The sequence below is a fragment of the Vidua macroura genome, unplaced genomic scaffold, assembly GCF_024509145.1.
Source record: "Vidua macroura isolate BioBank_ID:100142 unplaced genomic scaffold, ASM2450914v1 whyUn_scaffold_109, whole genome shotgun sequence".
Lineage (NCBI taxonomy): Eukaryota > Metazoa > Chordata > Aves > Passeriformes > Viduidae > Vidua > Vidua macroura.
The window spans coordinates 502,536-786,025 of NW_026530543.1; positions in this window are offsets into that span (position 1 = coordinate 502,536).

The following is a 283,490-nucleotide window of genomic DNA, read 5'->3' on the forward strand; positions in this document are numbered from 1 at the left end:
TGCCAGCAGGCTGCAGCTTGCCCGGGAAAATGCAGTGTCTTTGGCATGTGCAGCAAATCTTATTTCCTGGCAAGGTCGGGCTAAGTGAGCATTGCTGGTATACTTTCTCCTTGAGAACTGGAGCGGAAAAGCTTTTCGCGAAGATGTAGGCGACTAGAGAGGCAGAATACGCAGCTCCGCAGCTGGCCGAAAGCAAGCGCCGCTTGCCGGCGTCTTTCGGCAAAAGCGGCGCTTCGGAGCGCACCGCTGTCGCTCCAGTCATCTGTGCGCGAAGTAGCCGCTTCTTGGCCTCCGGCAGCCGGAGATCGCGGTAGCTTGCATAGGTGAAGAACGAAGCCGCGAAGAAGCCGGCTTGTGTGCGAAGCACGCAGACAGCTGCAGGACGGTGGCTGCCGCTCTCCTGCCTCTTGAATTCACTCTTGGCATGCGAGTGGAAGGTGTTCCAGGACAAACTTCGTGAGTTTATATTTTAGTTTTCATGCATCCCACCTTGGAAATTCTTGTTGCTCCCCTGAGGCTCCGAGATGCAGAGAACACGGTGGGAGCTGCTGAAAAGAAGGGCAACTGTGAGTTGGTCAAGAAGCAAGAACCTAGGCAGCTGCCTATGTTTGGCAAGGAGCAGCTGCTGGATTCTTGCAATTGCCTTCAGTGCGCACAGAAGCCCGCTGCTCTGCTGCTTGGTTTTTCGCCTTCAGTCAATTACACACTGCTGAAGCTGAGGTAGGCAGTTCAGCTTTGCTGCTTTTCAGCATCTCAGCTGCCCTTCTGCTCTGTGACAGCTCTCGAGGTTTCTTGCCTTCGCCAGGCTGCAACGTCCCCGCTAGTACCAAGAACTGGGCAGGAGTGGGCAGAGAGCACGGCCATCTGCCAGCAGGTTGCAGCTTGCCCAGGAAAATGCAGTGTCCTTGGAATGTGCAGCAAATCTCATTTCCTGGCAAGGTCGGGCTAAGTGAGCAGTGCTGGGACACTTTCTCCTTGAGAACTGGAGCGGAAAAGCTTTTCGCGAAGATGTAGGCGACTAGAGAGGCAGAATACGCAGCTCCGCAGCTGGCCGAAAGCAAGTGCCGCTTCCCGGCGTCTTTCGGCAAAAGCGGCGCTTCGGAGCGCACCGCTGCCGCTCCAGTCATCTGTGCGCGAAGTAGCCGCTTCTTCGCCTACGGCAGCCGGAGATCGCGGTAGCTTGCAAGAGGCGAAGAACGAAGCCGCGAAGAAGGCGGCTTGTGTGCGAAGCTCGCAGACAGCTGCAGGACGGTGGCTGCCGCTCTCCTGCCTCTTGAATTCACTCTTGGCATGCCAATGGAAGGTGTTCCAGGACAATTTACCTGGGTTTAGACGTAGTCCTGCTACATCCCTCCTTGGAAATTCTTCTTGCTCCCCAGAGGCTCCGAGATGCAGAGAACACGCTGGCAGCTGCTGAAAAGAAGGGCAACTGTGAGTTGGTCAAGAAGCAAGAACCTAGGCAGTTGACTGTGCTTGGCAAGGAGCAGCTGCTGGATTCTTGCAATTGTCTTCAGTGCGCACAGAAGCCCGCTGCTCTGCTGCTTGGTTTTTCGCCTTCAGTCAATTACACACTGCTGAAGCTGAGGCAGGCAGTTCAGCTTTGCTGCTTTTCAGCATCTCAGCTGCCCTTCTGCTCTGTGACAGCTCTCGAGGTTTCTTGCCTTCGCCAGGCTGCAACGTCCCCGCTAGTACCAAGAACTGGGCAGGAGTGGGCAGAGAGCACGGCCATCTGCCAGCAGGTTGCAGCTTGCCCAGGAAAATGCAGTGTCCTTGGAATGTGCAGCAAATCTCATTTCCTGGCAAGGTCGGGCTAAGTGAGCAGTGCTGGGACACTTTCTCCTTGAGAACTGGAGCGGAAAAGCTTTTCGCGAAGATGTAGGCGACTAGAGAGGCAGAATACGCAGCTCCGCAGCTGGCCGAAAGCAAGTGCCGCTTCCCGGCGTCTTTCGGCAAAAGCGGCGCTTCGGAGCGCACCGCTGCCGCTCCAGTCATCTGGGCGCGAAGTAGCCGCTTCTTGGCCTCCGGCAGCCGGAGATCGCGGTAGCTTGCATAGGCGAAGAACGAAGCCGCGAAGAAGCCGGCTTGTGTGCGAAGCTCGCAGACAGCTGCAGGACGGTGGCTGCCGCTCTCCTGCCTCTTGAATTCACTCTTGGCATGCGAGTGGAAGGTGTTCCAGGACAAACTTCGTGAGTTTATATTTTAGTTTTCATGCATCCCACCTTGGAAATTCTTGTTGCTCCCCTGAGGCTCCGAGATGCAGAGAACACGGTGGCAGCTGCTGAAAAGAAGGGCAACTGTGAGTTGGTCAAGAAGCAAGAACACAGGCAGCTGCCTGTGCTTGGCAAGGAGCAGCTGCTGGATTCTTGCAATTGCCTTCAGTGCGCACAGAAGCCCGCTGCTCTGCTGCTTGGTTTTTCGCCTTCAGTCAATTACACACTGCTGAAGCTGAGGCAGGCAGTTCAGCTTTGCTGCTTTTCAGCATCTCAGCTGCCCTTCTGCTCTGTGACAGCTCTCCAGGTTTCTTGCCTTCGCCAGGCTGCAATGTGCCCGCTAGTACCAAGAACTGGGCAGGAGTGGGCAGAGAGCACGGCCATCTGCCAGCAGGCTGCAGCTTGCCCGGGAAAATGCAGTGTCTTTGGTATGTGCAGCAAATCTTATTTCCTGGCAAGGTCGGGCTGAGCAGTGCTGGTATACTTTCTCCTTGAGAACTGGAGCGGAAAAGCTTTTCGCGAAGATGTAGGCGACTAGAGAGGCAGAATACGCAGCTCCGCAGCTGGCCGAAAGCAAGTGCCGCTTCCCGGCGTCTTTCGGCAAAAGCGGCGCTTCGGAGCGCACCGCTGCCGCTCCAGTCATCTGTGCGCGAGGTAGCCGCTTCTTGTCCTCCGGCAGCCGGAGATCGCGGTAGCTTGCATAGGTGAAGAACGAAGCCGCGAAGAAGCCGGCTTGTGTGCGAAGCTCGCAGACAGCTGCAGGACGGTGGCTGCCGCTCTCCTGCCTTTGAATTCACTCTTGGCATGCCAATGGAAGGTGTTCCAGGACAATTTTCCTGGGTTTTGACATAGTTGTCATGCATCCCACCTTGGAAATTCTTGTTGCTTCCGAGAGGCTCCGAGATGCAGAGAACACGGTGGCAGCCGCTGAAAAGAAGGGCAACTGTGAGTTGGTCAAGACGCAAGAACCTAGGCAGTTGACTGTGCTTGGCTAGGAGCAGCTGCTGGATTGCTTGCAATTGCCTTCAGTGCGCACAGAAGCCCGCTGCTCTGCTGCTTGGTTTTTCGCCTTCAGTCAATTACACACTGCTGAAGCTGAGGCAGGCTGTTCAGCTTTGCTGCTTTTCAGCATCTCAGCTGCCCTTCTGCTCTGTGACAGCTCTCGAGGTTTCTTGCCTTCGCCAGGCTGCAACGTCCCCGCTAGTACCAAGAACTGGGCAGGAGTGGGCAGAGAGCACGGCCATCTGCCAGCAGGTTGCAGCTTGCCCAGGAAAATGCAGTGTCCTTGGAATGTGCAGCAAATCTCATTTCCTGGCAAGGTCGGGCTAAGTGAGCAGTGCTGGGACACTTTCTCCTTGAGAACTGGAGCGGAAAAGCTTTTCGCGAAGATGTAGGCGACTAGAGAGGCAGAATACGCAGCTCCGCAGCTGGCCGAAAGCAAGTGCCGCTTCCCGGCGTCTTTCGGCAAAAGCGGCGCTTCGGAGCGCACCGCTGCCGCTCCAGTCATCTGGGCGCGAAGTAGCCGCTTCTTGGCCTCCGGCAGCCGGAGATCGCGGTAGCTTGCATAGGCGAAGAACGAAGCCGCGAAGAAGCCGGCTTGTGTGCGAAGCTCGCAGACAGCTGCAGGACGGTGGCTGCCGCTCTCCTGCCTCTTGAATTCACTCTTGGCATGCGAGTGGAAGGTGTTCCAGGACAAACTTCGTGAGTTTATATTTTAGTTTTCATGCATCCCACCTTGGAAATTCTTGTTGCTCCCCTGAGGCTCCGAGATGCAGAGAACACGGTGGCAGCTGCTGAAAAGAAGGGCAACTGTGAGTTGGTCAAGAAGCAAGAACACAGGCAGCTGCCTGTGCTTGGCAAGGAGCAGCTGCTGGATTCTTGCAATTGCCTTCAGTGCGCACAGAAGCCCGCTGCTCTGCTGCTTGGTTTTTCGCCTTCAGTCAATTACACACTGCTGAAGCTGAGGCAGGCAGTTCAGCTTTGCTGCTTTTCAGCATCTCAGCTGCCCTTCTGCTCTGTGACAGCTCTCCAGGTTTCTTGCCTTCGCCAGGCTGCAATGTGCCCGCTAGTACCAAGAACTGGGCAGGAGTGGGCAGAGAGCACGGCCATCTGCCAGCAGGCTGCAGCTTGCCCGGGAAAATGCAGTGTCCTTGGAATGTGCAGCAAATCTTATTTCCTGGCAAGGTCGGGCTAAGTGAGCATTGCTGGTATACTTTCTCCTTGAGAACTGGAGCGGAAAAGCTTTTCGCGAAGATGTAGGCGACTAGAGAGGCAGAATACGCAGCTCCGCAGCTGGCCGAAAGCAAGTGCCGCTTCCCGGCGTCTTTCGGCAAAAGCGGCGCTTCGGAGCGCACCGCTGTCGCTCCAGTCATCTGTGCGCGAAGTAGCCGCTTCTTGGCCTCCGGCAGCCGGAGATCGCGGTAGCTTGCATAGGCGAAGAACGAAGCCGCGAAGAAGCCGGCTTGTGTGCGAAGCTCGCAGACAGCTGCAGGACGGTGGCTGCCGCTCTCCTGCCTCTTGAATTCACTCTTGGCATGCGAGTGGAAGGTGTTCCAGGACAAACTTCGTGAGTTTATATTTTAGTTTTCATGCATCCCACCTTGGAAATTCTTGTTGCTCCCCTGAGGCTCCGAGATGCAGAGAACACGGTGGCAGCTGCTGAAAAGAAGGGCAACTGTGAGTTGGTCAAGAAGCAAGAACCTAGGCAGTTGACTGTGCTTGGCTAGGAGCAGCTGCTGGATTGCTTGCAATTGTCTTCAGTGCGCACAGAAGCCCGCTGCTCTGCTGCTTGGTTTTTCGCCTTCAGTCAATTACACACTGCTGAAGCTGAGGCAGGCAGTTCAGCTTTGCTGCTTTTCAGCATCTCAGCTGCCCTTCTGCTCTGTGACAGCTCTCCAGGTTTCTTGCCTTCGCCAGGCTGCAATGTGCCCGCTAGTACCAAGAACTGGGCAGGAGTGGGCAGAGAGCACGGCCATCTGCCAGCAGGCTGCAGCTTGCCCAGGAAAATGCAGTGTCCTTGGAATGTGCAGCAAATCTTATTTCCTGGCAAGGTCGGGCTGAGCAGTGCTGGTATACTTTCTCCTTGAGAACTGGAGCGGAAAAGCTTTTCGCGAAGATGTAGGCGACTAGAGAGGCAGAATACGCAGCTCCGCAGCTGGCCGAAAGCAAGTGCCGCTTCCCGGCGTCTTTCGGCAAAAGCGGCGCTTCGGAGCGCACCGCTGCCGCTCCAGTCATCTGTGCGCGAAGTAGCCGCTTCTTGTCCTCCGGCAGCCGGAGATCGCGGTAGCTTGCATAGGTGAAGAACGAAGCCGCGAAGAAGCCGGCTTGTGTGCGAATCTCGCAGACAGCTGCAGGACGGTGGCTGCCGCTCTCCTGCCTTTGAATTCACTCTTGGCATGCCAATGGAAGGTGTTCCAGGACAATTTTCCTGGGTTTTGACATAGTTGTCATGCATCCCACCTTGGAAATTCTTGTTGCTTCCGAGAGGCTCCGAGATGCAGAGAACACGGTGGCAGCCGCTGAAAAGAAGGGCAACTGTGAGTTGGTCAAGACGCAAGAACATAGGCAGTTGACTGTGCTTCGCTAGGAGCAGCTGCTGGATTGCTTGCAATTGCCTTCAGTGCGCACAGAAGCCCGCTGCTCTGCTGCTTGGTTTTTCGCCTTCAGTCAATTACACACTGCTGAAGCTGAGGCAGGCTGTTCAGCTTTGCTGCTTTTCAGCATCTCAGCTGCCCTTCTGCTCTGTGACAGCTCTCGAGGTTTCTTGCCTTCGCCAGGCTGCAACGTCCCCGCTAGTACCAAGAACTGGGCAGGAGTGGGCAGAGAGCACGGCCATCTGCCAGCAGGTTGCAGCTTGCCCAGGAAAATGCAGTGTCCTTGGAATGTGCAGCAAATCTCATTTCCTGGCAAGGTCGGGCTAAGTGAGCAGTGCTGGGACACTTTCTCCTTGAGAACTGGAGCGGAAAAGCTTTTCGCGAAGATGTAGGCGACTAGAGAGGCAGAATACGCAGCTCCGCAGCTGGCCGAAAGCAAGTGCCGCTTGCCGGCGTCTTTCGGCAAAAGCGGCGCTTCGGAGCGCACCGCTGCCGCTCCAGTCATCTGGGCGCGAAGTAGCCGCTTCTTGGCCTCCGGCAGCCGGAGATCGCGGTAGCTTGCATAGGCGAAGAACGAAGCCGCGAAGAAGCCGGCTTGTGTGCGAAGCTCGCAGACAGCTGCAGGACGGTGGCTGCCGCTCTCCTGCCTCTTGAATTCACTCTTGGCATGCGAGTGGAAGGTGTTCCAGGACAAACTTCGTGAGTTTATATTTTAGTTTTCATGCATCCCACCCTGGAAATTCTTGTTGCTCCCCTGAGGCACCGAGATGCAGAGAACACGGTGGCAGCTGCTGAAAAGAAGGGCAACTGTGACTTGGTCAAGAAGCAAGAACACAGGCAGCTGACTGTGCTTGGCGAGGAGCAGCTGCTGGATTCTTGCAATTGCCTTCAGTGCGCACAGAAGCCCGCTGCTCTGCTGCTTGGTTTTTCGCCTTCAGTCAATTACACACTGCTGAAGTTGAGGCAGGCAGTTCAGCTTTGCTGCTTTTCAGCATCTCAGCTGCCCTTCTGCTCTGTGACAGCTCTCCAGGTTTCTTGCCTTCGCCAGGCTGCAACGTGCCCGCTAGTAGCAAGAACTGGGCAGGAGTGGGCAGAGAGCACGGCCATCTGCCAGCAGGTTGCAGCTTGCCCAGGAAAATGCAGTGTCCTTGGAATGTGCAGCAAATCTTATTTCCTGGCAAGGTCGGGCTAAGTGAGCAGTGCTGGGACACTTTCTCCTTGAGAACTGGAGCGGAAAAGCTTTTCGCGAAGATGTAGGCGACTAGAGAGGCAGAATACGCAGCTCCGCAGCTGGCCGAAAGCAAGTGCCGCTTCCCGGCGTCTTTCGGCAAAAGCGGCGCTTCGGAGCGCACCGCTGCCGCTCCAGTCATCTGGGCGCGAAGTAGCCGCTTCTTGGCCTCCGGCAGCCGGAGATCGCGGTAGCTTGCAAGAGGCGAAGAACGAAGCCGCGAAGAAGCCGGCTTGTGTGCGAAGCTCGCAGACAGCTGCAGGACGGTGGCTGCCGCTCTCCTGCCTCTTGAATTCACTCTTGGCATGCGAGTGGAAGGTGTTCCAGGACAATTTTCCTGGGTTTTGACGTAGTCCTGCTACATCCCTCCTTGGAAATTCTTGCTGCTCCCCAGAGGCTCCGAGATGCAGAGAACATGGTGGCAGCTGCTGAAAAGAAGGGCAACTGTGAGTTGGTCAAGAAGCAAGAACCTAGGCAGTTGACTGTGCTTGGCAAGGAGCAGCTGCTGGATTCTTGCAATTGCCTTCAGTGCGCACAGAAGCCCGCTGCTCTGCTGCTTGGTTTTTCGCCTTCAGTCAATTACACACTGCTGAAGTTGAGGCAGGCAGTTCAGCTTTGCTGCTTTTCAGCATCTCAGCTACCCTTCTGCTCTGTGACAGCTCTCGAGGTTTCTTGTCTTCGCCAGGCTGCAACCTGCCCGCTAGTAGCAAGAACTGGGCAGGAGTGGGCAGAGAGCACGGCCATCTGCCAGCAGGTTGCAGCTTGCCCAGGAAAATGCAGTGTCCTTGGAATGTGCAGCAAATCTTATTTCCTGGCAAGGTCGGGCTAAGTGAGCAGTGCTGGTACACTTTCTCCTTGAGAACTGGACCGGAAAAGCTTTTCGCTAAGATGTAGGCCACTAGAGAGGCAGAATACGCAGCTCCGCAGCTGGCCGAAAGCAAGTGCCGCTTGCCGGCGTCTTTTGGCAAAAGCGGCGCTTCGGAGCGCACCGCTGCCGCTCCAGTCATCTGTGCGCGAAGTAGCCGCTTCTTGGCCTCCGGCAGCCGGAGATCGCGGTAGCTTGCATAGGCGAAGAACGAAGCCGCGAAGAAGCCGGCTTGTGTGCGAAGCTCGCAGACAGCTGCAGGACGGTGGCTGCCGCTCTCCTGCCTCTTGAATTCACTCTTGGCATGCCAATGGGAGGTGTTCCAGGACAACCTTCCTGAGATTTTATTTTAGTTTTCATGCATCCCACCTTGGAAATTCTTGTTGCTCCCCAGAGGCTCCGAGATGCAGAGAACACGGTGGCCTCTGCTGAAAAGAAGGGCAACTGTGAGTTGGTCAAGAAGCAAGAACCTAGGCAGTTGACTGTGCTTGGCTAGGAGCAGCTGCTGGATTGCTTGCAATTGCCTTCAGTGCGCACAGAAGCCCGCTGCTCTGCTGCTTGGTTTTTCGCCTTCAGTCAATTACACACTGCTGAAGCTGAGGCAGGCAGTTCAGCTTTGCTGCTTTTCAGCATCTCAGCTGCTTTCTGCTCTGTGACAGCTCTCGAGGTGAAATAGAGATTTTTAGAGTTAGGTTAACAAAATGAATTAAGCATTTCTAATTTAGCTTGTAGAGTTATGTGTTGAATTTTCAACCTTTTGCTTAAGAAACCTCTGCCTAATACAAAGGGCAAAGGAAAATGCAAATTTCTGGAGCTTCTTGCATAAAGAACAATACCAGAAGAAGGAAAGAACCCTTTCCTTCTGAATTAAAATAAAGAAGCTCCTCTGCCTCCAAGCCTATCAAGACTGACAGACGTACTCAGATAAGCACCAAAGGACCAAAAGCGCACGCGCAGAGAGGAAAAGTTCAAAAGTTCAATCATGAGGAAGACCACAATCTTCAGCCTCAGGACCACCAAGAGACCCCCGTACGACCACCACAGTAAAGCACGCATGCCCAGAAGGGCGTGGACTTAGCATGAGAAGCGAGGACAGGCGGGGCCAGGGGTGGAATAGGCATGAAAAAGTTGTGCAATGTATTGCATATGGAACGTCTTTAAGAATAAAAGTGTGGGTCAGACTGAGGCTCGGGGCACAAGTTTTGGAGAGCTATCTCACTTGTGCCGGGCGCTGACATACGTACCCACTTCATAACTACCCCAGGTTATGGAGTCTATTGATTTCTTCCGCGTATCGTTTCAGTTGGCGACCACGAAGGGACTGCTCTGCTCACCCGCAGGTCCGGTTGGGAGCAGACACCCTCAGGCGCCACGGGGCTTTTCCCCGGAGGGACTCTGCGCCTCGGCTGTACACTGCGGGGAGCAGACCACGGCCCGTCGACTAGCGGATGAAAGCGGTATGTGTTAATTTATTTTCTTACGGTTGGCACTGATAAGTCGCAAAAAGATGTTTTTGCGCGCAGGTTTGCCTAGGGGCTTGCAAGCAGACCGCCATCGGGGGAGAGGCCGGCGGCGGGAGGACCTCCCCAGCTGATAGCGCGGCTCGGGGAGGGCGAAATCGCCATTTCAGTGTGTGGTGTGTGTCCCGATTGCAGTGTAGTGTGTCTGTTACGTCCGGACGTGCGTGCTTGTGCGTGTGTGTGTATGTGTGAGTGGAACGGTGAAGCGCGGTGCGGCCTTGCTAAGATACAGAGACGCGGCGCGGCGGTGCTAGAGAGCGCATGCGCAGGGCAGCTCTCAGCCCACACTACCTGATCGTGCGGGTAGTGCGCACTCTACCTGATAGAGCGGGTGGTGCGCATGCGTGGCACGGGCTGTCTCTGGCGAGCTGGGGGAGCGCGGCGCGGGGCTTAAGTCGGGGCTTGCAAAGGTGCTTTAGGCGCGGCCCAGCTGATAGCGCAGCGGGCGCGCGGGCACAAGCCGCGGTTTGAGGAGCCGCTTTGAACGCCGCTAGCTGATAGCGCAGCTAGTGGGAGCGTGGTACAAGCTAGGAGTTACAAGCACCGCTTACAAGCATCGCTAGTTGGTAAAAAGCTTGCAAAAGTAGCCAGCGAGCCCGGCTGGGCTAAGAGTTAAGTGTTTGTTATACAATAGCACTGCCCTTCAGTGTTAAAAGCTGTCACTGGTGCAGGAGGAGGGGTTGGGGAAGGCAGTCTAGGGTTGCCATGGGAAACAGCAGTTGTATGAGTTCTCCACCCCCTTTCGGAAGAGAATTGTACCCTCCCCCTGTCCTGTCAGTTATTGTTCAAGTCTGCCCCTTAGCCTAGAATCTTCTCTGTTCCACGTTTTCCCTTTGGTTCTTCCACCAAGAACACTCCTTTCCCTTTTCCCCACTGGTTAATGTTATATTTCCCCTCCCTTTAGCCTTCTCCCGATTGTACCCTCGAATGCTAAACCCTCCTACCCCTACGCAGTAAAAGAATCCTCAGCCCGCCCTTCGGGGCTCTCGGAATCTGCCTCCCTTCTGCTTCGTTGTCTCCCTGTTTGCCCCTTCTGCGACCCTTCAATCAACGAGCAGGATTTCAGCAGCCCGAGTGTGTCGGAACCCAAGGTGTCCCTCAGACACTCTTGGATGTTCTGGGCCCAGGGCAGAAGCCTCTGAGACCCTGGCAGGCGGCCAGGGACCCCTGTGGTCTTGAGCTTGACCCATGGAACAATTTACCAACCTTGCAGGAAGAACAAGAAATCACAAAAGTTTAGATATTATAATAGAAGTAGTCACAAGGTGAAAGGTAGGATTTTTGAGTGCTGTACAGGGGGGTTTTAGGCCTTGTACAGGGGGGTCTGAGGTTTGTACATGGGGGTCAGAGGTTCTAAGATGGAGGGATTTGGGCGTGCCCTGTCCTCCTTCTTTCTTCTTCCTATTCTCCATGTTCTTGGTGGTGTTGGCACTCACAGATTGGTTTAGAGTAGAAAGTCACTGTTCAACATAGGTAGTAGGCATTGGGAAAAAACTATAAACACCTAATACGTAATGTGTGATATAAAAGATGGCACCCTCCCTTCGGGGAGGAGAGAGGGGGACAGCTAGAGACGGGGACAGCCAGAGACGGGGACAGACAGAGTCAGGGACAATGTCAGGGAGTCTTTGTGCCTTGAGATAATATGCAATAAACTGCCTTGAGACCGGACGACTGAAGACTACTGAGTCTTTCTTTGAAGGCACGGGTTGGAGGAGAGACTTTACCACCATCCGGAGTCACCCAAATCCGGGGAAGACTCCGGCACGAGTGTCCCTCCCGTTCTTCTGGTGGACCCTCAGATGTACCAGCTACCCGAGCTTCGTGCCGAGTGGCTAAAAGCCCCCACGGCTCGGCAACTGGGAGATCCTTTGCATTACAGGGCGAATAAAGGGGGGATGAATGTGTGTGAATGCGAGGCTGTAAGAGCCCGTCAGAAGCCCCTCATTTTCCATTCTGCCTTCCGATTGCCACAAGAAAGAATCCCTTCCCCCACTGTAGTTCCGGCTTAGAACAGGACACAGCACAGGTGGGACCACTGAACCGTCATGCTGGCTGTTCCCAACAAGGCCTGGTAAGAACTTGGCAAGGACTTGGCAAGGACTTGGCAAAGACCTGACATGGAGCCAGCACGGGACAGCCTGATGCGCGGCCTGCTTCTAATCTCCGTTCTTAAGCCCAATGAACTTTTGGGGTGACTCTCGCCGTCCTTCATTGAAGACCCCTCATCTGCCTCGTTACCACTGTGACAAAGAAAGAATGAGAACCCTCCTCCCAAGGACTGAGACTGAGACCCCTGCTATAGGGAGGAGGGGAAATTGGTGCTCTGACCACTAATGACATGACCTGTTTCCCTTCAGTGATTCAAATGGACTTATTCTTCATTGGATTCGTCTTGCTTTGGTGGTTTCTGTGGACTCACCCGTTCCCTCGGGGCGATTACAATGGACTTTCATTATTACACTTGTTCCCCTCCTCTCTCCTCTGTGGACTATAATTGGAGCCCCGAGTCGACCAGAACTTCGAAGACTCCCCCGACACGACAGACGGATCCCCATCGTCCGGAGCACTGAGGATCTCGCCTGTGTTGGTAGCTATTCCCATAGCCCTCTTCCCTCTCTAACCTTTTATCTCCTTTCAGATCCCCACTATCGCGTTTACTGTTTTGGCCCCTACTAAAGGTGCATTTGTTGTGATTAACTGATAGTCCCTTGTTGTTTGCCTTTGTTGCACTTTTGGGATCGGTGAAAAGAACCATCACGACACCCCGCAAGAAGCGGATCGTGACAGAGGCGGGCTGGTTACCCCAGACCTGCTAAGCGAGAGCGGCAGTCTCCCATGCTGCGTTTCCGTCTTTTTCGCGAGAAAAGCGGCCAGTAAAGAGACGAAGCGAGTAATAAAAAGAGTGAGAGAACCCCCCCTGGGACTGGGTCTCAGAGAAAGAGTGGGACCCCTTAGTGGGGGGTGGGGGGGGGGGGGGAGTAAAATGTAATTAATTAGAAAAAAAAATTAATTAAAAGGTAAAAAGAGGGTTTTCTTGGCATAATCTATTGGGGAAAAATAAAGGGTAAAATGTGTAGGAGGGGCCCCTAAAAATTCTGCTGGATTGAGGGATAAGAATGCCCAAGAACATCCAAGATCAAACCTGCTGGATTGAGGGATTAATATTCCAAGAGCATCCAGGGTTGATTCAAACCTGCTGGATTGAGGGATTAATGTTCCAAGAGCATCCAGGGTTGATTCCAACCTGCTGGATTGAGGGATTAATGTTCCAAGAGCATCCAGGGTTAAGTCAAACCTGCTGGGTTGAGGGATTAACATTGCAAGAGCACCCAGAATTAAGTTTGCTGGGTTGTTGAGAGCACCCAAGATTGAGTAAAAAATTTGCCAGTTTGAAGAGAAGTCTGACAGGATCTAGAGTTGGGAACCACACAGCTAGATTGAGGGGTATCCAAGAACACTGGGACTAGCCAGGGACACCTAAAAGTGTAATAGGTGTGTTGAAAAAGAAAAGGTACCTTGTTGTTGTGGTTGTTTTGTTATGTGTAAGAGTAAGTAAAATAAAGTTAAGTGAATGTAGACGAAGGAAAGTATATGTATGCATCCTGCCCTGTTAAGCAGCCTCACTGTGCTTCCCTGCTGTCACCGACAAACACAAGTTACGAACCCTCAGAACTGAAAAAGTTCAAGCAAATATTGCTTCCATTGATGACCATGATATTGTCTATAATACCTTGTTCCAACTTATGTTATGTAAGTGTTAATACCCCTATCCTACCAGTTGGTAAACCTGATGGGTCATACCGGTTAGTACAGGATCTGCGGGCCATAAACAAGGTCACGGAGGATCTGTATCCTGTGGTGGCCAATCCCTACACGTTATTAACTTGCTTAACAGCCGAGCTAACTTGGTTTACCGTTTTAGATTTAAAAGATGCCTTCTTTTGCCTTCCTATCCACGAAGCCAGAAAATTTTTGCATTTGAATGGGAAAATCCTAAGAGCGGGCCAAGAACTCAACTGACATGGACCAGACTCCCACAAGGATTCAAAAACTCACCCACTGTGTTTGGAGAACAACTTGCAAAAGAATTAGAGACCTGAGAAGCCCCTCCAGAGGAAGGGAAGTTGCTAGAGTACGTAGATGACATCCTGATAGCCACACGGACAAGGGAAGCATGCACGGCCTGGACGATAAGCCTCTTGAACTTTTTGGGGCTCCAAGGGTACCGAGTATCAAAGAAAAAAGCCCAAGTAGTAAAACAGAAAGTAACTTATCTGGGCTACGAAGTCAGTGCTAGACAACGTACCTTGGGCCAAAGCCGGAAGGAGGCAATATGCCAGAGCCCAAAACCTCAGACTGTAAAGGAACTACGAACTTTCCTGAGGATGACAGGGTGGTGCAGGTTATGGATCTATAACTATGGACTGTTTGTTAAGCCCTTCTATGAACTGATTGCAACTGAAAGCAGGAACATCCAAGAGAGAAAGGAAGCTACGCAAGCTTTCAACCAGCTGAAAAAAGCCCTCATGTCAGCTCCAGCCCTGAGATTGCCGGACGTGAGTGAGCCTTTCCTTTTATTCTCCCATGAGAAGCAAGGAATCGCCTTAGGAATACTAGCACAGGACCTCGGCCCATATCGGAGAGCAGTGGCTTACTTCTCTAAGCAATTGGATACAGCAGCTAAAGGGTGGCCTGGGTGCCTCAGAGCTGTTGCAGCAGTCGTCCTGAACATCCAAGAGGCACACAAATTCACCCTAGGCCAGAAAAGAACTGTGCTAGTGTCTCACACAGTGTCTGCAGTGCTAGAGGTAAAAGGTGGGCATTGGCTTTCCCCACAACGGCTCCTGAGATACCAAGCTATCATAGCAGAGCAAGATGATGTAGAGATAGTAGTGGCTAACATTGTCAATCCAGCCTCCTTCCTCAGTAGAAACCAAGGGGAACCAGTGGAACATGACTGCCTGGAGACCATTGAAGCCACCTACTCCAGCTGCCCCGACTCGAAGGACACCCCTCTCGAGAATGCAGAAGTCTCATTTACTGATGGAAGCAGTTATATCATCAGTGGAAAACGGCACGCTGGGTAGGCAGTTCCAACGTGCAAGGAAGTAATATCATCTGGGCCCCTGCCAACAAATACCTCTGCACAGAAGGCCGAGATAATTGCTCTAACTCGGGCCCTAGAATTGGCAAGAGGGAAAGAAATAAACATATACACGGACTCGAAGTATGCATTTGGAGTAGTGCATGCTCACAGAGCCATTTAGAAAGAGAGAGGACTGCTGAAGTCTCAAGGGAAAAATATTAAAGATGCATCAGAAGTACTGCGACTTCTAGAAGCAGTCCAGTTGCCAGAGAAAGTAGCGATCATGCACATTAAGGCACATCAGAAGATCAACTCCGAATTGGAAGAAGGAAACGAGCTGGCAGATAGGGAAGCAAAAGAAGCAGCAAGACGGGCAAATTTCCCCTAAAGGTAAGCCAAGATACAACAAACCAGAAAAAAAATTAATCTATGAGCAAAAAGGAGACTATAACCAAGAGGGATGGGCCACCATAGAAGGAAAATTAGTTCTACCCTCCTATTTCTTATGGTCCCTAATAAAGGAAGAACACCAGAAAACCATTGGGGTATTGATGCTCTAGCATAACTAGATATTTACAACTCGACAATGTGACCTTTGCCTCCAGACCAACCCCAAAAATACTCCCAAACCAAAGCTTAGCCAGATGAGGAAGGGTCATGGGCCGGAGCAGCAATGGCAGATTGATTGTACAGAATTGCCAAGAAAAGGGGGGTATAAGTTTTTCCTGGTGCTAACAGATACCTTTTCAGGATGGCCAGAAGCATTCCCCACCAGGACTTCTAAAGCTCAAGAAGTAACTAAGGTATTGGTACAAGAAAACATACCACGCTTTAGAGTCCTGGCCGCAATCTCCTCAAATAGAGGACCACATTTTATTGTAAAATTCGTGCAACAAGTTAGCCAATACTTGAACATAGACTGAGAACTTCGCACCCCATATAACCCACAATCAAGTGGTCAGGTAAAAAAATGAATCATTTGATCAAACAACAAATTGTACAATTGGGACAAGAAGCTAATTTGTCATGGACTCAATCCCTCCCATTAGCACTACTGCAGATCCGAACCAAACCCAAGACTAAAGAAAAGCTAAACCACTTTGAATTGCTTTATGAAAAACCATATGGGGTGCGAAAGAGAATGTCTAGCCAAGACATGTCACTAACCTCCTGTATGTTAAGTCTCTTAACTTGGTGTATCCAGCACCAATCACTAGCTAATAAACACAAGTCATAACTAGTGAAATACACTGTTTAGAAGACTTTATGTCACCCAAATATAATTCTATTAATTTTAGTTACTGTAAGTTTAATGATGTCTACTTTAACACTCATGTAGAATTAGAGGATGTTAAAACACATGGCCAGTCTGACATCACTCTCTAGAACTCCTAGAATCTTACTGAAATGGGGACGGTCATGATAGTAGATCAGAATTTAAATCAAGACCCCTGTAGTAAAAGAATTTACTCTATTTTAAGAAAAGGGGGGACTGAAGCAGAGATTTTTAGAGTTAGGTTAACAAAATGAATGAAGCATTTCTAATTTAGCTTGTAGAGTTATGTGTTGAATTTTCAACCTTTTACTTAAGAAACCTCTGCCTAGTACAAAGGGCATAGGAAAATGCAAATTTCTGAAGCTTCTTGCATAAAGAACAATACCAGAAGAAGCAAAGAACCCAGATAAAGAAGCTCCTCTGTCTCCAAGCCTATCAAGACTGACAGACGTACTCAGATAAGCACCAAAGGACCAAAAGCGCACGCGCAGAGAGGAAAAGTTCAAAAGTTCAATCATGAGGAAGACCACAATCTTCAGCCTCAGGACCACCAAGAGACCCCCGTACGACCACCACAGTAAAGCACGCATGCCCAGAAGGGCGTGGACTTACTTCGCATGAGAAGCGAGGACAGGCGGGGCCAGGGGTGGAATAGGCATGAAAAAGTTGTGCAATGTATTGCATATGGAACGTCTTTAAGAATAAAAGTGTGGGTCAGACTGAGGCTCGGGGCACAAGTTTTGGAGAGCTATCTCACTTGTGCCGGGCGCTGACATACGTACCCACTTCATAACTACCCCAGGTTATGGAGTCTATTGATTTCTTCCGCGTATCGTTTCAGTTGGCGACCACGAAGGGACTGCTCTGCTCACCCGCAGGTCCGGTTGGGAGCAGACACCCTCAGGCGCCACGGGGCTTTTCCCCGGAGGGACTCTGCGCCTCGGCTGTACACTGCGGGGAGCAGACCACGGCCCGTCGACTAGCGGATGAAAGCGGTATGTGTTAATTTATTTTCTTACGGTTGGCACTGATAAGTCGCAAAAAGATGTTTTTGCGCGCAGGTTTCCCTAGGGGCTTGCAAGCAGACCGCCATCGGGGGAGAGGCCGGCGGCGGGAGGACCTCCCCAGCTGATAGCGCGGCTCGGGGAGGGCGAAATCGCCATTTCAGTGTGTGGTGTGTGTCCCGATTGCAGTGTAGTGTGTCTGTTACGTCCGGACGTGCGTGCTTGTGCGTGTGTGTGTATGTGTGAGTGGAACGGTGAAGCGCGGTGCGGCCTTGCTAAGATACAGAGACGCGGCGCGGCGGTGCTAGAGAGCGCATGCGCAGGGCAGCTCTCAGCCCACACTACCTGATAGTGCGGGTAGTGCGCACTCTACCTGATAGAGCGGGTGGTGCGCATGCGTGGCACGGGCTGTCTCTGGCGAGCTGGGGGAGCGCGGCGCGGGGCTTAAGTCGGGGCTTGCAAAGGTGCTTTAGGCGCGGCCCAGCTGATAGCGCAGCGGGCGCGCGGGCACAAGCCGCGGTTTGAGGAGCCGCTTTGAACGCCGCTAGCTGATAGCGCAGCTAGTGGGAGCGTGGTACAAGCTAGGAGTTACAAGCACCGCTTACAAGCATCGCTAGTTGGTAAAAAGCTTGCAAAAGTAGCCAGCGAGCCCGGCTGGGCTAAGAGTTAAGTGTTTGTTATACAATAGCACTGCCCTTCAGTGTTAAAAGCTGTCACTGGTGCAGGAGGAGGGGTTGGGGAAGGCAGTCTAGGGTTGCCATGGGAAACAGCAGTTGTATGAGTTCTCCACCCCCTTTCGGAAGAGAATTGTACCCTCCCCCTGTCCTGTCAGTTATTGTTCAAGTCTGCCCCTTAGCCTAGAATCTTCTCTGTTCCACGTTTTCCCTTTGGTTCTTCCACCAAGAACACTCCTTTCCCTTTTCCCCACTGGTTAATGTTATATTTCCCCTCCCTTTAGCCTTCTCCCGATTGTACCCTCGAATGCTAAACCCTCCTACCCCTACGCAGTAAAAGAATCCTCAGCCCGCCCTTCGGGGCTCTCGGAATCTGCCTCCCTTCTGCTTCGTTGTCTCCCTGTTTGCCCCTTCTGCGACCCTTCAATCAACGAGCAGGATTTCAGCAGCCCGAGTGTGTCGGAACCCAAGGTGTCCCTCAGACACTCTTGGATGTTCTGGGCCCAGGGCAGAAGCCTCTGAGACCCTGGCAGGCGGCCAGGGACCCCTGTGGTCTTGAGCTTGACCCATGGAACAATTTACCAACCTTGCAGGAAGAACAAGAAATCACAAAAGTTTAGATATTATAATAGAAGTAGTCACAAGGTGAAAGGTAGGATTTTTGAGTGCTGTACAGGGGGGTTTTAGGCCTTGTACAGGGGGGTCTGAGGTTTGTACATGGGGGTCAGAGGTTCTAAGATGGAGGGATTTGGGCGTGCCCTGTCCTCCTTCTTTCTTCTTCCTATTCTCCATGTTCTTGGTGGTGTTGGCACTCACAGATTGGTTTAGAGTAGAAAGTCACTGTTCAACATAGGTAGTAGGCATTGGGAAAAAACTATAAACACCTAATACGTAATGTGTGATATAAAAGATGGCACCCTCCCTTCGGGGAGGAGAGAGGGGGACAGCTAGAGACGGGGACAGCCAGAGACGGGGACAGACAGAGTCAGGGACAATGTCAGGGAGTCTTTGTGCCTTGAGATAATATGCAATAAACTGCCTTGAGACCGGACGACTGAAGACTACTGAGTCTTTCTTTGAAGGCACGGGTTGGAGGAGAGACTTTACCACCATCCGGAGTCACCCAAATCCGGGGAAGACTCCGGCACGAGTGTCCCTCCCGTTCTTCTGGTGGACCCTCAGATGTACCTCAGAGCTACCCGAGCTTCGTGCCGAGTGGCTAAAAGCCCCCACGGCTCGGCAACTGGGAGATCCTTTGCATTACAGGGCGAATAAAGGGGGGATGAATGTGTGTGAATGCGAGGCTGTAAGAGCCCGTCAGAAGCCCCTCATTTTCCATTCTGCCTTCCGATTGCCACAAGAAAGAATCCCTTCCCCCACTGTAGTTCCGGCTTAGAACAGGACACAGCACAGGTGGGACCACTGAACCGTCATGCTGGCTGTTCCCAACAAGGCCTGGTAAGAACTTGGCAAGGACTTGGCAAGGACTTGGCAAAGACCTGACATGGAGCCAGCACGGGACAGCCTGATGCGCGGCCTGCTTCTAATCTCCGTTCTTAAGCCCAATGAACTTTTGGGGTGACTCTCGCCGTCCTTCATTGAAGACCCCTCATCTGCCTCGTTACCACTGTGACAAAGAAAGAATGAGAACCCTCCTCCCAAGGACTGAGACTGAGACCCCTGCTATAGGGAGGAGGGGAAATTGGTGCTCTGACCACTAATGACATGACCTGTTTCCCTTCAGTGATTCAAATGGACTTATTCTTCATTGGATTCGTCTTGCTTTGGTGGTTTCTGTGGACTCACCCGTTCCCTCGGGGCGATTACAATGGACTTTCATTATTACACTTGTTCCCCTCCTCTCTCCTCTGTGGACTATAATTGGAGCCCCGAGTCGACCAGAACTTCGAAGACTCCCCCGACACGACAGACGGATCCCCATCGTCCGGAGCACTGAGGATCTCGCCTGTGTTGGTAGCTATTCCCATAGCCCTCTTCCCTCTCTAACCTTTTATCTCCTTTCAGATCCCCACTATCGCGTTTACTGTTTTGGCCCCTACTAAAGGTGCATTTGTTGTGATTAACTGATAGTCCCTTGTTGTTTGCCTTTGTTGCACTTTTGGGATCGGTGAAAAGAACCATCACGACACCCCGCAAGAAGCGGATCGTGACAGAGGCGGGCTGGTTACCCCAGACCTGCTAAGCGAGAGCGGCAGTCTCCCATGCTGCGTTTCCGTCTTTTTCGCGAGAAAAGCGGCCAGTAAAGAGACGAAGCGAGTAATAAAAAGAGTGAGAGAACCCCCCCTGGGACTGGGTCTCAGAGAAAGAGTGGGACCCCTTAGTGGGGGGTGGGGGGGGGGGGGGAGTAAAATGTAATTAATTAGAAAAAAAAATTAATTAAAAGGTAAAAAGAGGGTTTTCTTGGCATAATCTATTGGGGAAAAATAAAGGGTAAAATGTGTAGGAGGGGCCCCTAAAAATTCTGCTGGATTGAGGGATAAGAATGCCCAAGAACATCCAAGATCAAACCTGCTGGATTGAGGGATTAATATTCCAAGAGCATCCAGGGTTGATTCAAACCTGCTGGATTGAGGGATTAATGTTCCAAGAGCATCCAGGGTTGATTCCAACCTGCTGGATTGAGGGATTAATGTTCCAAGAGCATCCAGGGTTAAGTCAAACCTGCTGGGTTGAGGGATTAACATTGCAAGAGCACCCAGAATTAAGTTTGCTGGGTTGTTGAGAGCACCCAAGATTGAGTAAAAAATTTGCCAGTTTGAAGAGAAGTCTGACAGGATCTAGAGTTGGGAACCACACAGCTAGATTGAGGGGTATCCAAGAACACTGGGACTAGCCAGGGACACCTAAAAGTGTAATAGGTGTGTTGAAAAAGAAAAGGTACCTTGTTGTTGTGGTTGTTTTGTTATGTGTAAGAGTAAGTAAAATAAAGTTAAGTGAATGTAGACGAAGGAAAGTATATGTATGCATCCTGCCCTGTTAAGCAGCCTCACTGTGCTTCCCTGCTGTCACCGACAAACACAAGTTACGAACCCTCAGAACTGAAAAAGTTCAAGCAAATATTGCTTCCATTGATGACCATGATATTGTCTATAATACCTTGTTCCAACTTATGTTATGTAAGTGTTAATACCCCTATCCTAGCAGTTGGTAAACCTGATGGGTCATACCGGTTAGTACAGGATCTGCGGGCCATAAACAAGGTCACGGAGGATCTGTATCCTGTGGTGGCCAATCCCTACACGTTATTAACTTGCTTAACAGCCGAGCTAACTTGGTTTACCGTTTTAGATTTAAAAGATGCCTTCTTTTGCCTTCCTATCCACGAAGCCAGAAAATTTTTGCATTTGAATGGGAAAATCCTAAGAGCGGGCCAAAAACTCAACTGACATGGACCAGACTCCCACAAGGATTCAAAAACTCACCCACTGTGTTTGGAGAACAACTTGCAAAAGAATTAGAGACCTGAGAAGCCCCTCCAGAGGAAGGGAAGTTGCTAGAGTACGTAGATGACATCCTGATAGCCACACGGACAAGGGAAGCATGCACGGCCTGGACGATAAGCCTCTTGAACTTTTTGGGGCTCCAAGGGTACCGAGTATCAAAGAAAAAAGCCCAAGTAGTAAAACAGAAAGTAACTTATCTGGGCTACGAAGTCAGTGCTAGACAACGTACCTTGGGCCAAAGCCGGAAGGAGGCAATATGCCAGAGCCCAAAACCTCAGACTGTAAAGGAACTACGAACTTTCCTGAGGATGACAGGGTGGTGCAGGTTATGGATCTATAACTATGGACTGTTTGTTAAGCCCTTCTATGAACTGATTGCAACTGAAAGCAGGAACATCCAAGAGACAAAGGAAGCTACGCAAGCTTTCAACCAGCTGAAAAAAGCCCTCATGTCAGCTCCAGCCCTGAGATTGCCGGACGTGAGTGAGCCTTTCCTTTTATTCTCCCATGAGAAGCAAGGAATCGCCTTAGGAATACTAGCACAGGACCTCGGCCCATATCGGAGAGCAGTGGCTTACTTCTCTAAGCAATTGGATACAGCAGCTAAAGGGTGGCCTGGGTGCCTCAGAGCTGTTGCAGCAGTCGTCCTGAACATCCAAGAGGCACACAAATTCACCCTAGGCCAGAAAAGAACTGTGCTAGTGTCTCACACAGTGTCTGCAGTGCTAGAGGTAAAAGGTGGGCATTGGCTTTCCCCACAACGGCTCCTGAGATACCAAGCTATCATAGCAGAGCAAGATGATGTAGAGATAGTAGTGGCTAACATTGTCAATCCAGCCTCCTTCCTCAGTAGAAACCAAGGGGAACCAGTGGAACATGACTGCCTGGAGACCATTGAAGCCACCTACTCCAGCTGCCCCGACTCGAAGGACACCCCTCTCGAGAATGCAGAAGTCTCGTTTACTGATGGAAGCAGTTATATCATCAGTGGAAAACGGCACGCCGGGTAGGCAGTTCCAACGTGCAAGGAAGTAATATCATCTGGGCCCCTGCCAACAAATACCTCTGCACAGAAGGCCGAGATAATTGCTCTAACTCGGGCCCTAGAATTGGCAAGAGGGAAAGAAATAAACATATACACGGACTCGAAGTATGCATTTGGAGTAGTGCATGCTCACAGAGCCATTTAGAAAGAGAGAGGACTGCTGAAGTCTCAAGGGAAAAATATTAAAGATGCATCAGAAGTACTGCGACTTCTAGAAGCAGTCCAGTTGCCAGAGAAAGTAGCGATCATGCACATTAAGGCACATCAGAAGATCAACTCAGAATTGGAAGAAGGAAACGAGCTGGCAGATAGGGAAGCAAAAGAAGCAGCAAGACGGGCAAATTTCCCCTAAAGGTAAGCCAAGATACAACAAACCAGAAAAAAAATTAATCTATGAGCAAAAAGGAGACTATAACCAAGAGGGATGGGCCACCATAGAAGGAAAATTAGTTCTACCCTCCTATTTCTTATGGTCCCTAATAAAGGAAGAACACCAGAAAACCATTGGGGTATTGATGCTCTAGCATAACTAGATATTTACAACTCGACAATGTGACCTTTGCCTCCAGACCAACCCCAAAAATACTCCCAAACCAAAGCTTAGCCAGATGAGGAAGGGTCATGGGCCGGAGCAGCAATGGCAGATTGATTGTACAGAATTGCCAAGAAAAGGGGGGTATAAGTTTTTCCTGGTGCTAACAGATACCTTTTCAGGATGGCCAGAAGCATTCCCCACCAGGACTTCTAAAGCTCAAGAAGTAACTAAGGTATTGGTACAAGAAAACATACCACGCTTTAGAGTCCTGGCCGCAATCTCCTCAAATAGAGGACCACATTTTATTGTAAAATTCGTGCAACAAGTTAGCCAATACTTGAACATAGACTGAGAACTTCGCACCCCATATAACCCACAATCAAGTGGTCAGGTAAAAAAATGAATCATTTGATCAAACAACAAATTGTACAATTGGGACAAGAAGCTAATTTGTCATGGACTCAATCCCTCCCATTAGCACTACTGCAGATCCGAACCAAACCCAAGACTAAAGAAAAGCTAAACCACTTTGAATTGCTTTATGAAAAACCATATGGGGTGCGAAAGAGAATGTCTAGCCAAGACATGTCACTAACCTCCTGTATGTTAAGTCTCTTAACTTGGTGTATCCAGCACCAATCACTAGCTAATAAACACAAGTCATAACTAGTGAAATACACTGTTTAGAAGACTTTATGTCACCCAAATATAATTCTATTAATTTTAGTTACTGTAAGTTTAATGATGTCTACTTTAACACTCATGTAGAATTAGAGGATGTTAAAACACATGGCCAGTCTGACATCACTCTCTAGAACTCCTAGAATCTTACTGAAATGGGGACGGTCATGATAGTAGATCAGAATTTAAATCAAGACCCCTGTAGTAAAAGAATTTACTCTATTTTAAGAAAAGGGGGGACTGAAGCAGAGATTTTTAGAGTTAGGTTAACAAAATGAATGAAGCATTTCTAATTTAGCTTGTAGAGTTATGTGTTGAATTTTCAACCTTTTACTTAAGAAACCTCTGCCTAGTACAAAGGGCATAGGAAAATGCAAATTTCTGAAGCTTCTTGCATAAAGAACAATACCAGAAGAAGCAAAGAACCCAGATAAAGAAGCTCCTCTGTCTCCAAGCCTATCAAGACTGACAGACGTACTCAGATAAGCACCAAAGGACCAAAAGCGCACGCGCAGAGAGGAAAAGTTCAAAAGTTCAATCATGAGGAAGACCACAATCTTCAGCCTCAGGACCACCAAGAGACCCCCGTACGACCACCACAGTAAAGCACGCATGCCCAGAAGGGCGTGGACTTACTTCGCATGAGAAGCGAGGACAGGCGGGGCCAGGGGTGGAATAGGCATGAAAAAGTTGTGCAATGTATTGCATATGGAACGTCTTTAAGAATAAAAGTGTGGGTCAGACTGAGGCTCGGGGCACAAGTTTTGGAGAGCTATCTCACTTGTGCCGGGCGCTGACATACGTACCCACTTCATAACTACCCCAGGTTATGGAGTCTATTGATTTCTTCCGCGTATCGTTTCAGAGGTTTCTTCCCTTCGCCAGGCTGCAACGTGCCCGCTAGTACCAAGAACTGGGCAGGAGTGGGCAGAGAGCACGGCCATCTGCCAGCAGGTTGCAGCTTGCCCAGGAAAATGCAGTGTCCTTGGAATGTGCAGCAAATCTTATTTCCTGGCAAGGTCGGGCTAAGTGAGCAGTGCTGGTACACTTTCTCCTTGAGAACTGGACCGGAAAAGCTTTTCGCTAAGATGTAGGCGACTAGAGAGGCAGAATACGCAGCTCCGCAGCTGGCCGAAAGCAAGTGCCGCTTCCCGGCGTCTTTCGGCAAAAGCGGCGCTTCGGAGCGCACCGCTGCCGCTCCAGTCATCTGTGCGCGAAGTAGCCGCTTCTTCGCCTACGGCAGCCGGAGATCGCGGTAGCTTGCAAGAGGCGAAGAACGAAGCCGCGAAGAAGCCGGCTTGTGTGCGAAGCTCGCAGACAGCTGCAGGACGGTGGCTGCCGCTCTCCTGCCTCTTGAATTCACTCTTGGCATGCGAGTGGAAGGTGTTCCAGGACAAACTTCGTGAGTTTATATTTTAGTTTTCATGCATCCCACCTTGGAAATTCTTGTTGCTCCCCTGAGGCTCCGAGATGCAGAGAACACGGTGGCAGCTGCTGAAAAGAAGGGCAACTGTGAGTTGGTCAAGACGCAAGAACCTAGGCAGTTGACTGTGCTTCGCTAGGAGCAGCTGCTGGATTCTTGCAATTGTCTTCAGTGCGCACAGAAGCCCGCTGCTCTGCTGCTTGGTTTTTCGCCTTCAGTCAATTACACACTGCTGAAGCTGAGGCAGGCAGTTCAGCTTTGCTGCTTTTCAGCATCTCAGCGGCCCTTCTGCTCTGTGACAGCTCTCCAGGTTTCTTGCCTTCGCCAGGCTGCAATGTGCCCGCTAGTACCAAGAACTGGGCAGGAGTGGGCAGAGAGCACGGCCATCTGCCAGCAGGCTGCAGCTTGCCCAGGAAAATGCAGTGTCCTTGGAATGTGCAGCAAATCTTATTTCCTGGCAAGGTCGGGCTAAGTGAGCAGTGCTGGTACACTTTCTCCTTGAGAACTGGAGCGGAAAAGCTTTTCGCGAAGATGTAGGCGACTAGAGAGGCAGAATACGCAGCTCCGCAGCTGGCCGAAAGCAAGTGCCGCTTCCCGGCGTCTTTCGGCAAAAGCGGCGCTTCGGAGCGCACCGCTGCCGCTCCAGTCATCTGTGCGCGAAGTAGCCGCTTCTTGTCCTCCGGCAGCCGGAGATCGCGGTAGCTTGCATAGGTGAAGAACGAAGCCGCGAAGAAGCCGGCTTGTGTGCGAAGCTCGCAGACAGCTGCAGGACGGTGGCTGCCGCTCTCCTGCCTCTTGAATTCACTCTTGGCATGCGAGTGGAAGGTGTTCCAGGACAAACTTCGTGAGTTTATATTTTAGTTTTCATGCATCCCACCTTGGAAATTCTTGTTGCTCCCCAGAGGCTCCGAGATGCAGCGAACACGGTGGCAGCTGCTGAAAAGAAGGGCAACTGTGACTTGGTCAAGAAGGAAGAACACAGGCAGCTGCCTGTGCTTGGCGAGGAGCAGCTGCTGGATTCTTGCAATTGCCTTCAGTGCGCACAGAAGCCCGCTGCTCTGCTGCTTGGTTTTTCGCCTTCAGTCAATTACACACTACAGAAGCTGAGGCAGGCAGTTCATCTTTGCTGCTTTTCAGCATCTCAGCTGCCCTTCTGCTCTGTGACAGCTCTCCAGGTTTCTTGCCTTCGCCAGGCTGCAACGTGCCCGCTAGTACCAAGAACTGGGCAGGAGTGGGCAGAGAGCACGGCCATCTGCCAGCAGGTTGCAGCTTGCCCAGGAAAATGCAGTGTCCTTGGAATGTGCAGCAAATCTTATTTCCTGGCAAGGTCGGGCTAAGTGAGCAGTGCTGGTACACTTTCTCCTTGAGAACTGGAGCGGAAAAGCTTTTCGCTAAGATGTAGGCGACTAGAGAGGCAGAATACGCAGCTCCGCAGCTGGCCGAAAGCAAGTGCCGCTTCCCGGCGTCTTTCGGCAAAAGCGGCGCTTCGGAGCGCACCGCTGCCGCTCCAGTCATCTGTGCGCGAAGTAGCCGCTTCTTCGCCTACGGCAGCCGGAGATCGCGGTAGCTTGCAAGAGGCGAAGAACGAAGCCGCGAAGAAGGCGGCTTGTGTGCGAAGCTCGCAGACAGCTGCAGGACGGTGGCTGCCGCTCTCCTGCCTCTTGAATTCACTCTTGGCATGCCAATGGAAGGTGTTCCAGGACAATTTACCTGGGTTTAGACGTAGTCCTGCTACATCCCTCCTTGGAAATTCTTCTTGCTCCCCAGAGGCTCCGAGATGCAGAGAACACGCTGGCAGCTGCTGAAAAGAAGGGCAACTGTGAGTTGGTCAAGAAGCAAGAACCTAGGCAGTTGACTGTGCTTGGCAAGGAGCAGCTGCTGGATTCTTGCAATTGTCTTCAGTGCGCACAGAAGCCCGCTGCTCTGCTGCTTGGTTTTTCGCCTTCAGTCAATTACACACTGCTGAAGCTGAGGCAGGCAGTTCAGCTTTGCTGCTTTTCAGCATCTCAGCTGCCCTTCTGCTCTGTGACAGCTCTCGAGGTTTCTTGCCTTCGCCAGGCTGCAACGTCCCCGCTAGTACCAAGAACTGGGCAGGAGTGGGCAGAGAGCACGGCCATCTGCCAGCAGGTTGCAGCTTGCCCAGGAAAATGCAGTGTCCTTGGAATGTGCAGCAAATCTTATTTCCTGGCAAGGTCGGGCTAAGTGAGCAGTGCTGGTACACTTTCTCCTTGAGAACTGGACCGGAAAAGCTTTTCGCTAAGATGTAGGCGACTAGAGAGGCAGAATACGCAGCTCCGCAGCTGGCCGAAAGCAAGTGCCGCTTCCCGGCGTCTTTCGGCAAAAGCGGCGCTTCGGAGCGCACCGCTGCCGCTCCAGTCATCTGTGCGCGAAGTAGCCGCTTCTTCGCCTACGGCAGCCGGAGATCGCGGTAGCTTGCAAGAGGCGAAGAACGAAGCCGCGAAGAAGCCGGCTTGTGTGCGAAGCTCGCAGACAGCTGCAGGACGGTGGCTGCCGCTCTCCTGCCTCTTGAATTCACTCTTGGCATGCGAGTGGAAGGTGTTCCAGGACAAACTTCGTGAGTTTATATTTTAGTTTTCATGCATCCCACCTTGGAAATTCTTGTTGCTCCCCTGAGGCTCCGAGATGCAGAGAACACGGTGGCAGCTGCTGAAAAGAAGGGCAACTGTGAGTTGGTCAAGACGCAAGAACCTAGGCAGTTGACTGTGCTTCGCTAGGAGCAGCTGCTGGATTCTTGCAATTGTCTTCAGTGCGCACAGAAGCCCGCTGCTCTGCTGCTTGGTTTTTCGCCTTCAGTCAATTACACACTGCTGAAGCTGAGGCAGGCAGTTCAGCTTTGCTGCTTTTCAGCATCTCAGCGGCCCTTCTGCTCTGTGACAGCTCTCCAGGTTTCTTGCCTTCGCCAGGCTGCAATGTGCCCGCTAGTACCAAGAACTGGGCAGGAGTGGGCAGAGAGCACGGCCATCTGCCAGCAGGCTGCAGCTTGCCCAGGAAAATGCAGTGTCCTTGGAATGTGCAGCAAATCTTATTTCCTGGCAAGGTCGGGCTAAGTGAGCAGTGCTGGTACACTTTCTCCTTGAGAACTGGAGCGGAAAAGCTTTTCGCGAAGATGTAGGCGACTAGAGAGGCAGAATACGCAGCTCCGCAGCTGGCCGAAAGCAAGTGCCGCTTGCCGGCGTCTTTCGGCAAAAGCGGCGCTTCGGAGCGCACCGCTGCCGCTCCAGTCATCTGTGCGCGAAGTAGCCGCTTCTTGTCCTCCGGCAGCCGGAGATCGCGGTAGCTTGCATAGGTGAAGAACGAAGCCGCGAAGAAGCCGGCTTGTGTGCGAAGCTCGCAGACAGCTGCAGGACGGTGGCTGCCGCTCTCCTGCCTCTTGAATTCACTCTTGGCATGCGAGTGGAAGGTGTTCCAGGACAAACTTCGTGAGTTTATATTTTAGTTTTCATGCATCCCACCTTGGAAATTCTTGTTGCTCCCCAGAGGCTCCGAGATGCAGCGAACACGGTGGCAGCTGCTGAAAAGAAGGGCAACTGTGACTTGGTCAAGAAGGAAGAACACAGGCAGCTGCCTGTGCTTGGCGAGGAGCAGCTGCTGGATTCTTGCAATTGCCTTCAGTGCGCACAGAAGCCCGCTGCTCTGCTGCTTGGTTTTTCGCCTTCAGTCAATTACACACTACAGAAGCTGAGGCAGGCAGTTCATCTTTGCTGCTTTTCAGCATCTCAGCTGCCCTTCTGCTCTGTGACAGCTCTCCAGGTTTCTTGCCTTCGCCAGGCTGCAACGTGCCCGCTAGTACCAAGAACTGGGCAGGAGTGGGCAGAGAGCACGGCCATCTGCCAGCAGGTTGCAGCTTGCCCAGGAAAATGCAGTGTCCTTGGAATGTGCAGCAAATCTTATTTCCTGGCAAGGTCGGGCTAAGTGAGCAGTGCTGGTACACTTTCTCCTTGAGAACTGGAGCGGAAAAGCTTTTCGCTAAGATGTAGGCGACTAGAGAGGCAGAATACGCAGCTCCGCAGCTGGCCGAAAGCAAGTGCCGCTTCCCGGCGTCTTTCGGCAAAAGCGGCGCTTCGGAGCGCACCGCTGCCGCTCCAGTCATCTGTGCGCGAAGTAGCCGCTTCTTCGCCTACGGCAGCCGGAGATCGCGGTAGCTTGCAAGAGGCGAAGAACGAAGCCGCGAAGAAGGCGGCTTGTGTGCGAAGCTCGCAGACAGCTGGAGGACGGTGGCTGCCGCTCTCCTGCCTCTTGAATTCACTCTTGGCATGCCAATGGAAGGTGTTCCAGGACAATTTACCTGGGTTTAGACGTAGTCCTGCTACATCCCTCCTTGGAAATTCTTCTTGCTCCCCAGAGGCTCCGAGATGCAGAGAACACGCTGGCAGCTGCTGAAAAGAAGGGCAACTGTGAGTTGGTCAAGAAGCAAGAACCTAGGCAGTTGACTGTGCTTGGCAAGGAGCAGCTGCTGGATTCTTGCAATTGTCTTCAGTGCGCACAGAAGCCCGCTGCTCTGCTGCTTGGTTTTTCGCCTTCAGTCAATTACACACTGCTGAAGCTGAGGCAGGCAGTTCAGCTTTGCTGCTTTTCAGCATCTCAGCTGCCCTTCTGCTCTGTGACAGCTCTCGAGGTTTCTTGCCTTCGCCAGGCTGCAACGTCCCCGCTAGTACCAAGAACTGGGCAGGAGTGGGCAGAGAGCACGGCCATCTGCCAGCAGGTTGCAGCTTGCCCAGGAAAATGCAGTGTCCTTGGAATGTGCAGCAAATCTCATTTCCTGGCAAGGTCGGGCTAAGTGAGCAGTGCTGGGACACTTTCTCCTTGAGAACTGGAGCGGAAAAGCTTTTCGCGAAGATGTAGGCGACTAGAGAGGCAGAATACGCAGCTCCGCAGCTGGCCGAAAGCAAGTGCCGCTTCCCGGCGTCTTTCGGCAAAAGCGGCGCTTCGGAGCGCACCGCTGCCGCTCCAGTCATCTGGGCGCGAAGTAGCCGCTTCTTGGCCTCCGGCAGCCGGAGATCGCGGTAGCTTGCATAGGCGAAGAACGAAGCCGCGAAGAAGCCGGCTTGTGTGCGAAGCTCGCAGACAGCTGCAGGACGGTGGCTGCCGCTCTCCTGCCTCTTGAATTCACTCTTGGCATGCGAGTGGAAGGTGTTCCAGGACAAACTTCGTGAGTTTATATTTTAGTTTTCATGAATCCCACCTTGGAAATTCTTGTTGCTCCCCTGAGGCTCCGAGATGCAGAGAACACGGTGGCAGCTGCTGAAAAGAAGGGCAACTGTGAGTTGGTCAAGAAGCAAGAACACAGGCAGCTGCCTGTGCTTGGCAAGGAGCAGCTGCTGGATTCTTGCAATTGCCTTCAGTGCGCACAGAAGCCCGCTGCTCTGCTGCTTGGTTTTTCGCCTTCAGTCAATTACACACTGCTGAAGTTGAGGCAGGCAGTTCAGCTTTGCTGCTTTTCAGCATCTCAGCTGCCCTTCTGCTCTGTGACAGCTCTCCAGGTTTCTTGCCTTCGCCAGGCTGCAATGTGCCCGCTAGTACCAAGAACTGGGCAGGAGTGGGCAGAGAGCACGGCCATCTGCCAGCAGGCTGCAGCTTGCCCGGGAAAATGCAGTGTCTTTGGCATGTGCAGCAAATCTTATTTCCTGGCAAGGTCGGGCTAAGTGAGCATTGCTGGTATACTTTCTCCTTGAGAACTGGAGCGGAAAAGCTTTTCGCGAAGATGTAGGCGACTAGAGAGGCAGAATACGCAGCTCCGCAGCTGGCCGAAAGCAAGCGCCGCTTGCCGGCGTCTTTCGGCAAAAGCGGCGCTTCGGAGCGCACCGCTGTCGCTCCAGTCATCTGTGCGCGAAGTAGCCGCTTCTTGGCCTCCGGCAGCCGGAGATCGCGGTAGCTTGCATAGGTGAAGAACGAAGCCGCGAAGAAGCCGGCTTGTGTGCGAAGCACGCAGACAGCTGCAGGACGGTGGCTGCCGCTCTCCTGCCTCTTGAATTCACTCTTGGCATGCGAGTGGAAGGTGTTCCAGGACAAACTTCGTGAGTTTATATTTTAGTTTTCATGCATCCCACCTTGGAAATTCTTGTTGCTCCCCTGAGGCTCCGAGATGCAGAGAACACGGTGGCAGCTGCTGAAAAGAAGGGCAACTGTGAGTTGGTCAAGAAGCAAGAACCTAGGCAGCTGCCTATGTTTGGCAAGGAGCAGCTGCTGGATTCTTGCAATTGCCTTCAGTGCGCACAGAAGCCCGCTGCTCTGCTGCTTGGTTTTTCGCCTTCAGTCAATTACACACTGCTGAAGCTGAGGTAGGCAGTTCAGCTTTGCTGCTTTTCAGCATCTCAGCTGCCCTTCTGCTCTGTGACAGCTCTCCAGGTTTCTTGCCTTCGCCAGGCTGCAATGTGCCCGCTAGTACCAAGAACTGGGCAGGAGTGGGCAGAGAGCACGGCCATCTGCCAGCAGGCTGCAGCTTGCCCAGGAAAATGCAGTGTCCTTGGAATGTGCAGCAAATCTTATTTCCTGGCAAGGTCGGGCTGAGCAGTGCTGGTATACTTTCTCCTTGAGAACTGGAGCGGAAAAGCTTTTCGCGAAGATGTAGGCGACTAGAGAGGCAGAATACGCAGCTCCGCAGCTGGCCGAAAGCAAGTGCCGCTTCCCGGCGTCTTTCGGCAAAAGCGGCGCTTCGGAGCGCACCGCTGCCGCTCCAGTCATCTGTGCGCGAAGTAGCCGCTTCTTGTCCTCCGGCAGCCGGAGATCGCGGTAGCTTGCATAGGTGAAGAACGAAGCCGCGAAGAAGCCGGCTTGTGTGCGAAGCTCGCAGACAGCTGCAGGACGGTGGCTGCCGCTCTCCTGCCTTTGAATTCACTCTTGGCATGCCAATGGAAGGTGTTCCAGGACAATTTTCCTGGGTTTTGACATAGTTGTCATGCATCCCACCTTGGAAATTCTTGTTGCTTCCGAGAGGCTCCGAGATGCAGAGAACACGGTGGCAGCCGCTGAAAAGAAGGGCAACTGTGAGTTGGTCAAGACGGAAGAACATAGGCAGTTGACTGTGCTTGGCTAGGAGCAGCTGCTGGATTGCTTGCAATTGCCTTCAGTGCGCACAGAAGCCCGCTGCTCTGCTGCTTGGTTTTTCGCCTTCAGTCAATTACACACTGCTGAAGCTGAGGCAGGCTGTTCAGCTTTGCTGCTTTTCAGCATCTCAGCTGCCCTTCTGCTCTGTGACAGCTCTCGAGGTTTCTTGCCTTCGCCAGGCTGCAACGTCCCCGCTAGTACCAAGAACTGGGCAGGAGTGGGCAGAGAGCACGGCCATCTGCCAGCAGGCTGCAGCTTGCCCAGGAAAATGCAGTGTCCTTGGAATGTGCAGCAAATCTTATTTCCTGGCAAGGTCGGGCTAAGTGAGCAGTGCTGGTACACTTTCTCCTTGAGAACTGGAGCGGAAAAGCTTTTCGCGAAGATGTAGGCGACTAGAGAGGCAGAATACGCAGCTCCGCAGCTGGCCGAAAGCAAGTGCCGCTTCCCGGCGTCTTTCGGCAAAAGCGGCGCTTCGGAGCGCACCGCTGCCGCTCCAGTCATCTGTGCGCGAAGTAGCCGCTTCTTGTCCTCCGGCAGCCGGAGATCGCGGTAGCTTGCATAGGTGAAGAACGAAGCCGCGAAGAAGCCGGCTTGTGTGCGAAGCTCGCAGACAGCTGCAGGACGGTGGCTGCCGCTCTCCTGCCTCTTGAATTCACTCTTGGCATGCGAGTGGAAGGTGTTCCAGGACAAACTTCGTGAGTTTATATTTTAGTTTTCATGCATCCCACCTTGGAAATTCTTGTTGCTCCCCAGAGGCTCCGAGATGCAGCGAACACGGTGGCAGCTGCTGAAAAGAAGGGCAACTGTGACTTGGTCAAGAAGGAAGAACACAGGCAGCTGCCTGTGCTTGGCGAGGAGCAGCTGCTGGATTCTTGCAATTGCCTTCAGTGCGCACAGAAGCCCGCTGCTCTGCTGCTTGGTTTTTCGCCTTCAGTCAATTACACACTACAGAAGCTGAGGCAGGCAGTTCATCTTTGCTGCTTTTCAGCATCTCAGCTGCCCTTCTGCTCTGTGACAGCTCTCCAGGTTTCTTGCCTTCGCCAGGCTGCAACGTGCCCGCTAGTACCAAGAACTGGGCAGGAGTGGGCAGAGAGCACGGCCATCTGCCAGCAGGTTGCAGCTTGCCCAGGAAAATGCAGTGTCCTTGGAATGTGCAGCAAATCTTATTTCCTGGCAAGGTCGGGCTAAGTGAGCAGTGCTGGTACACTTTCTCCTTGAGAACTGGAGCGGAAAAGCTTTTCGCTAAGATGTAGGCGACTAGAGAGGCAGAATACGCAGCTCCGCAGCTGGCCGAAAGCAAGTGCCGCTTCCCGGCGTCTTTCGGCAAAAGCGGCGCTTCGGAGCGCACCGCTGCCGCTCCAGTCATCTGTGCGCGAAGTAGCCGCTTCTTCGCCTACGGCAGCCGGAGATCGCGGTAGCTTGCAAGAGGCGAAGAACGAAGCCGCGAAGAAGGCGGCTTGTGTGCGAAGCTCGCAGACAGCTGCAGGACGGTGGCTGCCGCTCTCCTGCCTCTTGAATTCACTCTTGGCATGCCAATGGAAGGTGTTCCAGGACAATTTACCTGGGTTTAGACGTAGTCCTGCTACATCCCTCCTTGGAAATTCTTCTTGCTCCCCAGAGGCTCCGAGATGCAGAGAACACGCTGGCAGCTGCTGAAAAGAAGGGCAACTGTGAGTTGGTCAAGAAGCAAGAACCTAGGCAGTTGACTGTGCTTGGCAAGGAGCAGCTGCTGGATTCTTGCAATTGTCTTCAGTGCGCACAGAAGCCCGCTGCTCTGCTGCTTGGTTTTTCGCCTTCAGTCAATTACACACTGCTGAAGCTGAGGCAGGCAGTTCAGCTTTGCTGCTTTTCAGCATCTCAGCTGCCCTTCTGCTCTGTGACAGCTCTCGAGGTTTCTTGCCTTCGCCAGGCTGCAACGTCCCCGCTAGTACCAAGAACTGGGCAGGAGTGGGCAGAGAGCACGGCCATCTGCCAGCAGGTTGCAGCTTGCCCAGGAAAATGCAGTGTCCTTGGAATGTGCAGCAAATCTTATTTCCTGGCAAGGTCGGGCTAAGTGAGCAGTGCTGGTACACTTTCTCCTTGAGAACTGGACCGGAAAAGCTTTTCGCTAAGATGTAGGCGACTAGAGAGGCAGAATACGCAGCTCCGCAGCTGGCCGAAAGCAAGTGCCGCTTCCCGGCGTCTTTCGGCAAAAGCGGCGCTTCGGAGCGCACCGCTGCCGCTCCAGTCATCTGTGCGCGAAGTAGCCGCTTCTTCGCCTACGGCAGCCGGAGATCGCGGTAGCTTGCAAGAGGCGAAGAACGAAGCCGCGAAGAAGCCGGCTTGTGTGCGAAGCTCGCAGACAGCTGCAGGACGGTGGCTGCCGCTCTCCTGCCTCTTGAATTCACTCTTGGCATGCGAGTGGAAGGTGTTCCAGGACAAACTTCGTGAGTTTATATTTTAGTTTTCATGCATCCCACCTTGGAAATTCTTGTTGCTCCCCTGAGGCTCCGAGATGCAGAGAACACGGTGGCAGCTGCTGAAAAGAAGGGCAACTGTGAGTTGGTCAAGACGCAAGAACCTAGGCAGTTGACTGTGCTTCGCTAGGAGCAGCTGCTGGATTCTTGCAATTGTCTTCAGTGCGCACAGAAGCCCGCTGCTCTGCTGCTTGGTTTTTCGCCTTCAGTCAATTACACACTGCTGAAGCTGAGGCAGGCAGTTCAGCTTTGCTGCTTTTCAGCATCTCAGCGGCCCTTCTGCTCTGTGACAGCTCTCCAGGTTTCTTGCCTTCGCCAGGCTGCAATGTGCCCGCTAGTACCAAGAACTGGGCAGGAGTGGGCAGAGAGCACGGCCATCTGCCAGCAGGCTGCAGCTTGCCCAGGAAAATGCAGTGTCCTTGGAATGTGCAGCAAATCTTATTTCCTGGCAAGGTCGGGCTAAGTGAGCAGTGCTGGTACACTTTCTCCTTGAGAACTGGAGCGGAAAAGCTTTTCGCGAAGATGTAGGCGACTAGAGAGGCAGAATACGCAGCTCCGCAGCTGGCCGAAAGCAAGTGCCGCTTCCCGGCGTCTTTCGGCAAAAGCGGCGCTTCGGAGCGCACCGCTGCCGCTCCAGTCATCTGTGCGCGAAGTAGCCGCTTCTTGTCCTCCGGCAGCCGGAGATCGCGGTAGCTTGCATAGGTGAAGAACGAAGCCGCGAAGAAGCCGGCTTGTGTGCGAAGCTCGCAGACAGCTGCAGGACGGTGGCTGCCGCTCTCCTGCCTCTTGAATTCACTCTTGGCATGCGAGTGGAAGGTGTTCCAGGACAAACTTCGTGAGTTTATATTTTAGTTTTCATGCATCCCACCTTGGAAATTCTTGTTGCTCCCCAGAGGCTCCGAGATGCAGCGAACACGGTGGCAGCTGCTGAAAAGAAGGGCAACTGTGACTTGGTCAAGAAGGAAGAACACAGGCAGCTGCCTGTGCTTGGCGAGGAGCAGCTGCTGGATTCTTGCAATTGCCTTCAGTGCGCACAGAAGCCCGCTGCTCTGCTGCTTGGTTTTTCGCCTTCAGTCAATTACACACTACAGAAGCTGAGGCAGGCAGTTCATCTTTGCTGCTTTTCAGCATCTCAGCTGCCCTTCTGCTCTGTGACAGCTCTCCAGGTTTCTTGCCTTCGCCAGGCTGCAACGTGCCCGCTAGTACCAAGAACTGGGCAGGAGTGGGCAGAGAGCACGGCCATCTGCCAGCAGGTTGCAGCTTGCCCAGGAAAATGCAGTGTCCTTGGAATGTGCAGCAAATCTTATTTCCTGGCAAGGTCGGGCTAAGTGAGCAGTGCTGGTACACTTTCTCCTTGAGAACTGGAGCGGAAAAGCTTTTCGCTAAGATGTAGGCGACTAGAGAGGCAGAATACGCAGCTCCGCAGCTGGCCGAAAGCAAGTGCCGCTTCCCGGCGTCTTTCGGCAAAAGCGGCGCTTCGGAGCGCACCGCTGCCGCTCCAGTCATCTGTGCGCGAAGTAGCCGCTTCTTCGCCTACGGCAGCCGGAGATCGCGGTAGCTTGCAAGAGGCGAAGAACGAAGCCGCGAAGAAGGCGGCTTGTGTGCGAAGCTCGCAGACAGCTGCAGGACGGTGGCTGCCGCTCTCCTGCCTCTTGAATTCACTCTTGGCATGCCAATGGAAGGTGTTCCAGGACAATTTACCTGGGTTTAGACGTAGTCCTGCTACATCCCTCCTTGGAAATTCTTCTTGCTCCCCAGAGGCTCCGAGATGCAGAGAACACGCTGGCAGCTGCTGAAAAGAAGGGCAACTGTGAGTTGGTCAAGAAGCAAGAACCTAGGCAGTTGACTGTGCTTGGCAAGGAGCAGCTGCTGGATTCTTGCAATTGTCTTCAGTGCGCACAGAAGCCCGCTGCTCTGCTGCTTGGTTTTTCGCCTTCAGTCAATTACACACTGCTGAAGCTGAGGCAGGCAGTTCAGCTTTGCTGCTTTTCAGCATCTCAGCTGCCCTTCTGCTCTGTGACAGCTCTCGAGGTTTCTTGCCTTCGCCAGGCTGCAACGTCCCCGCTAGTACCAAGAACTGGGCAGGAGTGGGCAGAGAGCACGGCCATCTGCCAGCAGGTTGCAGCTTGCCCAGGAAAATGCAGTGTCCTTGGAATGTGCAGCAAATCTCATTTCCTGGCAAGGTCGGGCTAAGTGAGCAGTGCTGGGACACTTTCTCCTTGAGAACTGGAGCGGAAAAGCTTTTCGCGAAGATGTAGGCGACTAGAGAGGCAGAATACGCAGCTCCGCAGCTGGCCGAAAGCAAGTGCCGCTTCCCGGCGTCTTTCGGCAAAAGCGGCGCTTCGGAGCGCACCGCTGCCGCTCCAGTCATCTGGGCGCGAAGTAGCCGCTTCTTGGCCTCCGGCAGCCGGAGATCGCGGTAGCTTGCATAGGCGAAGAACGAAGCCGCGAAGAAGCCGGCTTGTGTGCGAAGCTCGCAGACAGCTGCAGGACGGTGGCTGCCGCTCTCCTGCCTCTTGAATTCACTCTTGGCATGCGAGTGGAAGGTGTTCCAGGACAAACTTCGTGAGTTTATATTTTAGTTTTCATGAATCCCACCTTGGAAATTCTTGTTGCTCCCCTGAGGCTCCGAGATGCAGAGAACACGGTGGCAGCTGCTGAAAAGAAGGGCAACTGTGAGTTGGTCAAGAAGCAAGAACACAGGCAGCTGCCTGTGCTTGGCAAGGAGCAGCTGCTGGATTCTTGCAATTGCCTTCAGTGCGCACAGAAGCCCGCTGCTCTGCTGCTTGGTTTTTCGCCTTCAGTCAATTACACACTGCTGAAGCTGAGGCAGGCAGTTCAGCTTTGCTGCTTTTCAGCATCTCAGCTGCCCTTCTGCTCTGTGACAGCTCTCCAGGTTTCTTGCCTTCGCCAGGCTGCAATGTGCCCGCTAGTACCAAGAACTGGGCAGGAGTGGGCAGAGAGCACGGCCATCTGCCAGCAGGCTGCAGCTTGCCCGGGAAAATGCAGTGTCTTTGGCATGTGCAGCAAATCTTATTTCCTGGCAAGGTCGGGCTAAGTGAGCATTGCTGGTATACTTTCTCCTTGAGAACTGGAGCGGAAAAGCTTTTCGCGAAGATGTAGGCGACTAGAGAGGCAGAATACGCAGCTCCGCAGCTGGCCGAAAGCAAGCGCCGCTTGCCGGCGTCTTTCGGCAAAAGCGGCGCTTCGGAGCGCACCGCTGTCGCTCCAGTCATCTGTGCGCGAAGTAGCCGCTTCTTGGCCTCCGGCAGCCGGAGATCGCGGTAGCTTGCATAGGTGAAGAACGAAGCCGCGAAGAAGCCGGCTTGTGTGCGAAGCACGCAGACAGCTGCAGGACGGTGGCTGCCGCTCTCCTGCCTCTTGAATTCACTCTTGGCATGCGAGTGGAAGGTGTTCCAGGACAAACTTCGTGAGTTTATATTTTAGTTTTCATGCATCCCACCTTGGAAATTCTTGTTGCTCCCCTGAGGCTCCGAGATGCAGAGAACACGGTGGGAGCTGCTGAAAAGAAGGGCAACTGTGAGTTGGTCAAGAAGCAAGAACCTAGGCAGCTGCCTATGTTTGGCAAGGAGCAGCTGCTGGATTCTTGCAATTGCCTTCAGTGCGCACAGAAGCCCGCTGCTCTGCTGCTTGGTTTTTCGCCTTCAGTCAATTACACACTGCTGAAGCTGAGGTAGGCAGTTCAGCTTTGCTGCTTTTCAGCATCTCAGCTGCCCTTCTGCTCTGTGACAGCTCTCCAGGTTTCTTGCCTTCGCCAGGCTGCAATGTGCCCGCTAGTACCAAGAACTGGGCAGGAGTGGGCAGAGAGCACGGCCATCTGCCAGCAGGCTGCAGCTTGCCCAGGAAAATGCAGTGTCCTTGGAATGTGCAGCAAATCTTATTTCCTGGCAAGGTCGGGCTGAGCAGTGCTGGTATACTTTCTCCTTGAGAACTGGAGCGGAAAAGCTTTTCGCGAAGATGTAGGCGACTAGAGAGGCAGAATACGCAGCTCCGCAGCTGGCCGAAAGCAAGTGCCGCTTCCCGGCGTCTTTCGGCAAAAGCGGCGCTTCGGAGCGCACCGCTGCCGCTCCAGTCATCTGTGCGCGAAGTAGCCGCTTCTTGTCCTCCGGCAGCCGGAGATCGCGGTAGCTTGCATAGGTGAAGAACGAAGCCGCGAAGAAGCCGGCTTGTGTGCGAAGCTCGCAGACAGCTGCAGGACGGTGGCTGCCGCTCTCCTGCCTTTGAATTCACTCTTGGCATGCCAATGGAAGGTGTTCCAGGACAATTTTCCTGGGTTTTGACATAGTTGTCATGCATCCCACCTTGGAAATTCTTGTTGCTTCCGAGAGGCTCCGAGATGCAGAGAACACGGTGGCAGCCGCTGAAAAGAAGGGCAACTGTGAGTTGGTCAAGACGCAAGAACATAGGCAGTTGACTGTGCTTGGCTAGGAGCAGCTGCTGGATTGCTTGCAATTGCCTTCAGTGCGCACAGAAGCCCGCTGCTCTGCTGCTTGGTTTTTCGCCTTCAGTCAATTACACACTGCTGAAGCTGAGGCAGGCTGTTCAGCTTTGCTGCTTTTCAGCATCTCAGCTGCCCTTCTGCTCTGTGACAGCTCTCCAGGTTTCTTGCCTTCGCCAGGCTGCAACGTCCCCGCTAGTACCAAGAACTGGGCAGGAGTGGGCAGAGAGCACGGCCATCTGCCAGCAGGTTGCAGCTTGCCCAGGAAAATGCAGTGTCCTTGGAATGTGCAGCAAATCTCATTTCCTGGCAAGGTCGGGCTAAGTGAGCAGTGCTGGTACACTTTCTCCTTGAGAACTGGAGCGGAAAAGCTTTTCGCGAAGATGTAGGCGACTAGAGAGGCAGAATACGCAGCTCCGCAGCTGGCCGAAAGCAAGTGCCGCTTCCCGGCGTCTTTCGGCAAAAGCGGCGCTTCGGAGCGCACCGCTGCCGCTCCAGTCATCTGGGCGCGAAGTAGCCGCTTCTTGGCCTCCGGCAGCCGGAGATCGCGGTAGCTTGCATAGGCGAAGAACGAAGCCGCGAAGAAGCCGGCTTGTGTGCGAAGCTCGCAGACAGCTGCAGGACGGTGGCTGCCGCTCTCCTGCCTCTTGAATTCACTCTTGGCATGCGAGTGGAAGGTGTTCCAGGACAAACTTCGTGAGTTTATATTTTAGTTTTCATGAATCCCACCTTGGAAATTCTTGTTGCTCCCCTGAGGCTCCGAGATGCAGAGAACACGGTGGCAGCTGCTGAAAAGAAGGGCAACTGTGAGTTGGTCAAGAAGCAAGAACACAGGCAGCTGCCTGTGCTTGGCAAGGAGCAGCTGCTGGATTCTTGCAATTGCCTTCAGTGCGCACAGAAGCCCGCTGCTCTGCTGCTTGGTTTTTCGCCTTCAGTCAATTACACACTGCTGAAGCTGAGGCAGGCAGTTCAGCTTTGCTGCTTTTCAGCATCTCAGCTGCCCTTCTGCTCTGTGACAGCTCTCCAGGTTTCTTGCCTTCGCCAGGCTGCAATGTGCCCGCTAGTACCAAGAACTGGGCAGGAGTGGGCAGAGAGCACGGCCATCTGCCAGCAGGCTGCAGCTTGCCCGGGAAAATGCAGTGTCCTTGGAATGTGCAGCAAATCTTATTTCCTGGCAAGGTCGGGCTAAGTGAGCATTGCTGGTATACTTTCTCCTTGAGAACTGGAGCGGAAAAGCTTTTCGCGAAGATGTAGGCGACTAGAGAGGCAGAATACGCAGCTCCGCAGCTGGCCGAAAGCAAGTGCCGCTTCCCGGCGTCTTTCGGCAAAAGCGGCGCTTCGGAGCGCACCGCTGTCGCTCCAGTCATCTGTGCGCGAAGTAGCCGCTTCTTGGCCTCCGGCAGCCGGAGATCGCGGTAGCTTGCATAGGCGAAGAACGAAGCCGCGAAGAAGCCGGCTTGTGTGCGAAGCTCGCAGACAGCTGCAGGACGGTGGCTGCCGCTCTCCTGCCTCTTGAATTCACTCTTGGCATGCGAGTGGAAGGTGTTCCAGGACAAACTTCGTGAGTTTATATTTTAGTTTTCATGCATCCCACCTTGGAAATTCTTGTTGCTCCCCTGAGGCTCCGAGATGCAGAGAACACGGTGGCAGCTGCTGAAAAGAAGGGCAACTGTGAGTTGGTCAAGAAGCAAGAACCTAGGCAGTTGACTGTGCTTGGCTAGGAGCAGCTGCTGGATTCTTGCAATTGTCTTCAGTGCGCACAGAAGCCCGCTGCTCTGCTGCTTGGTTTTTCGCCTTCAGTCAATTACACACTGCTGAAGCTGAGGCAGGCAGTTCAGCTTTGCTGCTTTTCAGCATCTCAGCTGCCCTTCTCCTCTGTGACAGCTCTCCAGGTTTCTTGCCTTCGCCAGGCTGCAATGTGCCCGCTAGTACCAAGAACTGGGCAGGAGTGGGCAGAGAGCACGGCCATCTTGCCAGCAGGTTGCAGCTTGCCCAGGAAAATGCAGTGTCCTTGGAATGTGCAGCAAATCTCATTTCCTGGCAAGGTCGGGCTAAGTGAGCAGTGCTGGGACACTTTCTCCTTGAGAACTGGAGCGGAAAAGCTTTTCGCGAAGATGTAGGCGACTAGAGAGGCAGAATACGCAGCTCCGCAGCTGGCCGAAAGCAAGCGCCGCTTGCCGGAGTCTTTTGGCAAAAGCGGCGCTTCGGAGCGCACCGCTGCCGCTCCAGTCATCTGTGCGCGAAGTAGCCGCTTCTTGGCCTCCGGCAGCCGGAGATCGCGGTAGCTTGCATAGGCGAAGAACGAAGCCGCGAAGAAGCCGGCTTGTGTGCGAAGCTCGCAGACAGCTGCAGGACGGTGGCTGCCGCTCTCCTGCCTCTTGAATTCACTCTTGGCATGCGAGTGGAAGGTGTTCCAGGACAAACTTCGTGAGTTTATATTTTAGTTTTCATGCATCCCACCTTGGAAATTCTTGTTGCTCCCCTGAGGCTCCGAGATGCAGAGAACACGGTGGCAGCTGCTGAAAAGAAGGGCAACTGTGAGTTGGTCAAGAAGCAAGAACCTAGGCAGTTGACTGTGCTTGGCTAGGAGCAGCTGCTGGATTCTTGCAATTGTCTTCAGTGCGCACAGAAGCCCGCTGCTCTGCTGCTTGGTTTTTCGCCTTCAGTCAATTACACACTGCTGAAGCTGAGGCAGGCAGTTCAGCTTTGCTGCTTTTCAGCATCTCAGCTGCCCTTCTCCTCTGTGACAGCTCTCCAGGTTTCTTGCCTTCGCCAGGCTGCAATGTGCCCGCTAGTACCAAGAACTGGGCAGGAGTGGGCAGAGAGCACGGCCATCTTGCCAGCAGGTTGCAGCTTGCCCAGGAAAATGCAGTGTCCTTGGAATGTGCAGCAAATCTTATTTCCTGGCAAGGTCGGGCTAAGTGAGCATTGCTGGTATACTTTCTCCTTGAGAACTGGAGCGGAAAAGCTTTTCGCGAAGATGTAGGCGACTAGAGAGGCAGAATACGCAGCTCCGCAGCTGGCCGAAAGCAAGTGCCGCTTCCCGGCGTCTTTCGGCAAAAGCGGCGCTTCGGAGCGCACCGCTGCCGCTCCAGTCATCTGTGCGCGAAGTAGCCGCTTCTTGGCCTCCGGCAGCCGGAGATCGCGGTAGCTTGCATAGGTGAAGAACGAAGCCGCGAAGAAGCCGGCTTGTGTGCGAAGCTCGCAGACAGCTGCAGGACGGTGGCTGCCGCTCTCCTGCCTCTTGAATTCACTCTTGGCATGCCAATGGAAGGTGTTCCAGGACAAACTTCGTGAGTTTATATTTTAGTTTTCATGCATCCCACCTTGGAAATTCTTGTTGCTCCCCTGAGGCTCCGAGATGCAGAGAACACGGTGGCAGCTGCTGAAAAGAAGGGCAACTGTGAGTTGGTCAAGAAGCAAGAACCTAGGCAGCTGCCTATGTTTGGCAAGGAGCAGCTGCTGGATTCTTGCAATTGCCTTCAGTGCGCACAGAAGCCCGCTGCTCTGCTGCTTGGTTTTTCGCCTTCAGTCAATTACACACTGCTGAAGCTGAGGTAGGCAGTTCAGCTTTGCTGCTTTTCAGCATCTCAGCTGCCCTTCTGCTGTGTGACAGCTCTCCAGGTTTCTTGCCTTCGCCAGGCTGCAATGTGCCCGCTAGTACCAAGAACTGGGCAGGAGTGGGCAGAGAGCACGGCCATCTGCCAGCAGGCTGCAGCTTGCCCAGGAAAATGCAGTGTCCTTGGAATGTGCAGCAAATCTTATTTCCTGGCAAGGTCGGGCTAAGTGAGCAGTGCTGGTATACTTTCTCCTTGAGAACTGGAGCGGAAAAGCTTTTCGCGAAGATGTAGGCGACTAGAGAGGCAGAATACGCAGCTCCGCAGCTGGCCGAAAGCAAGCGCCGCTTGCCGGCGTCTTTCGGCAAAAGCGGCGCTTCGGAGCGCACCGCTGCCGCTCCAGTCATCTGTGCGCGAAGTAGCCGCTTCTTGTCCTCCGGCAGCCGGAGATCGCGGTAGCTTGCATAGGTGAAGAACGAAGCCGCGAAGAAGCCGGCTTGTGTGCGAAGCTCGCAGACAGCTGCAGGACGGTGGCTGCCGCTCTCCTGCCTTTGAATTCACTCTTGGCATGCCAATGGAAGGTGTTCCAGGACAATTTTCCTGGGTTTTGACATAGTTGTCATGCATCCCACCTTGGAAATTCTTGTTGCTTCCGAGAGGCTCCGAGATGCAGAGAACACGGTGGCAGCCGCTGAAAAGAAGGGCAACTGTGAGTTGGTCAAGACGCAAGAACCTAGGCAGTTGACTGTGCTTGGCTAGGAGCAGCTGCTGGATTGCTTGCAATTGCCTTCAGTGCGCACAGAAGCCCGCTGCTCTGCTGCTTGGTTTTTCGCCTTCAGTCAATTACACACTGCTGAAGCTGAGGCAGGCTGTTCAGCTTTGCTGCTTTTCAGCATCTCAGCTGCCCTTCTGCTCTGTGACAGCTCTCGAGGTTTCTTGCCTTCGCCAGGCTGCAACGTCCCCGCTAGTACCAAGAACTGGGCAGGAGTGGGCAGAGAGCACGGCCATCTGCCAGCAGGTTGCAGCTTGCCCAGGAAAATGCAGTGTCCTTGGAATGTGCAGCAAATCTCATTTCCTGGCAAGGTCGGGCTAAGTGAGCAGTGCTGGGACACTTTCTCCTTGAGAACTGGAGCGGAAAAGCTTTTCGCGAAGATGTAGGCGACTAGAGAGGCAGAATACGCAGCTCCGCAGCTGGCCGAAAGCAAGCGCCGCTTGCCGGCGTCTTTCGGCAAAAGCGGCGCTTCGGAGCGCACCGCTGCCGCTCCAGTCATCTGGGCGCGAAGTAGCCGCTTCTTGGCCTCCGGCAGCCGGAGATCGCGGTAGCTTGCATAGGCGAAGAACGAAGCCGCGAAGAAGCCGGCTTGTGTGCGAAGCTCGCAGACAGCTGCAGGACGGTGGCTGCCGCTCTCCTGCCTCTTGAATTCACTCTTGGCATGCGAGTGGAAGGTGTTCCAGGACAAACTTCGTGAGTTTATATTTTAGTTTTCATGCATCCCACCTTGGAAATTCTTGTTGCTCCCCTGAGGCTCCGAGATGCAGAGAACACGGTGGCAGCTGCTGAAGGGCAACTGTGAGTTGGTCAAGAAGCAAGAACACAGGCAGCTGCCTGTGCTTGGCAAGGAGCAGCTGCTGGATTCTTGCAATTGCCTTCAGTGCGCACAGAAGCCCGCTGCTCTGCTGCTTGGTTTTTCGCCTTCAGTCAATTACACACTGCTGAAGCTGAGGCAGGCAGTTCAGCTTTGCTGCTTTTCAGCATCTCAGCTGCCCTTCTGCTCTGTGACAGCTCTCCAGGTTTCTTGCCTTCGCCAGGCTGCAATGTGCCCGCTAGTACCAAGAACTGGGCAGGAGTGGGCAGAGAGCACGGCCATCTGCCAGCAGGCTGCAGCTTGCCCGGGAAAATGCAGTGTCCTTGGCATGTGCAGCAAATCTTATTTCCTGGCAAGGTCGGGCTAAGTGAGCATTGCTGGTATACTTTCTCCTTGAGAACTGGAGCGGAAAAGCTTTTCGCGAAGATGTAGGCGACTAGAGAGGCAGAATACGCAGCTCCGCAGCTGGCCGAAAGCAAGCGCCGCTTGCCGGCGTCTTTCGGCAAAAGCGGCGCTTCGGAGCGCACCGCTGTCGCTCCAGTCATCTGTGCGCGAAGTAGCCGCTTCTTGGCCTCCGGCAGCCGGAGATCGCTGTAGCTTGCATAGGCGAAGAACGAAGCCGCGAAGAAGCCGGCTTGTGTGCGAAGCTCGCAGACAGCTGCAGGACGGTGGCTGCCGCTCTCCTGCCTCTTGAATTCACTCTTGGCATGCGAGTGGAAGGTGTTCCAGGACAAACTTCGTGAGTTTATATTTTAGTTTTCATGCATCCCACCTTGGAAATTCTTGTTGCTCCCCTGAGGCTCCGAGATGCAGAGAACACGGTGGCAGCTGCTGAAAAGAAGGGCAACTGTGAGTTGGTCAAGAAGCAAGAACCTAGGCAGCTGCCTATGTTTGGCAAGGAGCAGCTGCTGGATTCTTGCAATTGCCTTCAGTGCGCACAGAAGCCCGCTGCTCTGCTGCTTGGTTTTTCGCCTTCAGTCAATTACACACTGCTGAAGCTGAGGTAGGCAGTTCAGCTTTGCTGCTTTTCAGCATCTCAGCTGCCCTTCTGCTCTGTGACAGCTCTCCAGGTTTCTTGCCTTCGCCAGGCTGCAATGTGCCCGCTAGTACCAAGAACTGGGCAGGAGTGGGCAGAGAGCACGGCCATCTGCCAGCAGGCTGCAGCTTGCCCAGGAAAATGCAGTGTCCTTGGAATGTGCAGCAAATCTTATTTCCTGGCAAGGTCGGGCTGAGCAGTGCTGGTATACTTTCTCCTTGAGAACTGGAGCGGAAAAGCTTTTCGCGAAGATGTAGGCGACTAGAGAGGCAGAATACGCAGCTCCGCAGCTGGCCGAAAGCAAGTGCCGCTTGCCGGCGTCTTTCGGCAAAAGCGGCGCTTCGGAGCGCACCGCTGCCGCTCCAGTCATCTGTGCGCGAAGTAGCCGCTTCTTGTCCTCCGGCAGCCGGAGATCGCGGTAGCTTGCATAGGTGAAGAACGAAGCCGCGAAGAAGCCGGCTTGTGTGCGAATCTCGCAGACAGCTGCAGGACGGTGGCTGCCGCTCTCCTGCCTTTGAATTCACTCTTGGCATGCCAATGGAAGGTGTTCCAGGATAATTTTCCTGGGTTTTGACATAGTTGTCATGCATCCCACCTTGGAAATTCTTGTTGCTTCCGAGAGGCTCCGAGATGCAGAGAACACGGTGGCAGCCGCTGAAAAGAAGGGCAACTGTGAGTTGGTCAAGACGCAAGAACATAGGCAGTTGACTGTGCTTGGCTAGGAGCAGCTGCTGGATTGCTTGCAATTGCCTTCAGTGCGCACAGAAGCCCGCTGCTCTGCTGCTTGGTTTTTCGCCTTCAGTCAATTACACACTGCTGAAGCTGAGGCAGGCTGTTCAGCTTTGCTGCTTTTCAGCATCTCAGCTGCCCTTCTGCTCTGTGACAGCTCTCGAGGTTTCTTGCCTTCGCCAGGCTGCAACGTCCCCGCTAGTACCAAGAACTGGGCAGGAGTGGGCAGAGAGCACGGCCATCTTGCCAGCAGGTTGCAGCTTGCCCAGGAAAATGCAGTGTCCTTGGAATGTGCAGCAAATCTCATTTCCTGGCAAGGTCGGGCTAAGTGAGCAGTGCTGGGACACTTTCTCCTTGAGAACTGGAGCGGAAAAGCTTTTCGCGAAGATGTAGGCGACTAGAGAGGCAGAATACGCAGCTCCGCAGCTGGCCGAAAGCAAGTGCCGCTTCCCGGCGTCTTTCGGCAAAAGCGGCGCTTCGGAGCGCACCGCTGCCGCTCCAGTCATCTGGGCGCGAAGTAGCCGCTTCTTGGCCTCCGGCAGCCGGAGATCGCGGTAGCTTGCATAGGCGAAGAACGAAGCCGCCAAGAAGCCGGCTTGTGTGCGAAGCTCGCAGACAGCTGCAGGACGGTGGCTGCCGCTCTCCTGCCTCTTGAATTCACTCTTGGCATGCGAGTGGAAGGTGTTCCAGGACAAACTTCGTGAGTTTATATTTTAGTTTTCATGCATCCCACCTTGGAAATTCTTGTTGCTCCCCTGAGGCTCCGAGATGCAGAGAACACGGTGGCAGCTGCTGAAAAGAAGGGCAACTGTGAGTTGGTCAAGAAGCAAGAACACAGGCAGCTGCCTGTGCTTGGCAAGGAGCAGCTGCTGGATTCTTGCAATTGCCTTCAGTGCGCACAGAAGCCCGCTGCTCTGCTGCTTGGTTTTTCGCCTTCAGTCAATTACACACTGCTGAAGCTGAGGCAGGCAGTTCAGCTTTGCTGCTTTTCAGCATCTCAGCTGCCCTTCTGCTCTGTGACAGCTCTCCAGGTTTCTTGCCTTCGCCAGGCTGCAATGTGCCCGCTAGTACCAAGAACTGGGCAGGAGTGGGCAGAGAGCACGGCCATCTGCCAGCAGGCTGCAGCTTGCCCGGGAAAATGCAGTGTCCTTGGAATGTGCAGCAAATCTTATTTCCTGGCAAGGTCGGGCTAAGTGAGCATTGCTGGTATACTTTCTCCTTGAGAACTGGAGCGGAAAAGCTTTTCGCGAAGATGTAGGCGACTAGAGAGGCAGAATACGCAGCTCCGCAGCTGGCCGAAAGCAAGTGCCGCTTCCCGGCGTCTTTCGGCAAAAGCGGCGCTTCGGAGCGCACCGCTGTCGCTCCAGTCATCTGTGCGCGAAGTAGCCGCTTCTTGGCCTCCGGCAGCCGGAGATCGCGGTAGCTTGCATAGGCGAAGAACGAAGCCGCGAAGAAGCCGGCTTGTGTGCGAAGCTCGCAGACAGCTGCAGGACGGTGGCTGCCGCTCTCCTGCCTCTTGAATTCACTCTTGGCATGCGAGTGGAAGGTGTTCCAGGACAAACTTCGTGAGTTTATATTTTAGTTTTCATGCATCCCACCTTGGAAATTCTTGTTGCTCCCCTGAGGCTCCGAGATGCAGAGAACACGGTGGCAGCTGCTGAAAAGAAGGGCAACTGTGAGTTGGTCAAGAAGCAAGAACCTAGGCAGTTGACTGTGCTTGGCTAGGAGCAGCTGCTGGATTCTTGCAATTGTCTTCAGTGCGCACAGAAGCCCGCTGCTCTGCTGCTTGGTTTTTCGCCTTCAGTCAATTACACACTGCTGAAGCTGAGGCAGGCAGTTCAGCTTTGCTGCTTTTCAGCATCTCAGCTGCCCTTCTCCTCTGTGACAGCTCTCCAGGTTTCTTGCCTTCGCCAGGCTGCAATGTGCCCGCTAGTACCAAGAACTGGGCAGGAGTGGGCAGAGAGCACGGCCATCTTGCCAGCAGGTTGCAGCTTGCCCAGGAAAATGCAGTGTCCTTGGAATGTGCAGCAAATCTCATTTCCTGGCAAGGTCGGGCTAAGTGAGCAGTGCTGGGACACTTTCTCCTTGAGAACTGGAGCGGAAAAGCTTTTCGCGAAGATGTAGGCGACTAGAGAGGCAGAATACGCAGCTCCGCAGCTGGCCGAAAGCAAGTGCCGCTTCCCGGCGTCTTTCGGCAAAAGCGGCGCTTCGGAGCGCACCGCTGCCGCTCCAGTCATCTGGGCGCGAAGTAGCCGCTTCTTGGCCTCCGGCAGCCGGAGATCGCGGTAGCTTGCATAGGCGAAGAACGAAGCCGCGAAGAAGCCGGCTTGTGTGCGAAGCTCGCAGACAGCTGCAGGACGGTGGCTGCCGCTCTCCTGCCTCTTGAATTCACTCTTGGCATGCGAGTGGAAGGTGTTCCAGGACAAACTTCGTGAGTTTATATTTTAGTTTTCATGCATCCCACCTTGGAAATTCTTGTTGCTCCCCTGAGGCTCCGAGATGCAGAGAACACGGTGGCAGCTGCTGAAAAGAAGGGCAACTGTGAGTTGGTCAAGAAGCAAGAACACAGGCAGCTGCCTGTGCTTGGCAAGGAGCAGCTGCTGGATTCTTGCAATTGCCTTCAGTGCGCACAGAAGCCCGCTGCTCTGCTGCTTGGTTTTTCGCCTTCAGTCAATTACACACTGCTGAAGCTGAGGCAGGCAGTTCAGCTTTGCTGCTTTTCAGTATCTCAGCTGCCCTTCTGCTCTGTGACAGCTCTCCAGGTTTCTTGCCTTCGCCAGGCTGCAATGTGCCCGCTAGTACCAAGAACTGGGCAGGAGTGGGCAGAGAGCACGGCCATCTGCCAGCAGGCTGCAGCTTGCCCGGGAAAATGCAGTGTCCTTGGAATGTGCAGCAAATCTTATTTCCTGGCAAGGTCGGGCTAAGTGAGCATTGCTGGTATACTTTCTCCTTGAGAACTGGAGCGGAAAAGCTTTTCGCGAAGATGTAGGCGACTAGAGAGGCAGAATACGCAGCTCCGCAGCTGGCCGAAAGCAAGTGCCGCTTCCCGGCGTCTTTCGGCAAAAGCGGCGCTTCGGAGCGCACCGCTGTCGCTCCAGTCATCTGTGCGCGAAGTAGCCGCTTCTTGGCCTCCGGCAGCCGGAGATCGCGGTAGCTTGCATAGGCGAAGAACGAAGCCGCGAAGAAGCCGGCTTGTGTGCGAAGCTCGCAGACAGCTGCAGGACGGTGGCTGCCGCTCTCCTGCCTCTTGAATTCACTCTTGGCATGCGAGTGGAAGGTGTTCCAGGACAAACTTCGTGAGTTTATATTTTAGTTTTCATGCATCCCACCTTGGAAATTCTTGTTGCTCCCCTGAGGCTCCGAGATGCAGAGAACACGGTGGCAGCTGCTGAAAAGAAGGGCAACTGTGAGTTGGTCAAGAAGCAAGAACCTAGGCAGTTGACTGTGCTTGGCTAGGAGCAGCTGCTGGATTCTTGCAATTGTCTTCAGTGCGCACAGAAGCCCGCTGCTCTGCTGCTTGGTTTTTCGCCTTCAGTCAATTACACACTGCTGAAGCTGAGGCAGGCAGTTCAGCTTTGCTGCTTTTCAGCATCTCAGCTGCCCTTCTCCTCTGTGACAGCTCTCCAGGTTTCTTGCCTTCGCCAGGCTGCAATGTGCCCGCTAGTACCAAGAACTGGGCAGGAGTGGGCAGAGAGCACGGCCATCTTGCCAGCAGGTTGCAGCTTGCCCAGGAAAATGCAGTGTCCTTGGAATGTGCAGCAAATCTTATTTCCTGGCAAGGTCGGGCTAAGTGAGCATTGCTGGTATACTTTCTCCTTGAGAACTGGAGCGGAAAAGCTTTTCGCGAAGATGTAGGCGACTAGAGAGGCAGAATACGCAGCTCCGCAGCTGGCCGAAAGCAAGTGCCGCTTCCCGGCGTCTTTCGGCAAAAGCGGCGCTTCGGAGCGCACCGCTGCCGCTCCAGTCATCTGTGCGCGAAGTAGCCGCTTCTTGGCCTCCGGCAGCCGGAGATCGCGGTAGCTTGCATAGGTGAAGAACGAAGCCGCGAAGAAGCCGGCTTGTGTGCGAAGCTCGCAGACAGCTGCAGGACGGTGGCTGCCGCTCTCCTGCCTCTTGAATTCACTCTTGGCATGCCAATGGAAGGTGTTCCAGGACAAACTTCGTGAGTTTATATTTTAGTTTTCATGCATCCCACCTTGGAAATTCTTGTTGCTCCCCTGAGGCTCCGAGATGCAGAGAACACGGTGGCAGCTGCTGAAAAGAAGGGCAACTGTGAGTTGGTCAAGAAGCAAGAACCTAGGCAGCTGCCTATGTTTGGCAAGGAGCAGCTGCTGGATTCTTGCAATTGCCTTCAGTGCGCACAGAAGCCCGCTGCTCTGCTGCTTGGTTTTTCGCCTTCAGTCAATTACACACTGCTGAAGCTGAGGTAGGCAGTTCAGCTTTGCTGCTTTTCAGCATCTCAGCTGCCCTTCTGCTGTGTGACAGCTCTCCAGGTTTCTTGCCTTCGCCAGGCTGCAATGTGCCCGCTAGTACCAAGAACTGGGCAGGAGTGGGCAGAGAGCACGGCCATCTGCCAGCAGGCTGCAGCTTGCCCAGGAAAATGCAGTGTCCTTGGAATGTGCAGCAAATCTTATTTCCTGGCAAGGTCGGGCTAAGTGAGCAGTGCTGGTATACTTTCTCCTTGAGAACTGGAGCGGAAAAGCTTTTCGCGAAGATGTAGGCGACTAGAGAGGCAGAATACGCAGCTCCGCAGCTGGCCGAAAGCAAGCGCCGCTTGCCGGCGTCTTTCGGCAAAAGCGGCGCTTCGGAGCGCACCGCTGCCGCTCCAGTCATCTGTGCGCGAAGTAGCCGCTTCTTGTCCTCCGGCAGCCGGAGATCGCGGTAGCTTGCATAGGTGAAGAACGAAGCCGCGAAGAAGCCGGCTTGTGTGCGAAGCTCGCAGACAGCTGCAGGACGGTGGCTGCCGCTCTCCTGCCTTTGAATTCACTCTTGGCATGCCAATGGAAGGTGTTCCAGGACAATTTTCCTGGGTTTTGACATAGTTGTCATGCATCCCACCTTGGAAATTCTTGTTGCTTCCGAGAGGCTCCGAGATGCAGAGAACACGGTGGCAGCCGCTGAAAAGAAGGGCAACTGTGAGTTGGTCAAGACGCAAGAACCTAGGCAGTTGACTGTGCTTGGCTAGGAGCAGCTGCTGGATTGCTTGCAATTGCCTTCAGTGCGCACAGAAGCCCGCTGCTCTGCTGCTTGGTTTTTCGCCTTCAGTCAATTACACACTGCTGAAGCTGAGGCAGGCTGTTCAGCTTTGCTGCTTTTCAGCATCTCAGCTGCCCTTCTGCTCTGTGACAGCTCTCGAGGTTTCTTGCCTTCGCCAGGCTGCAACGTCCCCGCTAGTACCAAGAACTGGGCAGGAGTGGGCAGAGAGCACGGCCATCTGCCAGCAGGTTGCAGCTTGCCCAGGAAAATGCAGTGTCCTTGGAATGTGCAGCAAATCTCATTTCCTGGCAAGGTCGGGCTAAGTGAGCAGTGCTGGGACACTTTCTCCTTGAGAACTGGAGCGGAAAAGCTTTTCGCGAAGATGTAGGCGACTAGAGAGGCAGAATACGCAGCTCCGCAGCTGGCCGAAAGCAAGCGCCGCTTGCCGGCGTCTTTCGGCAAAAGCGGCGCTTCGGAGCGCACCGCTGCCGCTCCAGTCATCTGGGCGCGAAGTAGCCGCTTCTTGGCCTCCGGCAGCCGGAGATCGCGGTAGCTTGCATAGGCGAAGAACGAAGCCGCGAAGAAGCCGGCTTGTGTGCGAAGCTCGCAGACAGCTGCAGGACGGTGGCTGCCGCTCTCCTGCCTCTTGAATTCACTCTTGGCATGCGAGTGGAAGGTGTTCCAGGACAAACTTCGTGAGTTTATATTTTAGTTTTCATGCATCCCACCTTGGAAATTCTTGTTGCTCCCCTGAGGCTCCGAGATGCAGAGAACACGGTGGCAGCTGCTGAAAAGAAGGGCAACTGTGAGTTGGTCAAGAAGCAAGAACCTAGGCAGTTGACTGTGCTTGGCTAGGAGCAGCTGCTGGATTCTTGCAATTGTCTTCAGTGCGCACAGAAGCCCGCTGCTCTGCTGCTTGGTTTTTCGCCTTCAGTCAATTACACACTGCTGAAGCTGAGGCAGGCAGTTCAGCTTTGCTGCTTTTCAGCATCTCAGCTGCCCTTCTCCTCTGTGACAGCTCTCCAGGTTTCTTGCCTTCGCCAGGCTGCAATGTGCCCGCTAGTACCAAGAACTGGGCAGGAGTGGGCAGAGAGCACGGCCATCTTGCCAGCAGGTTGCAGCTTGCCCAGGAAAATGCAGTGTCCTTGGCATGTGCAGCAAATCTTATTTCCTGGCAAGGTCGGGCTAAGTGAGCATTGCTGGTATACTTTCTCCTTGAGAACTGGAGCGGAAAAGCTTTTCGCGAAGATGTAGGCGACTAGAGAGGCAGAATACGCAGCTCCGCAGCTGGCCGAAAGCAAGTGCCGCTTCCCGGCGTCTTTCGGCAAAAGCGGCGCTTCGGAGCGCACCGCTGCCGCTCCAGTCATCTGTGCGCGAAGTAGCCGCTTCTTGGCCTCCGGCAGCCGGAGATCGCGGTAGCTTGCATAGGTGAAGAACGAAGCCGCGAAGAAGCCGGCTTGTGTGCGAAGCTCGCAGACAGCTGCAGGACGGTGGCTGCCGCTCTCCTGCCTCTTGAATTCACTCTTGGCATGCCAATGGAAGGTGTTCCAGGACAAACTTCGTGAGTTTATATTTTAGTTTTCATGCATCCCACCTTGGAAATTCTTGTTGCTCCCCTGAGGCTCCGAGATGCAGAGAACACGGTGGCAGCTGCTGAAAAGAAGGGCAACTGTGAGTTGGTCAAGAAGCAAGAACCTAGGCAGCTGCCTATGTTTGGCAAGGAGCAGCTGCTGGATTCTTGCAATTGCCTTCAGTGCGCACAGAAGCCCGCTGCTCTGCTGCTTGGTTTTTCGCCTTCAGTCAATTACACACTGCTGAAGCTGAGGTAGGCAGTTCAGCTTTGCTGCTTTTCAGCATCTCAGCTGCCCTTCTGCTGTGTGACAGCTCTCCAGGTTTCTTGCCTTCGCCAGGCTGCAATGTGCCCGCTAGTACCAAGAACTGGGCAGGAGTGGGCAGAGAGCACGGCCATCTGCCAGCAGGCTGCAGCTTGCCCAGGAAAATGCAGTGTCCTTGGAATGTGCAGCAAATCTTATTTCCTGGCAAGGTCGGGCTAAGTGAGCAGTGCTGGTATACTTTCTCCTTGAGAACTGGAGCGGAAAAGCTTTTCGCGAAGATGTAGGCGACTAGAGAGGCAGAATACGCAGCTCCGCAGCTGGCCGAAAGCAAGCGCCGCTTGCCGGCGTCTTTCGGCAAAAGCGGCGCTTCGGAGCGCACCGCTGCCGCTCCAGTCATCTGTGCGCGAAGTAGCCGCTTCTTGTCCTCCGGCAGCCGGAGATCGCGGTAGCTTGCATAGGTGAAGAACGAAGCCGCGAAGAAGCCGGCTTGTGTGCGAAGCTCGCAGACAGCTGCAGGACGGTGGCTGCCGCTCTCCTGCCTTTGAATTCACTCTTGGCATGCCAATGGAAGGTGTTCCAGGACAATTTTCCTGGGTTTTGACATAGTTGTCATGCATCCCACCTTGGAAATTCTTGTTGCTTCCGAGAGGCTCCGAGATGCAGAGAACACGGTGGCAGCCGCTGAAAAGAAGGGCAACTGTGAGTTGGTCAAGACGCAAGAACCTAGGCAGTTGACTGTGCTTGGCTAGGAGCAGCTGCTGGATTGCTTGCAATTGCCTTCAGTGCGCACAGAAGCCCGCTGCTCTGCTGCTTGGTTTTTCGCCTTCAGTCAATTACACACTGCTGAAGCTGAGGCAGGCTGTTCAGCTTTGCTGCTTTTCAGCATCTCAGCTGCCCTTCTGCTCTGTGACAGCTCTCGAGGTTTCTTGCCTTCGCCAGGCTGCAACGTCCCCGCTAGTACCAAGAACTGGGCAGGAGTGGGCAGAGAGCACGGCCATCTGCCAGCAGGTTGCAGCTTGCCCAGGAAAATGCAGTGTCCTTGGAATGTGCAGCAAATCTCATTTCCTGGCAAGGTCGGGCTAAGTGAGCAGTGCTGGGACACTTTCTCCTTGAGAACTGGAGCGGAAAAGCTTTTCGCGAAGATGTAGGCGACTAGAGAGGCAGAATACGCAGCTCCGCAGCTGGCCGAAAGCAAGCGCCGCTTGCCGGCGTCTTTCGGCAAAAGCGGCGCTTCGGAGCGCACCGCTGCCGCTCCAGTCATCTGGGCGCGAAGTAGCCGCTTCTTGGCCTCCGGCAGCCGGAGATCGCGGTAGCTTGCATAGGCGAAGAACGAAGCCGCGAAGAAGCCGGCTTGTGTGCGAAGCTCGCAGACAGCTGCAGGACGGTGGCTGCCGCTCTCCTGCCTCTTGAATTCACTCTTGGCATGCGAGTGGAAGGTGTTCCAGGACAAACTTCGTGAGTTTATATTTTAGTTTTCATGCATCCCACCTTGGAAATTCTTGTTGCTCCCCTGAGGCTCCGAGATGCAGAGAACACGGTGGCAGCTGCTGAAGGGCAACTGTGAGTTGGTCAAGAAGCAAGAACACAGGCAGCTGCCTGTGCTTGGCAAGGAGCAGCTGCTGGATTCTTGCAATTGCCTTCAGTGCGCACAGAAGCCCGCTGCTCTGCTGCTTGGTTTTTCGCCTTCAGTCAATTACACACTGCTGAAGCTGAGGCAGGCAGTTCAGCTTTGCTGCTTTTCAGCATCTCAGCTGCCCTTCTGCTCTGTGACAGCTCTCCAGGTTTCTTGCCTTCGCCAGGCTGCAATGTGCCCGCTAGTACCAAGAACTGGGCAGGAGTGGGCAGAGAGCACGGCCATCTGCCAGCAGGCTGCAGCTTGCCCGGGAAAATGCAGTGTCCTTGGCATGTGCAGCAAATCTTATTTCCTGGCAAGGTCGGGCTAAGTGAGCATTGCTGGTATACTTTCTCCTTGAGAACTGGAGCGGAAAAGCTTTTCGCGAAGATGTAGGCGACTAGAGAGGCAGAATACGCAGCTCCGCAGCTGGCCGAAAGCAAGCGCCGCTTGCCGGCGTCTTTCGGCAAAAGCGGCGCTTCGGAGCGCACCGCTGTCGCTCCAGTCATCTGTGCGCGAAGTAGCCGCTTCTTGGCCTCCGGCAGCCGGAGATCGCTGTAGCTTGCATAGGCGAAGAACGAAGCCGCGAAGAAGCCGGCTTGTGTGCGAAGCTCGCAGACAGCTGCAGGACGGTGGCTGCCGCTCTCCTGCCTCTTGAATTCACTCTTGGCATGCGAGTGGAAGGTGTTCCAGGACAAACTTCGTGAGTTTATATTTTAGTTTTCATGCATCCCACCTTGGAAATTCTTGTTGCTCCCCTGAGGCTCCGAGATGCAGAGAACACGGTGGCAGCTGCTGAAAAGAAGGGCAACTGTGAGTTGGTCAAGAAGCAAGAACCTAGGCAGCTGCCTATGTTTGGCAAGGAGCAGCTGCTGGATTCTTGCAATTGCCTTCAGTGCGCACAGAAGCCCGCTGCTCTGCTGCTTGGTTTTTCGCCTTCAGTCAATTACACACTGCTGAAGCTGAGGTAGGCAGTTCAGCTTTGCTGCTTTTCAGCATCTCAGCTGCCCTTCTGCTCTGTGACAGCTCTCCAGGTTTCTTGCCTTCGCCAGGCTGCAATGTGCCCGCTAGTACCAAGAACTGGGCAGGAGTGGGCAGAGAGCACGGCCATCTGCCAGCAGGCTGCAGCTTGCCCAGGAAAATGCAGTGTCCTTGGAATGTGCAGCAAATCTTATTTCCTGGCAAGGTCGGGCTGAGCAGTGCTGGTATACTTTCTCCTTGAGAACTGGAGCGGAAAAGCTTTTCGCGAAGATGTAGGCGACTAGAGAGGCAGAATACGCAGCTCCGCAGCTGGCCGAAAGCAAGTGCCGCTTGCCGGCGTCTTTCGGCAAAAGCGGCGCTTCGGAGCGCACCGCTGCCGCTCCAGTCATCTGTGCGCGAAGTAGCCGCTTCTTGTCCTCCGGCAGCCGGAGATCGCGGTAGCTTGCATAGGTGAAGAACGAAGCCGCGAAGAAGCCGGCTTGTGTGCGAATCTCGCAGACAGCTGCAGGACGGTGGCTGCCGCTCTCCTGCCTTTGAATTCACTCTTGGCATGCCAATGGAAGGTGTTCCAGGATAATTTTCCTGGGTTTTGACATAGTTGTCATGCATCCCACCTTGGAAATTCTTGTTGCTTCCGAGAGGCTCCGAGATGCAGAGAACACGGTGGCAGCCGCTGAAAAGAAGGGCAACTGTGAGTTGGTCAAGACGCAAGAACATAGGCAGTTGACTGTGCTTGGCTAGGAGCAGCTGCTGGATTGCTTGCAATTGCCTTCAGTGCGCACAGAAGCCCGCTGCTCTGCTGCTTGGTTTTTCGCCTTCAGTCAATTACACACTGCTGAAGCTGAGGCAGGCTGTTCAGCTTTGCTGCTTTTCAGCATCTCAGCTGCCCTTCTGCTCTGTGACAGCTCTCGAGGTTTCTTGCCTTCGCCAGGCTGCAACGTGCCCGCTAGTACCAAGAACTGGGCAGGAGTGGGCAGAGAGCACGGCCATCTGCCAGCAGGTTGCAGCTTGCCCAGGAAAATGCAGTGTCCTTGGAATGTGCAGCAAATCTCATTTCCTGGCAAGGTCGGGCTAAGTGAGCAGTGCTGGGACACTTTCTCCTTGAGAACTGGAGCGGAAAAGCTTTTCGCGAAGATGTAGGCGACTAGAGAGGCAGAATACGCAGCTCCGCAGCTGGCCGAAAGCAAGCGCCGCTTGCCGGCGTCTTTCGGCAAAAGCGGCGCTTCGGAGCGCACCGCTGCCGCTCCAGTCATCTGGGCGCGAAGTAGCCGCTTCTTGGCCTCCGGCAGCCGGAGATCGCGGTAGCTTGCATAGGCGAAGAACGAAGCCGCGAAGAAGCCGGCTTGTGTGCGAAGCTCGCAGACAGCTGCAGGACGGTGGCTGCCGCTCTCCTGCCTCTTGAATTCACTCTTGGCATGCGAGTGGAAGGTGTTCCAGGACAAACTTCGTGAGTTTATATTTTAGTTTTCATGCATCCCACCTTGGAAATTCTTGTTGCTCCCCTGAGGCTCCGAGATGCAGAGAACACGGTGGCAGCTGCTGAAGGGCAACTGTGACTTGGTCAAGAAGCAAGAACACAGGCAGCTGCCTGTGCTTGGCAAGGAGCAGCTGCTGGATTCTTGCAATTGCCTTCAGTGCGCACAGAAGCCCGCTGCTCTGCTGCTTGGTTTTTCGCCTTCAGTCAATTACACACTGCTGAAGCTGAGGCAGGCAGTTCAGCTTTGCTGCTTTTCAGCATCTCAGCTGCCCTTCTGCTCTGTGACAGCTCTCCAGGTTTCTTGCCTTCGCCAGGCTGCAATGTGCCCGCTAGTACCAAGAACTGGGCAGGAGTGGGCAGAGAGCACGGCCATCTGCCAGCAGGCTGCAGCTTGCCCGGGAAAATGCAGTGTCCTTGGCATGTGCAGCAAATCTTATTTCCTGGCAAGGTCGGGCTAAGTGAGCATTGCTGGTATACTTTCTCCTTGAGAACTGGAGCGGAAAAGCTTTTCGCGAAGATGTAGGCGACTAGAGAGGCAGAATACGCAGCTCCGCAGCTGGCCGAAAGCAAGCGCCGCTTGCCGGCGTCTTTCGGCAAAAGCGGCGCTTCGGAGCGCACCGCTGTCGCTCCAGTCATCTGTGCGCGAAGTAGCCGCTTCTTGGCCTCCGGCAGCCGGAGATCGCGGTAGCTTGCATAGGCGAAGAACGAAGCCGCGAAGAAGCCGGCTTGTGTGCGAAGCTCGCAGACAGCTGCAGGACGGTGGCTGCCGCTCTCCTGCCTCTTCAATTCACTCTTGGCATGCGAGTGGAAGGTGTTCCAGGACAAACTTCGTGAGTTTATATTTTAGTTTTCATGCATCCCACCTTGGAAATTCTTGTTGCTCCCCTGAGGCTCCGAGATGCAGAGAACACGGTGGCAGCTGCTGAAAAGAAGGGCAACTGTGAGTTGGTCAAGAAGCAAGAACCTAGGCAGCTGCCTATGTTTGGCAAGGAGCAGCTGCTGGATTCTTGCAATTGCCTTCAGTGCGCACAGAAGCCCGCTGCTCTGCTGCTTGGTTTTTCGCCTTCAGTCAATTACACACTGCTGAAGCTGAGGTAGGCAGTTCAGCTTTGCTGCTTTTCAGCATCTCAGCTGCCCTTCTGCTCTGTGACAGCTCTCCAGGTTTCTTGCCTTCGCCAGGCTGCAATGTGCCCGCTAGTACCAAGAACTGGGCAGGAGTGGGCAGAGAGCACGGCCATCTGCCAGCAGGCTGAAGCTTGCCCAGGAAAATGCAGTGTCCTTGGAATGTGCAGCAAATCTTATTTCCTGGCAAGGTCGGGCTGAGCAGTGCTGGTATACTTTCTCCTTGAGAACTGGAGCGGAAAAGCTTTTCGCGAAGATGTAGGCGACTAGAGAGGCAGAATACGCAGCTCCGCAGCTGGCCGAAAGCAAGTGCCGCTTGCCGGCGTCTTTCGGCAAAAGCGGCGCTTCGGAGCGCACCGCTGCCGCTCCAGTCATCTGTGCGCGAAGTAGCCGCTTCTTGTCCTCCGGCAGCCGGAGATCGCGGTAGCTTGCATAGGTGAAGAACGAAGCCGCGAAGAAGCCGGCTTGTGTGCGAATCTCGCAGACAGCTGCAGGACGGTGGCTGCCGCTCTCCTGCCTTTGAATTCACTCTTGGCATGCCAATGGAAGGTGTTCCAGGATAATTTTCCTGGGTTTTGACATAGTTGTCATGCATCCCACCTTGGAAATTCTTGTTGCTTCCGAGAGGCTCCGAGATGCAGAGAACACGGTGGCAGCCGCTGAAAAGAAGGGCAACTGTGAGTTGGTCAAGACGCAAGAACATAGGCAGTTGACTGTGCTTGGCTAGGAGCAGCTGCTGGATTGCTTGCAATTGCCTTCAGTGCGCACAGAAGCCCGCTGCTCTGCTGCTTGGTTTTTCGCCTTCAGTCAATTACACACTGCTGAAGCTGAGGCAGGCTGTTCAGCTTTGCTGCTTTTCAGCATCTCAGCTGCCCTTCTGCTCTGTGACAGCTCTCGAGGTTTCTTGCCTTCGCCAGGCTGCAACGTCCCCGCTAGTACCAAGAACTGGGCAGGAGTGGGCAGAGAGCACGGCCATCTGCCAGCAGTTTGCAGCTTGCCCAGGAAAATGCAGTGTCCTTGGAATGTGCAGCAAATCTCATTTCCTGGCAAGGTCGGGCTAAGTGAGCAGTGCTGGGACACTTTCTCCTTGAGAACTGGAGCGGAAAAGCTTTTCGCGAAGATGTAGGCGACTAGAGAGGCAGAATACGCAGCTCCGCAGCTGGCCGAAAGCAAGCGCCGCTTGCCGGCGTCTTTCGGCAAAAGCGGCGCTTCGGAGCGCACCGCTGCCGCTCCAGTCATCTGGGCGCGAAGTAGCCGCTTCTTGTCCTCCGGCAGCCGGAGATCGCGGTAGCTTGCATAGGCGAAGAACGAAGCCGCGAAGAAGCCGGCTTGTGTGCGAAGCTCGCAGACAGCTGCAGGACGGTGGCTGCCGCTCTCCTGCCTCTTGAATTCACTCTTGGCATGCGAGTGGAAGGTGTTCCAGGACAAACTTCGTGAGTTTATATTTTAGTTTTCATGCATCCCACCTTGGAAATTCTTGTTGCTCCCCTGAGGCACCGAGATGCAGAGAACACGGTGGCAGCTGCTGAAAAGAAGGGCAACTGTGACTTGGTCAAGAAGCAAGAACACAGGCAGCTGACTGTGCTTGGCGAGGAGCAGCTGCTGGATTCTTGCAATTGCCTTCAGTGCGCACAGAAGCCCGCAGCTCTGCTGCTTGGTTTTTCGCCTTCAGTCAATTACACACTGCTGAAGTTGAGGCAGGCAGTTCAGCTTTGCTGCTTTTCAGCATCTCAGCTGCCCTTCTGCTCTGTGACAGCTCTCCAGGTTTCTTGCCTTCGCCAGGCTGCAACGTGCCCGCTTGTAGCAAGAACTGGGCAGGAGTGGGCAGAGAGCACGGCCATCTGCCAGCAGGTTGCAGCTTGCCCAGGAAAATGCAGTGTCCTTGGAATGTGCAGCAAATCTTATTTCCTGGCAAGGTCGGGCTAAGTGAGCAGTGCTGGGACACTTTCTCCTTGAGAACTGGAGCGGAAAAGCTTTTCGCGAAGATGTAGGCGACTAGAGAGGCAGAATACGCAGCTCCGCAGCTGGCCGAAAGCAAGTGCCGCTTCCCGGCGTCTTTCGGCAAAAGCGGCGCTTCGGAGCGCACCGCTGCCGCTCCAGTCATCTGGGCGCGAAGTAGCCGCTTCTTGGCCTCCGGCAGCCGGAGATCGCGGTAGCTTGCAAGAGGCGAAGAACGAAGCCGCGAAGAAGCCGGCTTGTGTGCGAAGCTCGCAGACAGCTGCAGGACGGTGGCTGCCGCTCTCCTGCCTCTTGAATTCACTCTTGGCATGCGAGTGGAAGGTGTTCCAGGACAATTTTCCTGGGTTTTGACGTAGTCCTGCTACATCCCTCCTTGGAAATTCTTGCTGCTCCCCAGAGGCTCTGAGATGCAGAGAACATGGTGGCAGCTGCTGAAAAGAAGGGCAACTGTGAGTTGGTCAAGAAGCAAGAACCTAGGCAGTTGACTGTGCTTGGCAAGGAGCAGCTGCTGGATTCTTGCAATTGCCTTCAGTGCGCACAGAAGCCCGCTGCTCTGCTGCTTGGTTTTTCGCCTTCAGTCAATTACACACTGCTGAAGTTGAGGCAGGCAGTTCAGCTTTGCTGCTTTTCAGCATCTCAGCTACCCTTCTGCTCTGTGACAGCTCTCGAGGTTTCTTGTCTTCGCCAGGCTGCAACCTGCCCGCTAGTAGCAAGAACTGGGCAGGAGTGGGCAGAGAGCACGGCCATCTGCCAGCAGGTTGCAGCTTGCCCAGGAAAATGCAGTGTCCTTGGAATGTGCAGCAAATCTTATTTCCTGGCAAGGTCGGGCTAAGTGAGCAGTGCTGGTACACTTTCTCCTTGAGAACTGGACCGGAAAAGCTTTTCGCTAAGATGTAGGCCACTAGAGAGGCAGAATACGCAGCTCCGCAGCTGGCCGAAAGCAAGTGCCGCTTGCCGGCGTCTTTTGGCAAAAGCGGCGCTTCGGAGCGCACCGCTGCCGCTCCAGTCATCTGTGCGCGAAGTAGCCGCTTCTTGGCCTCCGGCAGCCGGAGATCGCGGTAGCTTGCATAGGCGAAGAACGAAGCCGCGAAGAAGCCGGCTTGTGTGCGAAGCTCGCAGACAGCTGCAGGACGGTGGCTGCCGCTCTCCTGCCTCTTGAATTCACTCTTGGCATGCCAATGGGAGGTGTTCCAGGACAACCTTCCTGAGATTTTATTTTAGTTTTCATGCATCCCACCTTGGAAATTCTTGTTGCTCCCCAGAGGCTCCGAGATGCAGAGAACACGGTGGCCTCTGCTGAAAAGAAGGGCAACTGTGAGTTGGTCAAGAAGCAAGAACCTAGGCAGTTGACTGTGCTTGGCTAGGAGCAGCTGCTGGATTGCTTGCAATTGCCTTCAGTGCGCACAGAAGCCCGCTGCTCTGCTGCTTGGTTTTTCGCCTTCAGTCAATTACACACTGCTGAAGCTGAGGCAGGCAGTTCAGCTTTGCTGCTTTTCAGCATCTCAGCTGCTTTCTGCTCTGTGACAGCTCTCGAGGTGAAATAGAGATTTTTAGAGTTAGGTTAACAAAATGAATTAAGCATTTCTAATTTAGCTTGTAGAGTTATGTGTTGAATTTTCAACCTTTTGCTTAAGAAACCTCTGCCTAATACAAAGGGCAAAGGAAAATGCAAATTTCTGGAGCTTCTTGCATAAAGAACAATACCAGAAGAAGGAAAGAACCCTTTCCTTCTGAATTAAAATAAAGAAGCTCCTCTGCCTCCAAGCCTATCAAGACTGACAGACGTACTCAGATAAGCACCAAAGGACCAAAAGCGCACGCGCAGAGAGGAAAAGTTCAAAAGTTCAATCATGAGAAAGACCACAATCTTCAGCCTCAGGACCACCAAGAGACCCCCGTACGACCACCACAGTAAAGCACGCATGCCCAGAAGGGCGTGGACTTAGCATGAGAAGCGAGGACAGGCGGGGCCAGGGGTGGAATAGGCATGAAAAAGTTGTGCAATGTATTGCATATGGAACGTCTTTAAGAATAAAAGTGTGGGTCAGACTGAGGCTCGGGGCACAAGTTTTGGAGAGCTATCTCACTTGTGCCGGGCGCTGACATACGTACCCACTTCATAACTACCCCAGGTTATGGAGTCTATTGATTTCTTCCGCGTATCGTTTCAGTTGGCGACCACGAAGGGACTGCTCTGCTCACCCGCAGGTCCGGTTGGGAGCAGACACCCTCAGGCGCCACGGGGCTTTTCCCCGGAGGGACTCTGCGCCTCGGCTGTACACTGCGGGGAGCAGACCACGGCCCGTCGACTAGCGGATGAAAGCGGTATGTGTTAATTTATTTTCTTACGGTTGGCACTGATAAGTCGCAAAAAGATGTTTTTGCGCGCAGGTTTGCCTAGGGGCTTGCAAGCAGACCGCCATCGGGGGAGAGGCCGGCGGCGGGAGGACCTCCCCAGCTGATAGCGCGGCTCGGGGAGGGCGAAATCGCCATTTCAGTGTGTGGTGTGTGTCCCGATTGCAGTGTAGTGTGTCTGTTACGTCCGGACGTGCGTGCTTGTGCGTGTGTGTGTATGTGTGAGTGGAACGGTGAAGCGCGGTGCGGCCTTGCTAAGATACAGAGACGCGGCGCGGCGGTGCTAGAGAGCGCATGCGCAGGGCAGCTCTCAGCCCACACTACCTGATCGTGCGGGTAGTGCGCACTCTACCTGATAGAGCGGGTGGTGCGCATGCGTGGCACGGGCTGTCTCTGGCGAGCTGGGGGAGCGCGGCGCGGGGCTTAAGTCGGGGCTTGCAAAGGTGCTTTAGGCGCGGCCCAGCTGATAGCGCAGCGGGCGCGCGGGCACAAGCCGCGGTTTGAGGAGCCGCTTTGAACGCCGCTAGCTGATAGCGCAGCTAGTGGGAGCGTGGTACAAGCTAGGAGTTACAAGCACCGCTTACAAGCATCGCTAGTTGGTAAAAAGCTTGCAAAAGTAGCCAGCGAGCCCGGCTGGGCTAAGAGTTAAGTGTTTGTTATACAATAGCACTGCCCTTCAGTGTTAAAAGCTGTCACTGGTGCAGGAGGAGGGGTTGGGGAAGGCAGTCTAGGGTTGCCATGGGAAACAGCAGTTGTATGAGTTCTCCACCCCCTTTCGGAAGAGAATTGTACCCTCCCCCTGTCCTGTCAGTTATTGTTCAAGTCTGCCCCTTAGCCTAGAATCTTCTCTGTTCCACGTTTTCCCTTTGGTTCTTCCACCAAGAACACTCCTTTCCCTTTTCCCCACTGGTTAATGTTATATTTCCCCTCCCTTTAGCCTTCTCCCGATTGTACCCTCGAATGCTAAACCCTCCTACCCCTACGCAGTAAAAGAATCCTCAGCCCGCCCTTCGGGGCTCTCGGAATCTGCCTCCCTTCTGCTTCGTTGTCTCCCTGTTTGCCCCTTCTGCGACCCTTCAATCAACGAGCAGGATTTCAGCAGCCCGAGTGTGTCGGAACCCAAGGTGTCCCTCAGACACTCTTGGATGTTCTGGGCCCAGGGCAGAAGCCTCTGAGACCCTGGCAGGCGGCCAGGGACCCCTGTGGTCTTGAGCTTGACCCATGGAACAATTTACCAACCTTGCAGGAAGAACAAGAAATCACAAAAGTTTAGATATTATAATAGAAGTAGTCACAAGGTGAAAGGTAGGATTTTTGAGTGCTGTACAGGGGGGTTTTAGGCCTTGTACAGGGGGGTCTGAGGTTTGTACATGGGGGTCAGAGGTTCTAAGATGGAGGGATTTGGGCGTGCCCTGTCCTCCTTCTTTCTTCTTCCTATTCTCCATGTTCTTGGTGGTGTTGGCACTCACAGATTGGTTTAGAGTAGAAAGTCACTGTTCAACATAGGTAGTAGGCATTGGGAAAAAACTATAAACACCTAATACGTAATGTGTGATATAAAAGATGGCACCCTCCCTTCGGGGAGGAGAGAGGGGGACAGCTAGAGACGGGGACAGCCAGAGACGGGGACAGACAGAGTCAGGGACAATGTCAGGGAGTCTTTGTGCCTTGAGATAATATGCAATAAACTGCCTTGAGACCGGACGACTGAAGACTACTGAGTCTTTCTTTGAAGGCACGGGTTGGAGGAGAGACTTTACCACCATCCGGAGTCACCCAAATCCGGGGAAGACTCCGGCACGAGTGTCCCTCCCGTTCTTCTGGTGGACCCTCAGATGTACCAGCTACCCGAGCTTCGTGCCGAGTGGCTAAAAGCCCCCACGGCTCGGCAACTGGGAGATCCTTTGCATTACAGGGCGAATAAAGGGGGGATGAATGTGTGTGAATGCGAGGCTGTAAGAGCCCGTCAGAAGCCCCTCATTTTCCATTCTGCCTTCCGATTGCCACAAGAAAGAATCCCTTCCCCCACTGTAGTTCCGGCTTAGAACAGGACACAGCACAGGTGGGACCACTGAACCGTCATGCTGGCTGTTCCCAACAAGGCCTGGTAAGAACTTGGCAAGGACTTGGCAAGGACTTGGCAAAGACCTGACATGGAGCCAGCACGGGACAGCCTGATGCGCGGCCTGCTTCTAATCTCCGTTCTTAAGCCCAATGAACTTTTGGGGTGACTCTCGCCGTCCTTCATTGAAGACCCCTCATCTGCCTCGTTACCACTGTGACAAAGAAAGAATGAGAACCCTCCTCCCAAGGACTGAGACTGAGACCCCTGCTATAGGGAGGAGGGGAAATTGGTGCTCTGACCACTAATGACATGACCTGTTTCCCTTCAGTGATTCAAATGGACTTATTCTTCATTGGATTCGTCTTGCTTTGGTGGTTTCTGTGGACTCACCCGTTCCCTCGGGGCGATTACAATGGACTTTCATTATTACACTTGTTCCCCTCCTCTCTCCTCTGTGGACTATAATTGGAGCCCCGAGTCGACCAGAACTTCGAAGACTCCCCCGACACGACAGACGGATCCCCATCGTCCGGAGCACTGAGGATCTCGCCTGTGTTGGTAGCTATTCCCATAGCCCTCTTCCCTCTCTAACCTTTTATCTCCTTTCAGATCCCCACTATCGCGTTTACTGTTTTGGCCCCTACTAAAGGTGCATTTGTTGTGATTAACTGATAGTCCCTTGTTGTTTGCCTTTGTTGCACTTTTGGGATCGGTGAAAAGAACCATCACGACACCCCGCAAGAAGCGGATCGTGACAGAGGCGGGCTGGTTACCCCAGACCTGCTAAGCGAGAGCGGCAGTCTCCCATGCTGCGTTTCCGTCTTTTTCGCGAGAAAAGCGGCCAGTAAAGAGACGAAGCGAGTAATAAAAAGAGTGAGAGAACCCCCCCTGGGACTGGGTCTCAGAGAAAGAGTGGGACCCCTTAGTGGGGGGTGGGGGGGGGGGGGGGAGTAAAATGTAATTAATTAGAAAAAAAAATTAATTAAAAGGTAAAAAGAGGGTTTTCTTGGCATAATCTATTGGGGAAAAATAAAGGGTAAAATGTGTAGGAGGGGCCCCTAAAAATTCTGCTGGATTGAGGGATAAGAATGCCCAAGAACATCCAAGATCAAACCTGCTGGATTGAGGGATTAATATTCCAAGAGCATCCAGGGTTGATTCAAACCTGCTGGATTGAGGGATTAATGTTCCAAGAGCATCCAGGGTTGATTCCAACCTGCTGGATTGAGGGATTAATGTTCCAAGAGCATCCAGGGTTAAGTCAAACCTGCTGGGTTGAGGGATTAACATTGCAAGAGCACCCAGAATTAAGTTTGCTGGGTTGTTGAGAGCACCCAAGATTGAGTAAAAAATTTGCCAGTTTGAAGAGAAGTCTGACAGGATCTAGAGTTGGGAACCACACAGCTAGATTGAGGGGTATCCAAGAACACTGGGACTAGCCAGGGACACCTACAAGTGTAATAGGTGTGTTGAAAAAGAAAAGGTACCTTGTTGTTGTGGTTGTTTTGTTATGTGTAAGAGTAAGTAAAATAAAGTTAAGTGAATGTAGACGAAGGAAAGTATATGTATGCATCCTGCCCTGTTAAGCAGCCTCACTGTGCTTCCCTGCTGTCACCGACAAACACAAGTTACGAACCCTCAGAACTGAAAAAGTTCAAGCAAATATTGCTTCCATTGATGACCATGATATTGTCTATAATACCTTGTTCCAACTTATGTTATGTAAGTGTTAATACCCCTATCCTACCAGTTGGTAAACCTGATGGGTCATACCGGTTAGTACAGGATCTGCGGGCCATAAACAAGGTCACGGAGGATCTGTATCCTGTGGTGGCCAATCCCTACACGTTATTAACTTGCTTAACAGCCGAGCTAACTTGGTTTACCGTTTTAGATTTAAAAGATGCCTTCTTTTGCCTTCCTATCCACGAAGCCAGAAAATTTTTGCATTTGAATGGGAAAATCCTAAGAGCGGGCCAAGAACTCAACTGACATGGACCAGACTCCCACAAGGATTCAAAAACTCACCCACTGTGTTTGGAGAACAACTTGCAAAAGAATTAGAGACCTGAGAAGCCCCTCCAGAGGAAGGGAAGTTGCTAGAGTACGTAGATGACATCCTGATAGCCACACGGACAAGGGAAGCATGCACGGCCTGGACGATAAGCCTCTTGAACTTTTTGGGGCTCCAAGGGTACCGAGTATCAAAGAAAAAAGCCCAAGTAGTAAAACAGAAAGTAACTTATCTGGGCTACGAAGTCAGTGCTAGACAACGTACCTTGGGCCAAAGCCGGAAGGAGGCAATATGCCAGAGCCCAAAACCTCAGACTGTAAAGGAACTACGAACTTTCCTGAGGATGACAGGGTGGTGCAGGTTATGGATCTATAACTATGGACTGTTTGTTAAGCCCTTCTATGAACTGATTGCAACTGAAAGCAGGAACATCCAAGAGACAAAGGAAGCTACGCAAGCTTTCAACCAGCTGAAAAAAGCCCTCATGTCAGCTCCAGCCCTGAGATTGCCGGACGTGAGTGAGCCTTTCCTTTTATTCTCCCATGAGAAGCAAGGAATCGCCTTAGGAATACTAGCACAGGACCTCGGCCCATATCGGAGAGCAGTGGCTTACTTCTCTAAGCAATTGGATACAGCAGCTAAAGGGTGGCCTGGGTGCCTCAGAGCTGTTGCAGCAGTCGTCCTGAACATCCAAGAGGCACACAAATTCACCCTAGGCCAGAAAAGAACTGTGCTAGTGTCTCACACAGTGTCTGCAGTGCTAGAGGTAAAAGGTGGGCATTGGCTTTCCCCACAACGGCTCCTGAGATACCAAGCTATCATAGCAGAGCAAGATGATGTAGAGATAGTAGTGGCTAACATTGTCAATCCAGCCTCCTTCCTCAGTAGAAACCAAGGGGAACCAGTGGAACATGACTGCCTGGAGACCATTGAAGCCACCTACTCCAGCTGCCCCGACTCGAAGGACACCCCTCTCGAGAATGCAGAAGTCTCATTTACTGATGGAAGCAGTTATATCATCAGTGGAAAACGGCACGCTGGGTAGGCAGTTCCAACGTGCAAGGAAGTAATATCATCTGGGCCCCTGCCAACAAATACCTCTGCACAGAAGGCCGAGATAATTGCTCTAACTCGGGCCCTAGAATTGGCAAGAGGGAAAGAAATAAACATATACACGGACTCGAAGTATGCATTTGGAGTAGTGCATGCTCACAGAGCCATTTAGAAAGAGAGAGGACTGCTGAAGTCTCAAGGGAAAAATATTAAAGATGCATCAGAAGTACTGCGACTTCTAGAAGCAGTCCAGTTGCCAGAGAAAGTAGCGATCATGCACATTAAGGCACATCAGAAGATCAACTCAGAATTGGAAGAAGGAAACGAGCTGGCAGATAGGGAAGCAAAAGAAGCAGCAAGACGGGCAAATTTCCCCTAAAGGTAAGCCAAGATACAACAAACCAGAAAAAAAATTAATCTATGAGCAAAAAGGAGACTATAACCAAGAGGGATGGGCCACCATAGAAGGAAAATTAGTTCTACCCTCCTATTTCTTATGGTCCCTAATAAAGGAAGAACACCAGAAAACCATTGGGGTATTGATGCTCTAGCATAACTAGATATTTACAACTCGACAATGTGACCTTTGCCTCCAGACCAACCCCAAAAATACTCCCAAACCAAAGCTTAGCCAGATGAGGAAGGGTCATGGGCCGGAGCAGCAATGGCAGATTGATTGTACAGAATTGCCAAGAAAAGGGGGGTATAAGTTTTTCCTGGTGCTAACAGATACCTTTTCAGGATGGCCAGAAGCATTCCCCACCAGGACTTCTAAAGCTCAAGAAGTAACTAAGGTATTGGTACAAGAAAACATACCACGCTTTAGAGTCCTGGCCGCAATCTCCTCAAATAGAGGACCACATTTTATTGTAAAATTCGTGCAACAAGTTAGCCAATACTTGAACATAGACTGAGAACTTCGCACCCCATATAACCCACAATCAAGTGGTCAGGTAAAAAAATGAATCATTTGATCAAACAACAAATTGTACAATTGGGACAAGAAGCTAATTTGTCATGGACTCAATCCCTCCCATTAGCACTACTGCAGATCCGAACCAAACCCAAGACTAAAGAAAAGCTAAACCACTTTGAATTGCTTTATGAAAAACCATATGGGGTGCGAAAGAGAATGTCTAGCCAAGACATGTCACTAACCTCCTGTATGTTAAGTCTCTTAACTTGGTGTATCCAGCACCAATCACTAGCTAATAAACACAAGTCATAACTAGTGAAATACACTGTTTAGAAGACTTTATGTCACCCAAATATAATTCTATTAATTTTAGTTACTGTAAGTTTAATGATGTCTACTTTAACACTCATGTAGAATTAGAGGATGTTAAAACACATGGCCAGTCTGACATCACTCTCTAGAACTCCTAGAATCTTACTGAAATGGGGACGGTCATGATAGTAGATCAGAATTTAAATCAAGACCCCTGTAGTAAAAGAATTTACTCTATTTTAAGAAAAGGGGGGACTGAAGCAGAGATTTTTAGAGTTAGGTTAACAAAATGAATGAAGCATTTCTAATTTAGCTTGTAGAGTTATGTGTTGAATTTTCAACCTTTTACTTAAGAAACCTCTGCCTAGTACAAAGGGCATAGGAAAATGCAAATTTCTGAAGCTTCTTGCATAAAGAACAATACCAGAAGAAGCAAAGAACCCAGATAAAGAAGCTCCTCTGTCTCCAAGCCTATCAAGACTGACAGACGTACTCAGATAAGCACCAAAGGACCAAAAGCGCACGCGCAGAGAGGAAAAGTTCAAAAGTTCAATCATGAGGAAGACCACAATCTTCAGCCTCAGGACCACCAAGAGACCCCCGTACGACCACCACAGCAAACCAGGCATGCCCAGAAGGGCGTGGACTTACTTAGCATGAGAAGCGAGGACAGGCGGGGCCAGGGGTGGAATAGGCATGAAAAAGTTGTGCAATGTATTGCATATGGAACGTCTTTAAGAATAAAAGTGTGGGTCAGACTGAGGCTCGGGGCACAAGTTTTGGAGAGCTATCTCACTTGTGCCGGGCGCTGACATACGTACCCACTTCATAACTACCCCAGGTTATGGAGTCTATTGATTTCTTCCGCGTATCGTTTCAGAGGTTTCTTCCCTTCGCCAGGCTGCAACGTGCCCGCTAGTACCAAGAACTGGGCAGGAGGGGGCAGAGAGCACGGCCATCTGCCAGCAGGTTGCAGCTTGCCCAGGAAAATGCAGTGTCCTTGGAATGTGCAGCAAATCTCATTTCCTGGCAAGGTCGGGCTAAGTGAGCAGTGCTGGGACACTTTCTCCTTGAGAACTGGAGCGGAAAAGCTTTTCGCGAAGATGTAGGCGACTAGAGAGGCAGAATACGCAGCTCCGCAGCTGGCCGAAAGCAAGTGCCGCTTGCCGGCGTCTTTCGGCAAAAGCGGCGCTTCGGAGCGCACCGCTGCCGCTCCAGTCATCTGGGCGCGAAGTAGCCACTTCTTGGCCTCCGGCAGCCGGAGATCGCGGTAGCTTGCATAGGCGAAGAACGAAGCCGCGAAGAAGCCGGCTTGTGTGCGAAGCTCGCAGACAGCTGCAGGACGGTGGCTGCCGCTCTCCTGCCTCTTGAATTCACTCTTGGCATGCGAGTGGAAGGTGTTCCAGGACAAACTTCGTGATATTATATTTTAGTTTTCATGCATCCCACCTTGGAAATTCTTGTTGCTTCCGAGAGGCTCCGAGATGCAGAGAACACGGTGGCAGCCGCTGAAAAGAAGGGCAACTGTGAGTTGGTCAAGACGCAAGAACCTAGGCAGTTGACTGTGCTTGGCTAGGAGCAGCTGCTGGATTGCTTGCAATTGCCTTCAGTGCGCACAGAAGCCCGCTGCTCTGCTGCTTGGTTTTTCGCCTTCAGTCAATTACACACTGCTGAAGCTGAGGCAGGCTGTTCAGCTTTGCTGCTTTTCAGCATCTCAGCTGCCCTTCTGCTCTGTGACAGCTCTCGAGGTTTCTTGCCTTCGCCAGGCTGCAACGTCCCCGCTAGTACCAAGAACTGGGCAGGAGTGGGCAGAGAGCACGGCCATCTGCCAGCAGGTTGCAGCTTGCCCAGGAAAATGCAGTGTCCTTGGAATGTGCAGCAAATCTCATTTCCTGGCAAGGTCGGGCTAAGTGAGCAGTGCTGGGACACTTTCTCCTTGAGAACTGGAGCGGAAAAGCTTTTCGCGAAGATGTAGGCGACTAGAGAGGCAGAATACGCAGCTCCGCAGCTGGCCGAAAGCAAGTGCCGCTTGCCGGCGTCTTTCGGCAAAAGCGGCGCTTCGGAGCGCACCGCTGCCGCTCCAGTCATCTGGGCGCGAAGTAGCCGCTTCTTGGCCTCCGGCAGCCGGAGATCGCGGTAGCTTGCATAGGCGAAGAACGAAGCCGCGAAGAAGCCGGCTTGTGTGCGAAGCTCGCAGACAGCTGCAGGACGGTGGCTGCCGCTCTCCTGCCTCTTGAATTCACTCTTGGCATGCGAGTGGAAGGTGTTCCAGGACAAACTTCGTGAGTTTATATTTTAGTTTTCATGCATCCCACCTTGGAAATTCTTGTTGCTCCCCTGAGGCTCCGAGATGCAGAGAACACGGTGGCAGCTGCTGAAAAGAAGGGCAACTGTGAGTTGGTCAAGAAGCAAGAACACAGGCAGCTGCCTGTGCTTGGCAAGGAGCAGCTGCTGGATTCTTGCAATTGCCTTCAGTGCGCACAGAAGCCCGCTGCTCTGCTGCTTGGTTTTTCGCCTTCAGTCAATTACACACTGCTGAAGCTGAGGCAGGCTGTTCAGCTTTGCTGCTTTTCAGCATCTCAGCGGCCCTTCTGCTCTGTGACAGCTCTCGAGGTTTCTTGCCTTCGCCAGGCTGCAACGTGCCCGCTAGTACCAAGAACTGGGCAGGAGTGGGCAGAGAGCACGGCCATCTGCCAGCAGGTTGCAGCTTGCCCAGGAAAATGCAGTGTCCTTGGAATGTGCAGCAAATCTTATATCCTGGCAAGGTCGGGCTAAGTGAGCAGTGCTGGTACACTTTCTCCTTGAGAACTGGAGCGGAAAAGCTTTTGGCTAAGATGTAGGCGACTAGAGAGGCAGAATACGCAGCTCCGCAGCTGGCCGAAAGCAAGCGCCGCTTGCCGGCGTCTTTTGGAAAAAGCGGCGCTTCGGAGCGCACCGCTGCCGCTCCAGTCATCTGTGCGCGAAGTAGCCGCTTCTTGTCCTCCGGCAGCCGGAGATCGCGGTAGCTTGCATAGGTGAAGAACGAAGCCGCGAAGAAGCCGGCTTGTGTGCGAAGCTCGCAGACAGCTGCAGGACGGTGGCTGCCGCTCTCCAGCGGTTGAATTCACTCTTGGCATGCGAGTGGAAGGTGTTCCAGGACAATATTCCTGGGTTTTGACGTAGTCCTGCTACATCCCGCCTTGGAAATTCTTGTTGCTCCCCAGAGGCTCCGAGATGCAGAGAACACGGTGGCAGCTGCTGAAAAGAAGGGCAACTGTGAGTTGGTCAAGAAGCAAGAACACAGGCAGCTGCCTATGTTTGGCAAGGAGCAGCTGCTGGATTCTTGCAATTGCCTTCAGTGCGCACAGAAGCCCGCTGCTCTGCTGCTTGGTTTTTCGCCTTCAGTCAATTACACACTGCTGAAGCTGAGGTAGGCAGTTCAGCTTTGCTGCTTTTCAGCATCTCAGCTGCCCTTCTGCTGTGTGACAGCTCTCCAGGTTTCTTGCCTTCGCCAGGCTGCAATGTGCCCGCTAGTACCAAGAACTGGGCAGGAGTGGGCAGAGAGCACGGCCATCTGCCAGCAGGCTGCAGCTTGCCCAGGAAAATGCAGTGTCCTTGGAATGTGCAGCAAATCTTATTTCCTGGCAAGGTCGGGCTAAGTGAGCAGTGCTGGTATACTTTCTCCTTGAGAACTGGAGCGGAAAAGCTTTTCGCGAAGATGTAGGCGACTAGAGAGGCAGAATACGCAGCTCCGCAGCTGGCCGAAAGCAAGCGCCGCTTGCCGGCGTCTTTCGGCAAAAGCGGCGCTTCGGAGCGCACCGCTGCCGCTCCAGTCATCTGTGCGCGAAGTAGCCGCTTCTTGTCCTCCGGCAGCCGGAGATCGCGGTAGCTTGCATAGGTGAAGAACGAAGCCGCGAAGAAGCCGGCTTGTGTGCGAAGCTCGCAGACAGCTGCAGGACGGTGGCTGCCGCTCTCCTGCCTCTTGAATTCACTCTTGGCATGCGAGTGGAAGGTGTTCCAGGACAATTTTCCTGGGTTTTGACGTAGTCCTGCTACATCCCTCCTTGGAAATTCTTGCTGCTCCCCAGAGGCTCCGAGATGCAGAGAACATGGTGGCAGCTGCTGAAAAGAAGGGCAACTGTGAGTTGGTCAAGAAGCAAGAACCTAGGCAGTTGACTGTGCTTGGCAAGGAGCAGCTGCTGGATTCTTGCAATTGCCTTCAGTGCGCACAGAAGCCCGCTGCTCTGCTGCTTGGTTTTTCGCCTTCAGTCAATTACACACTGCTGAAGTTGAGGCAGGCAGTTCAGCTTTGCTGCTTTTCAGCATCTCAGCTGCCCTTCTGCTCTGTGACAGCTCTCGAGGTTTCTTGTCTTCGCCAGGCTGCAACCTGCCCGCTAGTAGCAAGAACTGGGCAGGAGTGGGCAGAGAGCACGGCCATCTGCCAGCAGGTTGCAGCTTGCCCAGGAAAATGCAGTGTCCTTGGAATGTGCAGCAAATCTTATTTCCTGGCAAGGTCGGGCTAAGTGAGCAGTGCTGGTACACTTTCTCCTTGAGAACTGGACCGGAAAAGCTTTTCGCTAAGATGTAGGCCACTAGAGAGGCAGAATACGCAGCTCCGCAGCTGGCCGAAAGCAAGTGCCGCTTGCCGGCGTCTTTTGGCAAAAGCGGCGCTTCGGAGCGCACCGCTGCCGCTCCAGTCATCTGTGCGCGAAGTAGCCTCTTCTTGGCCTCCGGCAGCCGGAGATCGCGGTAGCTTGCATAGGCGAAGAACGAAGCCGCCAAGAAGCCGGCTTGTGTGCGAAGCTCGCAGACAGCTGCAGGACGGTGGCTGCCGCTCTCCTGCCTCTTGAATTCACTCTTGGCATGCGAGTGGAAGGTGTTCCAGGACAAACTTCGTGAGTTTATATTTTAGTTTTCATGCATCCCACCTTGGAAATTCTTGTTGCTCCCCTGAGGCTCCGAGATGCAGAGAACACGGTGGCAGCTGCTGAAAAGAAGGGCAACTGTGAGTTGGTCAAGAAGCAAGAACCTAGGCAGTTGACTGTGCTTGGCTAGGAGCAGCTGCTGGATTCTTGCAATTGTCTTCAGTGCGCACAGAAGCCCGCTGCTCTGCTGCTTGGTTTTTCGCCTTCAGTCAATTACACACTGCTGAAGCTGAGGCAGGCAGTTCAGCTTTGCTGCTTTTCAGCATCTCAGCTGCCCTTCTCCTCTGTGACAGCTCTCCAGGTTTCTTGCCTTCGCCAGGCTGCAATGTGCCCGCTAGTACCAAGAACTGGGCAGGAGTGGGCAGAGAGCACGGCCATCTTGCCAGCAGGTTGCAGCTTGCCCAGGAAAATGCAGTGTCCTTGGAATGTGCAGCAAATCTTATTTCCTGGCAAGGTCGGGCTAAGTGAGCAGTGCTGGTATACTTTCTCCTTGAGAACTGGAGCGGAAAAGCTTTTCGCGAAGATGTAGGCGACTAGAGAGGCAGAATACGCAGCTCCGCAGCTGGCCGAAAGCAAGTGCCGCTTCCCGGCGTCTTTCGGCAAAAGCGGCGCTTCGGAGCGCACCGCTGCCGCTCCAGTCATCTGGGCGCGAAGTAGCCGCTTCTTGGCCTCCGGCAGCCGGAGATCGCGGTAGCTTGCATAGGCGAAGAACGAAGCCGCGAAGAAGCCGGCTTGTGTGCGAAGCTCGCAGACAGCTGCAGGACGGTGGCTGCCGCTCTCCTGCCTCTTGAATTCACTCTTGGCATGCCAATGGAAGGTGTTCCAGGACAAACTTCGTGAGTTTATATTTTAGTTTTCATGCATCCCACCTTGGAAATTCTTGTTGCTCCCCTGAGGCTCCGAGATGCAGAGAACACGGTGGCAGCTGCTGAAAAGAAGGGCAACTGTGAGTTGGTCAAGAAGCAAGAACCTAGGCAGCTGCCTATGTTTGGCAAGGAGCAGCTGCTGGATTCTTGCAATTGCCTTCAGTGCGCACAGAAGCCCGCTGCTCTGCTGCTTGGTTTTTCGCCTTCAGTCAATTACACACTGCTGAAGCTGAGGTAGGCAGTTCAGCTTTGCTGCTTTTCAGCATCTCAGCTGCCCTTCTGCTGTGTGACAGCTCTCCAGGTTTCTTGCCTTCGCCAGGCTGCAATGTGCCCGCTAGTACCAAGAACTGGGCAGGAGTGGGCAGAGAGCACAGCCATCTGCCAGCAGGCTGCAGCTTGCCCAGGAAAATGCAGTGTCCTTGGAATGTGCAGCAAATCTTATTTCCTGGCAAGGTCGGGCTAAGTGAGCAGTGCTGGTATACTTTCTCCTTGAGAACTGGAGCGGAAAAGCTTTTCGCGAAGATGTAGGCGACTAGAGAGGCAGAATACGCAGCTCCGCAGCTGGCCGAAAGCAAGTGCCGCTTCCCGGCGTCTTTCGGCAAAAGCGGCGCTTCGGAGCGCACCGCTGCCGCTCCAGTCATCTGTGCGCGAAGTAGCCGCTTCTTGTCCTCCGGCAGCCGGAGATCGCGGTAGCTTGCATAGGTGAAGAACGAAGCCGCGAAGAAGCCGGCTTGTGTGCGAAGCTCGCAGACAGCTGCAGGACGGTGGCTGCCGCTCTCCTGCCTCTTGAATTCACTCTTGGCATGCCAATGGAAGGTGTTCCAGGACAAACTTCGTGAGTTTATATTTTAGTTTTCATGCATCCCACCTTGGAAATTCTTGTTGCTCCCCTGAGGCTCCGAGATGCAGAGAACACGGTGGCAGCTGCTGAAAAGAAGGGCAACTGTGAGTTGGTCAAGAAGCAAGAACCTAGGCAGCTGCCTATGTTTGGCAAGGAGCAGCTGCTGGATTCTTGCAATTGCCTTCAGTGCGCACAGAAGCCCGCTGCTCTGCTGCTTGGTTTTTCGCCTTCAGTCAATTACACACTGCTGAAGCTGAGGTAGGCAGTTCAGCTTTGCTGCTTTTCAGCATCTCAGCTGCCCTTCTGCTGTGTGACAGCTCTCCAGGTTTCTTGCCTTCGCCAGGCTGCAATGTGCCCGCTAGTACCAAGAACTGGGCAGGAGTGGGCAGAGAGCACAGCCATCTGCCAGCAGGCTGCAGCTTGCCCAGGAAAATGCAGTGTCCTTGGAATGTGCAGCAAATCTTATTTCCTGGCAAGGTCGGGCTAAGTGAGCAGTGCTGGTATACTTTCTCCTTGAGAACTGGAGCGGAAAAGCTTTTCGCGAAGATGTAGGCGACTAGAGAGGCAGAATACGCAGCTCCGCAGCTGGCCGAAAGCAAGCGCCGCTTGCCGGCGTCTTTCGGCAAAAGCGGCGCTTCGGAGCGCACCGCTGCCGCTCCAGTCATCTGTGCGCGAAGTAGCCGCTTCTTGGCCTCCGGCAGCCGGAGATCGCGGTAGCTTGCATAGGTGAAGAACGAAGCCGCGAAGAAGCCGGCTTGTGTGCGAAGCTCGCAGACAGCTGCAGGACGGTGGCTGCCGCTCTCCTGCCTTTGAATTCACTCTTGGCATGCCAATGGGACGTGTTCCAGGACAATTTTCCTGGGTTTTGACATAGTTGTCATGCATCCCACCTTGGAAATTCTTGTTGCTTCCGAGAGGCTCCGAGATGCAGAGAACACGGTGGCAGCCGCTGAAAAGAAGGGCAACTGTGAGTTGGTCAAGACGCAAGAACATAGGCAGTTGACTGTGCTTGGCTAGGAGCAGCTGCTGGATTGCTTGCAATTGCCTTCAGTGCGCACAGAAGCCCGCTGCTCTGCTGCTTGGTTTTTCGCCTTCAGTCAATTACACACTGCTGAAGCTGAGGCAGGCTGTTCAGCTTTGCTGCTTTTCAGCATCTCAGCTGCCCTTCTGCTCTGTGACAGCTCTCGAGGTTTCTTGCCTTCGCCAGGCTGCAACGTCCCCGCTAGTACCAAGAACTGGGCAGGAGTGGGCAGAGAGCACGGCCATCTGCCAGCAGGTTGCAGCTTGCCCAGGAAAATGCAGTGTCCTTGGAATGTGCAGCAAATCTCATTTCCTGGCAAGGTCGGGCTAAGTGAGCAGTGCTGGGACACTTTCTCCTTGAGAACTGGAGCGGAAAAGCTTTTCGCGAAGATGTAGGCGACTAGAGAGGCAGAATACGCAGCTCCGCAGCTGGCCGAAAGCAAGTGCCGCTTCCCGGCGTCTTTCGGCAAAAGCGGCGCTTCGGAGCGCACCGCTGCCGCTCCAGTCATCTGGGCGCGAAGTAGCCGCTTCTTGGCCTCCGGCAGCCGGAGATCGCGGTAGCTTGCATAGGCGAAGAACGAAGCCGCGAAGAAGCCGGCTTGTGTGCGAAGCTCGCAGACAGCTGCAGGACGGTGGCTGCCGCTCTCCTGCCTCTTGAATTCACTCTTGGCATGCGAGTGGAAGGTGTTCCAGGACAAACTTCGTGAGTTTATATTTTAGTTTTCATGCATCCCACCTTGGAAATTCTTGTTGCTCCCCTGAGGCTCCGAGATGCAGAGAACACGGTGGCAGCTGCTGAAAAGAAGGGCAACTGTGAGTTGGTCAAGAAGCAAGAACACAGGCAGCTGCCTGTGCTTGGCAAGGAGCAGCTGCTGGATTCTTGCAATTGCCTTCAGTGCGCACAGAAGCCCGCTGCTCTGCTGCTTGGTTTTTCGCCTTCAGTCAATTACACACTGCTGAAGTTGAGGCAGGCAGTTCAGCTTTGCTGCTTTTCAGCATCTCAGCTGCCCTTCTGCTCTGTGACAGCTCTCCAGGTTTCTTGCCTTCGCCAGGCTGCAATGTGCCCGCTAGTACCAAGAACTGGGCAGGAGTGGGCAGAGAGCACGGCCATCTGCCAGCAGGCTGCAGCTTCCCCGGGAAAATGCAGTGTCCTTGGCATGTGCAGCAAATCTTATTTCCTGGCAAGGTCGGGCTAAGTGAGCATTGCTGGTATACTTTCTCCTTGAGAACTGGAGCGGAAAAGCTTTTCGCGAAGATGTAGGCGACTAGAGAGGCAGAATACGCAGCTCCGCAGCTGGCCGAAAACAAGCGCCGCTTGCCGGCGTCTTTCGGCAAAAGCGGCGCTTCGGAGCGCACCGCTGTCGCTCCAGTCATCTGTGCGCGAAGTAGCCGCTTCTTGTCCTCCGGCAGCCGGAGATCGCGGTAGCTTGCATAGGCGAAGAACGAAGCCGCGAAGAAGCCGGCTTGTGTGCGAAGCTCGCAGACAGCTGCAGGACGGTGGCTGCCGCTCTCCTGCCTCTTGAATTCACTCTTGGCATGCGAGTGGAAGGTGTTCCAGGACAAACTTCGTGAGTTTATATTTTAGTTTTCATGCATCCCACCTTGGAAATTCTTGTTGCTCCCCTGAGGCTCCGAGATGCAGAGAACACGGTGGCAGCTGCTGAAAAGAAGGGCAACTGTGAGTTGGTCAAGAAGCAAGAACCTAGGCAGCTGCCTATGTTTGGCAAGGAGCAGCTGCTGGATTCTTGCAATTGCCTTCAGTGCGCACAGAAGCCCGCTGCTCTGCTGCTTGGTTTTTCGCCTTCAGTCAATTACACACTGCTGAAGCTGAGGTAGGCAGTTCAGCTTTGCTGCTTTTCAGCATCTCAGCTGCCCTTCTGCTCTGTGACAGCTCTCCAGGTTTCTTGCCTTCGCCAGGCTGCAATGTGCCCGCTAGTACCAAGAACTGGGCAGGAGTGGGCAGAGAGCACGGCCATCTGCCAGCAGGCTGCAGCTTGCCCAGGAAAATGCAGTGTCCTTGGAATGTGCAGCAAATCTTATTTCCTGGCAAGGTCGGGCTGAGCAGTGCTGGTATACTTTCTCCTTGAGAACTGGAGCGGAAAAGCTTTTCGCGAAGATGTAGGCGACTAGAGAGGCAGAATACGCAGCTCCGCAGCTGGCCGAAAGCAAGTGCCGCTTGCCGGCGTCTTTCGGCAAAAGCGGCGCTTCGGAGCGCACCGCTGCCGCTCCAGTCATCTGTGCGCGAAGTAGCCGCTTCTTGTCCTCCGGCAGCCGGAGATCGCGGTAGCTTGCATAGGTGAAGAACGAAGCCGCGAAGAAGCCGGCTTGTGTGCGAAGCTCGCAGACAGCTGCAGGACGGTGGCTGCCGCTCTCCTGCCTTTGAATTCACTCTTGGCATGCCAATGGAAGGTGTTCCAGGACAATTTTCCTGGGTTTTGACATAGTTGTCATGCATCCCACCTTGGAAATTCTTGTTGCTTCCGAGAGGCTCCGAGATGCAGAGAACACGGTGGCAGCCGCTGAAAAGAAGGGCAACTGTGAGTTGGTCAAGACGCAAGAACATAGGCAGTTGACTGTGCTTGGCTAGGAGCAGCTGCTGGATTGCTTGCAATTGCCTTCAGTGCGCACAGAAGCCCGCTGCTCTGCTGCTTGGTTTTTCGCCTTCAGTCAATTACACACTGCTGAAGCTGAGGCAGGCTGTTCAGCTTTGCTGCTTTTCAGCATCTCAGCTGCCCTTCTGCTCTGTGACAGCTCTCGAGGTTTCTTGCCTTCGCCAGGCTGCAACGTCCCCGCTAGTACCAAGAACTGGGCAGGAGTGGGCAGAGAGCACGGCCATCTGCCAGCAGGTTGCAGCTTGCCCAGGAAAATGCAGTGTCCTTGGAATGTGCAGCAAATCTCATTTCCTGGCAAGGTCGGGCTAAGTGAGCAGTGCTGGGACACTTTCTCCTTGAGAACTGGAGCGGAAAAGCTTTTCGCGAAGATGTAGGCGACTAGAGAGGCAGAATACGCAGCTCCGCAGCTGGCCGAAAGCAAGTGCCGCTTCCCGGCGTCTTTCGGCAAAAGCGGCGCTTCGGAGCGCACCGCTGCCGCTCCAGTCATCTGTGCGCGAAGTAGCCGCTTCTTGGCCTCCGGCAGCCGGAGATCGCGGTAGCTTGCATAGGCGAAGAACGAAGCCGCGAAGAAGCCGGCTTGTGTGCGAAGCTCGCAGACAGCTGCAGGACGGTGGCTGCCGCTCTCCTGCCTCTTGAATTCACTCTTGGCATGCGAGTGGAAGGTGTTCCAGGACAAACTTCGTGAGTTTATATTTTAGTTTTCATGCATCCCACCTTGGAAATTCTTGTTGCTCCCCTGAGGCTCCGAGATGCAGAGAACACGGTGGCAGCTGCTGAAAAGAAGGGCAACTGTGACTTGGTCAAGAAGCAAGAACACAGGCAGCTGACTGTGCTTGGCGAGGAGCAGCTGCTGGATTCTTGCAATTGCCTTCAGTGCGCACAGAAGCCCGCTGCTCTGCTGCTTGGTTTTTCGCCTTCAGTCAATTACACACTGCTGAAGTTGAGGCAGGCAGTTCAGCTTTGCTGCTTTTCAGCATCTCAGCTGCCCTTCTGCTCTGTGACAGCTCTCCAGGTTTCTTGCCTTCGCCAGGCTGCAACGTGCCCGCTAGTAGCAAGAACTGGGCAGGAGTGGGCAGAGAGCACGGCCATCTGCCAGCAGGTTGCAGCTTGCCCAGGAAAATGCAGTGTCCTTGGAATGTGCAGCAAATCTTATTTCCTGGCAAGGTCGGGCTAAGTGAGCAGTGCTGGGACACTTTCTCCTTGAGAACTGGAGCGGAAAAGCTTTTCGCGAAGATGTAGGCGACTAGAGAGGCAGAATACGCAGCTCCGCAGCTGGCCGAAAGCAAGTGCCGCTTCCCGGCGTCTTTCGGCAAAAGCGGCGCTTCGGAGCGCACCGCTGCCGCTCCAGTCATCTGGGCGCGAAGTAGCCGCTTCTTGGCCTCCGGCAGCCGGAGATCGCGGTAGCTTGCAAGAGGCGAAGAACGAAGCCGCGAAGAAGCCGGCTTGTGTGCGAAGCTCGCAGACAGCTGCAGGACGGTGGCTGCCGCTCTCCTGCCTCTTGAATTCACTCTTGGCATGCGAGTGGAAGGTGTTCCAGGACAATTTTCCTGGGTTTTGACGTAGTCCTGCTACATCCCTCCTTGGAAATTCTTGCTGCTCCCCAGAGGCTCCGAGATGCAGAGAACATGGTGGCAGCTGCTGAAAAGAAGGGCAACTGTGAGTTGGTCAAGAAGCAAGAACCTAGGCAGTTGACTGTGCTTGGCAAGGAGCAGCTGCTGGATTCTTGCAATTGCCTTCAGTGCGCACAGAAGCCCGCTGCTCTGCTGCTTGGTTTTTCGCCTTCAGTCAATTACACACTGCTGAAGTTGAGGCAGGCAGTTCAGCTTTGCTGCTTTTCAGCATCTCAGCTGCCCTTCTGCTCTGTGACAGCTCTCGAGGTTTCTTGTCTTCGCCAGGCTGCAACCTGCCCGCTAGTAGCAAGAACTGGGCAGGAGTGGGCAGAGAGCACGGCCATCTGCCAGCAGGTTGCAGCTTGCCCAGGAAAATGCAGTGTCCTTGGAATGTGCAGCAAATCTTATATCCTGGCAAGGTCGGGCTAAGTGAGCAGTGCTGGTACACTTTCTCCTTGAGAACTGGACCGGAAAAGCTTTTCGCTAAGATGTAGGCCACTAGAGAGGCAGAATACGCAGCTCCGCAGCTGGCCGAAAGCAAGTGCCGCTTGCCGGCGTCTTTTGGCAAAAGCGGCGCTTCGGAGCGCACCGCTGCCGCTCCAGTCATCTGTGCGCGAAGTAGCCGCTTCTTGGCCTCCGGCAGCCGGAGATCGCGGTAGCTTGCATAGGCGAAGAACGAAGCCGCCAAGAAGCCGGCTTGTGTGCGAAGCTCGCAGACAGCTGCAGGACAGTGGCTGCCGCTCTCCTGCCTCTTGAATTCACTCTTGGCATGCCAATGGGAGGTGTTCCAGGACAACCTTCCTGAGATTTTATTTTAGTTTTCATGCATCCCACCTTGGAAATTCTTGTTGCTCCCCAGAGGCTCCGAGATGCAGAGAACACGGTGGCCTCTGCTGAAAAGAAGGGCAACTGTGAGTTGGTCAAGAAGCAAGAACCTAGGCAGTTGACTGTGCTTGGCTAGGAGCAGCTGCTGGATTGCTTGCAATTGCCTTCAGTGCGCACAGAAGCCCGCTGCTCTGCTGCTTGGTTTTTCGCCTTCAGTCAATTACACACTGCTGAAGCTGAGGCAGGCAGTTCAGCTTTGCTGCTTTTCAGCATCTCAGCTGCTTTCTGCTCTGTGACAGCTCTCGAGGTGAAATAGAGATTTTTAGAGTTAGGTTAACAAAATGAATTAAGCATTTCTAATTTAGCTTGTAGAGTTATGTGTTGAATTTTCAACCTTTTGCTTAAGAAACCTCTGCCTAATACAAAGGGCAAAGGAAAATGCAAATTTCTGGAGCTTCTTGCATAAAGAACAATACCAGAAGAAGGAAAGAACCCTTTCCTTCTGAATTAAAATAAAGAAGGTCCTCTGCCTCCAAGCCTATCAAGACTGACAGACGTACTCAGATAAGCACCAAAGGACCAAAAGCGCACGCGCAGAGAGGAAAAGTTCAAAAGTTCAATCATGAGGAAGACCACAATCTTCAGCCTCAGGACCACCAAGAGACCCCCGTACGACCACCACAGTAAAGCACGCATGCCCAGAAGGGCGTGGACTTAGCATGAGAAGCGAGGACAGGCGGGGCCAGGGGTGGAATAGGCATGAAAAAGTTGTGCAATGTATTGCATATGGAACGTCTTTAAGAATAAAAGTGTGGGTCAGACTGAGGCTCGGGGCACAAGTTTTGGAGAGCTATCTCACTTGTGCCGGGCGCTGACATACGTACCCACTTCATAACTACCCCAGGTTATGGAGTCTATTGATTTCTTCCGCGTATCGTTTCAGTTGGCGACCACGAAGGGACTGCTCTGCTCACCCGCAGGTCCGGTTGGGAGCAGACACCCTCAGGCGCCACGGGGCTTTTCCCCGGAGGGACTCTGCGCCTCGGCTGTACACTGCGGGGAGCAGACCACGGCCCGTCGACTAGCGGATGAAAGCGGTATGTGTTAATTTATTTTCTTACGGTTGGCACTGATAAGTCGCAAAAAGATGTTTTTGCGCGCAGGTTTGCCTAGGGGCTTGCAAGCAGACCGCCATCGGGGGAGAGGCCGGCGGCGGGAGGACCTCCCCAGCTGATAGCGCGGCTCGGGGAGGGCGAAATCGCCATTTCAGTGTGTGGTGTGTGTCCCGATTGCAGTGTAGTGTGTCTGTTACGTCCGGACGTGCGTGCTTGTGCGTGTGTGTGTATGTGTGAGTGGAACGGTGAAGCGCGGTGCGGCCTTGCTAAGATACAGAGACGCGGCGCGGCGGTGCTAGAGAGCGCATGCGCAGGGCAGCTCTCAGCCCACACTACCTGATCGTGCGGGTAGTGCGCACTCTACCTGATAGAGCGGGTGGTGCGCATGCGTGGCACGGGCTGTCTCTGGCGAGCTGGGGGAGCGCGGCGCGGGGCTTAAGTCGGGGCTTGCAAAGGTGCTTTAGGCGCGGCCCAGCTGATAGCGCAGCGGGCGCGCGGGCACAAGCCGCGGTTTGAGGAGCCGCTTTGAACGCCGCTAGCTGATAGCGCAGCTAGTGGGAGCGTGGTACAAGCTAGGAGTTACAAGCACCGCTTACAAGCATCGCTAGTTGGTAAAAAGCTTGCAAAAGTAGCCAGCGAGCCCGGCTGGGCTAAGAGTTAAGTGTTTGTTATACAATAGCACTGCCCTTCAGTGTTAAAAGCTGTCACTGGTGCAGGAGGAGGGGTTGGGGAAGGCAGTCTAGGGTTGCCATGGGAAACAGCAGTTGTATGAGTTCTCCACCCCCTTTCGGAAGAGAATTGTACCCTCCCCCTGTCCTGTCAGTTATTGTTCAAGTCTGCCCCTTAGCCTAGAATCTTCTCTGTTCCACGTTTTCCCTTTGGTTCTTCCACCAAGAACACTCCTTTCCCTTTTCCCCACTGGTTAATGTTATATTTCCCCTCCCTTTAGCCTTCTCCCGATTGTACCCTCGAATGCTAAACCCTCCTACCCCTACGCAGTAAAAGAATCCTCAGCCCGCCCTTCGGGGCTCTCGGAATCTGCCTCCCTTCTGCTTCGTTGTCTCCCTGTTTGCCCCTTCTGCGACCCTTCAATCAACGAGCAGGATTTCAGCAGCCCGAGTGTGTCGGAACCCAAGGTGTCCCTCAGACACTCTTGGATGTTCTGGGCCCAGGGCAGAAGCCTCTGAGACCCTGGCAGGCGGCCAGGGACCCCTGTGGTCTTGAGCTTGACCCATGGAACAATTTACCAACCTTGCAGGAAGAACAAGAAATCACAAAAGTTTAGATATTATAATAGAAGTAGTCACAAGGTGAAAGGTAGGATTTTTGAGTGCTGTACAGGGGGGTTTTAGGCCTTGTACAGGGGGGTCTGAGGTTTGTACATGGGGGTCAGAGGTTCTAAGATGGAGGGATTTGGGCGTGCCCTGTCCTCCTTCTTTCTTCTTCCTATTCTCCATGTTCTTGGTGGTGTTGGCACTCACAGATTGGTTTAGAGTAGAAAGTCACTGTTCAACATAGGTAGTAGGCATTGGGAAAAAACTATAAACACCTAATACGTAATGTGTGATATAAAAGATGGCACCCTCCCTTCGGGGAGGAGAGAGGGGGACAGCTAGAGACGGGGACAGCCAGAGACGGGGACAGACAGAGTCAGGGACAATGTCAGGGAGTCTTTGTGCCTTGAGATAATATGCAATAAACTGCCTTGAGACCGGACGACTGAAGACTACTGAGTCTTTCTTTGAAGGCACGGGTTGGAGGAGAGACTTTACCACCATCCGGAGTCACCCAAATCCGGGGAAGACTCCGGCACGAGTGTCCCTCCCGTTCTTCTGGTGGACCCTCAGATGTACCAGCTACCCGAGCTTCGTGCCGAGTGGCTAAAAGCCCCCACGGCTCGGCAACTGGGAGATCCTTTGCATTACAGGGCGAATAAAGGGGGGATGAATGTGTGTGAATGCGAGGCTGTAAGAGCCCGTCAGAAGCCCCTCATTTTCCATTCTGCCTTCCGATTGCCACAAGAAAGAATCCCTTCCCCCACTGTAGTTCCGGCTTAGAACAGGACACAGCACAGGTGGGACCACTGAACCGTCATGCTGGCTGTTCCCAACAAGGCCTGGTAAGAACTTGGCAAGGACTTGGCAAGGACTTGGCAAAGACCTGACATGGAGCCAGCACGGGACAGCCTGATGCGCGGCCTGCTTCTAATCTCCGTTCTTAAGCCCAATGAACTTTTGGGGTGACTCTCGCCGTCCTTCATTGAAGACCCCTCATCTGCCTCGTTACCACTGTGACAAAGAAAGAATGAGAACCCTCCTCCCAAGGACTGAGACTGAGACCCCTGCTATAGGGAGGAGGGGAAATTGGTGCTCTGACCACTAATGACATGACCTGTTTCCCTTCAGTGATTCAAATGGACTTATTCTTCATTGGATTCGTCTTGCTTTGGTGGTTTCTGTGGACTCACCCGTTCCCTCGGGGCGATTACAATGGACTTTCATTATTACACTTGTTCCCCTCCTCTCTCCTCTGTGGACTATAATTGGAGCCCCGAGTCGACCAGAACTTCGAAGACTCCCCCGACACGACAGACGGATCCCCATCGTCCGGAGCACTGAGGATCTCGCCTGTGTTGGTAGCTATTCCCATAGCCCTCTTCCCTCTCTAACCTTTTATCTCCTTTCAGATCCCCACTATCGCGTTTACTGTTTTGGCCCCTACTAAAGGTGCATTTGTTGTGATTAACTGATAGTCCCTTGTTGTTTGCCTTTGTTGCACTTTTGGGATCGGTGAAAAGAACCATCACGACACCCCGCAAGAAGCGGATCGTGACAGAGGCGGGCTGGTTACCCCAGACCTGCTAAGCGAGAGCGGCAGTCTCCCATGCTGCGTTTCCGTCTTTTTCGCGAGAAAAGCGGCCAGTAAAGAGACGAAGCGAGTAATAAAAAGAGTGAGAGAACCCCCCCTGGGACTGGGTCTCAGAGAAAGAGTGGGACCCCTTAGTGGGGGGTGGGGGGGGGGGGGAGTAAAATGTAATTAATTAGAAAAAAAAATGAATTAAAAGGTAAAAAGAGGGTTTTCTTGGCATAATCTATTGGGGAAAAATAAAGGGTAAAATGTGTAGGAGGGGCCCCTAAAAATTCTGCTGGATTGAGGGATAAGAATGCCCAAGAACATCCAAGATCAAACCTGCTGGATTGAGGGATTAATATTCCAAGAGCATCCAGGGTTGATTCAAACCTGCTGGATTGAGGGATTAATGTTCCAAGAGCATCCAGGGTTGATTCCAACCTGCTGGATTGAGGGATTAATGTTCCAAGAGCATCCAGGGTTAAGTCAAACCTGCTGGGTTGAGGGATTAACATTGCAAGAGCACCCAGAATTAAGTTTGCTGGGTTGTTGAGAGCACCCAAGATTGAGTAAAAAATTTGCCAGTTTGAAGAGAAGTCTGACAGGATCTAGAGTTGGGAACCACACAGCTAGATTGAGGGGTATCCAAGAACACTGGGACTAGCCAGGGACACCTACAAGTGTAATAGGTGTGTTGAAAAAGAAAAGGTACCTTGTTGTTGTGGTTGTTTTGTTATGTGTAAGAGTAAGTAAAATAAAGTTAAGTGAATGTAGACGAAGGAAAGTATATGTATGCATCCTGCCCTGTTAAGCAGCCTCACTGTGCTTCCCTGCTGTCACCGACAAACACAAGTTACGAACCCTCAGAACTGAAAAAGTTCAAGCAAATATTGCTTCCATTGATGACCATGATATTGTCTATAATACCTTGTTCCAACTTATGTTATGTAAGTGTTAATACCCCTATCCTAGCAGTTGGTAAACCTGATGGGTCATACCGGTTAGTACAGGATCTGCGGGCCATAAACAAGGTCACGGAGGATCTGTATCCTGTGGTGGCCAATCCCTACACGTTATTAACTTGCTTAACAGCCGAGCTAACTTGGTTTACCGTTTTAGATTTAAAAGATGCCTTCTTTTGCCTTCCTATCCACGAAGCCAGAAAATTTTTGCATTTGAATGGGAAAATCCTAAGAGCGGGCCAAGAACTCAACTGACATGGACCAGACTCCCACAAGGATTCAAAAACTCACCCACTGTGTTTGGAGAACAACTTGCAAAAGAATTAGAGACCTGAGAAGCCCCTCCAGAGGAAGGGAAGTTGCTAGAGTACGTAGATGACATCCTGATAGCCACACGGACAAGGGAAGCATGCACGGCCTGGACGATAAGCCTCTTGAACTTTTTGGGGCTCCAAGGGTACCGAGTATCAAAGAAAAAAGCCCAAGTAGTAAAACAGAAAGTAACTTATCTGGGCTACGAAGTCAGTGCTAGACAACGTACCTTGGGCCAAAGCCGGAAGGAGGCAATATGCCAGAGCCCAAAACCTCAGACTGTAAAGGAACTACGAACTTTCCTGAGGATGACAGGGTGGTGCAGGTTATGGATCTATAACTATGGACTGTTTGTTAAGCCCTTCTATGAACTGATTGCAACTGAAAGCAGGAACATCCAAGAGAGAAAGGAAGCTACGCAAGCTTTCAACCAGCTGAAAAAAGCCCTCATGTCAGCTCCAGCCCTGAGATTGCCGGACGTGAGTGAGCCTTTCCTTTTATTCTCCCATGAGAAGCAAGGAATCGCCTTAGGAATACTAGCACAGGACCTCGGCCCATATCGGAGAGCAGTGGCTTACTTCTCTAAGCAATTGGATACAGCAGCTAAAGGGTGGCCTGGGTGCCTCAGAGCTGTTGCAGCAGTCGTCCTGAACATCCAAGAGGCACACAAATTCACCCTAGGCCAGAAAAGAACTGTGCTAGTGTCTCACACAGTGTCTGCAGTGCTAGAGGTAAAAGGTGGGCATTGGCTTTCCCCACAACGGCTCCTGAGATACCAAGCTATCATAGCAGAGCAAGATGATGTAGAGATAGTAGTGGCTAACATTGTCAATCCAGCCTCCTTCCTCAGTAGAAACCAAGGGGAACCAGTGGAACATGACTGCCTGGAGACCATTGAAGCCACCTACTCCAGCTGCCCCGACTCGAAGGACACCCCTCTCGAGAATGCAGAAGTCTCGTTTACTGATGGAAGCAGTTATATCATCAGTGGAAAACGGCACGCCGGGTAGGCAGTTCCAACGTGCAAGGAAGTAATATCATCTGGGCCCCTGCCAACAAATACCTCTGCACAGAAGGCCGAGATAATTGCTCTAACTCGGGCCCTAGAATTGGCAAGAGGGAAAGAAATAAACATATACACGGACTCGAAGTATGCATTTGGAGTAGTGCATGCTCACAGAGCCATTTAGAAAGAGAGAGGACTGCTGAAGTCTCAAGGGAAAAATATTAAAGATGCATCAGAAGTACTGCGACTTCTAGAAGCAGTCCAGTTGCCAGAGAAAGTAGCGATCATGCACATTAAGGCACATCAGAAGATCAACTCAGAATTGGAAGAAGGAAACGAGCTGGCAGATAGGGAAGCAAAAGAAGCAGCAAGACGGGCAAATTTCCCCTAAAGGTAAGCCAAGATACAACAAACCAGAAAAAAAATTAATCTATGAGCAAAAAGGAGACTATAACCAAGAGGGATGGGCCACCATAGAAGGAAAATTAGTTCTACCCTCCTATTTCTGATGGTCCCTAATAAAGGAAGAACACCAGAAAACCATTGGGGTATTGATGCTCTAGCATAACTAGACATTTACAACTCGACAATGTGACCTTTGCCTCCAGACCAACCCCAAAAATACTCCCAAACCAAAGCTTAGCCAGATGAGGAAGGGTCATGGGCCGGAGCAGCAATGGCAGATTGATTGTACAGAATTGCCAAGAAAAGGGGGGTATAAGTTTTTCCTGGTGCTAACAGATACCTTTTCAGGATGGCCAGAAGCATTCCCCACCAGGACTTCTAAAGCTCAAGAAGTAACTAAGGTATTGGTACAAGAAAACATACCACGCTTTAGAGTCCTGGCCGCAATCTCCTCAAATAGAGGACCACATTTTATTGTAAAATTCGTGCAACAAGTTAGCCAATACTTGAACATAGACTGAGAACTTCGCACCCCATATAACCCACAATCAAGTGGTCAGGTAAAAAAATGAATCATTTGATCAAACAACAAATTGTACAATTGGGACAAGAAGCTAATTTGTCATGGACTCAATCCCTCCCATTAGCACTACTGCAGATCCGAACCAAACCCAAGACTAAAGAAAAGCTAAACCACTTTGAATTGCTTTATGAAAAACCATATGGGGTGCGAAAGAGAATGTCTAGCCAAGACATGTCACTAACCTCCTGTATGTTAAGTCTCTTAACTTGGTGTATCCAGCACCAATCACTAGCTAATAAACACAAGTCATAACTAGTGAAATACACTGTTTAGAAGACTTTATGTCACCCAAATATAATTCTATTAATTTTAGTTACTGTAAGTTTAATGATGTCTACTTTAACACTCATGTAGAATTCGAGGATGTTAAAACACATGGCCAGTCTGACATCACTCTCTAGAATTCCTAGAATCTTACTGAAATGGGGACGGTCATGATAGTAGATCAGAATTTAAATCAAGACCCCTGTAGTAAAAGAATTTACTCTATTTTAAGAAAAGGGGGGACTGAAGCAGAGATTTTTAGAGTTAGGTTAACAAAATGAATGAAGCATTTCTAATTTAGCTTGTAGAGTTATGTGTTGAATTTTCAACCTTTTACTTAAGAAACCTCTGCCTAGTACAAAGGGCATAGGAAAATGCAAATTTCTGAAGCTTCTTGCATAAAGAACAATACCAGAAGAAGCAAAGAACCCAGATAAAGAAGCTCCTCTGTCTCCAAGCCTATCAAGACTGACAGACGTACTCAGATAAGCACCAAAGGACCAAAAGCGCACGCGCAGAGAGGAAAAGTTCAAAAGTTCAATCATGAGGAAGACCACAATCTTCAGCCTCAGGACCACCAAGAGACCCCCGTACGACCACCACAGTAAAGCACGCATGCCCAGAAGGGCGTGGACTTACTTCGCATGAGAAGCGAGGACAGGCGGGGCCAGGGGTGGAATAGGCATGAAAAAGTTGTGCAATGTATTGCATATGGAACGTCTTTAAGAATAAAAGTGTGGGTCAGACTGAGGCTCGGGGCACAAGTTTTGGAGAGCTATCTCACTTGTGCCGGGCGCTGACATACGTACCCACTTCATAACTACCCCAGGTTATGGAGTCTATTGATTTCTTCCGCGTATCGTTTCAGAGGTTTCTTCCCTTCGCCAGGCTGCAACGTGCCCGCTAGTACCAAGAACTGGGCAGGAGTGGGCAGAGAGCACGGCCATCTGCCAGCAGGTTGCAGCTTGCCCAGGAAAATGCAGTGTCCTTGGAATGTGCAGCAAATCTTATTTCCTGGCAAGGTCGGGCTAAGTGAGCAGTGCTGGTACACTTTCTCCTTGAGAACTGGACCGGAAAAGCTTTTCGCTAAGATGTAGGCCACTAGAGAGGCAGAATACGCAGCTCCGCAGCTGGCCGAAAGCAAGTGCCGCTTGCCGGCGTCTTTTGGCAAAAGCGGCGCTTCGGAGCGCACCGCTGCCGCTCCAGTCATCTGTGCGCGAAGTAGCCTCTTCTTGGCCTCCGGCAGCCGGAGATCGCGGTAGCTTGCATAGGCGAAGAACGAAGCCGCGAAGAAGCCGGCTTGTGTGCGAAGCTCGCAGACAGCTGCAGGACGGTGGCTGCCGCTCTCCTGCCTCTTGAATTCACTCTTGGCATGCGAGTGGAAGGTGTTCCAGGACAAACTTCCTGGGTCTAGACGTAGTCCTGCTACATCCCACCTTGGAAATTCTTGTTGCTTCCGAGAGGCTCCGAGATGCAGAGAACACGGTGGCAGCCGCTGAAAAGAAGGGCAACTGTGAGTTGGTCAAGACGCAAGAACCTAGGCAGTTGACTGTGCTTGGCTAGGAGCAGCTGCTGGATTGCTTGCAATTGCCTTCAGTGCGCACAGAAGCCCGCTGCTCTGCTGCTTGGTTTTTCGCCTTCAGTCAATTACACACTGCTGAAGCTGAGGCAGGCTGTTCAGCTTTGCTGCTTTTCAGCATCTCAGCTGCCCTTCTGCTCTGTGACAGCTCTCGAGGTTTCTTGCCTTCGCCAGGCTGCAACGTCCCCGCTAGTACCAAGAACTGGGCAGGAGTGGGCAGAGAGCACGGCCATCTGCCAGCAGGTTGCAGCTTGCCCAGGAAAATGCAGTGTCCTTGGAATGTGCAGCAAATCTCATTTCCTGGCAAGGTCGGGCTAAGTGAGCAGTGCTGGGACACTTTCTCCTTGAGAACTGGAGCGGAAAAGCTTTTCGCGAAGATGTAGGCGACTAGAGAGGCAGAATACGCAGCTCCGCAGCTGGCCGAAAGCAAGCGCCGCTTGCCGGCGTCTTTCGGCAAAAGCGGCGCTTCGGAGCGCACCGCTGCCGCTCCAGTCATCTGGGCGCGAAGTAGCCGCTTCTTGGCCTCCGGCAGCCGGAGATCGCGGTAGCTTGCATAGGCGAAGAACGAAGCCGCGAAGAAGCCGGCTTGTGTGCGAAGCTCGCAGACAGCTGCAGGACGGTGGCTGCCGCTCTCCTGCCTCTTGAATTCACTCTTGGCATGCGAGTGGAAGGTGTTCCAGGACAAACTTCGTGATATTATATTTTAGTTTTCATGCATCCCACCTTGGAAATTCTTGTTGCTTCCGAGAGGCTCCGAGATGCAGAGAACACGGTGGCAGCCGCTGAAAAGAAGGGCAACTGTGAGTTGGTCAAGACGCAAGAACCTAGGCAGTTGACTGTGCTTGGCTAGGAGCAGCTGCTGGATTGCTTGCAATTGCCTTCAGTGCGCACAGAAGCCCGCTGCTCTGCTGCTTGGTTTTTCGCCTTCAGTCAATTACACACTGCTGAAGCTGAGGCAGGCTGTTCAGCTTTGCTGCTTTTCAGCATCTCAGCTGCCCTTCTGCTCTGTGACAGCTCTCGAGGTTTCTTGCCTTCGCCAGGCTGCAACGTCCCCGCTAGTACCAAGAACTGGGCAGGAGTGGGCAGAGAGCACGGCCATCTGCCAGCAGGTTGCAGCTTGCCCAGGAAAATGCAGTGTCCTTGGAATGTGCAGCAAATCTCATTTCCTGGCAAGGTCGGGCTAAGTGAGCAGTGCTGGGACACTTTCTCCTTGAGAACTGGAGCGGAAAAGCTTTTCGCGAAGATGTAGGCGACTAGAGAGGCAGAATACGCAGCTCCGCAGCTGGCCGAAAGCAAGTGCCGCTTGCCGGCGTCTTTCGGCAAAAGCGGCGCTTCGGAGCGCACCGCTGCCGCTCCAGTCATCTGGGCGCGAAGTAGCCGCTTCTTGGCCTCCGGCAGCCGGAGATCGCGGTAGCTTGCATAGGCGAAGAACGAAGCCGCGAAGAAGCCGGCTTGTGTGCGAAGCTCGCAGACAGCTGCAGGACGGTGGCTGCCGCTCTCCTGCCTCTTGAATTCACTCTTGGCATGCGAGTGGAAGGTGTTCCAGGACAAACTTCGTGAGTTTATATTTTAGTTTTCATGCATCCCACCTTGGAAATTCTTGTTGCTCCCCTGAGGCTCCGAGATGCAGAGAACACGGTGGCAGCTGCTGAAAAGAAGGGCAACTGTGAGTTGGTCAAGAAGCAAGAACACAGGCAGCTGCCTGTGCTTGGCAAGGAGCAGCTGCTGGATTCTTGCAATTGCCTTCAGTGCGCACAGAAGCCCGCTGCTCTGCTGCTTGGTTTTTCGCCTTCAGTCAATTACACACTGCTGAAGCTGAGGCAGGCTGTTCAGCTTTGCTGCTTTTCAGCATCTCAGCGGCCCTTCTGCTCTGTGACAGCTCTCGAGGTTTCTTGCCTTCGCCAGGCTGCAACGTGCCCGCTAGTACCAAGAACTGGGCAGGAGTGGGCAGAGAGCACGGCCATCTGCCAGCAGGTTGCAGCTTGCCCAGGAAAATGCAGTGTCCTTGGAATGTGCAGCAAATCTTATATCCTGGCAAGGTCGGGCTAAGTGAGCAGTGCTGGTACACTTTCTCCTTGAGAACTGGAGCGGAAAAGCTTTTGGCTAAGATGTAGGCGACTAGAGAGGCAGAATACGCAGCTCCGCAGCTGGCCGAAAGCAAGCGCCGCTTGCCGGCGTCTTTTGGAAAAAGCGGCGCTTCGGAGCGCACCGCTGCCGCTCCAGTCATCTGGGCGCGAAGTAGCCGCTTCTTGTCCTCCGGCAGCCGGAGATCGCGGTAGCTTGCATAGGTGAAGAACGAAGCCGCGAAGAAGCCGGCTTGTGTGCGAAGCTCGCAGACAGCTGCAGGACGGTGGCTGCCGCTCTCCAGCGGTTGAATTCACTCTTGGCATGCGAGTGGAAGGTGTTCCAGGACAATATTCCTGGGTTTTGACGTAGTCCTGCTACATCCCGCCTTGGAAATTCTTGTTGCTCCCCAGAGGCTCCGAGATGCAGAGAACACGGTGGCAGCTGCTGAAAAGAAGGGCAACTGTGAGTTGGTCAAGAAGCAAGAACCTAGGCAGCTGCCTATGTTTGGCAAGGAGCAGCTGCTGGATTCTTGCAATTGCCTTCAGTGCGCACAGAAGCCCGCTGCTCTGCTGCTTGGTTTTTCGCCTTCAGTCAATTACACACTGCTGAAGTTGAGGCAGGCAGTTCAGCTTTGCTGCTTTTCAGCATCTCAGCTGCCCTTCTGCTCTGTGACAGCTCTCGAGGTTTCTTGTCTTCGCCAGGCTGCAACCTGCCCGCTAGTAGCAAGAACTGGGCAGGAGTGGGCAGAGAGCACGGCCATCTGCCAGCAGGTTGCAGCTTGCCCAGGAAAATGCAGTGTCCTTGGAATGTGCAGCAAATCTTATTTCCTGGCAAGGTCGGGCTAAGTGAGCAGTGCTGGTACACTTTCTCCTTGAGAACTGGACCGGAAAAGCTTTTCGCTAAGATGTAGGCCACTAGAGAGGCAGAATACGCAGCTCCGCAGCTGGCCGAAAGCAAGTGCCGCTTGCCGGCGTCTTTTGGCAAAAGCGGCGCTTCGGAGCGCACCGCTGCCGCTCCAGTCATCTGTGCGCGAAGTAGCCTCTTCTTGGCCTCCGGCAGCCGGAGATCGCGGTAGCTTGCATAGGCGAAGAACGAAGCCGCCAAGAAGCCGGCTTGTGTGCGAAGCTCGCAGACAGCTGCAGGACGGTGGCTGCCGCTCTCCTGCCTCTTGAATTCACTCTTGGCATGCGAGTGGAAGGTGTTCCAGGACAAACTTCGTGAGTTTATATTTTAGTTTTCATGCATCCCACCTTGGAAATTCTTGTTGCTCCCCTGAGGCTCCGAGATGCAGAGAACACGGTGGCAGCTGCTGAAAAGAAGGGCAACTGTGAGTTGGTCAAGAAGCAAGAACCTAGGCAGTTGACTGTGCTTGGCTAGGAGCAGCTGCTGGATTCTTGCAATTGTCTTCAGTGCGCACAGAAGCCCGCTGCTCTGCTGCTTGGTTTTTCGCCTTCAGTCAATTACACACTGCTGAAGCTGAGGCAGGCAGTTCAGCTTTGCTGCTTTTCAGCATCTCAGCTGCCCTTCTCCTCTGTGACAGCTCTCCAGGTTTCTTGCCTTCGCCAGGCTGCAATGTGCCCGCTAGTACCAAGAACTGGGCAGGAGTGGGCAGAGAGCACGGCCATCTTGCCAGCAGGTTGCAGCTTGCCCAGGAAAATGCAGTGTCCTTGGAATGTGCAGCAAATCTTATTTCCTGGCAAGGTCGGGCTAAGTGAGCATTGCTGGTATACTTTCTCCTTGAGAACTGGAGCGGAAAAGCTTTTCGCGAAGATGTAGGCGACTAGAGAGGCAGAATACGCAGCTCCGCAGCTGGCCGAAAGCAAGTGCCGCTTCCCGGCGTCTTTCGGCAAAAGCGGCGCTTCGGAGCGCACCGCTGCCGCTCCAGTCATCTGTGCGCGAAGTAGCCGCTTCTTGGCCTCCGGCAGCCGGAGATCGCGGTAGCTTGCATAGGTGAAGAACGAAGCCGCGAAGAAGCCGGCTTGTGTGCGAAGCTCGCAGACAGCTGCAGGACGGTGGCTGCCGCTCTCCTGCCTCTTGAATTCACTCTTGGCATGCCAATGGAAGGTGTTCCAGGACAAACTTCGTGAGTTTATATTTTAGTTTTCATGCATCCCACCTTGGAAATTCTTGTTGCTCCCCTGAGGCTCCGAGATGCAGAGAACACGGTGGCAGCTGCTGAAAAGAAGGGCAACTGTGAGTTGGTCAAGAAGCAAGAACCTAGGCAGCTGCCTATGTTTGGCAAGGAGCAGCTGCTGGATTCTTGCAATTGCCTTCAGTGCGCACAGAAGCCCGCTGCTCTGCTGCTTGGTTTTTCGCCTTCAGTCAATTACACACTGCTGAAGCTGAGGTAGGCAGTTCAGCTTTGCTGCTTTTCAGCATCTCAGCTGCCCTTCTGCTGTGTGACAGCTCTCCAGGTTTCTTGCCTTCGCCAGGCTGCAATGTGCCCGCTAGTACCAAGAACTGGGCAGGAGTGGGCAGAGAGCACAGCCATCTGCCAGCAGGCTGCAGCTTGCCCAGGAAAATGCAGTGTCCTTGGAATGTGCAGCAAATCTTATTTCCTGGCAAGGTCGGGCTAAGTGAGCAGTGCTGGTATACTTTCTCCTTGAGAACTGGAGCGGAAAAGCTTTTCGCGAAGATGTAGGCGACTAGAGAGGCAGAATACGCAGCTCCGCAGCTGGCCGAAAGCAAGTGCCGCTTCCCGGCGTCTTTCGGCAAAAGCGGCGCTTCGGAGCGCACCGCTGCCGCTCCAGTCATCTGTGCGCGAAGTAGCCGCTTCTTGGCCTCCGGCAGCCGGAGATCGCGGTAGCTTGCATAGGTGAAGAACGAAGCCGCGAAGAAGCCGGCTTGTGTGCGAAGCTCGCAGACAGCTGCAGGACGGTGGCTGCCGCTCTCCTGCCTCTTGAATTCACTCTTGGCATGCCAATGGAAGGTGTTCCAGGACAAACTTCGTGAGTTTATATTTTAGTTTTCATGCATCCCACCTTGGAAATTCTTGTTGCTCCCCTGAGGCTCCGAGATGCAGAGAACACGGTGGCAGCTGCTGAAAAGAAGGGCAACTGTGAGTTGGTCAAGAAGCAAGAACCTAGGCAGCTGCCTATGTTTGGCAAGGAGCAGCTGCTGGATTCTTGCAATTGCCTTCAGTGCGCACAGAAGCCCGCTGCTCTGCTGCTTGGTTTTTCGCCTTCAGTCAATTACACACTGCTGAAGCTGAGGTAGGCAGTTCAGCTTTGCTGCTTTTCAGCATCTCAGCTGCCCTTCTGCTGTGTGACAGCTCTCCAGGTTTCTTGCCTTCGCCAGGCTGCAATGTGCCCGCTAGTACCAAGAACTGGGCAGGAGTGGGCAGAGAGCACAGCCATCTGCCAGCAGGCTGCAGCTTGCCCAGGAAAATGCAGTGTCCTTGGAATGTGCAGCAAATCTTATTTCCTGGCAAGGTCGGGCTAAGTGAGCAGTGCTGGTATACTTTCTCCTTGAGAACTGGAGTGGAAAAGCTTTTCGCGAAGATGTAGGCGACTAGAGAGGCAGAATACGCAGCTCCGCAGCTGGCCGAAAGCAAGCGCCGCTTGCCGGCGTCTTTCGGCAAAAGCGGCGCTTCGGAGCGCACCGCTGCCGCTCCAGTCATCTGTGCGCGAAGTAGCCGCTTCTTGTCCTCCGGCAGCCGGAGATCGCGGTAGCTTGCATAGGTGAAGAACGAAGCCGCGAAGAAGCCGGCTTGTGTGCGAAGCTCGCAGACAGCTGCAGGACGGTGGCTGCCGCTCTCCTGCCTTTGAATTCACTCTTGGCATGCCAATGGAAGGTGTTCCAGGACAATTTTCCAGGGTTTTGACATAGTTGTCATGCATCCCACCTTGGAAATTCTTGTTGCTTCCGAGAGGCTCCGAGATGCAGAGAACACGGTGGCAGCCGCTGAAAAGAAGGGCAACTGTGAGTTGGTCAAGACGCAAGAACATAGGCAGTTGACTGTGCTTGGCTAGGAGCAGCTGCTGGATTGCTTGCAATTGCCTTCAGTGCGCACAGAAGCCCGCTGCTCTGCTGCTTGGTTTTTCGCCTTCAGTCAATTACACACTGCTGAAGCTGAGGCAGGCTGTTCAGCTTTGCTGCTTTTCAGCATCTCAGCTGCCCTTCTGCTCTGTGACAGCTCTCGAGGTTTCTTGCCTTCGCCAGGCTGCAACGTCCCCGCTAGTACCAAGAACTGGGCAGGAGTGGGCAGAGAGCACGGCCATCTGCCAGCAGGTTGCAGCTTGCCCAGGAAAATGCAGTGTCCTTGGAATGTGCAGCAAATCTCATTTCCTGGCAAGGTCGGGCTAAGTGAGCAGTGCTGGGACACTTTCTCCTTGAGAACTGGAGCGGAAAAGCTTTTCGCGAAGATGTAGGCGACTAGAGAGGCAGAATACGCAGCTCCGCAGCTGGCCGAAAGCAAGTGCCGCTTGCCGGCGTCTTTCGGCAAAAGCGGCGCTTCGGAGCGCACCGCTGCCGCTCCAGTCATCTGGGCGCGAAGTAGCCGCTTCTTGGCCTCCGGCAGCCGGAGATCGCGGTAGCTTGCATAGGCGAAGAACGAAGCCGCGAAGAAGCCGGCTTGTGTGCGAAGCTCGCAGACAGCTGCAGGACGGTGGCTGCCGCTCTCCTGCCTCTTGAATTCACTCTTGGCATGCGAGTGGAAGGTGTTCCAGGACAATATTCCTGGGTTTTGACGTAGTCCTGCTACATCCCGCCTTGGAAATTCTTGTTGCTCCCCAGAGGCTCCGAGATGCAGAGAACACGGTGGCAGCTGCTGAAAAGAAGGGCAACTGTGAGTTGGTCAAGAAGCAAGAACCTAGGCAGCTGCCTATGTTTGGCAAGGAGCAGCTGCTGGATTCTTGCAATTGCCTTCAGTGCGCACAGAAGCCCGCTGCTCTGCTGCTTGGTTTTTCGCCTTCAGTCAATTACACACTGCTGAAGCTGAGGTAGGCAGTTCAGCTTTGCTGCTTTTCAGCATCTCAGCTGCCCTTCTGCTCTGTGACAGCTCTCGAGGTTTCTTGTCTTCGCCAGGCTGCAACCTGCCCGCTAGTAGCAAGAACTGGGCAGGAGTGGGCAGAGAGCACGGCCATCTGCCAGCAGGTTGCAGCTTGCCCAGGAAAATGCAGTGTCCTTGGAATGTGCAGCAAATCTTATTTCCTGGCAAGGTCGGGCTAAGTGAGCAGTGCTGGTACACTTTCTCCTTGAGAACTGGACCGGAAAAGCTTTTCGCGAAGATGTAGGCCACTAGAGAGGCAGAATACGCAGCTCCGCAGCTGGCCGAAAGCAAGTGCCGCTTGCCGGCGTCTTTTGGCAAAAGCGGCGCTTCGGAGCGCACCGCTGCCGCTCCAGTCATCTGTGCGCGAAGTAGCCTCTTCTTGGCCTCCGGCAACCGGAGATCGCGGTAGCTTGCATAGGCGAAGAACGAAGCCGCGAAGAAGCCGGCTTGTGTGCGAAGCTCGCAGACAGCTGCAGGACGGTGGCTGCCGCTCTCCTGCCTCTTGAATTCACTCTTGGCATGCGAGTGGAAGGTGTTCCAGGACAAACTTCCTGAGTTTATATTTTAGTTTTCATGCATCCCACCTTGGAAATTCTTGTTGCTCCCCTGAGGCTCCGAGATGCAGAGAACACGGTGGCAGCTGCTGAAAAGAAGGGCAACTGTGAGTTGGTCAAGAAGCAAGAACCTAGGCAGTTGACTGTGCTTGGCTAGGAGCAGCTGCTGGATTCTTGCAATTGTCTTCAGTGCGCACAGAAGCCCGCTGCTCTGCTGCTTGGTTTTTCGCCTTCAGTCAATTACACACTGCTGAAGCTGAGGCAGGCAGTTCAGCTTTGCTGCTTTTCAGCATCTCAGCTGCCCTTCTCCTCTGTGACAGCTCTCCAGGTTTCTTGCCTTCGCCAGGCTGCAATGTGCCCGCTAGTACCAAGAACTGGGCAGGAGTGGGCAGAGAGCACGGCCATCTTGCCAGCAGGTTGCAGCTTGCCCAGGAAAATGCAGTGTCCTTGGAATGTGCAGCAAATCTTATTTCCTGGCAAGGTCGGGCTAAGTGAGCATTGCTGGTATACTTTCTCCTTGAGAACTGGAGCGGAAAAGCTTTTCGCGAAGATGTAGGCGACTAGAGAGGCAGAATACGCAGCTCCGCAGCTGGCCGAAAGCAAGTGCCGCTTCCCGGCGTCTTTCGGCAAAAGCGGCGCTTCGGAGCGCACCGCTGCCGCTCCAGTCATCTGTGCGCGAAGTAGCCGCTTCTTGGCCTCCGGCAGCCGGAGATCGCGGTAGCTTGCATAGGTGAAGAACGAAGCCGCGAAGAAGCCGGCTTGTGTGCGAAGCTCGCAGACAGCTGCAGGACGGTGGCTGCCGCTCTCCTGCCTCTTGAATTCACTCTTGGCATGCCAATGGAAGGTGTTCCAGGACAAACTTCGTGAGTTTATATTTTAGTTTTCATGCATCCCACCTTGGAAATTCTTGTTGCTCCCCTGAGGCTCCGAGATGCAGAGAACACGGTGGCAGCTGCTGAAAAGAAGGGCAACTGTGAGTTGGTCAAGAAGCAAGAACCTAGGCAGCTGCCTATGTTTGGCAAGGAGCAGCTGCTGGATTCTTGCAATTGCCTTCAGTGCGCACAGAAGCCCGCTGCTCTGCTGCTTGGTTTTTCGCCTTCAGTCAATTACACACTGCTGAAGCTGAGGTAGGCAGTTCAGCTTTGCTGCTTTTCAGCATCTCAGCTGCCCTTCTGCTGTGTGACAGCTCTCCAGGTTTCTTGCCTTCGCCAGGCTGCAATGTGCCCGCTAGTACCAAGAACTGGGCAGGAGTGGGCAGAGAGCACAGCCATCTGCCAGCAGGCTGCAGCTTGCCCAGGAAAATGCAGTGTCCTTGGAATGTGCAGCAAATCTTATTTCCTGGCAAGGTCGGGCTAAGTGAGCAGTGCTGGTATACTTTCTCCTTGAGAACTGGAGCGGAAAAGCTTTTCGCGAAGATGTAGGCGACTAGAGAGGCAGAATACGCAGCTCCGCAGCTGGCCGAAAGCAAGCGCCGCTTGCCGGCGTCTTTCGGCAAAAGCGGCGCTTCGGAGCGCACCGCTGCCGCTCCAGTCATCTGTGCGCGAAGTAGCCGCTTCTTGTCCTCCGGCAGCCGGAGATCGCGGTAGCTTGCATAGGTGAAGAACGAAGCCGCGAAGAAGCCGGCTTGTGTGCGAAGCTCGCAGACAGCTGCAGGACGGTGGCTGCCGCTCTCCTGCCTCTTGAATTCACTCTTGGCATGCCAATGGAAGGTGTTCCAGGACAAACTTCGTGAGTTTATATTTTAGTTTTCATGCATCCCACCTTGGAAATTCTTGTTGCTCCCCTGAGGCTCCGAGATGCAGAGAACACGGTGGCAGCTGCTGAAAAGAAGGGCAACTGTGAGTTGGTCAAGAAGCAAGAACCTAGGCAGCTGCCTATGTTTGGCAAGGAGCAGCTGCTGGATTCTTGCAATTGCCTTCAGTGCGCACAGAAGCCCGCTGCTCTGCTGCTTGGTTTTTCGCCTTCAGTCAATTACACACTGCTGAAGCTGAGGTAGGCAGTTCAGCTTTGCTGCTTTTCAGCATCTCAGCTGCCCTTCTGCTGTGTGACAGCTCTCCAGGTTTCTTGCCTTCGCCAGGCTGCAATGTGCCCGCTAGTACCAAGAACTGGGCAGGAGTGGGCAGAGAGCACAGCCATCTGCCAGCAGGCTGCAGCTTGCCCAGGAAAATGCAGTGTCCTTGGAATGTGCAGCAAATCTTATTTCCTGGCAAGGTCGGGCTAAGTGAGCAGTGCTGGTATACTTTCTCCTTGAGAACTGGAGCGGAAAAGCTTTTCGCGAAGATGTAGGCGACTAGAGAGGCAGAATACGCAGCTCCGCAGCTGGCCGAAAGCAAGCGCCGCTTGCCGGCGTCTTTCGGCAAAAGCGGCGCTTCGGAGCGCACCGCTGCCGCTCCAGTCATCTGTGCGCGAAGTAGCCGCTTCTTGTCCTCCGGCAGCCGGAGATCGCGGTAGCTTGCATAGGTGAAGAACGAAGCCGCGAAGAAGCCGGCTTGTGTGCGAAGCTCGCAGACAGCTGCAGGACGGTGGCTGCCGCTCTCCTGCCTTTGAATTCACTCTTGGCATGCCAATGGAAGGTGTTCCAGGACAATTTTCCTGGGTTTTGACATAGTTGTCATGCATCCCACCTTGGAAATTCTTGTTGCTTCCGAGAGGCTCCGAGATGCAGAGAACACGGTGGCAGCCGCTGAAAAGAAGGGCAACTGTGAGTTGGTCAAGACGCAAGAACATAGGCAGTTGACTGTGCTTGGCTAGGAGCAGCTGCTGGATTGCTTGCAATTGCCTTCAGTGCGCACAGAAGCCCGCTGCTCTGCTGCTTGGTTTTTCGCCTTCAGTCAATTACACACTGCTGAAGCTGAGGCAGGCTGTTCAGCTTTGCTGCTTTTCAGCATCTCAGCTGCCCTTCTGCTCTGTGACAGCTCTCGAGGTTTCTTGCCTTCGCCAGGCTGCAACGTCCCCGCTAGTACCAAGAACTGGGCAGGAGTGGGCAGAGAGCACGGCCATCTGCCAGCAGGTTGCAGCTTGCCCAGGAAAATGCAGTGTCCTTGGAATGTGCAGCAAATCTCATTTCCTGGCAAGGTCGGGCTAAGTGAGCAGTGCTGGGACACTTTCTCCTTGAGAACTGGAGCGGAAAAGCTTTTCGCGAAGATGTAGGCGACTAGAGAGGCAGAATACGCAGCTCCGCAGCTGGCCGAAAGCAAGTGCCGCTTCCCGGCGTCTTTCGGCAAAAGCGGCGCTTCGGAGCGCACCGCTGCCGCTCCAGTCATCTGGGCGCGAAGTAGCCGCTTCTTGGCCTCCGGCAGCCGGAGATCGCGGTAGCTTGCATAGGCGAAGAACGAAGCCGCGAAGAAGCCGGCTTGTGTGCGAAGCTCGCAGACAGCTGCAGGACGGTGGCTGCCGCTCTCCTGCCTCTTGAATTCACTCTTGGCATGCGAGTGGAAGGTGTTCCAGGACAAACTTCCTGAGTTTATATTTTAGTTTTCATGCATCCCACCTTGGAAATTCTTGTTGCTCCCCTGAGGCTCCGAGATGCAGAGAACACGGTGGCAGCTGCTGAAAAGAAGGGCAACTGTGAGTTGGTCAAGAAGCAAGAACACAGGCAGCTGCCTGTGCTTGGCAAGGAGCAGCTGCTGGATTCTTGCAATTGCCTTCAGTGCGCACAGAAGCCCGCTGCTCTGCTGCTTGGTTTTTCGCCTTCAGTCAATTACACACTGCTGAAGTTGAGGCAGGCAGTTCAGCTTTGCTGCTTTTCAGCATCTCAGCTGCCCTTCTGCTCTGTGACAGCTCTCCAGGTTTCTTGCCTTCGCCAGGCTGCAATGTGCCCGCTAGTACCAAGAACTGGGCAGGAGTGGGCAGAGAGCACGGCCATCTGCCAGCAGGCTGCAGCTTCCCCGGGAAAATGCAGTGTCCTTGGCATGTGCAGCAAATCTTATTTCCTGGCAAGGTCGGGCTAAGTGAGCATTGCTGGTATACTTTCTCCTTGAGAACTGGAGCGGAAAAGCTTTTCGCGAAGATGTAGGCGACTAGAGAGGCAGAATACGCAGCTCCGCAGCTGGCCGAAAACAAGCGCCGCTTGCCGGCGTCTTTCGGCAAAAGCGGCGCTTCGGAGCGCACCGCTGTCGCTCCAGTCATCTGTGCGCGAAGTAGCCGCTTCTTGTCCTCCGGCAGCCGGAGATCGCGGTAGCTTGCATAGGCGAAGAACGAAGCCGCGAAGAAGCCGGCTTGTGTGCGAAGCTCGCAGACAGCTGCAGGACGGTGGCTGCCGCTCTCCTGCCTCTTGAATTCACTCTTGGCATGCGAGTGGAAGGTGTTCCAGGACAAACTTCGTGAGTTTATATTTTAGTTTTCATGCATCCCACCTTGGAAATTCTTGTTGCTCCCCTGAGGCTCCGAGATGCAGAGAACACGGTGGCAGCTGCTGAAAAGAAGGGCAACTGTGAGTTGGTCAAGAAGCAAGAACCTAGGCAGCTGCCTATGTTTGGCAAGGAGCAGCTGCTGGATTCTTGCAATTGCCTTCAGTGCGCACAGAAGCCCGCTGCTCTGCTGCTTGGTTTTTCGCCTTCAGTCAATTACACACTGCTGAAGCTGAGGTAGGCAGTTCAGCTTTGCTGCTTTTCAGCATCTCAGCTGCCCTTCTGCTCTGTGACAGCTCTCCAGGTTTCTTGCCTTCGCCAGGCTGCAATGTGCCCGCTAGTACCAAGAACTGGGCAGGAGTGGGCAGAGAGCACGGCCATCTGCCAGCAGGCTGCAGCTTGCCCAGGAAAATGCAGTGTCCTTGGAATGTGCAGCAAATCTTATTTCCTGGCAAGGTCGGGCTGAGCAGTGCTGGTATACTTTCTCCTTGAGAACTGGAGCGGAAAAGCTTTTCGCGAAGATGTAGGCGACTAGAGAGGCAGAATACGCAGCTCCGCAGCTGGCCGAAAGCAAGTGCCGCTTGCCGGCGTCTTTCGGCAAAAGCGGCGCTTCGGAGCGCACCGCTGCCGCTCCAGTCATCTGTGCGCGAAGTAGCCGCTTCTTGTCCTCCGGCAGCCGGAGATCGCGGTAGCTTGCATAGGTGAAGAACGAAGCCGCGAAGAAGCCGGCTTGTGTGCGAAGCTCGCAGACAGCTGCAGGACGGTGGCTGCCGCTCTCCTGCCTTTGAATTCACTCTTGGCATGCCAATGGAAGGTGTTCCAGGACAATTTTCCTGGGTTTTGACATAGTTGTCATGCATCCCACCTTGGAAATTCTTGTTGCTTCCGAGAGGCTCCGAGATGCAGAGAACACGGTGGCAGCCGCTGAAAAGAAGGGCAACTGTGAGTTGGTCAAGACGCAAGAACATAGGCAGTTGACTGTGCTTGGCTAGGAGCAGCTGCTGGATTGCTTGCAATTGCCTTCAGTGCGCACAGAAGCCCGCTGCTCTGCTGCTTGGTTTTTCGCCTTCAGTCAATTACACACTGCTGAAGCTGAGGCAGGCTGTTCAGCTTTGCTGCTTTTCAGCATCTCAGCTGCCCTTCTGCTCTGTGACAGCTCTCGAGGTTTCTTGCCTTCGCCAGGCTGCAACGTCCCCGCTAGTACCAAGAACTGGGCAGGAGTGGGCAGAGAGCACGGCCATCTGCCAGCAGGTTGCAGCTTGCCCAGGAAAATGCAGTGTCCTTGGAATGTGCAGCAAATCTCATTTCCTGGCAAGGTCGGGCTAAGTGAGCAGTGCTGGGACACTTTCTCCTTGAGAACTGGAGCGGAAAAGCTTTTCGCGAAGATGTAGGCGACTAGAGAGGCAGAATACGCAGCTCCGCAGCTGGCCGAAAGCAAGTGCCGCTTCCCGGCGTCTTTCGGCAAAAGCGGCGCTTCGGAGCGCACCGCTGCCGCTCCAGTCATCTGGGCGCGAAGTAGCCGCTTCTTGGCCTCCGGCAGCCGGAGATCGCGGTAGCTTGCATAGGCGAAGAACGAAGCCGCGAAGAAGCCGGCTTGTGTGCGAAGCTCGCAGACAGCTGCAGGACGGTGGCTGCCGCTCTCCTGCCTCTTGAATTCACTCTTGGCATGCGAGTGGAAGGTGTTCCAGGACAAACTTCGTGAGTTTATATTTTAGTTTTCATGCATCCCACCTTGGAAATTCTTGTTGCTCCCCTGAGGCTCCGAGATGCAGAGAACACGGTGGCAGCTGCTGAAAAGAAGGGCAACTGTGAGTTGGTCAAGAAGCAAGAACACAGGCAGCTGCCTGTGCTTGGCAAGGAGCAGCTGCTGGATTCTTGCAATTGCCTTCAGTGCGCACAGAAGCCCGCTGCTCTGCTGCTTGGTTTTTCGCCTTCAGTCAATTACACACTGCTGAAGTTGAGGCAGGCAGTTCAGCTTTGCTGCTTTTCAGCATCTCAGCTGCCCTTCTGCTCTGTGACAGCTCTCCAGGTTTCTTGCCTTCGCCAGGCTGCAATGTGCCCGCTAGTACCAAGAACTGGGCAGGAGTGGGCAGAGAGCACGGCCATCTGCCAGCAGGCTGCAGCTTCCCCGGGAAAATGCAGTGTCCTTGGCATGTGCAGCAAATCTTATTTCCTGGCAAGGTCGGGCTAAGTGAGCATTGCTGGTATACTTTCTCCTTGAGAACTGGAGCGGAAAAGCTTTTCGCGAAGATGTAGGCGACTAGAGAGGCAGAATACGCAGCTCCGCAGCTGGCCGAAAACAAGCGCCGCTTGCCGGCGTCTTTCGGCAAAAGCGGCGCTTCGGAGCGCACCGCTGTCGCTCCAGTCATCTGTGCGCGAAGTAGCCGCTTCTTGTCCTCCGGCAGCCGGAGATCGCGGTAGCTTGCATAGGCGAAGAACGAAGCCGCGAAGAAGCCGGCTTGTGTGCGAAGCTCGCAGACAGCTGCAGGACGGTGGCTGCCGCTCTCCTGCCTCTTGAATTCACTCTTGGCATGCGAGTGGAAGGTGTTCCAGGACAAACTTCGTGAGTTTATATTTTAGTTTTCATGCATCCCACCTTGGAAATTCTTGTTGCTCCCCTGAGGCTCCGAGATGCAGAGAACACGGTGGCAGCTGCTGAAAAGAAGGGCAACTGTGAGTTGGTCAAGAAGCAAGAACCTAGGCAGCTGCCTATGTTTGGCAAGGAGCAGCTGCTGGATTCTTGCAATTGCCTTCAGTGCGCACAGAAGCCCGCTGCTCTGCTGCTTGGTTTTTCGCCTTCAGTCAATTACACACTGCTGAAGCTGAGGTAGGCAGTTCAGCTTTGCTGCTTTTCAGCATCTCAGCTGCCCTTCTGCTCTGTGACAGCTCTCCAGGTTTCTTGCCTTCGCCAGGCTGCAATGTGCCCGCTAGTACCAAGAACTGGGCAGGAGTGGGCAGAGAGCACGGCCATCTGCCAGCAGGCTGCAGCTTGCCCAGGAAAATGCAGTGTCCTTGGAATGTGCAGCAAATCTTATTTCCTGGCAAGGTCGGGCTGAGCAGTGCTGGTATACTTTCTCCTTGAGAACTGGAGCGGAAAAGCTTTTCGCGAAGATGTAGGCGACTAGAGAGGCAGAATACGCAGCTCCGCAGCTGGCCGAAAGCAAGTGCCGCTTGCCGGCGTCTTTCGGCAAAAGCGGCGCTTCGGAGCGCACCGCTGCTGCTCCAGTCATCTGGGCGCGAAGTAGCCGCTTCTTGTCCTCCGGCAGCCGGAGATCGCGGTAGCTTGCATAGGTGAAGAACGAAGCCGCGAAGAAGCCGGCTTGTGTGCGAAGCTCGCAGACAGCTGCAGGACGGTGGCTGCCGCTCTCCTGCCTTTGAATTCACTCTTGGCATGCCAATGGAAGGTGTTCCAGGACAATTTTCCTGGGTTTTGACATAGTTGTCATGCATCCCACCTTGGAAATTCTTGTTGCTTCCGAGAGGCTCCGAGATGCAGAGAACACGGTGGCAGCCGCTGAAAAGAAGGGCAACTGTGAGTTGGTCAAGACGCAAGAACATAGGCAGTTGACTGTGCTTGGCTAGGAGCAGCTGCTGGATTGCTTGCAATTGCCTTCAGTGCGCACAGAAGCCCGCTGCTCTGCTGCTTGGTTTTTCGCCTTCAGTCAATTACACACTGCTGAAGCTGAGGCAGGCTGTTCAGCTTTGCTGCTTTTCAGCATCTCAGCTGCCCTTCTGCTCTGTGACAGCTCTCGAGGTTTCTTGCCTTCGCCAGGCTGCAACGTCCCCGCTAGTACCAAGAACTGGGCAGGAGTGGGCAGAGAGCACGGCCATCTGCCAGCAGGTTGCAGCTTGCCCAGGAAAATGCAGTGTCCTTGGAATGTGCAGCAAATCTCATTTCCTGGCAAGGTCGGGCTAAGTGAGCAGTGCTGGGACACTTTCTCCTTGAGAACTGGAGCGGAAAAGCTTTTCGCGAAGATGTAGGCGACTAGAGAGGCAGAATACGCAGCTCCGCAGCTGGCCGAAAGCAAGTGCCGCTTCCCGGCGTCTTTCGGCAAAAGCGGCGCTTCGGAGCGCACCGCTGCCGCTCCAGTCATCTGGGCGCGAAGTAGCCGCTTCTTGGCCTCCGGCAGCCGGAGATCGCGGTAGCTTGCATAGGCGAAGAACGAAGCCGCGAAGAAGCCGGCTTGTGTGCGAAGCTCGCAGACAGCTGCAGGACGGTGGCTGCCGCTCTCCTGCCTCTTGAATTCACTCTTGGCATGCGAGTGGAAGGTGTTCCAGGACAAACTTCCTGAGTTTATATTTTAGTTTTCATGCATCCCACCTTGGAAATTCTTGTTGCTCCCCTGAGGCTCCGAGATGCAGAGAACACGGTGGCAGCTGCTGAAAAGAAGGGCAACTGTGAGTTGGTCAAGAAGCAAGAACACAGGCAGCTGCCTGTGCTTGGCAAGGAGCAGCTGCTGGATTCTTGCAATTGCCTTCAGTGCGCACAGAAGCCCGCTGCTCTGCTGCTTGGTTTTTCGCCTTCAGTCAATTACACACTGCTGAAGTTGAGGCAGGCAGTTCAGCTTTGCTGCTTTTCAGCATCTCAGCTGCCCTTCTGCTCTGTGACAGCTCTCCAGGTTTCTTGCCTTCGCCAGGCTGCAATGTGCCCGCTAGTACCAAGAACTGGGCAGGAGTGGGCAGAGAGCACGGCCATCTGCCAGCAGGCTGCAGCTTCCCCGGGAAAATGCAGTGTCCTTGGCATGTGCAGCAAATCTTATTTCCTGGCAAGGTCGGGCTAAGTGAGCATTGCTGGTATACTTTCTCCTTGAGAACTGGAGCGGAAAAGCTTTTCGCGAAGATGTAGGCGACTAGAGAGGCAGAATACGCAGCTCCGCAGCTGGCCGAAAACAAGCGCCGCTTGCCGGCGTCTTTCGGCAAAAGCGGCGCTTCGGAGCGCACCGCTGTCGCTCCAGTCATCTGTGCGCGAAGTAGCCGCTTCTTGTCCTCCGGCAGCCGGAGATCGCGGTAGCTTGCATAGGCGAAGAACGAAGCCGCGAAGAAGCCGGCTTGTGTGCGAAGCTCGCAGACAGCTGCAGGACGGTGGCTGCCGCTCTCCTGCCTCTTGAATTCACTCTTGGCATGCGAGTGGAAGGTGTTCCAGGACAAACTTCGTGAGTTTATATTTTAGTTTTCATGCATCCCACCTTGGAAATTCTTGTTGCTCCCCTGAGGCTCCGAGATGCAGAGAACACGGTGGCAGCTGCTGAAAAGAAGGGCAACTGTGAGTTGGTCAAGAAGCAAGAACCTAGGCAGCTGCCTATGTTTGGCAAGGAGCAGCTGCTGGATTCTTGCAATTGCCTTCAGTGCGCACAGAAGCCCGCTGCTCTGCTGCTTGGTTTTTCGCCTTCAGTCAATTACACACTGCTGAAGCTGAGGTAGGCAGTTCAGCTTTGCTGCTTTTCAGCATCTCAGCTGCCCTTCTGCTCTGTGACAGCTCTCCAGGTTTCTTGCCTTCGCCAGGCTGCAATGTGCCCGCTAGTACCAAGAACTGGGCAGGAGTGGGCAGAGAGCACGGCCATCTGCCAGCAGGCTGCAGCTTGCCCAGGAAAATGCAGTGTCCTTGGAATGTGCAGCAAATCTTATTTCCTGGCAAGGTCGGGCTGAGCAGTGCTGGTATACTTTCTCCTTGAGAACTGGAGCGGAAAAGCTTTTCGCGAAGATGTAGGCGACTAGAGAGGCAGAATACGCAGCTCCGCAGCTGGCCGAAAGCAAGTGCCGCTTGCCGGCGTCTTTCGGCAAAAGCGGCGCTTCGGAGCGCACCGCTGCCGCTCCAGTCATCTGTGCGCGAAGTAGCCGCTTCTTGTCCTCCGGCAGCCGGAGATCGCGGTAGCTTGCATAGGTGAAGAACGAAGCCGCGAAGAAGCCGGCTTGTGTGCGAAGCTCGCAGACAGCTGCAGGACGGTGGCTGCCGCTCTCCTGCCTTTGAATTCACTCTTGGCATGCCAATGGAAGGTGTTCCAGGACAATTTTCCTGGGTTTTGACATAGTTGTCATGCATCCCACCTTGGAAATTCTTGTTGCTTCCGAGAGGCTCCGAGATGCAGAGAACACGGTGGCAGCCGCTGAAAAGAAGGGCAACTGTGAGTTGGTCAAGACGCAAGAACATAGGCAGTTGACTGTGCTTGGCTAGGAGCAGCTGCTGGATTGCTTGCAATTGCCTTCAGTGCGCACAGAAGCCCGCTGCTCTGCTGCTTGGTTTTTCGCCTTCAGTCAATTACACACTGCTGAAGCTGAGGCAGGCTGTTCAGCTTTGCTGCTTTTCAGCATCTCAGCTGCCCTTCTGCTCTGTGACAGCTCTCGAGGTTTCTTGCCTTCGCCAGGCTGCAACGTCCCCGCTAGTACCAAGAACTGGGCAGGAGTGGGCAGAGAGCACGGCCATCTGCCAGCAGGTTGCAGCTTGCCCAGGAAAATGCAGTGTCCTTGGAATGTGCAGCAAATCTCATTTCCTGGCAAGGTCGGGCTAAGTGAGCAGTGCTGGGACACTTTCTCCTTGAGAACTGGACCGGAAAAGCTTTTCGCGAAGATGTAGGCGACTAGAGAGGCAGAATACGCAGCTCCGCAGCTGGCCGAAAGCAAGTGCCGCTTGCCGGCGTCTTTCGGCAAAAGCGGCGCTTCGGAGCGCACCGCTGCCGCTCCAGTCATCTGGGCGCGAAGTAGCCGCTTCTTGGCCTCCGGCAGCCGGAGATCGCGGTAGCTTGCATAGGCGAAGAACGAAGCCGCGAAGAAGCCGGCTTGTGTGCGGAGCTCGCAGACAGCTGCAGGACGGTGGCTGCCGCTCTCCTGCCTCTTGAATTCACTCTTGGCATGCGAGTGGAAGGTGTTCCAGGACAAACTTCGTGAGTTTATATTTTAGTTTTCATGCATCCCACCTTGGAAATTCTTGTTGCTCCCCTGAGGCTCCGAGATGCAGAGAACACGGTGGCAGCTGCTGAAAAGAAGGGCAACTGTGACTTGGTCAAGAAGCAAGAACACAGGCAGCTGACTGTGCTTGGCGAGGAGCAGCTGCTGGATTCTTGCAATTGCCTTCAGTGCGCACAGAAGCCCGCTGCTCTGCTGCTTGGTTTTTCGCCTTCAGTCAATTACACACTGCTGAAGTTGAGGCAGGCAGTTCAGCTTTGCTGCTTTTCAGCATCTCAGCTGCCCTTCTGCTCTGTGACAGCTCTCCAGGTTTCTTGCCTTCGCCAGGCTGCAACGTGCCCGCTAGTAGCAAGAACTGGGCAGGAGTGGGCAGAGAGCACGGCCATCTGCCAGCAGGTTGCAGCTTGCCCAGGAAAATGCAGTGTCCTTGGAATGTGCAGCAAATCTTATTTCCTGGCAAGGTCGGGCTAAGTGAGCAGTGCTGGGACACTTTCTCCTTGAGAACTGGAGCGGAAAAGCTTTTCGCTAAGATGTAGGCGACTAGAGAGGCAGAATACGCAGCTCCGCAGCTGGCCGAAAGCAAGTGCCGCTTCCCGGCGTCTTTCGGCAAAAGCGGCGCTTCGGAGCGCACCGCTGCCGCTCCAGTCATCTGGGCGCGAAGTAGCCGCTTCTTGGCCTCCGGCAGCCGGAGATCGCGGTAGCTTGCAAGAGGCGAAGAACGAAGCCGCGAAGAAGCCGGCTTGTGTGCGAAGCTCGCAGACAGCTGCAGGACGGTGGCTGCCGCTCTCCTGCCTCTTGAATTCACTCTTGGCATGCGAGTGGAAGGTGTTCCAGGACAATTTTCCTGGGTTTTGACGTAGTCCTGCTACATCCCTCCTTGGAAATTCTTGCTGCTCCCCAGAGGCTCCGAGATGCAGAGAACATGGTGGCAGCTGCTGAAAAGAAGGGCAACTGTGAGTTGGTCAAGAAGCAAGAACCTAGGCAGTTGACTGTGCTTGGCAAGGAGCAGCTGCTGGATTCTTGCAATTGCCTTCAGTGCGCACAGAAGCCCGCTGCTCTGCTGCTTGGTTTTTCGCCTTCAGTCAATTACACACTGCTGAAGTTGAGGCAGGCAGTTCAGCTTTGCTGCTTTTCAGCATCTCAGCTGCCCTTCTGCTCTGTGACAGCTCTCGAGGTTTCTTGTCTTCGCCAGGCTGCAACCTGCCCGCTAGTAGCAAGAACTGGGCAGGAGTGGGCAGAGAGCACGGCCATCTGCCAGCAGGTTGCAGCTTGCCCAGGAAAATGCAGTGTCCTTGGAATGTGCAGCAAATCTTATATCCTGGCAAGGTCGGGCTAAGTGAGCAGTGCTGGTACACTTTCTCCTTGAGAACTGGACCGGAAAAGCTTTTCGCTAAGATGTAGGCCACTAGAGAGGCAGAATACGCAGCTCCGCAGCTGGCCGAAAGCAAGTGCCGCTTGCCGGCGTCTTTTGGCAAAAGCGGCGCTTCGGAGCGCACCGCTGCCGCTCCAGTCATCTGTGCGCGAAGTAGCCGCTTCTTGGCCTCCGGCAGCCGGAGATCGCGGTAGCTTGCATAGGCGAAGAACGAAGCCGCCAAGAAGCCGGCTTGTGTGCGAAGCTCGCAGACAGCTGCAGGACAGTGGCTGCCGCTCTCCTGCCTCTTGAATTCACTCTTGGCATGCCAATGGGAGGTGTTCCAGGACAACCTTCCTGAGATTTTATTTTAGTTTTCATGCATCCCACCTTGGAAATTCTTGTTGCTCCCCAGAGGCTCCGAGATGCAGAGAACACGGTGGCCTCTGCTGAAAAGAAGGGCAACTGTGAGTTGGTCAAGAAGCAAGAACCTAGGCAGTTGACTGTGCTTGGCTAGGAGCAGCTGCTGGATTGCTTGCAATTGCCTTCAGTGCGCACAGAAGCCCGCTGCTCTGCTGCTTGGTTTTTCGCCTTCAGTCAATTACACACTGCTGAAGCTGAGGCAGGCAGTTCAGCTTTGCTGCTTTTCAGCATCTCAGCTGCTTTCTGCTCTGTGACAGCTCTCGAGGTGAAATAGAGATTTTTAGAGTTAGGTTAACAAAATGAATTAAGCATTTCTAATTTAGCTTGTAGAGTTATGTGTTGAATTTTCAACCTTTTGCTTAAGAAACCTCTGCCTAATACAAAGGGCAAAGGAAAATGCAAATTTCTGGAGCTTCTTGCATAAAGAACAATACCAGAAGAAGGAAAGAACCCTTTCCTTCTGAATTAAAATAAAGAAGCTCCTCTGCCTCCAAGCCTATCAAGACTGACAGACGTACTCAGATAAGCACCAAAGGACCAAAAGCGCACGCGCAGAGAGGAAAAGTTCAAAAGTTCAATCATGAGGAAGACCACAATCTTCAGCCTCAGGACCACCAAGAGACCCCCGTACGACCACCACAGTAAAGCACGCATGCCCAGAAGGGCGTGGACTTAGCATGAGAAGCGAGGACAGGCGGGGCCAGGGGTGGAATAGGCATGAAAAAGTTGTGCAATGTATTGCATATGGAACGTCTTTAAGAATAAAAGTGTGGGTCAGACTGAGGCTCGGGGCACAAGTTTTGGAGAGCTATCTCACTTGTGCCGGGCGCTGACATACGTACCCACTTCATAACTACCCCAGGTTATGGAGTCTATTGATTTCTTCCGCGTATCGTTTCAGTTGGCGACCACGAAGGGACTGCTCTGCTCACCCGCAGGTCCGGTTGGGAGCAGACACCCTCAGGCGCCACGGGGCTTTTCCCCGGAGGGACTCTGCGCCTCGGCTGTACACTGCGGGGAGCAGACCACGGCCCGTCGACTAGCGGATGAAAGCGGTATGTGTTAATTTATTTTCTTACGGTTGGCACTGATAAGTCGCAAAAAGATGTTTTTGCGCGCAGGTTTGCCTAGGGGCTTGCAAGCAGACCGCCATCGGGGGAGAGGCCGGCGGCGGGAGGACCTCCCCAGCTGATAGCGCGGCTCGGGGAGGGCGAAATCGCCATTTCAGTGTGTGGTGTGTGTCCCAATTGCAGTGTAGTGTGTCTGTTACGTCCGGACGTGCGTGCTTGTGCGTGTGTGTGTATGTGTGAGTGGAACGGTGAAGCGCGGTGCGGCCTTGCTAAGATACAGAGACGCGGCGCGGCGGTGCTAGAGAGCGCATGCGCAGGGCAGCTCTCAGCCCACACTACCTGATCGTGCGGGTAGTGCGCACTCTACCTGATAGAGCGGGTGGTGCGCATGCGTGGCACGGGCTGTCTCTGGCGAGCTGGGGGAGCGCGGCGCGGGGCTTAAGTCGGGGCTTGCAAAGGTGCTTTAGGCGCGGCCCAGCTGATAGCGCAGCGGGCGCGCGGGCACAAGCCGCGGTTTGAGGAGCCGCTTTGAACGCCGCTAGCTGATAGCGCAGCTAGTGGGAGCGTGGTACAAGCTAGGAGTTACAAGCACCGCTTACAAGCATCGCTAGTTGGTAAAAAGCTTGCAAAAGTAGCCAGCGAGCCCGGCTGGGCTAAGAGTTAAGTGTTTGTTATACAATAGCACTGCCCTTCAGTGTTAAAAGCTGTCACTGGTGCAGGAGGAGGGGTTGGGGAAGGCAGTCTAGGGTTGCCATGGGAAACAGCAGTTGTATGAGTTCTCCACCCCCTTTCGGAAGAGAATTGTACCCTCCCCCTGTCCTGTCAGTTATTGTTCAAGTCTGCCCCTTAGCCTAGAATCTTCTCTGTTCCACGTTTTCCCTTTGGTTCTTCCACCAAGAACACTCCTTTCCCTTTTCCCCACTGGTTAATGTTATATTTCCCCTCCCTTTAGCCTTCTCCCGATTGTACCCTCGAATGCTAAACCCTCCTACCCCTACGCAGTAAAAGAATCCTCAGCCCGCCCTTCGGGGCTCTCGGAATCTGCCTCCCTTCTGCTTCGTTGTCTCCCTGTTTGCCCCTTCTGCGACCCTTCAATCAACGAGCAGGATTTCAGCAGCCCGAGTGTGTCGGAACCCAAGGTGTCCCTCAGACACTCTTGGATGTTCTGGGCCCAGGGCAGAAGCCTCTGAGACCCTGGCAGGCGGCCAGGGACCCCTGTGGTCTTGAGCTTGACCCATGGAACAATTTACCAACCTTGCAGGAAGAACAAGAAATCACAAAAGTTTAGATATTATAATAGAAGTAGTCACAAGGTGAAAGGTAGGATTTTTGAGTGCTGTACAGGGGGGTTTTAGGCCTTGTACAGGGGGGTCTGAGGTTTGTACATGGGGGTCAGAGGTTCTAAGATGGAGGGATTTGGGCGTGCCCTGTCCTCCTTCTTTCTTCTTCCTATTCTCCATGTTCTTGGTGGTGTTGGCACTCACAGATTGGTTTAGAGTAGAAAGTCACTGTTCAACATAGGTAGTAGGCATTGGGAAAAAACTATAAACACCTAATACGTAATGTGTGATATAAAAGATGGCACCCTCCCTTCGGGGAGGAGAGAGGGGGACAGCTAGAGACGGGGACAGCCAGAGACGGGGACAGACAGAGTCAGGGACAATGTCAGGGAGTCTTTGTGCCTTGAGATAATATGCAATAAACTGCCTTGAGACCGGACGACTGAAGACTACTGAGTCTTTCTTTGAAGGCACGGGTTGGAGGAGAGACTTTACCACCATCCGGAGTCACCCAAATCCGGGGAAGACTCCGGCACGAGTGTCCCTCCCGTTCTTCTGGTGGACCCTCAGATGTACCAGCTACCCGAGCTTCGTGCCGAGTGGCTAAAAGCCCCCACGGCTCGGCAACTGGGAGATCCTTTGCATTACAGGGCGAATAAAGGGGGGATGAATGTGTGTGAATGCGAGGCTGTAAGAGCCCGTCAGAAGCCCCTCATTTTCCATTCTGCCTTCCGATTGCCACAAGAAAGAATCCCTTCCCCCACTGTAGTTCCGGCTTAGAACAGGACACAGCACAGGTGGGACCACTGAACCGTCATGCTGGCTGTTCCCAACAAGGCCTGGTAAGAACTTGGCAAGGACTTGGCAAGGACTTGGCAAAGACCTGACATGGAGCCAGCACGGGACAGCCTGATGCGCGGCCTGCTTCTAATCTCCGTTCTTAAGCCCAATGAACTTTTGGGGTGACTCTCGCCGTCCTTCATTGAAGACCCCTCATCTGCCTCGTTACCACTGTGACAAAGAAAGAATGAGAACCCTCCTCCCAAGGACTGAGACTGAGACCCCTGCTATAGGGAGGAGGGGAAATTGGTGCTCTGACCACTAATGACATGACCTGTTTCCCTTCAGTGATTCAAATGGACTTATTCTTCATTGGATTCGTCTTGCTTTGGTGGTTTCTGTGGACTCACCCGTTCCCTCGGGGCGATTACAATGGACTTTCATTATTACACTTGTTCCCCTCCTCTCTCCTCTGTGGACTATAATTGGAGCCCCGAGTCGACCAGAACTTCGAAGACTCCCCCGACACGACAGACGGATCCCCATCGTCCGGAGCACTGAGGATCTCGCCTGTGTTGGTAGCTATTCCCATAGCCCTCTTCCCTCTCTAACCTTTTATCTCCTTTCAGATCCCCACTATCGCGTTTACTGTTTTGGCCCCTACTAAAGGTGCATTTGTTGTGATTAACTGATAGTCCCTTGTTGTTTGCCTTTGTTGCACTTTTGGGATCGGTGAAAAGAACCATCACGACACCCCGCAAGAAGCGGATCGTGACAGAGGCGGGCTGGTTACCCCAGACCTGCTAAGCGAGAGCGGCAGTCTCCCATGCTGCGTTTCCGTCTTTTTCGCGAGAAAAGCGGCCAGTAAAGAGACGAAGCGAGTAATAAAAAGAGTGAGAGAACCCCCCCTGGGACTGGGTCTCAGAGAAAGAGTGGGACCCCTTAGTGGGGGGTGGGGGGGGGGGGGAGTAAAATGTAATTAATTAGAAAAAAAAATGAATTAAAAGGTAAAAAGAGGGTTTTCTTGGCATAATCTATTGGGGAAAAATAAAGGGTAAAATGTGTAGGAGGGGCCCCTAAAAATTCTGCTGGATTGAGGGATAAGAATGCCCAAGAACATCCAAGATCAAACCTGCTGGATTGAGGGATTAATATTCCAAGAGCATCCAGGGTTGATTCAAACCTGCTGGATTGAGGGATTAATGTTCCAAGAGCATCCAGGGTTGATTCCAACCTGCTGGATTGAGGGATTAATGTTCCAAGAGCATCCAGGGTTAAGTCAAACCTGCTGGGTTGAGGGATTAACATTGCAAGAGCACCCAGAATTAAGTTTGCTGGGTTGTTGAGAGCACCCAAGATTGAGTAAAAAATTTGCCAGTTTGAAGAGAAGTCTGACAGGATCTAGAGTTGGGAACCACACAGCTAGATTGAGGGGTATCCAAGAACACTGGGACTAGCCAGGGACACCTAAAAGTGTAATAGGTGTGTTGAAAAAGAAAAGGTACCTTGTTGTTGTGGTTGTTTTGTTATGTGTAAGAGTAAGTAAAATAAAGTTAAGTGAATGTAGACGAAGGAAAGTATATGTATGCATCCTGCCCTGTTAAGCAGCCTCACTGTGCTTCCCTGCTGTCACCGACAAACACAAGTTACGAACCCTCAGAACTGAAAAAGTTCAAGCAAATATTGCTTCCATTGATGACCATGATATTGTCTATAATACCTTGTTCCAACTTATGTTATGTAAGTGTTAATACCCCTATCCTACCAGTTGGTAAACCTGATGGGTCATACCGGTTAGTACAGGATCTGCGGGCCATAAACAAGGTCACGGAGGATCTGTATCCTGTGGTGGCCAATCCCTACACGTTATTAACTTGCTTAACAGCCGAGCTAACTTGGTTTACCGTTTTAGATTTAAAAGATGCCTTCTTTTGCCTTCCTATCCACGAAGCCAGAAAATTTTTGCATTTGAATGGGAAAATCCTAAGAGCGGGCCAAGAACTCAACTGACATGGACCAGACTCCCACAAGGATTCAAAAACTCACCCACTGTGTTTGGAGAACAACTTGCAAAAGAATTAGAGACCTGAGAAGCCCCTCCAGAGGAAGGGAAGTTGCTAGAGTACGTAGATGACATCCTGATAGCCACACGGACAAGGGAAGCATGCACGGCCTGGACGATAAGCCTCTTGAACTTTTTGGGGCTCCAAGGGTACCGAGTATCAAAGAAAAAAGCCCAAGTAGTAAAACAGAAAGTAACTTATCTGGGCTACGAAGTCAGTGCTAGACAACGTACCTTGGGCCAAAGCCGGAAGGAGGCAATATGCCAGAGCCCAAAACCTCAGACTGTAAAGGAACTACGAACTTTCCTGAGGATGACAGGGTGGTGCAGGTTATGGATCTATAACTATGGACTGTTTGTTAAGCCCTTCTATGAACTGATTGCAACTGAAAGCAGGAACATCCAAGAGACAAAGGAAGCTACGCAAGCTTTCAACCAGCTGAAAAAAGCCCTCATGTCAGCTCCAGCCCTGAGATTGCCGGACGTGAGTGAGCCTTTCCTTTTATTCTCCCATGAGAAGCAAGGAATCGCCTTAGGAATACTAGCACAGGACCTCGGCCCATATCGGAGAGCAGTGGCTTACTTCTCTAAGCAATTGGATACAGCAGCTAAAGGGTGGCCTGGGTGCCTCAGAGCTGTTGCAGCAGTCGTCCTGAACATCCAAGAGGCACACAAATTCACCCTAGGCCAGAAAAGAACTGTGCTAGTGTCTCACACAGTGTCTGCAGTGCTAGAGGTAAAAGGTGGGCATTGGCTTTCCCCACAACGGCTCCTGAGATACCAAGCTATCATAGCAGAGCAAGATGATGTAGAGATAGTAGTGGCTAACATTGTCAATCCAGCCTCCTTCCTCAGTAGAAACCAAGGGGAACCAGTGGAACATGACTGCCTGGAGACCATTGAAGCCACCTACTCCAGCTGCCCCGACTCGAAGGACACCCCTCTCGAGAATGCAGAAGTCTCGTTTACTGATGGAAGCAGTTATATCATCAGTGGAAAACGGCACGCCGGGTAGGCAGTTCCAACGTGCAAGGAAGTAATATCATCTGGGCCCCTGCCAACAAATACCTCTGCACAGAAGGCCGAGATAATTGCTCTAACTCGGGCCCTAGAATTGGCAAGAGGGAAAGAAATAAACATATACACGGACTCGAAGTATGCATTTGGAGTAGTGCATGCTCACAGAGCCATTTAGAAAGAGAGAGGACTGCTGAAGTCTCAAGGGAAAAATATTAAAGATGCATCAGAAGTACTGCGACTTCTAGAAGCAGTCCAGTTGCCAGAGAAAGTAGCGATCATGCACATTAAGGCACATCAGAAGATCAACTCCGAATTGGAAGAAGGAAACGAGCTGGCAGATAGGGAAGCAAAAGAAGCAGCAAGACGGGCAAATTTCCCCTAAAGGTAAGCCAAGATACAACAAACCAGAAAAAAAATTAATCTATGAGCAAAAAGGAGACTATAACCAAGAGGGATGGGCCACCATAGAAGGAAAATTAGTTCTACCCTCCTATTTATGATGGTCCCTAATAAAGGAAGAACACCAGAAAACCATTGGGGTATTGATGCTCTAGCATAACTAGACATTTACAACTCGACAATGTGACCTTTGCCTCCAGACCAACCCCAAAAATACTCCCAAACCAAAGCTTAGCCAGATGAGGAAGGGTCATGGGCCGGAGCAGCAATGGCAGATTGATTGTACAGAATTGCCAAGAAAAGGGGGGTATAAGTTTTTCCTGGTGCTAACAGATACCTTTTCAGGATGGCCAGAAGCATTCCCCACCAGGACTTCTAAAGCTCAAGAAGTAACTAAGGTATTGGTACAAGAAAACATACCACGCTTTAGAGTCCTGGCCGCAATCTCCTCAAATAGAGGACCACATTTTATTGTAAAATTCGTGCAACAAGTTAGCCAATACTTGAACATAGACTGAGAACTTCGCACCCCATATAACCCACAATCAAGTGGTCAGGTAAAAAAATGAATCATTTGATCAAACAACAAATTGTACAATTGGGACAAGAAGCTAATTTGTCATGGACTCAATCCCTCCCATTAGCACTACTGCAGATCCGAACCAAACCCAAGACTAAAGAAAAGCTAAACCACTTTGAATTGCTTTATGAAAAACCATATGGGGTGCGAAAGAGAATGTCTAGCCAAGACATGTCACTAACCTCCTGTATGTTAAGTCTCTTAACTTGGTGTATCCAGCACCAATCACTAGCTAATAAACACAAGTCATAACTAGTGAAATACACTGTTTAGAAGACTTTATGTCACCCAAATATAATTCTATTAATTTTAGTTACTGTAAGTTTAATGATGTCTACTTTAACACTCATGTAGAATTCGAGGATGTTAAAACACATGGCCAGTCTGACATCACTCTCTAGAATTCCTAGAATCTTACTGAAATGGGGACGGTCATGATAGTAGATCAGAATTTAAATCAAGACCCCTGTAGTAAAAGAATTTACTCTATTTTAAGAAAAGGGGGGACTGAAGCAGAGATTTTTAGAGTTAGGTTAACAAAATGAATGAAGCATTTCTAATTTAGCTTGTAGAGTTATGTGTTGAATTTTCAACCTTTTACTTAAGAAACCTCTGCCTAGTACAAAGGGCATAGGAAAATGCAAATTTCTGAAGCTTCTTGCATAAAGAACAATACCAGAAGAAGCAAAGAACCCAGATAAAGAAGCTCCTCTGTCTCCAAGCCTATCAAGACTGACAGACGTACTCAGATAAGCACCAAAGGACCAAAAGCGCACGCGCAGAGAGGAAAAGTTCAAAAGTTCAATCATGAGGAAGACCACAATCTTCAGCCTCAGGACCACCAAGAGACCCCCGTACGACCACCACAGTAAAGCACGCATGCCCAGAAGGGCGTGGACTTACTTCGCATGAGAAGCGAGGACAGGCGGGGCCAGGGGTGGAATAGGCATGAAAAAGTTGTGCAATGTATTGCATATGGAACGTCTTTAAGAATAAAAGTGTGGGTCAGACTGAGGCTCGGGGCACAAGTTTTGGAGAGCTATCTCACTTGTGCCGGGCGCTGACATACGTACCCACTTCATAACTACCCCAGGTTATGGAGTCTATTGATTTCTTCCGCGTATCGTTTCAGAGGTTTCTTCCCTTCGCCAGGCTGCAACGTGCCCGCTAGTACCAAGAACTGGGCAGGAGTGGGCAGAGAGCACGGCCATCTGCCAGCAGGTTGCAGCTTGCCCAGGAAAATGCAGTGTCCTTGGAATGTGCAGCAAATCTTATTTCCTGGCAAGGTCGGGCTAAGTGAGCAGTGCTGGTACACTTTCTCCTTGAGAACTGGACCGGAAAAGCTTTTCGCTAAGATGTAGGCCACTAGAGAGGCAGAATACGCAGCTCCGCAGCTGGCCGAAAGCAAGTGCCGCTTGCCGGCGTCTTTTGGCAAAAGCGGCGCTTCGGAGCGCACCGCTGCCGCTCCAGTCATCTGTGCGCGAAGTAGCCTCTTCTTGGCCTCCGGCAGCCGGAGATCGCGGTAGCTTGCATAGGCGAAGAACGAAGCCGCGAAGAAGCCGGCTTGTGTGCGAAGCTCGCAGACAGCTGCAGGACGGTGGCTGCCGCTCTCCTGCCTCTTGAATTCACTCTTGGCATGCGAGTGGAAGGTGTTCCAGGACAAACTTCCTGAGTTTATATTTTAGTTTTCATGCATCCCACCTTGGAAATTCTTGTTGCTCCCCTGAGGCTCCGAGATGCAGAGAACACGGTGGCAGCTGCTGAAAAGAAGGGCAACTGTGAGTTGGTCAAGAAGCAAGAACCTAGGCAGTTGACTGTGCTTGGCTAGGAGCAGCTGCTGGATTCTTGCAATTGTCTTCAGTGCGCACAGAAGCCCGCTGCTCTGCTGCTTGGTTTTTCGCCTTCAGTCAATTACACACTGCTGAAGCTGAGGCAGGCAGTTCAGCTTTGCTGCTTTTCAGCATCTCAGCTGCCCTTCTCCTCTGTGACAGCTCTCCAGGTTTCTTGCCTTCGCCAGGCTGCAATGTGCCCGCTAGTACCAAGAACTGGGCAGGAGTGGGCAGAGAGCACAGCCATCTGCCAGCAGGCTGCAGCTTGCCCAGGAAAATGCAGTGTCCTTGGAATGTGCAGCAAATCTTATTTCCTGGCAAGGTCGGGCTAAGTGAGCAGTGCTGGTATACTTTCTCCTTGAGAACTGGAGCGGAAAAGCTTTTCGCGAAGATGTAGGCGACTAGAGAGGCAGAATACGCAGCTCCGCAGCTGGCCGAAAGCAAGCGCCGCTTGCCGGCGTCTTTCGGCAAAAGCGGCGCTTCGGAGCGCACCGCTGCCGCTCCAGTCATCTGTGCGCGAAGTAGCCGCTTCTTGTCCTCCGGCAGCCGGAGATCGCGGTAGCTTGCATAGGTGAAGAACGAAGCCGCGAAGAAGCCGGCTTGTGTGCGAAGCTCGCAGACAGCTGCAGGACGGTGGCTGCCGCTCTCCTGCCTTTGAATTCACTCTTGGCATGCCAATGGAAGGTGTTCCAGGACAATTTTCCTGGGTTTTGACATAGTTGTCATGCATCCCACCTTGGAAATTCTTGTTGCTTCCGAGAGGCTCCGAGATGCAGAGAACACGGTGGCAGCCGCTGAAAAGAAGGGCAACTGTGAGTTGGTCAAGACGCAAGAACCTAGGCAGTTGACTGTGCTTGGCTAGGAGCAGCTGCTGGATTGCTTGCAATTGCCTTCAGTGCGCACAGAAGCCCGCTGCTCTGCTGCTTGGTTTTTCGCCTTCAGTCAATTACACACTGCTGAAGCTGAGGCAGGCTGTTCAGCTTTGCTGCTTTTCAGCATCTCAGCTGCCCTTCTGCTCTGTGACAGCTCTCGAGGTTTCTTGCCTTCGCCAGGCTGCAACGTCCCCGCTAGTACCAAGAACTGGGCAGGAGTGGGCAGAGAGCACGGCCATCTGCCAGCAGGTTGCAGCTTGCCCAGGAAAATGCAGTGTCCTTGGAATGTGCAGCAAATCTCATTTCCTGGCAAGGTCGGGCTAAGTGAGCAGTGCTGGTATACTTTCTCCTTGAGAACTGGAGCGGAAAAGCTTTTCGCGAAGATGTAGGCGACTAGAGAGGCAGAATACGCAGCTCCGCAGCTGGCCGAAAGCAAGCGCCGCTTGCCGGCGTCTTTCGGCAAAAGCGGCGCTTCGGAGCGCACCGCTGCCGCTCCAGTCATCTGGGCGCGAAGTAGCCGCTTCTTGGCCTCCGGCAGCCGGAGATCGCGGTAGCTTGCATAGGCGAAGAACGAAGCCGCGAAGAAGCCGGCTTGTGTGCGAAGCTCGCAGACAGCTGCAGGACGGTGGCTGCCGCTCTCCTGCCTCTTGAATTCACTCTTGGCATGCGAGTGGAAGGTGTTCCAGGACAACCTTCCTGAGATTTTATTTTAGTTTTCATGCATCCCACCTTGGAAATTCTTGTTGCTCCCCAGAGGCTCCGAGATGCAGAGAACACGGTGGCCTCTGCTGAAAAGAAGGGCAACTGTGAGTTGGTCAAGAAGCAAGAACCTAGGCAGTTGACTGTGCTTGGCTAGGAGCAGCTGCTGGATTGCTTGCAATTGCCTTCAGTGCGCACAGAAGCCCGCTGCTCTGCTGCTTGGTTTTTCGCCTTCAGTCAATTACACACTGCTGAAGCTGAGGCAGGCAGTTCAGCTTTGCTGCTTTTCAGCATCTCAGCTGCTTTCTGCTCTGTGACAGCTCTCGAGGTGAAATAGAGATTTTTAGAGTTAGGTTAACAAAATGAATTAAGCATTTCTAATTTAGCTTGTAGAGTTATGTGTTGAATTTTCAACCTTTTGCTTAAGAAACCTCTGCCTAATACAAAGGGCAAAGGAAAATGCAAATTTCTGGAGCTTCTTGCATAAAGAACAATACCAGAAGAAGGAAAGAACCCTTTCCTTCTGAATTAAAATAAAGAAGCTCCTCTGCCTCCAAGCCTATCAAGACTGACAGACGTACTCAGATAAGCACCAAAGGACCAAAAGCGCACGCGCAGAGAGGAAAAGTTCAAAAGTTCAATCATGAGGAAGACCACAATCTTCAGCCTCAGGACCACCAAGAGACCCCCGTACGACCACCACAGTAAAGCACGCATGCCCAGAAGGGCGTGGACTTAGCATGAGAAGCGAGGACAGGCGGGGCCAGGGGTGGAATAGGCATGAAAAAGTTGTGCAATGTATTGCATATGGAACGTCTTTAAGAATAAAAGTGTGGGTCAGACTGAGGCTCGGGGCACAAGTTTTGGAGAGCTATCTCACTTGTGCCGGGCGCTGACATACGTACCCACTTCATAACTACCCCAGGTTATGGAGTCTATTGATTTCTTCCGCGTATCGTTTCAGTTGGCGACCACGAAGGGACTGCTCTGCTCACCCGCAGGTCCGGTTGGGAGCAGACACCCTCAGGCGCCACGGGGCTTTTCCCCGGAGGGACTCTGCGCCTCGGCTGTACACTGCGGGGAGCAGACCACGGCCCGTCGACTAGCGGATGAAAGCGGTATGTGTTAATTTATTTTCTTACGGTTGGCACTGATAAGTCGCAAAAAGATGTTTTTGCGCGCAGGTTTGCCTAGGGGCTTGCAAGCAGACCGCCATCGGGGGAGAGGCCGGCGGCGGGAGGACCTCCCCAGCTGATAGCGCGGCTCGGGGAGGGCGAAATCGCCATTTCAGTGTGTGGTGTGTGTCCCGATTGCAGTGTAGTGTGTCTGTTACGTCCGGACGTGCGTGCTTGTGCGTGTGTGTGTATGTGTGAGTGGAACGGTGAAGCGCGGTGCGGCCTTGCTAAGATACAGAGACGCGGCGCGGCGGTGCTAGAGAGCGCATGCGCAGGGCAGCTCTCAGCCCACACTACCTGATCGTGCGGGTAGTGCGCACTCTACCTGATAGAGCGGGTGGTGCGCATGCGTGGCACGGGCTGTCTCTGGCGAGCTGGGGGAGCGCGGCGCGGGGCTTAAGTCGGGGCTTGCAAAGGTGCTTTAGGCGCGGCCCAGCTGATAGCGCAGCGGGCGCGCGGGCACAAGCCGCGGTTTGAGGAGCCGCTTTGAACGCCGCTAGCTGATAGCGCAGCTAGTGGGAGCGTGGTACAAGCTAGGAGTTACAAGCACCGCTTACAAGCATCGCTAGTTGGTAAAAAGCTTGCAAAAGTAGCCAGCGAGCCCGGCTGGGCTAAGAGTTAAGTGTTTGTTATACAATAGCACTGCCCTTCAGTGTTAAAAGCTGTCACTGGTGCAGGAGGAGGGGTTGGGGAAGGCAGTCTAGGGTTGCCATGGGAAACAGCAGTTGTATGAGTTCTCCACCCCCTTTCGGAAGAGAATTGTACCCTCCCCCTGTCCTGTCAGTTATTGTTCAAGTCTGCCCCTTAGCCTAGAATCTTCTCTGTTCCACGTTTTCCCTTTGGTTCTTCCACCAAGAACACTCCTTTCCCTTTTCCCCACTGGTTAATGTTATATTTCCCCTCCCTTTAGCCTTCTCCCGATTGTACCCTCGAATGCTAAACCCTCCTACCCCTACGCAGTAAAAGAATCCTCAGCCCGCCCTTCGGGGCTCTCGGAATCTGCCTCCCTTCTGCTTCGTTGTCTCCCTGTTTGCCCCTTCTGCGACCCTTCAATCAACGAGCAGGATTTCAGCAGCCCGAGTGTGTCGGAACCCAAGGTGTCCCTCAGACACTCTTGGATGTTCTGGGCCCAGGGCAGAAGCCTCTGAGACCCTGGCAGGCGGCCAGGGACCCCTGTGGTCTTGAGCTTGACCCATGGAACAATTTACCAACCTTGCAGGAAGAACAAGAAATCACAAAAGTTTAGATATTATAATAGAAGTAGTCACAAGGTGAAAGGTAGGATTTTTGAGTGCTGTACAGGGGGGTTTTAGGCCTTGTACAGGGGGGTCTGAGGTTTGTACATGGGGGTCAGAGGTTCTAAGATGGAGGGATTTGGGCGTGCCCTGTCCTCCTTCTTTCTTCTTCCTATTCTCCATGTTCTTGGTGGTGTTGGCACTCACAGATTGGTTTAGAGTAGAAAGTCACTGTTCAACATAGGTAGTAGGCATTGGGAAAAAACTATAAACACCTAATACGTAATGTGTGATATAAAAGATGGCACCCTCCCTTCGGGGAGGAGAGAGGGGGACAGCTAGAGACGGGGACAGCCAGAGACGGGGACAGACAGAGTCAGGGACAATGTCAGGGAGTCTTTGTGCCTTGAGATAATATGCAATAAACTGCCTTGAGACCGGACGACTGAAGACTACTGAGTCTTTCTTTGAAGGCACGGGTTGGAGGAGAGACTTTACCACCATCCGGAGTCACCCAAATCCGGGGAAGACTCCGGCACGAGTGTCCCTCCCGTTCTTCTGGTGGACCCTCAGATGTACCAGCTACCCGAGCTTCGTGCCGAGTGGCTAAAAGCCCCCACGGCTCGGCAACTGGGAGATCCTTTGCATTACAGGGCGAATAAAGGGGGGATGAATGTGTGTGAATGCGAGGCTGTAAGAGCCCGTCAGAAGCCCCTCATTTTCCATTCTGCCTTCCGATTGCCACAAGAAAGAATCCCTTCCCCCACTGTAGTTCCGGCTTAGAACAGGACACAGCACAGGTGGGACCACTGAACCGTCATGCTGGCTGTTCCCAACAAGGCCTGGTAAGAACTTGGCAAGGACTTGGCAAGGACTTGGCAAAGACCTGACATGGAGCCAGCACGGGACAGCCTGATGCGCGGCCTGCTTCTAATCTCCGTTCTTAAGCCCAATGAACTTTTGGGGTGACTCTCGCCGTCCTTCATTGAAGACCCCTCATCTGCCTCGTTACCACTGTGACAAAGAAAGAATGAGAACCCTCCTCCCAAGGACTGAGACTGAGACCCCTGCTATAGGGAGGAGGGGAAATTGGTGCTCTGACCACTAATGACATGACCTGTTTCCCTTCAGTGATTCAAATGGACTTATTCTTCATTGGATTCGTCTTGCTTTGGTGGTTTCTGTGGACTCACCCGTTCCCTCGGGGCGATTACAATGGACTTTCATTATTACACTTGTTCCCCTCCTCTCTCCTCTGTGGACTATAATTGGAGCCCCGAGTCGACCAGAACTTCGAAGACTCCCCCGACACGACAGACGGATCCCCATCGTCCGGAGCACTGAGGATCTCGCCTGTGTTGGTAGCTATTCCCATAGCCCTCTTCCCTCTCTAACCTTTTATCTCCTTTCAGATCCCCACTATCGCGTTTACTGTTTTGGCCCCTACTAAAGGTGCATTTGTTGTGATTAACTGATAGTCCCTTGTTGTTTGCCTTTGTTGCACTTTTGGGATCGGTGAAAAGAACCATCACGACACCCCGCAAGAAGCGGATCGTGACAGAGGCGGGCTGGTTACCCCAGACCTGCTAAGCGAGAGCGGCAGTCTCCCATGCTGCGTTTCCGTCTTTTTCGCGAGAAAAGCGGCCAGTAAAGAGACGAAGCGAGTAATAAAAAGAGTGAGAGAACCCCCCCTGGGACTGGGTCTCAGAGAAAGAGTGGGACCCCTTAGTGGGGGGTGGGGGGGGGGGGGAGTAAAATGTAATTAATTAGAAAAAAAAATTAATTAAAAGGTAAAAAGAGGGTTTTCTTGGCATAATCTATTGGGGAAAAATAAAGGGTAAAATGTGTAGGAGGGGCCCCTAAAAATTCTGCTGGATTGAGGGATAAGAATGCCCAAGAACATCCAAGATCAAACCTGCTGGATTGAGGGATTAATATTCCAAGAGCATCCAGGGTTGATTCAAACCTGCTGGATTGAGGGATTAATGTTCCAAGAGCATCCAGGGTTGATTCCAACCTGCTGGATTGAGGGATTAATGTTCCAAGAGCATCCAGGGTTAAGTCAAACCTGCTGGGTTGAGGGATTAACATTGCAAGAGCACCCAGAATTAAGTTTGCTGGGTTGTTGAGAGCACCCAAGATTGAGTAAAAAATTTGCCAGTTTGAAGAGAAGTCTGACAGGATCTAGAGTTGGGAACCACACAGCTAGATTGAGGGGTATCCAAGAACACTGGGACTAGCCAGGGACACCTAAAAGTGTAATAGGTGTGTTGAAAAAGAAAAGGTACCTTGTTGTTGTGGTTGTTTTGTTATGTGTAAGAGTAAGTAAAATAAAGTTAAGTGAATGTAGACGAAGGAAAGTATATGTATGCATCCTGCCCTGTTAAGCAGCCTCACTGTGCTTCCCTGCTGTCACCGACAAACACAAGTTACGAACCCTCAGAACTGAAAAAGTTCAAGCAAATATTGCTTCCATTGATGACCATGATATTGTCTATAATACCTTGTTCCAACTTATGTTATGTAAGTGTTAATACCCCTATCCTACCAGTTGGTAAACCTGATGGGTCATACCGGTTAGTACAGGATCTGCGGGCCATAAACAAGGTCACGGAGGATCTGTATCCTGTGGTGGCCAATCCCTACACGTTATTAACTTGCTTAACAGCCGAGCTAACTTGGTTTACCGTTTTAGATTTAAAAGATGCCTTCTTTTGCCTTCCTATCCACGAAGCCAGAAAATTTTTGCATTTGAATGGGAAAATCCTAAGAGCGGGCCAAGAACTCAACTGACATGGACCAGACTCCCACAAGGATTCAAAAACTCACCCACTGTGTTTGGAGAACAACTTGCAAAAGAATTAGAGACCTGAGAAGCCCCTCCAGAGGAAGGGAAGTTGCTAGAGTACGTAGATGACATCCTGATAGCCACACGGACAAGGGAAGCATGCACGGCCTGGACGATAAGCCTCTTGAACTTTTTGGGGCTCCAAGGGTACCGAGTATCAAAGAAAAAAGCCCAAGTAGTAAAACAGAAAGTAACTTATCTGGGCTACGAAGTCAGTGCTAGACAACGTACCTTGGGCCAAAGCCGGAAGGAGGCAATATGCCAGAGCCCAAAACCTCAGACTGTAAAGGAACTACGAACTTTCCTGAGGATGACAGGGTGGTGCAGGTTATGGATCTATAACTATGGACTGTTTGTTAAGCCCTTCTATGAACTGATTGCAACTGAAAGCAGGAACATCCAAGAGACAAAGGAAGCTACGCAAGCTTTCAACCAGCTGAAAAAAGCCCTCATGTCAGCTCCAGCCCTGAGATTGCCGGACGTGAGTGAGCCTTTCCTTTTATTCTCCCATGAGAAGCAAGGAATCGCCTTAGGAATACTAGCACAGGACCTCGGCCCATATCGGAGAGCAGTGGCTTACTTCTCTAAGCAATTGGATACAGCAGCTAAAGGGTGGCCTGGGTGCCTCAGAGCTGTTGCAGCAGTCGTCCTGAACATCCAAGAGGCACACAAATTCACCCTAGGCCAGAAAAGAACTGTGCTAGTGTCTCACACAGTGTCTGCAGTGCTAGAGGTAAAAGGTGGGCATTGGCTTTCCCCACAACGGCTCCTGAGATACCAAGCTATCATAGCAGAGCAAGATGATGTAGAGATAGTAGTGGCTAACATTGTCAATCCAGCCTCCTTCCTCAGTAGAAACCAAGGGGAACCAGTGGAACATGACTGCCTGGAGACCATTGAAGCCACCTACTCCAGCTGCCCCGACTCGAAGGACACCCCTCTCGAGAATGCAGAAGTCTCGTTTACTGATGGAAGCAGTTATATCATCAGTGGAAAACGGCACGCCGGGTAGGCAGTTCCAACGTGCAAGGAAGTAATATCATCTGGGCCCCTGCCAACAAATACCTCTGCACAGAAGGCCGAGATAATTGCTCTAACTCGGGCCCTAGAATTGGCAAGAGGGAAAGAAATAAACATATACACGGACTCGAAGTATGCATTTGGAGTAGTGCATGCTCACAGAGCCATTTAGAAAGAGAGAGGACTGCTGAAGTCTCAAGGGAAAAATATTAAAGATGCATCAGAAGTACTGCGACTTCTAGAAGCAGTCCAGTTGCCAGAGAAAGTAGCGATCATGCACATTAAGGCACATCAGAAGATCAACTCCGAATTGGAAGAAGGAAACGAGCTGGCAGATAGGGAAGCAAAAGAAGCAGCAAGACGGGCAAATTTCCCCTAAAGGTAAGCCAAGATACAACAAACCAGAAAAAAAATTAATCTATGAGCAAAAAGGAGACTATAACCAAGAGGGATGGGCCACCATAGAAGGAAAATTAGTTCTACCCTCCTATTTCTTATGGTCCCTAATAAAGGAAGAACACCAGAAAACCATTGGGGTATTGATGCTCTAGCATAACTAGACATTTACAACTCGACAATGTGACCTTTGCCTCCAGACCAACCCCAAAAATACTCCCAAACCAAAGCTTAGCCAGATGAGGAAGGGTCATGGGCCGGAGCAGCAATGGCAGATTGATTGTACAGAATTGCCAAGAAAAGGGGGGTATAAGTTTTTCCTGGTGCTAACAGATACCTTTTCAGGATGGCCAGAAGCATTCCCCACCAGGACTTCTAAAGCTCAAGAAGTAACTAAGGTATTGGTACAAGAAAACATACCACGCTTTAGAGTCCTGGCCGCAATCTCCTCAAATAGAGGACCACATTTTATTGTAAAATTCGTGCAACAAGTTAGCCAATACTTGAACATAGACTGAGAACTTCGCACCCCATATAACCCACAATCAAGTGGTCAGGTAAAAAAATGAATCATTTGATCAAACAACAAATTGTACAATTGGGACAAGAAGCTAATTTGTCATGGACTCAATCCCTCCCATTAGCACTACTGCAGATCCGAACCAAACCCAAGACTAAAGAAAAGCTAAACCACTTTGAATTGCTTTATGAAAAACCATATGGGGTGCGAAAGAGAATGTCTAGCCAAGACATGTCACTAACCTCCTGTATGTTAAGTCTCTTAACTTGGTGTATCCAGCACCAATCACTAGCTAATAAACACAAGTCATAACTAGTGAAATACACTGTTTAGAAGACTTTATGTCACCCAAATATAATTCTATTAATTTTAGTTACTGTAAGTTTAATGATGTCTACTTTAACACTCATGTAGAATTCGAGGATGTTAAAACACATGGCCAGTCTGACATCACTCTCTAGAATTCCTAGAATCTTACTGAAATGGGGACGGTCATGATAGTAGATCAGAATTTAAATCAAGACCCCTGTAGTAAAAGAATTTACTCTATTTTAAGAAAAGGGGGGACTGAAGCAGAGATTTTTAGAGTTAGGTTAACAAAATGAATGAAGCATTTCTAATTTAGCTTGTAGAGTTATGTGTTGAATTTTCAACCTTTTACTTAAGAAACCTCTGCCTAGTACAAAGGGCATAGGAAAATGCAAATTTCTGAAGCTTCTTGCATAAAGAACAATACCAGAAGAAGCAAAGAACCCAGATAAAGAAGCTCCTCTGTCTCCAAGCCTATCAAGACTGACAGACGTACTCAGATAAGCACCAAAGGACCAAAAGCGCACGCGCAGAGAGGAAAAGTTCAAAAGTTCAATCATGAGGAAGACCACAATCTTCAGCCTCAGGACCACCAAGAGACCCCCGTACGACCACCACAGTAAAGCACGCATGCCCAGAAGGGCGTGGACTTACTTCGCATGAGAAGCGAGGACAGGCGGGGCCAGGGGTGGAATAGGCATGAAAAAGTTGTGCAATGTATTGCATATGGAACGTCTTTAAGAATAAAAGTGTGGGTCAGACTGAGGCTCGGGGCACAAGTTTTGGAGAGCTATCTCACTTGTGCCGGGCGCTGACATACGTACCCACTTCATAACTACCCCAGGTTATGGAGTCTATTGATTTCTTCCGCGTATCGTTTCAGAGGTTTCTTCCCTTCGCCAGGCTGCAACGTGCCCGCTAGTACCAAGAACTGGGCAGGAGTGGGCAGAGAGCACGGCCATCTGCCAGCAGGTTGCAGCTTGCCCAGGAAAATGCAGTGTCCTTGGAATGTGCAGCAAATCTTATTTCCTGGCAAGGTCGGGCTAAGTGAGCAGTGCTGGTACACTTTCTCCTTGAGAACTGGACCGGAAAAGCTTTTCGCTAAGATGTAGGCCACTAGAGAGGCAGAATACGCAGCTCCGCAGCTGGCCGAAAGCAAGTGCCGCTTGCCGGCGTCTTTTGGCAAAAGCGGCGCTTCGGAGCGCACCGCTGCCGCTCCAGTCATCTGTGCGCGAAGTAGCCTCTTCTTGGCCTCCGGCAGCCGGAGATCGCGGTAGCTTGCATAGGCGAAGAACGAAGCCGCGAAGAAGCCGGCTTGTGTGCGAAGCTCGCAGACAGCTGCAGGACGGTGGCTGCCGCTCTCCTGCCTCTTGAATTCACTCTTGGCATGCGAGTGGAAGGTGTTCCAGGACAAACTTCCTGAGTTTATATTTTAGTTTTCATGCATCCCACCTTGGAAATTCTTGTTGCTCCCCTGAGGCTCCGAGATGCAGAGAACACGGTGGCAGCTGCTGAAAAGAAGGGCAACTGTGAGTTGGTCAAGAAGCAAGAACCTAGGCAGTTGACTGTGCTTGGCTAGGAGCAGCTGCTGGATTCTTGCAATTGTCTTCAGTGCGCACAGAAGCCCGCTGCTCTGCTGCTTGGTTTTTCGCCTTCAGTCAATTACACACTGCTGAAGCTGAGGCAGGCAGTTCAGCTTTGCTGCTTTTCAGCATCTCAGCTGCCCTTCTCCTCTGTGACAGCTCTCCAGGTTTCTTGCCTTCGCCAGGCTGCAATGTGCCCGCTAGTACCAAGAACTGGGCAGGAGTGGGCAGAGAGCACAGCCATCTGCCAGCAGGCTGCAGCTTGCCCAGGAAAATGCAGTGTCCTTGGAATGTGCAGCAAATCTTATTTCCTGGCAAGGTCGGGCTAAGTGAGCAGTGCTGGTATACTTTCTCCTTGAGAACTGGAGCGGAAAAGCTTTTCGCGAAGATGTAGGCGACTAGAGAGGCAGAATACGCAGCTCCGCAGCTGGCCGAAAGCAAGCGCCGCTTGCCGGCGTCTTTCGGCAAAAGCGGCGCTTCGGAGCGCACCGCTGCCGCTCCAGTCATCTGGGCGCGAAGTAGCCGCTTCTTGTCCTCCGGCAGCCGGAGATCGCGGTAGCTTGCATAGGTGAAGAACGAAGCCGCGAAGAAGCCGGCTTGTGTGCGAAGCTCGCAGACAGCTGCAGGACGGTGGCTGCCGCTCTCCTGCCTTTGAATTCACTCTTGGCATGCCAATGGAAGGTGTTCCAGGACAATTTTCCTGGGTTTTGACATAGTTGTCATGCATCCCACCTTGGAAATTCTTGTTGCTTCCGAGAGGCTCCGAGATGCAGAGAACACGGTGGCAGCCGCTGAAAAGAAGGGCAACTGTGAGTTGGTCAAGACGCAAGAACCTAGGCAGTTGACTGTGCTTGGCTAGGAGCAGCTGCTGGATTGCTTGCAATTGCCTTCAGTGCGCACAGAAGCCCGCTGCTCTGCTGCTTGGTTTTTCGCCTTCAGTCAATTACACACTGCTGAAGCTGAGGCAGGCTGTTCAGCTTTGCTGCTTTTCAGCATCTCAGCTGCCCTTCTGCTCTGTGACAGCTCTCGAGGTTTCTTGCCTTCGCCAGGCTGCAACGTCCCCGCTAGTACCAAGAACTGGGCAGGAGTGGGCAGAGAGCACGGCCATCTGCCAGCAGGTTGCAGCTTGCCCAGGAAAATGCAGTGTCCTTGGAATGTGCAGCAAATCTCATTTCCTGGCAAGGTCGGGCTAAGTGAGCAGTGCTGGTATACTTTCTCCTTGAGAACTGGAGCGGAAAAGCTTTTCGCGAAGATGTAGGCGACTAGAGAGGCAGAATACGCAGCTCCGCAGCTGGCCGAAAGCAAGCGCCGCTTGCCGGCGTCTTTCGGCAAAAGCGGCGCTTCGGAGCGCACCGCTGCCGCTCCAGTCATCTGGGCGCGAAGTAGCCGCTTCTTGGCCTCCGGCAGCCGGAGATCGCGGTAGCTTGCATAGGCGAAGAACGAAGCCGCGAAGAAGCCGGCTTGTGTGCGAAGCTCGCAGACAGCTGCAGGACGGTGGCTGCCGCTCTCCTGCCTCTTGAATTCACTCTTGGCATGCGAGTGGAAGGTGTTCCAGGACAACCTTCCTGAGATTTTATTTTAGTTTTCATGCATCCCACCTTGGAAATTCTTGTTGCTCCCCAGAGGCTCCGAGATGCAGAGAACACGGTGGCCTCTGCTGAAAAGAAGGGCAACTGTGAGTTGGTCAAGAAGCAAGAACCTAGGCAGTTGACTGTGCTTGGCTAGGAGCAGCTGCTGGATTGCTTGCAATTGCCTTCAGTGCGCACAGAAGCCCGCTGCTCTGCTGCTTGGTTTTTCGCCTTCAGTCAATTACACACTGCTGAAGCTGAGGCAGGCAGTTCAGCTTTGCTGCTTTTCAGCATCTCAGCTGCTTTCTGCTCTGTGACAGCTCTCGAGGTGAAATAGAGATTTTTAGAGTTAGGTTAACAAAATGAATTAAGCATTTCTAATTTAGCTTGTAGAGTTATGTGTTGAATTTTCAACCTTTTGCTTAAGAAACCTCTGCCTAATACAAAGGGCAAAGGAAAATGCAAATTTCTGGAGCTTCTTGCATAAAGAACAATACCAGAAGAAGGAAAGAACCCTTTCCTTCTGAATTAAAATAAAGAAGCTCCTCTGCCTCCAAGCCTATCAAGACTGACAGACGTACTCAGATAAGCACCAAAGGACCAAAAGCGCACGCGCAGAGAGGAAAAGTTCAAAAGTTCAATCATGAGGAAGACCACAATCTTCAGCCTCAGGACCACCAAGAGACCCCCGTACGACCACCACAGTAAAGCACGCATGCCCAGAAGGGCGTGGACTTAGCATGAGAAGCGAGGACAGGCGGGGCCAGGGGTGGAATAGGCATGAAAAAGTTGTGCAATGTATTGCATATGGAACGTCTTTAAGAATAAAAGTGTGGGTCAGACTGAGGCTCGGGGCACAAGTTTTGGAGAGCTATCTCACTTGTGCCGGGCGCTGACATACGTACCCACTTCATAACTACCCCAGGTTATGGAGTCTATTGATTTCTTCCGCGTATCGTTTCAGTTGGCGACCACGAAGGGACTGCTCTGCTCACCCGCAGGTCCGGTTGGGAGCAGACACCCTCAGGCGCCACGGGGCTTTTCCCCGGAGGGACTCTGCGCCTCGGCTGTACACTGCGGGGAGCAGACCACGGCCCGTCGACTAGCGGATGAAAGCGGTATGTGTTAATTTATTTTCTTACGGTTGGCACTGATAAGTCGCAAAAAGATGTTTTTGCGCGCAGGTTTCCCTAGGGGCTTGCAAGCAGACCGCCATCGGGGGAGAGGCCGGCGGCGGGAGGACCTCCCCAGCTGATAGCGCGGCTCGGGGAGGGCGAAATCGCCATTTCAGTGTGTGGTGTGTGTCCCGATTGCAGTGTAGTGTGTCTGTTACGTCCGGACGTGCGTGCTTGTGCGTGTGTGTGTATGTGTGAGTGGAACGGTGAAGCGCGGTGCGGCCTTGCTAAGATACAGAGACGCGGCGCGGCGGTGCTAGAGAGCGCATGCGCAGGGCAGCTCTCAGCCCACACTACCTGATCGTGCGGGTAGTGCGCACTCTACCTGATAGAGCGGGTGGTGCGCATGCGTGGCACGGGCTGTCTCTGGCGAGCTGGGGGAGCGCGGCGCGGGGCTTAAGTCGGGGCTTGCAAAGGTGCTTTAGGCGCGGCCCAGCTGATAGCGCAGCGGGCGCGCGGGCACAAGCCGCGGTTTGAGGAGCCGCTTTGAACGCCGCTAGCTGATAGCGCAGCTAGTGGGAGCGTGGTACAAGCTAGGAGTTACAAGCACCGCTTACAAGCATCGCTAGTTGGTAAAAAGCTTGCAAAAGTAGCCAGCGAGCCCGGCTGGGCTAAGAGTTAAGTGTTTGTTATACAATAGCACTGCCCTTCAGTGTTAAAAGCTGTCACTGGTGCAGGAGGAGGGGTTGGGGAAGGCAGTCTAGGGTTGCCATGGGAAACAGCAGTTGTATGAGTTCTCCACCCCCTTTCGGAAGAGAATTGTACCCTCCCCCTGTCCTGTCAGTTATTGTTCAAGTCTGCCCCTTAGCCTAGAATCTTCTCTGTTCCACGTTTTCCCTTTGGTTCTTCCACCAAGAACACTCCTTTCCCTTTTCCCCACTGGTTAATGTTATATTTCCCCTCCCTTTAGCCTTCTCCCGATTGTACCCTCGAATGCTAAACCCTCCTACCCCTACGCAGTAAAAGAATCCTCAGCCCGCCCTTCGGGGCTCTCGGAATCTGCCTCCCTTCTGCTTCGTTGTCTCCCTGTTTGCCCCTTCTGCGACCCTTCAATCAACGAGCAGGATTTCAGCAGCCCGAGTGTGTCGGAACCCAAGGTGTCCCTCAGACACTCTTGGATGTTCTGGGCCCAGGGCAGAAGCCTCTGAGACCCTGGCAGGCGGCCAGGGACCCCTGTGGTCTTGAGCTTGACCCATGGAACAATTTACCAACCTTGCAGGAAGAACAAGAAATCACAAAAGTTTAGATATTATAATAGAAGTAGTCACAAGGTGAAAGGTAGGATTTTTGAGTGCTGTACAGGGGGGTTTTAGGCCTTGTACAGGGGGGTCTGAGGTTTGTACATGGGGGTCAGAGGTTCTAAGATGGAGGGATTTGGGCGTGCCCTGTCCTCCTTCTTTCTTCTTCCTATTCTCCATGTTCTTGGTGGTGTTGGCACTCACAGATTGGTTTAGAGTAGAAAGTCACTGTTCAACATAGGTAGTAGGCATTGGGAAAAAACTATAAACACCTAATACGTAATGTGTGATATAAAAGATGGCACCCTCCCTTCGGGGAGGAGAGAGGGGGACAGCTAGAGACGGGGACAGCCAGAGACGGGGACAGACAGAGTCAGGGACAATGTCAGGGAGTCTTTGTGCCTTGAGATAATATGCAATAAACTGCCTTGAGACCGGACGACTGAAGACTACTGAGTCTTTCTTTGAAGGCACGGGTTGGAGGAGAGACTTTACCACCATCCGGAGTCACCCAAATCCGGGGAAGACTCCGGCACGAGTGTCCCTCCCGTTCTTCTGGTGGACCCTCAGATGTACCAGCTACCCGAGCTTCGTGCCGAGTGGCTAAAAGCCCCCACGGCTCGGCAACTGGGAGATCCTTTGCATTACAGGGCGAATAAAGGGGGGATGAATGTGTGTGAATGCGAGGCTGTAAGAGCCCGTCAGAAGCCCCTCATTTTCCATTCTGCCTTCCGATTGCCACAAGAAAGAATCCCTTCCCCCACTGTAGTTCCGGCTTAGAACAGGACACAGCACAGGTGGGACCACTGAACCGTCATGCTGGCTGTTCCCAACAAGGCCTGGTAAGAACTTGGCAAGGACTTGGCAAGGACTTGGCAAAGACCTGACATGGAGCCAGCACGGGACAGCCTGATGCGCGGCCTGCTTCTAATCTCCGTTCTTAAGCCCAATGAACTTTTGGGGTGACTCTCGCCGTCCTTCATTGAAGACCCCTCATCTGCCTCGTTACCACTGTGACAAAGAAAGAATGAGAACCCTCCTCCCAAGGACTGAGACTGAGACCCCTGCTATAGGGAGGAGGGGAAATTGGTGCTCTGACCACTAATGACATGACCTGTTTCCCTTCAGTGATTCAAATGGACTTATTCTTCATTGGATTCGTCTTGCTTTGGTGGTTTCTGTGGACTCACCCGTTCCCTCGGGGCGATTACAATGGACTTTCATTATTACACTTGTTCCCCTCCTCTCTCCTCTGTGGACTATAATTGGAGCCCCGAGTCGACCAGAACTTCGAAGACTCCCCCGACACGACAGACGGATCCCCATCGTCCGGAGCACTGAGGATCTCGCCTGTGTTGGTAGCTATTCCCATAGCCCTCTTCCCTCTCTAACCTTTTATCTCCTTTCAGATCCCCACTATCGCGTTTACTGTTTTGGCCCCTACTAAAGGTGCATTTGTTGTGATTAACTGATAGTCCCTTGTTGTTTGCCTTTGTTGCACTTTTGGGATCGGTGAAAAGAACCATCACGACACCCCGCAAGAAGCGGATCGTGACAGAGGCGGGCTGGTTACCCCAGACCTGCTAAGCGAGAGCGGCAGTCTCCCATGCTGCGTTTCCGTCTTTTTCGCGAGAAAAGCGGCCAGTAAAGAGACGAAGCGAGTAATAAAAAGAGTGAGAGAACCCCCCCTGGGACTGGGTCTCAGAGAAAGAGTGGGACCCCTTAGTGGGGGGTGGGGGGGGGGGGGGAGTAAAATGTAATTAATTAGAAAAAAAAATTAATTAAAAGGTAAAAAGAGGGTTTTCTTGGCATAATCTATTGGGGAAAAATAAAGGGTAAAATGTGTAGGAGGGGCCCCTAAAAATTCTGCTGGATTGAGGGATAAGAATGCCCAAGAACATCCAAGATCAAACCTGCTGGATTGAGGGATTAATATTCCAAGAGCATCCAGGGTTGATTCAAACCTGCTGGATTGAGGGATTAATGTTCCAAGAGCATCCAGGGTTGATTCCAACCTGCTGGATTGAGGGATTAATGTTCCAAGAGCATCCAGGGTTAAGTCAAACCTGCTGGGTTGAGGGATTAACATTGCAAGAGCACCCAGAATTAAGTTTGCTGGGTTGTTGAGAGCACCCAAGATTGAGTAAAAAATTTGCCAGTTTGAAGAGAAGTCTGACAGGATCTAGAGTTGGGAACCACACAGCTAGATTGAGGGGTATCCAAGAACACTGGGACTAGCCAGGGACACCTAAAAGTGTAATAGGTGTGTTGAAAAAGAAAAGGTACCTTGTTGTTGTGGTTGTTTTGTTATGTGTAAGAGTAAGTAAAATAAAGTTAAGTGAATGTAGACGAAGGAAAGTATATGTATGCATCCTGCCCTGTTAAGCAGCCTCACTGTGCTTCCCTGCTGTCACCGACAAACACAAGTTACGAACCCTCAGAACTGAAAAAGTTCAAGCAAATATTGCTTCCATTGATGACCATGATATTGTCTATAATACCTTGTTCCAACTTATGTTATGTAAGTGTTAATACCCCTATCCTACCAGTTGGTAAACCTGATGGGTCATACCGGTTAGTACAGGATCTGCGGGCCATAAACAAGGTCACGGAGGATCTGTATCCTGTGGTGGCCAATCCCTACACGTTATTAACTTGCTTAACAGCCGAGCTAACTTGGTTTACCGTTTTAGATTTAAAAGATGCCTTCTTTTGCCTTCCTATCCACGAAGCCAGAAAATTTTTGCATTTGAATGGGAAAATCCTAAGAGCGGGCCAAGAACTCAACTGACATGGACCAGACTCCCACAAGGATTCAAAAACTCACCCACTGTGTTTGGAGAACAACTTGCAAAAGAATTAGAGACCTGAGAAGCCCCTCCAGAGGAAGGGAAGTTGCTAGAGTACGTAGATGACATCCTGATAGCCACACGGACAAGGGAAGCATGCACGGCCTGGACGATAAGCCTCTTGAACTTTTTGGGGCTCCAAGGGTACCGAGTATCAAAGAAAAAAGCCCAAGTAGTAAAACAGAAAGTAACTTATCTGGGCTACGAAGTCAGTGCTAGACAACGTACCTTGGGCCAAAGCCGGAAGGAGGCAATATGCCAGAGCCCAAAACCTCAGACTGTAAAGGAACTACGAACTTTCCTGAGGATGACAGGGTGGTGCAGGTTATGGATCTATAACTATGGACTGTTTGTTAAGCCCTTCTATGAACTGATTGCAACTGAAAGCAGGAACATCCAAGAGAGAAAGGAAGCTACGCAAGCTTTCAACCAGCTGAAAAAAGCCCTCATGTCAGCTCCAGCCCTGAGATTGCCGGACGTGAGTGAGCCTTTCCTTTTATTCTCCCATGAGAAGCAAGGAATCGCCTTAGGAATACTAGCACAGGACCTCGGCCCATATCGGAGAGCAGTGGCTTACTTCTCTAAGCAATTGGATACAGCAGCTAAAGGGTGGCCTGGGTGCCTCAGAGCTGTTGCAGCAGTCGTCCTGAACATCCAAGAGGCACACAAATTCACCCTAGGCCAGAAAAGAACTGTGCTAGTGTCTCACACAGTGTCTGCAGTGCTAGAGGTAAAAGGTGGGCATTGGCTTTCCCCACAACGGCTCCTGAGATACCAAGCTATCATAGCAGAGCAAGATGATGTAGAGATAGTAGTGGCTAACATTGTCAATCCAGCCTCCTTCCTCAGTAGAAACCAAGGGGAACCAGTGGAACATGACTGCCTGGAGACCATTGAAGCCACCTACTCCAGCTGCCCCGACTCGAAGGACACCCCTCTCGAGAATGCAGAAGTCTCGTTTACTGATGGAAGCAGTTATATCATCAGTGGAAAACGGCACGCCGGGTAGGCAGTTCCAACGTGCAAGGAAGTAATATCATCTGGGCCCCTGCCAACAAATACCTCTGCACAGAAGGCCGAGATAATTGCTCTAACTCGGGCCCTAGAATTGGCAAGAGGGAAAGAAATAAACATATACACGGACTCGAAGTATGCATTTGGAGTAGTGCATGCTCACAGAGCCATTTAGAAAGAGAGAGGACTGCTGAAGTCTCAAGGGAAAAATATTAAAGATGCATCAGAAGTACTGCGACTTCTAGAAGCAGTCCAGTTGCCAGAGAAAGTAGCGATCATGCACATTAAGGCACATCAGAAGATCAACTCCGAATTGGAAGAAGGAAACGAGCTGGCAGATAGGGAAGCAAAAGAAGCAGCAAGACGGGCAAATTTCCCCTAAAGGTAAGCCAAGATACAACAAACCAGAAAAAAAATTAATCTATGAGCAAAAAGGAGACTATAACCAAGAGGGATGGGCCACCATAGAAGGAAAATTAGTTCTACCCTCCTATTTATGATGGTCCCTAATAAAGGAAGAACACCAGAAAACCATTGGGGTATTGATGCTCTAGCATAACTAGACATTTACAACTCGACAATGTGACCTTTGCCTCCAGACCAACCCCAAAAATACTCCCAAACCAAAGCTTAGCCAGATGAGGAAGGGTCATGGGCCGGAGCAGCAATGGCAGATTGATTGTACAGAATTGCCAAGAAAAGGGGGGTATAAGTTTTTCCTGGTGCTAACAGATACCTTTTCAGGATGGCCAGAAGCATTCCCCACCAGGACTTCTAAAGCTCAAGAAGTAACTAAGGTATTGGTACAAGAAAACATACCACGCTTTAGAGTCCTGGCCGCAATCTCCTCAAATAGAGGACCACATTTTATTGTAAAATTCGTGCAACAAGTTAGCCAATACTTGAACATAGACTGAGAACTTCGCACCCCATATAACCCACAATCAAGTGGTCAGGTAAAAAAATGAATCATTTGATCAAACAACAAATTGTACAATTGGGACAAGAAGCTAATTTGTCATGGACTCAATCCCTCCCATTAGCACTACTGCAGATCCGAACCAAACCCAAGACTAAAGAAAAGCTAAACCACTTTGAATTGCTTTATGAAAAACCATATGGGGTGCGAAAGAGAATGTCTAGCCAAGACATGTCACTAACCTCCTGTATGTTAAGTCTCTTAACTTGGTGTATCCAGCACCAATCACTAGCTAATAAACACAAGTCATAACTAGTGAAATACACTGTTTAGAAGACTTTATGTCACCCAAATATAATTCTATTAATTTTAGTTACTGTAAGTTTAATGATGTCTACTTTAACACTCATGTAGAATTAGAGGATGTTAAAACACATGGCCAGTCTGACATCACTCTCTAGAACTCCTAGAATCTTACTGAAATGGGGACGGTCATGATAGTAGATCAGAATTTAAATCAAGACCCCTGTAGTAAAAGAATTTACTCTATTTTAAGAAAAGGGGGGACTGAAGCAGAGATTTTTAGAGTTAGGTTAACAAAATGAATGAAGCATTTCTAATTTAGCTTGTAGAGTTATGTGTTGAATTTTCAACCTTTTGCTTAAGAAACCTCTGCCTAATACAAAGGGCAAAGGAAAATGCAAATTTCTGGAGCTTCTTGCATAAAGAACAATACCAGAAGAAGCAAAGAACCCAGATAAAGAAGCTCCTCTGTCTCCAAGCCTATCAAGACTGACAGACGTACTCAGATAAGCACCAAAGGACCAAAAGCGCACGCGCAGAGAGGAAAAGTTCAAAAGTTCAATCATGAGGAAGACCACAATCTTCAGCCTCAGGACCACCAAGAGACCCCCGTACGACCACCACAGCAAACCACGCATGCCCAGAAGGGCGTGGACTTACTTCGCATGAGAAGCGAGGACAGGCGGGGCCAGGGGTGGAATAGGCATGAAAAAGTTGTGCAATGTATTGCATATGGAACGTCTTTAAGAATAAAAGTGTGGGTCAGACTGAGGCTCGGGGCACAAGTTTTGGAGAGCTATCTCACTTGTGCCGGGCGCTGACATACGTACCCACTTCATAACTACCCCAGGTTATGGAGTCTATTGATTTCTTCCGCGTATCGTTTCAGAGGTTTCTTCCCTTCGCCAGGCTGCAACGTGCCCGCTAGTACCAAGAACTGGGCAGGAGGGGGCAGAGAGCACGGCCATCTGCCAGCAGGTTGCAGCTTGCCCAGGAAAATGCAGTGTCCTTGGAATGTGCAGCAAATCTTATTTCCTGGCAAGGTCGGGCTAAGTGAGCAGTGCTGGTACACTTTCTCCTTGAGAACTGGAGCGGAAAAGCTTTTGGCTAAGATGTAGGCGACTAGAGAGGCAGAATACGCAGCTCCGCAGCTGGCCGAAAGCAAGCGCCGCTTGCCGGCGTCTTTTGGCAAAAGCGGCGCTTCGGAGCGCACCGCTGCCGCTCCAGTCATCTGTGCGCGAAGTAGCCGCTTCTTGGCCTCCGGCAGCCGGAGATCGCGGTAGCTTGCATAGGCGAAGAACGAAGCCGCCAAGAAGCCGGCTTGTGTGCGAAGCTCGCAGACAGCTGCAGGACGGTGGCTGCCGCTCTCCAGCGGTTGAATTCACTCTTGGCATGCGAGTGGAAGGTGTTCCAGGACAATTTTCCTGGGTTTAGACGTAGTCCTGCTACATCCCACCTTGGAAATTCTTGTTGCTCCCCAGAGGCTCCGAGATGCAGAGAACACGGTGGCAGCTGCTGAAAAGAAGGGCAACTGTGAGTTGGTCAAGAAGCAAGAACCTAGGCAGTTGACTGTGCTTGGCTAGGAGCAGCTGCTGGATTCTTGCAATTGTCTTCAGTGCGCACAGAAGCCCGCTGCTCTGCTGCTTGGTTTTTCGCCTTCAGTCAATTACACACTGCTGAAGCTGAGGCAGGCAGTTCAGCTTTGCTGCTTTTCAGCATCTCAGCTGCCCTTCTCCTCTGTGACAGCTCTCCAGGTTTCTTGCCTTCGCCAGGCTGCAATGTGCCCGCTAGTACCAAGAACTGGGCAGGAGTGGGCAGAGAGCACGGCCATCTTGCCAGCAGGTTGCAGCTTGCCCAGGAAAATGCAGTGTCCTTGGAATGTGCAGCAAATCTTATTTCCTGGCAAGGTCGGGCTAAGTGAGCATTGCTGGTATACTTTCTCCTTGAGAACTGGAGCGGAAAAGCTTTTCGCGAAGATGTAGGCGACTAGAGAGGCAGAATACGCAGCTCCGCAGCTGGCCGAAAGCAAGTGCCGCTTGCCGGCGTCTTTTGGCAAAAGCGGCGCTTCGGAGCGCACCGCTGCCGCTCCAGTCATCTGTGCGCGAAGTAGCCGCTTCTTGGCCTCCGGCAGCCGGAGATCGCGGTAGCTTGCATAGGCGAAGAACGAAGCCGCCAAGAAGCCGGCTTGTGTGCGAAGCTCGCAGACAGCTGCAGGACAGTGGCTGCCGCTCTCCTGCCTCTTGAATTCACTCTTGGCATGCCAATGGGAGGTGTTCCAGGACAACCTTCCTGAGATTTTATTTTAGTTTTCATGCATCCCACCTTGGAAATTCTTGTTGCTCCCCAGAGGCTCCGAGATGCAGAGAACACGGTGGCCTCTGCTGAAAAGAAGGGCAACTGTGAGTTGGTCAAGAAGCAAGAACCTAGGCAGTTGACTGTGCTTGGCTAGGAGCAGCTGCTGGATTGCTTGCAATTGCCTTCAGTGCGCACAGAAGCCCGCTGCTCTGCTGCTTGGTTTTTCGCCTTCAGTCAATTACACACTGCTGAAGCTGAGGCAGGCAGTTCAGCTTTGCTGCTTTTCAGCATCTCAGCTGCTTTCTGCTCTGTGACAGCTCTCGAGGTGAAATAGAGATTTTTAGAGTTAGGTTAACAAAATGAATTAAGCATTTCTAATTTAGCTTGTAGAGTTATGTGTTGAATTTTCAACCTTTTGCTTAAGAAACCTCTGCCTAATACAAAGGGCAAAGGAAAATGCAAATTTCTGGAGCTTCTTGCATAAAGAACAATACCAGAAGAAGGAAAGAACCCTTTCCTTCTGAATTAAAATAAAGAAGCTCCTCTGCCTCCAAGCCTATCAAGACTGACAGACGTACTCAGATAAGCACCAAAGGACCAAAAGCGCACGCGCAGAGAGGAAAAGTTCAAAAGTTCAATCATGAGGAAGACCACAATCTTCAGCCTCAGGACCACCAAGAGACCCCCGTACGACCACCACAGTAAAGCACGCATGCCCAGAAGGGCGTGGACTTAGCATGAGAAGCGAGGACAGGCGGGGCCAGGGGTGGAATAGGCATGAAAAAGTTGTGCAATGTATTGCATATGGAACGTCTTTAAGAATAAAAGTGTGGGTCAGACTGAGGCTCGGGGCACAAGTTTTGGAGAGCTATCTCACTTGTGCCGGGCGCTGACATACGTACCCACTTCATAACTACCCCAGGTTATGGAGTCTATTGATTTCTTCCGCGTATCGTTTCAGTTGGCGACCACGAAGGGACTGCTCTGCTCACCCGCAGGTCCGGTTGGGAGCAGACACCCTCAGGCGCCACGGGGCTTTTCCCCGGAGGGACTCTGCGCCTCGGCTGTACACTGCGGGGAGCAGACCACGGCCCGTCGACTAGCGGATGAAAGCGGTATGTGTTAATTTATTTTCTTACGGTTGGCACTGATAAGTCGCAAAAAGATGTTTTTGCGCGCAGGTTTCCCTAGGGGCTTGCAAGCAGACCGCCATCGGGGGAGAGGCCGGCGGCGGGAGGACCTCCCCAGCTGATAGCGCGGCTCGGGGAGGGCGAAATCGCCATTTCAGTGTGTGGTGTGTGTCCCGATTGCAGTGTAGTGTGTCTGTTACGTCCGGACGTGCGTGCTTGTGCGTGTGTGTGTATGTGTGAGTGGAACGGTGAAGCGCGGTGCGGCCTTGCTAAGATACAGAGACGCGGCGCGGCGGTGCTAGAGAGCGCATGCGCAGGGCAGCTCTCAGCCCACACTACCTGATCGTGCGGGTAGTGCGCACTCTACCTGATAGAGCGGGTGGTGCGCATGCGTGGCACGGGCTGTCTCTGGCGAGCTGGGGGAGCGCGGCGCGGGGCTTAAGTCGGGGCTTGCAAAGGTGCTTTAGGCGCGGCCCAGCTGATAGCGCAGCGGGCGCGCGGGCACAAGCCGCGGTTTGAGGAGCCGCTTTGAACGCCGCTAGCTGATAGCGCAGCTAGTGGGAGCGTGGTACAAGCTAGGAGTTACAAGCACCGCTTACAAGCATCGCTAGTTGGTAAAAAGCTTGCAAAAGTAGCCAGCGAGCCCGGCTGGGCTAAGAGTTAAGTGTTTGTTATACAATAGCACTGCCCTTCAGTGTTAAAAGCTGTCACTGGTGCAGGAGGAGGGGTTGGGGAAGGCAGTCTAGGGTTGCCATGGGAAACAGCAGTTGTATGAGTTCTCCACCCCCTTTCGGAAGAGAATTGTACCCTCCCCCTGTCCTGTCAGTTATTGTTCAAGTCTGCCCCTTAGCCTAGAATCTTCTCTGTTCCACGTTTTCCCTTTGGTTCTTCCACCAAGAACACTCCTTTCCCTTTTCCCCACTGGTTAATGTTATATTTCCCCTCCCTTTAGCCTTCTCCCGATTGTACCCTCGAATGCTAAACCCTCCTACCCCTACGCAGTAAAAGAATCCTCAGCCCGCCCTTCGGGGCTCTCGGAATCTGCCTCCCTTCTGCTTCGTTGTCTCCCTGTTTGCCCCTTCTGCGACCCTTCAATCAACGAGCAGGATTTCAGCAGCCCGAGTGTGTCGGAACCCAAGGTGTCCCTCAGACACTCTTGGATGTTCTGGGCCCAGGGCAGAAGCCTCTGAGACCCTGGCAGGCGGCCAGGGACCCCTGTGGTCTTGAGCTTGACCCATGGAACAATTTACCAACCTTGCAGGAAGAACAAGAAATCACAAAAGTTTAGATATTATAATAGAAGTAGTCACAAGGTGAAAGGTAGGATTTTTGAGTGCTGTACAGGGGGGTTTTAGGCCTTGTACAGGGGGGTCTGAGGTTTGTACATGGGGGTCAGAGGTTCTAAGATGGAGGGATTTGGGCGTGCCCTGTCCTCCTTCTTTCTTCTTCCTATTCTCCATGTTCTTGGTGGTGTTGGCACTCACAGATTGGTTTAGAGTAGAAAGTCACTGTTCAACATAGGTAGTAGGCATTGGGAAAAAACTATAAACACCTAATACGTAATGTGTGATATAAAAGATGGCACCCTCCCTTCGGGGAGGAGAGAGGGGGACAGCTAGAGACGGGGACAGCCAGAGACGGGGACAGACAGAGTCAGGGACAATGTCAGGGAGTCTTTGTGCCTTGAGATAATATGCAATAAACTGCCTTGAGACCGGACGACTGAAGACTACTGAGTCTTTCTTTGAAGGCACGGGTTGGAGGAGAGACTTTACCACCATCCGGAGTCACCCAAATCCGGGGAAGACTCCGGCACGAGTGTCCCTCCCGTTCTTCTGGTGGACCCTCAGATGTACCAGCTACCCGAGCTTCGTGCCGAGTGGCTAAAAGCCCCCACGGCTCGGCAACTGGGAGATCCTTTGCATTACAGGGCGAATAAAGGGGGGATGAATGTGTGTGAATGCGAGGCTGTAAGAGCCCGTCAGAAGCCCCTCATTTTCCATTCTGCCTTCCGATTGCCACAAGAAAGAATCCCTTCCCCCACTGTAGTTCCGGCTTAGAACAGGACACAGCACAGGTGGGACCACTGAACCGTCATGCTGGCTGTTCCCAACAAGGCCTGGTAAGAACTTGGCAAGGACTTGGCAAGGACTTGGCAAAGACCTGACATGGAGCCAGCACGGGACAGCCTGATGCGCGGCCTGCTTCTAATCTCCGTTCTTAAGCCCAATGAACTTTTGGGGTGACTCTCGCCGTCCTTCATTGAAGACCCCTCATCTGCCTCGTTACCACTGTGACAAAGAAAGAATGAGAACCCTCCTCCCAAGGACTGAGACTGAGACCCCTGCTATAGGGAGGAGGGGAAATTGGTGCTCTGACCACTAATGACATGACCTGTTTCCCTTCAGTGATTCAAATGGACTTATTCTTCATTGGATTCGTCTTGCTTTGGTGGTTTCTGTGGACTCACCCGTTCCCTCGGGGCGATTACAATGGACTTTCATTATTACACTTGTTCCCCTCCTCTCTCCTCTGTGGACTATAATTGGAGCCCCGAGTCGACCAGAACTTCGAAGACTCCCCCGACACGACAGACGGATCCCCATCGTCCGGAGCACTGAGGATCTCGCCTGTGTTGGTAGCTATTCCCATAGCCCTCTTCCCTCTCTAACCTTTTATCTCCTTTCAGATCCCCACTATCGCGTTTACTGTTTTGGCCCCTACTAAAGGTGCATTTGTTGTGATTAACTGATAGTCCCTTGTTGTTTGCCTTTGTTGCACTTTTGGGATCGGTGAAAAGAACCATCACGACACCCCGCAAGAAGCGGATCGTGACAGAGGCGGGCTGGTTACCCCAGACCTGCTAAGCGAGAGCGGCAGTCTCCCATGCTGCGTTTCCGTCTTTTTCGCGAGAAAAGCGGCCAGTAAAGAGACGAAGCGAGTAATAAAAAGAGTGAGAGAACCCCCCCTGGGACTGGGTCTCAGAGAAAGAGTGGGACCCCTTAGTGGGGGGTGGGGGGGGGGGGGAGTAAAATGTAATTAATTAGAAAAAAAAATTAATTAAAAGGTAAAAAGAGGGTTTTCTTGGCATAATCTATTGGGGAAAAATAAAGGGTAAAATGTGTAGGAGGGGCCCCTAAAAATTCTGCTGGATTGAGGGATAAGAATGCCCAAGAACATCCAAGATCAAACCTGCTGGATTGAGGGATTAATATTCCAAGAGCATCCAGGGTTGATTCAAACCTGCTGGATTGAGGGATTAATGTTCCAAGAGCATCCAGGGTTGATTCCAACCTGCTGGATTGAGGGATTAATGTTCCAAGAGCATCCAGGGTTAAGTCAAACCTGCTGGGTTGAGGGATTAACATTGCAAGAGCACCCAGAATTAAGTTTGCTGGGTTGTTGAGAGCACCCAAGATTGAGTAAAAAATTTGCCAGTTTGAAGAGAAGTCTGACAGGATCTAGAGTTGGGAACCACACAGCTAGATTGAGGGGTATCCAAGAACACTGGGACTAGCCAGGGACACCTAAAAGTGTAATAGGTGTGTTGAAAAAGAAAAGGTACCTTGTTGTTGTGGTTGTTTTGTTATGTGTAAGAGTAAGTAAAATAAAGTTAAGTGAATGTAGACGAAGGAAAGTATATGTATGCATCCTGCCCTGTTAAGCAGCCTCACTGTGCTTCCCTGCTGTCACCGACAAACACAAGTTACGAACCCTCAGAACTGAAAAAGTTCAAGCAAATATTGCTTCCATTGATGACCATGATATTGTCTATAATACCTTGTTCCAACTTATGTTATGTAAGTGTTAATACCCCTATCCTACCAGTTGGTAAACCTGATGGGTCATACCGGTTAGTACAGGATCTGCGGGCCATAAACAAGGTCACGGAGGATCTGTATCCTGTGGTGGCCAATCCCTACACGTTATTAACTTGCTTAACAGCCGAGCTAACTTGGTTTACCGTTTTAGATTTAAAAGATGCCTTCTTTTGCCTTCCTATCCACGAAGCCAGAAAATTTTTGCATTTGAATGGGAAAATCCTAAGAGCGGGCCAAGAACTCAACTGACATGGACCAGACTCCCACAAGGATTCAAAAACTCACCCACTGTGTTTGGAGAACAACTTGCAAAAGAATTAGAGACCTGAGAAGCCCCTCCAGAGGAAGGGAAGTTGCTAGAGTACGTAGATGACATCCTGATAGCCACACGGACAAGGGAAGCATGCACGGCCTGGACGATAAGCCTCTTGAACTTTTTGGGGCTCCAAGGGTACCGAGTATCAAAGAAAAAAGCCCAAGTAGTAAAACAGAAAGTAACTTATCTGGGCTACGAAGTCAGTGCTAGACAACGTACCTTGGGCCAAAGCCGGAAGGAGGCAATATGCCAGAGCCCAAAACCTCAGACTGTAAAGGAACTACGAACTTTCCTGAGGATGACAGGGTGGTGCAGGTTATGGATCTATAACTATGGACTGTTTGTTAAGCCCTTCTATGAACTGATTGCAACTGAAAGCAGGAACATCCAAGAGAGAAAGGAAGCTACGCAAGCTTTCAACCAGCTGAAAAAAGCCCTCATGTCAGCTCCAGCCCTGAGATTGCCGGACGTGAGTGAGCCTTTCCTTTTATTCTCCCATGAGAAGCAAGGAATCGCCTTAGGAATACTAGCACAGGACCTCGGCCCATATCGGAGAGCAGTGGCTTACTTCTCTAAGCAATTGGATACAGCAGCTAAAGGGTGGCCTGGGTGCCTCAGAGCTGTTGCAGCAGTCGTCCTGAACATCCAAGAGGCACACAAATTCACCCTAGGCCAGAAAAGAACTGTGCTAGTGTCTCACACAGTGTCTGCAGTGCTAGAGGTAAAAGGTGGGCATTGGCTTTCCCCACAACGGCTCCTGAGATACCAAGCTATCATAGCAGAGCAAGATGATGTAGAGATAGTAGTGGCTAACATTGTCAATCCAGCCTCCTTCCTCAGTAGAAACCAAGGGGAACCAGTGGAACATGACTGCCTGGAGACCATTGAAGCCACCTACTCCAGCTGCCCCGACTCGAAGGACACCCCTCTCGAGAATGCAGAAGTCTCGTTTACTGATGGAAGCAGTTATATCATCAGTGGAAAACGGCACGCCGGGTAGGCAGTTCCAACGTGCAAGGAAGTAATATCATCTGGGCCCCTGCCAACAAATACCTCTGCACAGAAGGCCGAGATAATTGCTCTAACTCGGGCCCTAGAATTGGCAAGAGGGAAAGAAATAAACATATACACGGACTCGAAGTATGCATTTGGAGTAGTGCATGCTCACAGAGCCATTTAGAAAGAGAGAGGACTGCTGAAGTCTCAAGGGAAAAATATTAAAGATGCATCAGAAGTACTGCGACTTCTAGAAGCAGTCCAGTTGCCAGAGAAAGTAGCGATCATGCACATTAAGGCACATCAGAAGATCAACTCCGAATTGGAAGAAGGAAACGAGCTGGCAGATAGGGAAGCAAAAGAAGCAGCAAGACGGGCAAATTTCCCCTAAAGGTAAGCCAAGATACAACAAACCAGAAAAAAAATTAATCTATGAGCAAAAAGGAGACTATAACCAAGAGGGATGGGCCACCATAGAAGGAAAATTAGTTCTACCCTCCTATTTATGATGGTCCCTAATAAAGGAAGAACACCAGAAAACCATTGGGGTATTGATGCTCTAGCATAACTAGACATTTACAACTCGACAATGTGACCTTTGCCTCCAGACCAACCCCAAAAATACTCCCAAACCAAAGCTTAGCCAGATGAGGAAGGGTCATGGGCCGGAGCAGCAATGGCAGATTGATTGTACAGAATTGCCAAGAAAAGGGGGGTATAAGTTTTTCCTGGTGCTAACAGATACCTTTTCAGGATGGCCAGAAGCATTCCCCACCAGGACTTCTAAAGCTCAAGAAGTAACTAAGGTATTGGTACAAGAAAACATACCACGCTTTAGAGTCCTGGCCGCAATCTCCTCAAATAGAGGACCACATTTTATTGTAAAATTCGTGCAACAAGTTAGCCAATACTTGAACATAGACTGAGAACTTCGCACCCCATATAACCCACAATCAAGTGGTCAGGTAAAAAAATGAATCATTTGATCAAACAACAAATTGTACAATTGGGACAAGAAGCTAATTTGTCATGGACTCAATCCCTCCCATTAGCACTACTGCAGATCCGAACCAAACCCAAGACTAAAGAAAAGCTAAACCACTTTGAATTGCTTTATGAAAAACCATATGGGGTGCGAAAGAGAATGTCTAGCCAAGACATGTCACTAACCTCCTGTATGTTAAGTCTCTTAACTTGGTGTATCCAGCACCAATCACTAGCTAATAAACACAAGTCATAACTAGTGAAATACACTGTTTAGAAGACTTTATGTCACCCAAATATAATTCTATTAATTTTAGTTACTGTAAGTTTAATGATGTCTACTTTAACACTCATGTAGAATTAGAGGATGTTAAAACACATGGCCAGTCTGACATCACTCTCTAGAACTCCTAGAATCTTACTGAAATGGGGACGGTCATGATAGTAGATCAGAATTTAAATCAAGACCCCTGTAGTAAAAGAATTTACTCTATTTTAAGAAAAGGGGGGACTGAAGCAGAGATTTTTAGAGTTAGGTTAACAAAATGAATGAAGCATTTCTAATTTAGCTTGTAGAGTTATGTGTTGAATTTTCAACCTTTTGCTTAAGAAACCTCTGCCTAATACAAAGGGCAAAGGAAAATGCAAATTTCTGGAGCTTCTTGCATAAAGAACAATACCAGAAGAAGCAAAGAACCCAGATAAAGAAGCTCCTCTGTCTCCAAGCCTATCAAGACTGACAGACGTACTCAGATAAGCACCAAAGGACCAAAAGCGCACGCGCAGAGAGGAAAAGTTCAAAAGTTCAATCATGAGGAAGACCACAATCTTCAGCCTCAGGACCACCAAGAGACCCCCGTACGACCACCACAGCAAACCACGCATGCCCAGAAGGGCGTGGACTTACTTCGCATGAGAAGCGAGGACAGGCGGGGCCAGGGGTGGAATAGGCATGAAAAAGTTGTGCAATGTATTGCATATGGAACGTCTTTAAGAATAAAAGTGTGGGTCAGACTGAGGCTCGGGGCACAAGTTTTGGAGAGCTATCTCACTTGTGCCGGGCGCTGACATACGTACCCACTTCATAACTACCCCAGGTTATGGAGTCTATTGATTTCTTCCGCGTATCGTTTCAGAGGTTTCTTCCCTTCGCCAGGCTGCAACGTGCCCGCTAGTACCAAGAACTGGGCAGGAGGGGGCAGAGAGCACGGCCATCTGCCAGCAGGTTGCAGCTTGCCCAGGAAAATGCAGTGTCCTTGGAATGTGCAGCAAATCTTATTTCCTGGCAAGGTCGGGCTAAGTGAGCAGTGCTGGTACACTTTCTCCTTGAGAACTGGAGCGGAAAAGCTTTTGGCTAAGATGTAGGCGACTAGAGAGGCAGAATACGCAGCTCCGCAGCTGGCCGAAAGCAAGCGCCGCTTGCCGGCGTCTTTTGGCAAAAGCGGCGCTTCGGAGCGCACCGCTGCCGCTCCAGTCATCTGTGCGCGAAGTAGCCGCTTCTTGGCCTCCGGCAGCCGGAGATCGCGGTAGCTTGCATAGGCGAAGAACGAAGCCGCCAAGAAGCCGGCTTGTGTGCGAAGCTCGCAGACAGCTGCAGGACGGTGGCTGCCGCTCTCCAGCGGTTGAATTCACTCTTGGCATGCGAGTGGAAGGTGTTCCAGGACAATTTTCCTGGGTTTAGACGTAGTCCTGCTACATCCCACCTTGGAAATTCTTGTTGCTCCCCAGAGGCTCCGAGATGCAGAGAACACGCTGGCAGCTGCTGAAAAGAAGGGCAACTGTGAGTTGGTCAAGAAGCAAGAACCTAGGCAGTTGACTGTGCTTGGCAAGGAGCAGCTGCTGGATTCTTGCAATTGTCTTCAGTGCGCACAGAAGCCCGCTGCTCTGCTGCTTGGTTTTTCGCCTTCAGTCAATTACACACTGCTGAAGCTGAGGCAGGCAGTTCAGCTTTGCTGCTTTTCAGCATCTCAGCTGCCCTTCTCCTCTGTGACAGCTCTCCAGGTTTCTTGCCTTCGCCAGGCTGCAATGTGCCCGCTAGTACCAAGAACTGGGCAGGAGTGGGCAGAGAGCACGGCCATCTTGCCAGCAGGTTGCAGCTTGCCCAGGAAAATGCAGTGTCCTTGGAATGTGCAGCAAATCTTATTTCCTGGCAAGGTCGGGCTAAGTGAGCATTGCTGGTATACTTTCTCCTTGAGAACTGGAGCGGAAAAGCTTTTCGCGAAGATGTAGGCGACTAGAGAGGCAGAATACGCAGCTCCGCAGCTGGCCGAAAGCAAGCGCCGCTTGCCGGCGTCTTTCGGCAAAAGCGGCGCTTCGGAGCGCACCGCTGCCGCTCCAGTCATCTGTGCGCGAAGTAGCCGATTCTTGTCCTCCGGCAGCCGGAGATCGCGGTAGCTTGCATAGGTGAAGAACGAAGCCGCGAAGAAGCCGGCTTGTGTGCGAAGCTCGCAGACAGCTGCAGGACGGTGGCTGCCGCTCTCCTGCCTCTTGAATTCACTCTTGGCATGCGAGTGGAAGGTGTTCCAGGACAAACTTCGTGAGTTTATATTTTAGTTTTCATGCATCCCACCTTGGAAATTCTTGTTGCTCCCCTGAGGCTCCGAGATGCAGAGAACACGGTGGCAGCTGCTGAAAAGAAGGGCAACTGTGAGTTGGTCAAGAAGCAAGAACACAGGCAGCTGCCTGTGCTTGGCAAGGAGCAGCTGCTGGATTCTTGCAATTGCCTTCAGTGCGCACAGAAGCCCGCTGCTCTGCTGCTTGGTTTTTCGCCTTCAGTCAATTACACACTGCTGAAGTTGAGGCAGGCTGTTCAGCTTTGCTGCTTTTCAGCATCTCAGCTGCCCTTCTGCTCTGTGACAGCTCTCGAGGTTTCTTGCCTTCGCCAGGCTGCAACGTGCCCGCTAGTACCAAGAACTGGGCAGGAGTGGGCAGAGAGCACGGCCATCTGCCAGCAGGTTGCAGCTTGCCCAGGAAAATGCAGTGTCCTTGGAATGTGCAGCAAATCTTATATCCTGGCAAGGTCGGGCTAAGTGAGCAGTGCTGGTACACTTTCTCCTTGAGAACTGGAGCGGAAAAGCTTTTCGCGAAGATGTAGGCGACTAGAGAGGCAGAATACGCAGCTCCGCAGCTGGCCGAAAGCAAGCGCCGCTTGCCGGAGTCTTTTGGCAAAAGCGGCGCTTCGGAGCGCACCGCTGCCGCTCCAGTCATCTGTGCGCGAAGTAGCCGCTTCTTGGCCTCCGGCAGCCGGAGATCGCGGTAGCTTGCATAGGCGAAGAACGAAGCCGCGAAGAAGCCGGCTTGTGTGCGAAGCTCGCAGACAGCTGCAGGACGGTGGCTGCCGCTCTCCTGCCTCTTGAATTCACTCTTGGCATGCGAGTGGAAGGTGTTCCAGGACAAACTTCGTGAGTTTATATTTTAGTTTTCATGCATCCCACCTTGGAAATTCTTGTTGCTCCCCTGAGGCTCCGAGATGCAGAGAACACGGTGGCAGCTGCTGAAAAGAAGGGCAACTGTGAGTTGGTCAAGAAGCAAGAACCTAGGCAGTTGACTGTGCTTGGCTAGGAGCAGCTGCTGGATTCTTGCAATTGTCTTCAGTGCGCACAGAAGCCCGCTGCTCTGCTGCTTGGTTTTTCGCCTTCAGTCAATTACACACTGCTGAAGCTGAGGCAGGCAGTTCAGCTTTGCTGCTTTTCAGCATCTCAGCTGCCCTTCTCCTCTGTGACAGCTCTCCAGGTTTCTTGCCTTCGCCAGGCTGCAATGTGCCCGCTAGTACCAAGAACTGGGCAGGAGTGGGCAGAGAGCACGGCCATCTTGCCAGCAGGTTGCAGCTTGCCCAGGAAAATGCAGTGTCCTTGGAATGTGCAGCAAATCTTATTTCCTGGCAAGGTCGGGCTAAGTGAGCATTGCTGGTATACTTTCTCCTTGAGAACTGGAGCGGAAAAGCTTTTCGCGAAGATGTAGGCGACTAGAGAGGCAGAATACGCAGCTCCGCAGCTGGCCGAAAGCAAGTGCCGCTTGCCGGCGTCTTTTGGCAAAAGCGGCGCTTCGGAGCGCACCGCTGCCGCTCCAGTCATCTGTGCGCGAAGTAGCCGCTTCTTGGCCTCCGGCAGCCGGAGATCGCGGTAGCTTGCATAGGCGAAGAACGAAGCCGCCAAGAAGCCGGCTTGTGTGCGAAGCTCGCAGACAGCTGCAGGACAGTGGCTGCCGCTCTCCTGCCTCTTGAATTCACTCTTGGCATGCCAATGGGAGGTGTTCCAGGACAACCTTCCTGAGATTTTATTTTAGTTTTCATGCATCCCACCTTGGAAATTCTTGTTGCTCCCCAGAGGCTCCGAGATGCAGAGAACACGGTGGCCTCTGCTGAAAAGAAGGGCAACTGTGAGTTGGTCAAGAAGCAAGAACCTAGGCAGTTGACTGTGCTTGGCTAGGAGCAGCTGCTGGATTGCTTGCAATTGCCTTCAGTGCGCACAGAAGCCCGCTGCTCTGCTGCTTGGTTTTTCGCCTTCAGTCAATTACACACTGCTGAAGCTGAGGCAGGCAGTTCAGCTTTGCTGCTTTTCAGCATCTCAGCTGCTTTCTGCTCTGTGACAGCTCTCGAGGTGAAATAGAGATTTTTAGAGTTAGGTTAACAAAATGAATTAAGCATTTCTAATTTAGCTTGTAGAGTTATGTGTTGAATTTTCAACCTTTTGCTTAAGAAACCTCTGCCTAATACAAAGGGCAAAGGAAAATGCAAATTTCTGGAGCTTCTTGCATAAAGAACAATACCAGAAGAAGGAAAGAACCCTTTCCTTCTGAATTAAAATAAAGAAGCTCCTCTGCCTCCAAGCCTATCAAGACTGACAGACGTACTCAGATAAGCACCAAAGGACCAAAAGCGCACGCGCAGAGAGGAAAAGTTCAAAAGTTCAATCATGAGGAAGACCACAATCTTCAGCCTCAGGACCACCAAGAGACCCCCGTACGACCACCACAGTAAAGCACGCATGCCCAGAAGGGCGTGGACTTAGCATGAGAAGCGAGGACAGGCGGGGCCAGGGGTGGAATAGGCATGAAAAAGTTGTGCAATGTATTGCATATGGAACGTCTTTAAGAATAAAAGTGTGGGTCAGACTGAGGCTCGGGGCACAAGTTTTGGAGAGCTATCTCACTTGTGCCGGGCGCTGACATACGTACCCACTTCATAACTACCCCAGGTTATGGAGTCTATTGATTTCTTCCGCGTATCGTTTCAGTTGGCGACCACGAAGGGACTGCTCTGCTCACCCGCAGGTCCGGTTGGGAGCAGACACCCTCAGGCGCCACGGGGCTTTTCCCCGGAGGGACTCTGCGCCTCGGCTGTACACTGCGGGGAGCAGACCACGGCCCGTCGACTAGCGGATGAAAGCGGTATGTGTTAATTTATTTTCTTACGGTTGGCACTGATAAGTCGCAAAAAGATGTTTTTGCGCGCAGGTTTCCCTAGGGGCTTGCAAGCAGACCGCCATCGGGGGAGAGGCCGGCGGCGGGAGGACCTCCCCAGCTGATAGCGCGGCTCGGGGAGGGCGAAATCGCCATTTCAGTGTGTGGTGTGTGTCCCGATTGCAGTGTAGTGTGTCTGTTACGTCCGGACGTGCGTGCTTGTGCGTGTGTGTGTATGTGTGAGTGGAACGGTGAAGCGCGGTGCGGCCTTGCTAAGATACAGAGACGCGGCGCGGCGGTGCTAGAGAGCGCATGCGCAGGGCAGCTCTCAGCCCACACTACCTGATCGTGCGGGTAGTGCGCACTCTACCTGATAGAGCGGGTGGTGCGCATGCGTGGCACGGGCTGTCTCTGGCGAGCTGGGGGAGCGCGGCGCGGGGCTTAAGTCGGGGCTTGCAAAGGTGCTTTAGGCGCGGCCCAGCTGATAGCGCAGCGGGCGCGCGGGCACAAGCCGCGGTTTGAGGAGCCGCTTTGAACGCCGCTAGCTGATAGCGCAGCTAGTGGGAGCGTGGTACAAGCTAGGAGTTACAAGCACCGCTTACAAGCATCGCTAGTTGGTAAAAAGCTTGCAAAAGTAGCCAGCGAGCCCGGCTGGGCTAAGAGTTAAGTGTTTGTTATACAATAGCACTGCCCTTCAGTGTTAAAAGCTGTCACTGGTGCAGGAGGAGGGGTTGGGGAAGGCAGTCTAGGGTTGCCATGGGAAACAGCAGTTGTATGAGTTCTCCACCCCCTTTCGGAAGAGAATTGTACCCTCCCCCTGTCCTGTCAGTTATTGTTCAAGTCTGCCCCTTAGCCTAGAATCTTCTCTGTTCCACGTTTTCCCTTTGGTTCTTCCACCAAGAACACTCCTTTCCCTTTTCCCCACTGGTTAATGTTATATTTCCCCTCCCTTTAGCCTTCTCCCGATTGTACCCTCGAATGCTAAACCCTCCTACCCCTACGCAGTAAAAGAATCCTCAGCCCGCCCTTCGGGGCTCTCGGAATCTGCCTCCCTTCTGCTTCGTTGTCTCCCTGTTTGCCCCTTCTGCGACCCTTCAATCAACGAGCAGGATTTCAGCAGCCCGAGTGTGTCGGAACCCAAGGTGTCCCTCAGACACTCTTGGATGTTCTGGGCCCAGGGCAGAAGCCTCTGAGACCCTGGCAGGCGGCCAGGGACCCCTGTGGTCTTGAGCTTGACCCATGGAACAATTTACCAACCTTGCAGGAAGAACAAGAAATCACAAAAGTTTAGATATTATAATAGAAGTAGTCACAAGGTGAAAGGTAGGATTTTTGAGTGCTGTACAGGGGGGTTTTAGGCCTTGTACAGGGGGGTCTGAGGTTTGTACATGGGGGTCAGAGGTTCTAAGATGGAGGGATTTGGGCGTGCCCTGTCCTCCTTCTTTCTTCTTCCTATTCTCCATGTTCTTGGTGGTGTTGGCACTCACAGATTGGTTTAGAGTAGAAAGTCACTGTTCAACATAGGTAGTAGGCATTGGGAAAAAACTATAAACACCTAATACGTAATGTGTGATATAAAAGATGGCACCCTCCCTTCGGGGAGGAGAGAGGGGGACAGCTAGAGACGGGGACAGCCAGAGACGGGGACAGACAGAGTCAGGGACAATGTCAGGGAGTCTTTGTGCCTTGAGATAATATGCAATAAACTGCCTTGAGACCGGACGACTGAAGACTACTGAGTCTTTCTTTGAAGGCACGGGTTGGAGGAGAGACTTTACCACCATCCGGAGTCACCCAAATCCGGGGAAGACTCCGGCACGAGTGTCCCTCCCGTTCTTCTGGTGGACCCTCAGATGTACCAGCTACCCGAGCTTCGTGCCGAGTGGCTAAAAGCCCCCACGGCTCGGCAACTGGGAGATCCTTTGCATTACAGGGCGAATAAAGGGGGGATGAATGTGTGTGAATGCGAGGCTGTAAGAGCCCGTCAGAAGCCCCTCATTTTCCATTCTGCCTTCCGATTGCCACAAGAAAGAATCCCTTCCCCCACTGTAGTTCCGGCTTAGAACAGGACACAGCACAGGTGGGACCACTGAACCGTCATGCTGGCTGTTCCCAACAAGGCCTGGTAAGAACTTGGCAAGGACTTGGCAAGGACTTGGCAAAGACCTGACATGGAGCCAGCACGGGACAGCCTGATGCGCGGCCTGCTTCTAATCTCCGTTCTTAAGCCCAATGAACTTTTGGGGTGACTCTCGCCGTCCTTCATTGAAGACCCCTCATCTGCCTCGTTACCACTGTGACAAAGAAAGAATGAGAACCCTCCTCCCAAGGACTGAGACTGAGACCCCTGCTATAGGGAGGAGGGGAAATTGGTGCTCTGACCACTAATGACATGACCTGTTTCCCTTCAGTGATTCAAATGGACTTATTCTTCATTGGATTCATCTTGCTTTGGTGGTTTCTGTGGACTCACCCGTTCCCTCGGGGCGATTACAATGGACTTTCATTATTACACTTGTTCCCCTCCTCTCTCCTCTGTGGACTATAATTGGAGCCCCGAGTCGACCAGAACTTCGAAGACTCCCCCGACACGACAGACGGATCCCCATCGTCCGGAGCACTGAGGATCTCGCCTGTGTTGGTAGCTATTCCCATAGCCCTCTTCCCTCTCTAACCTTTTATCTCCTTTCAGATCCCCACTATCGCGTTTACTGTTTTGGCCCCTACTAAAGGTGCATTTGTTGTGATTAACTGATAGTCCCTTGTTGTTTGCCTTTGTTGCACTTTTGGGATCGGTGAAAAGAACCATCACGACACCCCGCAAGAAGCGGATCGTGACAGAGGCGGGCTGGTTACCCCAGACCTGCTAAGCGAGAGCGGCAGTCTCCCATGCTGCGTTTCCGTCTTTTTCGCGAGAAAAGCGGCCAGTAAAGAGACGAAGCGAGTAATAAAAAGAGTGAGAGAACCCCCCCTGGGACTGGGTCTCAGAGAAAGAGTGGGACCCCTTAGTGGGGGGTGGGGGGGGGGGGGAGTAAAATGTAATTAATTAGAAAAAAAAATTAATTAAAAGGTAAAAAGAGGGTTTTCTTGGCATAATCTATTGGGGAAAAATAAAGGGTAAAATGTGTAGGAGGGGCCCCTAAAAATTCTGCTGGATTGAGGGATAAGAATGCCCAAGAACATCCAAGATCAAACCTGCTGGATTGAGGGATTAATATTCCAAGAGCATCCAGGGTTGATTCAAACCTGCTGGATTGAGGGATTAATGTTCCAAGAGCATCCAGGGTTGATTCCAACCTGCTGGATTGAGGGATTAATGTTCCAAGAGCATCCAGGGTTAAGTCAAACCTGCTGGGTTGAGGGATTAACATTGCAAGAGCACCCAGAATTAAGTTTGCTGGGTTGTTGAGAGCACCCAAGATTGAGTAAAAAATTTGCCAGTTTGAAGAGAAGTCTGACAGGATCTAGAGTTGGGAACCACACAGCTAGATTGAGGGGTATCCAAGAACACTGGGACTAGCCAGGGACACCTAAAAGTGTAATAGGTGTGTTGAAAAAGAAAAGGTACCTTGTTGTTGTGGTTGTTTTGTTATGTGTAAGAGTAAGTAAAATAAAGTTAAGTGAATGTAGACGAAGGAAAGTATATGTATGCATCCTGCCCTGTTAAGCAGCCTCACTGTGCTTCCCTGCTGTCACCGACAAACACAAGTTACGAACCCTCAGAACTGAAAAAGTTCAAGCAAATATTGCTTCCATTGATGACCATGATATTGTCTATAATACCTTGTTCCAACTTATGTTATGTAAGTGTTAATACCCCTATCCTACCAGTTGGTAAACCTGATGGGTCATACCGGTTAGTACAGGATCTGCGGGCCATAAACAAGGTCACGGAGGATCTGTATCCTGTGGTGGCCAATCCCTACACGTTATTAACTTGCTTAACAGCCGAGCTAACTTGGTTTACCGTTTTAGATTTAAAAGATGCCTTCTTTTGCCTTCCTATCCACGAAGCCAGAAAATTTTTGCATTTGAATGGGAAAATCCTAAGAGCGGGCCAAGAACTCAACTGACATGGACCAGACTCCCACAAGGATTCAAAAACTCACCCACTGTGTTTGGAGAACAACTTGCAAAAGAATTAGAGACCTGAGAAGCCCCTCCAGAGGAAGGGAAGTTGCTAGAGTACGTAGATGACATCCTGATAGCCACACGGACAAGGGAAGCATGCACGGCCTGGACGATAAGCCTCTTGAACTTTTTGGGGCTCCAAGGGTACCGAGTATCAAAGAAAAAAGCCCAAGTAGTAAAACAGAAAGTAACTTATCTGGGCTACGAAGTCAGTGCTAGACAACGTACCTTGGGCCAAAGCCGGAAGGAGGCAATATGCCAGAGCCCAAAACCTCAGACTGTAAAGGAACTACGAACTTTCCTGAGGATGACAGGGTGGTGCAGGTTATGGATCTATAACTATGGACTGTTTGTTAAGCCCTTCTATGAACTGATTGCAACTGAAAGCAGGAACATCCAAGAGAGAAAGGAAGCTACGCAAGCTTTCAACCAGCTGAAAAAAGCCCTCATGTCAGCTCCAGCCCTGAGATTGCCGGACGTGAGTGAGCCTTTCCTTTTATTCTCCCATGAGAAGCAAGGAATCGCCTTAGGAATACTAGCACAGGACCTCGGCCCATATCGGAGAGCAGTGGCTTACTTCTCTAAGCAATTGGATACAGCAGCTAAAGGGTGGCCTGGGTGCCTCAGAGCTGTTGCAGCAGTCGTCCTGAACATCCAAGAGGCACACAAATTCACCCTAGGCCAGAAAAGAACTGTGCTAGTGTCTCACACAGTGTCTGCAGTGCTAGAGGTAAAAGGTGGGCATTGGCTTTCCCCACAACGGCTCCTGAGATACCAAGCTATCATAGCAGAGCAAGATGATGTAGAGATAGTAGTGGCTAACATTGTCAATCCAGCCTCCTTCCTCAGTAGAAACCAAGGGGAACCAGTGGAACATGACTGCCTGGAGACCATTGAAGCCACCTACTCCAGCTGCCCCGACTCGAAGGACACCCCTCTCGAGAATGCAGAAGTCTCGTTTACTGATGGAAGCAGTTATATCATCAGTGGAAAACGGCACGCCGGGTAGGCAGTTCCAACGTGCAAGGAAGTAATATCATCTGGGCCCCTGCCAACAAATACCTCTGCACAGAAGGCCGAGATAATTGCTCTAACTCGGGCCCTAGAATTGGCAAGAGGGAAAGAAATAAACATATACACGGACTCGAAGTATGCATTTGGAGTAGTGCATGCTCACAGAGCCATTTAGAAAGAGAGAGGACTGCTGAAGTCTCAAGGGAAAAATATTAAAGATGCATCAGAAGTACTGCGACTTCTAGAAGCAGTCCAGTTGCCAGAGAAAGTAGCGATCATGCACATTAAGGCACATCAGAAGATCAACTCCGAATTGGAAGAAGGAAACGAGCTGGCAGATAGGGAAGCAAAAGAAGCAGCAAGACGGGCAAATTTCCCCTAAAGGTAAGCCAAGATACAACAAACCAGAAAAAAAATTAATCTATGAGCAAAAAGGAGACTATAACCAAGAGGGATGGGCCACCATAGAAGGAAAATTAGTTCTACCCTCCTATTTCTTATGGTCCCTAATAAAGGAAGAACACCAGAAAACCATTGGGGTATTGATGCTCTAGCATAACTAGACATTTACAACTCGACAATGTGACCTTTGCCTCCAGACCAACCCCAAAAATACTCCCAAACCAAAGCTTAGCCAGATGAGGAAGGGTCATGGGCCGGAGCAGCAATGGCAGATTGATTGTACAGAATTGCCAAGAAAAGGGGGGTATAAGTTTTTCCTGGTGCTAACAGATACCTTTTCAGGATGGCCAGAAGCATTCCCCACCAGGACTTCTAAAGCTCAAGAAGTAACTAAGGTATTGGTACAAGAAAACATACCACGCTTTAGAGTCCTGGCCGCAATCTCCTCAAATAGAGGACCACATTTTATTGTAAAATTCGTGCAACAAGTTAGCCAATACTTGAACATAGACTGAGAACTTCGCACCCCATATAACCCACAATCAAGTGGTCAGGTAAAAAAATGAATCATTTGATCAAACAACAAATTGTACAATTGGGACAAGAAGCTAATTTGTCATGGACTCAATCCCTCCCATTAGCACTACTGCAGATCCGAACCAAACCCAAGACTAAAGAAAAGCTAAACCACTTTGAATTGCTTTATGAAAAACCATATGGGGTGCGAAAGAGAATGTCTAGCCAAGACATGTCACTAACCTCCTGTATGTTAAGTCTCTTAACTTGGTGTATCCAGCACCAATCACTAGCTAATAAACACAAGTCATAACTAGTGAAATACACTGTTTAGAAGACTTTATGTCACCCAAATATAATTCTATTAATTTTAGTTACTGTAAGTTTAATGATGTCTACTTTAACACTCATGTAGAATTAGAGGATGTTAAAACACATGGCCAGTCTGACATCACTCTCTAGAACTCCTAGAATCTTACTGAAATGGGGACGGTCATGATAGTAGATCAGAATTTAAATCAAGACCCCTGTAGTAAAAGAATTTACTCTATTTTAAGAAAAGGGGGGACTGAAGCAGAGATTTTTAGAGTTAGGTTAACAAAATGAATGAAGCATTTCTAATTTAGCTTGTAGAGTTATGTGTTGAATTTTCAACCTTTTGCTTAAGAAACCTCTGCCTAATACAAAGGGCAAAGGAAAATGCAAATTTCTGGAGCTTCTTGCATAAAGAACAATACCAGAAGAAGCAAAGAACCCAGATAAAGAAGCTCCTCTGTCTCCAAGCCTATCAAGACTGACAGACGTACTCAGATAAGCACCAAAGGACCAAAAGCGCACGCGCAGAGAGGAAAAGTTCAAAAGTTCAATCATGAGGAAGACCACAATCTTCAGCCTCAGGACCACCAAGAGACCCCCGTACGACCACCACAGCAAACCACGCATGCCCAGAAGGGCGTGGACTTACTTCGCATGAGAAGCGAGGACAGGCGGGGCCAGGGGTGGAATAGGCATGAAAAAGTTGTGCAATGTATTGCATATGGAACGTCTTTAAGAATAAAAGTGTGGGTCAGACTGAGGCTCGGGGCACAAGTTTTGGAGAGCTATCTCACTTGTGCCGGGCGCTGACATACGTACCCACTTCATAACTACCCCAGGTTATGGAGTCTATTGATTTCTTCCGCGTATCGTTTCAGAGGTTTCTTCCCTTCGCCAGGCTGCAACGTGCCCGCTAGTACCAAGAACTGGGCAGGAGGGGGCAGAGAGCACGGCCATCTGCCAGCAGGTTGCAGCTTGCCCAGGAAAATGCAGTGTCCTTGGAATGTGCAGCAAATCTTATTTCCTGGCAAGGTCGGGCTAAGTGAGCAGTGCTGGTACACTTTCTCCTTGAGAACTGGAGCGGAAAAGCTTTTGGCTAAGATGTAGGCGACTAGAGAGGCAGAATACGCAGCTCCGCAGCTGGCCGAAAGCAAGCGCCGCTTGCCGGCGTCTTTTGGCAAAAGCGGCGCTTCGGAGCGCACCGCTGCCGCTCCAGTCATCTGTGCGCGAAGTAGCCGCTTCTTGGCCTCCGGCAGCCGGAGATCGCGGTAGCTTGCATAGGCGAAGAACGAAGCCGCCAAGAAGCCGGCTTGTGTGCGAAGCTCGCAGACAGCTGCAGGACGGTGGCTGCCGCTCTCCAGCGGTTGAATTCACTCTTGGCATGCGAGTGGAAGGTGTTCCAGGACAATTTTCCTGGGTTTAGACGTAGTCCTGCTACATCCCACCTTGGAAATTCTTGTTGCTCCCCAGAGGCTCCGAGATGCAGAGAACACGCTGGCAGCTGCTGAAAAGAAGGGCAACTGTGAGTTGGTCAAGAAGCAAGAACCTAGGCAGTTGACTGTGCTTGGCAAGGAGCAGCTGCTGGATTCTTGCAATTGTCTTCAGTGCGCACAGAAGCCCGCTGCTCTGCTGCTTGGTTTTTCGCCTTCAGTCAATTACACACTGCTGAAGCTGAGGCAGGCAGTTCAGCTTTGCTGCTTTTCAGCATCTCAGCTGCCCTTCTCCTCTGTGACAGCTCTCCAGGTTTCTTGCCTTCGCCAGGCTGCAATGTGCCCGCTAGTACCAAGAACTGGGCAGGAGTGGGCAGAGAGCACGGCCATCTTGCCAGCAGGTTGCAGCTTGCCCAGGAAAATGCAGTGTCCTTGGAATGTGCAGCAAATCTTATTTCCTGGCAAGGTCGGGCTAAGTGAGCATTGCTGGTATACTTTCTCCTTGAGAACTGGAGCGGAAAAGCTTTTCGCGAAGATGTAGGCGACTAGAGAGGCAGAATACGCAGCTCCGCAGCTGGCCGAAAGCAAGCGCCGCTTGCCGGCGTCTTTCGGCAAAAGCGGCGCTTCGGAGCGCACCGCTGCCGCTCCAGTCATCTGTGCGCGAAGTAGCCGATTCTTGTCCTCCGGCAGCCGGAGATCGCGGTAGCTTGCATAGGTGAAGAACGAAGCCGCGAAGAAGCCGGCTTGTGTGCGAAGCTCGCAGACAGCTGCAGGACGGTGGCTGCCGCTCTCCTGCCTCTTGAATTCACTCTTGGCATGCGAGTGGAAGGTGTTCCAGGACAAACTTCGTGAGTTTATATTTTAGTTTTCATGCATCCCACCTTGGAAATTCTTGTTGCTCCCCTGAGGCTCCGAGATGCAGAGAACACGGTGGCAGCTGCTGAAAAGAAGGGCAACTGTGAGTTGGTCAAGAAGCAAGAACACAGGCAGCTGCCTGTGCTTGGCAAGGAGCAGCTGCTGGATTCTTGCAATTGCCTTCAGTGCGCACAGAAGCCCGCTGCTCTGCTGCTTGGTTTTTCGCCTTCAGTCAATTACACACTGCTGAAGTTGAGGCAGGCTGTTCAGCTTTGCTGCTTTTCAGCATCTCAGCTGCCCTTCTGCTCTGTGACAGCTCTCGAGGTTTCTTGCCTTCGCCAGGCTGCAACGTGCCCGCTAGTACCAAGAACTGGGCAGGAGTGGGCAGAGAGCACGGCCATCTGCCAGCAGGTTGCAGCTTGCCCAGGAAAATGCAGTGTCCTTGGAATGTGCAGCAAATCTTATATCCTGGCAAGGTCGGGCTAAGTGAGCAGTGCTGGTACACTTTCTCCTTGAGAACTGGAGCGGAAAAGCTTTTCGCGAAGATGTAGGCGACTAGAGAGGCAGAATACGCAGCTCCGCAGCTGGCCGAAAGCAAGCGCCGCTTGCCGGAGTCTTTTGGCAAAAGCGGCGCTTCGGAGCGCACCGCTGCCGCTCCAGTCATCTGTGCGCGAAGTAGCCGCTTCTTGGCCTCCGGCAGCCGGAGATCGCGGTAGCTTGCATAGGCGAAGAACGAAGCCGCGAAGAAGCCGGCTTGTGTGCGAAGCTCGCAGACAGCTGCAGGACGGTGGCTGCCGCTCTCCTGCCTTTGAATTCACTCTTGGCATGCCAATGGAAGGTGTTCCAGGACAATTTTCCTGGGTTTTGACATAGTTGTCATGCATCCCACCTTGGAAATTCTTGTTGCTTCCGAGAGGCTCCGAGATGCAGAGAACACGGTGGCAGCCGCTGAAAAGAAGGGCAACTGTGAGTTGGTCAAGACGCAAGAACCTAGGCAGTTGACTGTGCTTGGCTAGGAGCAGCTGCTGGATTGCTTGCAATTGCCTTCAGTGCGCACAGAAGCCCGCTGCTCTGCTGCTTGGTTTTTCGCCTTCAGTCAATTACACACTGCTGAAGCTGAGGCAGGCTGTTCAGCTTTGCTGCTTTTCAGCATCTCAGCTGCCCTTCTGCTCTGTGACAGCTCTCGAGGTTTCTTGCCTTCGCCAGGCTGCAACGTCCCCGCTAGTACCAAGAACTGGGCAGGAGTGGGCAGAGAGCACGGCCATCTGCCAGCAGGTTGCAGCTTGCCCAGGAAAATGCAGTGTCCTTGGAATGTGCAGCAAATCTCATTTCCTGGCAAGGTCGGGCTAAGTGAGCAGTGCTGGTATACTTTCTCCTTGAGAACTGGAGCGGAAAAGCTTTTCGCGAAGATGTAGGCGACTAGAGAGGCAGAATACGCAGCTCCGCAGCTGGCCGAAAGCAAGCGCCGCTTGCCGGCGTCTTTCGGCAAAAGCGGCGCTTCGGAGCGCACCGCTGCCGCTCCAGTCATCTGGGCGCGAAGTAGCCGCTTCTTGGCCTCCGGCAGCCGGAGATCGCGGTAGCTTGCATAGGCGAAGAACGAAGCCGCGAAGAAGCCGGCTTGTGTGCGAAGCTCGCAGACAGCTGCAGGACGGTGGCTGCCGCTCTCCTGCCTCTTGAATTCACTCTTGGCATGCGAGTGGAAGGTGTTCCAGGACAACCTTCCTGAGATTTTATTTTAGTTTTCATGCATCCCACCTTGGAAATTCTTGTTGCTCCCCAGAGGCTCCGAGATGCAGAGAACACGGTGGCCTCTGCTGAAAAGAAGGGCAACTGTGAGTTGGTCAAGAAGCAAGAACCTAGGCAGTTGACTGTGCTTGGCTAGGAGCAGCTGCTGGATTGCTTGCAATTGCCTTCAGTGCGCACAGAAGCCCGCTGCTCTGCTGCTTGGTTTTTCGCCTTCAGTCAATTACACACTGCTGAAGCTGAGGCAGGCAGTTCAGCTTTGCTGCTTTTCAGCATCTCAGCTGCTTTCTGCTCTGTGACAGCTCTCGAGGTGAAATAGAGATTTTTAGAGTTAGGTTAACAAAATGAATTAAGCATTTCTAATTTAGCTTGTAGAGTTATGTGTTGAATTTTCAACCTTTTGCTTAAGAAACCTCTGCCTAATACAAAGGGCAAAGGAAAATGCAAATTTCTGGAGCTTCTTGCATAAAGAACAATACCAGAAGAAGGAAAGAACCCTTTCCTTCTGAATTAAAATAAAGAAGCTCCTCTGCCTCCAAGCCTATCAAGACTGACAGACGTACTCAGATAAGCACCAAAGGACCAAAAGCGCACGCGCAGAGAGGAAAAGTTCAAAAGTTCAATCATGAGGAAGACCACAATCTTCAGCCTCAGGACCACCAAGAGACCCCCGTACGACCACCACAGTAAAGCACGCATGCCCAGAAGGGCGTGGACTTAGCATGAGAAGCGAGGACAGGCGGGGCCAGGGGTGGAATAGGCATGAAAAAGTTGTGCAATGTATTGCATATGGAACGTCTTTAAGAATAAAAGTGTGGGTCAGACTGAGGCTCGGGGCACAAGTTTTGGAGAGCTATCTCACTTGTGCCGGGCGCTGACATACGTACCCACTTCATAACTACCCCAGGTTATGGAGTCTATTGATTTCTTCCGCGTATCGTTTCAGTTGGCGACCACGAAGGGACTGCTCTGCTCACCCGCAGGTCCGGTTGGGAGCAGACACCCTCAGGCGCCACGGGGCTTTTCCCCGGAGGGACTCTGCGCCTCGGCTGTACACTGCGGGGAGCAGACCACGGCCCGTCGACTAGCGGATGAAAGCGGTATGTGTTAATTTATTTTCTTACGGTTGGCACTGATAAGTCGCAAAAAGATGTTTTTGCGCGCAGGTTTCCCTAGGGGCTTGCAAGCAGACCGCCATCGGGGGAGAGGCCGGCGGCGGGAGGACCTCCCCAGCTGATAGCGCGGCTCGGGGAGGGCGAAATCGCCATTTCAGTGTGTGGTGTGTGTCCCGATTGCAGTGTAGTGTGTCTGTTACGTCCGGACGTGCGTGCTTGTGCGTGTGTGTGTATGTGTGAGTGGAACGGTGAAGCGCGGTGCGGCCTTGCTAAGATACAGAGACGCGGCGCGGCGGTGCTAGAGAGCGCATGCGCAGGGCAGCTCTCAGCCCACACTACCTGATCGTGCGGGTAGTGCGCACTCTACCTGATAGAGCGGGTGGTGCGCATGCGTGGCACGGGCTGTCTCTGGCGAGCTGGGGGAGCGCGGCGCGGGGCTTAAGTCGGGGCTTGCAAAGGTGCTTTAGGCGCGGCCCAGCTGATAGCGCAGCGGGCGCGCGGGCACAAGCCGCGGTTTGAGGAGCCGCTTTGAACGCCGCTAGCTGATAGCGCAGCTAGTGGGAGCGTGGTACAAGCTAGGAGTTACAAGCACCGCTTACAAGCATCGCTAGTTGGTAAAAAGCTTGCAAAAGTAGCCAGCGAGCCCGGCTGGGCTAAGAGTTAAGTGTTTGTTATACAATAGCACTGCCCTTCAGTGTTAAAAGCTGTCACTGGTGCAGGAGGAGGGGTTGGGGAAGGCAGTCTAGGGTTGCCATGGGAAACAGCAGTTGTATGAGTTCTCCACCCCCTTTCGGAAGAGAATTGTACCCTCCCCCTGTCCTGTCAGTTATTGTTCAAGTCTGCCCCTTAGCCTAGAATCTTCTCTGTTCCACGTTTTCCCTTTGGTTCTTCCACCAAGAACACTCCTTTCCCTTTTCCCCACTGGTTAATGTTATATTTCCCCTCCCTTTAGCCTTCTCCCGATTGTACCCTCGAATGCTAAACCCTCCTACCCCTACGCAGTAAAAGAATCCTCAGCCCGCCCTTCGGGGCTCTCGGAATCTGCCTCCCTTCTGCTTCGTTGTCTCCCTGTTTGCCCCTTCTGCGACCCTTCAATCAACGAGCAGGATTTCAGCAGCCCGAGTGTGTCGGAACCCAAGGTGTCCCTCAGACACTCTTGGATGTTCTGGGCCCAGGGCAGAAGCCTCTGAGACCCTGGCAGGCGGCCAGGGACCCCTGTGGTCTTGAGCTTGACCCATGGAACAATTTACCAACCTTGCAGGAAGAACAAGAAATCACAAAAGTTTAGATATTATAATAGAAGTAGTCACAAGGTGAAAGGTAGGATTTTTGAGTGCTGTACAGGGGGGTTTTAGGCCTTGTACAGGGGGGTCTGAGGTTTGTACATGGGGGTCAGAGGTTCTAAGATGGAGGGATTTGGGCGTGCCCTGTCCTCCTTCTTTCTTCTTCCTATTCTCCATGTTCTTGGTGGTGTTGGCACTCACAGATTGGTTTAGAGTAGAAAGTCACTGTTCAACATAGGTAGTAGGCATTGGGAAAAAACTATAAACACCTAATACGTAATGTGTGATATAAAAGATGGCACCCTCCCTTCGGGGAGGAGAGAGGGGGACAGCTAGAGACGGGGACAGCCAGAGACGGGGACAGACAGAGTCAGGGACAATGTCAGGGAGTCTTTGTGCCTTGAGATAATATGCAATAAACTGCCTTGAGACCGGACGACTGAAGACTACTGAGTCTTTCTTTGAAGGCACGGGTTGGAGGAGAGACTTTACCACCATCCGGAGTCACCCAAATCCGGGGAAGACTCCGGCACGAGTGTCCCTCCCGTTCTTCTGGTGGACCCTCAGATGTACCAGCTACCCGAGCTTCGTGCCGAGTGGCTAAAAGCCCCCACGGCTCGGCAACTGGGAGATCCTTTGCATTACAGGGCGAATAAAGGGGGGATGAATGTGTGTGAATGCGAGGCTGTAAGAGCCCGTCAGAAGCCCCTCATTTTCCATTCTGCCTTCCGATTGCCACAAGAAAGAATCCCTTCCCCCACTGTAGTTCCGGCTTAGAACAGGACACAGCACAGGTGGGACCACTGAACCGTCATGCTGGCTGTTCCCAACAAGGCCTGGTAAGAACTTGGCAAGGACTTGGCAAGGACTTGGCAAAGACCTGACATGGAGCCAGCACGGGACAGCCTGATGCGCGGCCTGCTTCTAATCTCCGTTCTTAAGCCCAATGAACTTTTGGGGTGACTCTCGCCGTCCTTCATTGAAGACCCCTCATCTGCCTCGTTACCACTGTGACAAAGAAAGAATGAGAACCCTCCTCCCAAGGACTGAGACTGAGACCCCTGCTATAGGGAGGAGGGGAAATTGGTGCTCTGACCACTAATGACATGACCTGTTTCCCTTCAGTGATTCAAATGGACTTATTCTTCATTGGATTCGTCTTGCTTTGGTGGTTTCTGTGGACTCACCCGTTCCCTCGGGGCGATTACAATGGACTTTCATTATTACACTTGTTCCCCTCCTCTCTCCTCTGTGGACTATAATTGGAGCCCCGAGTCGACCAGAACTTCGAAGACTCCCCCGACACGACAGACGGATCCCCATCGTCCGGAGCACTGAGGATCTCGCCTGTGTTGGTAGCTATTCCCATAGCCCTCTTCCCTCTCTAACCTTTTATCTCCTTTCAGATCCCCACTATCGCGTTTACTGTTTTGGCCCCTACTAAAGGTGCATTTGTTGTGATTAACTGATAGTCCCTTGTTGTTTGCCTTTGTTGCACTTTTGGGATCGGTGAAAAGAACCATCACGACACCCCGCAAGAAGCGGATCGTGACAGAGGCGGGCTGGTTACCCCAGACCTGCTAAGCGAGAGCGGCAGTCTCCCATGCTGCGTTTCCGTCTTTTTCGCGAGAAAAGCGGCCAGTAAAGAGACGAAGCGAGTAATAAAAAGAGTGAGAGAACCCCCCCTGGGACTGGGTCTCAGAGAAAGAGTGGGACCCCTTAGTGGGGGGTGGGGGGGGGGGGGAGTAAAATGTAATTAATTAGAAAAAAAAATTAATTAAAAGGTAAAAAGAGGGTTTTCTTGGCATAATCTATTGGGGAAAAATAAAGGGTAAAATGTGTAGGAGGGGCCCCTAAAAATTCTGCTGGATTGAGGGATAAGAATGCCCAAGAACATCCAAGATCAAACCTGCTGGATTGAGGGATTAATATTCCAAGAGCATCCAGGGTTGATTCAAACCTGCTGGATTGAGGGATTAATGTTCCAAGAGCATCCAGGGTTGATTCCAACCTGCTGGATTGAGGGATTAATGTTCCAAGAGCATCCAGGGTTAAGTCAAACCTGCTGGGTTGAGGGATTAACATTGCAAGAGCACCCAGAATTAAGTTTGCTGGGTTGTTGAGAGCACCCAAGATTGAGTAAAAAATTTGCCAGTTTGAAGAGAAGTCTGACAGGATCTAGAGTTGGGAACCACACAGCTAGATTGAGGGGTATCCAAGAACACTGGGACTAGCCAGGGACACCTAAAAGTGTAATAGGTGTGTTGAAAAAGAAAAGGTACCTTGTTGTTGTGGTTGTTTTGTTATGTGTAAGAGTAAGTAAAATAAAGTTAAGTGAATGTAGACGAAGGAAAGTATATGTATGCATCCTGCCCTGTTAAGCAGCCTCACTGTGCTTCCCTGCTGTCACCGACAAACACAAGTTACGAACCCTCAGAACTGAAAAAGTTCAAGCAAATATTGCTTCCATTGATGACCATGATATTGTCTATAATACCTTGTTCCAACTTATGTTATGTAAGTGTTAATACCCCTATCCTACCAGTTGGTAAACCTGATGGGTCATACCGGTTAGTACAGGATCTGCGGGCCATAAACAAGGTCACGGAGGATCTGTATCCTGTGGTGGCCAATCCCTACACGTTATTAACTTGCTTAACAGCCGAGCTAACTTGGTTTACCGTTTTAGATTTAAAAGATGCCTTCTTTTGCCTTCCTATCCACGAAGCCAGAAAATTTTTGCATTTGAATGGGAAAATCCTAAGAGCGGGCCAAGAACTCAACTGACATGGACCAGACTCCCACAAGGATTCAAAAACTCACCCACTGTGTTTGGAGAACAACTTGCAAAAGAATTAGAGACCTGAGAAGCCCCTCCAGAGGAAGGGAAGTTGCTAGAGTACGTAGATGACATCCTGATAGCCACACGGACAAGGGAAGCATGCACGGCCTGGACGATAAGCCTCTTGAACTTTTTGGGGCTCCAAGGGTACCGAGTATCAAAGAAAAAAGCCCAAGTAGTAAAACAGAAAGTAACTTATCTGGGCTACGAAGTCAGTGCTAGACAACGTACCTTGGGCCAAAGCCGGAAGGAGGCAATATGCCAGAGCCCAAAACCTCAGACTGTAAAGGAACTACGAACTTTCCTGAGGATGACAGGGTGGTGCAGGTTATGGATCTATAACTATGGACTGTTTGTTAAGCCCTTCTATGAACTGATTGCAACTGAAAGCAGGAACATCCAAGAGAGAAAGGAAGCTACGCAAGCTTTCAACCAGCTGAAAAAAGCCCTCATGTCAGCTCCAGCCCTGAGATTGCCGGACGTGAGTGAGCCTTTCCTTTTATTCTCCCATGAGAAGCAAGGAATCGCCTTAGGAATACTAGCACAGGACCTCGGCCCATATCGGAGAGCAGTGGCTTACTTCTCTAAGCAATTGGATACAGCAGCTAAAGGGTGGCCTGGGTGCCTCAGAGCTGTTGCAGCAGTCGTCCTGAACATCCAAGAGGCACACAAATTCACCCTAGGCCAGAAAAGAACTGTGCTAGTGTCTCACACAGTGTCTGCAGTGCTAGAGGTAAAAGGTGGGCATTGGCTTTCCCCACAACGGCTCCTGAGATACCAAGCTATCATAGCAGAGCAAGATGATGTAGAGATAGTAGTGGCTAACATTGTCAATCCAGCCTCCTTCCTCAGTAGAAACCAAGGGGAACCAGTGGAACATGACTGCCTGGAGACCATTGAAGCCACCTACTCCAGCTGCCCCGACTCGAAGGACACCCCTCTCGAGAATGCAGAAGTCTCGTTTACTGATGGAAGCAGTTATATCATCAGTGGAAAACGGCACGCCGGGTAGGCAGTTCCAACGTGCAAGGAAGTAATATCATCTGGGCCCCTGCCAACAAATACCTCTGCACAGAAGGCCGAGATAATTGCTCTAACTCGGGCCCTAGAATTGGCAAGAGGGAAAGAAATAAACATATACACGGACTCGAAGTATGCATTTGGAGTAGTGCATGCTCACAGAGCCATTTAGAAAGAGAGAGGACTGCTGAAGTCTCAAGGGAAAAATATTAAAGATGCATCAGAAGTACTGCGACTTCTAGAAGCAGTCCAGTTGCCAGAGAAAGTAGCGATCATGCACATTAAGGCACATCAGAAGATCAACTCCGAATTGGAAGAAGGAAACGAGCTGGCAGATAGGGAAGCAAAAGAAGCAGCAAGACGGGCAAATTTCCCCTAAAGGTAAGCCAAGATACAACAAACCAGAAAAAAAATTAATCTATGAGCAAAAAGGAGACTATAACCAAGAGGGATGGGCCACCATAGAAGGAAAATTAGTTCTACCCTCCTATTTCTTATGGTCCCTAATAAAGGAAGAACACCAGAAAACCATTGGGGTATTGATGCTCTAGCATAACTAGACATTTACAACTCGACAATGTGACCTTTGCCTCCAGACCAACCCCAAAAATACTCCCAAACCAAAGCTTAGCCAGATGAGGAAGGGTCATGGGCCGGAGCAGCAATGGCAGATTGATTGTACAGAATTGCCAAGAAAAGGGGGGTATAAGTTTTTCCTGGTGCTAACAGATACCTTTTCAGGATGGCCAGAAGCATTCCCCACCAGGACTTCTAAAGCTCAAGAAGTAACTAAGGTATTGGTACAAGAAAACATACCACGCTTTAGAGTCCTGGCCGCAATCTCCTCAAATAGAGGACCACATTTTATTGTAAAATTCGTGCAACAAGTTAGCCAATACTTGAACATAGACTGAGAACTTCGCACCCCATATAACCCACAATCAAGTGGTCAGGTAAAAAAATGAATCATTTGATCAAACAACAAATTGTACAATTGGGACAAGAAGCTAATTTGTCATGGACTCAATCCCTCCCATTAGCACTACTGCAGATCCGAACCAAACCCAAGACTAAAGAAAAGCTAAACCACTTTGAATTGCTTTATGAAAAACCATATGGGGTGCGAAAGAGAATGTCTAGCCAAGACATGTCACTAACCTCCTGTATGTTAAGTCTCTTAACTTGGTGTATCCAGCACCAATCACTAGCTAATAAACACAAGTCATAACTAGTGAAATACACTGTTTAGAAGACTTTATGTCACCCAAATATAATTCTATTAATTTTAGTTACTGTAAGTTTAATGATGTCTACTTTAACACTCATGTAGAATTAGAGGATGTTAAAACACATGGCCAGTCTGACATCACTCTCTAGAACTCCTAGAATCTTACTGAAATGGGGACGGTCATGATAGTAGATCAGAATTTAAATCAAGACCCCTGTAGTAAAAGAATTTACTCTATTTTAAGAAAAGGGGGGACTGAAGCAGAGATTTTTAGAGTTAGGTTAACAAAATGAATGAAGCATTTCTAATTTAGCTTGTAGAGTTATGTGTTGAATTTTCAACCTTTTGCTTAAGAAACCTCTGCCTAATACAAAGGGCAAAGGAAAATGCAAATTTCTGGAGCTTCTTGCATAAAGAACAATACCAGAAGAAGCAAAGAACCCAGATAAAGAAGCTCCTCTGTCTCCAAGCCTATCAAGACTGACAGACGTACTCAGATAAGCACCAAAGGACCAAAAGCGCACGCGCAGAGAGGAAAAGTTCAAAAGTTCAATCATGAGGAAGACCACAATCTTCAGCCTCAGGACCACCAAGAGACCCCCGTACGACCACCACAGCAAACCACGCATGCCCAGAAGGGCGTGGACTTACTTCGCATGAGAAGCGAGGACAGGCGGGGCCAGGGGTGGAATAGGCATGAAAAAGTTGTGCAATGTATTGCATATGGAACGTCTTTAAGAATAAAAGTGTGGGTCAGACTGAGGCTCGGGGCACAAGTTTTGGAGAGCTATCTCACTTGTGCCGGGCGCTGACATACGTACCCACTTCATAACTACCCCAGGTTATGGAGTCTATTGATTTCTTCCGCGTATCGTTTCAGAGGTTTCTTCCCTTCGCCAGGCTGCAACGTGCCCGCTAGTACCAAGAACTGGGCAGGAGGGGGCAGAGAGCACGGCCATCTGCCAGCAGGTTGCAGCTTGCCCAGGAAAATGCAGTGTCCTTGGAATGTGCAGCAAATCTTATTTCCTGGCAAGGTCGGGCTAAGTGAGCAGTGCTGGTACACTTTCTCCTTGAGAACTGGAGCGGAAAAGCTTTTGGCTAAGATGTAGGCGACTAGAGAGGCAGAATACGCAGCTCCGCAGCTGGCCGAAAGCAAGCGCCGCTTGCCGGCGTCTTTTGGCAAAAGCGGCGCTTCGGAGCGCACCGCTGCCGCTCCAGTCATCTGTGCGCGAAGTAGCCGCTTCTTGGCCTCCGGCAGCCGGAGATCGCGGTAGCTTGCATAGGCGAAGAACGAAGCCGCCAAGAAGCCGGCTTGTGTGCGAAGCTCGCAGACAGCTGCAGGACGGTGGCTGCCGCTCTCCAGCGGTTGAATTCACTCTTGGCATGCGAGTGGAAGGTGTTCCAGGACAATTTTCCTGGGTTTAGACGTAGTCCTGCTACATCCCACCTTGGAAATTCTTGTTGCTCCCCAGAGGCTCCGAGATGCAGAGAACACGCTGGCAGCTGCTGAAAAGAAGGGCAACTGTGAGTTGGTCAAGAAGCAAGAACCTAGGCAGTTGACTGTGCTTGGCAAGGAGCAGCTGCTGGATTCTTGCAATTGTCTTCAGTGCGCACAGAAGCCCGCTGCTCTGCTGCTTGGTTTTTCGCCTTCAGTCAATTACACACTGCTGAAGCTGAGGCAGGCAGTTCAGCTTTGCTGCTTTTCAGCATCTCAGCTGCCCTTCTCCTCTGTGACAGCTCTCCAGGTTTCTTGCCTTCGCCAGGCTGCAATGTGCCCGCTAGTACCAAGAACTGGGCAGGAGTGGGCAGAGAGCACGGCCATCTTGCCAGCAGGTTGCAGCTTGCCCAGGAAAATGCAGTGTCCTTGGAATGTGCAGCAAATCTTATTTCCTGGCAAGGTCGGGCTAAGTGAGCATTGCTGGTATACTTTCTCCTTGAGAACTGGAGCGGAAAAGCTTTTCGCGAAGATGTAGGCGACTAGAGAGGCAGAATACGCAGCTCCGCAGCTGGCCGAAAGCAAGCGCCGCTTGCCGGCGTCTTTCGGCAAAAGCGGCGCTTCGGAGCGCACCGCTGCCGCTCCAGTCATCTGGGCGCGAAGTAGCCGATTCTTGTCCTCCGGCAGCCGGAGATCGCGGTAGCTTGCATAGGTGAAGAACGAAGCCGCGAAGAAGCCGGCTTGTGTGCGAAGCTCGCAGACAGCTGCAGGACGGTGGCTGCCGCTCTCCTGCCTCTTGAATTCACTCTTGGCATGCGAGTGGAAGGTGTTCCAGGACAAACTTCGTGAGTTTATATTTTAGTTTTCATGCATCCCACCTTGGAAATTCTTGTTGCTCCCCTGAGGCTCCGAGATGCAGAGAACACGGTGGCAGCTGCTGAAAAGAAGGGCAACTGTGAGTTGGTCAAGAAGCAAGAACACAGGCAGCTGCCTGTGCTTGGCAAGGAGCAGCTGCTGGATTCTTGCAATTGCCTTCAGTGCGCACAGAAGCCCGCTGCTCTGCTGCTTGGTTTTTCGCCTTCAGTCAATTACACACTGCTGAAGTTGAGGCAGGCTGTTCAGCTTTGCTGCTTTTCAGCATCTCAGCTGCCCTTCTGCTCTGTGACAGCTCTCGAGGTTTCTTGCCTTCGCCAGGCTGCAACGTGCCCGCTAGTACCAAGAACTGGGCAGGAGTGGGCAGAGAGCACGGCCATCTGCCAGCAGGTTGCAGCTTGCCCAGGAAAATGCAGTGTCCTTGGAATGTGCAGCAAATCTTATATCCTGGCAAGGTCGGGCTAAGTGAGCAGTGCTGGTACACTTTCTCCTTGAGAACTGGAGCGGAAAAGCTTTTCGCGAAGATGTAGGCGACTAGAGAGGCAGAATACGCAGCTCCGCAGCTGGCCGAAAGCAAGCGCCGCTTGCCGGAGTCTTTTGGCAAAAGCGGCGCTTCGGAGCGCACCGCTGCCGCTCCAGTCATCTGTGCGCGAAGTAGCCGCTTCTTGGCCTCCGGCAGCCGGAGATCGCGGTAGCTTGCATAGGCGAAGAACGAAGCCGCGAAGAAGCCGGCTTGTGTGCGAAGCTCGCAGACAGCTGCAGGACGGTGGCTGCCGCTCTCCTGCCTCTTGAATTCACTCTTGGCATGCGAGTGGAAGGTGTTCCAGGACAAACTTCGTGAGTTTATATTTTAGTTTTCATGCATCCCACCTTGGAAATTCTTGTTGCTCCCCTGAGGCTCCGAGATGCAGAGAACACGGTGGCAGCTGCTGAAAAGAAGGGCAACTGTGAGTTGGTCAAGAAGCAAGAACCTAGGCAGTTGACTGTGCTTGGCTAGGAGCAGCTGCTGGATTCTTGCAATTGTCTTCAGTGCGCACAGAAGCCCGCTGCTCTGCTGCTTGGTTTTTCGCCTTCAGTCAATTACACACTGCTGAAGCTGAGGCAGGCAGTTCAGCTTTGCTGCTTTTCAGCATCTCAGCTGCCCTTCTCCTCTGTGACAGCTCTCCAGGTTTCTTGCCTTCGCCAGGCTGCAATGTGCCCGCTAGTACCAAGAACTGGGCAGGAGTGGGCAGAGAGCACGGCCATCTTGCCAGCAGGTTGCAGCTTGCCCAGGAAAATGCAGTGTCCTTGGAATGTGCAGCAAATCTTATTTCCTGGCAAGGTCGGGCTAAGTGAGCATTGCTGGTATACTTTCTCCTTGAGAACTGGAGCGGAAAAGCTTTTCGCGAAGATGTAGGCGACTAGAGAGGCAGAATACGCAGCTCCGCAGCTGGCCGAAAGCAAGTGCCGCTTCCCGGCGTCTTTCGGCAAAAGCGGCGCTTCGGAGCGCACCGCTGCCGCTCCAGTCATCTGTGCGCGAAGTAGCCGCTTCTTGGCCTCCGGCAGCCGGAGATCGCGGTAGCTTGCATAGGTGAAGAACGAAGCCGCGAAGAAGCCGGCTTGTGTGCGAAGCTCGCAGACAGCTGCAGGACGGTGGCTGCCGCTCTCCTGCCTCTTGAATTCACTCTTGGCATGCCAATGGAAGGTGTTCCAGGACAATTTTCCTGGGTTTTGACATAGTTGTCATGCATCCCACCTTGGAAATTCTTGTTGCTTCCGAGAGGCTCCGAGATGCAGAGAACACGGTGGCAGCCGCTGAAAAGAAGGGCAACTGTGAGTTGGTCAAGACGCAAGAACCTAGGCAGTTGACTGTGCTTGGCTAGGAGCAGCTGCTGGATTGCTTGCAATTGCCTTCAGTGCGCACAGAAGCCCGCTGCTCTGCTGCTTGGTTTTTCGCCTTCAGTCAATTACACACTGCTGAAGCTGAGGCAGGCTGTTCAGCTTTGCTGCTTTTCAGCATCTCAGCTGCCCTTCTGCTCTGTGACAGCTCTCGAGGTTTCTTGCCTTCGCCAGGCTGCAACGTCCCCGCTAGTACCAAGAACTGGGCAGGAGTGGGCAGAGAGCACGGCCATCTGCCAGCAGGTTGCAGCTTGCCCAGGAAAATGCAGTGTCCTTGGAATGTGCAGCAAATCTCATTTCCTGGCAAGGTCGGGCTAAGTGAGCAGTGCTGGGACACTTTCTCCTTGAGAACTGGAGCGGAAAAGCTTTTCGCGAAGATGTAGGCGACTAGAGAGGCAGAATACGCAGCTCCGCAGCTGGCCGAAAGCAAGCGCCGCTTGCCGGCGTCTTTCGGCAAAAGCGGCGCTTCGGAGCGCACCGCTGCCGCTCCAGTCATCTGTGCGCGAAGTAGCCGCTTCTTGGCCTCCGGCAGCCGGAGATCGCGGTAGCTTGCATAGGCGAAGAACGAAGCCGCGAAGAAGCCGGCTTGTGTGCGAAGCTCGCAGACAGCTGCAGGACGGTGGCTGCCGCTCTCCTGCCTCTTGAATTCACTCTTGGCATGCGAGTGGAAGGTGTTCCAGGACAAACTTCGTGAGTTTATATTTTAGTTTTCATGCATCCCACCTTGGAAATTCTTGTTGCTCCCCTGAGGCTCCGAGATGCAGAGAACACGGTGGCAGCTGCTGAAAAGAAGGGCAACTGTGAGTTGGTCAAGAAGCAAGAACACAGGCAGCTGCCTGTGCTTGGCAAGGAGCAGCTGCTGGATTCTTGCAATTGCCTTCAGTGCGCACAGAAGCCCGCTGCTCTGCTGCTTGGTTTTTCGCCTTCAGTCAATTACACACTGCTGAAGCTGAGGCAGGCAGTTCAGCTTTGCTGCTTTTCAGCATCTCAGCTGCCCTTCTGCTGTGTGACAGCTCTCCAGGTTTCTTGCCTTCGCCAGGCTGCAATGTGCCCGCTAGTACCAAGAACTGGGCAGGAGTGGGCAGAGAGCACGGCCATCTTGCCAGCAGGTTGCAGCTTGCCCAGGAAAATGCAGTGTCCTTGGAATGTGCAGCAAATCTTATTTCCTGGCAAGGTCGGGCTAAGTGAGCATTGCTGGTAGACTTTCTCCTTGAGAACTGGAGCGGAAAAGCTTTTCGCGAAGATGTAGGCGACTAGAGAGGCAGAATACGCAGCTCCGCAGCTGGCCGAAAGCAAGCGCCGCTTGCCGGCGTCTTTCGGCAAAAGCGGCGCTTCGGAGCGCACCGCTGCCGCTCCAGTCATCTGTGCGCGAAGTAGCCGCTTCTTGTCCTCCGGCAGCCGGAGATCGCGGTAGCTTGCATAGGTGAAGAACGAAGTCGCGAAGAAGCCGGCTTGTGTGCGAAGCTCGCAGACAGCTGCAGGACGGTGGCTGCCGCTCTCCAGCGGTTGAATTCACTCTTGGCATGCGAGTGGAAGGTGTTCCAGGACAAACTTCGTGAGTTTATATTTTAGTTTTCATGCATCCCACCTTGGAAATTCTTGTTGCTCCCCTGAGGCTCCGAGATGCAGAGAACACGGTGGCAGCTGCTGAAAAGAAGGGCAACTGTGAGTTGGTCAAGAAGCAAGAACACAGGCAGCTGCCTGTGCTTGGCAAGGAGCAGCTGCTGGATTCTTGCAATTGCCTTCAGTGCGCACAGAAGCCCGCTGCTCTGCTGCTTGGTTTTTCGCCTTCAGTCAATTACACACTGCTGAAGCTGAGGCAGGCTGTTCAGCTTTGCTGCTTTTCAGCATCTCAGCGGCCCTTCTGCTCTGTGACAGCTCTCGAGGTTTCTTGCCTTCGCCAGGCTGCAACGTGCCCGCTAGTACCAAGAACTGGGCAGGAGTGGGCAGAGAGCACGGCCATCTGCCAGCAGGTTGCAGCTTGCCCAGGAAAATGCAGTGTCCTTGGAATGTGCAGCAAATCTTATATCCTGGCAAGGTCGGGCTAAGTGAGCAGTGCTGGTACACTTTCTCCTTGAGAACTGGAGCGGAAAAGCTTTTGGCTAAGATGTAGGCGACTAGAGAGGCAGAATACGCAGCTCCGCAGCTGGCCGAAAGCAAGCGCCGCTTGCCGGCGTCTTTTGGCAAAAGCGGCGCTTCGGAGCGCACCGCTGCCGCTCCAGTCATCTGTGCGCGAAGTAGCCGCTTCTTGTCCTCCGGCAGCCGGAGATCGCGGTAGCTTGCATAGGTGAAGAACGAAGACGCGAAGAAGCCGGCTTGTGTGCGAAGCTCGCAGACAGCTGCAGGACGGTGGCTGCCGCTCTCCAGCGGTTGAATTCACTCTTGGCATGCGAGTGGAAGGTGTTCCAGGACAATTTTCCTGGGTTTTGACGTAGTCCTGCTACATCCCGCCTTGGAAATTCTTGTTGCTCCCCAGAGGCTCCGAGATGCAGAGAACACGGTGGCAGCTGCTGAAAAGAAGGGCAACTGTGAGTTGGTCAAGAAGCAAGAACCTAGGCAGCTGCCTATGTTTGGCAAGGAGCAGCTGCTGGATTCTTGCAATTGCCTTCAGTGCGCACAGAAGCCCGCTGCTCTGCTGCTTGGTTTTTCGCCTTCAGTCAATTACACACTGCTGAAGCTGAGGTAGGCAGTTCAGCTTTGCTGCTTTTCAGCATCTCAGCTGCCCTTCTGCTGTGTGACAGCTCTCCAGGTTTCTTGCCTTCGCCAGGCTGCAATGTGCCCGCTAGTACCAAGAACTGGGCAGGAGTGGGCAGAGAGCACGGCCATCTGCCAGCAGGCTGCAGCTTGCCCAGGAAAATGCAGTGTCCTTGGAATGTGCAGCAAATCTTATTTCCTGGCAAGGTCGGGCTAAGTGAGCAGTGCTGGTATACTTTCTCCTTGAGAACTGGAGCGGAAAAGCTTTTCGCGAAGATGTAGGCGACTAGAGAGGCAGAATACGCAGCTCCGCAGCTGGCCGAAAGCAAGCGCCGCTTGCCGGCGTCTTTCGGCAAAAGCGGCGCTTCGGAGCGCACCGCTGCCGCTCCAGTCATCTGTGCGCGAAGTAGCCGCTTCTTGTCCTCCGGCAGCCGGAGATCGCGGTAGCTTGCATAGGTGAAGAACGAAGCCGCGAAGAAGCCGGCTTGTGTGCGAAGCTCGCAGACAGCTGCAGGACGGTGGCTGCCGCTCTCCTGCCTCTTGAATTCACTCTTGGCATGCGAGTGGAAGGTGTTCCAGGACAATTTTCCTGGGTTTTGACGTAATCCTGCTACATCCCTCCTTGGAAATTCTTGCTGCTCCCCAGAGGCTCCGAGATGCAGAGAACATGGTGGCAGCTGCTGAAAAGAAGGGCAACTGTGAGTTGGTCAAGAAGCAAGAACCTAGGCAGTTGACTGTGCTTGGCAAGGAGCAGCTGCTGGATTCTTGCAATTGCCTTCAGTGCGCACAGAAGCCCGCTGCTCTGCTGCTTGGTTTTTCGCCTTCAGTCAATTACACACTGCTGAAGTTGAGGCAGGCAGTTCAGCTTTGCTGCTTTTCAGCATCTCAGCTGCCCTTCTGCTCTGTGACAGCTCTCGAGGTTTCTTGTCTTCGCCAGGCTGCAACCTGCCCGCTAGTAGCAAGAACTGGGCAGGAGTGGGCAGAGAGCACGGCCATCTGCCAGCAGGTTGCAGCTTGCCCAGGAAAATGCAGTGTCCTTGGAATGTGCAGCAAATCTTATTTCCTGGCAAGGTCGGGCTAAGTGAGCAGTGCTGGTACACTTTCTCCTTGAGAACTGGACCGGAAAAGCTTTTCGCTAAGATGTAGGCCACTAGAGAGGCAGAATACGCAGCTCCGCAGCTGGCCGAAAGCAAGTGCCGCTTGCCGGCGTCTTTTGGCAAAAGCGGCGCTTCGGAGCGCACCGCTGCCGCTCCAGTCATCTGTGCGCGAAGTAGCCGCTTCTTGGCCTCCGGCAGCCGGAGATCGCGGTAGCTTGCATAGGCGAAGAACGAAGCCGCGAAGAAGCCGGCTTGTGTGCGAAGCTCGCAGACAGCTGCAGGACGGTGGCTGCCGCTCTCCTGCCTCTTGAATTCACTCTTGGCATGCGAGTGGAAGGTGTTCCAGGACAAACTTCGTGAGTTTATATTTTAGTTTTCATGCATCCCACCTTGGAAATTCTTGTTGCTCCCCTGAGGCTCCGAGATGCAGAGAACACGGTGGCAGCTGCTGAAAAGAAGGGCAACTGTGAGTTGGTCAAGAAGCAAGAACACAGGCAGCTGCCTGTGCTTGGCAAGGAGCAGCTGCTGGATTCTTGCAATTGCCTTCAGTGCGCACAGAAGCCCGCTGCTCTGCTGCTTGGTTTTTCGCCTTCAGTCAATTACACACTGCTGAAGCTGAGGCAGGCAGTTCAGCTTTGCTGCTTTTCAGCATCTCAGCTGCCCTTCTGCTGTGTGACAGCTCTCCAGGTTTCTTGCCTTCGCCAGGCTGCAATGTGCCCGCTAGTACCAAGAACTGGGCAGGAGTGGGCAGAGAGCACGGCCATCTTGCCAGCAGGTTGCAGCTTGCCCAGGAAAATGCAGTGTCCTTGGAATGTGCAGCAAATCTTATTTCCTGGCAAGGTCGGGCTAAGTGAGCATTGCTGGTAGACTTTCTCCTTGAGAACTGGAGCGGAAAAGCTTTTCGCGAAGATGTAGGCGACTAGAGAGGCAGAATACGCAGCTCCGCAGCTGGCCGAAAGCAAGCGCCGCTTGCCGGCGTCTTTCGGCAAAAGCGGCGCTTCGGAGCGCACCGCTGCCGCTCCAGTCATCTGGGCGCGAAGTAGCCGCTTCTTGTCCTCCGGCAGCCGGAGATCGCGGTAGCTTGCATAGGTGAAGAACGAAGTCGCGAAGAAGCCGGCTTGTGTGCGAAGCTCGCAGACAGCTGCAGGACGGTGGCTGCCGCTCTCCAGCGGTTGAATTCACTCTTGGCATGCGAGTGGAAGGTGTTCCAGGACAAACTTCGTGAGTTTATATTTTAGTTTTCATGCATCCCACCTTGGAAATTCTTGTTGCTCCCCTGAGGCTCCGAGATGCAGAGAACACGGTGGCAGCTGCTGAAAAGAAGGGCAACTGTGAGTTGGTCAAGAAGCAAGAACACAGGCAGCTGCCTGTGCTTGGCAAGGAGCAGCTGCTGGATTCTTGCAATTGCCTTCAGTGCGCACAGAAGCCCGCTGCTCTGCTGCTTGGTTTTTCGCCTTCAGTCAATTACACACTGCTGAAGCTGAGGCAGGCTGTTCAGCTTTGCTGCTTTTCAGCATCTCAGCGGCCCTTCTGCTCTGTGACAGCTCTCGAGGTTTCTTGCCTTCGCCAGGCTGCAACGTGCCCGCTAGTACCAAGAACTGGGCAGGAGTGGGCAGAGAGCACGGCCATCTGCCAGCAGGTTGCAGCTTGCCCAGGAAAATGCAGTGTCCTTGGAATGTGCAGCAAATCTTATATCCTGGCAAGGTCGGGCTAAGTGAGCAGTGCTGGTACACTTTCTCCTTGAGAACTGGAGCGGAAAAGCTTTTGGCTAAGATGTAGGCGACTAGAGAGGCAGAATACGCAGCTCCGCAGCTGGCCGAAAGCAAGCGCCGCTTGCCGGCGTCTTTTGGCAAAAGCGGCGCTTCGGAGCGCACCGCTGCCGCTCCAGTCATCTGTGCGCGAAGTAGCCGCTTCTTGTCCTCCGGCAGCCGGAGATCGCGGTAGCTTGCATAGGTGAAGAACGAAGACGCGAAGAAGCCGGCTTGTGTGCGAAGCTCGCAGACAGCTGCAGGACGGTGGCTGCCGCTCTCCAGCGGTTGAATTCACTCTTGGCATGCGAGTGGAAGGTGTTCCAGGACAATTTTCCTGGGTTTTGACGTAGTCCTGCTACATCCCGCCTTGGAAATTCTTGTTGCTCCCCAGAGGCTCCGAGATGCAGAGAACACGGTGGCAGCTGCTGAAAAGAAGGGCAACTGTGAGTTGGTCAAGAAGCAAGAACCTAGGCAGCTGCCTATGTTTGGCAAGGAGCAGCTGCTGGATTCTTGCAATTGCCTTCAGTGCGCACAGAAGCCCGCTGCTCTGCTGCTTGGTTTTTCGCCTTCAGTCAATTACACACTGCTGAAGCTGAGGTAGGCAGTTCAGCTTTGCTGCTTTTCAGCATCTCAGCTGCCCTTCTGCTGTGTGACAGCTCTCCAGGTTTCTTGCCTTCGCCAGGCTGCAATGTGCCCGCTAGTACCAAGAACTGGGCAGGAGTGGGCAGAGAGCACGGCCATCTGCCAGCAGGCTGCAGCTTGCCCAGGAAAATGCAGTGTCCTTGGAATGTGCAGCAAATCTTATTTCCTGGCAAGGTCGGGCTAAGTGAGCAGTGCTGGTATACTTTCTCCTTGAGAACTGGAGCGGAAAAGCTTTTCGCGAAGATGTAGGCGACTAGAGAGGCAGAATACGCAGCTCCGCAGCTGGCCGAAAGCAAGCGCCGCTTGCCGGCGTCTTTCGGCAAAAGCGGCGCTTCGGAGCGCACCGCTGCCGCTCCAGTCATCTGTGCGCGAAGTAGCCGCTTCTTGTCCTCCGGCAGCCGGAGATCGCGGTAGCTTGCATAGGTGAAGAACGAAGCCGCGAAGAAGCCGGCTTGTGTGCGAAGCTCGCAGACAGCTGCAGGACGGTGGCTGCCGCTCTCCTGCCTCTTGAATTCACTCTTGGCATGCGAGTGGAAGGTGTTCCAGGACAATTTTCCTGGGTTTTGACGTAATCCTGCTACATCCCTCCTTGGAAATTCTTGCTGCTCCCCAGAGGCTCCGAGATGCAGAGAACATGGTGGCAGCTGCTGAAAAGAAGGGCAACTGTGAGTTGGTCAAGAAGCAAGAACCTAGGCAGTTGACTGTGCTTGGCAAGGAGCAGCTGCTGGATTCTTGCAATTGCCTTCAGTGCGCACAGAAGCCCGCTGCTCTGCTGCTTGGTTTTTCGCCTTCAGTCAATTACACACTGCTGAAGTTGAGGCAGGCAGTTCAGCTTTGCTGCTTTTCAGCATCTCAGCTGCCCTTCTGCTCTGTGACAGCTCTCGAGGTTTCTTGTCTTCGCCAGGCTGCAACCTGCCCGCTAGTAGCAAGAACTGGGCAGGAGTGGGCAGAGAGCACGGCCATCTGCCAGCAGGTTGCAGCTTGCCCAGGAAAATGCAGTGTCCTTGGAATGTGCAGCAAATCTTATTTCCTGGCAAGGTCGGGCTAAGTGAGCAGTGCTGGTACACTTTCTCCTTGAGAACTGGACCGGAAAAGCTTTTCGCTAAGATGTAGGCCACTAGAGAGGCAGAATACGCAGCTCCGCAGCTGGCCGAAAGCAAGTGCCGCTTGCCGGCGTCTTTTGGCAAAAGCGGCGCTTCGGAGCGCACCGCTGCCGCTCCAGTCATCTGTGCGCGAAGTAGCCGCTTCTTGGCCTCCGGCAGCCGGAGATCGCGGTAGCTTGCATAGGCGAAGAACGAAGCCGCGAAGAAGCCGGCTTGTGTGCGAAGCTCGCAGACAGCTGCAGGACGGTGGCTGCCGCTCTCCTGCCTCTTGAATTCACTCTTGGCATGCCAATGGGAGGTGTTCCAGGACAACCTTCCTGAGATTTTATTTTAGTTTTCATGCATCCCACCTTGGAAATTCTTGTTGCTCCCCAGAGGCTCCGAGATGCAGAGAACACGGTGGCCTCTGCTGAAAAGAAGGGCAACTGTGAGTTGGTCAAGAAGCAAGAACCTAGGCAGTTGACTGTGCTTGGCTAGGAGCAGCTGCTGGATTGCTTGCAATTGCCTTCAGTGCGCACAGAAGCCCGCTGCTCTGCTGCTTGGTTTTTCGCCTTCAGTCAATTACACACTGCTGAAGCTGAGGCAGGCAGTTCAGCTTTGCTGCTTTTCAGCATCTCAGCTGCTTTCTGCTCTGTGACAGCTCTCGAGGTGAAATAGAGATTTTTAGAGTTAGGTTAACAAAATGAATTAAGCATTTCTAATTTAGCTTGTAGAGTTATGTGTTGAATTTTCAACCTTTTGCTTAAGAAACCTCTGCCTAATACAAAGGGCAAAGGAAAATGCAAATTTCTGGAGCTTCTTGCATAAAGAACAATACCAGAAGAAGGAAAGAACCCTTTCCTTCTGAATTAAAATAAAGAAGCTCCTCTGCCTCCAAGCCTATCAAGACTGACAGACGTACTCAGATAAGCACCAAAGGACCAAAAGCGCACGCGCAGAGAGGAAAAGTTCAAAAGTTCAATCATGAGGAAGACCACAATCTTCAGCCTCAGGACCACCAAGAGACCCCCGTACGACCACCACAGTAAAGCACGCATGCCCAGAAGGGCGTGGACTTACTTAGCATGAGAAGCGAGGACAGGCGGGGCCAGGGGTGGAATAGGCATGAAAAAGTTGTGCAATGTATTGCATATGGAACGTCTTTAAGAATAAAAGTGTGGGTCAGACTGAGGCTCGGGGCACAAGTTTTGGAGAGCTATCTCACTTGTGCCGGGCGCTGACATACGTACCCACTTCATAACTACCCCAGGTTATGGAGTCTATTGATTTCTTCCGCGTATCGTTTCAGTTGGCGACCACGAAGGGACTGCTCTGCTCACCCGCAGGTCCGGTTGGGAGCAGACACCCTCAGGCGCCACGGGGCTTTTCCCCGGAGGGACTCTGCGCCTCGGCTGTACACTGCGGGGAGCAGACCACGGCCCGTCGACTAGCGGATGAAAGCGGTATGTGTTAATTTATTTTCTTACGGTTGGCACTGATAAGTCGCAAAAAGATGTTTTTGCGCGCAGGTTTGCCTAGGGGCTTGCAAGCAGACCGCCATCGGGGGAGAGGCCGGCGGCGGGAGGACCTCCCCAGCTGATAGCGCGGCTCGGGGAGGGCGAAATCGCGATTTCAGTGTGTGGTGTGTGTCCCGATTGCAGTGTAGTGTGTCTGTTACGTCCGGACGTGCGTGCTTGTGCGTGTGTGTGTATGTGTGAGTGGAACGGTGAAGCGCGGTGCGGCCTTGCTAAGATACAGAGACGCGGCGCGGCGGTGCTAGAGAGCGCATGCGCAGGGCAGCTCTCAGCCCACACTACCTGATCGTGCGGGTAGTGCGCACTCTACCTGATAGAGCGGGTGGTGCGCATGCGTGGCACGGGCTGTCTCTGGCGAGCTGGGGGAGCGCGGCGCGGGGCTTAAGTCGGGGCTTGCAAAGGTGCTTTAGGCGCGGCCCAGCTGATAGCGCAGCGGGCGCGCGGGCACAAGCCGCGGTTTGAGGAGCCGCTTTGAACGCCGCTAGCTGATAGCGCAGCTAGTGGGAGCGTGGTACAAGCTAGGAGTTACAAGCACCGCTTACAAGCATCGCTAGTTGGTAAAAAGCTTGCAAAAGTAGCCAGCGAGCCCGGCTGGGCTAAGAGTTAAGTGTTTGTTATACAATAGCACTGCCCTTCAGTGTTAAAAGCTGTCACTGGTGCAGGAGGAGGGGTTGGGGAAGGCAGTCTAGGGTTGCCATGGGAAACAGCAGTTGTATGAGTTCTCCACCCCCTTTCGGAAGAGAATTGTACCCTCCCCCTGTCCTGTCAGTTATTGTTCAAGTCTGCCCCTTAGCCTAGAATCTTCTCTGTTCCACGTTTTCCCTTTGGTTCTTCCACCAAGAACACTCCTTTCCCTTTTCCCCACTGGTTAATGTTATATTTCCCCTCCCTTTAGCCTTCTCCCGATTGTACCCTCGAATGCTAAACCCTCCTACCCCTACGCAGTAAAAGAATCCTCAGCCCGCCCTTCGGGGCTCTCGGAATCTGCCTCCCTTCTGCTTCGTTGTCTCCCTGTTTGCCCCTTCTGCGACCCTTCAATCAACGAGCAGGATTTCAGCAGCCCGAGTGTGTCGGAACCCAAGGTGTCCCTCAGACACTCTTGGATGTTCTGGGCCCAGGGCAGAAGCCTCTGAGACCCTGGCAGGCGGCCAGGGACCCCTGTGGTCTTGAGCTTGACCCATGGAACAATTTACCAACCTTGCAGGAAGAACAAGAAATCACAAAAGTTTAGATATTATAATAGAAGTAGTCACAAGGTGAAAGGTAGGATTTTTGAGTGCTGTACAGGGGGGTTTTAGGCCTTGTACAGGGGGGTCTGAGGTTTGTACATGGGGGTCAGAGGTTCTAAGATGGAGGGATTTGGGCGTGCCCTGTCCTCCTTCTTTCTTCTTCCTATTCTCCATGTTCTTGGTGGTGTTGGCACTCACAGATTGGTTTAGAGTAGAAAGTCACTGTTCAACATAGGTAGTAGGCATTGGGAAAAAACTATAAACACCTAATACGTAATGTGTGATATAAAAGATGGCACCCTCCCTTCGGGGAGGAGAGAGGGGGACAGCCAGAGACGGGGACAGCCAGAGACGGGGACAGACAGAGTCAGGGACAATGTCAGGGAGTCTGTGTGCCTTGAGATAATATGCAATAAACTGCCTTGAGACCGGACGACTGAAGACTACTGAGTCTTTCTTTGAAGGCACGGGTTGGAGGAGAGACTTTACCACCATCCGGAGTCACCCAAATCCGGGGAAGACTCCGGCACGAGTGTCCCTCCCGTTCTTCTGGTGGACCCTCAGATGTACCTCAGAGCTACCCGAGCTTCGTGCCGAGTGGCTAAAAGCCCCCACGGCTCGGCAACTGGGAGATCCTTTGCATTACAGGGCGAATAAAGGGGGGATGAATGTGTGTGAATGCGAGGCTGTAAGAGCCCGTCAGAAGCCCCTCATTTTCCATTCTGCCTTCCGATTGCCACAAGAAAGAATCCCTTCCCCCACTGTAGTTCCGGCTTAGAACAGGACACAGCACAGGTGGGACCACTGAACCGTCATGCTGGCTGTTCCCAACAAGGCCTGGTAAGAACTTGGCAAGGACTTGGCAAGGACTTGGCAAAGACCTGACATGGAGCCAGCACGGGACAGCCTGATGCGCGGCCTGCTTCTAATCTCCGTTCTTAAGCCCAATGAACTTTTGGGGTGACTCTCGCCGTCCTTCATTGAAGACCCCTCATCTGCCTCGTTACCACTGTGACAAAGAAAGAATGAGAACCCTCCTCCCAAGGACTGAGACTGAGACCCCTGCTATAGGGAGGAGGGGAAATTGGTGGTCTGACCACTAATGACATGACCTGTTTCCCTTCAGTGATTCAAATGGACTTATTCTTCATTGGATTCGTCTTGCTTTGGTGGTTTCTGTGGACTCACCCGTTCCCTCGGGGCGATTACAATGGACTTTCATTATTACACTTGTTCCCCTCCTCTCTCCTCTGTGGACTATAATTGGAGCCCCGAGTCGACCAGAACTTCGAAGACTCCCCCGACACGACAGACGGATCCCCATCGTCCGGAGCACTGAGGATCTCGCCTGTGTTGGTAGCTATTCCCATAGCCCTCTTCCCTCTCTAACCTTTTATCTCCTTTCAGATCCCCACTATCGCGTTTACTGTTTTGGCCCCTACTAAAGGTGCATTTGTTGTGATTAACTGATAGTCCCTTGTTGTTTGCCTTTGTTGCACTTTTGGGATGGGTGAAAAGAACCATCACGACACCCCGCAAGAAACGGATCGTGACATTAAAATTGGCGTCACGGACAGGATTTCTGTCTAGACAGAAGGGTTGCAGCTGAAAAGGCACCCATACTGTCTTTGGCAATTCATAAAGGATCCCTTAGTGCAAAGGGCGGGACACTGTTGTTTTGTTGTTGTTGTGTGTATGTGGTCTGGGAAGGAAGGGACAACTTGAAGCAACTCAGCAGAGCCTCCCAGGCAGATTATTGTCCTTTCACCCAGCCAGGGAAGCGAAGGGCGACACAGCGAGGGCTGTGTAGTTTTGTGGAACTTAAGTTTGTAGCTCCCTGTCGTGGTTTTGGTCCCTTCCCAAAATGAGTGACAATCTTAGCCTTGAAATTAAAGCTGAATTTTATGCACTACTAGCCAAACACAATGCCAAACCTTCTACAGAAGGAGAAAAATGGGCACAGAGTAATTGGTTGAACTTAGAAAATGTTATTGATAGAGTGTGTTCATTACAACATGAAACAAAATTCAAACTGGGCAAAAATAAAACTATCTTCTGCTCAGTTTGGGGAGCTTGTCTTATGGCAGCTATAGAAAATGGCTTCCAGCGAAGAAGTGAGGAACATGCTATAATAGACTCCCTTCAAAATCTAGTTGAAATTTTGCAAAAACAGTTCTATGAAGCAAAAAATGTGATCTATGCATTGCGAGCTGCCTTAACAGAGGAACATGTTAACAAATCACATCATGCTGATTCCTCTACAGAGCTTGAGGAGAAGGAAACTCCTCACATTAAACAAATCTATCCTCATCAAGAACTTGAAGCAGCAAGTAATTGTGGGGAACATTGCTGCCATCACTTGAGACCCTTGATTAAAACAGAGTAGAACTATCTCAGTGATGATGATCTCCAACCTCACATCACAACCAAACACATACCACCACAAGTAAACACTGCCACCGAGCTAGCTAAGCTTAAAAGGGAATACGGACAGCCTCCACATGAATCAGAAACAGAATATGTTTTCCGGGTGTCCCTCACTGGTGGTGATCAAATTCAATTCACTGAACAGGAAGCCAGTGGGTATTGGGGACATGGTGTCTTCTTAACAACAGGAGAGAAAGGTGACACATGGTCCCTGACACAGCGTGCAGCTTTTTGGGCCGGGGGAACAAGCCCCTTGGAAAGGGGAGATCCCATAGCTAGAATTAGTACCCCCGACCAGCTCTTGGAAAATGTGCACAAAGCTGCTTGCCTGCAAATGACTCACCAAAAGAAATGAATTCCTGGCTTTGAATCCCTGATGCAATTACCTGTGAAGCCCAAGATAATGACCCCTTGAATTTGTGGGCTTCCAGAATCACTCAAACCTACAGCAATTCTCTTTCCAAAAATGATAGCAGCTGTATCTCCTGTAGAAAGACCAGATAGATTTCCTAGTGACTGGAACGACCCATTTGTTCCCCTTTATGACTTGTTGAGGAAAGGGGTGAAATGGGATTGGAGTCTTTCTCAGGAGTCAGCATTGCAATTGCTGATTTTTGAAGCAACAGCTCATCAAGCACTGGGCCCTATCCATCCTACAGATCCTTTCCAGGTGGAATGGGCATTTGCCTCCTCAGGGCTGTCAGTACACATATGGCAGCGGGGTCCTGAGGCTCCGACAAGACCTGTTGGTTTTTATTCCCGTGGTTCCAAAGATGCTGAGAAAAGATACACTACCTGGGAAAAAGGATTGTTGATGGTTATCTTAGCTTTCCTAGAAGTAGAAAAAATTGCACAAAAACAACCAATTGTATTGAGAGGCCCCTTCAAGGTTATTAAGACAGTCACTAGTGGGACCCCCCCTCCTGACGGGGTGGCCCAGAGGGCCTCAGTGAGAAAGTGGTATGCTCAGGTTGAACATTACTGTAACTTCTTCTCAATGACAGAAGGAGCTGTAAAAACTTTAGCAATCCAAGAAACGGAGAGCTTGGACAAACCTGCCTCTGTAATCAAAGTAACCCCTCCTTTCTGCCCCGAACAATCAGCAAACTCTTGGTTTACTGATGCTTTTGCTAAAGGGGAAGGAAAAGTATGGAAATCTAGGGCAGAAGCCCTCCACTTTTCCTCTGGTGAGCAAATGATTACAGAGGGAGAAGGTAGTACACACAGTGGGGAGCTGATAGCTGTCTGGAGTATTTTTCAACGAGAAGCACAGAATTCCTCTTTGGTCTGCATCTACACTGACTCCTATGCTCTGTACCAAATGATCCTAATAATCCAGCTCATGACCCTGGCCAACCTGTTCTGGTGGACCTCTCTTACTATAGGACTAGTAGCACTTGTGCTAAAACCCCCTCTGAAGAAATATGCATGGGAATCCTCTGGTGCTCTAGGGAAAGAGCATTGGACAAATACATGCTGGATAATTCCATCATTCTAACTTTTCTGCCTCTCGGCGGCAGAATTCTGTTGTGTTGACTTTTTCAGAAGAACTCCGAGGGACATGAAGACCACCTAATCCATGATAAAACTGGTAATACTTTTCTGCATCCTACCGCAACCCCATGGCCAGAAACCAGCTGAGTGACCGTGGTCTGAACTAATTGTGGTAGCATGCAGAAAAAGTGAAAGGATCTCTTGAAGCACAAAAAGGTTTGTACGCACCCAAGCATACAGGATTGTTGGCGCAATTTCACATGAACACAAACTGTAGAAGTAGTTTGGTTTTGGTCCAAAAATACTGAAGCACTTTTTTTTTTGTTTTGTTTTGTTTTTGTTTTTGTTTTTTAAGTTGAAAGTATTGATTCAAATACTGGAGTAGGACTTGATGTTAATGTTGTGACACCTACCACCCAACCACTGGTTACACTTAGCCCGAAAATTTTTGAAATTGGACCATATAGAATCAGGAAAACTGGCCAACAACAGATATTGTTTAATCTGTTATCGTCTCTTAAACAAGTCAAATTGCTGATGCAAAACAATATCTGAGAAATACAACCAGCTTGTTCACCCTTCTTGCAGACCTCTTTTCAGGCTTGGACAACCTGGCTGCGGCAGTGGAAGCCTCCTAAAAACCGGCTGCCAAGAGACATAACTGGTGTTGTGGGAACAGGATTGGGAATCCTAAATAGTATTGATTCAGAAGTATGAATGAATAAATTGGCTTCCACAACTAAAGATTTAACCAAAATACAACAACCACTGCAATCGTCCTTATCAGCCTTGGGAACACATCAGTGGTTGCTATCAAACATTCTAGCAAATTGGGAAAAGATAAATGTAAATAATAGCAAATTGATAATTGATGCACTTAATGCCACACAAAGCAACGTTTCCTTAGCTCTTAGCCGTATCCAGGCTCAATGATGGATGCAGTCAGTTGCTGCCTCAATTAGAAGAGAAGGTGAAGAAGGCACTTTTCCTACTGAAATGAGGAAAATAGTCTGGGACAGTGCCACTGACTTTGAAAGAGATTTCCAATCCTGGTGGAATTTAGTGAATTTTACCTATGACCCTAACACAAACACAGCCACAGCATTTGCATTGACCATAAGAAATGCCTGGGTGCATTTGATATTCCCTATCATTGCACTAGGATTAAATCATGATGGACCCACTTTCTATCCTTCTGAACATAGAGAATGGGCCCGTCAAATTGATGACAAATGGCAAACTGTCAATTTAGAGTCCTGTACCATCTGAGAACAACTAGGGTTTATCTGTGAAGGTAATGCAATTGTAGCTCAAGATATTTGTCTGCACACAGAACAAAATAGCTGTCATTTTGATATTCATCCTAACGAGACTTCTGAAACAGTCCTTGTATCTACAGACAATGGGTGTGCCTGCTTCAGAACCGCTTGGGATACTGTGTTTATAGAAAGTACAGTAGTAGCTACTAAAAATCATTCCAATTTTTGTGCTTGCAACTTTAGTAAAATTGCAGGATGTGATTTTTCTTTTGTAGCTCCAGTTACTTCACATGAACTTTTAGAATCCAATCTCACGTTGATTCACAAGCTACTGCCTACTCCCATTGGGATGAACCTTTCTCTGGTAAAGCAATTATTACTTCATCAAGATCTAATAGAGATCCTAGGAAAAATCAAGGGGAATGGACAGAAAACTCTGGTAACTGTTCATCATCATGTGCAAGAAATACATCGTGTTGTAGAAAGGGTGAAAAGAGATGCCGAGCACAAGTGGTGGGATACCCTTTTCGGGTGGTCACCCACCGCCACCGGTATCCTGAACAAATTGTGTCATCCCATTGTTGTTCTTCTGATTTTAGTTATGATTGGTTTTGTTTTATCAGTAATCTTGCTTATTGTAAATTGGAGAATGATGAAACGATGAACAAAATTAACATCTATAATTAATGCACACCACTTGGCCGACATCCTTTACACTAGAGATGTTCCCAGGACAGTAGACACAAGAAGATGATAAGGTTAGAAGATATGTTTTACATCATTTTCTTTTATGATTTGTTCTAATCGCTGTTTTAATTATTTTTGTTTATTGTTTATAAAATTGTACTGAGTAATATCGATTATACTAGGTTTATTACTTTACTGTTTAATATTGATGATACTGGTTTATTATTTGATCAATTTATTGTTTAATTGATTCATATTGGTTATTATTTAAATAACTATTATTGATTTACTAATTGTATTTTGCTTATTGTTTAATTATAATTTGTTGTGATTACTAATATGTTGTGATTGTTTTAGTTTTCCTGTTTTCTCTTTCTTTCCCTTTTCCTCTTCTCTTTTCCCTGGGACGTGCTGCCAACACTTGACGAGTCCTGAAGACTCCACGACGACACCATGGAATCCTGCTGATGAAGATCTTTCGAGGGCAATCGTCAGTCACGGGGTGGTGTAAGAGCCCGTCAGAAGCCCCTCATTTTCCATTCTGCCTTCCGATTGCCACAAGGAAGAATCCCTTCCCCCACTGTAGTTCCGGCTTAGAACTACAGGTGGAACCACTGAACCGTCATGCTGGCTGTTCCCAACAAGGCCTGGTAAGAACTTGGCAAGGAGTTGGCAAGGACTTGGCAAAGACCTGACATGGAGCCAGCACGGGACAGCCTGATGCGCGGCCTGCTTCTAATCTCCGTTCTTAAGCCCAATGAACTTTTGGGGTGACTCTCGCCGTCCTTCATTGAAGACCCCTCATCTGCCTCGTTACCACTGTGACAAAGAAAGAATGAGAACCCTCCTCCCAAGGACTGAGACTGAGACCCCTGCTATAGGGAGGAGGGGAAATTGGTGGTCTGACCACTAATGACATGACCTGTTTCCCTTCAGTGATTCAAATGGACTTATTCTTCATTGGATTCGTCTTGCTTTGGTGGTTTCTGTGGACTCACCTGTTCCCTCGGGGCGATTACAATGGACTTTCATTATTACACTTGTTCCCCTCCTCTCTCCTCTGTGGACTATAATTGGAGCCCCGAGTCGACCAGAACTTCGAAGACTCCCCCGACACGACAGACGGATCCCCATCGTCCGGAGCACTGAGGATCTCGCCTGTGTTGGTAGCTATTCCCATAGCCCTCTTCCCTCTCTAACCTTTTATCTCCTTTCAGATCCCCACTATCGCGTTTACTGTTTTGGCCCCTACTAAAGGTGCATTTGTTGTGATTAACTGATAGTCCCTTGTTGTTTGCCTTTGTTGCACTTTTGGGATCGGTGAAAAGAACCATCACGACACCCCGCAAGAAGCGGATCGTGACAGAGGCGGGCTGGTTACCCCAGACCTGCTAAGCGAGAGCGGCAGTCTCCCATGCTGCGTTTCCGTCTTTTTCGCGAGAAAAGCGGCCAGTAAAGAGACGAAGCGAGTAATAAAAAGAGTGAGAGAACCCCCCCTGGGACTGGGTCTCAGAGAAAGAGTGGGACCCCTTAGTGGGGGGTGGGGGGGGGGGGAGTAAAATGTAATTAATTAGAAAAAAAAATTAATTAAAAGGTAAAAAGAGGGTTTTCTTGGCATAATCTATTGGGGAAAAAGAAAAGGTAAAATGTGTAGGAGGGGCCCCTAAAAATTCTGCTGGATTGAGGGATAAGAATGCCCAAGAACATCCAAGATCAAACCTGCTGGATTGAGGGATTAATGTTCCAAGAGCATCCAGGGTTGATTCCAACCTGCTGGATTGAGGGATTAATGTTCCAAGAGCATCCAGGGTTAAGTCAAACCTGCTGGGTTGAGGGATTAACATTGCAAGAGCACCCAGAATTAAGTTTGCTGGGTTGTTGAGAGCACCCAAGATTGAGTAAAAAATTTGCCAGTTTGAAGAGAAGTCTGACAGGATCTAGAGTTGGGAACCACACAGCTAGATTGAGGGGTATCCAAGAACACTGGGACTAGCCAGGGACACCTACAAGTGTAATAGGTGTGTTGAAAAAGAAAAGGTACCTTGTTGTTGTGGTTGTTTTGTTATGTGTAAGAGTAAGTAAAATAAAGTTAAGTGAATGTAGACGAAGGAAAGTATATGTATGCATCCTGCCCTGTTAAGCAGCCTCACTGTGCTTCCCTGCTGTCACCGACAAACACAAGTTACGAACCCTCAGAACTGAAAAAGTTCAAGCAAATATTGCTTCCATTGATGACCATGATATTGTCTATAATACCTTGTTCCAACTTATGTTATGTAAGTGTTAATACCCCTATCCTACCAGTTGGTAAACCTGATGGGTCATACCGGTTAGTACAGGATCTGCGGGCCATAAACAAGGTCACGGAGGATCTGTATCCTGTGGTGGCCAATCCCTACACGTTATTAACTTGCTTAACAGCCGAGCTAACTTGGTTTACCGTTTTAGATTTAAAAGATGCCTTCTTTTGCCTTCCTATCCACGAAGCCAGAAAATTTTTGCATTTGAATGGGAAAATCCTAAGAGCGGGCCAAGAACTCAACTGACATGGACCAGACTCCCACAAGGATTCAAAAACTCACCCACTGTGTTTGGAGAACAACTTGCAAAAGAATTAGAGACCTGAGAAGCCCCTCCAGAGGAAGGGAAGTTGCTAGAGTACGTAGATGACATCCTGATAGCCACACGGACAAGGGAAGCATGCACGGCCTGGACGATAAGCCTCTTGAACTTTTTGGGGCTCCAAGGGTACCGAGTATCAAAGAAAAAAGCCCAAGTAGTAAAACAGAAAGTAACTTATCTGGGCTACGAAGTCAGTGCTAGACAACGTACCTTGGGCCAAAGCCGGAAGGAGGCAATATGCCAGAGCCCAAAACCTCAGACTGTAAAGGAACTACGAACTTTCCTGAGGATGACAGGGTGGTGCAGGTTATGGATCTATAACTATGGACTGTTTGTTAAGCCCTTCTATGAACTGATTGCAACTGAAAGCAGGAACATCCAAGAGAGAAAGGAAGCTACGCAAGCTTTCAACCAGCTGAAAAAAGCCCTCATGTCAGCTCCAGCCCTGAGATTGCCGGACGTGAGTGAGCCTTTCCTTTTATTCTCCCATGAGAAGCAAGGAATCGCCTTAGGAATACTAGCACAGGACCTCGGCCCATATCGGAGAGCAGTGGCTTACTTCTCTAAGCAATTGGATACAGCAGCTAAAGGGTGGCCTGGGTGCCTCAGAGCTGTTGCAGCAGTCGTCCTGAACATCCAAGAGGCACACAAATTCACCCTAGGCCAGAAAAGAACTGTGCTAGTGTCTCACACAGTGTCTGCAGTGCTAGAGGTAAAAGGTGGGCATTGGCTTTCCCCACAACGGCTCCTGAGATACCAAGCTATCATAGCAGAGCAAGATGATGTAGAGATAGTAGTGGCTAACATTGTCAATCCAGCCTCCTTCCTCAGTAGAAACCAAGGGGAACCAGTGGAACATGACTGCCTGGAGACCATTGAAGCCAGACCACTCCAGCTGCCCCGACTCGAAGGACACCCCTCTCGAGAATGCAGAAGTCTCGTTTACTGATGGAAGCAGTTATATCATCAGTGGAAAACGGCACGCCGGGTAGGCAGTTCCAACGTGCAAGGAAGTAATATCATCTGGGCCCCTGCCAACAAATACCTCTGCACAGAAGGCCGAGATAATTGCTCTAACTCGGGCCCTAGAATTGGCAAGAGGGAAAGAAATAAACATATACACGGACTCGAAGTATGCATTTGGAGTAGTGCATGCTCACAGAGCCATTTAGAAAGAGAGAGGACTGCTGAAGTCTCAAGGGAAAAATATTAAAGATGCATCAGAAGTACTGCGACTTCTAGAAGCAGTCCAGTTGCCAGAGAAAGTAGCGATCATGCACATTAAGGCACATCAGAAGATCAACTCAGAATTGGAAGAAGGAAACGAGCTGGCAGATAGGGAAGCAAAAGAAGCAGCAAGACGGGCAAATTTCCCCTAAAGGTAAGCCAAGATACAACAAACCAGAAAAAAAATTAATCTATGAGCAAAAAGGAGACTATAACCAAGAGGGATGGGCCACCATAGAAGGAAAATTAGTTCTACCCTCCTATTTCTTATGGTCCCTAATAAAGGAAGAACACCAGAAAACCATTGGGGTATTGATGCTCTAGCATAACTAGACATTTACAACTCGACAATGTGACCTTTGCCTCCAGACCAACCCCAAAAATACTCCCAAACCAAAGCTTAGCCAGATTCGGAAGGGTCATGGGCCGGAGCAGCAATGGCAGATTGATTGTACAGAATTGCCAAGAAAAGGGGGGTATAAGTTTTTCCTGGTGCTAACAGATACCTTTTCAGGATGGCCAGAAGCATTCCCCACCAGGACTTCTAAAGCTCAAGAAGTAACTAAGGTATTGGTACAAGAAAACATACCACGCTTTAGAGTCCTGGCCGCAATCTCCTCAAATAGAGGACCACATTTTATTGTAAAATTCGTGCAACAAGTTAGCCAATACTTGAACATAGACTGAGAACTTCGCACCCCATATAACCCACAATCAAGTGGTCAGGTAAAAAAATGAATCATTTGATCAAACAACAAATTGTACAATTGGGACAAGAAGCTAATTTGTCATGGACTCAATCCCTCCCATTAGCACTACTGCAGATCCGAACCAAACCCAAGACTAAAGAAAAGCTAAACCACTTTGAATTGCTTTATGAAAAACCATATGGGGTGCGAAAGAGAATGTCTACCCAAGACATGTCACTAACCTCCTGTATGTTAAGTCTCTTAACTTGGTGTATCCAGCACCAATCACTAGCTAATAAACACAAGTCATAACTAGTGAAATACACTGTTTAGAAGACTTTATGTCACCCAAATATAATTCTATTAATTTTAGTTACTGTAAGTTTAATGATGTCTACTTTAACACTCATGTAGAATTCGAGGATGTTAAAACACATGGCCAGTCTGACATCACTCTCTAGAACTCCTAGAATCTTACTGAAATGGGGACGGTCATGATAGTAGATCAGAATTTAAATCAAGACCCCTGTAGTAAAAGAATTTACTCTATTTTAAGAAAAGGGGGGACTGAAGCAGAGATTTTTAGAGTTAGGTTAACAAAATGAATGAAGCATTTCTAATTTAGCTTGTAGAGTTATGTGTTGAATTTTCAACCTTTTACTTAAGAAACCTCTGCCTAGTACAAAGGGCATAGGAAAATGCAAATTTCTGAAGCTTCTTGCATAAAGAACAATACCAGAAGAAGCAAAGAACCCAGATAAAGAAGCTCCTCTGTCTCCAAGCCTATCAAGACTGACAGACGTACTCAGATAAGCACCAAAGGACCAAAAGCGCACGCGCAGAGAGGAAAAGTTCAAAAGTTCAATCATGAGGAAGACCACAATCTTCAGCCTCAGGACCACCAAGAGACCCCCGTACGACCACCACAGCAAACCAGGCATGCCCAGAAGGGCGTGGACTTACTTCGCATGAGAAGCGAGGACAGGCGGGGCCAGGGGTGGAATAGGCATGAAAAAGTTGTGCAATGTATTGCATATGGAACGTCTTTAAGAATAAAAGTGTGGGTCAGACTGAGGCTCGGGGCACAAGTTTTGGAGAGCTATCTCACTTGTGCCGGGCGCTGACATACGTACCCACTTCATAACTACCCCAGGTTATGGAGTCTATTGATTTCTTCCGCGTATCGTTTCAGAGGTTTCTTCCCTTCGCCAGGCTGCAACGTGCCCGCTAGTACCAAGAACTGGGCAGGAGGGGGCAGAGAGCACGGCCATCTGCCAGCAGGTTGCAGCTTGCCCAGGAAAATGCAGTGTCCTTGGAATGTGCAGCAAATCTTATTTCCTGGCAAGGTCGGGCTAAGTGAGCAGTGCTGGTACACTTTCTCCTTGAGAACTGGAGCGGAAAAGCTTTTGGCTAAGATGTAGGCGACTAGAGAGGCAGAATACGCAGCTCCGCAGCTGGCCGAAAGCAAGTGCCGCTTGCCGGCGTCTTTTGGCAAAAGCGGCGCTTCGGAGCGCACCGCTGCCGCTCCAGTCATCTGGGCGCGAAGTAGCCGCTTCTTGGCCTCCGGCAGCCGGAGATCGCGGTAGCTTGCATAGGCGAAGAACGAAGCCGCCAAGAAGCCGGCTTGTGTGCGAAGCTCGCAGACAGCTGCAGGACGGTGGCTGCCGCTCTCCAGCGGTTGAATTCACTCTTGGCATGCGAGTGGAAGGTGTTCCAGGACAAACTTCGTGAGTTTATATTTTAGTTTTCATGCATCCCACCTTGGAAATTCTTGTTGCTCCCCTGAGGCTCCGAGATGCAGAGAACACGGTGGCAGCCGCTGAAAAGAAGGGCAACTGTGAGTTGGTCAAGAAGCAAGAACACAGGCAGCTGCCTGTGCTTGGCAAGGAGCAGCTGCTGGATTCTTGCAATTGCCCTCAGTGCGCACAGAAGCCCGCTGCTCTGCTGCTTGGTTTTTCGCCTTCAGTCAATTACACACTGCTGAAGCTGAGGCAGGCAGTTCAGCTTTGCTGCTTTTCAGCATCTCAGCTGCCCTTCTGCTCTGTGACAGCTCTCCAGGTTTCTTGCCTTCGCCAGGCTGCAATGTGCCCGCTAGTACCAAGAACTGGGCAGGAGTGGGCAGAGAGCACGGCCATCTGCCAGCAGGCTGCAGCTTGCCCAGGAAAATGCAGTGTCCTTGGAATGTGCAGCAAATCTTATTTCCTGGCAAGGTCGGGCTGAGCAGTGCTGGTATACTTTCTCCTTGAGAACTGGAGCGGAAAAGCTTTTCGCGAAGATGTAGGCGACTAGAGAGGCAGAATACGCAGCTCCGCAGCTGGCCGAAAGCAAGTGCCGCTTGCCGGCGTCTTTCGGCAAAAGCGGCGCTTCGGAGCGCACCGCTGCCGCTCCAGTCATCTGTGCGCGAAGTAGCCGCTTCTTGTCCTCCGGCAGCCGGAGATCGCGGTAGCTTGCATAGGTGAAGAACGAAGCCGCGAAGAAGCCGGCTTGTGTGCGAAGCTCGCAGACAGCTGCAGGACGGTGGCTGCCGCTCTCCTGCCTTTGAATTCACTCTTGGCATGCCAATGGAAGGTGTTCCAGGACAATTTTCCTGGGTTTTGACATAGTTGTCATGCATCCCACCTTGGAAATTCTTGTTGCTTCCGAGAGGCTCCGAGATGCAGAGAACACGGTGGCAGCCGCTGAAAAGAAGGGCAACTGTGAGTTGGTCAAGACGCAAGAACATAGGCAGTTGACTGTGCTTGGCTAGGAGCAGCTGCTGGATTGCTTGCAATTGCCTTCAGTGCGCACAGAAGCCCGCTGCTCTGCTGCTTGGTTTTTCGCCTTCAGTCAATTACACACTGCTGAAGCTGAGGCAGGCTGTTCAGCTTTGCTGCTTTTCAGCATCTCAGCTGCCCTTCTGCTCTGTGACAGCTCTCGAGGTTTCTTGCCTTCGCCAGGCTGCAACGTCCCCGCTAGTACCAAGAACTGGGCAGGAGTGGGCAGAGAGCACGGCCATCTGCCAGCAGGTTGCAGCTTGCCCAGGAAAATGCAGTGTCCTTGGAATGTGCAGCAAATCTCATTTCCTGGCAAGGTCGGGCTAAGTGAGCAGTGCTGGGACACTTTCTCCTTGAGAACTGGAGCGGAAAAGCTTTTCGCGAAGATGTAGGCGACTAGAGAGGCAGAATACGCAGCTCCGCAGCTGGCCGAAAGCAAGTGCCGCTTGCCGGCGTCTTTCGGCAAAAGCGGCGCTTCGGAGCGCACCGCTGCCGCTCCAGTCATCTGGGCGCGAAGTAGCCGCTTCTTGGCCTCCGGCAGCCGGAGATCGCGGTAGCTTGCATAGGCGAAGAACGAAGCCGCGAAGAAGCCGGCTTGTGTGCGAAGCTCGCAGACAGCTGCAGGACGGTGGCTGCCGCTCTCCTGCCTCTTGAATTCACTCTTGGCATGCGAGTGGAAGGTGTTCCAGGACAAACTTCGTGAGTTTATATTTTAGTTTTCATGCATCCCACCTTGGAAATTCTTGTTGCTCCCCTGAGGCTCCGAGATGCAGAGAACACGGTGGCAGCTGCTGAAAAGAAGGGCAACTGTGAGTTGGTCAAGAAGCAAGAACACAGGCAGCTGCCTGTGCTTGGCAAGGAGCAGCTGCTGGATTCTTGCAATTGCCTTCAGTGCGCACAGAAGCCCGCTGCTCTGCTGCTTGGTTTTTCGCCTTCAGTCAATTACACACTGCTGAAGTTGAGGCAGGCTGTTCAGCTTTGCTGCTTTTCAGCATCTCAGCTGCCCTTCTGCTCTGTGACAGCTCTCCAGGTTTCTTGCCTTCGCCAGGCTGCAACGTGCCCGCTAGTACCAAGAACTGGGCAGGAGTGGGCAGAGAGCACGGCCATCTGCCAGCAGGTTGCAGCTTGCCCAGGAAAATGCAGTGTCCTTGGAATGTGCAGCAAATCTTATATCCTGGCAAGGTCGGGCTAAGTGAGCAGTGCTGGTACACTTTCTCCTTGAGAACTGGAGCGGAAAAGCTTTTCGCGAAGATGTAGGCGACTAGAGAGGCAGAATACGCAGCTCCGCAGCTGGCCGAAAGCAAGCGCCGCTTGCCGGCGTCTTTTGGCAAAAGCGGCGCTTCGGAGCGCACCGCTGCCGCTCCAGTCATCTGTGCGCGAAGTAGCCGCTTCTTGGCCTCCGGCAGCCGGAGATCGCGGTAGCTTGCATAGGCGAAGAACGAAGACGCGAAGAAGCCGGCTTGTGTGCGAAGCTCGCAGACAGCTGCAGGACGGTGGCTGCCGCTCTCCAGCGGTTGAATTCACTCTTGGCATGCGAGTGGAAGGTGTTCCAGGACAATTTTCCTGGGTTTTGACGTAGTCCTGCTACATCCCGCCTTGGAAATTCTTGTTGCTCCCCAGAGGCTCCGAGATGCAGAGAACACGGTGGCAGCTGCTGAAAAGAAGGGCAACTGTGAGTTGGTCAAGAAGCAAGAACCTAGGCAGCTGCCTATGTTTGGCAAGGAGCAGCTGCTGGATTCTTGCAATTGCCTTCAGTGCGCACAGAAGCCCGCTGCTCTGCTGCTTGGTTTTTCGCCTTCAGTCAATTACACACTGCTGAAGCTGAGGCAGGCAGTTCAGCTTTGCTGCTTTTCAGCATCTCAGCTGCCCTTCTCCTCTGTGACAGCTCTCCAGGTTTCTTGCCTTCGCCAGGCTGCAACGTGCCCGCTAGTACCAAGAACTGGGCAGGAGGGGGCAGAGAGCACGGCCATCTGCCAGCAGGTTGCAGCTTGCCCAGGAAAATGCAGTGTCCTTGGCATGTGCAGCAAATCTTATTTCCTGGCAAGGTCGGGCTAAGTGAGCAGTGCTGGTACACTTTCTCCTTGAGAACTGGAGCGGAAAAGCTTTTCGCTAAGATGTAGGCGACTAGAGAGGCAGAATACGCAGCTCCGCAGCTGGCCGAAAGCAAGTGCCGCTTCCCGGCGTCTTTCGGCAAAAGCGGCGCTTCGGAGCGCACCGCTGCCGCTCCAGTCATCTGTGCGCGAAGTAGCCGCTTCTTGGCCTCCGGCAGCCGGAGATCGCGGTAGCTTGCATCGGCGAAGAACGAAGCCGCCAAGAAGCCGGCTTGTGTGCGAAGCTCGCAGACAGCTGCAGGACGGTGGCTGCCGCTCTGCTGCCTCTTGAATTCACTCTTGGCATGCGAGTGGAAGGTGTTCCAGGACAATTTTCCTGGGTTTTGACGTAGTCCTGCTACATCCCTCCTTGGAAATTCTTGCTGCTCCCCAGAGGCCCCGAGATGCAGAGAACATGGTGGCAGCTGCTGAAAAGAAGGGCAACTGTGAGTTGGTCAAGAAGCAAGAACCTAGGCAGTTGACTGTGCTTGGCAAGGAGCAGCTGCTGGATTCTTGCAATTGCCTTCAGTGCGCACAGAAGCCCGCTGCTCTGCTGCTTGGTTTTTCGCCTTCAGTCAATTACACACTGCTGAAGTTGAGGCAGGCAGTTCAGCTTTGCTGCTTTTCAGCATCTCAGCTGCCCTTCTGCTCTGTGACAGCTCTCGAGGTTTCTTGTCTTCGCCAGGCTGCAACCTGCCCGCTAGTAGCAAGAACTGGGCAGGAGTGGGCAGAGAGCACGGCCATCTGCCAGCAGGTTGCAGCTTGCCCAGGAAAATGCAGTGTCCTTGGAATGTGCAGCAAATCTTATTTCCTGGCAAGGTCGGGCTAAGTGAGCAGTGCTGGTACACTTTCTCCTTGAGAACTGGACCGGAAAAGCTTTTCGCTAAGATGTAGGCCACTAGAGAGGCAGAATACGCAGCTCCGCAGCTGGCCGAAAGCAAGTGCCGCTTGCCGGCGTCTTTTGGCAAAAGCGGCGCTTCGGAGCGCACCGCTGCCGCTCCAGTCATCTGTGCGCGAAGTAGCCGCTTCTTGGCCTCCGGCAGCCGGAGATCGCGGTAGCTTGCATAGGCGAAGAACGAAGCCGCGAAGAAGCCGGCTTGTGTGCGAAGCTCGCAGACAGCTGCAGGACAGTGGCTGCCGCTCTCCTGCCTCTTGAATTCACTCTTGGCATGCCAATGGGAGGTGTTCCAGGACAACCTTCCTGAGATTTTATTTTAGTTTTCATGCATCCCACCTTGGAAATTCTTGTTGCTCCCCAGAGGCTCCGAGATGCAGAGAACACGGTGGCCTCTGCTGAAAAGAAGGGCAACTGTGAGTTGGTCAAGAAGCAAGAACCTAGGCAGTTGACTGTGCTTGGCTAGGAGCAGCTGCTGGATTGCTTGCAATTGCCTTCAGTGCGCACAGAAGCCCGCTGCTCTGCTGCTTGGTTTTTCGCCTTCAGTCAATTACACACTGCTGAAGCTGAGGCAGGCTGTTCAGCTTTGCTGCTTTTCAGCATCTCAGCTTCTTTCTGCTCTGTGACAGCTCTCGAGGTGAAATAGAGATTTTTAGAGTTAGGTTAACAAAATGAATTAAGCATTTCTAATTTAGCTTGTAGAGTTATGTGTTGAATTTTCAACCTTTTGCTTAAGAAACCTCTGCCTAACACAAAGGGAAAAGGAAAATGCAAATTTCTGGAGCTTCTTGCATAAAGAACAATACCAGAAGAAGGAAAGAACCCTTTCCTTCTGAATTAAAATAAAGAAGCTCCTCTGCCTCCAAGCCTATCAAGACTGACAGACGTACTCAGATAAGCACCAAAGGACCAAAAGCGCACGCGCAGAGAGGAAAAGTTCAAAAGTTCAATCATGAGGAAGACCACAATCTTCAGCCTCAGGACCACCAAGAGACCCCCGTACGACCACCACAGCAAACCACGCATGCCCAGAAGGGCGTGGACTTACTTAGCATGAGAAGCGAGGACAGGCGGGGCCAGGGGTGGAATAGGCATGAAAAAGTTGTGCAATGTATTGCATATGGAACGTCTTTAAGAATAAAAGTGTGGGTCAGACTGAGGCTCGGGGCACAAGTTTTGGAGAGCTATCTCACTTGTGCCGGGCGCTGACATACGTACCCACTTCATAACTACCCCAGGTTATGGAGTCTATTGATTTCTTCCGCGTATCGTTTCAGAGGTTTCTTCCCTTCGCCAGGCTGCAACGTGCCCGCTAGTACCAAGAACTGGGCAGGAGGGGGCAGAGAGCACGGCCATCTGCCAGCAGGTTGCAGCTTGCCCAGGAAAATGCAGTGTCCTTGGAATGTGCAGCAAATCTTATATCCTGGCAAGGTCGGGCTAAGTGAGCAGTGCTGGTACACTTTCTCCTTGAGAACTGGAGCGGAAAAGCTTTTCGCTAAGATGTAGGCGACTAGAGAGGCAGAATACGCAGCTCCGCAGCTGGCCGAAAGCAAGTGCCGCTTCCCGGCGTCTTTCGGCAAAAGCGGCGCTTCGGAGCGCACCGCTGCCGCTCCAGTCATCTGTGCGCGAAGTAGCCGCTTCTTGTCCTCCGGCAGCCGGAGATCGCGGTAGCTTGCATAGGCGAAGAACGAAGCCGCGAAGAAGCCGGCTTGTGTGCGAAGCTCGCAGACAGCTGCAGGACGGTGGCTGCCGCTCTCCTGCCTCTTGAATTCACTCTTGGCATGCGAGTGGAAGGTGTTCCAGGACAATTTTCCTGGATTTTGACATAGTTGTCATGCATCCCACCTTGGAAATTCTTGTTGCTTCCGAGAGGCTCCGAGATGCAGAGAACACGGTGGCAGCCGCTGAAAAGAAGGGCAACTGTGAGTTGGTCAAGACGCAAGAACATACGCAGTTGACAGTGCTTGGCTAGGAGCAGCTGCTGGATTGCTTGCAATTGCCTTCAGTGCGCACAGAAGCCCGCTGCTCTGCTGCTTGGTTTTTCGCCTTCAGTCAATTACACACTGCTGAAGCTGAGGCAGGCAGTTCAGCTTTGCTGCTTTTCAGCATCTCAGCTGCCCTTCTCCTCTGTGACAGCTCTCCAGGTTTCTTGCCTTCGCCAGGCTGCAACGTGCCCGCTAGTAGCAAGAACTGGGCAGGAGGGGGCAGAGAGCACGGCCATCTGCCAGCAGGTTGCAGCTTGCCCAGGAAAATGCAGTGTCCTTGGAATGTGCAGCAAATCTTATTTCCTGGCAAGGTCGGGCTAAGTGAGCAGTGCTGGTACACTTTCTCCTTGAGAACTGGAGCGGAAAAGCTTTTCGCTAAGATGTAGGCGACTAGAGAGGCAGAATACGCAGCTCCGCAGCTGGCCGAAAGCAAGTGCCGCTTCCCGGCGTCTTTTGGCAAAAGCGGCGCTTCGGAGCGCACCGCTGCCGCTCCAGTCATCTGTGCGCGAAGTAGCCGCTTCTTGGCCTCCGGCAGCCGGAGATCGCGGTAGCTTGCATAGGCGAAGAACGAAGCCGCGAAGAAGCCGGCTTGTGTGCGAAGCTCGCAGACAGCTGCAGGACGGTGGCTGCCGCTCTCCTGCCTCTTGAATTCACTCTTGGCATGCCAATGGAAGGTGTTCCAGGACAATTTTCCTGGGTTTTGACATAGTTGTCATGCATCCCACCTTGGAAATTCTTGTTGCTTCCGAGAGGCTCCGAGATGCAGAGAACACGGTGGCAGCTGCTGAAAAGAAGGGCAACTGTGAGTTGGTCAAGACGCAAGAACATAGGCAGTTGACAGTGCTTGGCGAGGAGCAGCTGCTGGATTCTTGCAATTGCCTTCAGTGCGCACAGAAGCCCGCTGCTCTGCTGCTTGGTTTTTCGCCTTCAGTCAATTACACACTGCTGAAGCTGAGGCAGGCAGTTCAGCTTTGCTGCTTTTCAGCATCTCAGCTGCTTTCTGCTCTGTGAAATAGAGATTTTTAGAGTTAGGTTAACAAAATGAATTAAGCATTTCTAATTTAGCTTGTAGAGTTATGTGTTGAATTTTCAACCTTTTGCTTAAGAAACCTCTGCCTAATACAAAGGGCAAAGGAAAATGCAAATTTCTGGAGCTTCTTGCATAAAGAACAATACCAGAAGAAGGAAAGAACCCTTTCCTTCTGAATTAAAATAAAGAAGCTCCTCTGCCTCCAAGCCTATCAAGACTGACAGACGTACTCAGATAAGCACCAAAGGACCAAAAGCGCACGCGCAGAGAGGAAAAGTTCAAAAGTTCAATCATGAGGAAGACCACAATCTTCAGCCTCAGGACCACCAAGAGACCCCCGTACGACCACCACAGCAAAGCACGCATGCCCAGAAGGGCGTGGACTTACTTAGCATGAGAAGCGAGGACAGGCGGGGCCAGGGGTGGAATAGGCATGAAAAAGTTGTGCAATGTATTGCATATGGAACGTCTTTAAGAATAAAAGTGTGGGTCAGACTGAGGCTCGGGGCACAAGTTTTGGAGAGCTATCTCACTTGTGCCGGGCGCTGACATACGTACCCACTTCATAACTACCCCAGGTTATGGAGTCTATTGACTTCTTCCGCGTATCGTTTCAGTTGGCGACCACGAAGGGACTGCTCTGCTCACCCGCAGGTCCGGTTGGGAGCAGACACCCTCAGGCGCCACGGGGCTTTTCCCCGGAGGGACTCTGCGCCTCGGCTGTACACTGCGGGGAGCAGACCACGGCCCGTCGACTAGCGGATGAAAGCGGTATGTGTTAATTTATTTTCTTACGGTTGGCACTGATAAGTCACAAAAAGATGTTTTTGCGCGCAGGTTTGCCTAGGGGCTTGCAAGCAGACCGCCATCGGGGGAGAGGCCGGCGGCGGGAGGACCTCCCCAGCTGATAGCGCGGCTCGGGGAGGGCGAAATCGCGATTTCAGTGTGTGGTGTGTGTCCCGATTGCAGTGTAGTGTGTCTGTTACGTCCGGACGTGCGTGCTTGTGCGTGTGTGTGTATGTGTGAGTGGAACGGTGAAGCGCGGTGCGGCCTTGCTAAGATACAGAGACGCGGCGCGGCGGTGCTAGAGAGCGCATGCGCAGGGCAGCTCTCAGCCCACACTACCAGATCGTGCGGGTAGTGCGCACTCTACCTGATAGAGCGGGTGGTGCGCATGCGTGGCACGGGCTGTCTCTGGCGAGCTGGGGGAGCGCGGCGCGGGGCTTAAGTCGGGGCTTGCAAAGGTGCTTTAGGTGCGGCCCAGCTGATAGCGCAGCGGGCGCGCGGGCACAAGCCGCGGTTTGAGGAGCCGCTTTGAACGCCGCTAGCTGATAGCGCAGCTAGTGGGAGCGTGGTACAAGCTAGGAGTTACAAGCACCGCTTACAAGCATCGCTAGTTGGTAAAAAGCTTGCAAAAGTAGCCAGCGAGCCCGGCTGGGCTAAGAGTTAAGTGTTTGTTATACAATAGCACTGCCCTTCAGTGTTAAAAGCTGTCACTGGTGCAGGAGGAGGGGTTGGGGAAGGCAGTCTAGGGTTGCCATGGGAAACAGCAGTTGTATGAGTTCTCCACCCCCTTTCGGAAGAGAATTGTACCCTCCCCCTGTCCTGTCAGTTATTGTTCAAGTCTGCCCCTTAGCCTAGAATCTTCTCTGTTCCACGTTTTCCCTTTGGTTCTTCCACCAAGAACACTCCTTTCCCTTTTCCCCACTGGTTAATGTTATATTTCCCCTCCCTTTAGCCTTCTCCCGATTGTACCCTCGAATGCTAAACCCTCCTACCCCTACGCAGTAAAAGAATCCTCAGCCCGCCCTTCGGGGCTCTCGGAATCTGCCTCCCTTCTGCTTCGTTGTCTCCCTGTTTGCCCCTTCTGCGACCCTTCAATCAACGAGCAGGATTTCAGCAGCCCGAGTGTGTCGGAACCCAAGGTGTCCCTCAGACACTCTTGGATGTTCTGGGCCCAGGGCAGAAGCCTCTGAGACCCTGGCAGGCGGCCAGGGACCCCTGTGGTCTTGAGCTTGACCCATGGAACAATTTATCAACCTTGCAGGAAGAACAAGAAATCACAAAAGTTTAGATATTATAATAGAAGTAGTCACAAGGTGAAAGGTAGGATTTTTGAGTGCTGTACAGGGGGGTTTTAGGCCTTGTACAGGGGGGTCTGAGGTTTGTACATGGGGGTCAGAGGTTCTAAGATGGAGGGATTTGGGCGTGCCCTGTCCTCCTTCTTTCTTCTTCCTATTCTCCATGTTCTTGGTGGTGTTGGCACTCACAGATTGGTTTAGAGTAGAAAGTCACTGTTCAACATAGGTAGTAGGCATTGGGAAAAAACTATAAACACCTAATACGTAATGTGTGATATAAAAGATGGCACCCTCCCTTCGGGGAGGAGAGAGGGGGACAGCCAGAGACGGGGACAGCCAGAGACGGGGACAGACAGAGTCAGGGACAATGTCAGGGAGTCTGTGTGCCTTGAGATAATATGCAATAAACTGCCTTGAGACCGGACGACTGAAGACTACTGAGTCTTTCTTTGAAGGCACAGGTTGGAGGAGAGACTTTACCACCATCCGGAGTCACCCAAATCCGGGGAAGACTCCGGCACGAGTGTCCCTCCCGTTCTTCTGGTGGACCCTCAGATGTACCAGCTACCCGAGCTTCGTGCCGAGTGGCTAAAAGCCCCCACGGCTCGGCAACTGGGAGATCCTTTGCATTACAGGGCGAATAAAGGGGGGATGAATGTGTGTGAATGCGAGGCTGTAAGAGCCCGTCAGAAGCCCCTCATTTTCCATTCTGCCTTCCGATTGCCACAAGAAAGAATCCCTTCCCCCACTGTAGTTCCGGCTTAGAACAGGACACAGCACAGGTGGGACCACTGAACCGTCATGCTGGCTGTTCCCAACAAGGCCTGGTAAGAACTTGGCAAGGACTTGGCAAGGACTTGGCAAAGACCTGACATGGAGCCAGCACGGGACAGCCTGATGCGCGGCCTGCTTCTAATCTCCGTTCTTAAGCCCAATGAACTTTTGGGGTGACTCTCGCCGTCCTTCATTGAAGACCCCTCATCTGCCTCGTTACCACTGTGACAAAGAAAGAATGAGAACCCTCCTCCCAAGGACTGAGACTGAGACCCCTGCTATAGGGAGGAGGGGAAATTGGTGCTCTGACCACTAATGACATGACCTGTTTCCCTTCAGTGATTCAAATGGACTTATTCTTCATTGGATTCGTCTTGCTTTGGTGGTTTCTGTGGACTCACCTGTTCCCTCGGGGCGATTACAATGGACTTTCATTATTACACTTGTTCCCCTCCTCTCTCCTCTGTGGACTATAATTGGAGCCCCGAGTCGACCAGAACTTCGAAGACTCCCCCGACACGACAGACGGATCCCCATCGTCCGGAGCACTGAGGATCTCGCCTGTGTTGGTAGCTATTCCCATAGCCCTCTTCCCTCTCTAACCTTTTATCTCCTTTCAGATCCCCACTATCGCGTTTACTGTTTTGGCCCCTACTAAAGGTGCATTTGTTGTGATTAACTGATAGTCCCTTGTTGTTTGCCTTTGTTGCACTTTTGGGATCGGTGAAAAGAACCATCACGACACCCCGCAAGAAACGGATCGTGACATTAAAATTGGCGTCACGGACAGGATTTCTGTCTAGACAGAAGGGTTGCAGCTGAAAAGGCACCCATACTGTCTTTGGCAATTCATAAAGGATCCCTTAGTGCAAAGGGCGGGACACTGTTGTTTTGTTGTTGTTGTGTGTATGTGGTCTGGGAAGGAAGGGACAACTTGAAGCAACTCAGCAGAGCCTCCCAGGCAGATTATTGTCCTTTCACCCAGCCAGGGAAGCGAAGGGCGACACAGCGAGGGCTGTGTAGTTTTGTGGAACTTAAGTTTGTAGCTCCCTGTCGTGGTTTTGGTCCCTTCCCAAAATGAGTGACAATCTTAGCCTTGAAATTAAAGCTGAATTTTATGCACTACTAGCCAAACACAATGCCAAACCTTCTACAGAAGGAGAAAAATGGGCACAGAGTAATTGGTTGAACTTAGAAAATGTTATTGATAGAGTGTGTTCATTACAACATGAAACAAAATTCAAACTGGGCAAAAATAAAACTATCTTCTGCTCAGTTTGGGGAGCTTGTCTTATGGCAGCTATAGAAAATGGCTTCCAGCGAAGAAGTGAGGAACATGCTATAATAGACTCCCTTCAAAATCTAGTTGAAATTTTGCAAAAACAGTTCTATGAAGCAAAAAATGTGATCTATGCATTGCGAGCTGCCTTAACAGAGGAACATGTTAACAAATCACATCATGCTGATTCCTCTACAGAGCTTGAGGAGAAGGAAACTCCTCACATTAAACAAATCTATCCTCATCAAGAACTTGAAGCAGCAAGTAATTGTGGGGAACATTGCTGCCATCACTTGAGACCCTTGATTAAAACAGAGTAGAACTATCTCAGTGATGATGATCTCCAACCTCACATCACAACCAAACACATACCACCACAAGTAAACACTGCCACCGAGCTAGCTAAGCTTAAAAGGGAATACGGACAGCCTCCACATGAATCAGAAACAGAATATGTTTTCCGGGTGTCCCTCACTGGTGGTGATCAAATTCAATTCACTGAACAGGAAGCCAGTGGGTATTGGGGACATGGTGTCTTCTTAACAACAGGAGAGAAAGGTGACACATGGTCCCTGACACAGCGTGCAGCTTTTTGGGCCGGGGGAACAAGCCCCTTGGAAAGGGGAGATCCCATAGCTAGAATTAGTACCCCCGACCAGCTCTTGGAAAATGTGCACAAAGCTGCTTGCCTGCAAATGACTCACCAAAAGAAATGAATTCCTGGCTTTGAATCCCTGATGCAATTACCTGTGAAGCCCAAGATAATGACCCCTTGAATTTGTGGGCTTCCAGAATCACTCAAACCTACAGCAATTCTCTTTCCAAAAATGATAGCAGCTGTATCTCCTGTAGAAAGACCAGATAGATTTCCTAGTGACTGGAACGACCCATTTGTTCCCCTTTATGACTTGTTGAGGAAAGGGGTGAAATGGGATTGGAGTCTTTCTCAGGAGTCAGCATTGCAATTGCTGATTTTTGAAGCAACAGCTCATCAAGCACTGGGCCCTATCCATCCTACAGATCCTTTCCAGGTGGAATGGGCATTTGCCTCCTCAGGGCTGTCAGTACACATATGGCAGCGGGGTCCTGAGGCTCCGACAAGACCTGTTGGTTTTTATTCCCGTGGTTCCAAAGATGCTGAGAAAAGATACACTACCTGGGAAAAAGGATTGTTGATGGTTATCTTAGCTTTCCTAGAAGTAGAAAAAATTGCACAAAAACAACCAATTGTATTGAGAGGCCCCTTCAAGGTTATTAAGACAGTCACTAGTGGGACCCCCCCTCCTGACGGGGTGGCCCAGAGGGCCTCAGTGAGAAAGTGGTATGCTCAGGTTGAACATTACTGTAACTTCTTCTCAATGACAGAAGGAGCTGTAAAAACTTTAGCAATCCAAGAAACGGAGAGCTTGGACAAACCTGCCTCTGTAATCAAAGTAACCCCTCCTTTCTGCCCCGAACAATCAGCAAACTCTTGGTTTACTGATGCTTTTGCTAAAGGGGAAGGAAAAGTATGGAAATCTAGGGCAGAAGCCCTCCACTTTTCCTCTGGTGAGCAAATGATTACAGAGGGAGAAGGTAGTACACACAGTGGGGAGCTGATAGCTGTCTGGAGTATTTTTCAACGAGAAGCACAGAATTCCTCTTTGGTCTGCATCTACACTGACTCCTATGCTCTGTACCAAATGATCCTAATAATCCAGCTCATGACCCTGGCCAACCTGTTCTGGTGGACCTCTCTTACTATAGGACTAGTAGCACTTGTGCTAAAACCCCCTCTGAAGAAATATGCATGGGAATCCTCTGGTGCTCTAGGGAAAGAGCATTGGACAAATACATGCTGGATAATTCCATCATTCTAACTTTTCTGCCTCTCGGCGGCAGAATTCTGTTGTGTTGACTTTTTCAGAAGAACTCCGAGGGACATGAAGACCACCTAATCCATGATAAAACTGGTAATACTTTTCTGCATCCTACCGCAACCCCATGGCCAGAAACCAGCTGAGTGACCGTGGTCTGAACTAATTGTGGTAGCATGCAGAAAAAGTGAAAGGATCTCTTGAAGCACAAAAAGGTTTGTACGCACCCAAGCATACAGGATTGTTGGCGCAATTTCACATGAACACAAACTGTAGAAGTAGTTTGGTTTTGGTCCAAAAATACTGAAGCACTTTTTTTTTTGTTTTGTTTTGTTTTTGTTTTTGTTTTTTAAGTTGAAAGTATTGATTCAAATACTGGAGTAGGACTTGATGTTAATGTTGTGACACCTACCACCCAACCACTGGTTACACTTAGCCCGAAAATTTTTGAAATTGGACCATATAGAATCAGGAAAACTGGCCAACAACAGATATTGTTTAATCTGTTATCGTCTCTTAAACAAGTCAAATTGCTGATGCAAAACAATATCTGAGAAATACAACCAGCTTGTTCACCCTTCTTGCAGACCTCTTTTCAGGCTTGGACAACCTGGCTGCGGCAGTGGAAGCCTCCTAAAAACCGGCTGCCAAGAGACATAACTGGTGTTGTGGGAACAGGATTGGGAATCCTAAATAGTATTGATTCAGAAGTATGAATGAATAAATTGGCTTCCACAACTAAAGATTTAACCAAAATACAACAACCACTGCAATCGTCCTTATCAGCCTTGGGAACACATCAGTGGTTGCTATCAAACATTCTAGCAAATTGGGAAAAGATAAATGTAAATAATAGCAAATTGATCATTGATGCACTTAATGCCACACAAAGCAACGTTTCCTTAGCTCTTAGCCGTATCCAGGCTCAATGATGGATGCAGTCAGTTGCTGCCTCAATTAGAAGAGAAGGTGAAGAAGGCACTTTTCCTACTGAAATGAGGAAAATAGTCTGGGACAGTGCCACTGACTTTGAAAGAGATTTCCAATCCTGGTGGAATTTAGTGAATTTTACCTATGACCCTAACACAAACACAGCCACAGCATTTGCATTGACCATAAGAAATGCCTGGGTGCATTTGATATTCCCTATCATTGCACTAGGATTAAATCATGATGGACCCACTTTCTATCCTTCTGAACATAGAGAATGGGCCCGTCAAATTGATGACAAATGGCAAACTGTCAATTTAGAGTCCTGTACCATCTGAGAACAACTAGGGTTTATCTGTGAAGGTAATGCAATTGTAGCTCAAGATATTTGTCTGCACACAGAACAAAATAGCTGTCATTTTGATATTCATCCTAACGAGACTTCTGAAACAGTCCTTGTATCTACAGACAATGGGTGTGCCTGCTTCAGAACCGCTTGGGATACTGTGTTTATAGAAAGTACAGTAGTAGCTACTAAAAATCATTCCAATTTTTGTGCTTGCAACTTTAGTAAAATTGCAGGATGTGATTTTTCTTTTGTAGCTCCAGTTACTTCACATGAACTTTTAGAATCCAATCTCACGTTGATTCACAAGCTACTGCCTACTCCCATTGGGATGAACCTTTCTCTGGTAAAGCAATTATTACTTCATCAAGATCTAATAGAGATCCTAGGAAAAATCAAGGGGAATGGACAGAAAACTCTGGTAACTGTTCATCATCATGTGCAAGAAATACATCGTGTTGTAGAAAGGGTGAAAAGAGATGCCGAGCACAAGTGGTGGGATACCCTTTTCGGGTGGTCACCCACCGCCACCGGTATCCTGAACAAATTGTGTCATCCCATTGTTGTTCTTCTGATTTTAGTTATGATTGGTTTTGTTTTATCAGTAATCTTGCTTATTGTAAATTGGAGAATGATGAAACGATGAACAAAATTAACATCTATAATTAATGCACACCACTTGGCCGACATCCTTTACACTAGAGATGTTCCCAGGACAGTAGACACAAGAAGATGATAAGGTTAGAAGATATGTTTTACATCATTTTCTTTTATGATTTGTTCTAATCGCTGTTTTAATTATTTTTGTTTATTGTTTATAAAATTGTACTGAGTAATATCGATTATACTAGGTTTATTACTTTACTGTTTAATATTGATGATACTGGTTTATTATTTGATCAATTTATTGTTTAATTGATTCATATTGGTTATTATTTAAATAACTATTATTGATTTACTAATTGTATTTTGCTTATTGTTTAATTATAATTTGTTGTGATTACTAATATGTTGTGATTGTTTTAGTTTTCCTGTTTTCTCTTTCTTTCCCTTTTCCTCTTCTCTTTTCCCTGGGACGTGCTGCCAACACTTGACGAGTCCTGAAGACTCCACGACGACACCATGGAATCCTGCTGATGAAGATCTTTCGAGGGCAATCGTCAGTCACGGGGTGGTGTAAGAGCCCGTCAGAAGCCCCTCATTTTCCATTCTGCCTTCCGATTGCCACAAGGAAGAATCCCTTCCCCCACTGTAGTTCCGGCTTAGAACTACAGGTGGAACCACTGAACCGTCATGCTGGCTGTTCCCAACAAGGCCTGGTAAGAACTTGGCAAGGAGTTGGCAAGGACTTGGCAAAGACCTGACATGGAGCCAGCACGGGACAGCCTGATGCGCGGCCTGCTTCTAATCTCCGTTCTTAAGCCCAATGAACTTTTGGGGTGACTCTCGCCGTCCTTCATTGAAGACCCCTCATCTGCCTCGTTACCACTGTGACAAAGAAAGAATGAGAACCCTCCTCCCAAGGACTGAGACTGAGACCCCTGCTATAGGGAGGAGGGGAAATTGGTGGTCTGACCACTAATGACATGACCTGTTTCCCTTCAGTGATTCAAATGGACTTATTCTTCATTGGATTCGTCTTGCTTTGGTGGTTTCTGTGGACTCACCTGTTCCCTCGGGGCGATTACAATGGACTTTCATTATTACACTTGTTCCCCTCCTCTCTCCTCTGTGGACTATAATTGGAGCCCCGAGTCGACCAGAACTTCGAAGACTCCCCCGACACGACAGACGGATCCCCATCGTCCGGAGCACTGAGGATCTCGCCTGTGTTGGTAGCTATTCCCATAGCCCTCTTCCCTCTCTAACCTTTTATCTCCTTTCAGATCCCCACTATCGCGTTTACTGTTTTGGCCCCTACTAAAGGTGCATTTGTTGTGATTAACTGATAGTCCCTTGTTGTTTGCCTTTGTTGCACTTTTGGGATCGGTGAAAAGAACCATCACGACACCCCGCAAGAAGCGGATCGTGACAGAGGCGGGCTGGTTACCCCAGACCTGCTAAGCGAGAGCGGCAGTCTCCCATGCTGCGTTTCCGTCTTTTTCGCGAGAAAAGCGGCCAGTAAAGAGACGAAGCGAGTAATAAAAAGAGTGAGAGAACCCCCCCTGGGACTGGGTCTCAGAGAAAGAGTGGGACCCCTTAGTGGGGGGTGGGGGGGGGGGGGGAGTAAAATGTAATTAATTAGAAAAAAAAATGAATTAAAAGGTAAAAAGAGGGTTTTCTTGGCATAATCTATTGGGGAAAAATAAAGGGTAAAATGTGTAGGAGGGGCCCCTAAAAATTCTGCTGGATTGAGGGATAAGAATGCCCAAGAACATCCAAGATCAAACCTGCTGGATTGAGGGATTAATATTCCAAGAGCATCCAGGGTTGATTCAAACCTGCTGGATTGAGGGATTAATGTTCCAAGAGCATCCAGGGTTGATTCCAACCTGCTGGATTGAGGGATTAATGTTCCAAGAGCATCCAGGGTTAAGTCAAACCTGCTGGGTTGAGGGATTAACATTGCAAGAGCACCCAGAATTAAGTTTGCTGGGTTGTTGAGAGCACCCAAGATTGAGTAAAAAATTTGCCAGTTTGAAGAGAAGTCTGACAGGATCTAGAGTTGGGAACCACACAGCTAGATTGAGGGGTATCCAAGAACACTGGGACTAGCCAGGGACACCTACAAGTGTAATAGGTGTGTTGAAAAAGAAAAGGTACCTTGTTGTTGTGGTTGTTTTGTTATGTGTAAGAGTAAGTAAAATAAAGTTAAGTGAATGTAGACGAAGGAAAGTATATGTATGCATCCTGCCCTGTTAAGCAGCCTCACTGTGCTTCCCTGCTGTCACCGACAAACACAAGTTACGAACCCTCAGAACTGAAAAAGTTCAAGCAAATATTGCTTCCATTGATGACCATGATATTGTCTATAATACCTTGTTCCAACTTATGTTATGTAAGTGTTAATACCCCTATCCTAGCAGTTGGTAAACCTGATGGGTCATACCGGTTAGTACAGGATCTGCGGGCCATAAACAAGGTCACGGAGGATCTGTATCCTGTGGTGGCCAATCCCTACACGTTATTAACTTGCTTAACAGCCGAGCTAACTTGGTTTACCGTTTTAGATTTAAAAGATGCCTTCTTTTGCCTTCCTATCCACGAAGCCAGAAAATTTTTGCATTTGAATGGGAAAATCCTAAGAGCGGGCCAAGAACTCAACTGACATGGACCAGACTCCCACAAGGATTCAAAAACTCACCCACTGTGTTTGGAGAACAACTTGCAAAAGAATTAGAGACCTGAGAAGCCCCTCCAGAGGAAGGGAAGTTGCTAGAGTACGTAGATGACATCCTGATAGCCACACGGACAAGGGAAGCATGCACGGCCTGGACGATAAGCCTCTTGAACTTTTTGGGGCTCCAAGGGTACCGAGTATCAAAGAAAAAAGCCCAAGTAGTAAAACAGAAAGTAACTTATCTGGGCTACGAAGTCAGTGCTAGACAACGTACCTTGGGCCAAAGCCGGAAGGAGGCAATATGCCAGAGCCCAAAACCTCAGACTGTAAAGGAACTACGAACTTTCCTGAGGATGACAGGGTGGTGCAGGTTATGGATCTATAACTATGGACTGTTTGTTAAGCCCTTCTATGAACTGATTGCAACTGAAAGCAGGAACATCCAAGAGAGAAAGGAAGCTACGCAAGCTTTCAACCAGCTGAAAAAAGCCCTCATGTCAGCTCCAGCCCTGAGATTGCCGGACGTGAGTGAGCCTTTCCTTTTATTCTCCCATGAGAAGCAAGGAATCGCCTTAGGAATACTAGCACAGGACCTCGGCCCATATCGGAGAGCAGTGGCTTACTTCTCTAAGCAATTGGATACAGCAGCTAAAGGGTGGCCTGGGTGCCTCAGAGCTGTTGCAGCAGTCGTCCTGAACATCCAAGAGGCACACAAATTCACCCTAGGCCAGAAAAGAACTGTGCTAGTGTCTCACACAGTGTCTGCAGTGCTAGAGGTAAAAGGTGGGCATTGGCTTTCCCCACAACGGCTCCTGAGATACCAAGCTATCATAGCAGAGCAAGATGATGTAGAGATAGTAGTGGCTAACATTGTCAATCCAGCCTCCTTCCTCAGTAGAAACCAAGGGGAACCAGTGGAACATGACTGCCTGGAGACCATTGAAGCCACCTACTCCAGCTGCCCCGACTCGAAGGACACCCCTCTCGAGAATGCAGAAGTCTCGTTTACTGATGGAAGCAGTTATATCATCAGTGGAAAACGGCACGCCGGGTAGGCAGTTCCAACGTGCAAGGAAGTAATATCATCTGGGCCCCTGCCAACAAATACCTCTGCACAGAAGGCCGAGATAATTGCTCTAACTCGGGCCCTAGAATTGGCAAGAGGGAAAGAAATAAACATATACACGGACTCGAAGTATGCATTTGGAGTAGTGCATGCTCACAGAGCCATTTAGAAAGAGAGAGGACTGCTGAAGTCTCAAGGGAAAAATATTAAAGATGCATCAGAAGTACTGCGACTTCTAGAAGCAGTCCAGTTGCCAGAGAAAGTAGCGATCATGCACATTAAGGCACATCAGAAGATCAACTCAGAATTGGAAGAAGGAAACGAGCTGGCAGATAGGGAAGCAAAAGAAGCAGCAAGACGGGCAAATTTCCCCTAAAGGTAAGCCAAGATACAACAAACCAGAAAAAAAATTAATCTATGAGCAAAAAGGAGACTATAACCAAGAGGGATGGGCCACCATAGAAGGAAAATTAGTTCTACCCTCCTATTTCTTATGGTCCCTAATAAAGGAAGAACACCAGAAAACCATTGGGGTATTGATGCTCTAGCATAACTAGACATTTACAACTCGACAATGTGACCTTTGCCTCCAGACCAACCCCAAAAATACTCCCAAACCAAAGCTTAGCCAGATTCGGAAGGGTCATGGGCCGGAGCAGCAATGGCAGATTGATTGTACAGAATTGCCAAGAAAAGGGGGGTATAAGTTTTTCCTGGTGCTAACAGATACCTTTTCAGGATGGCCAGAAGCATTCCCCACCAGGACTTCTAAAGCTCAAGAAGTAACTAAGGTATTGGTACAAGAAAACATACCACGCTTTAGAGTCCTGGCCGCAATCTCCTCAAATAGAGGACCACATTTTATTGTAAAATTCGTGCAACAAGTTAGCCAATACTTGAACATAGACTGAGAACTTCGCACCCCATATAACCCACAATCAAGTGGTCAGGTAAAAAAATGAATCATTTGATCAAACAACAAATTGTACAATTGGGACAAGAAGCTAATTTGTCATGGACTCAATCCCTCCCATTAGCACTACTGCAGATCCGAACCAAACCCAAGACTAAAGAAAAGCTAAACCACTTTGAATTGCTTTATGAAAAACCATATGGGGTGCGAAAGAGAATGTCTAGCCAAGACATGTCACTAACCTCCTGTATGTTAAGTCTCTTAACTTGGTGTATCCAGCACCAATCACTAGCTAATAAACACAAGTCATAACTAGTGAAATACACTGTTTAGAAGACTTTATGTCACCCAAATATAATTCTATTAATTTTAGTTACTGTAAGTTTAATGATGTCTACTTTAACACTCATGTAGAATTCGAGGATGTTAAAACACATGGCCAGTCTGACATCACTCTCTAGAACTCCTAGAATCTTACTGAAATGGGGACGGTCATGATAGTAGATCAGAATTTAAATCAAGACCCCTGTAGTAAAAGAATTTACTCTATTTTAAGAAAAGGGGGGACTGAAGCAGAGATTTTTAGAGTTAGGTAAACAAAATGAATGAAGCATTTCTAATTTAGCTTGTAGAGTTATGTGTTGAATTTTCAACCTTTTACTTAAGAAACCTCTGCCTAGTACAAAGGGCATAGGAAAATGCAAATTTCTGAAGCTTCTTGCATAAAGAACAATACCAGAAGAAGCAAAGAACCCAGATAAAGAAGCTCCTCTGTCTCCAAGCCTATCAAGACTGACAGACGTACTCAGATAAGCACCAAAGGACCAAAAGCGCACGCGCAGAGAGGAAAAGTTCAAAAGTTCAATCATGAGGAAGACCACAATCTTCAGCCTCAGGACCACCAAGAGACCCCCGTACGACCACCACAGCAAACCAGGCATGCCCAGAAGGGCGTGGACTTACTTAGCATGAGAAGCGAGGACAGGCGGGGCCAGGGGTGGAATAGGCATGAAAAAGTTGTGCAATGTATTGCATATGGAACGTCTTTAAGAATAAAAGTGTGGGTCAGACTGAGGCTCGGGGCACAAGTTTTGGAGAGCTATCTCACTTGTGCCGGGCGCTGACATACGTACCCACTTCATAACTACCCCAGGTTATGGAGTCTATTGATTTCTTCCGCGTATCGTTTCAGAGGTTTCTTCCCTTCGCCAGGCTGCAACGTGCCCGCTAGTACCAAGAACTGGGCAGGAGGGGGCAGAGAGCACGGCCATCTGCCAGCAGGTTGCAGCTTGCCCAGGAAAATGCAGTGTCCTTGGAATGTGCAGCAAATCTTATTTCCTGGCAAGGTCGGGCTAAGTGAGCAGTGCTGGTACACTTTCTCCTTGAGAACTGGAGCGGAAAAGCTTTTCGCTAAGATGTAGGCGACTAGAGAGGCAGAATACGCAGCTCCGCAGCTGGCCGAAAGCAAGTGCCGCTTGCCGGCGTCTTTCGGCAAAAGCGGCGCTTCGGAGCGCACCGCTGCCGCTCCAGTCATCTGTGCGCGAAGTAGCCGCTTCTTGGCCTCCGGCAGCCGGAGATCGCGGTAGCTTGCATAGGCGAAGAACGAAGCCGCCAAGAAGCCGGCTTGTGTGCGAAGCTCGCAGACAGCTGCAGGACGGTGGCTGCCGCTCTCCTGCCTCTTGAATTCACTCTTGGCATGCGAGTGGAAGGTGTTCCAGGACAAACTTCGTGAGTTTATATTTTAGTTTTCATGCATCCCACCTTGGAAATTCTTGTTGCTCCCCTGAGGCTCCGAGATGCAGAGAACACGGTGGCAGCTGCTGAAAAGAAGGGCAACTGTGACTTGGTCAAGAAGCAAGAACACAGGCAGCTGACTGTGCTTGGCGAGGAGCAGCTGCTGGATTCTTGCAATTGCCTTCAGTGCGCACAGAAGCCCGCTGCTCTGCTGCTTGGTTTTTCGCCTTCAGTCAATTACACACTGCTGAAGTTGAGGCAGGCAGTTCAGCTTTGCTGCTTTTCAGCATCTCAGCTGCCCTTCTGCTCTGTGACAGCTCTCCAGGTTTCTTGCCTTCGCCAGGCTGCAATGTGCCCGCTAGTAGCAAGAACTGGGCAGGAGTGGGCAGAGAGCACGGCCATCTGCCAGCAGGTTGCAGCTTGCCCAGGAAAATGCAGTGTCCTTGGAATGTGCAGCAAATCTTATTTCCTGGCAAGGTCGGGCTAAGTGAGCAGTGCTGGGACACTTTCTCCTTGAGAACTGGAGCGGAAAAGCTTTTCGCTAAGATGTAGGCGACTAGAGAGGCAGAATACGCAGCTCCGCAGCTGGCCGAAAGCAAGTGCCGCTTGCCGGCGTCTTTCGGCAAAAGCGGCGCTTCGGAGCGCACCGCTGCTGCTCCAGTCATCTGGGCGCGAAGTAGCCGCTTCTTGGCCTCCGGCAGCCGGAGATCGCGGTAGCTTGCAAGAGGCGAAGAACGAAGCCGCGAAGAAGCCGGCTTGTGTGCGAAGCTCGCAGACAGCTGCAGGACGGTGGCTGCCGCTCTCCTGCCTCTTGAATTCACTCTTGGCATGCGAGTGGAAGGTGTTCCAGGACAATTTTCCTGGGTTTTGACGTAGTCCTGCTACATCCCTCCTTGGAAATTCTTGCTGCTCCCCAGAGGCTCCGAGATGCAGAGAACATGGTGGCAGCTGCTGAAAAGAAGGGCAACTGTGAGTTGGTCAAGAAGCAAGAACCTAGGCAGTTGACTGTGCTTGGCAAGGAGCAGCTGCTGGATTCTTGCAATTGCCTTCAGTGCGCACAGAAGCCCGCTGCTCTGCTGCTTGGTTTTTCGCCTTCAGTCAATTACACACTGCTGAAGTTGAGGCAGGCAGTTCAGCTTTGCTGCTTTTCAGCATCTCAGCTGCCCTTCTGCTCTGTGACAGCTCTCCAGGTTTCTTGTCTTCGCCAGGCTGCAACCTGCCCGCTAGTAGCAAGAACTGGGCAGGAGTGGGCAGAGAGCACGGCCATCTGCCAGCAGGTTGCAGCTTGCCCAGGAAAATGCAGTGTCTTTGGAATGTGCAGCAAATCTTATTTCCTGGCAAGGTCGGGCTAAGTGAGCAGTGCTGGTACACTTTCTCCTTGAGAACTGGAGCGGAAAAGCTTTTCGCTAAGATGTAGGCCACTAGAGAGGCAGAATACGCAGCTCCGCAGCTGGCCGAAAGCAAGTGCCGCTTGCCGGCGTCTTTTGGCAAAAGCGGCGCTTCGGAGCGCACCGCTGCCGCTCCAGTCATCTGTGCGCGAAGTAGCCGCTTCTTGGCCTCCGGCAGCCGGAGATCGCGGTAGCTTGCATAGGCGAAGAACGAAGCCGCGAAGAAGCCGGCTTGTGTGCGAAGCTCGCAGACAGCTGCAGGACAGTGGCTGCCGCTCTCCTGCCTCTTGAATTCACTCTTGGCATGCCAATGGGAGGTGTTCCAGGACAACCTTCCTGAGATTTTATTTTAGTTTTCATGCATCCCACCTTGGAAATTCTTGTTGCTCCCCAGAGGCTCCGAGATGCAGAGAACACGGTGGCCTCTGCTGAAAAGAAGGGCAACTGTGAGTTGGTCAAGAAGCAAGAACCTAGGCAGTTGACTGTGCTTGGCTAGGAGCAGCTGCTGGATTGCTTGCAATTGCCTTCAGTGCGCACAGAAGCCCGCTGCTCTGCTGCTTGGTTTTTCGCCTTCAGTCAATTACACACTGCTGAAGCTGAGGCAGGCAGTTCAGCTTTGCTGCTTTTCAGCATCTCAGCTGCTTTCTGCTCTGTGACAGCTCTCGAGGTGAAATAGAGATTTTTAGAGTTAGGTTAACAAAATGAATTAAGCATTTCTAATTTAGCTTGTAGAGTTATGTGTTGAATTTTCAACCTTTTGCTTAAGAAACCTCTGCCTAATACAAAGGGCAAAGGAAAATGCAAATTTCTGGAGCTTCTTGCATAAAGAACAATACCAGAAGAAGGAAAGAACCCTTTCCTTCTGAATTAAAATAAAGAAGCTCCTCTGCCTCCAAGCCTATCAAGACTGACAGACGTACTCAGATAAGCACCAAAGGACCAAAAGCGCACGCGCAGAGAGGAAAAGTTCAAAAGTTCAATCATGAGGAAGACCACAATCTTCAGCCTCAGGACCACCAAGAGACCCCCGTACGACCACCACAGTAAAGCACGCATGCCCAGAAGGGCGTGGACTTACTTAGCATGAGAAGCGAGGACAGGCGGGGCCAGGGGTGGAATAGGCATGAAAAAGTTGTGCAATGTATTGCATATGGAACGTCTTTAAGAATAAAAGTGTGGGTCAGACTGAGGCTCGGGGCACAAGTTTTGGAGAGCTATCTCACTTGTGCCGGGCGCTGACATACGTACCCACTTCATAACTACCCCAGGTTATGGAGTCTATTGATTTCTTCCGCGTATCGTTTCAGTTGGCGACCACGAAGGGACTGCTCTGCTCACCCGCAGGTCCGGTTGGGAGCAGACACCCTCAGGCGCCACGGGGCTTTTCCCCGGAGGGACTCTGCGCCTCGGCTGTACACTGCGGGGAGCAGACCACGGCCCGTCGACTAGCGGATGAAAGCGGTATGTGTTAATTTATTTTCTTACGGTTGGCACTGATAAGTCGCAAAAAGATGTTTTTGCGCGCAGGTTTGCCTAGGGGCTTGCAAGCAGACCGCCATCGGGGGAGAGGCCGGCGGCGGGAGGACCTCCCCAGCTGATAGCGCGGCTCGGGGAGGGCGAAATCGCCATTTCAGTGTGTGGTGTGTGTCCCGATTGCAGTGTAGTGTGTCTGTTACGTCCGGACGTGCGTGCTTGTGCGTGTGTGTGTATGTGTGAGTGGAACGGTGAAGCGCGGTGCGGCCTTGCTAAGATACAGAGACGCGGCGCGGCGGTGCTAGAGAGCGCATGCGCAGGGCAGCTCTCAGCCCACACTACCTGATAGTGCGGGTAGTGCGCACTCTACCTGATAGAGCGGGTGGTGCGCATGCGTGGCACGGGCTGTCTCTGGCGAGCTGGGGGAGCGCGGCGCGGGGCTTAAGTCGGGGCTTGCAAAGGTGCTTTAGGCGCGGCCCAGCTGATAGCGCAGCGGGCGCGCGGGCACAAGCCGCGGTTTGAGGAGCCGCTTTGAACGCCGCTAGCTGATAGCGCAGCTAGTGGGAGCGTGGTACAAGCTAGGAGTTACAAGCACCGCTTACAAGCATCGCTAGTTGGTAAAAAGCTTGCAAAAGTAGCCAGCGAGCCCGGCTGGGCTAAGAGTTAAGTGTTTGTTATACAATAGCACTGCCCTTCAGTGTTAAAAGCTGTCACTGGTGCAGGAGGAGGGGTTGGGGAAGGCAGTCTAGGGTTGCCATGGGAAACAGCAGTTGTATGAGTTCTCCACCCCCTTTCGGAAGAGAATTGTACCCTCCCCCTGTCCTGTCAGTTATTGTTCAAGTCTGCCCCTTAGCCTAGAATCTTCTCTGTTCCACGTTTTCCCTTTGGTTCTTCCACCAAGAACACTCCTTTCCCTTTTCCCCACTGGTTAATGTTATATTTCCCCTCCCTTTAGCCTTCTCCCGATTGTACCCTCGAATGCTAAACCCTCCTACCCCTACGCAGTAAAAGAATCCTCAGCCCGCCCTTCGGGGCTCTCGGAATCTGCCTCCCTTCTGCTTCGTTGTCTCCCTGTTTGCCCCTTCTGCGACCCTTCAATCAACGAGCAGGATTTCAGCAGCCCGAGTGTGTCGGAACCCAAGGTGTCCCTCAGACACTCTTGGATGTTCTGGGCCCAGGGCAGAAGCCTCTGAGACCCTGGCAGGCGGCCAGGGACCCCTGTGGTCTTGAGCTTGACCCATGGAACAATTTATCAACCTTGCAGGAAGAACAAGAAATCACAAAAGTTTAGATATTATAATAGAAGTAGTCACAAGGTGAAAGGTAGGATTTTTGAGTGCTGTACAGGGGGGTTTTAGGCCTTGTACAGGGGGGTCTGAGGTTTGTACATGGGGGTCAGAGGTTCTAAGATGGAGGGATTTGGGCGTGCCCTGTCCTCCTTCTTTCTTCTTCCTATTCTCCATGTTCTTGGTGGTGTTGGCACTCACAGATTGGTTTAGAGTAGAAAGTCACTGTTCAACATAGGTAGTAGGCATTGGGAAAAAACTATAAACACCTAATACGTAATGTGTGATATAAAAGATGGCACCCTCCCTTCGGGGAGGAGAGAGGGGGACAGCCAGAGACGGGGACAGCCAGAGACGGGGACAGACAGAGTCAGGGACAATGTCAGGGAGTCTGTGTGCCTTGAGATAATATGCAATAAACTGCCTTGAGACCGGACGACTGAAGACTACTGAGTCTTTCTTTGAAGGCACAGGTTGGAGGAGAGACTTTACCACCATCCGGAGTCACCCAAATCCGGGGAAGACTCCGGCACGAGTGTCCCTCCCGTTCTTCTGGTGGACCCTCAGATGTACCAGCTACCCGAGCTTCGTGCCGAGTGGCTAAAAGCCCCCACGGCTCGGCAACTGGGAGATCCTTTGCATTACAGGGCGAATAAAGGGGGGATGAATGTGTGTGAATGCGAGGCTGTAAGAGCCCGTCAGAAGCCCCTCATTTTCCATTCTGCCTTCCGATTGCCACAAGAAAGAATCCCTTCCCCCACTGTAGTTCCGGCTTAGAACAGGACACAGCACAGGTGGGACCACTGAACCGTCATGCTGGCTGTTCCCAACAAGGCCTGGTAAGAACTTGGCAAGGACTTGGCAAGGACTTGGCAAAGACCTGACATGGAGCCAGCACGGGACAGCCTGATGCGCGGCCTGCTTCTAATCTCCGTTCTTAAGCCCAATGAACTTTTGGGGTGACTCTCGCCGTCCTTCATTGAAGACCCCTCATCTGCCTCGTTACCACTGTGACAAAGAAAGAATGAGAACCCTCCTCCCAAGGACTGAGACTGAGACCCCTGCTATAGGGAGGAGGGGAAATTGGTGCTCTGACCACTAATGACATGACCTGTTTCCCTTCAGTGATTCAAATGGACTTATTCTTCATTGGATTCGTCTTGCTTTGGTGGTTTCTGTGGACTCACCTGTTCCCTCGGGGCGATTACAATGGACTTTCATTATTACACTTGTTCCCCTCCTCTCTCCTCTGTGGACTATAATTGGAGCCCCGAGTCGACCAGAACTTCGAAGACTCCCCCGACACGACAGACGGATCCCCATCGTCCGGAGCACTGAGGATCTCGCCTGTGTTGGTAGCTATTCCCATAGCCCTCTTCCCTCTCTAACCTTTTATCTCCTTTCAGATCCCCACTATCGCGTTTACTGTTTTGGCCCCTACTAAAGGTGCATTTGTTGTGATTAACTGATAGTCCCTTGTTGTTTGCCTTTGTTGCACTTTTGGGATCGGTGAAAAGAACCATCACGACACCCCGCAAGAAGCGGATCGTGACAGAGGCGGGCTGGTTACCCCAGACCTGCTAAGCGAGAGCGGCAGTCTCCCATGCTGCGTTTCCGTCTTTTTCGCGAGAAAAGCGGCCAGTAAAGAGACGAAGCGAGTAATAAAAAGAGTGAGAGAACCCCCCCTGGGACTGGGTCTCAGAGAAAGAGTGGGACCCCTTAGTGGGGGGTGGGGGGGGGGGGGGAGTAAAATGTAATTAATTAGAAAAAAAAATGAATTAAAAGGTAAAAAGAGGGTTTTCTTGGCATAATCTATTGGGGAAAAATAAAGGGTAAAATGTGTAGGAGGGGCCCCTAAAAATTCTGCTGGATTGAGGGATAAGAATGCCCAAGAACATCCAAGATCAAACCTGCTGGATTGAGGGATTAATATTCCAAGAGCATCCAGGGTTGATTCAAACCTGCTGGATTGAGGGATTAATGTTCCAAGAGCATCCAGGGTTGATTCCAACCTGCTGGATTGAGGGATTAATGTTCCAAGAGCATCCAGGGTTAAGTCAAACCTGCTGGGTTGAGGGATTAACATTGCAAGAGCACCCAGAATTAAGTTTGCTGGGTTGTTGAGAGCACCCAAGATTGAGTAAAAAATTTGCCAGTTTGAAGAGAAGTCTGACAGGATCTAGAGTTGGGAACCACACAGCTAGATTGAGGGGTATCCAAGAACACTGGGACTAGCCAGGGACACCTACAAGTGTAATAGGTGTGTTGAAAAAGAAAAGGTACCTTGTTGTTGTGGTTGTTTTGTTATGTGTAAGAGTAAGTAAAATAAAGTTAAGTGAATGTAGACGAAGGAAAGTATATGTATGCATCCTGCCCTGTTAAGCAGCCTCACTGTGCTTCCCTGCTGTCACCGACAAACACAAGTTACGAACCCTCAGAACTGAAAAAGTTCAAGCAAATATTGCTTCCATTGATGACCATGATATTGTCTATAATACCTTGTTCCAACTTATGTTATGTAAGTGTTAATACCCCTATCCTAGCAGTTGGTAAACCTGATGGGTCATACCGGTTAGTACAGGATCTGCGGGCCATAAACAAGGTCACGGAGGATCTGTATCCTGTGGTGGCCAATCCCTACACGTTATTAACTTGCTTAACAGCCGAGCTAACTTGGTTTACCGTTTTAGATTTAAAAGATGCCTTCTTTTGCCTTCCTATCCACGAAGCCAGAAAATTTTTGCATTTGAATGGGAAAATCCTAAGAGCGGGCCAAGAACTCAACTGACATGGACCAGACTCCCACAAGGATTCAAAAACTCACCCACTGTGTTTGGAGAACAACTTGCAAAAGAATTAGAGACCTGAGAAGCCCCTCCAGAGGAAGGGAAGTTGCTAGAGTACGTAGATGACATCCTGATAGCCACACGGACAAGGGAAGCATGCACGGCCTGGACGATAAGCCTCTTGAACTTTTTGGGGCTCCAAGGGTACCGAGTATCAAAGAAAAAAGCCCAAGTAGTAAAACAGAAAGTAACTTATCTGGGCTACGAAGTCAGTGCTAGACAACGTACCTTGGGCCAAAGCCGGAAGGAGGCAATATGCCAGAGCCCAAAACCTCAGACTGTAAAGGAACTACGAACTTTCCTGAGGATGACAGGGTGGTGCAGGTTATGGATCTATAACTATGGACTGTTTGTTAAGCCCTTCTATGAACTGATTGCAACTGAAAGCAGGAACATCCAAGAGAGAAAGGAAGCTACGCAAGCTTTCAACCAGCTGAAAAAAGCCCTCATGTCAGCTCCAGCCCTGAGATTGCCGGACGTGAGTGAGCCTTTCCTTTTATTCTCCCATGAGAAGCAAGGAATCGCCTTAGGAATACTAGCACAGGACCTCGGCCCATATCGGAGAGCAGTGGCTTACTTCTCTAAGCAATTGGATACAGCAGCTAAAGGGTGGCCTGGGTGCCTCAGAGCTGTTGCAGCAGTCGTCCTGAACATCCAAGAGGCACACAAATTCACCCTAGGCCAGAAAAGAACTGTGCTAGTGTCTCACACAGTGTCTGCAGTGCTAGAGGTAAAAGGTGGGCATTGGCTTTCCCCACAACGGCTCCTGAGATACCAAGCTATCATAGCAGAGCAAGATGATGTAGAGATAGTAGTGGCTAACATTGTCAATCCAGCCTCCTTCCTCAGTAGAAACCAAGGGGAACCAGTGGAACATGACTGCCTGGAGACCATTGAAGCCACCTACTCCAGCTGCCCCGACTCGAAGGACACCCCTCTCGAGAATGCAGAAGTCTCGTTTACTGATGGAAGCAGTTATATCATCAGTGGAAAACGGCACGCCGGGTAGGCAGTTCCAACGTGCAAGGAAGTAATATCATCTGGGCCCCTGCCAACAAATACCTCTGCACAGAAGGCCGAGATAATTGCTCTAACTCGGGCCCTAGAATTGGCAAGAGGGAAAGAAATAAACATATACACGGACTCGAAGTATGCATTTGGAGTAGTGCATGCTCACAGAGCCATTTAGAAAGAGAGAGGACTGCTGAAGTCTCAAGGGAAAAATATTAAAGATGCATCAGAAGTACTGCGACTTCTAGAAGCAGTCCAGTTGCCAGAGAAAGTAGCGATCATGCACATTAAGGCACATCAGAAGATCAACTCAGAATTGGAAGAAGGAAACGAGCTGGCAGATAGGGAAGCAAAAGAAGCAGCAAGACGGGCAAATTTCCCCTAAAGGTAAGCCAAGATACAACAAACCAGAAAAAAAATTAATCTATGAGCAAAAAGGAGACTATAACCAAGAGGGATGGGCCACCATAGAAGGAAAATTAGTTCTACCCTCCTATTTCTTATGGTCCCTAATAAAGGAAGAACACCAGAAAACCATTGGGGTATTGATGCTCTAGCATAACTAGACATTTACAACTCGACAATGTGACCTTTGCCTCCAGACCAACCCCAAAAATACTCCCAAACCAAAGCTTAGCCAGATTCGGAAGGGTCATGGGCCGGAGCAGCAATGGCAGATTGATTGTACAGAATTGCCAAGAAAAGGGGGGTATAAGTTTTTCCTGGTGCTAACAGATACCTTTTCAGGATGGCCAGAAGCATTCCCCACCAGGACTTCTAAAGCTCAAGAAGTAACTAAGGTATTGGTACAAGAAAACATACCACGCTTTAGAGTCCTGGCCGCAATCTCCTCAAATAGAGGACCACATTTTATTGTAAAATTCGTGCAACAAGTTAGCCAATACTTGAACATAGACTGAGAACTTCGCACCCCATATAACCCACAATCAAGTGGTCAGGTAAAAAAATGAATCATTTGATCAAACAACAAATTGTACAATTGGGACAAGAAGCTAATTTGTCATGGACTCAATCCCTCCCATTAGCACTACTGCAGATCCGAACCAAACCCAAGACTAAAGAAAAGCTAAACCACTTTGAATTGCTTTATGAAAAACCATATGGGGTGCGAAAGAGAATGTCTAGCCAAGACATGTCACTAACCTCCTGTATGTTAAGTCTCTCAACTTGGTGTATCCAGCACCAATCACTAGCTAATAAACACAAGTCATAACTAGTGAAATACACTGTTTAGAAGACTTTATGTCACCCAATTATAATTCTATTAATTTTAGTTACTGTAAGTTTAATGATGTCTACTTTAACACTCATGTAGAATTCGAGGATGTTAAAACACATGGCCAGTCTGACATCACTCTCTAGAACTCCTAGAATCTTACTGAAATGGGGACGGTCATGATAGTAGATCAGAATTTAAATCAAGACCCCTGTAGTAAAAGAATTTACTCTATTTTAAGAAAAGGGGGGACTGAAGCAGAGATTTTTAGAGTTAGGTAAACAAAATGAATGAAGCATTTCTAATTTAGCTTGTAGAGTTATGTGTTGAATTTTCAACCTTTTACTTAGGAAACCTCTGCCTAGTACAAAGGGCATAGGAAAATGCAAATTTCTGAAGCTTCTTGCATAAAGAACAATACCAGAAGAAGCAAAGAACCCAGATAAAGAAGCTCCTCTGTCTCCAAGCCTATCAAGACTGACAGACGTACTCAGATAAGCACCAAAGGACCAAAAGCGCACGCGCAGAGAGGAAAAGTTCAAAAGTTCAATCATGAGGAAGACCACAATCTTCAGCCTCAGGACCACCAAGAGACCCCCGTACGACCACCACAGCAAACCACGCATGCCCAGAAGGGCGTGGACTTACTTCGCATGAGAAGCGAGGACAGGCGGGGCCAGGGGTGGAATAGGCATGAAAAAGTTGTGCAATGTACTGCATATGGAACGTCTTTAAGAATAAAAGTGTGGGTCAGACTGAGGCTCGGGGCACAAGTTTTGGAGAGCTATCTCACTTGTGCCGGGCGCTGACATACGTACCCACTTCATAACTACCCCAGGTTATGGAGTCTATTGATTTCTTCCGCGTATCGTTTCAGAGGTTTCTTCCCTTCGCCAGGCTGCAACGTGCCCGCTAGTACCAAGAACTGGGCAGGAGGGGGCAGAGAGCACGGCCATCTGCCAGCAGGTTGCAGCTTGCCCAGGAAAATGCAGTGTCCTTGGAATGTGCACCAAATCTTATTTCCTGGCAAGGTCGGGCTAAGTGAGCAGTGCTGGGACACTTTCTCCTTGAGAACTGGAGCGGAAAAGCTTTTCGCTAAGATGTAGGCGACTAGAGAGGCAGAATACGCAGCTCCGCAGCTGGCCGAAAGCAAGTGCCGCTTGCCGGCGTCTTTCGGCAAAAGCGGCGCTTCGGAGCGCACCGCTGCTGCTCCAGTCATCTGGGCGCGAAGTAGCCGCTTCTTGGCCTCCGGCAGCCGGAGATCGCGGTAGCTTGCATAGGCGAAGAACGAAGCCGCGAAGAAGCCGGCTTGTGTGCGAAGCTCGCAGACAGCTGCAGGACGGTGGCTGCCGCTCTCCTGCCTCTTGAATTCACTCTTGGCATGCGAGTGGAAGGTGTTCCAGGACAAACTTCGTGAGTTTATATTTTAGTTTTCATGCATCCCACCTTGGAAATTCTTGTTGCTCCCCTGAGGCTCCGAGATGCAGAGAACACGGTGGCAGCTGCTGAAAAGAAGGGCAACTGTGACTTGGTCAAGAAGCAAGAACACAGGCAGCTGACTGTGCTTGGCGAGGAGCAGCTGCTGGATTCTTGCAATTGCCTTCAGTGCGCACAGAAGCCCGCTGCTCTGCTGCTTGGTTTTTCGCCTTCAGTCAATTACACACTGCTGAAGTTGAGGCAGGCAGTTCAGCTTTGCTGCTTTTCAGCATCTCAGCTGCCCTTCTGCTCTGTGACAGCTCTCCAGGTTTCTTGCCTTCGCCAGGCTGCAACGTGCCCGCTAGTAGCAAGAACTGGGCAGGAGTGGGCAGAGAGCACGGCCATCTGCCAGCAGGTTGCAGCTTGCCCAGGAAAATGCAGTGTCCTTGGAATGTGCAGCAAATCTTATTTCCTGGCAAGGTCGGGCTAAGTGAGCAGTGCTGGGACACTTTCTCCTTGAGAACTGGAGCGGAAAAGCTTTTCGCTAAGATGTAGGCGACTAGAGAGGCAGAATACGCAGCTCCGCAGCTGGCCGAAAGCAAGTGCCGCTTCCCGGCGTCTTTCGGCAAAAGCGGCGCTTCGGAGCGCACCGCTGCCGCTCCAGTCATCTGGGCGCGAAGTAGCCGCTTCTTGGCCTCCGGCAGCCGGAGATCGCGGTAGCTTGCAAGAGGCGAAGAACGAAGCCGCGAAGAAGCCGGCTTGTGTGCGAAGCTCGCAGACAGCTGCAGGACGGTGGCTGCCGCTCTCCTGCCTCTTGAATTCACTCTTGGCATGCGAGTGGAAGGTGTTCCAGGACAATTTTCCTGGGTTTTGACGTAGTCCTGCTACATCCCTCCTTGGAAATTCTTGCTGCTCCCCAGAGGCTCCAAGATGCAGAGAACACGGTGGCAGCTGCTGAAAAGAAGGGCAACTGTGAGTTGGTCAAGAAGCAAGAACCTAGGCAGTTGACTGTGCTTGGCAAGGAGCAGCTGCTGGATTCTTGCAATTGCCTTCAGTGCGCACAGAAGCCCGCTGCTCTGCTGCTTGGTTTTTCGCCTTCAGTCAATTACACACTGCTGAAGTTGAGGCAGGCAGTTCAGCTTTGCTGCTTTTCAGCATCTCAGCTGCCCTTCTGCTCTGTGACAGCTCTCGAGGTTTCTTGTCTTCGCCAGGCTGCAACGTGCCCGCTAGTAGCAAGAACTGGGCAGGAGTGGGCAGAGAGCACGGCCATCTGCCAGCAGGTTGCAGCTTGCCCAGGAAAATGCAGTGTCCTTGGAATGTGCAGCAAATCTTATTTCCTGGCAAGGTCGGGCTAAGTGAGCAGTGCTGGTACACTTTCTCCTTGAGAACTGGACCGGAAAAGCTTTTCGCTAAGATGTAGGCCACTAGAGAGGCAGAATACGCAGCTCCGCAGCTGGCCGAAAGCAAGTGCCGCTTGCCGGCGTCTTTTGGCAAAAGCGGCGCTTCGGAGCGCACCGCTGCCGCTCCAGTCATCTGTGCGCGAAGTAGCCGCTTCTTGGCCTCCGGCAGCCGGAGATCGCGGTAGCTTGCATAGGCGAAGAACGAAGCCGCGAAGAAGCCGGCTTGTGTGCGAAGCTCGCAGACAGCTGCAGGACAGTGGCTGCCGCTCTCCTGCCTCTTGAATTCACTCTTGGCATGCCAATGGGAGGTGTTCCAGGACAACCTTCCTGAGATTTTATTTTAGTTTTCATGCATCCCACCTTGGAAATTCTTGTTGCTCCCCAGAGGCTCCGAGATGCAGAGAACACGGTGGCCTCTGCTGAAAAGAAGGGCAACTGTGAGTTGGTCAAGAAGCAAGAACCTAGGCAGTTGACTGTGCTTGGCTAGGAGCAGCTGCTGGATTGCTTGCAATTGCCTTCAGTGCGCACAGAAGCCCGCTGCTCTGCTGCTTGGTTTTTCGCCTTCAGTCAATTACACACTGCTGAAGCTGAGGCAGGCAGTTCAGCTTTGCTGCTTTTCAGCATCTCAGCTGCTTTCTGCTCTGTGACAGCTCTCGAGGTGAAATAGAGATTTTTAGAGTTAGGTTAACAAAATGAATTAAGCATTTCTAATTTAGCTTGTAGAGTTATGTGTTGAATTTTCAACCTTTTGCTTAAGAAACCTCTGCCTAATACAAAGGGCAAAGGAAAATGCAAATTTCTGGAGCTTCTTGCATAAAGAACAATACCAGAAGAAGGAAAGAACCCTTTCCTTCTGAATTAAAATAAAGAAGCTCCTCTGCCTCCAAGCCTATCAAGACTGACAGACGTACTCAGATAAGCACCAAAGGACCAAAAGCGCACACGCAGAGAGGAAAAGTTCAAAAGTTCAATCATGAGGAAGACCACAATCTTCAGCCTCAGGACCACCAAGAGACCCCCGTACGACCACCACAGCAAAGCACGCATGCCCAGAAGGGCGTGGACTTACTTAGCATGAGAAGCGAGGACAGGCGGGGCCAGGGGTGGAATAGGCATGAAAAAGTTGTGCAATGTATTGCATATGGAACGTCTTTAAGAATAAAAGTGTGGGTCAGACTGAGGCTCGGGGCACAAGTTTTGGAGAGCTATCTCACTTGTGCCGGGCGCTGACATACGTACCCACTTCATAACTACCCCAGGTTATGGAGTCTATTGATTTCTTCCGCGTATCGTTTCAGTTGGCGACCACGAAGGGACTGCTCTGCTCACCCGCAGGTCCGGTTGGGAGCAGACACCCTCAGGCGCCACGGGGCTTTTCCCCGGAGGGACTCTGCGCCTCGGCTGTACACTGCGGGGAGCAGACCACGGCCCGTCGACTAGCGGATGAAAGCGGTATGTGTTAATTTATTTTCTTACGGTTGGCACTGATAAGTCGCAAAAAGATGTTTTTGCGCGCAGGTTTGCCTAGGGGCTTGCAAGCAGACCGCCATCGGGGGAGAGGCCGGCGGCGGGAGGACCTCCCCAGCTGATAGCGCGGCTCGGGGAGGGCGAAATCGCCATTTCAGTGTGTGGTGTGTGTCCCGATTGCAGTGTAGTGTGTCTGTTACGTCCGGACGTGCGTGCTTGTGCGTGTGTGTGTATGTGTGAGTGGAACGGTGAAGCGCGGTGCGGCCTTGCTAAGATACAGAGACGCGGCGCGGCGGTGCTAGAGAGCGCATGCGCAGGGCAGCTCTCAGCCCACACTACCTGATAGTGCGGGTAGTGCGCACTCTACCTGATAGAGCGGGTGGTGCGCATGCGTGGCACGGGCTGTCTCTGGCGAGCTGGGGGGAGCGCGGCGCGGGGCTTAAGTCGGGGCTTGCAAAGGTGCTTTAGGCGCGGCCCAGCTGATAGCGCAGCGGGCGCGCGGGCACAAGCCGCGGTTTGAGGAGCCGCTTTGAACGCCGCTAGCTGATAGCGCAGCTAGTGGGAGCGTGGTACAAGCTAGGAGTTACAAGCACCGCTTACAAGCATCGCTAGTTGGTAAAAAGCTTGCAAAAGTAGCCAGCGAGCCCGGCTGGGCTAAGAGTTAAGTGTTTGTTATACAATAGCACTGCTCTTCAGTGTTAAAAGCTGTCACTGGTGCAGGAGGAGGGGTTGGGGAAGGCAGTCTAGGGTTGCCATGGGAAACAGCAGTTGTATGAGTTCTCCACCCCCTTTCGGAAGAGAATTGTACCCTCCCCCTGTCCTGTCAGTTATTGTTCAAGTCTGCCCCTTAGCCTAGAATCTTCTCTGTTCCACGTTTTCCCTTTGGTTCTTCCACCAAGAACACTCCTTTCCCTTTTCCCCACTGGTTAATGTTATATTTCCCCTCCCTTTAGCCTTCTCCCGATTGTACCCTCGAATGCTAAACCCTCCTACCCCTACGCAGTAAAAGAATCCTCAGCCCGCCCTTCGGGGCTCTCGGAATCTGCCTCCCTTCTGCTTCGTTGTCTCCCTGTTTGCCCCTTCTGTGACCCTTCAATCAACGAGCAGGATTTCAGCAGCCCGAGTGTCCCTCCCGTTCTTCTGGTGGACCCTCAGATGTACCAGCTACCCGAGCTTCGTGCCGAGTGGCTAAAAGCCCCCACGGCTCGGCAACTGGGAGATCCTTTGCATTACAGGGCGAATAAAGGGGGGATGAATGTGTGTGAATGCGAGGCTGTAAGAGCCCGTCAGAAGCCCCTCATTTTCCATTCTGCCTTCCGATTGCCACAAGAAAGAATCCCTTCCCCCACTGTAGTTCCAGCTTAGAACAGGACACAGCACAGGTGGGACCACTGAACCGTCATGCTGGCTGTTCCCAACAAGGCCTGGTAAGAACTTGGCAAGGACTTGGCAAGGACTTGGCAAAGACCTGACATGGAGCCAGCACGGGACAGCCTGATGCGCGGCCTGCTTCTAATCTCCGTTCTTAAGCCCAATGAACTTTTGGGGTGACTCTCGCCGTCCTTCATTGAAGACCCCTCATCTGCCTTGTTACCACTGTGACAAAGAAAGAATGAGAACCCTCCTCCCAAGGACTGAGACTGAGACCCCTGCTATAGGGAGGAGGGGAAATTGGTGCTCTGACCACTAATGACATGACCTGTTTCCCTTCAGTGATTCAAATGGACTTATTCTTCATTGGATTCGTCTTGCTTTGGTGGTTTCTGTGGACTCACCTGTTCCCTCGGGGCGATTACAATGGACTTTCATTATTACACTTGTTCCCCTCCTCTCTCCTCTGTGGACTATAATTGGAGCCCCGAGTCGACCAGAACTTCGAAGACTCCCCCGACACGACAGACGGATCCCCATCGTCCGGAGCACTGAGGATCTCGCCTGTGTTGGTAGCTATTCCCATAGCCCTCTTCCCTCTCTAACCTTTTATCTCCTTTCAGATCCCCACTATCGCGTTTACTGTTTTGGCCCCTACTAAAGGTGCATTTGTTGTGATTAACTGATAGTCCCTTGTTGTTTGCCTTTGTTGCACTTTTGGGATCGGTGAAAAGAACCATCACGACACCCCGCAAGAAACGGATCGTGACATTAAAATTGGCGTCACGGACAGGATTTCTGTCTAGACAGAAGGGTTGCAGCTGAAAAGGCACCCATACTGTCTTTGGCAATTCATAAAGGATCCCTTAGTGCAAAGGGCGGGACACTGTTGTTTTGTTGTTGTTGTGTGTATGTGGTCTGGGAAGGAAGGGACAACTTGAAGCAACTCAGCAGAGCCTCCCAGGCAGATTATTGTCCTTTCACCCAGCCAGGGAAGCGAAGGGCGACACAGCGAGGGCTGTGTAGTTTTGTGGAACTTAAGTTTGTAGCTCCCTGTCGTGGTTTTGGTCCCTTCCCAAAATGAGTGACAATCTTAGCCTTGAAATTAAAGCTGAATTTTATGCACTACTAGCCAAACACAATGCCAAACCTTCTACAGAAGGAGAAAAATGGGCACAGAGTAATTGGTTGAACTTAGAAAATGTTATTGATAGAGTGTGTTCATTACAACATGAAACAAAATTCAAACTGGGCAAAAATAAAACTATCTTCTGCTCAGTTTGGGGAGCTTGTCTTATGGCAGCTATAGAAAATGGCTTCCAGCGAAGAAGTGAGGAACATGCTATAATAGACTCCCTTCAAAATCTAGTTGAAATTTTGCAAAAACAGTTCTATGAAGCAAAAAATGTGATCTATGCATTGCGAGCTGCCTTAACAGAGGAACATGTTAACAAATCACATCATGCTGATTCCTCTACAGAGCTTGAGGAGAAGGAAACTCCTCACATTAAACAAATCTATCCTCATCAAGAACTTGAAGCAGCAAGTAATTGTGGGGAACATTGCTGCCATCACTTGAGACCCTTGATTAAAACAGAGTAGAACTATCTCAGTGATGATGATCTCCAACCTCACATCACAACCAAACACATACCACCACAAGTAAACACTGCCACCGAGCTAGCTAAGCTTAAAAGGGAATATGGACAGCCTCCACATGAATCAGAAACAGAATATGTTTTCCGGGTGTCCCTCACTGGTGGTGATCCAATTCAATTAACTGAACAGGAAGCCAGTGGGTATTGGGGACATGGTGTCTTCTTAACAACAGGAGAGAAAGGTGACACATGGTCCCTGACACAGCGTGCAGCTTTTTGGGCCGGGGGAACAAGCCCCTTGGAAAGGGGAGATCCCATAGCTAGAATTAGTACCCCCGACCAGCTCTTGGAAAATGTGCACAAAGCTGCTTGCCTGCAAATGACTCACCAAAAGAAATGAATTCCTGGCTTTGAATCCCTGATGCAATTACCTGTGAAGCCCAAGATAATGACCCCTTGAATTTGTGGGCTTCCAGAATCACTCAAACCTACAGCAATTCTCTTTCCAAAAATGATAGCAGCTGTATCTCCTGTAGAAAGACCAGATAGATTTCCTAGTGACTGGAACGACCCATTTGTTCCCCTTTATGACTTGTTGAGGAAAGGGGTGAAATGGGATTGGAGTCTTTCTCAGGAGTCAGCATTGCAATTGCTGATTTTTGAAGCAACAGCTCATCAAGCACTGGGCCCTATCCATCCTACAGATCCTTTCCAGGTGGAATGGGCATTTGCCTCCTCAGGGCTGTCAGTACACATATGGCAGCGGGGTCCTGAGGCTCCGACAAGACCTGTTGGTTTTTATTCCCGTGGTTCCAAAGATGCTGAGAAAAGATACACTACCTGGGAAAAAGGATTGTTGATGGTTATCTTAGCTTTCCTAGAAGTAGAAAAAATTGCACAAAAACAACCAATTGTATTGAGAGGCCCCTTCAAGGTTATTAAGACAGTCACTAGTGGGAGTCCCCCTCCTGACGGGGTGGCCCAGAGGGCCTCAGTGAGAAAGTGGTATGCTCAGGTTGAACATTACTGTAACTTCTTCTCAATGACAGAAGGAGCTGTAAAAACTTTAGCAATCCAAGAAACGGAGAGCTTGGACAAACCTGCCTCTGTAATCAAAGTAACCCCTCCTTTCTGCCCCGAACAATCAGCAAACTCTTGGTTTACTGATGCTTTTGCTAAAGGGGAAGGAAAAGTATGGAAATCTAGGGCAGAAGCCCTCCACTTTTCCTCTGGTGAGCAAATGATTACAGAGGGAGAAGGTAGTACACACAGTGGGGAGCTGATAGCTGTCTGGAGTATTTTTCAACAAGAAGCACAGAATTCCTCTTTGGTCTGCATCTACACTGACTCCTATGCTCTGTACCAAATGATCCTAATAATCCAGCTCATGACCCTGGCCAACCTGTTCTGGTGGACCTCTCTTACTATAGGACTAGTAGCACTTGTGCTAAAACCCCCTCTGAAGAAATATGCATGGGAATCCTCTGGTGCTCTAGGGAAAGAGCATTGGACAAATACATGCTGGATAATTCCATCATTCTAACTTTTCTGCCTCTCGGCGGCAGAATTCTGTTGTGTTGACTTTTTCAGAAGAACTCCGAGGGACATGAAGACCACCTAATCCATGATAAAACTGGTAATACTTTTCTGCATCCTACCGCAACCCCATGGCCAGAAAGCAGCTGAGTGACCGTGGTCTGAACTAATTGTGGTAGCATGCAGAAAAAGTGAAAGGATCTCTTGAAGCACAAAAAGGTTTGTACGCAGCCAAGCATACAGGATTGTTGGCACAATTTCACATTACCACAAACTGTAGAAGTAGTTTGGTTTTGGTCCAAAAATACTGAAGCACTTTTTTTTTTGTTTTGTTTTGTTTTTGTTTTTGTTTTTTAAGTTGAAAGTATTGATTCAAATACTGGAGTAGGACTTGATGTTAATGTTGTGACACCTACCACCCAACCACTGGTTACACTTAGCCCGAAAATTTTTGAAATTGGACCATATAGAATCAGGAAAACTGGCCAACAACAGATATTGTTTAATCTGTTATGGTCTCTTAAACAAGTCAAATTGCTGATGCAAAACAATATCTGAGAAATACAACCAGCTTGTTCACCCTTTTTGCAGACCTCTTTTCAGGCTTGGACAACCTGGCTGCGACAGTGGAAGCCTCCTAAAAACCGGCTGCCAAGAGACATAACTGGTGTTGTGGGAACAGGATTGGGAATCCTAAATAGTATTGATTCAGAAGTATGAATGAATAAATTGGCTTCCACAACTAAAGATTTAACCAAAATACAACAACCACTGCAATCGTCCTTATCAGCCTTGGGAACACATCAGTGGTTGCTATCAAACATTCTAGCAAATTGGGAAAAGATAAATGTAAATAATAGCAAATTGATCATTGATGCACTTAATGCCACACAAAGCAACGTTTCCTTAGCTCTTAGCCGTATCCAGGCTCAATGATGGATGCAGTCAGTTGCTGCCTCAATTAGAAGAGAAGGTGAAGAAGGCACTTTTCCTACTGAAATGAGGAAAATAGTCTGGGACAGTGCCACTGACTTTGAAAGAGATTTCCAATCCTGGTGGAATTTAGTGAATTTTACCTATGACCCTAACACAAACACAGCCACAGCATTTGCATTGACCATAAGAAATGCCTGGGTGCATTTGATATTCCCTATCATTGCACTAGGATTAAATCATGATGGACCCACTTTCTATCCTTCTGAACATAGAGAATGGGCCCGTCAAATTGATGACAAATGGCAAACTGTCAATTTAGAGTCCTGTACCATCTGAGAACAACTAGGGTTTATCTGTGAAGGTAATGCAATTGTAGCTCAAGATATTTGTCTGCACACAGAACAAAATAGCTGTCATTTTGATATTCATCCTAACGAGACTTCTGAAACAGTCCTTGTATCTACAGACAATGGGTGTGCCTGCTTCAGAACCGCTTGGGATACTGTGTTTATAGAAAGTACAGTAGTAGCTACTAAAAATCATTCCAATTTTTGTGCTTGCAACTTTAGTAAAATTGCAGGATGTGATTTTTCTTTTGTAGCTCCAGTTACTTCACATGAACTTTTAGAATCCAATCTCACGTTGATTCACAAGCTACTGCCTACTCCCATTGGGATGAACCTTTCTCTGGTAAAGCAATTATTACTTCATCAAGATCTAATAGAGATCCTAGGAAAAATCAAGGGGAATGGACAGAAAACTCTGGTAACTGTTCATCATCATGTGCAAGAAATACATCGTGTTGTAGAAAGGGTGAAAAGAGATGCCAAGCACAAGTGGTGGGATACCCTTTTCGGGTGGTCACCCACCGCCACCGGTATCCTGAACAAATTGTGTCATCCCATTGTTGTTCTTCTGATTTTAGTTATGATTGGTTTTGTTTTATCAGTAATCTTGCTTATTGTAAATTGGAGAATGATGAAACGATGAACAAAATTAACATCTATAATTAATGCACACCACTTGGCCGACATCCTTTACACTAGAGATGTTCCCAGGACAGTAGACACAAGAAGATGATAAGGTTAGAAGATATGTTTTACATCATTTTCTTTTATGATTTGTTCTAATCGCTGTTTTAATTATTTTTGTTTATTGTTTATAAAATTGTACTGAGTAATATCGATTATACTAGGTTTATTACTTTACTGTTTAATATTGATGATACTGGTTTATTATTTGATCAATTTATTGTTTAATTGATTCATATTGATTATTATTTAAGTAACTATTATTGATTTACTAATTGTATTTTGCTTATTGTTTAATTATAATTTGTTGTGATTACTAATATGTTGTGATTGTTTTAGTTTTCCTGTTTTCTCTTTCTTTCCCTTTTCCTCTTCTCTTTTCCCTGGGACGTGCTGCCAACACTTGACGAGTCCTGAAGACTCCACGACGACACCATGGAATCCTGCTGATGAAGATCTTTCGAGGGAAATCGTCAGTCACGGGGTGGTGTAAGAGCCCGTCAGAAGCCCCTCATTTTCCATTCTGCCTTCCGATTGCCACAAGAAAGAATCCCTTCCCCCACTGTAGTTCCGGCTTAGAACTACAGGTGGAACCACTGAACCGTCATGCTGGCTGTTCCCAACAAGGCCTGGTAAGAACTTGGCAAGGAGTTGGCAAGGACTTGGCAAAGACCTGACATGGAGCCAGCACGGGACAGCCTGATGCGCGGCCTGCTTCTAATCTCCGTTCTTAAGCCCAATGAACTTTTGGGGTGACTCTCGCCGTCCTTCATTGAAGACCCCTCATCTGCCTCGTTACCACTGTGACAAAGAAAGAATGAGAACCCTCCTCCCAAGGACTGAGACTGAGACCCCTGCTATAGGGAGGAGGGGAAATTGGTGCTCTGACCACTAATGACATGACCTGTTTCCCTTCAGTGATTCAAATGGACTTATTCTTCATTGGATTCGTCTTGCTTTGGTGGTTTCTGTGGACTCACCTGTTCCCTCGGGGCGATTACAATGGACTTTCATTATTACACTTGTTCCCCTCCTCTCTCCTCTGTGGACTATAATTGGAGCCCCGAGTCGACCAGAACTTCGAAGACTCCCCCGACACGACAGACGGATCCCCATCGTCCGGAGCACTGAGGATCTCGCCTGTGTTGGTAGCTATTCCCATAGCCCTCTTCCCTCTCTAACCTTTTATCTCCTTTCAGATCCCCACTATCGCGTTTACTGTTTTGGCCCCTACTAAAGGTGCATTTGTTGTGATTAACTGATAGTCCCTTGTTGTTTGCCTTTGTTGCACTTTTGGGATCGGTGAAAAGAACCATCACGACACCCCGCAAGAAGCGGATCGTGACAGAGGCGGGCTGGTTACCCCAGACCTGCTAAGCGAGAGCGGCAGTCTCCCATGCTGCGTTTCCGTCTTTTTCGCGAGAAAAGCGGCCAGTAAAGAGACGAAGCGAGTAATAAAAAGAGTGAGAGAACCCCCCCTGGGACTGGGTCTCAGAGAAAGAGTGGGACCCCTTAGTGGGGGGTGGGGGGGGGGGGGGAGTAAAATGTAATTAATTAGAAAAAAAAATTAATTAAAAGGTAAAAAGAGGGTTTTCTTGGCATAATCTATTGGGGAAAAATAAAGGGTAAAATGTGTAGGAGGGGCCCCTAAAAATTCTGCTGGATTGAGGGATAAGAATGCCCAAGAACATCCAAGATCAAACCTGCTGGATTGAGGGATTAATATTCCAAGAGCATCCAGGGTTGATTCAAACCTGCTGGATTGAGGGATTAATGTTCCAAGAGCATCCAGGGTTGATTCCAACCTGCTGGATTGAGGGATTAATGTTCCAAGAGCATCCAGGGTTAAGTCAAACCTGCTGGGTTGAGGGATTAACATTGCAAGAGCACCCAGAATTAAGTTTGCTGGGTTGTTGAGAGCACCCAAGATTGAGTAAAAAATTTGCCAGTTTGAAGAGAAGTCTGACAGGATCTAGAGTTGGGAACCACACAGCTAGATTGAGGGGTATCCAAGAACACTGGGACTAGCCAGGGACACCTACAAGTGTAATAGGTGTGTTGAAAAAGAAAAGGTACCTTGTTGTTGTGGTTGTTTTGTTATGTGTAAGAGTAAGTAAAATAAAGTTAAGTGAATGTAGACGAAGGAAAGTATATGTATGCATCCTGCCCTGTTAAGCAGCCTCACTGTGCTTCCCTGCTGTCACCGACAAACACAAGTTACGAACCCTCAGAACTGAAAAAGTTCAAGCAAATATTGCTTCCATTGATGACCATGATATTGTCTATAATACCTTGTTCCAACTTATGTTATGTAAGTGTTAATACCCCTATCCTACCAGTTGGTAAACCTGATGGGTCATACCGGTTAGTACAGGATCTGCGGGCCATAAACAAGGTCACGGAGGATCTGTATCCTGTGGTGGCCAATCCCTACACGTTATTAACTTGCTTAACAGCCGAGCTAACTTGGTTTACCGTTTTAGATTTAAAAGATGCCTTCTTTTGCCTTCCTATCCACGAAGCCAGAAAATTTTTGCATTTGAATGGGAAAATCCTAAGAGCGGGCCAAGAACTCAACTGACATGGACCAGACTCCCACAAGGATTCAAAAACTCACCCACTGTGTTTGGAGAACAACTTGCAAAAGAATTAGAGACCTGAGAAGCCCCTCCAGAGGAAGGGAAGTTGCTAGAGTACGTAGATGACATCCTGATAGCCACACGGACAAGGGAAGCATGCACGGCCTGGACGATAAGCCTCTTGAACTTTTTGGGGCTCCAAGGGTACCGAGTATCAAAGAAAAAAGCCCAAGTAGTAAAACAGAAAGTAACTTATCTGGGCTACGAAGTCAGTGCTAGACAACGTACCTTGGGCCAAAGCCGGAAGGAGGCAATATGCCAGAGCCCAAAACCTCAGACTGTAAAGGAACTACGAACTTTCCTGAGGATGACAGGGTGGTGCAGGTTATGGATCTATAACTATGGACTGTTTGTTAAGCCCTTCTATGAACTGATTGCAACTGAAAGCAGGAACATCCAAGAGACAAAGGAAGCTACGCAAGCTTTCAACCAGCTGAAAAAAGCCCTCATGTCAGCTCCAGCCCTGAGATTGCCGGACGTGAGTGAGCCTTTCCTTTTATTCTCCCATGAGAAGCAAGGAATCGCCTTAGGAATACTAGCACAGGACCTCGGCCCATATCGGAGAGCAGTGGCTTACTTCTCTAAGCAATTGGATACAGCAGCTAAAGGGTGGCCTGGGTGCCTCAGAGCTGTTGCAGCAGTCGTCCTGAACATCCAAGAGGCACACAAATTCACCCTAGGCCAGAAAAGAACTGTGCTAGTGTCTCACACAGTGTCTGCAGTGCTAGAGGTAAAAGGTGGGCATTGGCTTTCCCCACAACGGCTCCTGAGATACCAAGCTATCATAGCAGAGCAAGATGATGTAGAGATAGTAGTGGCTAACATTGTCAATCCAGCCTCCTTCCTCAGTAGAAACCAAGGGGAACCAGTGGAACATGACTGCCTGGAGACCATTGAAGCCACCTACTCCAGCTGCCCCGACTCGAAGGACACCCCTCTCGAGAATGCAGAAGTCTCGTTTACTGATGGAAGCAGTTATATCATCAGTGGAAAACGGCACGCCGGGTAGGCAGTTCCAACGTGCAAGGAAGTAATATCATCTGGGCCCCTGCCAACAAATACCTCTGCACAGAAGGCCGAGATAATTGCTCTAACTCGGGCCCTAGAATTGGCAAGAGGGAAAGAAATAAACATATACACGGACTCGAAGTATGCATTTGGAGTAGTGCATGCTCACAGAGCCATTTAGAAAGAGAGAGGACTGCTGAAGTCTCAAGGGAAAAATATTAAAGATGCATCAGAAGTACTGCGACTTCTAGAAGCAGTCCAGTTGCCAGAGAAAGTAGCGATCATGCACATTAAGGCACATCAGAAGATCAACTCCGAATTGGAAGAAGGAAACGAGCTGGCAGATAGGGAAGCAAAAGAAGCAGCAAGACGGGCAAATTTCCCCTAAAGGTAAGCCAAGATACAACAAACCAGAAAAAAAATTAATCTATGAGCAAAAAGGAGACTATAACCAAGAGGGATGGGCCACCATAGAAGGAAAATTAGTTCTACCCTCCTATTTCTTATGGTCCCTAATAAAGGAAGAACACCAGAAAACCATTGGGGTATTGATGCTCTAGCATAACTAGACATTTACAACTCGACAATGTGACCTTTGCCTCCAGACCAACCCCAAAAATACTCCCAAACCAAAGCTTAGCCAGATTCGGAAGGGTCATGGGCCGGAGCAGCAATGGCAGATTGATTGTACAGAATTGCCAAGAAAAGGGGGGTATAAGTTTTTCCTGGTGCTAACAGATACCTTTTCAGGATGGCCAGAAGCATTCCCCACCAGGACTTCTAAAGCTCAAGAAGTAACTAAGGTATTGGTACAAGAAAACATACCACGCTTTAGAGTCCTGGCCGCAATCTCCTCAAATAGAGGACCACATTTTATTGTAAAATTCGTGCAACAAGTTAGCCAATACTTGAACATAGACTGAGAACTTCGCACCCCATATAACCCACAATCAAGTGGTCAGGTAAAAAAATGAATCATTTGATCAAACAACAAATTGTACAATTGGGACAAGAAGCTAATTTGTCATGGACTCAATCCCTCCCATTAGCACTACTGCAGATCCGAACCAAACCCAAGACTAAAGAAAAGCTAAACCACTTTGAATTGCTTTATGAAAAACCATATGGGGTGCGAAAGAGAATGTCTAGCCAAGACATGTCACTAACCTCCTGTATGTTAAGTCTCTTAACTTGGTGTATCCAGCACCAATCACTAGCTAATAAACACAAGTCATAACTAGTGAAATACACTGTTTAGAAGACTTTATGTCACCCAAATATAATTCTATTAATTTTAGTTACTGTAAGTTTAATGATGTCTACTTTAACACTCATGTAGAATTAGAGGATGTTAAAACACATGGCCAGTCTGACATCACTCTCTAGAACTCCTAGAATCTTACTGAAATGGGGACGGTCATGATAGTAGATCAGAATTTAAATCAAGACCCCTGTAGTAAAAGAATTTACTCTATTTTAAGAAAAGGGGGGACTGAAGCAGAGATTTTTAGAGTTAGGTTAACAAAATGAATGAAGCATTTCTAATTTAGCTTGTAGAGTTATGTGTTGAATTTTCAACCTTTTACTTAAGAAACCTCTGCCTAGTACAAAGGGCATAGGAAAATGCAAATTTCTGAAGCTTCTTGCATAAAGAACAATACCAGAAGAAGCAAAGAACCCAGATAAAGAAGCTCCTCTGTCTCCAAGCCTATCAAGACTGACAGACGTACTCAGATAAGCACCAAAGGACCAAAAGCGCACGCGCAGAGAGGAAAAGTTCAAAAGTTCAATCATGAGGAAGACCACAATCTTCAGCCTCAGGACCACCAAGAGACCCCCGTACGACCACCACAGCAAACCAGGCATGCCCAGAAGGGCGTGGACTTACTTCGCATGAGAAGCGAGGACAGGCGGGGCCAGGGGTGGAATAGGCATGAAAAAGTTGTGCAATGTACTGCATATGGAACGTCTTTAAGAATAAAAGTGTGGGTCAGACTGAGGCTCGGGGCACAAGTTTTGGAGAGCTATCTCACTTGTGCCGGGCGCTGACATACGTACCCACTTCATAACTACCCCAGGTTATGGAGTCTATTGATTTCTTCCGCGTATCGTTTCAGAGGTTTCTTCCCTTCGCCAGGCTGCAACGTGCCCGCTAGTACCAAGAACTGGGCAGGAGGGGGCAGAGAGCACGGCCATCTGCCAGCAGGTTGCAGCTTGCCCAGGAAAATGCAGTGTCCTTGGAATGTGCACCAAATCTTATTTCCTGGCAAGGTCGGGCTAAGTGAGCAGTGCTGGGACACTTTCTCCTTGAGAACTGGAGCGGAAAAGCTTTTCGCTAAGATGTAGGCGACTAGAGAGGCAGAATACGCAGCTCCGCAGCTGGCCGAAAGCAAGTGCCGCTTCCCGGCGTCTTTCGGCAAAAGCGGCGCTTCGGAGCGCACCGCTGCCGCTCCAGTCATCTGGGCGCGAAGTAGCCGCTTCTTGGCCTCCGGCAGCCGGAGATCGCGGTAGCTTGCATAGGCGAAGAACGAAGCCGCGAAGAAGCCGGCTTGTGTGCGAAGCTCGCAGACAGCTGCAGGACGGTGGCTGCCGCTCTCCTGCCTCTTGAATTCACTCTTGGCATGCGAGTGGAAGGTGTTCCAGGACAAACTTCGTGAGTTTATATTTTAGTTTTCATGCATCCCACCTTGGAAATTCTTGTTGCTCCCCTGAGGCTCCGAGATGCAGAGAACACGGTGGCAGCTGCTGAAAAGAAGGGCAACTGTGACTTGGTCAAGAAGCAAGAACACAGGCAGCTGACTGTGCTTGGCGAGGAGCAGCTGCTGGATTCTTGCAATTGCCTTCAGTGCGCACAGAAGCCCGCTGCTCTGCTGCTTGGTTTTTCGCCTTCAGTCAATTACACACTGCTGAAGTTGAGGCAGGCAGTTCAGCTTTGCTGCTTTTCAGCATCTCAGCTGCCCTTCTGCTCTGTGACAGCTCTCCAGGTTTCTTGCCTTCGCCAGGCTGCAACGTGCCCGCTAGTAGCAAGAACTGGGCAGGAGTGGGCAGAGAGCACGGCCATCTGCCAGCAGGTTGCAGCTTGCCCAGGAAAATGCAGTGTCCTTGGAATGTGCAGCAAATCTTATTTCCTGGCAAGGTCGGGCTAAGTGAGCAGTGCTGGTACACTTTCTCCTTGAGAACTGGACCGGAAAAGCTTTTCGCTAAGATGTAGGCCACTAGAGAGGCAGAATACGCAGCTCCGCAGCTGGCCGAAAGCAAGTGCCGCTTGCCGGCGTCTTTTGGCAAAAGCGGCGCTTCGGAGCGCACCGCTGCCGCTCCAGTCATCTGTGCGCGAAGTAGCCGCTTCTTGGCCTCCGGCAGCCGGAGATCGCGGTAGCTTGCATAGGCGAAGAACGAAGCCGCGAAGAAGCCGGCTTGTGTGCGAAGCTCGCAGACAGCTGCAGGACAGTGGCTGCCGCTCTCCTGCCTCTTGAATTCACTCTTGGCATGCCAATGGGAGGTGTTCCAGGACAACCTTCCTGAGATTTTATTTTAGTTTTCATGCATCCCACCTTGGAAATTCTTGTTGCTCCCCAGAGGCTCCGAGATGCAGAGAACACGGTGGCCTCTGCTGAAAAGAAGGGCAACTGTGAGTTGGTCAAGAAGCAAGAACCTAGGCAGTTGACTGTGCTTGGCTAGGAGCAGCTGCTGGATTGCTTGCAATTGCCTTCAGTGCGCACAGAAGCCCGCTGCTCTGCTGCTTGGTTTTTTCGCCTTCAGTCAATTACACACTGCTGAAGCTGAGGCAGGCAGTTCAGCTTTGCTGCTTTTCAGCATCTCAGCTGCTTTCTGCTCTGTGACAGCTCTCGAGGTGAAATAGAGATTTTTAGAGTTAGGTTAACAAAATGAATTAAGCATTTCTAATTTAGCTTGTAGAGTTATGTGTTGAATTTTCAACCTTTTGCTTAAGAAACCTCTGCCTAATACAAAGGGCAAAGGAAAATGCAAATTTCTGGAGCTTCTTGCATAAAGAACAATACCAGAAGAAGGAAAGAACCCTTTCCTTCTGAATTAAAATAAAGAAGCTCCTCTGCCTCCAAGCCTATCAAGACTGACAGACGTACTCAGATAAGCACCAAAGGACCAAAAGCGCACGCGCAGAGAGGAAAAGTTCAAAAGTTCAATCATGAGGAAGACCACAATCTTCAGCCTCAGGACCACCAAGAGACCCCCGTACGACCACCACAGTAAAGCACGCATGCCCAGAAGGGCGTGGACTTACTTAGCATGAGAAGCGAGGACAGGCGGGGCCAGGGGTGGAATAGGCATGAAAAAGTTGTGCAATGTATTGCATATGGAACGTCTTTAAGAATAAAAGTGTGGGTCAGACTGAGGCTCGGGGCACAAGTTTTGGAGAGCTATCTCACTTGTGCCGGGCGCTGACATACGTACCCACTTCATAACTACCCCAGGTTATGGAGTCTATTGATTTCTTCCGCGTATCGTTTCAGTTGGCGACCACGAAGGGACTGCTCTGCTCACCCGCAGGTCCGGTTGGGAGCAGACACCCTCAGGCGCCACGGGGCTTTTCCCCGGAGGGACTCTGCGCCTCGGCTGTACACTGCGGGGAGCAGACCACGGCCCGTCGACTAGCGGATGAAAGCGGTATGTGTTAATTTATTTTCTTACGGTTGGCACTGATAAGTCGCAAAAAGATGTTTTTGCGCGCAGGTTTGCCTAGGGGCTTGCAAGCAGACCGCCATCGGGGGAGAGGCCGGCGGCGGGAGGACCTCCCCAGCTGATAGCGCGGCTCGGGGAGGGCGAAATCGCCATTTCAGTGTGTGGTGTATGTCCCGATTGCAGTGTAGTGTGTCTGTTACGTCCGGACGTGCGTGCTTGTGCGTGTGTGTGTATGTGTGAGTGGAACGGTGAAGCGCGGTGCGGCCTTGCTAAGATACAGAGACGCGGCACGGCGGTGCTAGAGAGCGCATGCGCAGGGCAGCTCTCAGCCCACACTACCTGATAGTGCGGGTAGTGCGCACTCTACCTGATAGAGCGGGTGGTGCGCATGCGTGGCACGGGCTGTCTCTGGCGAGCTGGGGGAGCGCGGCGCGGGGCTTAAGTCGGGGCTTGCAAAGGTGCTTTAGGCGCGGCCCAGCTGATAGCGCAGCGGGCGCGCGGGCACAAGCCGCGGTTTGAGGAGCCGCTTTGAACGCCGCTAGCTGATAGCGCAGCTAGTGGGAGCGTGGTACAAGCTAGGAGTTACAAGCACCGCTTACAAGCATCGCTAGTTGGTAAAAAGCTTGCAAAAGTAGCCAGCGAGCCCGGCTGGGCTAAGAGTTAAGTGTTTGTTATACAATAGCACTGCCCTTCAGTGTTAAAAGCTGTCACTGGTGCAGGAGGAGGGGTTGGGGAAGGCAGTCTAGGGTTGCCATGGGAAACAGCAGTTGTATGAGTTCTCCACCCCCTTTCGGAAGAGAATTGTACCCTCCCCCTGTCCTGTCAGTTATTGTTCAAGTCTGCCCCTTAGCCTAGAATCTTCTCTGTTCCACGTTTTCCCTTTGGTTCTTCCACCAAGAACACTCCTTTCCCTTTTCCCCACTGGTTAATGTTATATTTCCCCTCCCTTTAGCCTTCTCCCGATTGTACCCTCGAATGCTAAACCCTCCTACCCCTACGCAGTAAAAGAATCCTCAGCCCGCCCTTCGGGGCTCTCGGAATCTGCCTCCCTTCTGCTTCGTTGTCTCCCTGTTTGCCCCTTCTGCGACCCTTCAATCAACGAGCAGGATTTCAGCAGCCCGAGTGTGTCGGAACCCAAGGTGTCCCTCAGACACTCTTGGATGTTCTGGGCCCAGGGCAGAAGCCTCTGAGACCCTGGCAGGCGGCCAGGGACCCCTGTGGTCTTGAGCTTGACCCATGGAACAATTTACCAACCTTGCAGGAAGAACAAGAAATCACAAAAGTTTAGATATTATAATAGAAGTAGTCACAAGGTGAAAGGTAGGATTTTTGAGTGCTGTACAGGGGGGTTTTAGGCCTTGTACAGGGGGGTCTGAGGTTTGTACATGGGGGTCAGAGGTTCTAAGATGGAGGGATTTGGGCGTGCCCTGTCCTCCTTCTTTCTTCTTCCTATTCTCCATGTTCTTGGTGGTGTTGGCACTCACAGATTGGTTTAGAGTAGAAAGTCACTGTTCAACATAGGTAGTAGGCATTGGGAAAAAACTATAAACACCTAATACGTAATGTGTGATATAAAAGATGGCACCCTCCCTTCGGGGAGGAGAGAGGGGGACAGCTAGAGACGGGGACAGCCAGAGACGGGGACAGACAGAGTCAGGGACAATGTCAGGGAGTCTTTGTGCCTTGAGATAATATGCAATAAACTGCCTTGAGACCGGACGACTGAAGACTACTGAGTCTTTCTTTGAAGGCACGGGTTGGAGGAGAGACTTTACCACCATCCGGAGTCACCCAAATCCGGGGAAGACTCCGGCACGAGTGTCCCTCCCGTTCTTCTGGTGGACCCTCAGATGTACCAGCTACCCGAGCTTCGTGCCGAGTGGCTAAAAGCCCCCACGGCTCGGCAACTGGGAGATCCTTTGCATTACAGGGCGAATAAAGGGGGGATGAATGTGTGTGAATGCGAGGCTGTAAGAGCCCGTCAGAAGCCCCTCATTTTCCATTCTGCCTTCCGATTGCCACAAGAAAGAATCCCTTCCCCCACTGTAGTTCCGGCTTAGAACAGGACACAGCACAGGTGGGACCACTGAACCGTCATGCTGGCTGTTCCCAACAAGGCCTGGTAAGAACTTGGCAAGGACTTGGCAAGGACTTGGCAAAGACCTGACATGGAGCCAGCACGGGACAGCCTGATGCGCGGCCTGCTTCTAATCTCCGTTCTTAAGCCCAATGAACTTTTGGGGTGACTCTCGCCGTCCTTCATTGAAGACCCCTCATCTGCCTCGTTACCACTGTGACAAAGAAAGAATGAGAACCCTCCTCCCAAGGACTGAGACTGAGACCCCTGCTATAGGGAGGAGGGGAAATTGGTGCTCTGACCACTAATGACATGACCTGTTTCCCTTCAGTGATTCAAATGGACTTATTCTTCATTGGATTCGTCTTGCTTTGGTGGTTTCTGTGGACTCACCCGTTCCCTCGGGGCGATTACAATGGACTTTCATTATTACACTTGTTCCCCTCCTCTCTCCTCTGTGGACTATAATTGGAGCCCCGAGTCGACCAGAACTTCGAAGACTCCCCCGACACGACAGACGGATCCCCATCGTCCGGAGCACTGAGGATCTCGCCTGTGTTGGTAGCTATTCCCATAGCCCTCTTCCCTCTCTAACCTTTTATCTCCTTTCAGATCCCCACTATCGCGTTTACTGTTTTGGCCCCTACTAAAGGTGCATTTGTTGTGATTAACTGATAGTCCCTTGTTGTTTGCCTTTGTTGCACTTTTGGGATCGGTGAAAAGAACCATCACGACACCCCGCAAGAAGCGGATCGTGACAGAGGCGGGCTGGTTACCCCAGACCTGCTAAGCGAGAGCGGCAGTCTCCCATGCTGCGTTTCCGTCTTTTTCGCGAGAAAAGCGGCCAGTAAAGAGACGAAGCGAGTAATAAAAAGAGTGAGAGAACCCCCCCTGGGACTGGGTCTCAGAGAAAGAGTGGGACCCCTTAGTGGGGGGTGGGGGGGGGGGGGGAGCAAAATGTAATTAATTAGAAAAAAAAATTAATTAAAAGGTAAAAAGAGGGTTTTCTTGGCATAATCTATTGGGGAAAAATAAAGGGTAAAATGTGTAGGAGGGGCCCCTAAAAATTCTGCTGGATTGAGGGATAAGAATGCCCAAGAACATCCAAGATCAAACCTGCTGGATTGAGGGATTAATATTCCAAGAGCATCCAGGGTTGATTCAAACCTGCTGGATTGAGGGATTAATGTTCCAAGAGCATCCAGGGTTGATTCCAACCTGCTGGATTGAGGGATTAATGTTCCAAGAGCATCCAGGGTTAAGTCAAACCTGCTGGGTTGAGGGATTAACATTGCAAGAGCACCCAGAATTAAGTTTGCTGGGTTGTTGAGAGCACCCAAGATTGAGTAAAAAATTTGCCAGTTTGAAGAGAAGTCTGACAGGATCTAGAGTTGGGAACCACACAGCTAGATTGAGGGGTATCCAAGAACACTGGGACTAGCCAGGGACACCTAAAAGTGTAATAGGTGTGTTGAAAAAGAAAAGGTACCTTGTTGTTGTGGTTGTTTTGTTATGTGTAAGAGTAAGTAAAATAAAGTTAAGTGAATGTAGACGAAGGAAAGTATATGTATGCATCCTGCCCTGTTAAGCAGCCTCACTGTGCTTCCCTGCTGTCACCGACAAACACAAGTTACGAACCCTCAGAACTGAAAAAGTTCAAGCAAATATTGCTTCCATTGATGACCATGATATTGTCTATAATACCTTGTTCCAACTTATGTTATGTAAGTGTTAATACCCCTATCCTACCAGTTGGTAAACCTGATGGGTCATACCGGTTAGTACAGGATCTGCGGGCCATAAACAAGGTCACGGAGGATCTGTATCCTGTGGTGGCCAATCCCTACACGTTATTAACTTGCTTAACAGCCGAGCTAACTTGGTTTACCGTTTTAGATTTAAAAGATGCCTTCTTTTGCCTTCCTATCCACGAAGCCAGAAAATTTTTGCATTTGAATGGGAAAATCCTAAGAGCGGGCCAAGAACTCAACTGACATGGACCAGACTCCCACAAGGATTCAAAAACTCACCCACTGTGTTTGGAGAACAACTTGCAAAAGAATTAGAGACCTGAGAAGCCCCTCCAGAGGAAGGGAAGTTGCTAGAGTACGTAGATGACATCCTGATAGCCACACGGACAAGGGAAGCATGCACGGCCTGGACGATAAGCCTCTTGAACTTTTTGGGGCTCCAAGGGTACCGAGTATCAAAGAAAAAAGCCCAAGTAGTAAAACAGAAAGTAACTTATCTGGGCTACAAAGTCAGTGCTAGACAACGTACCTTGGGCCAAAGCCGGAAGGAGGCAATATGCCAGAGCCCAAAACCTCAGACTGTAAAGGAACTACGAACTTTCCTGAGGATGACAGGGTGGTGCAGGTTATGGATCTATAACTATGGACTGTTTGTTAAGCCCTTCTATGAACTGATTGCAACTGAAAGCAGGAACATCCAAGAGAGAAAGGAAGCTACGCAAGCTTTCAACCAGCTGAAAAAAGCCCTCATGTCAGCTCCAGCCCTGAGATTGCCGGACGTGAGTGAGCCTTTCCTTTTATTCTCTCATGAGAAGCAAGGAATCGCCTTAGGAATACTAGCACAGGACCTCGGCCCATATCGGAGAGCAGTGGCTTACTTCTCTAAGCAATTGGATACAGCAGCTAAAGGGTGGCCTGGGTGCCTCAGAGCTGTTGCAGCAGTCGTCCTGAACATCCAAGAGGCACACAAATTCACCCTAGGCCAGAAAAGAACTGTGCTAGTGTCTCACACAGTGTCTGCAGTGCTAGAGGTAAAAGGTGGGCATTGGCTTTCCCCACAACGGCTCCTGAGATACCAAGCTATCATAGCAGAGCAAGATGATGTAGAGATAGTAGTGGCTAACATTGTCAATCCAGCCTCCTTCCTCAGTAGAAACCAAGGGGAACCAGTGGAACATGACTGCCTGGAGACCATTGAAGCCACCTACTCCAGCTGCCCCGACTCGAAGGACACCCCTCTCGAGAATGCAGAAGTCTCGTTTACTGATGGAAGCAGTTATATCATCAGTGGAAAACGGCACGCCGGGTAGGCAGTTCCAACGTGCAAGGAAGTAATATCATCTGGGCCCCTGCCAACAAATACCTCTGCACAGAAGGCCGAGATAATTGCTCTAACTCGGGCCCTAGAATTGGCAAGAGGGAAAGAAATAAACATATACACGGACTCGAAGTATGCATTTGGAGTAGTGCATGCTCACAGAGCCATTTAGAAAGAGAGAGGACTGCTGAAGTCTCAAGGGAAAAATATTAAAGATGCATCAGAAGTACTGCGACTTCTAGAAGCAGTCCAGTTGCCAGAGAAAGTAGCGATCATGCACATTAAGGCACATCAGAAGATCAACTCAGAATTGGAAGAAGGAAACGAGCTGGCAGATAGGGAAGCAAAAGAAGCAGCAAGACGGGCAAATTTCCCCTAAAGGTAAGCCAAGATACAACAAACCAGAAAAAAAATTAATCTATGAGCAAAAAGGAGACTATAACCAAGAGGGATGGGCCACCATAGAAGGAAAATTAGTTCTACCCTCCTATTTCTTATGGTCCCTAATAAAGGAAGAACACCAGAAAACCATTGGGGTATTGATGCTCTAGCATAACTAGACATTTACAACTCGACAATGTGACCTTTGCCTCCAGACCAACCCCAAAAATACTCCCAAACCAAAGCTTAGCCAGATTCGGAAGGGTCATGGGCCGGAGCAGCAATGGCAGATTGATTGTACAGAATTGCCAAGAAAAGGGGGGTATAAGTTTTTCCTGGTGCTAACAGATACCTTTTCAGGATGGCCAGAAGCATTCCCCACCAGGACTTCTAAAGCTCAAGAAGTAACTAAGGTATTGGTACAAGAAAACATACCACGCTTTAGAGTCCTGGCCGCAATCTCCTCAAATAGAGGACCACATTTTATTGTAAAATTCGTGCAACAAGTTAGCCAATACTTGAACATAGACTGAGAACTTCGCACCCCATATAACCCACAATCAAGTGGTCAGGTAAAAAAATGAATCATTTGATCAAACAACAAATTGTACAATTGGGACAAGAAGCTAATTTGTCATGGACTCAATCCCTCCCATTAGCACTACTGCAGATCCGAACCAAACCCAAGACTAAAGAAAAGCTAAACCACTTTGAATTGCTTTATGAAAAACCATATGGGGTGCGAAAGAGAATGTCTACCCAAGACATGTCACTAACCTCCTGTATGTTAAGTCTCTTAACTTGGTGTATCCAGCACCAATCACTAGCTAATAAACACAAGTCATAACTAGTGAAATACACTGTTTAGAAGACTTTATGTCACCCAAATATAATTCTATTAATTTTAGTTACTGTAAGTTTAATGATGTCTACTTTAACACTCATGTAGAATTAGAGGATGTTAAAACACATGGCCAGTCTGACATCACTCTCTAGAACTCCTAGAATCTTACTGAAATGGGGACGGTCATGATAGTAGATCAGAATTTAAATCAAGACCCCTGTAGTAAAAGAATTTACTCTATTTTAAGAAAAGGGGGGACTGAAGCAGAGATTTTTAGAGTTAGGTTAACAAAATGAATGAAGCATTTCTAATTTAGCTTGTAGAGTTATGTGTTGAATTTTCAACCTTTTACTTAAGAAACCTCTGCCTAGTACAAAGGGCATAGGAAAATGCAAATTTCTGAAGCTTCTTGCATAAAGAACAATACCAGAAGAAGCAAAGAACCCAGATAAAGAAGCTCCTCTGTCTCCAAGCCTATCAAGACTGACAGACGTACTCAGATAAGCACCAAAGGACCAAAAGCGCACGCGCAGAGAGGAAAAGTTCAAAAGTTCAATCATGAGGAAGACCACAATCTTCAGCCTCAGGACCACCAAGAGACCCCCGTACGACCACCACAGTAAAGCACGCATGCGCAGAAGGGCGTGGACTTACTTCGCATGAGAAGCGAGGACAGGCGGGGCCAGGGGTGGAATAGGCATGAAAAAGTTGTGCAATGTATTGCATATGGAACGTCTTTAAGAATAAAAGTGTGGGTCAGACTGAGGCTCGGGGCACAAGTTTTGGAGAGCTATCTCACTTGTGCCGGGCGCTGACATACGTACCCACTTCATAACTACCCCAGGTTATGGAGTCTATTGATTTCTTCCGCGTATCGTTTCAGAGGTTTCTTCCCTTCGCCAGGCTGCAACGTGCCCGCTAGTACCAAGAACTGGGCAGGAGTGGGCAGAGAGCACGGCCATCTGCCAGCAGGTTGCAGCTTGCCCAGGAAAATGCAGTGTCCTTGGAATGTGCAGCAAATCTTATTTCCTGGCAAGGTCGGGCTAAGTGAGCAGTGCTGGTACACTTTCTCCTTGAGAACTGGAGCGGAAAAGCTTTTCGCTAAGATGTAGGCGACTAGAGAGGCAGAATACGCAGGTCCGCAGCTGGCCGAAAGCAAGTGCCGCTTCCCGGCGTCTTTCGGCAAAAGCGGCGCTTCGGAGCGCACCGCTGCCGCTCCAGTCATCTGTGCGCGAAGTAGCCGCTTCTTGGCCTCCGGCAGCCGGAGATCGCGGTAGCTTGCAAGAGGCGAAGAACGAAGCCGCGAAGAAGCCGGCTTGTGTGCGAAGCTCGCAGACAGCTGCAGGACGGTGGCTGCCGCTCTCCTGCCTCTTGAATTCACTCTTGGCATGCGAGTGGAAGGTGTTCCAGGACAATTTTCCTGGGTTTTGACGTAGTCCTGCTACATCCCTCCTTGGAAATTCTTGCTGCTCCCCAGAGGCTCCGAGATGCAGAGAACATGGTGGCAGCTGCTGAAAAGAAGGGCAACTGTGAGTTGGTCAAGAAGCAAGAACCTAGGCAGTTGACTGTGCTTGGCAAGGAGCAGCTGCTGGATTCTTGCAATTGCCTTCAGTGCGCACAGAAGCCCGCTGCTCTGCTGCTTGGTTTTTCGCCTTCAGTCAATTACACACTGCTGAAGCTGAGGCAGGCTGTTCAGCTTTGCTGCTTTTCAGCATCTCAGCTGCCCTTCTGCTCTGTGACAGCTCTCGAGGTTTCTTGCCTTCGCCAGGCTGCAACGTGCCCGCTAGTAGCAAGAACTGGGCAGGAGTGGGCAGAGAGCACGGCCATCTGCCAGCAGGTTGCAGCTTGCCCAGGAAAATGCAGTGTCCTTGGAATGTGCAGCAAATCTCATTTCCTGGCAAGGTCGGGCTAAGTGAGCAGTGCTGGGACACTTTCTCCTTGAGAACTGGAGCGGAAAAGCTTTTCGCGAAGATGTAGGCGACTAGAGAGGCAGAATACGCAGCTCCGCAGCTGGCCGAAAGCAAGTGCCGCTTCCCGGCGTCTTTCGGCAAAAGCGGCGCTTCGGAGCGCACCGCTGCCGCTCCAGTCATCTGGGTGCGAAGTAGCCGCTTCTTGGCCTCCGGCAGCCGGAGATCGCGGTAGCTTGCATAGGCGAAGAACGAAGCCGCGAAGAAGCCGGCTTGTGTGCGAAGCTCGCAGACAGCTGCAGGACGGTGGCTGCCGCTCTCCTGCCTCTTGAATTCACTCTTGGCATGCGAGTGGAAGGTGTTCCAGGACAAACTTCGTGAGTTTATATTTTAGTTTTCATGCATCCCACCTTGGAAATTCTTGTTGCTTCCGAGAGGCTCCGAGATGCAGAGAGCACGGTGGCAGCCGCTGAAAAGAAGGGCAACTGTGAGTTGGTCAAGACGCAAGAACATAGGCAGTTGACTGTGCTTGGCTAGGAGCAGCTGCTGGATTGCTTGCAATTGCCTTCAGTGCGCACAGAAGCCCGCTGCTCTGCTGCTTGGTTTTTCGCCTTCAGTCAATTACACACTGCTGAAGCTGAGGCAGGCTGTTCAGCTTTGCTGCTTTTCAGCATCTCAGCTGCCCTTCTGCTCTGTGACAGCTCTCGAGGTTTCTTGCCTTCGCCAGGCTGCAACGTGCCCGCTAGTAGCAAGAACTGGGCAGGAGTGGGCAGAGAGCACGGCCATCTGCCAGCAGGTTGCAGCTTGCCCAGGAAAATGCAGTGTCCTTGGAATGTGCAGCAAATCTTATTTCCTGGCAAGGTCGGGCTAAGTGAGCAGTGCTGGTATACTTTCTCCTTGAGAACTGGAGCGGAAAAGCTTTTCGCGAAGATGTAGGCGACTAGAGAGGCAGAATACGCAGCTCCGCAGATGGCCGAAAGCAAGTGCCGCTTCCCGGCGTCTTTCGGCAAAAGCGGCGCTTCGGAGCGCACCGCTGCCGCTCCAGTCATCTGTGCGCGAAGTAGCCGCTTCTTGGCCTCCGGCAGCCGGAGATCGCGGTAGCTTGCATAGGCGAAGAACGAAGCCGCGAAGAAGCCGGCTTGTGTGCGAAGCTCGCAGACAGCTGCAGGACGGTGGCTGCCGCTCTCCTGCCTCTTGAATTCACTCTTGGCATGCGAGTGGAAGGTGTTCCAGGACAAACTTCGTGAGTTTATATTTTAGTTTTCATGCATCCCACCTTGGAAATTCTTGTTGCTCCCATGAGGCTCCGAGATGCAGAGAACACGGTGGCAGCCGCTGAAAAGAAGGGCAACTGTGAGTTGGTCAAGAAGCAAGAACCTAGGCAGTTGACTGTGCTTGGCTAGGAGCAGCTGCTGGATTGCTTGCAATTGCCTTCAGTGCGCACAGAAGCCCGCTGCTCTGCTGCTTGGTTTTTCGCCTTCAGTCAATTACACACTGCTGAAGCTGAGGCAGGCAGTTCAGCTTTGCTGCTTTTCAGCATCTCAGCTGCCCTTCTGCTCTGTGACAGCTCTCGAGGTTTCTTGCCTTCGCCAGGCTGCAACGTGCCCGCTAGTACCAAGAACTGGGCAGGAGGGGGCAGAGAGCACGGCCATCTGCCAGCAGGTTGCAGCTTGCCCAGGAAAATGCAGTGTCCTTGGAATGTGCAGCAAATCTTATATCCTGGCAAGGTCGGGCTAAGTGAGCAGTGCTGGTACACTTTCTCCTTGAGAACTGGAGCGGAAAAGCTTTTCGCGAAGATGTAGGCGACTAGAGAGGCAGAATACGCAGCTCCGCAGCTGGCCGAAAGCAAGTGCCGCTTGCCGGCGTCTTTCGGCAAAAGCGGCGCTTCGGAGCGCACCGCTGCCGCTCCAGTCATCTGTGCGCGAAGTAGCCGCTTCTTGGCCTCCGGCAGCCGGAGATCGCGGTAGCTTGCATAGGCGAAGAACGAAGCCGCGAAGAAGCCGGCTTGTGTGCGAAGCTCGCAGACAGCTGCAGGACGGTGGCTGCCGCTCTCCTGCCTCTTGAATTCACTCTTGGCATGCCAATGGAAGGTGTTCCAGGACAATTTTCCTGGATTTTGACATAGTTGTCATGCATCCCACCTTGGAAATTCTCGTTGCTTCCGAGAGGCTCCGAGATGCAGAGAACACGGTGGCAGCCGCTGAAAAGAAGGGCAACTGTGAGTTGGCCAAGACGCAAGAACATACGCAGTTGACTGTGCTTGGCTAGGAGCAGCTGCTGGATTGCTTGCAATTGCCTTCAGTGCGCACAGAAGCCCGCTGCTCTGCTGCTTGGTTTTTCGCCTTCAGTCAATTACACACTGCTGAAGTTGAGGCAGGCAGTTCAGCTTTGCTGCTTTTCAGCATCTCAGCTGCCCTTCTGCTCTGTGACAGCTCTCGAGGTTTCTTGCCTTCGCCAGGCTGCAACGTGCCCGCTAGTACCAAGAACTGGGCAGGAGGGGGCAGAGAGCACGGCCATCTGCCAGCAGGTTGCAGCTTGCCCAGGAAAATGCAGTGTCCTTGGAATGTGCATCAAATCTTATATCCTGGCAAGGTCGGGCTAAGTGAGCAGTGCTGGTACACTTTCTCCTTGAGAACTGGAGCGGAAAAGCTTTTCGCGAAGATGTAGGCGACTAGAGAGGCAGAATACGCAGCTCCGCAGCTGGCCGAAAGCAAGTGCCGCTTCCCGGCGTCTTTCGGCAAAAGCGGCGCTTCGGAGCGCACCGCTGCCGCTCCAGTCATCTGTGCGCGAAGTAGCCGCTTCTTGGCCTCCGGCAGCCGGAGATCGCGGTAGCTTGCATAGGCGAAGAACGAAGCCGCGAAGAAGCCGGCTTGTGTGCGAAGCTCGCAGACAGCTGCAGGACGGTGGCTGCCGCTCTCCTGCCTCTTGAATTCACTCTTGGCATGCGAGTGGAAGGTGTTCCAGGACAAACTTCGTGAGTTTATATTTTAGTTTTCATGCATCCCACCTTGGAAATTCTTGTTGCTCCCCTGAGGCTCCGAGATGCAGAGAACACGGTGGCAGCCGCTGAAAAGAAGGGCAACTGTGAGTTGGTCAAGAAGCAAGAACCTAGGCAGTTGACTGTGCTTGGCTAGGAGCAGCTGCTGGATTCTTGCAATTGCCTTCAGTGCGCACAGAAGCCCGCTGCTCTGCTGCTTGGTTTTTCGCCTTCAGTCAATTACACACTGCTGAAGTTGAGGCAGGCAGTTCAGCTTTGCTGCTTTTCAGCATCTCAGCTGCCCTTCTGCTCTGTGACAGCTCTCGAGGTTTCTTGCCTTCGCCAGGCTGCAACGTCCCCGCTAGTACCAAGAACTGGGCAGGAGTGGGCAGAGAGCACGGCCATCTGCCAGCAGGTTGCAGCTTGCCCAGGAAAATGCAGTGTCCTTGGAATGTGCAGCAAATCTTATTTCCTGGCAAGGTCGGGCTAAGTGAGCAGTGCTGGTACACTTTCTCCTTGAGAACTGGAGCGGAAAAGCTTTTCGCTAAGATGTAGGCGACTAGAGAGGCAGAATACGCAGGTCCGCAGCTGGCCGAAAGCAAGTGCCGCTTCCCGGCGTCTTTCGGCAAAAGCGGCGCTTCGGAGCGCACCGCTGCCGCTCCAGTCATCTGGGCGCGAAGTAGCCGCTTCTTGGCCTCCGGCAGCCGGAGATCGCGGTAGCTTGCAAGAGGCGAAGAACGAAGCCGCGAAGAAGCCGGCTTGTGTGCGAAGCTCGCAGACAGCTGCAGGACGGTGGCTGCCGCTCTCCTGCCTCTTGAATTCACTCTTGGCATGCCAATGGAAGGTGTTCCAGGACAATTTTCCTGGGTTTAGACGTAGTCCTGCTACATCCCTCCTTGGAAATTCTTGTTGCTCCCCAGAGTCTCCGAGATGCAGAGAACACGGTGGCAGCTGCTGAAAAGAAGGGCAACTGTGAGTTGGTCAAGAAGCAAGAACCTAGGCAGTTGACTGTGCTTGGCTAGGAGCAGCTGCTTTGCAATTCTTGCAATTGTCTTCAGTGCACACAGAAGCCCGCTGCTCTGCTGCTTGTTTTTTCGCCTTCAGTCAATTACACACTGCTGAAGCTGAGGCAGGCAGTTCAGCTTTGCTGCTTTTCAGCATCTCAGCTGCCCTTCTGCTCTGTGACAGCTCTCGAGGTTTCTTGCCTTCGCCAGGCTGCAATGTGCCCGCTAGTACCAAGAACTGGGCAGGAGGGGGCAGAGAGCACGGCCATCTGCCAGCAGGCTGCAGCTTGCCCAGGAAAATGCAGTGTCCTTGGAATGTGCAGCAAATCTTATTTCCTGGCAAGGTCGGGCTAAGTGAGCAGTGCTGGTACACTTTCTCCTTGAGAACTGGAGCGGAAAAGCTTTTCGCGAAGATGTAGGCGACTAGAGAGGCAGAATACGCAGCTCCGCAGCTGGCCGAAAGCAAGTGCCGCTTGCCGGCGTCTTTCGGCAAAAGCGGCGCTTCGGAGCGCACCGCTGCCGCTCCAGTCATCTGTGCGCGAAGTAGCCGCTTCTTGGCCTCCGGCAGCCGGAGATCGCGGTAGCTTGCATAGGCGAAGAACGAAGCCGCGAAGAAGCCGGCTTGTGTGCGAAGCTCGCAGACAGCTGCAGGACGGTGGCTGCCGCTCTCCTGCCTCTTGAATTCACTCTTGGCATGCCAATGGAAGGTGTTCCAGGACAATTTTCCTGGGTTTTGACATAGTTGTCATGCATCCCACCTTGGAAATTCTTGTTGCTCCCCTGAGGCTCCGAGATGCAGAGAACACGGTGGCAGCTGCTGAAAAGAAGGGCAACTGTGAGTTGGTCAAGACGCAAGAACATAGGCAGTTGACTGTGCTTGGCGAGGAGCAGCTGCTGGATTCTTGCAATTGTCTTCAGTGCGCACAGAAGCCCGCTGCTCTGCTGCTTGGTTTTTCGCCTTCAGTCAATTACACACTGCTGAAGCTGAGGCAGGCAGTTCAGCTTTGCTGCTTTTCAGCATCTCAGCTGCTTTCAGCTCTGTGAAATAGAGATTTTTAGAGTTAGGTTAACAAAATGAATTAAGCATTTCTAATTTAGCTTGTAGAGTTATGTGTTGAATTTTCAACCTTTTGCTTAAGAAACCTCTGCCTAATACAAAGGGCAAAGGAAAATGCAAATTTCTGGAGCTTCTTGCATAAAGAACAATACCAGAAGAAGGAAAGAACCCTTTCCTTCTGAATTAAAATAAAGAAGCTCCTCTGCCTCCAAGCCTATCAAGACTGACAGACGTACTCAGATAAGCACCAAAGGACCAAAAGCGCACGCGCAGAGAGGAAAAGTTCAAAAGTTCAATCATGAGGAAGACCACAATCTTCAGCCTCAGGACCACCAAGAGACCCCCGTACGACCACCACAGCAAAGCACGCATGCCCAGAAGGGCGTGGACTTACTTCGCATGAGAAGCGAGGACAGGCGGGGCCAGGGGTGGAATAGGCATGGAGTCTATTGATTTCTTCCGCGTATCGTTTCAGTTGGCGACCACGAAGGGACTGCTCTGCTCACCCGCAGGTCCGGTTGGGAGCAGACACCCTCAGGCGCCACGGGGCTTTTCCCCGGAGGGACTCTGCGCCTCGGCTGTACACTGCGGGGAGCAGACCACGGCCCGTCGACTAGCGGATGAAAGCGGTATGTGTTAATTTATTTTCTTACGGTTGGCACTGATAAGTCGCAAAAAGATGTTTTTGCGCGCAGGTTTGCCTAGGGGCTTGCAAGCAGACCGCCATCGGGGGAGAGGCCGGCGGCGGGAGGACCTCCCCAGCTGATAGCGCGGCTCGGGGAGGGCGAAATCGCCATTTCAGTGTGTGGTGTGTGTCCCGATTGCAGTGTAGTGTGTCTGTTACGTCCGGACGTGCGTGCTTGTGCGTGTGTGTGTATGTGTGAGTGGAACGGTGAAGCGCGGTGCGGCCTTGCTAAGATACAGAGACGTGGCGCGGCGGTGCTAGAGAGCGCATGCGCAGGGCAGCTCTCAGCCCACACTACCTGATCGTGCGGGTAGTGCGCACTCTACCTGATAGAGCGGGTGGTGCGCATGCGTGGCACGGGCTGTCTCTGGCGAGCTGGGGGAGCGCGGCGCGGGGCTTAAGTCGGGGCTTGCAAAGGTGCTTTAGGCGCGGCCCAGCTGATAGCGCAGCGGGCGCGCGGGCACAATCCGCGGTTTGAGGAGCCGCTTTGAACGCCGCTAGCTGATAGCGCAGCTAGTGGGAGCGTGGTACAAGCTAGGAGTTACAAGCACCGCTTACAAGCATCGCTAGTTGGTAAAAAGCTTGCAAAAGTAGCCAGCGAGCCCGGCTGGGCTAAGAGTTAAGTGTTTGTTATACAATAGCACTGCCCTTCAGTGTTAAAAGCTGTCACTGGTGCAGGAGGAGGGGTTGGGGAAGGCAGTCTAGGGTTGCCATGGGAAACAGCAGTTGTATGAGTTCTCCACCCCCTTTCGGAAGAGAATTGTACCCTCCCCCTGTCCTGTCAGTTATTGTTCAAGTCTGCCCCTTAGCCTAGAATCTTCTCTGTTCCACGTTTTCCCTTTGGTTCTTCCACCAAGAACACTCCTTTCCCTTTTCCCCACTGGTTAATGTTATATTTCCCCTCCCTTTAGCCTTCTCCCGATTGTACCCTCGAATGCTAAACCCTCCTACCCCTACGCAGTAAAAGAATCCTCAGCCCGCCCTTCGGGGCTCTCGGAATCTGCCTCCCTTCTGCTTCGTTGTCTCCCTGTTTGCCCCTTCTGCGACCCTTCAATCAACGAGCAGGATTTCAGCAGCCCGAGTGTGTCGGAACCCAAGGTGTCCCTCAGGCACTCTTGGATGTTCTGGGCCCAGGGCAGAAGCCTCTGAGACCCTGGCAGGCGGCCAGGGACCCCTGTGGTCTTGAGCTTGACCCATGGAACAATTTACCAACCTTGCAGGAAGAACAAGAAATCACAAAAGTTTAGATATTATAATAGAAGTAGTCACAAGGTGAAAGGTAGGATTTTTGAGTGCTGTACAGGGGGGTTTTAGGCCTTGTACAGGGGGGTCTGAGGTTTGTACATGGGGGTCAGAGGTTCTAAGATGGAGGGATTTGGGCGTGCCCTGTCCTCCTTCTTTCTTCTTCCTATTCTCCATGTTCTTGGTGGTGTTGGCACTCACAGATTGGTTTAGAGTAGAAAGTCACTGTTCAACATAGGTAGTAGGCATTGGGAAAAAACTATAAACACCTAATACGTAATGTGTGATATAAAAGATGGCACCCTCCCTTTGGGGAGGAGAGAGGGGGACAGCCAGAGACGGGGACAGCCAGAGACGGGGACAGACAGAGTCAGGGACAATGTCAGGGAGTCTGTGTGCCTTGAGATAATATGCAATAAACTGCCTTGAGACCGGACGACTGAAGACTACTGAGTCTTTCTTTGAAGGCACGGGTTGGAGGAGAGACTTTACCACCATCCGGAGTCACCCAAATCCGGGGAAGACTCCGGCACGAGTGTCCCTCCCGTTCTTCTGGTGGACCCTCAGATGTACCAGCTACCCGAGCTTCGTGCCGAGTGGCTAAAAGCCCCCACGGCTCGGCAACTGGGAGATCCTTTGCATTACAGGGCGAATAAAGGGGGGATGAATGTGTGTGAATGCGAGGCTGTAAGAGCCCGTCAGAAGCCCCTCATTTTCCATTCTGCCTTCCGATTGCCACAAGAAAGAATCCCTTCCCCCACTGTAGTTCCGGCTTAGAACAGGACACAGCACAGGTGGGACCACTGAACCGTCATGCTGGCTGTTCCCAACAAGGCCTGGTAAGAACTTGGCAAGGACTTGGCAAGGACTTGGCAAAGACCTGACATGGAGCCAGCACGGGACAGCCTGATGCGCGGCCTGCTTCTAATCTCCGTTCTTAAGCCCAATGAACTTTTGGGGTGACTCTCGCCGTCCTTCATTGAAGACCCCTCATCTGCCTCGTTACCACTGTGACAAAGAAAGAATGAGAACCCTCCTCCCAAGGACTGAGACTGAGACCCCTGCTATAGGGAGGAGGGGAAATTGGTGCTCTGACCACTAATGACATGACCTGTTTCCCTTCAGTGATTCAAATGGACTTATTCTTCATTGGATTCGTCTTGCTTTGGTGGTTTCTGTGGACTCACCTGTTCCCTCGGGGCGATTACAATGGACTTTCATTATTACACTTGTTCCCCTCCTCTCTCCTCTGTGGACTATAATTGGAGCCCCGAGTCGACCAGAACTTCGAAGACTCCCCCGACACGACAGACGGATCCCCATCGTCCGGAGCACTGAGGATCTCGCCTGTGTTGGTAGCTATTCCCATAGCCCTCTTCCCTCTCTAACCTTTTATCTCCTTTCAGATCCCCACTATCGCGTTTACTGTTTTGGCCCCTACTAAAGGTGCATTTGTTGTGATTAACTGATAGTCCCTTGTTGTTTGCCTTTGTTGCACTTTTGGGATCGGTGAAAAGAACCATCACGACACCCCGCAAGAAGCGGATCGTGACAGAGGCGGGCTGGTTACCCCAGACCTGCTAAGCGAGAGCGGCAGTCTCCCATGCTGCGTTTCCGTCTTTTTCGCGAGAAAAGCGGCCAGTAAAGAGACGAAGCGAGTATTAAAAAGAGTGAGAGAACCCCCCCTGGGACTGTGTCTCAGAGAAAGAGTGGGACCCCTTAGTGGGGGGTGGGGGGGGGGGAGTAAAATGTAATTAATTAGAAAAAAAAATTAATTAAAAGGTAAAAAGAGGGTTTTCTTGGCATAATCTATTGGGGAAAAATAAAGGGTAAAATGTGTAGGAGGGGCCCCTAAAAATTCTGCTGGATTGAGGGATAAGAATGCCCAAGAACATCCAAGATCAAACCTGCTGGATTGAGGGATTAATATTCCAAGAGCATCCAGGGTTGATTCAAACCTGCTGGATTGAGGGATTAATGTTCCAAGAGCATCCAGGGTTGATTCCAACCTGCTGGATTGAGGGATTAATGTTCCAAGAGCATCCAGGGTTAAGTCAAACCTGCTGGGTTGAGGGATTAACATTGCAAGAGCACCCAGAATTAAGTTTGCTGGGTTGTTGAGAGCACCCAAGATTGAGTAAAAAATTTGCCAGTTTGAAGAGAAGTCTGACAGGATCTAGAGTTGGGAACCACACAGCTAGATTGAGGGGTATCCAAGAACACTGGGACTAGCCAGGGACACCTAAAAGTGTAATAGGTGTGTTGAAAAAGAAAAGGTACCTTGTTGTTGTGGTTGTTTTGTTATGTGTAAGAGTAAGTAAAATAAAGTTAAGTGAATGTAGACGAAGGAAAGTATATGTATGCATCCTGCCCTGTTAAGCAGCCTCACTGTGCTTCCCTGCTGTCACCGACAAACACAAGTTACGAACCCTCAGAACTGAAAAAGTTCAAGCAAATATTGCTTCCATTGATGACCATGATATTGTCTATAATACCTTGTTCCAACTTATGTTATGTAAGTGTTAATACCCCTATCCTACCAGTTGGTAAACCTGATGGGTCATACCGGTTAGTACAGGATCTGCGGGCCATAAACAAGGTCACGGAGGATCTGTATCCTGTGGTGGCCAATCCCTACACGTTATTAACTTGCTTAACAGCCGAGCTAACTTGGTTTACCGTTTTAGATTTAAAAGATGCCTTCTTTTGCCTTCCTATCCACGAAGCCAGAAAATTTTTGCATTTGAATGGGAAAATCCTAAGAGCGGGCCAAGAACTCAACTGACATGGACCAGACTCCCACAAGGATTCAAAAACTCACCCACTTTGTTTGGAGAACAACTTGCAAAAGAATTAGAGACCTGAGAAGCCCCTCCAGAGGAAGGGAAGTTGCTAGAGTACGTAGATGACATCCTGATAGCCACACGGACAAGGGAAGCATGCACGGCCTGGACGATAAGCCTCTTGAACTTTTTGGGGCTCCAAGGGTACCGAGTATCAAAGAAAAAAGCCCAAGTAGTAAAACAGAAAGTAACTTATCTGGGCTACGAAGTCAGTGCTAGACAACGTACCTTGGGCCAAAGCCGGAAGGAGGCAATATGCCAGAGCCCAAAACCTCAGACTGTAAAGGAACTACGAACTTTCCTGAGGATGACAGGGTGGTGCAGGTTATGGATCTATAACTATGGACTGTTTGTTAAGCCCTTCTATGAACTGATTGCAACTGAAAGCAGGAACATCCAAGAGAGAAAGGAAGCTACGCAAGCTTTCAACCAGCTGAAAAAAGCCCTCATGTCAGCTCCAGCCCTGAGATTGCCGGACGTGAGTGAGCCTTTCCTTTTATTCTCCCATGAGAAGCAAGGAATCGCCTTAGGAATACTAGCACAGGACCTCGGCCCATATCGGAGAGCAGTGGCTTACTTCTCTAAGCAATTGGATACAGCAGCTAAAGGGTGGCCTGGGTGCCTCAGAGCTGTTGCAGCAGTCGTCCTGAACATCCAAGAGGCACACAAATTCACCCTAGGCCAGAAAAGAACTGTGCTAGTGTCTCACACAGTGTCTGCAGTGCTAGAGGTAAAAGGTGGGCATTGGCTTTCCCCACAACGGCTCCTGAGATACCAAGCTATCATAGCAGAGCAAGATGATGTAGAGATAGTAGTGGCTAACATTGTCAATCCAGCCTCCTTCCTCAGTAGAAACCAAGGGGAACCAGTGGAACATGACTGCCTGGAGACCATTGAAGCCACCTACTCCAGCTGCCCCGACTCGAAGGACACCCCTCTCGAGAATGCAGAAGTCTCGTTTACTGATGGAAGCAGTTATATCATCAGTGGAAAACGGCACGCCGGGTAGGCAGTTCCAACGTGCAAGGAAGTAATATCATCTGGGCCCCTGCCAACAAATACCTCTGCACAGAAGGCCGAGATAATTGCTCTAACTCGGGCCCTAGAATTGGCAAGAGGGAAAGAAATAAACATATACACGGACTCGAAGTATGCATTTGGAGTAGTGCATGCTCACAGAGCCATTTAGAAAGAGAGAGGACTGCTGAAGTCTCAAGGGAAAAATATTAAAGATGCATCAGAAGTACTGCGACTTCTAGAAGCAGTCCAGTTGCCAGAGAAAGTAGCGATCATGCACATTAAGGCACATCAGAAGATCAACTCCGAATTGGAAGAAGGAAACGAGCTGGCAGATAGGGAAGCAAAAGAAGCAGCAAGACGGGCAAATTTCCCCTAAAGGTAAGCCAAGATACAACAAACCAGAAAAAAAATTAATCTATGAGCAAAAAGGAGACTATAACCAAGAGGGATGGGCCACCATAGAAGGAAAATTAGTTCTACCCTCCTATTTCTTATGGTCCCTAATAAAGGAAGAACACCAGAAAACCATTGGGGTATTGATGCTCTAGCATAACTAGACATTTACAACTCGACAATGTGACCTTTGCCTCCAGACCAACCCCAAAAATACTCCCAAACCAAAGCTTAGCCAGATGAGGAAGGGTCATGGGCCGGAGCAGCAATGGCAGATTGATTGTACAGAATTGCCAAGAAAAGGGGGGTATAAGTTTTTCCTGGTGCTAACAGATACCTTTTCAGGATGGCCAGAAGCATTCCCCACCAGGACTTCTAAAGCTCAAGAAGTAACTAAGGTATTGGTACAAGAAAACATACCACGCTTTAGAGTCCTGGCCGCAATCTCCTCAAATAGAGGACCACATTTTATTGTAAAATTCGTGCAACAAGTTAGCCAATACTTGAACATAGACTGAGAACTTCGCACCCCATATAACCCACAATCAAGTGGTCAGGTAAAAAAATGAATCATTTGATCAAACAACAAATTGTACAATTGGGACAAGAAGCTAATTTGTCATGGACTCAATCCCTCCCATTAGCACTACTGCAGATCCGAACCAAACCCAAGACTAAAGAAAAGCTAAACCACTTTGAATTGCTTTATGAAAAACCATATGGGGTGCGAAAGAGAATGTCTACCCAAGACATGTCACTAACCTCCTGTATGTTAAGTCTCTTAACTTGGTGTATCCAGCACCAATCACTAGCTAATAAACACAAGTCATAACTAGTGAAATACACTGTTTAGAAGACTTTATGTCACCCAAATATAATTCTATTAATTTTAGTTACTGTAAGTTTAATGATGTCTACTTTAACACTCATGTAGAATTCGAGGATGTTAAAACACATGGCCAGTCTGACATCACTCTCTAGAATTCCTAGAATCTTACTGAAATGGGGACGGTCATGATAGTAGATCAGAATTTAAATCAAGACCCCTGTAGTAAAAGAATTTACTCTATTTTAAGAAAAGGGGGGACTGAAGCAGAGATTTTTAGAGTTAGGTTAACAAAATGAATGAAGCATTTCTAATTTAGCTTGTAGAGTTATGTGTTGAATTTTCAACCTTTTACTTAAGAAACCTCTGCCTAGTACAAAGGGCATAGGAAAATGCAAATTTCTGAAGCTTCTTGCATAAAGAACAATACCAGAAGAAGCAAAGAACCCAGATAAAGAAGCTCCTCTGTCTCCAAGCCTATCAAGACTGACAGACGTACTCAGATAAGCACCAAAGGACCAAAAGCGCACGCGCAGAGAGGAAAAGTTCAAAAGTTCAATCATGAGGAAGACCACAATCTTCAGCCTCAGGACCACCAAGAGACCCCCGTACGACCACCACAGCAAACCAGGCATGCCCAGAAGGGCGTGGACTTACTTCGCATGAGAAGCGAGGACAGGCGGGGCCAGGGGTGGAATAGGCATGAAAAAGTTGTGCAATGTATTGCATATGGAACGTCTTTAAGAATAAAAGTGTGGGTCAGACTGAGGCTCGGGGCACAAGTTTTGGAGAGCTATCTCACTTGTGCCGGGCGCTGACATACGTACCCACTTCATAACTACCCCAGGTTATGGAGTCTATTGATTTCTTCCGCGTATCGTTTCAGTTGGCGACCACGAAGGGACTGCTCTGCTCACCCGCAGGTCCGGTTGGGAGCAGACACCCTCAGGCGCCACGGGGCTTTTCCCCGGAGGGACTCTGCGCCTTGGCTGTACACTGCGGGGAGCAGACCACGGCCCGTCGACTAGCGGATGAAAGCGGTATGTGTTAATTTATTTTCTTACGGTTGGCACTGATAAGTCGCAAAAAGATGTTTTTGCGCGCAGGTTTGCCTAGGGGCTTGCAAGCAGACCGCCATCGGGGGAGAGGCCGGCGGCGGGAGGACCTCCCCAGCTGATAGCGCGGCTCGGGGAGGGCGAAATCGCCATTTCAGTGTGTGGTGTGTGTCCCGATTGCAGTGTAGTGTGTCTGTTACGTCCGGACGTGCGTGCTTGTGCGTGTGTGTGTATGTGTGAGTGGAACGGTGAAGCGCGGTGCGGCCTTGCTAAGATACAGAGACGCGGCGCGGCGGTGCTAGAGAGCGCATGCGCAGGGCAGCTCTCAGCCCACACTACCTGATAGTGCGGGTAGTGCGCACTCTACCTGATAGAGCGGGTGGTGCGCATGCGTGGCACGGGCTGTCTCTGGCGAGCTGGGGGAGCGCGGCGCGGGGCTTAAGTCGGGGCTTGCAAAGGTGCTTTAGGCGCGGCCCAGCTGATAGCGCAGCGGGCGCGCGGGCACAAGCCGCGGTTTGAGGAGCCGCTTTGAACGCCGCTAGCTGATAGCGCAGCTAGTGGGAGCGTGGTACAAGCTAGGAGTTACAAGCACCGCTTACAAGCATCGCTAGTTGGTAAAAAGCTTGCAAAAGTAGCCAGCGAGCCCGGCTGGGCTAAGAGTTAAGTGTTTGTTATACAATAGCACTGCTCTTCAGTGTTAAAAGCTGTCACTGGTGCAGGAGGAGGGGTTGGGGAAGGCAGTCTAGGGTTGCCATGGGAAACAGCAGTTGTATGAGTTCTCCACCCCCTTTCGGAAGAGAATTGTACCCTCCCCCTGTCCTGTCAGTTATTGTTCAAGTCTGCCCCTTAGCCTAGAATCTTCTCTGTTCCACGTTTTCCCTTTGGTTCTTCCACCAAGAACACTCCTTTCCCTTTTCCCCACTGGTTAATGTTATATTTCCCCTCCCTTTAGCCTTCTCCCGATTGTACCCTCGAATGCTAAACCCTCCTACCCCTACGCAGTAAAAGAATCCTCAGCCCGCCCTTCGGGGCTCTCGGAATCTGCCTCCCTTCTGCTTCGTTGTCTCCCTGTTTGCCCCTTCTGTGACCCTTCAATCAACGAGCAGGATTTCAGCAGCCCGAGTGTCCCTCCCGTTCTTCTGGTGGACCCTCAGATGTACCAGCTACCCGAGCTTCGTGCCGAGTGGCTAAAAGCCCCCACGGCTCGGCAACTGGGAGATCCTTTGCATTACAGGGCGAATAAAGGGGGGATGAATGTGTGTGAATGCGAGGCTGTAAGAGCCCGTCAGAAGCCCCTCATTTTCCATTCTGCCTTCCGATTGCCACAAGAAAGAATCCCTTCCCCCACTGTAGTTCCGGCTTAGAACAGGACACAGCACAGGTGGGACCACTGAACCGTCATGCTGGCTGTTCCCAACAAGGCCTGGTAAGAACTTGGCAAGGACTTGGCAAGGACTTGGCAAAGACCTGACATGGAGCCAGCACGGGACAGCCTGATGCGCGGCCTGCTTCTAATCTCCGTTCTTAAGCCCAATGAACTTTTGGGGTGACTCTCGCCGTCCTTCATTGAAGACCCCTCATCTGCCTCGTTACCACTGTGACAAAGAAAGAATGAGAACCCTCCTCCCAAGGACTGAGACTGAGACCCCTGCTATAGGGAGGAGGGGAAATTGGTGCTCTGACCACTAATGACATGACCTGTTTCCCTTCAGTGATTCAAATGGACTTATTCTTCATTGGATTCGTCTTGCTTTGGTGGTTTCTGTGGACTCACCTGTTCCCTCGGGGCGATTACAATGGACTTTCATTATTACACTTGTTCCCCTCCTCTCTCCTCTGTGGACTATAATTGGAGCCCCGAGTCGACCAGAACTTCGAAGACTCCCCCGACACGACAGACGGATCCCCATCGTCCGGAGCACTGAGGATCTCGCCTGTGTTGGTAGCTATTCCCATAGCCCTCTTCCCTCTCTAACCTTTTATCTCCTTTCAGATCCCCACTATCGCGTTTACTGTTTTGGCCCCTACTAAAGGTGCATTTGTTGTGATTAACTGATAGTCCCTTGTTGTTTGCCTTTGTTGCACTTTTGGGATCGGTGAAAAGAACCATCACGACACCCCGCAAGAAACGGATCGTGACATTAAAATTGGCGTCACGGACAGGATTTCTGTCTAGACAGAAGGGTTGCAGCTGAAAAGGCACCCATACTGTCTTTGGCAATTCATAAAGGATCCCTTAGTGCAAAGGGCGGGACACTGTTGTTTTGTTGTTGTTGTGTGTATGTGGTCTGGGAAGGAAGGGACAACTTGAAGCAACTCAGCAGAGCCTCCCAGGCAGATTATTGTCCTTTCACCCAGCCAGGGAAGCGAAGGGCGACACAGCGAGGGCTGTGTAGTTTTGTGGAACTTAAGTTTGTAGCTCCCTGTCGTGGTTTTGGTCCCTTCCCAAAATGAGTGACAATCTTAGCCTTGAAATTAAAGCTGAATTTTATGCACTACTAGCCAAACACAATGCCAAACCTTCTACAGAAGGAGAAAAATGGGCACAGAGTAATTGGTTGAACTTAGAAAATGTTATTGATAGAGTGTGTTCATTACAACATGAAACAAAATTCAAACTGGGCAAAAATAAAACTATCTTCTGCTCAGTTTGGGGAGCTTGTCTTATGGCAGCTATAGAAAATGGCTTCCAGCGAAGAAGTGAGGAACATGCTATAATAGACTCCCTTCAAAATCTAGTTGAAATTTCGCAAAAACAGTTCTATGAAGCAAAAAATGTGATCTATGCATTGCGAGCTGCCTTAACAGAGGAACATGTTAACAAATCACATCATGCTGATTCCTCTACAGAGCTTGAGGAGAAGGAAACTCCTCACATTAAACAAATCTATCCTCATCAAGAACTTGAAGCAGCAAGTAATTGTGGGGAACATTGCTGCCATCACTTGAGACCCTTGATTAAAACAGAGTATAACTATCTCAGTGATGATGATCTCCAACCTCACATCACAACCAAACACATACCACCACAAGTAAACACTGCCACCGAGCTAGCTAAGCTTAAGAGGGAATATGGACAGCCTCCACATGAATCAGAAACAGAATATGTTTTCCGGGTGTCCCTCACTGGTGGTGATCCAATTCAATTAACTGAACAGGAAGCCAGTGGGTATTGGGGACATGGTGTCTTCTTAACAACAGGAGAGAAAGGTGACACATGGTCCCTGACACAGCGTGCAGCTTTTTGGGCCGGGGGAACAAGCCCCTTGGAAAGGGGAGATCCCATAGCTAGAATTAGTACCCCCGACCAGCTCTTGGAAAATGTGCACAAAGCTGCTTGCCTGCAAATGACTCACAAAAAGAAATGAATTCCTGGCTTTGAATCCCTGATGCAATTACCTGTGAAGCCCAAGATAATGACCCCTTGAATTTGTGGGCTTCCAGAATCACTCAAACCTACAGCAATTCTCCTTCCAAAAACGATAGCAGCTGTATCTCCTGTAGAAAGACCAGATAGATTTCCTAGTGACTGGAACGACCCATTTGTTCCCCTTTATGACTTGTTGAGGAAAGGGGTGAAATGGGATTGGAGTCTTTCTCAGGAGTCAGCATTGCAATTGCTGATTTTTGAAGCAACAGCTCATCAAGCACTGGGCCCTATCCATCCTACAGATCCTTTCCAGGTGGAATGGGCATTTGCCTCCTCAGGGCTGTCAGTACACATATGGCAGCGGGGTCCTGAGGCTCCGACAAGACCTGTTGGTTTTGATTCCCGTGGTTCCAAAGATGCTGAGAAAAGATACACTACCTGGGAAAAAGGATTGTTGATGGTTATCTTAGCTTTCCTAGAAGTAGAAAAAATTGCACAAAAACAACCAATTGTATTGAGAGGCCCCTTCAAGGTTATTAAGACAGTCACTAGTGGGAGTCCCCCTCCTGACGGGGTGGCCCAGAGGGCCTCAGTGAGAAAGTGGTATGCTCAGGTTGAACATTACTGTAACTTCTTCTCAATGACAGAAGGAGCTGTAAAAACTTTAGCAATCCAAGAAACTGAGAGCTTGGACAAACCTGCCTCTGTAATCAAAGTAACCCCTCCTTTCTGCCCCGAACAATCAGCAAACTCTTGGTTTACTGATGCTTTTGCTAAAGGGGAAGGAAAAGGATGGAAATCTAGGGCAGAAGCCCTCCACTTTTCCTCTGGTGAGCAAATGATTACAGAGGGAGAAGGTAGTACACACAGTGGGGAGCTGATAGCTGTCTGGAGTATTTTTCAACAAGAAGCACAGAATTCCTCTTTGGTCTGCATCTACACTGACTCCTATGCTCTGTACCAAATGATCCTAATAATCCAGCTCATGACCCTGGCCAACCTGTTCTGGTGGACCTCTCTTACTATAGGACTAGTAGCACTTGTGCTAAAACCCCCTCTGAAGAAATATGCATGGGAATCCTCTGGTGCTCTAGGGAAAGAGCATTGGACAAATACATGCTGGATAATTCCATCATTCTAACTTTTCTGCCTCTCGGCGGCAGAATTCTGTTGTGTTGACTTTTTCAGAAGAACTCCGAGGGACATGAAGACCACCTAATCCATGATAAAACTGGTAATACTTTTCTGCATCCTACCGCAACCCCATGGCCAGAAAGCAGCTGAGTGACCGTGGTCTGAACTAATTGTGGTAGCATGCAGAAAAAGTGAAAGGATCTCTTGAAGCACAAAAAGGTTTGTACGCAGCCAAGCATACAGGATTGTTGGCACAATTTCACATTACCACAAACTGTAGAAGTAGTTTGGTTTTGGTCCAAAAATACTGAAGCACTTTTTTTTTTGTTTTGTTTTGTTTTTGTTTTTGTTTTTTAAGTTGAAAGTATTGATTCAAATACTGGAGTAGGACTTGATGTTAATGTTGTGACACCTACCACCCAACCACTGGTTACACTTAGCCTGAAAATTTTTGAAATTGGACCATATAGAATCAGGAAAACTGGCCAACAACAGATATTGTTTAATCTGTTATCGTCTCTTAAACAAGTCAAATTGCTGATGCAAAACAATATCTCAGAAATACAACCAGCTTGTTCACCCTTTTTGCAGACCTCTTTTCAGGCTTGGACAACCTGGCTGCGACAGTGGAAGCCTCTTAAAAACCGGCTGCCAAGAGACATAACTGGTGTTGTGGGAACAGGATTGGGAATCCTAAATAGTATTGATTCAGAAGTATGAATGAATAAATTGGCTTCCACAACTAAAGATTTAACCAAAATACAACAACCACTGCAATCGTCCTTATCAGCCTTGGGAACACATCAGTGGTTGCTATCAAACATTCTAGCAAATTGGGAAAAGATAAATGTAAATAATAGCAAATTGATAATTGATGCACTTAATGCCACACAAAGCAACGTTTCCTTAGCTCTTAGCCATATCCAGGCTCAATGATGGATGCAGTCAGTTGCTGCCTCAATTAGAAGAGAAGGTGAAGAAGGCACTTTTCCTACTGAAATGAGGAAAATAGTCTGGGACAGTGCCACTGACTTTGAAAGAGATTTCCAATCCTGGTGGAATTTAGTGAATTTTACCTATGACCCTAACACAAACACAGCCACAGCATTTGCATTGACCATAAGAAATGCCTCGGTGCATTTGATATTCCCTATCATTGCACTAGGATTAAATCATGATGGACCCACTTTCTATCCTTCTGAACATAGAGAATGGGCCCGTCAAATTGATGACAAATGGCAAACTGTCAATTTAGAGTCCTGTACCATCTGAGAACAACTAGGGTTTATCTGTGAAGGTAATGCAATTGTAGCTCAAGATATTTGTCTGCACACAGAACAAAATAGCTGTCATTTTGATATTCATCCTAACGAGACTTCTGAAACAGTCCTTGTATCTACAGACAATGGGTGTGCCTGCTTCAGAACCGCTTGGGATACTGTGTTTATAGAAAGTACAGTAGTAGCTACTAAAAATCATTCCAATTTTTGTGCTTGCAACTTTAGTAAAATTGCAGGATGTGATTTTTCTTTTGTAGCTCCAGTTACTTCACATGAACTTTTAGAATCCAATCTCACGTTGATTCACAAGCTACTGCCTACTCCCATTGGGATGAACCTTTCTCTGGTAAAGCAATTATTACTTCATCAAGATCTAATAGAGATCCTAGGAAAAATCAAGGGGAATGGACAGAAAACTCTGGTAACTGTTCATCATCATGTGCAAGAAATACATCGTGTTGTAGAAAGGGTGAAAAGAGATGCCGAGCACAAGTGGTGGGATACCCTTTTCGGGTGGTCACCCACCGCCACCGGTATCCTGAACAAATTGTGTCATCCCATTGTTGTTCTTCTGATTTTAGTTATGATTGGTTTTGTTTTATCAGTAATCTTGCTTATTGTAAATTGGAGAATGATGAAACGATGAACAAAATTAACATCTATAATTAATGCACACCACTTGGCCGACATCCTTTACACTAGAGATGTTCCCAGGACAGTAGACACAAGAAGATGATAAGGTTAGAAGATATGTTTTACATCATTTTCTTTTATGATTTGTTCTAATCGCTGTTTTAATTATTTTTGTTTATTGTTTATAAAATTGTACTGAGTAATATCGATTATACTAGGTTTATTACTTTACTGTTTAATATTGATGATACTGGTTTATTATTTGATCAATTTATTGTTTAATTGATTCATATTGATTATTATTTAAATAACTATTATTGATTTACTAATTGTATTTTGCTTATTGTTTAATTATAATTTGTTGTGATTACTAATATGTTGTGATTGTTTTAGTTTTCCTGTTTTCTCTTTCTTTCCCTTTTCCTCTTCTCTTTTCCCTTGGGACGTGCTGCCAACACTTGACGAGTCCTGAAGACTAAGACCAAAAAATCTCACCTGCTCTGTCCAGTTGTTTCTTCTGGTGGCATCAAGCAGTGCTGCATGATCTTGGAGGTCTTCTCCATCTAAATAATTTTCTTCTTCACCCTGTCTAAACAACCCAAACTGGGGTGGAAATAAAGAAATTAAGCAAATAGATCTAAAGCTGCACCATTTACCAGGATTTGGGGGTGAATTTGGGGTTGGTTCACTGGAATATTTGGGAGGATTTGGGTGTTCTGAGGCTCTCAAAGGCAGGGGACATGTCCACAATCTCATAGGTGTGCTGGCAAAACGTGTCCACCTGAGCCCACCTGTTCTCCAAGAATTCTAATTGTCTGTCCCAGTCCCTGTCCTGGGTCTCTCCATTTGGGATGTTCCCCCAAAGTGCCCAAATGGCCACTGAAGTGCCCGAGCTGATCCTGGCTGTAAATGTTCCTGTCCACCAACGTCTCCTGGTCAGTGCCACGGGAGGTGGGAGTTTAGGGGCTCCTGGGGGGACTGCAAAGGGCTTCTGAGGGCATTTGTGGTGCTGGGAGGGGGCTTGGCAGGGTCTGTGAGGGAGGTTTGGGTCCCTGACAGGGCTGCATGGCTTGCAGAGGATTTGGGTGGGTCTTGGGGGAGATGCAAAGGGGGTTTGGTGGTTCTTGGGGTCATTTATCTTGCAGGGAGTAGTTGAGGGAGTCCTAGCTGGGAGCTGTGGGGTAGTTTGAGGAGTCCGGGAGTGGCTGTGGGGCTGGGAGGGCGTTTTTGGGTGGTTGTGACTCCCCCAGACCCCCAAAGCTGCCACCAGACCCCACCCCCCAAGATGCTGCCAGGGGTCAGTGGCTCCATATTTGGCTTCATCCTCCTGGCCCTGCAGAAGATATGGGGGGGTCCCCGGGGCTGTGTGTGTCCCCCCCAGAGCATGTGTGACCCCCCCCATCCCATTGTCACCCCCTTGTCCCTCCCCACAGGGCTCCTGCCCCAGCTCCTGCTCCCCCAGGAGGGAATTTGGGGAGAGGGCAGACGGGGTGCACAGCCCCCGCCGGGGGATGACCCCGGCCCAGCCCCTTTGTTCAGCACCAAGCTGGGCTCGGGGCCGCAGGAGGAAGAGGCCGGTGGGAAGCAGATCCTGCAGCTGGGACAGTGATGGGGTCAGGGCAATGTGAAAAACGCCAATCACTTGGTTTTTAAAATTTTTAAAGTTTAATAATAATAAAATGGTTATAAAAATAGTAATACAATTAGAGTAATAAAAATTTAGAGTTAGGACAATTACAAGACAATGAAAAGCAAAGAATTACGGACGTCCGGATGCTCTCGGGCACTTAAGCCACGACAAGCATGCCTTGTGAACAAAGGATTAACCTTAAAAGCAATAGCCTGTTGCATATACAAAACACTTCATGATTATGCATATATTTTATTTAAAACAAGAAATTCATATGGTACTTGTCAAAAAGTTTCTGTTAATCCCCAGGCGCCTTCGAGTCTAAGTCAGGCTTGTTGATAAGGAAAACCATAAATTCCTCTTCTCTGGAAAATTTAGGGGTTTCTGTAATTGTTATCTCTGTGTGAAGAATTCCTTGATTATTTTCTCCTTTTCTAATAAAAAGAATATCTCACACACATAGTTTCTATTTTAACTACTAATGCTTAATTTTGATTACAAAACTACATTTACTACATTATTAGAATGTTAATACAGCATAACTTTCAGCATAATACATAGAATAAATATCTGCGTAGAGCCATATAATATGCATTTTTCACAGCAAGGTCCTGCCCTGCACACCTGGCTCAGGTGGGACCCTGCCCCGGCAAGGGAGCGGGACATTCCCATCCCCACGGATCAGGGCTGGGAGCAGCACTTGGAGTACGGACATGGAAATACTGGGAGCGACTGGGAGCACACTGAGGGCGTGAATTATTCCCCCCGCCTCCACCTTCTCAGGCCGCCCTGCCAGCTGAGAAATGCTCGCTGGGCCTCGGCCTTGGCCAGCAGCCCCTGGGCTCAGCTCCTCTGGAGCTCATCACAAACACTGTCTGCTCCAGGCACTGCTGCTGCCCAACCAGCTCCTGCTTGCTTTGGGAGCAGCCCTGGGAACTGGTTTTGTTCCCTCGGTGGCACAACATCCCTGTTCTCACCCTGCCAAAGAAAGCTGTTGATGCCAAGTGCGTCCAGGATGAAACATTGCTGGGACTGAAGCCCCTCTCTCAGGGCCCTACAAACAGCGCTCCAAAAGGAGCCCCTTGGAGCTCTCCTGGGCCAGCGACTCCCTCTGAGTGGGGCCTCTCCGAGCCGGGAACTCTCCCGTTTGCTGCACTCAGGGGATCCCCAACAACGAGGGAGCCTGGGCTGATCCCCCCACTCCTCCAGGCTCAACCCTTCCCCCACTGGGGAGATGCCAAAGCACCCGCAGGGAGCATTTCCTGCCCTCAGGGGAATTTCTCACAGGTGCCTTGCACTGACTCTTTGTGTCTGTGTGCACACAGGAGTGCCTGTGCTCAGGAAATGTGGCAGAAATGCTGCTCTCTGAGGGGTCTGAGGGCCTTGGGTAGCTGAGCCAGCCAGGCCTGTAAGTAAGGTCAAATCACAAGGTGAAAGTGAAGTTAAATGCTGCTAAGAGTTGTTCTTTTGCTAAGTTGTTATGTTTAATATAAGTTATAAGCTGAGTTAAACACTGTTAAATGTTATTCCTCTGTTAAATTGCAAAGTCATAGGTTATTAGTTAGGTAAAATGCTGTAAAGTGCTGTTCTTTTGCTAAATTGTGAAGTTTAAGGTAGAAGTTAAGGTTAAGGTATGAGTTAAGTCCTGTCAAGTTTGAGCTCTGTTAAGCTTTTAGGCTGTATTCTTTTTATCCTTGCCCTCACTGTCCTTGTGTCACACACACACAGGGCCAGTTCTCGGATAATTTCTGGTTTGATTGCCTGGATTTTGTTTGGTTTTGTTATTCTTTGTTTCCTTGGAGTGCCTGAAGTATCCAGTCAGGAGCAGAGCGACTCTTGCCAAGGAACTTTGCCGTGCTGTCACTTAATATTAAAACTAATCTTAATATTAAATTAAATGGTTTTTGCTGATCCCTTGCCAGGGGATTTTTTCAGCGCTCTCAAGCCCTCGTTGGTAACAGGGTGAAGGAGCCCTGGCCCAGGCTCTGGCCCTGGGGGACACGGGGACGCTGCCGGGGGGTCCCTGTCCCCCTGTCCCACCCCCCACAGCCCTGTCCCCGTCCCCGTGTCAGGCTCTGGGGTCGATCTCGTGGAACATCCTCTGGGGGAGGCTGCGGCGCCGGGGGCGGGGGGACCCGGGGGGACAGGGGACCCCGCAGTGCACGAGCAGCGTTGGACTTCTCTGGGGGGAACTGTGAGGGGGGGCTGGGGTGAAGTGACCTCCCCAGTGACCTCACACAGCCCCTGTGATGTCACACAGCCCCTGTGATGTCACACAGCCAGCTTTGATGTTACAACCCACTTTGGGATGTCACACAGCACCCTTTTGATGTCACAGAGTGAACTCTGAGATGTCACTCTCTGATGTCAGAGTTGTGCTGTGATGTCACTGAAGGCTGATGTCACAAGGTCACCCTGAGATGTCACTGTCTGTTCTTTCATGTCAGCCTGAGATGTCACAGTCTGTTCTGTGATGTCACAGCCTGCTCTATGAAGTCACACAGCCACCCGGTGATGTCACAACCCACTCTCTGATGTCACAGAGCCACCCTCCATGATGGCAGAATCTGCTCTATGGCCTCCTTCCCTATTCTCTGATGTCACAGTCCACTCTGTGATGTCACAAAACCCTCTCTGAGATGTCATACTGCCACTCTGTAATGTCACAGCACGCACTTTGACCTCACAGCTCGCTCTATGATGTCATACAGCCATGCCATGATGTCACAGCCTGCTCTGTGATGTCACACAGTCCCCTCTATCATGCCATAGCTGCTCAATGACCTCACACAACAAACTGTGATGTCATAGCCTAATCTGTGACCTCACACAACCCACTCTGTGCTGTCACACAGCCCCTCTCTGACATCACAGCTGCTCTGTGCCTCTGGGACACAACCACAGAGGTGCTGCTGTGACACAGCCCCCTCTGGGACATCCCACAGCCCCTGCCAGTGCTGAGCCCCTGTGAGCTCTGTCTGTGCTCTGCTCGTGTCCCTGGCATGCCCTGGCAGTGCCCCAGCCCTGCTGGGCTGTGCACAGGAGCTGCTCCGGGCCAGAGCTGTCTCTCTGCAGCGCTGCCCTTGCATCCCAGGAGCCCAGCCCAGCTCAGCAGCACAGACACAGCACCAGGACTTTAATGACCCTCTGGGGCTTTGGTGCTCTTTGCATCAGACCCAGTCCCTCAGAGTGTGCTCAAAGAACTTCTCAAGAACTCCAAGTGAGATTGAAACACTGCAGTTTCTTTTACTTTGAAGAGTGTGTCCCTGTGAGGGACACAACTGAGAAAGTGTCCCCAGGTTCCAGTTAGAGCAGAACACTGGAGGCAGTGATGACAGCTGGGGACAAGCAAGGCAAAGGTGTCTCTTTGCTCAGCTCTCTGGTGCTGAGCACACCTGGATGTGTTTCAGGAATGCAAAGGGCCAAGGCTGAGCCCCAGCCCCTGGCAAGGCAGATCCTGTCCCTCCCTCCTTGCTCAGGGCTCTTCCCGGGATGGGCACTGGCATGTGGGGATGTGCAATGCCAAGGGCAGGACCGTGGGGCGGCCCCTGCCAGGCTGCTGAGCAGGCACAAGGAGGCAATGAGGCCCCAGGCCTGCAAGGGTCACTTGTCCCCTCCTGGACCCAGGGCCAGCAGCCACGGCCAAAGTGCTGCACAGGTTGGCTCTGTCAGGGCCTTGCAGCTGCTGCACATGCCTGTGCCCTCTGCAGCCCAGGCTGTCCTACGGTGTCCCTGCCCTGCGCCTCTGTCCCTGCAGGCTGTCCTCATCCCTCGGCTGCCCCACCTGGCTGGCCCCTTCCTTTGCTGACAGCTCTGCCTCCTGCCTGCCCCTGCCTGGCCACACAAAGCCTTGGGCTGCTCCAGGCTCCTTCTGGGGGATGTGTTGCACCACAGCCCTGCCCTGGGAGGGAAATTCCTTTCTCCTGGTGTCCAGTCTGGGCCTCCCCAGCTGTACTTGGAGTCTTTATTTCCTTCTCGTGAGAAGAGCTCTACCATCTCTGAAACCACCTTCCAAGTCCTCTCAGGCTTCTCTTGCTCTGTTCTCAGTCTTCACACCACTGAGCCCAGTGCCCTCAGTCTCTCTGGGTCATGTGCTTGAGGCCTCCAACCCCATCTTGGGAGATTTTTGTGTCCTTCCTAGGTCTTTTCAGACCTAGAAATATTGTGGTCATAGTCCAAGAAAATTTGAAATATTTGTATTGGCCTGGAGTGGCAGAGGAAGGCACGTAGCCTTTAAAATGCTCAAGGATATATTTTGATTTGATATAAGAAAGAAATATTTGGTGATGAGGTTGACAATTCGTAAACAGGTCATCCAAGAAGTGAATGTCCCATCCCAAAAAGTGTTCATGGTCAGGAGCTTTGACCATCTGTTCCAGAGGTAGTTGTGCCTTCCCACAGCAAGGGGGCTGCAGTAGATGATATTTTAGGACCATTCCAATTTTAAAAACAGAAGATAAAAAATAATTTAAGGAAAGTTCTGATACCTCCTCATGAAAGACTCACCCAGGGGGTCAATGGCAGAGCTTTCCAGCATGACCTTGCCAGTCGAGCATGGGGGGTTCTGCATTGGCTCTGAGATTCATGATGGAAATTCACAAAGGGCATCTGGGGAATGTGCAAGATTTCCCTTGGGATGCCTAAGAGAGGACCACAGGAAGGGAAATGGTTGCACTATGGTGGTTTGTGAAAGAACAAACATGAATCAACAGAGAAAAGGGGATGAAAGAGCTGGTCATGTGTAAAGATGCATCCCTGGCCATGCCCTACAGCTGATCCCCACAGTCTGTGGCATTTTCCTCAACACTCCATTGCCAGCAACTGTCTGGGACAAGGGAGCTCTCTCTGCTCTGGGTCCTGAGGGAGGTCCAAGTGCCAGATGCTGGAGTGGGGACCACAAATCATCAGGGCTTGTGTCCTTTGGGGGCCCAGGCTCTGGTGAGACTGGTGTGTTTGCACACAGCACTGGCGTGTGTGGGGCTGGGTGTAAGCACCAGGGAACATCAAACCAGAGCAACCAGCGAGCAGCAGAGGCCTGGGAGCTGCTGTGTGGGATCAGCTCCTGCAGGGATCCACATGGTCTGGATGTCTCTGCAGCTCTGCCTCACATCCTGCCATGGCAGAGCACACAAATAGCCCATGCCTGTGTCCCTTCTCCACCGATTGTGCTTTGGCCTGGCCTGGAAACCTCCAGAGGTCTCTCCCAGGAGGAGTCCCTGTGTATTTCCCTCCCCCATGGCTCTGCCCTTCCTCATCCAGCAGCTGTGGGGCAGCAGAGCTGGGGCAGTGCAGGGACAGGGCTGGCCCTGACAGGGCTGCTGTGGTTTAGGAATGATGCTCTCCAATTTACTACTCCCACTAAGAAGACCATGTGTCTCCCCAGACAGATATTCCCACCATCATCCCCCACACCACAGGGGCTTTACCCACCTGGGCCTGCTTGATCTCAGCCCACGTTTCACAGTCAGGGATAACCTGGAGATGGTGTCCATGGCTAAATCCACCCCTCGCTCATGAGCCCATCTGGAGTTCACATCTCTGCCCTGATGACCCGAGGTGTCCAGAAATAACTCAGCCTTGTGTGGCCAGTCCAGACCCTCCTGAGACACTTGAATCCTGGCAGCCCCATCCCCCTGTGCACTGTTGCAATGCTCTTCAGTGCCTGACCCTTGGGCATGTGAGCATCCACAGGAGGGACTTTCACAGCCAGTTTCTCCCCTGGGCAGCGATGTCTTTTCCCGGTCCAGCAGCCCAGATGGGTTTCCCTCT